This window comes from Callithrix jacchus, chromosome 10, assembly GCF_049354715.1.
Source record: "Callithrix jacchus isolate 240 chromosome 10, calJac240_pri, whole genome shotgun sequence".
NCBI classification, from domain to species: Eukaryota; Metazoa; Chordata; class Mammalia; order Primates; family Cebidae; genus Callithrix; species Callithrix jacchus.
In genome coordinates, this window is record NC_133511.1 from 72132162 (window position 1) to 72385028 (window position 252867).

Genomic DNA, 252867 nt, shown 5'->3' on the forward strand with positions numbered 1-252867 from the left:
GAGCCCAGGAGTTCTTCCCTGAAAGTGGCTCTCCATGGCCTCCGTCCCTCACTTCTCTCAGCCCTGGCTGTGCAGCCTTAGTGGCATACCCTCTTCTATGCTTCTTTCCGTTCCTCTGCAAAACTTGCTGCCCAGAGTGGATTTGGGGACCTCAATCTCTTATCTGGGAATTTGAGCTCAGAGAAATTCAACCATCTCTTTTCCTGTGTAGTCTTCTCAATCCTCCTAACCAGCCGCTTTTTGACTTCTCCCAGAAGGGATCTGAATATAAACCTGCAAATATCTTCATGGAAAGAGCTTCCTCCTGCATTGCCAGAAGCCATATTTAAGCCGAACACTGACCCACTGTCCCTTGGAATGGCTTTGTACACGTCCAGCCTGCTCTGCTGTACACCTGAGTTCTCTGACATTAGCCATTTCTTCCGGGGCCCACTGAGTGCTAGGTGTGCTGGGCCTGAAGCCTGTGGCTGTATACTCCAGGGAGCAGGAAATGAATGTCCCGTTTCCCCAGGGCTAGAAGGCTTAGGGATAAAGCTCCAGGCAGCCAAAGAGCTTGCTGATCCCAGCTGACCCCTCCCACATAAACATTTCCTCTTGCTCAGTCTATAATGGGCCTTCTGAATAGTCCATTCTTGCTTCTCTACCAATAAATAATAATTTGTTCATATCTATCAGATACATGTGTCTGGCACTTGATATGAATTATATAAGTCATGTCAGAGCAATCTATATATACAAACGTAGCACTTCTATAGCACTTGTTATGGTTTGAATGTTTTTGTCCCCTCCAAATTCATGTGTTGATAGCTGAATTCCCAAACTGGCAGTGTTTGGAGGAGGGGCCTCGTGAGAGGTGTTTCGCTCATGAGAGCTCTGCCCGATGAATGGATTAATGCTGCTATGAAAAGGGCTTTCAGAAGTGGATTCTCTCTCTTCTGCTTTTCTGCCACATGATGAACAGCATTTGTCTCCTCTAACGGGTGCAACATTCAAGGTACCAACATAGAAGCAGAAGAACCAGGCCCTCACCACACACCAAACCTGCTGGGCACTTTGATCTTAAACTTCCCAGCCTCTAGAACTGTGAAAAATACATTTTTGTTTATTATAAATCACCAGTAATGGGCATTTTGTTACAGCAGCACAGACAGACAAAGGCAGAACTAAGTCCCATTTTATGAACAAGGAAGCCAATATTAGGTATCCTGGACAAATCACATTGTTAGCAAGTGGCAGAGCTATGATTTAAACCCTGGGTGTTGACTCCCAAGGGTTCGTTCCTACAAAGATAGTGTATTCCTATCAAGAGGTATGCTGGTAAATTTTTAACAACTGCTCTCTAGAGGGGAAAAAGCACTGATTTGTAATATTTGCTGATTTTTGTGATATAAATACTCCTACCATGGCCACCTTTAAGCTACCAATATCACGAAATGTAGAGTTGGGAAGGGATGGGCAGTAACACACTACATACAATATTCCTACCATATAGATATGATATGAATAATGACAAGAGCACAGGGGATAGTAAAACGTAGTAAAATAATTAGGAAGTAATTAGTTTTGAGTACTGATTATCCCTGGTTTCAATAGAATGTATTTAAGTTTATATAGTTTGATTTTTAATAATAGCTGGGTTTTAACCACCACCTCTCAAAATTCCAAATTTGACAATCAGCTCTCATGAGCTCACTGCTCCAGCTCCACACCCCATGGTCCACCATGCTGCCTTTGTGTACAGGACAAGGGTCTTACCTGCCTTAGACACTGCTGCATCTTTAGCACTGAGAACAATGCCTGAAATACTGTAGGTATTTAATAAATATTGAATCTTGTTGTTCCTACTTCCTAATTATACGTAAAATCTGTCCATTTCTCTCTGCCTCTTCAGTAAGGCAAATACCATCTTTTCTTGTCTGACCATTGAAATAGCTCCTCTACAACACATTCTTTGTAATCACTACAGTGATCTTTAAAAATGTATATGAGATCGCCTTATGCTCCTGCTTAAAATTTTTTTTCTTGAAGGCAGTTGTAATTCTAATGTATACACAGTCTTCAAGGGGAACAGTTTAGAAATGCTGAATTGTTTTCTGATTTTCACTCTCAATTCTCTTTCTACCCCACAGAATCACCATCCAGTTTCCAGTTTGCTTCACAAGGCATCCCTTTCATCCCTATCACTTAAACTTTTCACTGGTTTACTGTTGTACTCCAAACCATACCCAAGCTCTTTACCTGAGTTAAATTATCCAAGTCAGGCCTAATTCTCCAAACTTGTTCTTTCCTCTCTCCCTCCACCCTCCTTCCTCTCCAGCCACCCTGTGGTCCTTTCAGATTCTCAAACACAGCAAGATCTCAACCCCTCAGGACCTTTGTACCTGCTTTTCCTTTGTCTGAAAATCTCTATCTCCTTTTTTTTTTTTTTTAACACAGCTAGTTCCCTATCCACCCTGCTCCAACCCTGCAGGTCACTGTTTAAGAGGCCTTCCTTGTCCACTCTACTTAACACTATATTCTCTATCAATCATTGTATTCTATTCATTTTATTCACAGCTTGAACTCAAATTATTATTACACATTTGGTTCCTTGTTGCTTGTCTCCCTTCTCCACTAGACTACAAGCTTAATAAGGGCAGGGACCATTTCTCTGTATTCCCAAGGCCCATTACTCTGACCAATAGTAAGTGTTCAACAAATACTTGTTCAATAAATAAATGAACCTGTGGCCACAGATGGCCATAGGGCTGTTCTGATCACCAGACAGTCCTGTATCAGCAAAGTGTGAACCCTTGCAGACCACAAAATAACATTCTGACCTGTTCCAGCAGAGGCTTTGCTGTGACTCCCAAATCTATGACAATCATTCAAGACATGGCCTCCACTGTCAGGCACTACATCCCTCTACTTGGGCCCAGTGCCTGAATTGGAAAGAAAATGCCCACCATGGCTGGATTTAGAAGGAACAGAATGACTCCACCTTGATGTGCCTTTTCCATCGCATAGGAAGAGTATCTAATCTGAATGTATGGAAATCAGCCCTAGCAGCCTGTTCTCCGGCTAGTAAAGGAACCATTTGCAGCGTCCCACCCAAGGCCACCCTTGCTGACTTTTTATTCCCCTGCTACCTTTAGATGTTCCCGATGTAAACATGTGAGAGGCTGAGGGCTGGAGCTTTGAGTTTCCATTCTGTATTACTGCTAGTGCTTTGCTCAAGATGGGTGAGGAAAAATAGACCATTACCTGATTGCTCTCAGGGAGGACTCCATTGGTGCTGCGTGACTGATAATTGAGCACACCATCTATGCTGGCCAGGGCATGGGCTTACACAATTCCACTCATACTCAGAGCCAGAGGGACAGGCTCCATAAGAGCACTTGCACTAGAATCTTCAGGGAGTCCATCCACCTGTCCGTCCACCTGTCTATTAGGTTTCTTTTCTTTTTTCAAGTGATTCTCCTGCCTTAGCCTCCCAAGTAGCTGGGATTACAGTTGCCTGGCACCATGCCTGGCTGATTCTTGTATTTTTAGTAGAGACTGGGTTTCATGTTGGCCAGGCTGACGTGAACTCCTGACCTCAGGTGATCCACTGCACCAGGCCTATCTAACAGGTTTCAGCCAGTGGGGCAGAGAGGATCAGGGAGGTAAGCATAACCAAGGCTTCCATATGGTCCAAGTGGAGCCCCCTTGATCTCTATAAAGCCTTCATGGACTTCCACAGGTCCATGGATAGTCCCTCTTATCCCAGTGCCAGGAATTGTGCTCTAGCAGATGGATGTCTTGATTGTTACCATAACCTCTCATGATCAACCTTCCCAGATCCAACATTCCCCAAATCTTGTTGGGTGCTTTCTCTTCCAGTCATCATGCCAGGTGCAAGGGGCACAAGGATGAACAGGATGCTATAACTTACCAGTTAGGAGTATGACAGCTACAGATTCAAGTCTGGGCTCTGCTCTTCATAAACAATCTGACACATTTCTGTAAGCTTCAGTCTTTTGTAGAGAGAGAGAAACCATGGTCCCTACTTCCCAAATCACTGACAGCTGCTTTCAATTGTCTCTGAAGATGGCAGCTAAACTCTGGCAGACTAGAACTCAGGAGACAATGTGAGGACCCTCATTCCACTGCAGGGAAGGGGCAACAATCTTAGAAAGGTGAGAAAGGGGATAGGTTAGGGCTCCAGGGATTCAGGAATGACTTTTAAAATTAGCCAGGGAGTCTGCCACATGCAGCTTTTACCTGGGCTAGCCTCAATTCCCTCGCCCAGGCTTGGACTTCAAAGATTGCTTTCAGACCCTGAAACTGTTCTCTCTGCACGTACTGGCCGTGTGCTAGGCAGGGGTCATTCCCTCACCACTCCCAACCACACAATCCTTCCCAGCCCCAGGGCAGATAGGCAAAGGACTTGCCTACCTCCGTAGGGCCTAGGGATGGGGATATGGCAGGTGGCTCAGGGTCCCATGGGTTGACCCTATTGCTCTTCTCTATGAAAGTTTCAAAACATCAGGATCTTCTTGGGAAGCTGGGTCCCTTGCCTGCTTGCTTGCCAACCAGAGCTAGTCCCACCATCCCATCTCCTCACTGCACACTGCAGCCCCACCCCACAAGAACCCAGCAAAAACATCTTGGTGAAGACATTTATTGAATATGGGGGATGGGGTATTGCTGTCTCTGTCAGTGTGTATAGGGTGGTAGGGAGACAACCAGAGGGACTTCTGTCCTGGAGTAAGAGGCTGTTCTGGCCCCAGGCTGGGGGATGGGGAGCAGACTGACGGGGGAGGAGAGGTGTGGAAGAAGGGTAGGGTAAAGCTCTGCACACATCCTTGGGACCACAGTCCAGGCTCACCCAGTCACCAAAGCAAGAACCGAATAAATAAAGTGCAACCGTGGGGGTGGGGGTAGGAGAGGGAGGGCACCGGGCACACCCATGCCCACAGCCCACATTCAGTGCTGCCAGGTCTGGCCCACCTCCCAGCCAGACCCTCTTGTCCAATCACCCCAATGTCTGTCCCTCCACAAGCCAGGCAGGGCCTCTTTGCAGCTACTGGAGGTAGCGATAGGCTTTAAAGCAGTGGTTGCCAGCATCAGCCACCACCACATGGCCATCCGAGGTCAGTGCCAGGCCCTGTGGACCATACAGTGGCTCTGCAGATGTGTTGATATAGGACAGGAAGGAGCCAGAGCTGTCGAATACCTGGGGAAGGAGTGGAGAATGGAGGGAAAGGCAAGATCAGGCTGAGGAGAGGCTGTTTTGGGGGAATAGGTATATGGGACACGGCAAGAAACCTCACCCTCATGTCAGCCCTGGGCCTTACTCACCTGGATGCGGCTGTTGCCCCAGTCAGCCACGATGATGTTTCCATTGGAGTCCACAGCTACTCCTGTGGGGGCGTTGAACTGCCCATTGCCCTCGCCATGTGAGCCAAACTTGAAGAGGAACTCTCCATCGGCACTGTACACCTGGTGGGGGAAGGGGCTAGGGACTGGGGACCTGGCCTCAGGCAGAGGGTAGGGCCTTGGGAGAGGACAGGGTGAAGCCCCAGGGCTGAGGATCCCCACCCAGATCAACAGCTACAGCCCAAATCTGTTTCATAGGCTTCACATCCATGTACCCTGCTGCCTACTGGACTTCTCTTGCTGATGTCCATTGGGAATATCAAATCTAGCAGCTTATTTTCTCTGGAAAATCAGTTTTCTGAGTTCTTTATCTCAATGACTGGTACCACCTAGCTGGCCATGAGTCACTCTTGACTCCAATTTCTTCTCTGCTTGATAAGCCAATGAATTAACACAACCCTTGATTCCATCTCAAATGTATACTCTATGCAAACACTGTCATATCTTTCTCATGGTCCAGGTTCACATCATTTATCATCTGGATCACTGTAAAAGACTGATCTTCCTGCCTCAGTCTTGCCTCAACCTGAGTGATCTAAGACACACAGGACTGCCTCACTCCCCTGCCTGCAATCCTATGACTCCCCATAGGTCTTGGGAGGAGGGCAAGCCCCTTGAGGGGGCACGAAAGCCTCACCCTCAGCTTTCATGGCCCCCTCCTCAAGCCGAGTCAGAACTACCTGTGATTTCTCAAATACACTATCAAGGTTCCCATCTCCCATTCTTGGCTCTTCCTGTGTCTTGTCTCAAACACTCTCATCCTCCTCTGCCTTCTAGTTAATTCTCATTTGTGCTTGAGGTCCTCCTCACCTAGTCTTCCCTGAATCATTACACTTCAGGGAAGTATGCATTCCCACAGTTCTCTATACCTTCCTATAACAGAATCAACTACATCATACTGTAATTTTTTTGGAGACAGAGTCTCTCTCTGTCACCAGGCTGGAGTGCAGTGGTACCATCTTGGCTCACTGCAAACTCTATCTCCTGGGTTCAAGTGATTCTCCTGCCTCGGCCTCCTGAGTAGCTGGGATTACAGGTGTCCACCACCACACCTGGCTAATTTTTATATTAGTAAAGACAGGGTTTCACAATATTGGCCAGGCTGGTCTTGAACTCCTGACCTTGTGATCCACCTGCCTCAGCCCCCCCAAAGTGCTGAGATTACAGGCATGAGCCACCATGCCCAGCCTTTGGTTACCTTTTTCTCTTCTCTACCAGACTATAATGAAAAAGACAAATAATACGTTTGCTTTGTGCATCACTGTATCTCCAGCTTCTAGCATACTGCCTGGGACAAAGCAGCCATGTGCAAATGTATATCGTTTGAATGAATGATCTCAAGGGGAAAGGAAGAAGTAAAATAAAGAGGAGTCTTGTAGAAGGGGAATGGATGTTGGAACACTGGTCATGGAGGGAGGACACTAACCTTCACTGAATGGTTATGGAAGTCCGTTACTACAATCTCATTCTTGTTGTTCACAGCCACAAAATGGGGGCCTGAAAATACAAAGTGGTCTTCAGGGCAGTAAGCTGGGATACTGAGTGGGATGGGGAAGAGTATCTAGGAAGACAAAGCTAGGGGTCTAGGAGAGGGGTGGGGTCTCTAGGACTGAGACAAATTATCTCTGAGATGACAGGGCTAATGTATAGGGAAGGGGGATCTCCAGAGCCAAGATATAAGAGAAGAGGGCCTTTAGAGCTGGGGTATCTAGGGGAGTTCTATGGAACAGGGGTATCAGCCCAGATCTTGGAGCTGTCCCCCTCATACCTGCAAAGTGGCGGTCAGTTGCCCCACGGCCCCCAAAACGGCCAACCAGTTTGCCATTGGGCTGGAAGGTAAAGACGCAGCAAGACTTGTTGTCGACCACAATGATATGTCCATTCCGGTCCACGGCCACTCCCTTGGGGCCCATGAGGCGGCCAGCTCCAATCTTGGTCTGGAGGAAGAGAATATCCAGAAGGGGCTTTATCCTGACTAGTGGGGAAAGTAGTCCTAATCCAGCAACAAAGCAGAACCTTGGGCTGGGGAAAGACCAGAGAGTAGGAGGAGGCAGGTCTGGATCAGTCCAGACCCTGACCACCAAGAGGCACTAGACTGGTTAACTCAGCTGGACGCTAGGGTAACTAACGTGACAGCAGACCTCTTACCTTGAACTTGCCCTCAGGGGAGAAGATGCTGACCCAACGGTTGTCGTAGTCTGCCACAATAATGTCTCCATTGGTGTCCACTGCCACACCTGTGGGGCGCTGCAGCTGTCCAGGTGAGCGTCCTCGGACCCCAAAACGGAACTTGAACTGGCCTTCATTGGAGAAAACCTGGAGCAAAGGAGCAAGGGGAGGGAGCAGGTAGGAGGCGAGACACTGTGGCCACAGACAGAAGGGAGTAGGATCCTGAGGGAGGAGACTCGCCCACCACGATTTATTCAGTCATTCAACAAGGACTTACGGACAAACTCAAACATGGCAGCAGATCTGGGGCCATGCAGCACAGATGTGACTGGGGTTGTGAGAACATGAAAGGGATGTAAGGGAACGGTGAGAAAAGGCTCCAAGAGAAGATGTCTGAACAAACAGCCTAATAAGGATGCCACATAAACCAAATTCAGCCAGCAAAGGAGGAGGAAGGGCATTCAAGCAGAGTGAACAGATTGTAAAAGGCACCAAGTCCCACATGGGTGCCACTTGAGGACCTGCCCAGTGTAGCTGGATGGCAGGGAGCACCCATGTGAACAAAAGAAGGAATCAGGAATTATGTTTTATCCTGGGTGTAATGAGGAGTTTCTAAATATTTCTGGGCATAGCAGTGACAAGATCAATTTCACTTTTAAGAAAGAACATTCCGGCTGTAGGGAGGAGTAAAGATTGGAAGCTAGCCACCCAGTCAGAGGCTGTTGCAGTATTCCGGTTGAGAAATGATGACGGCTTGGGCCAAGGAAATTGGCTGGAGGGAAGCAGATGGACTCAAGAGATATATAGGAGGTAGGCTCATGAGACTTAGTAGCAGACTGGAAAGGGGTAGGTGAGAGGAGAGAATGTATACAAGGGTTAGTCCATTCTGGCTATGGGGCTTATAAGGAAATCTTCCTCCTAGACAGAGTGAACCTTTCAACCTCTCCCTTCTCCAACCTCCTCCACTTGAGCTGCCCAATATGCTCAGGTCTCCCCATCCCAAAAGCACCTCCTTTAATCCTCCTTCCCACTTTAGCTAAGCTTTCTGGTTTTTCCTTCATAGTCAAAACATTACTCACTGCATAAGACTCATACACTCTGCTTTATAATAGGCTCTGGGGACACAAGATGAACAAGAGCCAGGAGTGGCCTTGGAAAACTCAAGTTCTGGGCATTGGCCTTGCTCTTGGATTCAAACCTGTGCCTTCCTTAGTGGACTGGTCTCCCCACCCCCACCCCACCCCAACCCCATCTCTTAGTCCTTCAGGGCCATTTAAACAGACATTACTTTCTTCTAATGTGGACCTTCTACTAAGCCCTTCTCTGGCTGGCCAGCTTAGCTCTTGGGTTCCGCAGTGGTCCCCTGTGGCAGGACAGCATTCATCAGTATGAGGAGGGTGGTACCACGAGCTCCACAAGCTAAACAGAAGTGAGGGGGACTAAAAGGTACAGTTCAGCAGTAAGGTGTTGCATCTGCCCCTCCAGTTTGAGCAGCTCAGGTTCTGGCTCGATACTGATGAGGCTTTGGGATGTCTTATTCTTCCAGTCCTATCCTATCCCACCCCTGACACCTGGCCAACTCTTATTTATCTTCCCATTCTTAGAATTTCCAGGTCACTTGTTCAGAGAAGACTTTAATGACCAAGCACCACCCTCTGCCCTATCGAATCAACATGCACACATAAAGTTAGGTCACCAGGATATATGCTTTATAGTGCTCTTCAGAACAATTATCACTTTGCGGCTAAATAACTATTAAATATGAGTGTCCCCTTCTAAAGACGTAAGCCTCACATGGCATGGAGACTGCATTTGTTTTGTTTGCTGCTGCATTTGCAGCACTGGTATGGCATTTGGCACATAGTAGACATTCAACAAATGAATGAACTCCCCAGCTCAATCTCAGACCTGAACTGGACATCTCCACTTGAATGCTGCATAGCTATCCCAAACATCTGCCAAAGTGAATTCATTAACTTAAACCTGGGCCTGCTCCTGAATGGCAACACCATCTACCCAGTCCACCAAGTCCTGCCATTCTTGATATTTGACGACTCAGCAAAATCTGCCATTCTTGCTTCCGTAGTATCTCTAGAATCTCCTGGTCCTAGTTTGGTCCTTAACATCTCTCTCCTATACCATGGTATCAAAAGTAGATCTCTGACTTTAGGGACCTCACAATCTAGTAGGGGAGAAAGACTAAACCAAACCAAACCAAACCAAACCAAAACCAAACCAGATAAAAACAAAAACCAGTGATTCCAGAAATATATGAAAAGTACTACAGCAAAAGGCTGAGGGAACTCAGAGTAGAATGTGATTTAACATCCTGCCTAAGGGAATGAGGGAGTTTTCACAGAAGAGTTGATAAAATTGGGAGCTTAGACAATTACACAAGGACATACTATATAGAAATCAAATTATTCATTCAGAATCACAAAATGTTTTTTGTCTTCTGTCAGCTGATGCTGGTTCTAGTCAATGAGGGAGTCTGCCTCATCCTCCACCATAGAAGGCCCCAAAAGAGAAAAAGGTCATGTTGTGAGGACAACAATCTCCATGTACCAAGAGAAGGAGGGGGGTCAGACCTCATCGGGGAGCCCAGACCATGCCAGCCCTAGGAACTCCAGAGAAAGAGAAGCAGAAACTCAGCTTAGGAATGTGAGCCAGGCTCCTAGCAGTGATGACATAGAGGTCAGGTGGAAGTAGAAGCAAGAGGAATATTGCTATAGAAGTAGCAGGTGTTTGGAAGGGAGTGGAGCTATAACAGGTATTCCCTCTTAATTCCCCACTCTGAAACAATGGGGAGGCCAGGTGTGGTGGCCAACACCTATAATCCCAGCACTTTGGAAGGCCAAGACAGGGGTATAGCTTGAGCCTGGGAGTTCCAGCCCAGCCCAGGCAATATAGTGAGACCCTGCCTCTACTAAAAATAAAAATAAAAAAAAACATTAGCCAGGTGTGGTGGCATGTACCTGCAGTCCCAGCTACTTGGGAGGCAGAGGTAGGATGACTGCTTGAGCACAGGAGGTCAAGGCTGCAGTGAGCTGTGATTGCACCACTGCACTCCAGCCTGGGCAAGAGAGTGAGACCCTGTCTCAAAAACAAACAATGGAGAAGCTCAGCCCCTCATTAGGGCAGACAAAGTGGTACTTGTTTTTCTGTGCATGTGAGCAGTGAGCACACCTGTGTGTGTGCACAACAGAGAAGGGGTCCTGAATCTCAACTTTTATGCCAGGAAGCATTCCCAGCCTAGGGAGATGGAAAGGAGCTGGAAGGTGAAACTGAGTAGGGCTCAACACCATCTCATTACTCCCCTGAAATCTCCTCCTCACTATCCAGGCTGGGCCAAAATACCTTTCTGTGCTGCACTGGGCTCTCCATTCCTCTGCTCTTAGAAATAGAGTAGGAGTAAAGGCAGACTGGACAGAGCTGGGAATATGATCACAGAGAGTCCCAGGCACTTTTAGACTGTTAGGTGGAAAGCAGGGTTCAGGGAGGAGCCGTCACCAAGGGAAAGGACCGTAGCAGAGCTGAATCGATGACATGAGTACTCAAGCAGGGTCAGAAAGTGTAAACGTAAAGGTGTTGAGAAGTAAGGATCTTTAGGGAAAAGTTTAGCTACCCAAGAAGTAAAGTGCATGGTGGTTAGAAATAATCCCGTATAGAATAAAATCAAAATTCTACAACACTCATCTCCAAAACCATTTACAATCTACCTCAGCTACCCCCACTTCTAATAGTAATCTACCTCTGGCCTGCTGGGCTCCAGTTCCCTGAACCACCTCCTTCAGCACCTTCCCACCTGCCTGCTTTTGTTTACAGCCTCTACCTGGACAATGATATGTTTAACAACAGCTAACATCAGAAATTTCACTAGATGTCAAGTACAGTACATTACCTAATTTAACACTCCCCAAAATCCTATCAGATATACTTTTCCTAATTTTACACGAGTTAACTTAAGCTCAAAGAAGTCATGTGACTTGTTAGTATGTGACAGAGCTAGGATTCAAGCTCAGGTGTCTGGATTCAGAGCCTGAGATTTTAACTGCTCTGCTGTGTCAACTACCCTGGTGCCCACTCTACTAGGCTCTGAGCTTTTACCAAAAGAAACAGAGAAAGAAAAAGGCACATTTCCTGGCTTTACCAAGTAGCTTACAGTGCAGAAGAAACCATATCCATTCAGTGCAGTGGATATTTTAATCAGGTGTACTAGGTTATGAAAGAGGCAGGACCACCTGTGAGGTGATGCTACAACTTCTAGCCACAGAAAGATACCCCCTTTGGCCAAGGTATCCACATGTGACTGTCTAGCCAACCTGATAACTGCAGAGACTCCAGACAAACTATATACGTTCGAGAGCCAGGCAGGCATGTTGGAAGACAGAGAGGGAGGGCCGCATTCTGGCCACCAGGAGCAAAAGGGAGAAAGTAAGAGGTGCAAGGAGAGGCAGAAGGGAAGGAGGAATGAGCCAGATCTTTGCAGTCCTGATCTGACCTGAGACATGGCCTACAAAGTAGAGGCTACAAGCATAGTCAACTCTGGTTTCTGACTGAAGGTGCTGGTTACAGGTGTGGCCTGTGGGAATGGGAGGTGCCTGTACATTCTACCTTTTCAGGAGGCTGTAGCTTGAAAACTCTTACTTTGGTGGTGGAGGAGAGCAGTAAATGTGCTTACCTGAATACACTGGTTGTTGCTGTCTGCTACCACTATGCGGCCGCTGCTGGCTGCGGACACACCTTGTAAATTGGTGAATTCGCCTTTCTCTCTTCCACGACTGCCTGTGGGGAAGGGATGGGAAGGAAAACAAAAGAATTCCCTCAGAGGTCATTTTGAACCTTCCGTCCCTCCCCATCCACTACCTGAGCCTGGCCCATCTGGCTCTGCCCTCGGCTGTCTGTACCAACACGGAAGACGAGCTCATCCTCAATTGGGTTGTCCTTTCGTTTGCCGCCTGTGCTGTACATGGAGCTGGGCCTACGCACCGCCTTCTGGCGCACATGGCTGCCGGGGCCACCAGGGGACTTGACGCGGCGCTTCACATCGTCGGGGGAAGGTGGCAGGTCCCCAGGACGCAGGGCACGCACGCGGAAGGGGCTGCCGCGCACTGGCTGTCCGTAGAGCAGCACCGAGAGGAGCAGCTCGCCTTCTGTGCGTGCTGTGTACACCAGCTCATATGTGCCATTCTTGTGGTCCACCACTGGCACCGGAAGGCGCGTGCCATCAGGGCCGGTGATCTCTGCACGCAGCTCGGCGCTGCCTGTGCGTACCAACCGCCCATCCTTGTCTTTGGTAGTGACAGTGAGCGAGGCAGGCTGGCCCACTAGCGCCTGGCGCAGCCCCTCCCCCGTGGCCACCGTCTCGTGTGCAGTGGCGCTTGTGGTGAGCAGTGCGCCCAGATTGAGCACTGACCGCCGCAGCCCGTCCACCTCAAGGACCAGTTCCAGCTGTGCATTCTCATGTGGCCGCTCCGGGAAGGCCTGTGCCGCCAACGCCGCCAGCCGCTCTCGCATGTGCTTGCGCACCAGCAACACCTCCGGGGCCGAGCCCAGGCGCAGTGCCTGCTCTGCGAAGCTGCAGCTACTGCCAATGTGTTCCTGACCCTGGCGCAGTGTGTCCAGCTGGGTCTGCAGCACCTGAGAGGGGGAGGGGAGGGGTGGGTGAGCAGACTGGCATGGGGGAGTCTCTGTGATTACTGAAGTTGTAGCACTGTGGCATAAAATACAAGAGGGTGCCTGTGGACAGAGGACACAGATGCCCACAGCACCTCCCAAGGGCATGTTAGGAGGCAGAAAGTCTAGGCTGGGGAGTGGGAAGCTGGTGTGGAAGATAGCAGAGCAGTGGAGGCAATAAAACCATCACAACGGATGGCGGTAGGGAAGGGTGAACACAAGACGCACCTTCTGTTTGGCCCCACAAATCGTCTCCAGGTCGCTGACCAGAGCCTGCTTGCGCTGCTGCAGCGCTTGCTCCAGGTCCTCGAAGGCTGCACTGATCTGGGCCAGGGCCTCTGCCTTGTGCTCCTGCAGCTGTTGGCTGATGCCCCCGACTAAGGCAATTGCTGCAGATAGCTGTGGCAATCTGGAGGGGTAACATCTCATGCCAGAGTTGCTGAGGGTGGCTTTGCCCAACGATCCCTTCTCCCTGGGGACCCTACCGTTGCCCTCGTGGAGATCTCCTTCCTGAGACCTCACTGAGACTTCTACCTCTGCCCTTCCCAGGCCCTTTATTCTCCTCCCCACCCCAGCTGAGACATCATCCCTGTGGCCCCACCACCCCAGGACCCTGCCCAGTGCCTACCGGCCACGCACAGCCTCAAGCTGGCGCTGCAGGGCTGCCTTGTGCTGCTCCACCACATCCCTCAGCAGCACTGTGCCATGCTCACGATGCTCTCCTGCACGACACTCGCCACACATGGCCGTCTCACAGGCCTCACAGTAAAAATCCATAGTCTGTGGTACAAGGACTCCAGTCGGATAATGGCTAAATATCACACTTCTTTGTCCACTCCCCTCCCCACCTGCCCTCCTTGCCCCTCACCTAAGTGTATCCCCTACCTGGACCACTCATCCAAAGCAGTACCCTTTCACCCAGCCACTCGGCACCCCACAATGCCTCTCCTCCTCCTCCCACCCCAAGTCCCGGCCTCACTGGGCCTCGCTTGGGCCCACCTTGCCTTCATGGTTGGGGCAGGAGAGAGGGCGGCCAGCCACTGCACTGAGGGGGTGGGGGTCCTCGGGGTCGTGGGCTCCATCAGGTGCCTGCTGCATTGCCTCCATGAGGCTGCTGATGAAGAAGTTGTTCTGCAGTGCTGAGACACCCTGCTCCGGAAGGATGGATGTCTGCCGGCATACTGGACAGGATAGCGTCAGGCTCTGGGCAGGAATATAGTTCTGGAGACATCTGTCCAGGAAGAAGGAGAGTCAAAGGATGGAGGGTGTTGGGTGACATAAGTGCATCCTTCCTTATACTTCCCATGGGTGCTGACCCCTTTCCTCACAAGTGTGCCATTACACTCCATTTTAAAACCTCTCTGGTCGACACATCTCATCTGCCAGCAGGTATAATGCCCTTGCCTCTTACAACTGAGTAGGAACACATCCCTGACTTCTCTCAGAAGAGCAGACTATCCACATTCCTCACAGTGTGCATACAGGGTTGCCTTTCACAGGTGTTTACAAATGCTTCTCATAGGAATGTACAACAGCACCCCCCGCCCCGCCCAACTTCGTTAACTCATTAAACATTTACTCACTGTCTACTCTTGAAAAATTTGTGCCAAGCTCTGGGGACAAAAAAATAAAGCACAGTGCCTACCCTTAAAATACTTCCCATCTACAGAGAAAAAAGTCGCAGAAATAGTACAGAAGTAAATAGCCTGATGATTAAGGGAATTGGTCCTTGAGCTAGGCTGCCCAGGCCCAATACCCAGTTGGTCACCTGTTATACTGTGTGACCCCTGACAAGTTACATAACTTTGACAAGCCAAGGACTCTTCCATTGTAAGATGGAGAAGTACAGACTTCACAGTGTTAGAGGATTACATGTAAAGTACTTACTTATATTTGAAGAGGATTAAATGTAAAATGCCTTACTCACAAAAGCACTATATATGGTAGGCTACTTGTATTACTTATTATTACTATAAGGAATGATAGATACAGTGATAAGGAAATGCATCTGGCTCAGGCAGGTGGAGAGGGTGGCCAAGAAAGTCTTCAGAGAAGTTGATGTAAATTAAATCTTCAAGGATGAATAATTGTTAGCCTGACCAAAGAATGGTACAGGGAGAGAAGGGTAGTCCAGGTACAGAAGGCAGCAAGAAGCAGCACAGCATGAAAAGGAAACTATATGCAGTTTGATGTGGCTGGCTAGAGACAAAGTCCAAGGCAAGGAATGGTGAGAGAAGTCAAGGAGCTTAGAAGTTATCCCACCAGCAACAGGAAGCTGCAAGAGAGCTCCTCTTCACCACCTCCCTGTGGGGAGTGAATTTAAAGGGAACGAGACAGTGAATTTAAAGAGGATGAGATGGTGGGGAAGGAAGGGCAGTGGCATCATCAGCTAGTTACCATTTATTAAGTGCACATGTGCCAGTGCCGTGCTTTCTGATTTATGTTTACATTAGCAGGAGAAAGGGCAAGTGGCCCAAGGTAACAACAGCAGTGAGTGCTGGAGCCTGTATTCAAATGCAAAGTATGTGTTTAACCAATATACTCTTACAGTAATCTAGGCAGGAAGTGAGGAAGACCTGGATTTAGGCAGTAATAAGGTAGACTATAACAAATTTGAGAAGTGTTTAAGAAGGAAGGAAGAAGGGAGGTGTTGTCTGATTAGATATGGGGAGCAAGAGAGATGATGAGTCTTCATTGACTTCCAGCTTCCTAGCTTAGGTAACTGAGTGGATAGTGGTGACATTCACTAAGATGAGAAATATAGAAAGAGGAGTAGCTATAGGAAAATTCAGCCTTGTCCTGGTTGAATTTACTGTAACAATAAACATCTAGGTAGAGGTCACCAGTAGACAGTTAGGAGAATGAAGGTTAGAGACAAGAGATGGGCATGCCATCAACGTTTAGATGGCTTCGGTAGCCCTGAGACAGGATGAGATCAGCCAAGAAAGCATAGACAGTGATAAGAAAGAGGGACAGAGCACTCAGAAAAAACTGAATGAGGACAACAAAGACCAGGCTGAGAGGCAGGAGGAGCAGCAGTGTTAGGGCAGAAAAGTGAGCAGTACATTTCCAGGAGGATGAGTAGTCATCAGTGTCAGAAGCAGCTGAGGAGTTGGATAAGGTAAGGACAGGAAAATGCTCACTGAATTTGGCAAATGTGAGGGTATTTTTGTCTGTAAGGAAAACAGGGAGGGAGTGACAGGAGAAGGAAAGCCTGACTGCTGGAAGTTGAAGCATGAAGGGGACCCTGAAAGTTTGAATGAGAAGGAGATTGAGGGGTTGGATGGTGCTAGGGAAAAAGTAACAGAGAGTTTTTATCTGTTCGGCATGGGAGTTTTGAGCATGTTTATAAATAGAGGAGTCAAGAGAGAAGGAGAGGTGGAAGAGACTAAAAAACCAAGAGGACAAACTCTTAAAGATGTGGGGGTGGCTCAAATTGGCCTGAAGAGGAGGAATGGACGTCAATCTCTGAATGGAGTGGAGGAGGAAAGGAGAGGAGGATGTAGAGGGGCACAGGGGACACAGGAGAGTGAAGGAGGCAGGATTCAGGGGCCTGATGATGGCTCGGATTAGTCACTGATGGGAGGGGCAGAGACACTTACTAGAAACAGACATCAGAACTGAAGACAGTTGTATTTGGGAACCTCAAATTTGTGGAGGGAAGATCTGCATTGTGCAAACTCCCATATCCTCAATTTAATCTCTTAATGTTTCCTATAACTTAGGATCTTAATTAATTAAAATCTGACAAACACTATGGGCCAGGCATGATTCTAAGTGCTTCATAAGTATTAACTTATTTAATTGTTTCCTTTTGTTCGTTCTTTTTTTTTTTTTCTGAGACAGAGACTTGCTCTATAGCCCAGGCTGGACTGCAGTAGCACAGTCTTGGCTCATTGCAACCTCCACCTCCTGGGTTTGAGCTATTCTCTTGCCTCAGCCTCCCAAGTAGCTGAGATTATAGGCACATTCTACCAAGCCTGGCTAATTTTTGTATTTTTAGTAGAGACAGGGTCTTGCCATGTCGGCCAGGCTGGTCTCAAACTACTGACCTCAGGTGATCTGCCTTTCTTGGCCTCCCAAAGTGCTGGGATTACAGGCATGAACCACCACTCCTGACCTAACTTATTTAATTGTGACCTACATTTCCCTGCAGTCCTCTCAAGTAGAGAGTGGTTTTTGTCTCATACTCCTTAGGGCCAGAAGGTGGGGTTGAACCCTTCCTCTTCCCAACTGGAAGACTTCTAAACTTTTCATCTCTAACTCCTTTGAAGCTCATGGCTTCTCTCTATACCACTCCTCCTTGTTATTGTCTCCACCAACCTAATGGTCGCCCCCCACTTCCATTTGTGGATGTCTTTCTCTTGGCTCATTCTCTTCTTCTATTACCCCCATCACCACTCTGCCATCATTCTCAGTGGCACTAACATCCATCCCCCATTGTGATTTCTTAATTCCTTGACATTCTCACCCCCAGTGATCTATTCCCCAACTTCCCATGCTCCCACTAACACCCATTTCTCATCAACTACCACTGCATTTCAACCATTCCACTCTAAAGCAGCTTTCTTCCCACCTCACTGAATCTGGTGCTTCCCCTGCAATACACCTTCTAATTCAGCAATATCTCCTTTCTATTTGTGAAGTGTGTATGGCTCACAATAGCTTCCTAACTGGTCTCCTTTTCTACTCTTGCTCCTTTATAATCCATTCTCTGCACAACAGCTAGGGTGAACTTTTTATATCACATTATTTCCCTGTATATATATATTAAAACAAACAAACTTCAGTGGTTTCCCACTGCACTTAAAACAAAATACAAACACTATCCTAAAACCTATAAGCTCCCCCATGAACTGCTCTTCTCTCTCCAATTTCACCTCACTTGGCCACACTGGTTTCTTGCCCTGTCTACTTCTTCCTCAAGGTCTTTGCACAGATTTTTCTATTGCCTGGAACAACTTGTCTCCTTCTTAGCCTCAGAACGTAGGTCTAATGTCACCTCCTCAGGGAAGCCTTCCTTGATGACTATGTAGAATAGTTCTTGTCCCAAACACTCCTACTTATTCTCTGTTTATATCCTGCAAAATATTAATACAAGCTTCAGCTCTCGTTTTCTTGATTGCTTACTGTCAGTCACTGCCCACTAGAACATACTCTGAAAGCAGGGACCAAGGGATAAATGAATGAATAATAGTTGAAAGTGAAGGCTCTGCAGTAAAAACTGGATTCAGATCTCAGCTATTTACTTGCTATGTAGCCTTGGAAATATTTAATTTTTAAAAAAAATTATTTATTTACTTAATTTGAGATAGAGTCTCTCTCTGTCACCCAATGCGGTGATGTGATCACAGCTCACTGCAGCCTCCATCTCCCAGGCTCAAGTGATCCTCCCACCTTAGCTTCCCGAGTACCTAGGACAACAGGTGCATGTCACTACACCCAGCTGATTTTTACATTATTTTGTAGAGACTGCATCTCACTATGTTGTTTCCCAGGCTACTCTGAAACTCCTGGACTCAAATGATCCTCTCACCTTGGCCTCCCAAAGTGCTGGGATTACAGGCATGAGCCACTGCACCTGGCCAGAGATATTTCTTAATTACTTACTGACTTTGAACCTTAGTTTCCTCCTCTCTAATACGGGATACCTGGACATGGTGGCATGCACCTGTAATCCCAGTTACACTGGAGGCTGAGGCAGGATGATCACTTGAGCCCAGGAGTTCAAGTCCAGCTTGGGCAATATAGCAAGACCCCCATCTCTAAAAAAATAAGATAAAATTTAAAAAATTAAAATTAAAAAAAAGTTAATAAAGTATCTGTTGCAGGGATTAAGGAAATCAGTATGTATAAATAACTTAGCCAGTCCCTGGCAAACAGTAAGCAATCAATACATGGTAGCTATTGTTATTACAATGTCTCAGCCACTGATTTTCTCCAGGAATGCTCAGCAATCTGGGCACAGGAGAAAGTGCAGAGACATCCAATTTCAACTCTGATCCAACATGGAGCTTCTATTGCATGGGTTTTACAAAGGATAAAGATGTGAGGGAACTGCAGGGAAGCCAGACAGTCAGCCATAGGGTCCAGGATGGGTAGGAAAAAAAGGGAGGCCAGGATGCAGTTGGCAACTGAAAAAAGAGAGAGCAGTCAAAGGGGCTAGACATCTATATTGTATCAAACATTACTCTGCAATGGGAGCAGAGTAATGGGAGCCAGGAGTGAACACTGGAGCTTATGACCACAGAAGTGGTATTATTCTGGGTGATAAAACTCAGCACATGGACAGGAGACTGTTACTGAGGTAGAATGGGGGACAACCCTGAAGAAACAGTCAAGAACCAACAGGCACAAGAGGGTGGTTGTCCCCAGGTTGACAGAACTTGAATGCGCAGGAAAACTGAGGCCATTTCCAGTTGATAAAGGACAGCGGGCAGTGGAGCTGGGATCTCAAAGAGCAGGGCTGGCAGGGAAGCAGTATCCCTGGTGCAGAGCCAGGCTTCAGTTGGGGCAGAAGAGAGAGGAAAAGTGTTGATAGAGGCAATGGTGAGAAGACCCAGGCACCAGGCCATCCAAGACAGAACAATGAGGGATGAGGGCCCGAGAGAATACTGTCAAAATACAGATGTGATCACATATAAAACCCTGCAAAGGCTTCATGTGGCTCTCCAGGTAGAGGCAAAATTCCCTAACAGGTTTACAAAGCCCAGGTGGTCTGGCCTCCACCTACCTCTCCAGCTTCATCCCATGCTACTCTCAGTCACACTCACTCTGCTCTAGCCCCACTAGGCTTCCTCCAGGCCTCTTACCTGACATATTTTCTCATGTCACATGGGCTTTTCCAATAGTCTTCCTTCTGCACAGAATGCTCTTCCAACTCTCTTTACCTACTTAACTCTTATTCATCCTCTGAATTGCACCTCAGGGAAACCTTCCCTGATTCTCCAAACTATAACAGATTCCATATGCCAATCTCTCGTAGCTCAGCACTTTATTTGCAGCACTTACTAAGGGTTATATTTATCTATAATCTGACTAGATGATTGTTTGATTACTGTCTTTCTCCTGCACTATACTGTTATCTCTTTAGGAGTAAGCATTATAAGTGATGGGTACCTCAAATACCGACTTGATTGTTACCCATTCTATGCATGTAACAATGTATCACACGTACCCCATAAATATGTAAACTATTGTGTATCAGTTTTTTAAAAGAGTAAGGATTATATGTGGTTTTGCTCATCACTGAATACCCAATGCCTAGGACAGGGTCTGGCACATAGTAGTTGCTCAACAAATGAATCTTTTTTAAACAAATAAATTATCAATAGAAGTCTAGAGGCTGGGAGGGGTTTGCCTTTCACTCAGTACCTGAGAACAACAATGAGGGCAAGCAGGAAAGGAGAGACCTAGCTTCAAATATCCTCCAACTAGTCATCAATTACTAGTGCCAGAGCTGGTTGAGTCTTGGCACTGTCTGATTTCTCATGTAGTGTCAAAAGCTGACTTGAGGTTTGGGAAAGGGCAGAGAAGGCCTTATTCTATGCAGGAACCATGGCCTAGTGTTACAAGTTTATGGTCCTCTCACAGGTTCTTGCCCCAAAACCTCATTTCCTGCAGGTTAGGGTTCACCTGTTCCCCTCCCAGGTATGCATGTTGCCCTCACCTACTACAGGTTTACACATGCTCCTTCAGGAGAGCCCATAGCGTCCTCATCCCTCCCCAGTACACACACCCCCTCACCTCTCACAGAAGGTGTGCAGGCAAGGAAGAACCTTGGGACACTGGTACCGATCCAGGCAGATGCTGCATACCAGGAACTGCTTGTCCATTGGCTGGACCTCTGGGCCAGGGCTGTCCTCCCTCTTTGCCATGGTGCCCACAGATGGCTCCTGCCACTCACACCAGCCTCTGTATGGAGAGATGGTCAGCACCAGGGGGTCCAGCACTTCCTCTCCCCACCCAATCCCCACCATTCAAATCCCCTGCAGAGAACTTGCCCCTACTTCTTTCCTGCCAGGGGCAAGACAGGACAGTGACTGGAAGGATCAAGGTGATGTGACCCGTGAGTCTGGTGTTCTGTTTAAGAGCACAGACATAGAAACAGACTGGATTTCAAACCTAGCTCAGTCTCTCACGAGCTATGTGAGCTTGGACAATTCATATAACTTTTCTGAGCCTCAGTCTCTTAATTGGTAATTATAGGAATAATTTGTTTTAAGAGTGTGAAATAGTGCATGTTGAATGCATGGTACAGAGACGTTCATTTTCACTGACACACCTACCATTCATCTCCTCTGCCTCCCCCAAACCCTCCTCCAAGAGACCTGAATGGAGTGGCTCTTCCATTTATGCCCTGATCCACCTCTTAGCACAACTGTCTGAAACTGCACTCTTTTTCACACCCAGTTAGTATCGAAGTCGGGATTGCTTCCTGAATATCTTAAACCCTCTCTCCAATACCACAGCTACTGCCTCCAATTCAGGAGACCATCAATTCTCTCCTGGAATACAGCAATAGCCCCTTAACTGGTGTTCTTGTCTCCTCACATATACCTTTCCATCTATCTTCCTTGCAGCCAGAATGAGGTTTCTAAAACACAGATTTGATCTTGTCGCTACTCTGTTTAAATTCCTTCAATGGTTCTCCATTGTCCAAAGCTCTTAAATTGGCCAATGAGGCTTAACTTTGGCCCATACTTTTTTACAACCTCATGCCTCATGAGTCTATGATCAATCATTCCTGCTGGTTTTCCTTTTTTTTTTTTTTTTCAGTTCCTGGAAAACTCCTTGTTCTCTTTTGCTTCTGAGAGATCACACATTCATTCTCTCTGTCCTGAGATCCTCTTCCTGGCCCCTTTGCCTGGCTGATGTGCTACCTACTCATCTTTCAGGTGATATAAATGTCACCACTTTTAGAAGACCTTCCATGACTACCTTGGTAGTCTGGCTTGGGTGCTCTACCTCTGTGTCCCTCAGCACCCTGTATTTACTCCATCCTAGGTCTTAGAAGCCATGCTATAATTTTCTTGTTACTTCTCTGCTGTCCCCACTCCATGCAGTGTTCTTGAGGGTAGGTATTTCACTTATTTATTCATTCATTCATTTATTTATATTTTATTTTTTCATTCATAGCATTTAGCACAGACTCTGACATAAAGATTGACCTATATTGCATTGATTCAGGAATTCAATAAATATTTACTAAGTGCCTACTTTGCACAGGTGTTCAGAATAGAATGATAAAACAGATACAGTCACTGTCCCTGTGGTGGAGAGGTGGTGGCAGATATTCTAAAAGTAAATAATGGTGGCAGGGAAGTGCTATAAAGAAAAAAAGATGCTGTGAGAAAGAACACTTTTGATTGAGTTATCAGGGAAGGCTCTCCAAGGAGGTAACTTTTAAGCAGAATTCTGGGTGGATGAGGGAAAAATGGTACAGGTGAGGGTGAGAAAGAACAGGGAGTCAGGAAGGGAAATCATTTTAGGCTGAAGGAACAGCATGATAAAGGTTCTTGGGCTGAAGGCTCATGGAGAACCTGAAAGAACTGTATGATTGGAGCCAAGTCAATAAAAGCAAGAGGTGAGTTTGGGAAGACAGGTAGAGATGAGATCATGAAGGACCTTATAACCCCTGTTAAGGAAGTGATTTTGGCCGGCTGCAGGGGCTCATGCCTGGTACTACTAGCACTTTGAAAGGCCAAGGTAGGAGGATCATTTGAGCCCAGGAATTGGAGCCCAGCCTCGGCAACATAGTGAGATTAGTCTGTACAAAAAATTTAAAAATTATCTAGGCATGGTGGCACACACCTGCAGTCCCAGCTACTTGGGAGGCTGAGGTGAGAGGATTGCTTGAGCCCAGGAGGTCAAGGCTGCAGTGAGCTATGATGATGCCACTGCATTCTAGCCCAACACGAGATAAAGTGAGAATCTGTCAAAAAAAAAAGTGATTTTATCCTAAGTTGGAGGGGAGGATGATATAGTTTGTAAATCAGTAAAAATAAATTAGAAAGCTACTGGGGCAGCTGTGAGAATTGAAGACAAAGATAAGCAAGGGTGGAATCAGAGAAACCAGTTAGGAAACCAAAGTTCTTTGGGTAAAATAATGTAGGATATAATCTGAGCTATAAGTAAAAAGCTGGACTGATTTGAGAAATATTCATTGGCCAGGCATGGTGGCTCACATCTGTAATCCCAGCAGTTTGAGAGGCTTAGGAAGGTGGCCACTCAAGCTCACAAGTTCAAGATTAGTCTGGGCAACATAATAAGACCCCATCTCTATAAAAATAAAATAAAGAGATATCAAAAGGATATAAAGATGGACTGGGTGTGAGAGGGAAAAGGAATGTCAATCATGACTCCCAGCTTTCTCATTTTAGCAAATGATGAGCCATGAATAGAGCCAGTGAGAGCTGAGGTGGAGCTGATGTGGGGCATTCTTTTCTATGTATGCTGAGTATGATGTGTCTCTGTGATGTCCAGGTAGAGCTGTCGAGTGAGAAACAGAATACAAGAACTCAAGAGAGATAATGTGAGGGAAGAAAATGGAAGCGGGAAGTATGAACTACTCTTGGGTCACGTTGTATAGGAAAAAAAATGGGGTGAGATTTTTTTTTTAAAGATGAGAAAAATAATAGTATATTTGTATGCTGAGGAGCAGAATCCAGTTGAGGGGTGAAACTGTAGCTTCAGAAGATGAAAGAGAAAAACTGCCTGAGCCACATCCTTCAGCAAGTGAGTGTCCAAGTAAAGGGTTTGTCTTTGCTGGGGGCCCGGGCCATTCATCCACAGTAAGAGGAGAGAAGGCAGGGCATGTTGGCTTGGTGGCAGAAAGCAGGAAGACGGTGGTGTGAGAACTTATGCAGACTTCTGATTGTTATTTTCTCTATGAAGTAAAATGGAAGGTCATTGGCTAAGAATGAAGATGGAAGAGCAGGAGTCATTGAAGAGAATAAGAATGAATGGACTAGAGAAAATACACAGCTATGATACATACCTGTACATGTAAATTACTTTCCTCTTCAAATTAGACCTCCTGGAAGGCAAACCTCTGTCATGTTAAGTTTTAGAAAAAGTCAAAATCCACTTGGAGCTAGGTATGAAGAATAAGGTATATGATTTAAACCAAACAATCCTATCTTTGCTTAAACCAGGAAAGCCCTTAAGATAACTTGGAGTGTATCCATTAAAAAGAGGTTTTTAATACTCATTTTTAGACTGCATTCTAGCCTGGGCAATAGAGCAAGATTCCTGTTATCTCTCCCTCTTTCTCTTGCTTTTTCTTTCTCTTTCATTCTTTTTTTCTTTCTCTCCCTCTTTCTTTGTTCCTTTCTTTTTCTTCCTTTCTTTCTTTTTTCGCTTAAAAAAAAAAGAATAGTAAAAAGTTTGAAGAAAAAAAAAGAACTCAAGAGAAAGGTCTGGGCTGGTTATTAATTTGGAATCACTGACATATAAATGGCACTTACAGCAATGAGAATACATAAGACCACCTAGGGACAGAGGGCAGATAGTGGTAAGAAAAGGGCCTGGCACAAGGAAGGGGGGCCAGCAAAAGTGACTGAGAAAGAGAACCCAGAGAAATGGGAGGTAAACCAACAGACTGTGAAACCAAAGAAATCAACAGAACAGTGAAAGAAAAAGGAGAGGTGAAGTAAGAAATGGACTGAAGAGTGTCCACTAGATTTGGCTATGGTGGGTGGCAGGGGCAGAAACCATGTCAGAGTGACTGAACAGTAAATGGGACACCAAGTTAACACAGCAATGTAGACAATGCATGGCAGGGATTTAATCATGAAGGGTGGCAGAACAATAGCTGAACTACTTCAAAATAGGGAGTGAATAGGACCAGGTCACCACTGTCTGTATTAGATACATTATGAACCTTTCTAAAGACTGTGAGTGAATGAATGAATGAATGAATGAATGCAGGGAGTCCAGGCTTGGGGAAGGATAGAAGGGCTGAGTTGCTGTGCCTAATGTTTGCATAAGAGTGGGCCGGGGTAGAGTGGGAAGGGCATGCCTGAAATCATCCTCTCCTGAGGTGGACACTGGTATCCTGATGTTCTCTCTACAGATGTAATAGGTTCTGGAGTCTGAAGACTTAATACCAGGAAAACATAGCAGGAGGGAGGACAGACTGAAGGCTGGCAGAAGGACCAGGGGGCGGGAGGCAAACTGAAGCTTCAGTCTGGTGAAGGAAAAGGCTGGGAGGAAGAGTGGGAGTGGTCTGCTGGGCCCCGCTGGGTTAGCTGGATGCCAGGCTCCACCTCTCTCCAAGCGTAGGGGCTCTCCCAGCCAGTTACACAGGGGCGGGGATTGGGCTACTTCCAAGGACCAATAGCTCCACCCCCACCCCTCCCCTTCCTGCTTTAGTTCTCCTCCCAGACTTACTGGGCAGGCAGCTGCTGAGGTCATACCCCTGCCTGAATCTGAGATTCTCTTCCTCCCGTGGGGTCCTAGCTCTTCCATCCCATTATGCTCTAGAGATCTGCCCCCAAGATCCTATAGTGGTGGTTCAAGTGGACTGTTTATCACAGCAGACACTTATGAGGTCTTGGTCTCAGAGCTGAACTTCGCCCTCCTTCCTCGGACTGCCTGCTGCTATTTCTGCATTGGTTATTCCCGCCATCCTTTATGGCTTAGTTCTCAAGGCGCCTCATTCCCTCATTCAGCATTCACTTGACATGCTGCTAGGCCTGGGGACACAAAGATAAATAGTCACAGCTCAGCCTTCATGGATTCCACAATCTAATAAGTAGATTACTGCAATGCAAAGTGGTGAAGACCATGATGAGGAAGTACCAATTGCTCCAGGAGTACAAAAGTTATCGAACTTAGCTCTGGAGCAGAGGTGGGTCCAGAAGTTGGCAGCCAAGGGAGTTCTCATAAAGGAAGTAATGTTCAAGCTGAGAACTACAGGATGACTAAGTTACAAAGAGTATGGTACCTTTTGCATCAGGAGGCTGAATCAGACACTGTGATGGGAGGGCTAAGACACGAGATGGAGAGGTAGGCAAGAGCTACATCATGCAATGCTTTGTTGGTCTTATTAAGGAGATTAGACTTTACCCTTACCTGCTAGAGGATGAAAGATTTATTCAAAAAGCAAAGGAAAACTTTGATGGTGATGAGGGGTATTAAGTATAGAGTGACAACAGTACATTTTTGGGTGCTGTGTGGAAAAAAAATAGTTTAAAGAGCAAGAATGGAAAGTTAAGAAACTGCCTTGATTAGAATAGTAAAGAGAGGCCAAGATGAATGAATTCTGTAGGGGTATATCAGCAGAACTTGATGGCTGGTTGTTTATATAGGAAGAGTTATGGGAGATGAAGGAATTAACAGACGATTCCTAGTTTTCTAGCTTGGAAATTCTCAAAGAAGAGGAGTTTGGATGAGAGGGTAATAAGTTTGGTGTTTAAGAGACAGGGTCTTACTCTTGTCCAGGCTGGAATGTGGTGGAATGATCACAGCTCAGTGCAGCCTGAAACTCTTGGGCTCAACTAATCCTCCTGCTTGGCCTACCAAAGTGTGGTGATTGCAGGTATGAGCCACAGCACCCAGCTAGAGTTCAGTGTTTAATATAATGAATGTGAGGTGCCTATGGGATGTAATTCAAGTGGAGAGGTCCAGTTGGCAGTTGGAAAAACATGCTGAAGTCTAAGAGAGAGGTCTGGCCTGGAGACATGAATTTGGATTTTGGTGCAGAGATGGTTCCTGAAGCCATGGAAGTGAATGACATTACCCAGAAAGGGTGAAGTGAGAAATGAGGGCCTATCACCAAGCCTCAAGGAAGCTTAATATTTAAAAGATAGGCCCAGGAAGCAAAGCCTGAAAAGAAGATTGAGAAGGCACAGCTAGAGAAGCAAGACAAATAGGAATCAAAGATGTCAAGAATGCCAAGGGAGAAGAGAACTTCATGAACAAGGGAGTGAAATGATGCAGCGGTCCCATTATTTAATCCCTGAAGAGGCTTTCATTAACCTCAGAGAGTATGGTTTTCAGGGACTGGAGGACAGGAAGCCAGATCCAGGGAGTCAAGCAAGAAGTTGATTGTGAACAAATGAAGACAGCCAGTGCTGACACCACTAGATCCTGGACATCTTGCAAAGGATATGTTTCAAGGCTTTTCAGTTTCTCCAAATTCTCAAACAGCATTAATTTCCCCCATGACTTTCTCCTATAATCTCACAAGATTCCCCGTACATGTGAATTACACAGCTGTGAATGGAGGTAACCAAGGCATTATTGAAAATGCATGCAAGAGGTCAGCTAGGCTCACTTGCATGCTAAAATGACTCATGTCTACTCACTAGCCTCCAGGTGTATTTGATCATTTGAGACCTCAAAAAAAAAAAATGACAAATAACTGTAGGTTACAGTCTTTTGGCTTTCTCTGAAACAAATGAAGCCTTGGATGAGGCAAAGTCCTTAAAGCCAATAAATCCTTTAAATAAGATTGGCAGGTAAGGAAAGCAATGAAATTCATGGCCATCTCACCCAACACTGCCAGACTGAATAAAGTGAACGAACCATTCAATCAAACTTCTCTGGGCACACTGTGGGCCAGGTCCTTAGCTGGGAACTGAAGACACAAAGCTGAATCAGATACAATCCCTGTCTTTCACAAGTCTTTAGACTAATGTGTAAAACAGAAATGAAAACATGTAACTACAGTGTGATAAGTACCATGATACCGGCATGTTCAAATTGCCACAGCAGCAAACTAGAGGAAGTATCTAACTCTGAGGATGGTGGAGAATAAAAAAGGCTTCCAGAGGAAGGGGTATTTGAGCTGGGTCTTGAGGGACAAATAGGACATTGATATGTACATTGGGGAAACTGTTTCAGTAAAGAAACAGAACCATGAGAAACTTAGAAATATAGACTGGATGGACAAGACTGCAAATCTCAAAAAGGCAGAGGTTATACATAATGTTTTTACATTCACTCCATGTGGGTTCTCCACTTGCATCTTTGGTTGCTCCTCCATTGCTCATTCCTTAAATGTTTAGTTCCACAAGGTTTTTTTTTAGAGCCTCTTCTCTTCTCATTTTTCATCCCTGCCTAGGCAAGCTTGTCATCTCCCATACTTTTAGTTAACATCCAATTGTTAATGACTCCCAAAGCTTTAGTTAACATCCTGTTGTTAATGACTCCTGTGTCCAAAGACTCCTGAACCCCAGACCTGTATATCCAACTGCATTTTGAGCATCTCTACCTAGATGGCACATAGTGATTAATCCAAAACTTAATTTATTTTCCCCAACCTACTCTTCCTGCTGTGTTTCTCTTCTCAATAAAAGGCACTACTGGCCGGGTGTGGTGGCTCATACCCGTAATCCCAGAACTTTGGAGGCCAAGGAAGGAGGGTCACTTGAGCCCAGGAGTACAAGACCAGCTTGGACAACATAGTGGGACCCTGCCTCTAAAAAGAAAAATATATAAATATAAATAAATAAATAAATAAATAAAAGGCACCACCACTCACCCAGTCACACAAGCCAGAACCCTGGTAGTCTTCTTAATTATGCCTTTTCTTTTACCTTTCAGATGTAAGCTATGACTATATCCTTGATTCTGCCTCTGAAATGTGGTAGGTTTAAAAAGTTAGGAGATCTAGGATCTAGTCCTGATTCTGTCACTAACTTCACTAACACAAGGTAAAACTCTAGGCAAGTTCTGACCCCATTCCCTTACTTGTAAATTGGGAGAAGAGGGGTCTTTTCTGACCCCATTCCCTTACTTGTTAATTGGGAAGAAGAGACTCCTAAGGTTCCCTCTCAAGCCAAGGGCCCCTACAGATTGTACTATGTGCCGATGATTAAATCCCATCTTGTACGACCTCAATGATTTGACTTCTAGTTTCCACTGTTAGGCTAAATGTGTTAGAGGGTGGTCTTAGTTACCTCCCCTCCATGCTTCCCCCAAGCCCCCACAAATAAATGTTTGCTGAGTTTTAAGTCATCTATGACACTCAATGACACTCTCTATTCTAATCACATGGTTTTCCAGCTTTTCTGAAACTGGGCTATACTATCCCAACTATGGACTCTGCTCAAGTTCTCTCAGCAAGAATGCCATTGTGCCCTAAGTGGCTGTGGCAGTATCTGGCACGCAGGAATTACTCAGTATATGTTGGTTACAGGAGAGCCCTGTTTAAATCTCTGCAATTCCCTTTCATGAGAGAGAGATGCAAAAGTAATGGCAGTAACAAGACAAGGGAATAAAGTCTCAAGAAGAGAGACCTCTGCTTAATATAAGGAAGCTTTTCCACAGCAGAAGGTAGCAAGTGCTCTGTCACTGGAGGCATACAAGCCCAAAGAGACAGGGCACCTGTCAGGCCTGCAGCTTTGATTTCCAATTCTGCAGTAAATCATCCCCTGCTTAGGGAATGAATGAGCACCGGTGAGCTAGATAGACTGACCAGGAGAGACCTGTGAAGATTTCTGTACCTGCTCTGACCTCCCAGATAGGATCTTCCTGCTAGGATCAGTACTGAGTTTCTGTTGTCCACATCAGAGAACCCCCACACCAAGAACAAACCCAGGGCTGCCCTCAGTCGAACTGCCCTCCCTGGGGTGCAGCCTGCCCCTCCAATCTGCAACCATCTGTCCCTGCAGGTTTGCAGCCCAGGATCTGAAGCCAATTCCAGAAGGGAGGAGGTCAGAACCAGGGAGGGGCCTGGGGTCCTCCAGGCAGGGTTCAGGCTACAGAACCAGAGGGGTCCTTTCCTTTAAAAAAAACAACCTCTACATGAGGCTTCCTGTCCATAGAGCAGTGGGGAGGAAAGGGTGTCCTCCATCCTGACTGGTGGGCCTGTGGGTGCCAGAGGATGGAAGGGGCGGGGCGGTGGGGTAGGGTGGGGGTGGGGGAGCAAGGGGTGGAGGTGTCTGCACCAGGAAGAAAAGAGCCCTTCAGACAACTGGGCCACAATATTCCAGAGTCCCACTCAGCACTCGCCACCATCAGCACCACCAACACCCTCGGCCGCAGCGTTCAGCACCCTCCGCCAACACACACAAGCTCCCAAACCCCGCGCTCCTCCAAGGAACCATCACCCATCCACCCGCGCCTCCCCGCCTCAAAACAAGGACCTCACGTGAACAGCCACAGCCCGAAGAATCCCCCTGCTGCTCTCACGGACATGGACACGCCTCACGTGGGCAGAGAGAGGCACAGCTTTTGAAAATCATCCGTGCCCCCACCCACAGACGCTCGGACCCAGACCCAGGCTGACAGGAATACAAACGCACCCTTGGGGCCCGCCCGTCGCACTCACCGCGTTGGAGCAGGATGCGAAGGCAAAGCCCGGACTGCGGCCACTCTGAGGGGCCCGCGGCGCTGCTGCTGCTTCCAGCGCCCGTCCGCCCGGCCCTGCTCGCGCCTCCGCCTGTCCCCGCGCCGGCGCCGCCGCCGGACCAGCCGCACAGGCCGGAGGGAGGGGCCGGGGCGGGGCTGCGGACCGGCCGGGGGAGGGGGCGACTCCAGCAGGGAAGACCCACCCACGCCCCGCCCGCCGCAGCGGAGGCCCCGCCCACCCCGCCTGCCCACCCCTACCGCACCCGCACGCCCCCACCCAACGCCCCCACCTCCTGCGGACGCTGCCTCCGCGGTGCTGCTGGGGAGCCGGCGAACCGGATCCCGGATCCCGGATCCCGGATCCCCGATCCCCGCCAGCTGCCTCCGGCTCCCGAGGACTCCGGGAATGGCGGTGTAGTCGGTCCCAGGAACTCAGATGAGACTCCGTCCAGAAAAGGCAGCTGGGGCAGCAGAGATTTCGGACTCTGGGAGCCCGTCTGGGCTGCCTGCCTCCTGGGGGCGCCCTTTCCGGCTTCCTTCGGGTGCTCCTGTGGAATATGCTAGTCTATCGGCTGACCAGGAAGACGTAGAAACCATCTGTATGTTAGCACGATCTCTGGGCGGCAGAAGGACAGTACTAAGAGCTCTGGGAGGAGTTAAGGGGTAAAAAGATGGGGGACTTGATTAGGCTGTGGGTGCCTCAGGAGCCCCCTCCTGAGGAAATTCTGGTTCAGACCATCCAGCGACTCCCTTCCTCACACCAAAGACACTAGGCAATTCTCATAATCATTGCCTTGTGCAAAAAGCAGCCCCATGTGGAAAATAATTATAACAGTTTACAGGGACTGTGTGGTTATGATGTGCGACACAGAACTAGCCACTTTACATATATTCTTTAATAGTCATAACTGTATTAGGTAATGTGTTTTATTAGCCGTTTTACAATGGAAGAAACAGGGATCTGGCTCCCCAGATGTCAGCCCTGATCACTCAGCTAGAAAGTGGCAGAACCTGGAGTTGAGCCCTGTTTTTAGGCCCTACCACCAGCATTTGGAGACTCAGTAACTTTCGTGTTGAAAAATCCCCAGTGGCCCATTAAGTGGCAGCTCATATGAGGACCACCTTCCTTGTCCCAAAAGTCAAGCTCTAGTCAGATGACTGCAGGCTGACCAAAGCCCAGAAAACTGCCTGGGAGCTGCAGTAACCATGACAAACGGCAAAGACAGGCCTGTGAGGTACCCAGTGCTATGGGAATCTGCTGAATGGGCTGTCCCCTTGCTCCAGCCTTCCAGAGGGGGAGAATCCTGAAAAATTCTGGAGTTTTCCTTGGCTAAAGGGCATACAGGTGATGACATCTGAGCCCTGACTAAACCAAAGTGCTGTTAGGAAGCTTTCTTGTGATCTCTCACACAAGGTTCAGATTTAGGCTCAACACCTGGGCGCAGCAGGAGCAGGAACTGCCTCAACCTCTTATCCACCTGAGTTCAGCACATAGCACAGGGTACTCCAGTGCTTGTGAAGGAACCCCAGATGGAGATGATGCTTGGAGTTTTGGGCTAGGGCTACTACCCAAGATGAGGGGACTGGAGTCGATAGGACACTATCTGACGCTTCAGAGGACTACTTTTCTCAACCCTATACTTCTCCCATGCAGTCAAATTTCTGCTTAAAACGTTTCACAGCTCCTCCAGAAGGCTAAAGTCCTTAACCACCTGCAGTCTTGATCTAGCCACTCCCTCTTCATTTTTCATTCCAAACAATTCCTCCTAGTTCCTACTCAGAGTTTTCATTATATGTTGGCCTCTCTGCTTGGGACGGGATGCTCTTCCCTTTACCCTGCCTGGTTGTCATCTACTCACCCTTCAGGTCTCAGCTTTCAAACTGACATCCCCATTTCCACCCCAGTCTATGCCAGATGCCTGCTTCCATTGCGCCCTGTACTTCTGTATCCTAGTACTTATCACTGTATTGTAGTTGCCTGGTTACTTTTTTTCCCCCACTAGGCCCTAAGCACTGTGCGCAGCGACTGTTTTATTCACTGATGTTTCCCCAGGGTCTAACGAAGTGCCTGGCAAATAAAAGCACTCAGTAAATATTTGCTGTATGAATGAATGCATGATGAAGGTCAGCAAATCCAACCCCCTCTGGAGTTGATGCTCTTAAGATCCATAGCTATCTTGGTGCCAGCTAAAGGACAAATAAAGCTTTGGTTCCAACTGGGGCTGGGAGAGAAGACTGCACCTTCAGACCATCTCTGAAATCTAGGACTTCAGCTACCTGGCCCCAGCTCTTTTAACTTGAGAGGGTTCTGGTGTATGATTAGACTGGGCATGTCTCCACCCAGGCCACCCTCCTAAAGCCCCCCCACAAATTGACCTCGCTGGGCCTGCTTTTATGAAAGGTTTATTCCTAGTGCTAGATCCCAATCTTCTTGGGCTCTAAGCACAATTAAACTGGGTGGGTGGGTGAGGGTAGGCCTATTCAGATGCAAGGCCAGCAATGGGGCTCCCCATTATCCCCACCCCTTTGGTCCCAGTCCCCTTCTCTGCAATGGGCATAGAGGAGAGACAAAGGGTATTGGATGCAACATCATTGGCCCAGGGGAGCCCAAGAAGAGCTGCCATTGGCTGACAGGGCATTTTGAGGCTCTGTCATTGGTCAGGAGGCACACCCCAGCCTGAGGAGTGATGCCATTGGCCAGGGAGTGGTTTTGTCATAGCCATTGGCTGTGGAGTGGAAGGAAGAGATCTGGGAATGAAGCCCTGTGGCCAGAAAGGGCAGCAGCTTCTGGGCCTGCAGGCCCTCTTCCCACCATAGCAATGTGGGCAAAACTGGTGTCAGGCCCCAGCCAGAAAAAGGAGCCCAAGCTAGAGGGCAAGTGACAAGGGAAGTCCCATGTCCAATCTCCCACACACCCTAGGGCTGCCCTTCCCAATGTCCTTCTTGATAGCCAAGTTGGGCTGGGAGCAGCTCACTGCTCCTCTAGCCAGGAGGGTTTCTCAGCTCCTGGAGGCCGCAGCTTGATGTTGAACTGCTGCAGGGTCTGCTCCAGCTGTTTCTGGTTCCCAGCAAAGTAGGCGGACACGGCATTGTGGAAGAGCAGCAGCTGCTTGTGCATCACCTTGATCTGGGGGTCCAGCAGGGTCAGCTAAGGCTGGACTCAGGCGCCCTTCTTGAGGGTCTATGAGCCTGAGCCCAGGCACAGACCAGGGGCACAAGGACTCTGCTCTGATGGTGCTTTTGGGGTAAGGGCTGAACTCTACCCCAGGGAGTCAAAGAAGAAGGGTCAGTCTGATGGAAGAAACCTCACTTGATCTGTTGGGCCTAGGGTTTTGGTACCCCAGCTAAGGGGGTGATTTTTCCCAGTAATGTTCCTGGGACCAGGAGCCAAATCCTCCAATAGGAAAGGGCCAGGAACTGGAGGGAGGGTGATGTGGAAAGGCCCAGGGGTTGAGAGGGAGCTGAGGGGGTAACATTCTACTCCCTAGCTAGGCTGCACTTCCCCATTCAATATGGGGAGGGTCTGAGGGGAAGGTTAGTGTCACAGATGGAAAGGTGGGCTAGGGTCAAGGAGGGTGGGGTTGGCACCTTGTTTTCTTCCAGGAACTTGAGCTTGATGGCCACATCTCCCCGCAGCTTCTCATACTTGTCCCGATGGGCCTGGAAAGTGGCCTGGGCACTCTCGAGTCGACCACGTGTCCCTGCATCCCGGGGGCCTAGGCTCAGCTCCTCTAAGTCTGTTCGGTAGGCATCATATTCCAGCCTGGGGAGGGGGTGATACAGGCTGGTCTCCACCCCTTTGTCTTCAACACATACTCTCCTTTCCTTCCTGAATTCTTATGCCCCTAATGCCCAAATTTCCTTCCATGCCAGCCAACTCCCCAAACCCCAAGCCCTGCCAGTGCCCACACCTGGCAGCCTCATACTGTTTCACAGTCATGAGCGTGTCTTCCATGGTCTTGGTGACCAATGTGTTGATGCTAGAGACAAAGAAGTTCACGGCTCCTAGCAGCGTTTCCCCATTCTTGCATAGCAGTTTCTGTGTCTCTGCATTGTAGCCAAATTCCTCCTGAGGAAAGGAACAGGCCTTGAATAACACTCTCTACTAGACTGGAGCTGTAGAGTCCTTCATTCCCCTCCTCCCCAGGGAGGAAATAGCCAGCAAAACTGGAACAACCAAGGACTGCCTCCAGCAAGGCTCTGTTAGCCAGAAAGTTAGTGGGGTCACCCTGGGGATACCTGGGGTAGGAATGTGGGTGGTGGGCATTCTTGGATAAGTTCACAAGACTGGAACAGTCTGAGAGCTAGTGTGCCAGGCAGGGGAGGGGCTCTGATTAGGTGAGCACTGAAGGCATTCTCCCCAATGCAGAGAGGGGTTATTTGTGAGGCACCTAGTGTGCCCCCTCCCCCACCCCCTCCAACTTCTGGATCTCTGTACAAACCCTTAGGCTGCCTCCACAGGTGAGTGCTGCTGGGGGTAGGGCTGGGCCCACCCTGAAGGGGTTCTCCCTGTGGGCTGCAGGAGGGAGGGAGGATGAGGAATGACTGCCTGAGAGGGCCCGTGCCCAGTTCCCCCACCCTCTTTGGTCTGGCTGAGGCACCTGAAGCTCTGGGGACTTCTGGCTGAGGTCAGCAAAGGCATCACCCAGTGCATGCTGGGTCTGCAGCAGGCTGTAGAGGTGGGCTGTTAGTGCCCGGCCCAGCTGCAGGACACTCTCATACTTGCGCTTCGTCTCACGCAGCAACTCAATCTGTAGCTCTAGCTCCAGGTCCACAGTCCGTGAGCCTCGACCAAATCGTTCTGATAATAGTTGCTTTGTGCACTGATTGGGAAATGGGGGAATAGGTCAGAGACCCTAATAGCCTCCCCACACAACAATATCTATCCCAGCACCCCCAGGCTCCTACTCTCAGCCACAGATGAGGTATTTATGATCATGAGAAAAAGGGAAAAAAGGTACCCATAAGGAGTTTTGGGGAAGGGAGAGGTGCTTAAATTCTACCTTATAGGTGTTGATGCCCCATTTCTTGACAATGTCAAACTTCTCTCCAGCGATGCCCCGAGCCACCTCATCTCCAGGGCCAGCAGGAGTGGTGCTGTGAGATGGATGGCGGCCAGACCCTAAAGGATCAAGTTCTCTGACACCAGCCTCTCTTAGACATATGACACCTCTGTGGCCCCACCCATACTTCTCTCCCAGCACATGAAATTGACTTCCCTGAAGGAAATGCTAAAGACAACTGGATTCTACTGCTTACTAGGAGGAACTCGAATCTTGCACGGTGAGAACCAAATCCTGGTATATATATGACTTCCTTAGGGGTTGGAGGAGGGGTTTGCAGGGAGTTGCTGGTGTACAGGGGCAGAGGAAACAGAAGAAAATACACCGACTTTGGGGGTAGCAGGAGTAAAGGATGGTGGATCATGCTAACAAGAAACCTGGTTGCATTCCCATGTGGAATCTTAGTGTGAGATTCAGGACTGTTTGTTCCTCTAAACTTTAGAATCTAAAATAAAATTCTGAGAAGCCTCACAAAGTTCCAACTCAGCCTCAAGCTGTAGAGTAGGGCATTCCTGTGAAGTAGGTCTTAACTTTGCTCAGGTGGTGGCAGAGAAAGGACAAATGAGCCATTTCAGGGGCCAAATAGCAAAAGGGAAGTGGATGGACAATGCTGGGAGTTGCTCTTGGGCTGAGGAGAGTCCATGGGGTTCATACAAGCAGAAGTTCCCAAGATATCTAGACATAATTTAAGCTTTCCTTGACATATCCTATGCTTCCCCAAACCATTCCTGTCCCCTCCTCCACCCAAGCTTCCTGTTTCTGAACATTCATACCTGTGGGGATGAGTCCATCACCAGAGCCCCCATAGCCACCAGACACAATGCTGGTTTCATTGAGGTTGGGTCCTGACACCATCACCTGCTGGAGGTCCTATAGGCCAGAGAAGAGGGATTGCTTCAGGAACATAGGTGGAGCAGAAGCATTTTGGAGGTGGGAACAAGTTTGGATTCAAGCATCATAAAGTCAGTATACAAGGGAACTCTGCACAGAATCAGAATGATATGTAAAAAGAATGGAGTCAGATAAGTCAGGGGAAGGCTACTGGAATCGGGGGTGAGAACCCAGGGCTTAGAAATTGGATTCCTAAATTGAAACAATTAGAAAAATCAAACAGAAGCACCTGCTCCAGCCCATCATCTTCAGGAAGCTGCCTGGCTTCGCCGTTCCCGTGGATAGGGATCTCCATTGTGGCTGCCTTCCCTAGGATCCCGTCCGTCATGGCTAGGGAAGGTATTGGAGTAAAACTCTCCACCCCAGCACCCTGCAAAGCCCAACACAGAAGTTCTGGACACCGGCCAGCACTCTAGAAGAAGGAGGCCCCCCCTGTCATTTCTGAGGTTTCAAAGGCTGTCGCAGGGTTTGAGTGTCCCAGCGTTTGGCCACCATTCCTTTCTTCAGGTGTATGTATTTCTCCCCTCCAAAATGCACATGTGTACATAGGCACACCAAAGCACTGTGTCTCCTCACAAGTCCCCAGTCTCACCAGGACTCTGGTGATTATTCATATACTCATTCAGTCATTCAGCAGACATTTAGTGGGTGCCTCCTATGTGTCAAGCACTATTTCTAACAATTAAAACACAACAGTGAAGAGGGAAAGCCCGCTCTCTTAGAACTTATCTCCATGCAGGCGTGCTTATGCTGAGCCTTTCCAGGGCTCCGGTCTTCACCCCCCCGCCCAATTCAGGTTTGTTCTCCATTGCTTGGCCTTTCACACTCCTTTAGTGTTTCTTCCCCCTTCCTTCAGGGGGTCTCCCCCTCCTCTGTCTCATGCACCTCCTCTTCCTCGGGCCCTCCCCACCAGGCCTTAGTTAGATCAGTTGATGTATGTTCCCAGTCTCTGGTAAAAGCCTCTCTCCCAGGATAGCGGTGATCCCTTCCACAGTCAGTTATGTCTCTCAGGTGTGTGAGTCCCCGCCCCCACCCCCATACACCTGGACATCAGGTGTGTCCTCATCCTTCCCCAGGGCTCGAGGCATCTTGCCCTCTGGACAGGTTTGTGCGTTCAACTTCCCGTCGCCCAAGCATGTCCCTCTCACCTCGGGCCGGGCCGCTCTTCCCCTCAGGGCGCCAGGCCCGGGCCGCGCGGGGACCTCGGGCTCCAGTTCCAGTCGCGATCCTAGCAGCAGGTCAGGGACTCGGCGGAAGTGACGTCCTCTCCGGGCAGAAGAAGCCGGCCACGTCGCAGATTATAAGGGCGGAGGTGACGTCGCAGCCGCGGGCAGGGCGATGCTCGAGCTAGTTCTCCAGAGCGGCGAGAGGTTCCTTCCGGGGCGGCACCGAGAAGCTGAAACGGAAGTGGCGTAGGGCATGCGCCGGTGGCGTGATGGAGCAGCAGCCTCAGCAACAACAGCAACTTAGAAACGTGAGTGAGAACTAAGTCGTTGCGGGGCCAGAAGTTCAGCTCGCATTCCTGCGCACATCGCGGGAACCCCATGGAGCCAGGGATTTGAGGGCTGGAAACATCGGGCTATGGTGCGCGGGCCTGGGAAACTATGGGCGGCGAGACCTTGAGTAGAAGTGTGGTCTCCCTTTTCTCCCAGCTGCGTGACTTCCTGTTGGTCTACAATCGGATGACAGAACTCTGCTTCCAGCGCTGTGTGCCCAGCTTGCACCACCGAGCTCTGGACGCTGAGGAGGTGGGGCACTGTGTAGGGAAGTTACGCTACAGATAGTTTAGCAGTAGACTGCTTCCCTCCTCTCCCCACTTCCCCTATCTCTGGCCCTGGCCTTTTCCACGGCCCTCACCCCTAGGCTGGGCATGGGGAAGGAAGGGGGCGGGCCTGACAGGAAAGACACCTTTACCCTCCTCTTAAACCCTGTCTTCCTTCTAGGAGGCCTGTCTGCACAGCTGTGCTGGGAAGCTGATCCATTCCAACCACCGCCTCATGGCCGCTTACGTGCAGCTCATGCCTGCCCTGGTACAGCGCCGCATCGCAGACTACGAGGCTGCCTCGGCTGTGCCAGGCGTTGCTGCTGAACAGCCTGGGGTCTCTCCATCAGGCAGCTAGCCATCCCCAACCCCACGAGGGAAGGCCCTGGACGGACTTCTCTGATTGAAGGACCCCAGTGGACCTTGGGGTTGGTGAATCCTATACAGAGAGAATTCGAGGTTGCCTGAAAGCTGGGTGTCCTTGCTCCTTTTCCTCGAGCCAATAAACCCGCTTTTTATTCTGTTTGATTTATATTCTGGGCAAGGAAGCTTTGCCGACTTAATTGGCACAATCCTTTGTTCTGTCATTTAGTGCATATCCGCTGGCTTCAGCCCTGGCAGCTGAGGAATTTTCTTCTATATGTAGAAGGAAAACCTGAGCATTTGTAGGCATCTGGTTAAAGCAGGCTCTATGTGTACAGTTTTAAGATGGGTACTATGTCATGCTATACCTTAGTTCATCTTTACAACAAAACTATGAGTAAGAGGTATTAGCCTTATTTAACAGATGAGGAAGTAAAAATCCAGAATGTACCAGAAGGCCAATTTATACAACAGGAAATTGGTTCCTGCCCAGATGACAGGAAATGGGAGCTCTGTCTAGTTGTCCTTAAGTCTGACTGACTTCAATGGCTCATAATCATGAGCCAAGTATTTGTTGGTTCATAACTGTTTTGTGAACTATGTCTTACATGTCTAGAATTCTGCTGGATCTAGGAAAGAAGAAGCTATCTAAGTACAACCTGTCAAAAAAAAAAAAAACCACAGGGCTCTTGGGTACTGCCTTCTGGAGAAGTTAGTGGCCACAGAAGAGAGATGAAACCTGTAAGAAGTCTGGGAACTTCAGCCATTTCCCCAGCTTGTTACTTCCTTAGTATTTACAGTATTCTCAAGATGAGCAGTAAAACCTTTGAACAAAGAAGTCTGTGCTTGTCTTCAGGGGCAATCAGGAAGGGAGAAAGTTGGCACATATTCTGCAATACAGCCAAATCCGAGGGAGAAACTGAAGGGCTAAAGGGACAAGTAGATAGCAGTCGTTGTGATAAAAAGGATAAAACTAAATATTTTTATTTAGTTTTATTTAGCATTATTCCTTCATGCTACCTTAATGTTTCACTGCTTGTCTAGAATTTCCTAATTCCAGCTTTCTATCATCTGCCCCATATTGGTCCCATGGTGTATGTTCTGTGATTTCTAATTCCAGCCTCTCCATTCTTTTCTCGTTATTGCCTCCCCCGCCTCCCACCTTTGTGTAATTTACTTCTGTATTCAGCAGCCTTAATAGCATACCATTCCATCACCCCATTTTCTTGCCATCATTGGCCATCTTTTTGTATCATTCTGCTTATTCTGTCTTTTCTGTTCCTCCAAACTACTAGAGTAAAACAGTTGTGTAATGAATGCCACTAAATATTCAAGGCCTCCACCCTCAGCCAAGTCCTCACATCTACACGCAGTCCTTTACCTTTATGGGTTTCTGGTCCATTTCCTTCTTTAATTACCATGGCAGTTATTTTATACCTTCACTGCTGTCCTTAATTGCATACCCCACCCTCATCAAGTGACCCTGTTTCTTTTTTTAAAAGAATGGAAGCTCTTAGACATTGGTTCCACAGTAATAAATTTTAAAATTTCTTACAACTACCCACAAAGCAGATGTTCTATCCTATCTACAGAGCAGAAAATTGAAATTCTCAAGTAGCAAGCCCATTATTAAAGTGCAGATCTGACTTTAAAGTCCATGTTCATTTTGCACACCAGGCTGCCTCTTAAGATAGTATTTATTGAACACCCACTTTGTATAGGTTCTGATTTTGGTAGATGTCATGCTTTATCTTAATCTTTATAACACAACTATAAGAGGTATTAGCCTCACTTAACAGATGAGCAAGCAACAATCCAGAATGTGCCAGAAGACCCTTTTATAGACAGTTCTTGTTTTTGTTTTTGATATGGAGTCTTGCTCTGTTGCCCAGGCTGGAGTACAGTGATGCTATCTTGGTTTACTGCAACCTCTGCCTCCCGGGTTCAAGCAGTTCTCCTGCCTCAGCCTTCCAAGTAGCCTGGGATTACAGGCATGTGCTACCATGCCTGGATAATTTTTTTGTATTTTTACTAGAGACGGGTTTCACCACATTGGCCGGGCTGCTCTGGATCTCCTGACCTTGTGATCTACCTACCTTGGCCTCCAAAGTCCTGGAATTATAGGCTTGAGCCACCATATCCAGTCTATATACAGTTTCTTATTGAGAAAAAATAGTTCGAATCATGTTTTTGCCCCCTTTAGCTGCCATCTCTTGAACAGAAAAGTTTGTTCTGAACTATTCCCTCTATACACAGTTTCTTATTGAGAAAAAATAGTTCCAATCATGTTTTTGCCCCCTTTAGCTGCCATCTCTTGAACAGAAAAGTTTGTTTGGATGGTAAAAGTTGCTGACCAGGACCTTACCCACGGAGTTGCTTTCTATTTAATGAAATTTCTGTCCTTGGGAAATATAAATGCAAGTAAAACAGGTTGTGAACTTCTTAACTTCCAGAAGACAGGAGGATGGAACCTGTGATACTGTGCTGCCAGTGGGAGGACTCTTCCACATCAACATTTTTGTGTATCCTTGCAATAAACTTCCATTGTGAATATTTGTGCTTCTCGTCTTTCCATGTCATATGATAGTAACTGCTTAAGAAGAGCTAGGAACATAGATCTGTTTGACTCTAAAGCCTTTGCTCTTTGGACTTTGAGAGCTTCTATCTGCGAGCTCATTTGTACTTAACCTGCCTCTAGGCATGAAAAAACAAATGTCCCTCAACCTTACCCATCAGTTAATCCCTTAAAATTTCAAAATCTTTTGTCCTGGTTCTTCCCTGTTTATAAATAAGTTCACGTGTAGGAGAAAAACCTTATTCCTACCATTCTGACTTGCGTATAATCTGGTATTCCTCAGGTCTTGCCATAAAGTGATAGCCATTGGCATAATGAGAGCAAGGTGATATTCCAAGCACAACATTAAAGAATAAATGTTGACAAAGCTTTATCATGTTATTTATCCCGTTATCACAAACATAAACATTGGAGATACTTTAGTGTTCCTGCCATTGTGGCTTGAGAACTTCTCAGTCTTTTGAGGCTAGTCATGCATACAACCCTCTCATTACTTATCTACCACTCTCATTTACTACAACTCTCCTGCTGCTTTACTATAAATAGCTAGCTCTTGGTCTTCCTGTCCACTCCTTGATATTTTAATATTTTCATAGACAATTTATTTGGTGTTTTGTCTCAGTTCTTTGGCCCAATCTCTGATAGTTTTCACTATGTCTTAGCCATTCACTCCCTTTGTCATATTTTGGCCATTTGTCATGACCTCAAACTGCTCGATCTTCAAAATACTTGCATCTTATTATTGACCATATTCCTTCCACTTGGTTTATTGAACTATTCCCTCTGCAGTCTCTGATTTCACTGCAGCCAATGCTTCTTTCCATTAGCTCCTTCCTTCTTTACATTCCTAGATAGCTTAAACTAGTGATTTGCATACAATGGGCTGAATTTCCTTGCCTTTCATCTCTTGTTTTGAACCCTTAAATAAAGTGAAACTTGTCTGTGCCTGCATTTGGACAGCTAAATGCCACCCAAGGAAACTACTGTGGAGCAAATTTACACCACTATAAATCCATGGTTATCAGCTTCAAATGTCTCAGCCCCATAGTCCTACTAGATTTTTCTAGTCATTTTTACTTATCCCAGCAATTACCATTTCAAACCATATTCTTAAATCTGTTATTACCCCCCACCCCACCACCATTATCTTTACTTTATGCAAGTAACTCTTTCTTCATAGACGAAAGTTGCAGCTATCGGTAATTCCCTCAACATCCCACAATTTATTTACCCACATATATGCATCATTCTCTTTCATCTAAACAAGGCAAGTATACCTCTTGTCTAAGGCCAGTGCCTATTCCTGTGCTCAGAATCCTAGTCCTTTTCTCTGAGGATCTTTGACTTACACTTTACTGAATTCTTATCAGTGTTTAAACATGCTAAAGACTCCCCTGTTAATAAACCATAAACCACTTTGTACCTCATTTCTTTTCCAGTTACCCTTCCATCTTTTCTGCTTTACAGTTAAACTTCTCAAAACAGTTGGATAGTTTGGGCCTCTTCATCCTACAGGTCATTTTCCATTTCCATTCTTCAAACCAGTTCATTTTGACTTCTGCAACCCTCATTCTATTGAAATGGTTCTAAGGTCACCTTGGTGATGACCTTCCTATCTTGAATCCAGTAGTTATTTCCCAGTCCTCACTACTCACTTCTCAGTAGCATTTGGTAAAATTTTCTAGCTTCTTATTGTTGATACTCTTCCATTGGTGCCTGGTTCTACTTTTACAGTTTTACTACTACCTCTTTGACCATAGCTTCTTAGCCTCCTTTGCAGGCTCATCCTCCTCCTAGCCTTTAAATCTAAGATTTTCTTTAGGTCCTGTTCTTCTCAGTCTAATTGTTCTAGGACAGTTTCATTCCCACTCTGAACTTATTTCCTGATGACTTCCAGATCTCCTCCAAGCTATTTGACGTCTCCACTTAGGTATCTCAAAAACATCCCAAACTCAATATGTTTCCTAATAAACTATCCTGTGCCTGGTACTCATCATCCAGTTGCAGAAGCTCGAAGGCATTTCCCTTTTTCTCCTGTCACTCAATTGCCAAATCTTATCAGTTTACATTTCTAAATATCTCTTGGTTCTCACTACCTTTCTCCACCTTTACCATGATCTCCCACCACGATTATTGCAGTTGCTGCTGCTTCCTATACCCACTTTTGTACCCCTTCAATCTATTCTTCACTCCTAAGCCATAAAATACAAACTAATGCTTAACCATTGCAATAGCTTCCTATTCTTACGATAAAAACAGATTCTAAATATGACCTGCAATGCCCTGCATGATCCAGCCTCTGCCTATTCCCAGCCTTATCAGTAACTATCAAACATTGGCCTGCCAGGACTGTTTGCTGAATCGATTCAAGTCATAATTCACTGTTTCCCTCTGTCTGTGCTCTAGCCACACTGGCCTTCTTTCACTTTCTCTAACTTGTCATGTACTAGTTCATCTCAAGGCCTTTGTATGTGCTGTTTCCTGGCTTACAATGCTTTCCCCCTTTATCTACCTTTCATGCTTGAGATCCTAGTTATTATTTCCTCAAAGAACTCTTCCCGAGACTCCAGCTCCCATAATCCCTTATGCTTTTGGTGTATCACACTCTTCAGTATGTTTTTCAAGTTTTACTTTGAATTATGTTAATTACAGCATTTGAAAGGGAGAATCTAATTTCACACAAAATAGAAGACTCTAAAATATACCCATTAAACTGCTAAAAAATAAATTCAGTGGTGAGAATACAGCAGAAGTCCAATTTAGATTCTGAGTATTGTCACCATGTGTTTCCTCCAAGCTTATATCTGGAGCTCCTGGAAGCCATTTCATACTCTGGTGGAGGGGCACAAAATCACAGCATGAGAAGGAATTAAATCCTGAATTACTGGCTTCATCACATCCACCCCCTCCACCCCAAAATGGCGCAAAAGAAACAGTCACCACACCCTGAAGACCTTTGGTTTAAAAGAGGTATTGATTAACTGGGTTGGAAACAGGTCATGAAGATCTGTCTAAAAGAGTCCCTTTCAAGTGAGTTTGCACACACATCAAGCAACAAGCCTCTCATTAATTAGGGCTAGGAAACCAAGGTTTGATTCTTAGGAAGTCACAATTTCATTCACTCAATATGATTTACAAAATGCCTACATATCAGCTTCCACTTGTAGTCATTTCTAGATAAAAAAGGAACCTGGCATCTCTAGAAGGGCCACCAAATTCCCCTTCCAAGTGTATAACTGAAAGGACCATTTTTGGAACTGGGTTTCTTTTATACCTCTGAAAGGGTAACACTTTAAAGCTGAATTATCTTTAGCCTGTAAATCTAACATCTTTAGCCTATAAATCTAACATTTAGCAATGCTTGCATCCCGGACATACAGTAAAAGAGACAAATTCGGAAGGTAGCTCTGCTGCAAAATAATGTAAAAGTATTGTACGGTATTTATGCTCAAAACTGCAGTTCCAAACCTAGCATGTGGCCACTGGCATTGTCATTCGTGCCATCCAGGACAGTTGACAGTGTCATTTTGATACCTGGCTTTAGGGTCTCAGTTTATTCTAAACCTATTGGGTTAGAGTTGTTCACTTAGCCAAGAAGCAGGTGTCCGGGTTGATCAGATATTTGAATATTCCAAAGTGAGTGTTTGTATTAGTCTGTTTTCACACTGCTGATAAAGATATATCTGAGACTAGGTCATTTATAAAGGAAAAGGTTTAATGGATTCACAGTTCCACATGGCTGGAGAGGCCTCATCATTATGGTGGAAGGCAAAAGGCACATCTTACATGGTGGCAGGCAAGAGAGAAAATGAGAGCCAAGTGAAAGGAGTTTTCCCTTATAAAACCATCAGATCTCATGAGACATTCACTACCACGAGAACAGTACAAGGGAAACTGCCTTTGTGATTCAATTATCTGCCACCAGGTCCCTCCCCAACACATGGGAATTATGGGAGCTATAATTCAAAATTAGATTTTGGTGGGGACACAGCCAAACCATATCAGTGTTACTGTTTCCTGCTGTCCAGGTGAAATTGACAGTGGTCTTCACCTTCTTATTCACCTTCTGTTAAATGGAGCCACCAAACTGTCCCATTGTTCACATTATTGTGAAACTGGAATTCATCAGACTTGTAGCCAATTGCAAAGTTGCTCTAGGTCATTCAGGATTTTGCAGTCTCAAAATTTACCTGGTAGCCAGCCAACCCTGTAACCCAGCACCTGGGTGCCCCAGATTGAAGGCCCAGCAATGTCAAAATCCAGGTACAGCCTAGGTTGATGTGCTCCTGCTTGTACCTGGACTTGATTTTAGCATTTTCCCCCCAGTATTAGGTGACAAGGATGAATGAAGGGTCAGCTTCAGACCACTTGCAAGCTAATCTTCCACAGTAATCTCAGTCCTAGTGTGTTGTATGTTTCACTTCATAAACATCAGGCCATACTGAGTTTATCTGTACTTGGTCTCCAGACTGCCTGTCACTTTGGTGGTTTCCATGTTGGCTGAGCCTAAGCTTACAAATGCATTCTCAGTTTGTTTTCAGATCAAGTTTTATTAAGCCATATGCATAGCCCTTGGTGAAGACATTCCTGGCAGGTTTGCCAAGATTGGCATACTTGGGTGGCACAGCCATCTTCTGCTCAGAGCCAGTGGTGGTAGGGTTGGCGGCAGCTGTGATGGGGGATTCATTGATGAGGCATGGAGCGGAGCAAGCAGCCGGTGTGTAGTGCTTTTATACACCTCATGAAGTCAGAGTCCAGGTCTGTATTGCTCACCATTGTATCCTTATCACAGTACTTGGCATATAATGTGTTCTCAACAAATACTTGTTGAATGAGCATCTTTGACTCTCCCAGCTCAATTTATTATTTACATAACTAAGAGAAAGGCCTATTATCAGAAGAGACAGAAGTGAACCTGCACATCTAAACTTTGACCTTTTGCCAATGATTTAAAGACGTTTTTCACTCACAATCTCACTAGGTGGTATCTTCTACCCTTAATAGTCACAGATCGGTCAACATCCGAAAGGCCCTATTGGAGCAAATCACTGCCATTCTAGTTTCCACCTAATTTCTAAGTCCTATAGTTCTGCTTAAATATCTCTTGAACCCTTTTCCTTCTCTCCATCTTTATTGTTACTACCTTAATCAAACTTTCATCAGCTATTTTATTTTTTTTGAGATGGAGTCTCACTCCGTTGCCCAGGCTGGAGTACAATGGCACTATTTCAGCTCACTGCAACCTTCACCTCCCAGGTTCAAGCAATTCTTCTGCCTCAGCCACCTGAGTAGCTGGCATTACAGGTGCCCACCACCATGCCTGGCTAATTTTTGTATTTTTCATAGAGATGGGGTTTCACCATGTTGGTCAGGCTGGTCTCAAACTCCTGACCTCTGGTTATCCACCTGCCTCAGCCTCCCAAAATGCTGAGATAACAGGCATGAGCCACAGAGCCTGGCCCTTTAAACTTTTATCAGCTCTTCTACAGATGGCAGCAGCAGTCTCCTATAACAGCTTTTGTTGTTGTTGTTACACTTAACCTTTTTTTTAATTTAATTTTTAAAAAAGGAATCCCTTCAGCTCCAGTGCAGGTGCAGAGGCTCAACAGAGTGCTTCCTAACAGCTTTTTGTCTTGAGTCTAGACTCCTTTTGAATAGTTACAAATTAGCTTAGTTACTTGTAATAAAGACTCTGCTTTTCCTTTTCTGGCTATGCCCCACATTCATCTATATATTCACATATTCCACAGATATTTTAGTGACTGCTTTTACCAATTTTTAGTGTAAGCCCTGCAGATACAGAGCTGAATGAGAACATTCCATCCATGTTCTCTTGGAACTTAATGTAGTTATGTGAAGGTTAATATAGGACAAGTAATCACAACTGTGATGAATGTTATAAAGAAGAAATGGATCTTGTAATGGAAACATACAGTAGTGAAAACTTTCCTTGTTTGAAGGATGAAGGAGAGCTTCACTGGAAGTGTTTTTGAAGGTGAGACCCAAAGGATGAATTAAAATTAACCAGACAGGCCTGGCATGGTTACTCACACCTATAACCCCAGCACTTTGAGAGGCCAAGGTAGGAGGATTGCCTGAGCCCAGGAGTTCAAGACCAGCCTGGGCAACATAGCGAGAACCCATATCTTAAAAAAAAAAAAAAAAAAGATACATGGAAAAACCAAAATATGCTGTATGTGGTGGCACATGCCTGTAGTCCCAGCTACTTGGGAGGCTGAGGTATGAAGATCGCTTGAGCTCAGAAGATTGAGGCTGCAGTGAGCCATGATCACATCACTGCCATCTAGCCTGGGTGACAGAGCAAGACCCTGTCTCAAAATAATAAATAAAATAAACCAGAGAAAAGACGGGGAAGGTCTGTCCTCCTTTCCTTCAAGTCCTTGCTCAGATGTCACCTTTTTATTAAGGCTTACTCTGATTATCCTATTTAAAATGGTAACCCATGCTCCCCTTAGACATTCCTTTGCTTTGTTTTTATCCGTAGCATGTATCACTTCTCACATGCTATGTAGTTTACTCATTTTATTCTTTATTATCTCTCTCCCCCACTTGAATGTAAGCTCCATAAATCAGGAATTTTTGTCATTGTTACTGTTTTGTACACTGATATAACCAAACACTAAAAATAGTGCCTGATACAGTTGATACTCAATAAATATTTGTTGAGTGAAAGGAAGCAAGAAGGAATAGCCCAAGAGCAAATGTATAGAACTTGGCTTTAGAGAGAGAAAGAGCATCTCTAATTGGTAACAGGAAGGAAGGAGGAGTGGATAAGAGCAGAGCTACGTGCTTTTAAAATTTGGCATTGGGAGATTGAGAGAGTTCCTTTTAAATAGCATGTGATGGTTAGTTTTGTGTATCAACTTGGCTAGACTATAGTACTCAGTTACGTAGTCAAACACTAATTTGGGTGTTACTGTGAAGGCATTTTATAGGTATGGCTAACGTCTATGCTTAGTTGACTTTAAATAAAGGAGATTACTCTTGATAATGTGGATCAGTTGAAAGCCTCAGAGTAAAACTGAGGTTTCTTAAAGAAGAAGAAATTCTGCCTCAAGACTGCAGCATCACGCTAGGTACAGGGGTTCACATCTGTAATCCAGTGCTTTGGGAGGCCAAGATGGAAGGATTGTTCGAGTTCAGGAGTTCAAGGTTGTAGTGAGCTATGATCTGCACTCCAGCCTGGGCAACAGAGTGAGGTTTTGTCTCTAAAAAAATAAAAATTTAAAATTTTTTATTGCATTTTAGGTAAAATTTTAAAAATTTGAGAAGAAAAACTAAGACTGCATCATTAACTTCTGCGTGAGTTTCCATCATGCCAGCTTTTCCTAAGTATTGTGGACTTACCAGCCCCCACTATTCCGTTAGCCAATTTCTTAAAATATATCTCTTTATGTAAATACCTTTATCTTATTAGTTCTGCTTCTCTGGAGAAGGCTGCTTGATAATACAGCATCTCCTTTTTTCAAATAGAAGGTAAAGTCATCATCTGAGAATAAAGCAGAAGGAAATGAAGATGAGAGAGTACAAGAGGTTTGAAATACTCATTAGCCAGAATGGAAGAGTAAACTGGCAAAAGAAACAAGAACTTTAGGCAGTGCTGAGGGCTCGGTGGAGCTTACTGAACAGAATTCCTTTCTGTCTTTGTCTGAAGAGATTTGATTGTGTTTTTTGTTGTTGGTGGTGGTTTTTGTTTTTTGAGACAAGGTCTTGCTCTGTCGCCCAGGCTGGAGTGTGGTGGCATGAACATGGCTCACTGCAGCCTTAACCTCCTGGGCTCAAGTGATCCTCCCACTTCAGTCTCCCAAAGTTTTTGGGATTACAGGAATGAGCCACCACACTTACCTTTTTCTTGTTTCAGGCCTTAAATTTTAAGGCCTAATGTGACTCAAGTACTCTTCCTTGCCCTTTCATGAAGAGCTGTCCATGCTCTTTATTCTTGCCCTCAATGAATCTTTTATCTTATTTACCATTATGTCAAAATGAATAACAACCAAACACTTCACAATTTTATCAAGTATCTACTACTTAGCAGGCTCTATTCTAAAGCATTTTGTGTACATTACATTGATTCACTTAATCCTCACAACAAGGTAGACACTCTCTATTATCTTCATTTTCTTTTCTTTTTTTTTTTTTGAGACAGAGTCTCGCCTTGTCGCCCAGGCTGGAGTGCAGTGGTGCGATCTTGGTTCACTGCAACTTCTGCCTTTTGGGTTCAGGCAATTCTCCTGCCTTAGCCTCCTGAGTAGCTGAGATTACAGGTGCATGCAATCATGCCTAGCTAATTTTTTTTTTTTTTGGTATCTTTAGTAGAGACAGGATTTCATTATGTTGGCCAGGCTGGTCTCGAACTCCTGATCTTGTGATTTGCCCCCCTCAGCCTCCCAAAGTGCTGGGATTACAGACGTGAGCCACTGCGCCTGGCCTATTATCTTCATTTTTCAAAACGTGAAACTGAGATAAAATATCCCATGACTAGTAAGTGGTGAAGTTAGGATTTCAGTCCAGGCAGTCTAACTCCAGAGCCTATCTTCTTACTCACAAATGAAGATTGTTATACATGTATTTTTTTCCAGTAATATTTTCTGATCACGTACTCATGGTACCTAGTATAGTAGCTGGGGATAGAACAGGCAGCCGTCAGAATCTCTGCTGTCATGGAGCTTATATTTCTAGTTAGGAGAAATAGTAAGGAAATAAATAATTATATGTAATGGCAATAAGTGCTATGGAAAGAAGTAATGCAGGTAAAGAGGATAAAGATGTTGGGGAGACAGTTTCTATTTTCTGTTGGGCAGTTAGGGAAGAACTCACTAATAAGGTGGCATTTGAGGAGAGAATTGAAATGAGAGAGTAAGCCTTGAGAGCATCAGAAGAAATGTTCACTCTTCTACTGTTCAGCTAGTTGTGTATGCCACTAGTTGTCCCCAGTATCCGTTGTCTCCTTCTTTGTGAAAAGAACCTCTAAATTTTATGTTGGCATATGACCACTGAAAACAAAGATTAGATTTTGTAGCTTTCCTTACAGCTAGGTGTGACCATGTGATTGATGTGTGCAGTTGCCAGGCTATGCCCTTAAAGGAAAGGGTATGCCTTCCCCTTTCCTTTTCCCTCCATCTCACTAGTTGGGATGGGACCTGGTACACATAGTAGTAAATTATTTTGGAGCTTAAAGACAAGGACTACTTCCTTAAAGAAGGCAGAACAACTAAAGTCTACCATGGTAGCCCCGGAGTACTTATATTTGCATGGTTATGTGAGAGAAAAAAATAAACTATCATGTTTAAGCCATGATATTTTGGGTCTTTTCATTATAGCATTTGTATGGGTAGGTAGAAGTTTTAGATCAGGGTCCCCAAAACCCAGGCTACACAGCAGGAGGTGAGTGGTGGGTGAGCAAGTGAAGCTTCATCTGTATTTACAGCCACTCTCCGTCACTCACATTACCATCTGAGCTCTGCCTCTGTTAGATCAGCAGTGGCATTAGATTCTCATAGGAGCACGAACCCTATTGTGAACAGCACATGCTAGGTGGCATGCTCCTTATGAAAATCTAATGTCTGATGATCTGTCACTGTCTTTCATTACCCCCCATGGGATTGTGTAGTTGGAGGAAAACAAGCTCAGGACTCCTACTGATTCTCCATTATGGTGAGTTGCATAATTATTACATATTACAATATTTTAATAAAAAACGAAGTTCACAATAAATATAATGCATCTGATTCATCCTGAAACCATTACCCCCGCCCATGGTCCATGGAAAAATTGTCTTCCACTGCACTGGTCCAGGTGCCAAAAAGATTGCACTCCAGTCTGGGGACCACTGTTTTAGATGGTCTTCCTAGACTAGAGATTTCCTGCTCCCTAGTATGTATCTTCCTAGTATACCCTACATATTCCCCACCCCCAACATTGACTATGAATATGACAAATTTTACTTATGTGACTAGATTATAATATATGGCATAGTTGACCATAAGAGAGATTGTCTGGGTGGGCCTGACCTAATCACATGAGCCACATGAGCCCTTCAAAAGTAGAATGTTTTCTTTATGGTTGCAGAAGGGGACATCAGAAAAGTTTGAAGCATGAGAAGCGTTTGAGGCACTGTTGTTGGCTTGAAAATGGAGGAACCACATGTCAAGAAAGACAGGTGGCCTCTAGGACCTGAGAGTGGCTCCTGGCTAATGGCCATGAAGGAAACAGGGACATCAGTCTTACAGTTGCAAGGAACTGAATCTTGCCAGCAACAATATAGCTTGGAAGTGGATCCCTCTGAGCCACCAGATTAGTAGCCCAGTCAACATCTTGACTTTAGGCTTATAATACCCTGAGCAGAGAGTCCAATCAAGTCATGCTGGACATCTGATCTACAGAACTGTGAGATACTACATAGGTCTTGTTTTTAAGCTGCTTAGTTTGTAATAACTTGTTATGCAGCTGCAGAAAATTTGTGTATTAGTGAGGGTTATCCAGAGAAACAGAACTGATAGGCTGAGAAGTCCCATAGTCTGCTGTCTACAAGCTACAGAACGAGGAAATATGGTGGTGTAATTCAATCCAAGTTTGAAGGCCCGAGAACCAGGGCACTGATGTCCAAAGATGGAAGACGAATGTCTCAGCTAAAACAGCAAATCCACCAGCTGCCTGTTTAAATTCTATTTAGGCAACAGATTGTACAATGACCATCCACATGAGGATGATCTTTACTTAGTCTACCTATTCAAATACTAATCTCTTCCAGGAATACTCTCAAAGACACACCCAGAAATAATGTTTTACCAGCTATCTGAGCATCTCTTAGCTCAGTCAAGTTGACAAAATTAACCATCACAGCCAGGTGTGATGACTCATGCCTGTAATCCCAGCACTTTAGGAGGCTGAGGTGGGATGATTGCTAGAGGCCAGGAGCTCGAGACCAGGCTGGGCAACATAGTGAGATCCTGTCTCTACAAAAAAAATAAAAATAAATAACAATCATAACTTGTGGATCTCCTAACTGATACACAAGCAGACAGCACAGCATGTATGTAGGCTGTGAGGTGGGAGTATGTTTGGTGTGATCCAGTCACAGCAGTAGTAGAGTGAATATGGAGAGAGGCTACTAAGGTAGCAGGTAGTTATCAGCAGTTTGTAGGCCATGATAGGACTTTGGCTTTCAGCTGAAGGAATTAGATGAGGGGGAATTAGTGAGCTTTGAGCAGAGGAGTGTTAGGATCTGTCCATATTTGAAAAACAGCCCTTGCTGCTCTAAAAAGAATAGATTGTACGGGCAACACTGAGAAGCATGAGAAGAGCTTGAGGCAAGTAGAACAGTTAGAAGGCTGTGGAAACCCAGGTGAGAAGTGATAGCAGCTTAGACCCAAGGTTGTAGTACTTAAAATGGTGGGAAATACTTGGATTCTGGATATATTCTGAAGGTATAACCAATAGAATTTCCTGAAGAATTACTTGTGGGGGCAGGGAGAGAGAGAGAGAAGAGAGAGAAAGGGGTAGAGAAAGAAGGTGTTAGGAAGAGGTCGCAAACCTAACTCCAAGGTTTTGACCTGAGAAACCAGAAAGAATGGATTTGCCATTGACTCAGATGGGAAAGACAGTGAAAGGAGCAGGGTTTCTTTTTTTTTTTTTCCTTTTAGTTGCATTTATTTTAATGCTGAATTTACTCCCGTGCCATAAGTTTTTGTTGCTTCAGTTTCATCTGGGCTATCTTCTTCTTCTGGGCAACCTCCTCTTCTGGTTTGGGAACAATCTGTTCCTTTTCAGTAAGGATCATCTCAATGTGGCAGGGAGAACTCACGTATGGGTTAATCTGACCATGAGCTCTGTAGGTCCGGCAGTGCATCTTGGGTGCTTTGCCCACTTGGATATGCTCAATGACCAGAGAATCTACATCTAAACCCTTAAGTTCAGCATTATTCTCTGCATTTTTAAGCATGTGCAGCAAAAATTCAGCACTCTTTTTGGGCCACCGACCTTGTGTCCAGCCCCACTGCTTGGCCTGGGCACACCTGCCAACTCCGCCATTGTAACATCAGAATGGTACACACTGTTTCTGTAAAGTGACATTTTTCAGATACTTCGTGGCTTTTCGTGTATGCATACCCTTGATGGCCTAGGCAGTTTCACGTGTGTTGGTAAAGGGAACACGAAGATTGGAACCTCTTGATTTGCATGCCTTTGTAGGGTTCTCTGGATCAAGTGAACAGCCAACCATTTTCACAGATCACCTCAGGCCGCTTAGGGAAAGAGCAGGAGCAGGGTTTCTTTGGTAGGGAAAGGGTGGTTAGGAATCTGCTTTTGAACATTTTGAGATACCTGTAAGCTCTCCAAGTGGAGACATTAAGTACGCAGTTGGATACACTAATCTGGATTTCAGAGGAGAGGTGGGGCTCAATTTCTTTATTTTTAAAATTTTAATCATTCAACTTGATTTTTAAAAATCAGCCCCCTCCATAAGCCCTTCCCCCCGAGACCCCCTCCCGCCCCCCCCATCAAGTATTTTGTTTTGTTTGGTCTTCTTTTGGGGAGGTAGGATTGGGTAGATAGATACGTCGGGGGTGGGGATGGGGGAGTACCAAAGACATACCAAAGGCCTAGCACTAGTTTAGATACTCAGTGAATGAAAGTAAACACCTGCTTACGACACCCTCTGGATTGCTAGTCTCCCGAGTCAACCGTGCTACTCGTTGAGACCCCGCCTGGCCCTCTGCAGGTCCCCGTCCCAGGCAAGCCTCAGCCAACAGGTTAGTCCCGCCCCTCCTGGCTCGGGCTCTGCCCTCTCGGCCCCGCCCACATCAGACCCTGGCCCCTCCTCTTTCTGGCTCCCCCGGATGCTCGCGGCAAAGACTCGGTCCTTCTGGGGTCTTGTAACGGTTCTAACAGCTGGGTGCTGGGTGCGGGTGGAGCTGCGGTGACTCCTCGGCTCGGGATCTGTTTCTGTTTGTTCCCCAGGACCCGCTGTCGCCCCTACGCTCAGGACCCTCTCCCACAGAGTCCTCCTCCTCTTCTCCTCTCTCCCAGCCCCCTGCTTTGCCCCTCCTTCACGTCTTCCCCTCCCCGCATCCTGACCGTCATTTGCTGTGTCTGCTCCTTGGCTTTCTGTCTTCACGACCTCCTTAGCCTGTGGGCGAAGACGTCATGGGACTGGGGCTTTGCTGCCTCTGAGTGATAACCTGTTTCCCCGCTTTTCAGGCGATCGCCAGCCCGAGTGTAGATTCCTTGCTGTGACCAAGGTTCAAAGTGGGCCCTGTCGGTTTGTCAGTTTGCCTAAGTGATTGCACGAGTGAATGCCAGTCTCTCTGTGTGTGGGTGGCTATGATTAGGGTAAGCCTTGGACTGGGACTCAAGTCTAAGTTTATTCACTGCTTCAGCAGGTACTCTTCAATGAAACCTCATCAGCAGATCGGGCTCTCTTCCCTTGCCTTGCCTCCTAAACCCCCTAGGTCAGGTGAGGGGGACAGGGTACTGGGAGGTAAGAAGGAACTCTTCTGCAGGGAGGGTTCTCACCTCTGTCTTAGGCCTGCTTCTTACCAGTCTTTGGGGAAGCAGTAGTGAGGGCCTGAGGGTCTCAGGAAAGGATCTCTGCTGTTTCCGTGTTCCGGGTCCTTTCTTCCTCCTAACCTCATTGACTCTGACCATCCCCTGCCCAGAGCCTGAAGTCCTTCTCTGGCCCCTCTCCTGGGCTGGCCCATGCAGGTGAGGCCAGGTATCTGGCATCCTGGAACTGGCAGTTGGAGCCTGAGCTGTGGGCAAGGTCACTTCGACAGCAGTTGAATGCCCTGCTCCTCATGGTCCCGGAGGAGAGGAGGGTAGGTTTGTCTTCTGATGAGACATCATCTGATCCCCTTAAGTCTTGGCACTACATATGTGTCTTGGACAGCAAAGAACAGCCCTTGGTCTCTCAGCAGAAACAGAGGCAGTTCCTGAAGCCAGCGACTGAGTCAGAGCAGCCCACAGTGCTGCAGCTCCTGCTAGCTGAGCTCCGAACTCTGTTCTCAGCTGTGTTGCAGGACAGTAGCCCTGCCGCTTGGTGCTATCTGCATGCAGTACTGGGTCTACTGCCTCCATATCGTGAGTTACTAGTTGGTCACCTTGATTTGCTGCCCTTCCTGGAGCAGCTGTACTGCTGGGCACCCTGGGTCCAAACCCACCTCCATCTAGACCTGCTAGGTGCCATTGTCCAGGCCTTTCCTCCAGACAACTCTTTGTTAGACAGTGCTTCCCATGCTGACTGCTATCCCCAGAAGCGGAGGCTCCATCACAGGCCCCCATGCCCAGCTTGTCCTTTTGTGCATGCCCAGTGGAGTGGGCAGCAAGTAAAAGAGGAGCTGGCCACCTGGCTGCAACCATTGACGTTGCCTGAGCTACAGTGCTGCCTGGGCATCATTGGTGCTGAGGTGGCCCTAGAAGAGACTGTGTGGCTGGATGGACTTAGTCTCCTTCCCTTGGCACTGGCAACGGACATCCCTGTACAGTATGAAAGCGGTGACATTGACAATGCAGAGGAGGAGCCTGTTGGAAGAAAAGAGACTAGGTAAGTGAGGGACTCAGTCCAGGACTTGAGCAGAAGAGAAAAAGAAGCTGCTTTATGGGTGCCTCTAGGGCCACTTGGATGTTTAGATCCAGCGCTCTGCTGATCATAGGGATTAGCCCAGCTCCATGCCAAACTAGTGTGAGGTTGCTTTCCTCTTCCTTTTTCTCTGCAAAATAAACCCAGTGGACTTAGTGTTAATCCCCATAGAGAAATACAGAAATTAATGACAATCAGAAGTCAGCTATGAGGCAGCCAAAGCTTTAGAATATTACAGCTTGACTTTTCAGTTTCCAGGCTTCTTTCCTGGATGATGCCAGAAGTCTCCCCAATTCGTTTTCTACAATTCATTCATAATCACTGAACATTGCCTGGGCCTACCGTGAGCTGGTTCCTGGATGCTGGGTCCTTCCCTCAGGGTACCCTAGGGATTTCGTGTCTGAGTGCCCTTCCCACATGTCTTTGTGAGTTAAACCAGCTTCCAGGGAGAGTGGAGTTGGCAGCACTACTGGATAGAATTGCATCTTGACTCTTCCAGAGTCTTCTTCTTGCCCTGCCAACCTTTAGTGGTAGCTTTTTCTTTTTTAAACTATCTGGCTATTAGAGCTCTGTACAGGAATGCCTTCTCAGAGTTCTTTAGTTTTTGATTTTTTTTTTTTTTTTTGAAACAGAAGTCTCACTCTGTCTCCCAAGCTAGAGTGTAGTGGCATGATCTTGGCTCACTGCAACCTCTGCCACCCAGGTTCAAGTGATTCCTTTGCCCCAGCCTCCTGGGTACCTGGGATTACAGGCTCATGCCACCATGCCTGGCTAGTTTTTGTATTTTTGGTAGAGTCAGCATTTTGCCATGTTGGCCAGGCTAGGTCTCTGATCCGCTTGCCTCGGCCTGCCAAAATGCGAGGATTACAGGCGTGAGCCACCATGACCAAGAGAGTTCTTTAATTTTAGTCTTGGAATTCTCCTTGTCCTCTGGCCTCATTTTCTAGACGGTGCTTTGTAGCTATCTGTGGCACATTCACTGTTCGGGAAGAAGGCTAGTTTCACTTTTAATTAAGCTTGACTTCCTCAGTTTTTGCTGTAATTTTATGGCTGGGTCAAGTCTTTCCATAAGAGTCCACTGTTAGATAGATAGGCAGGCTTCTGGGGCCCTAATGCAAAGTGGCCAGTGCCACAAATTTATGCTTTCAGTAGCCCCATCAGAATCTTTTCCTTTTTCAAAGAGCTGCACTGTGCCCTGAGTACAAGTTTCCTTTCCTGAGGGAACTTAACTGAATTGGCAATGGGCTGAGATGTTGGGAAGGGGTCAAGTTCTTTGCCTTCACTTTGAACCTGGCAATAAACCTCTGAGGTCTAGCTAATATGGCTTAGTTTGCATTAAGTTCTCGAGGAGTGGCTTCCCAGGCATTCATTCATTCAGTAAGTGTTGGATATCTAAACTTATTAGTAACTGCAAGATTCTAGACATACAGAAGTGAATGAGATAGACGCAATCCCTTCCCTTGAGGTATTACAGTTGTTAGGGAGATAGATATCATTAAGTTGATAACAAGTAAAATATAATTACAAATTGTAATAAGTGCTATAAAACAAAAGAATACTGTCTTTTGCCTGGTTGCTCCTCTGGAGGTGGTGGGGGAGAGAGAGAGGGAATATAGTTAGAGGAAAGCACGTGTTGGGAGTGTTCAGTTCTAGATTAGATTAACAAAAATATCTTTGCAGGTTAGGAGGTGAAATAGAGTTTTAAGGAGGAGGGAACAGTCAGTAGTGCATGTTAAATGAAACAAGTAAGAAGGATGAAAAATGTTCATTGGATATAGTAACAGGAAGAGGTTAAGTTCTGTGGGGAGAAAGCTAGATTGTGATGCATTGAGGAGTGAATGGGAGGTGAAGTGGAAATTGCATTTTAGCAGGGCAGCAGCTTGAAAGAATGTTGCTGTCTGAGTAGGGACTCTTATTTATTTATTTATTTATTTTGTATAGAGAGATGTTTATAGCCCCTAGCACAGTGCTTGAGAAGTAGGTGCTCAATAAATATTCATAGACTAAATGAATAAATAAATTAAGGTAAAAAGAAGAGTAGATTAAAAATATCTAGAGAGAATACAGGATCCAGAGCACTGATAGAAGAATCAGTCTTACAGAGAAGAAAGGATACAGATAAGTGTGTGGAAAGGCAACTGAAATCGAGGGATTTGACTAATGACTGAAAATGTCAGCTTTCTCCAGGCAGGGAAGGAGGCAGAGAATGGGATAGAGCTGGGAGCTCAGCAGGGCTGGCATGGGGTTAGGGATAGCAGTTTGAGAGGCCTGAAAGAAGTAGCTACCTGAGGGCTTGTATGAAGACATCAGAGCAGGATGAGTCCACAGCTGATTAGACACCAGGAACCTGTAGAGAAGCAAATGTCCTTGGTTTTATGATCTTCGGAATATTTTATATCATATAGGACTTTGCTGAGAAGATGACCCTATAATGGCAATATATCATTTAAGATGTCCTGATCCAACACAACATTTGTAAATGTGTGTAAATATTGTGTTGTAAATACAACACAATATTTATAAAGGTTATAAACCATATTGTTTTTTGTTTTTTATCTTAGTCTCTGATTCAGTCTTTCTGATATAAACCATATTGTTGATATGAACTCTAGAATAGGACTGCACTGTTATCCCTGGGCAAACTTGTGTTGCTCTAAGTTTGGGTCAATTAATGATACTGTTATATTCTGACGGGCTAAGTCAAAGTTAAATCATTTCACAGGTTGTTTGTTTTTTGTTTTATCCGCTCTCAGGTCACCCCAACCAAAAATTATTACTTATTGACTTTTGAGTTATTGATAACTAAGTTCTACACCAATTTTGTTGACAAATATATAGAAGAGTAAGAGGATGAGTGTACTGGTGCAGGTTTGAGGGGGCCACCAGTAGTTTGAGGGGATCTTGGCAGGAATGGAAAAAATGTGAAGCTAGAGATTGGGTGATGGTGGGGGAAGAGCAGAAAAAGTGAAAGGCATGGAGTTTGTTCAGGGTTGGAAAGCAGGTATAATAGAATCAAAGATAGAATATTAAATCTGGAAGGCTAAGAAGGTTGACCTGGAAGGGAAATCCAGTACTGTGGGCTTATGTAGCAATGAGTTGGGAAAATGAAGTCTTCCCATTGTTTGTACACAGTATCATGTATATCATGTAATACTGACTTCATGGTAATTACAATCAATCCAGATGATTATTTATCAGAAAGGGAGGGGTTGCTCACACAAGTTTGTGTGAATATTGTTGCCTAACTGTGTTGCATGATCTACTGTATTTGCCCAGTGTGTGGTATCTTTGAGTATAGATGGTAGGCAAGCTCTGGCAATGCTATGTCAGGTCTCCTCAGGCACCTGATCTAGCTCCTCCTTTCATGAGCCAACAGTGGAAAGACCTACCTCTAGGTACTTGACTTTTTTGCTCTGCCTTTTGTTTCCTGACTTTTTGTCATACAGGTCTCAGCTTGACTATGACGTTCACAGGGAAGAGGCCTTCCAAAAGAGAAGCACTGGCTTCTCACCTGAGACTTCCTTCCAGAACACCCAGGTAATGACTGTTGTGAACATGGAGAGATACCTGAAGAAGATCCACTTCCTCTATCTCAATGTGGCTCCCAGCCGGTACTTTAGGTGAGAGCTTAAGTCTAGACCCCTTCTTCTCCCCCTGCCTGGTTTCCTCCTATGCTATCTTCCCCCTCCTTTTTCTGCACATGTGCACACCTCTCTCTGTCCTTTCTCCACATACTCCTCCTCTGACTCCAGTGTCCCCACCTCTCTTCCCTTCTCCTCAGCCTCCTCCTCTCTACTCTATATCTCCACTTCACTTTCATAGGCTGTTGTCTTACACATCCTTTTCTCATGTTTTGCTCTTTCTTCTTTATCCCAGAATGAAGGAAACACTTGTTTGTAGTCTGAGAAGTAAATTTTATGGTGATCTCTTCCAACTGCAATGCAAGAATCATGTGTTTGTTTAAATCTTTGCAATGTCAGGGAAACTTTTTTCCAGACATCTTAATCTTTAGACTGAATCAAAATCTGCATTCTTTTAACTTCTACTCTTTTAATGTCTACCTCCTGGTCTTAGTTTATCTCTGAGGCTATAAAAAACAAGTCTCCTTCCCCATGACTCAAGAGGCATTTATTCACTTTCTCTCATTACATCCAAATCACACCCACTTTTAAAAATGTATTATTATTATTGTTATTATTATTATTATTATTATTATTATTTTGAGGCAAGATCTCTATCACCCAGGCTGGAGTGCAGTGGCACAATCATGGCTCATTGAACACTTCTCTGGCTCAAGTGATCCTCTCACTTCATTCTCCTGAGTAGCTGGGATTACAGGCATAAGTCACCACACTCTGCTCGTTTTCTAAAATTTATTTTTTGGAGAACGAGGTCTCACTATGTTGCCAGACTGGTCTTGAACTCCTGGGCTTAAGCCTTAGCTTCTCAAATTGCCAGGATTATAGGCATGAACCACCATGCTCGGTGGTTCATGCCTATAATCTCACCTATTTTTAAAAGCACTGTTCAAGTCCATCTCCTCCCAGAAATAATGGTAATAATTGCCTTTAATCAAACTCTTCAATATATTAGGCACTGTGCTAATCAACTCATGACATGTATTTCTTAATCCCCATCTACCAAGTAGGTTCTGTTGTTATTTCCATATATGAGATGAGTGGACTGATACATAAGAGAGGTTAAGTAATTTATCCAAAGTTACATAATAAGTGGTATAACCAGGATTTAACCCTAGGACTATCTTAATTCAAAAGTTCATGCTCTTAAGCAGTATCTACTATAGCCTCCCAAAGAACCTTATTTCCTGTGCACACTGATCTCTTTCCCTTGAACTTAGGTAGTACTAATGATCAATAGTATACATTCATTTACTGATCAATTCATTTAGTAAATGATCACTGACAGCATCTTGCTGGTTATTAATTGATTGTCTCCTGACTCTAATTCTCCTCCTCCCTTTCTGCTTTGTGATACTGGGGCTAGATTCTGCAAACATTTTCTCCTTTTTCAGTTGGCCTCCTATTAGGTTTGATTAATGGAGGGTGCTAGGAGACTGGACAGCAAGATAAGAGCAGAAGGGACTTGCTACTTCGTTTGCTTGCTCTTTCTGTCATCATTGCCTCAGCAACGGTCTTTCACCCTGGCAGCAGCTCTTTCTTTTTTCTTTTTTTGAGATGGAGTTTCACTCTTATTTCCTGAAGTGAAATGGTGCGTTCTCAACTCACTGCAACCTCCCTGGTTCAAGTGATTCTTCTGCCTCAACCTCTGAAGTAGCTGGGATGACAGGCATGCTCCACTATGCCCAGCTAATTTTGTATTTTCAGTAGAGATGAGCTTTCTCCATGTTGGTCAGGCTGATCTCAAACTCTTGACCTCAAATGATCCACCCACCTCAGCCTCCCAAAGTGCTGGGATTATAGGCATGAGCCACCACACTGGGCCCAGCAGCACTTTCTGAATCAGTCTCTTCATAACCCTGAGAGTTACCAACACCATCTGGTAGCCCCTTTCCTTCAGAGTTCTTTTTGTTGTTGTTTTCTTTTTTTAAACAGAGTCTTGCTCTGTCACCTAGGCTGTAGTACAGTGGCATGAACACAGCTTGCTGCACTCTCCACCTGCTGGGCTCAAGTGACCCTCCCACCTCTGTCTCCCATGTGACTGGCACCACAGGTGCCTACCACCATGCCTGGCTAATTTTTAAATTTTTTGTATATATGGCATCTCACTTTGTTGCTCAGGCTGGTCTCGAATTCCTGGACTCAAGCTATCCTCTTTTCTCAGCCTCCCAATGTGCTGGGATTACAGGCATGAGCCACTGCACCCGGCCCCATTAGAGTTTTAAGTCTCAACTCTGCAAGGGCCCTCCAGCCTCATAGCTTCTTATAACCCGAACCTCTTCCTTTTGTTCCTCTAGTTCTGGAGGTGGTTTTGTTTCATTTTGTTTTGTTTTGCCTATAGTTATCTCTGTGCTACCTTAGTGTTCCCCTTTTCTTTTTCTTTTCTTTTCTTTTCTTTTTTTTTGAGATGGAGTCTTGCTCTGTCACCTAGGCTGGAGTGCAGTAGTGTGATCTTGGCTCACTTCAATCTCTGCCTCCCAGGTTCAACTGATTCTTCTGCCTCAGCCTCCCAAGTAGCTAGGATTACAGGCACCTGCTAATATGCCTGGCTAATTTTTGCATTTTTAGTGGAGACAGGGTTTTACTATATTAGCCAGGCTGGTCTTCCTGGCTTCACATGATCCACCCACCTTGGCCTCCCAAAATGCTGGGATTAAAAATGTGAGTCATTGTTCCTAGCCCTCTGCCATCTTTTTAAAAAACACATTCTCTTTATTAAATTCACTTTGTTGAAATGCCTAGTACAGTTTCTGTTTTCCTGACTGGACCCTGACTAACACAGCACTTGGTATTATGAGTGGTCCCAGGAATCTATCCTCAAATATAGGATCTTCATTGGCTTGGTAATGTCCTTGGTCTAGACCAGTACTGAATTCCTTGCTAATGGGAAATAGGATACTAGCAATCCATGACACATAGTGGCATCACAATTAATTAAATTGTCACTTGTGGTTGATTGTGATACTGACAGCTAGTGGCTGCTACACTTGACTGTCATGGCTGTAATGATAGTCATGGTAACAATGTAGGATGCAATGCTTACAAACCATAGTGGAGAGCTTACAGAAATCAAATGAGAAGCTTAGGGCTTTAAACTATCATCATCTGTTATGATCAGAGAAGCATCACGATCAAAGATAATTAGGCATGTAAAGAGACAAGAAACTATTAACCAGAGAACTAAAAAGGCAATGAATGATTATGGGGCCAGGATCTGCCAAAGAAGGAAACCCAGTGCAGTGAGTTCAGCATTTGGTGATGCTTTTCCCCAAACAGAGGCACCTGTAAATTCCAGTAAAGGTAGTTATATGTCAATTTTACTACACATTCCTGAGATACTGAGAAGGGGAGCCAGGTTTTCAACAGACTCAGGGAATTAAATGAACAAAAGTTGCAGTTCAGGTTCCATACCAAGGAGGAGGTATATTTCTGGTTCCGCTTTACTACTGTGTTGTAACCATTTGGGGTCTGGAACCAAAGACTGGGGGATTACATTTTTGGGTTCTCTGATGTGCTTTACAGATGGTTTCTATATATTATCCAGATAGTTGGCCTAGTTTTTCTCAGCTGTTCTCAAGTGGGAATGTTGGTCCAAATTTCTAATGCACCATCAATAGAAGAACTGTTTCATTTCATTTATTTATTTATTTGCCATGTAACAGGTGTTTTTTTAAATGTGTTTGAATTTATCAAATTTTTAATTCATTTTGTCCAGTGTTTGATTCACACTTAGGAGAGAATTTATTTCTATACCTCCCTCATTCCTCGACTCTTTGCTCAGCTGTCACTTCCCCACCCTTACCACCCCATTTAAAATTGCCCTTCCTTCTCCCCTGGCACTGCCAATCTCCCTTTGCCTGCTCTTTTTTCCTCCTCCCTGTTGTTAATTATGTTTATCTTCTTTCTTCTCTAGTAGAATGAGAGCTCCATCAGGGGAGGGGTTTGGGTTTAGTATGTTTAATGATGTATCCTCAGGGCTTAGGACAGTCTGGTGTAGAGTAGATGTTCAGTAATATTTGTTGAATGAATGAGTAAACTAATTGTCCAGATTAGTGACATATTTGGTGGGGGTAGATATTGAGTTTAGTATAGAACATAACAAGTTTCAAGTGCATGCAAGACAGAGTTTGAGATATTTTCGAAACAGCTGAATGTTTGGGTCTGGGACTCAGGAAGATATTGATTTGCCCCATCTCCTCTCTAGTATCATGTCATACTCCAATTGATTCTGAGCCCTTTGAGAGCAAGGGCTACATAGAAGTCATCTTTATGTCCCCATCTCTGACTGCAATACTTAAACAGAGGGACAACTTGATAAATGGTTTAACTAAGTTCCATAAAGTCAGAGACTTGATTTTTCTTGCACACTGCTGTATCCTCAGTGGCTTACACACTGCTTGCCTTAATAAGCATTTGTCGCATGAGTGAATATTCTTCAAAGGAGTAGTGGCTGTTGGGAATGAGAAGAGTACTCCATAACTCCTGGCCCTACACAGAAAGAGCAGCTTCCATTAAGCAGGTCATAGGGAAAGGAGTGCCTCTTAAGAGGAGTCAGGGCTCAGTTAAGATAGGCAGCTACATTGTGGGAAGCTAAATGGCCCACTGATTAACGGAGGGGGCATGAGTCAAGTAACTGGTTTTAAATCCTGTATTCTTCCCTTAACCGTCTTGGACAAAGCTTTAACTTCTCTTTGTTTCAGTTTTCCCAACTGTAATTTGGGGATATTAGCACTATACTTGATTAATTTTAGTAACTTTGTCAGAAACGAAACAAGGTTTTTATATGAATTGACTTAGTGCATTCATTGCAGTATCTATCTAAATATTAAGTCACTTGCTTAACAATGTTTTCTAGAAAGCTGAGAGAGAAAAGAGATAGAGGAGGGTTATTTTATCTCTTAGGCATTATAGGACCTAGAATACAGCTTTTAAAGTGCTAAAAATATATATAATGCTTAAAACTACTGCTGGCTCTGAGTTATATAAAGAAAACTGAAAAATAAAAATTAATAAATGCTTTATTAAATGTACCTAAACATAGCATTATGCTAACTGGTCTACTGTAACTAGCTATATCTATTATATCACTACATATATATTGCATTCAATGTGGGATACAGGTGCATTTTGCTGAAGCAAGAGAACCCAAGACCAGCTACGATTTTAAGGTGGCTCTGAAGGTGCTTGTCTAGTTCATTAGGTTGCAGTTTTCCTCTTTATTTGCCTGTTTCTAGTTTTCTAGTTTCCTTCTGCTTTTCTTTAATCTCATACTCCACCAAGTAACATTCTCTGATTATCTCTGCATGTCTGTCAGTACCCAAGTATGTATGTATTTTATCATTTCTAGAATGAGCATTTTTCACATTTTATCATCTCTAAAATTGTGATACATCTTAAAATTGACAGAATATCTTATTAGAAGCATTTTTATCTTGGCATTTCATAAGATAATGCTGCAGCTTATGGTTGATAGTGTCTTAGATTTAATGGGATATAAGATATCTGGGCCTGAAAATATGAACTTGGAACTGGCTAGGTGCTTTTTTCTTTCTTCCCATTTGTCTTTGGCTTCAGTTTCTTCTTAATGATATTTGTTTCATCTTTCTAGTTTAAAAATCATTCTTCTCTCTTTCCCCCCTTTTCTCCTTTCTTCTGTCTGCCTTCCTGTTCCCCTTTTTTCATCTCTTCTATCCTTCTTTGGTCTCTTAAGGTCTGACCAAGTTCTCAGGGCCCTCACTGAACAGAGCTTTTTTTTTTTTTTTTAAAGGCCTTATAGCCTGATGGTGGTGCCACCCAACAAGGTGAATCCCGAGCACTACGTCTTCTCTCCATTTGGGATCTTGCACGTACATCCTGTGGAAGGCAGTGAAACGATGACACTGGGTACCTGGCACCATCAGTGTGTTCTCTGGCAGCAGCTCCAGTTAATCCCATTCTTTAAGTATTGCCTCTTACGCAAGTCCTTGACCTGGTAGGTGATGATGGATATGTGATCTGGGGGGAAATGGATGACAGTACAGCATATTATCACTGACCTCTAATATCTAGCTGGAAGAAGAATGTGAGATTGCAGGGGCTGCATCGACTCCGGAATTTTCTAGAGAATCATCTGCTCTTGGCTGTGCCCCACTTTGGAGCTGGGCTACTCCATATTAGCAGGTAAGGTATTAAAAACTCAACTGCATTGAGTTTTTCAAAATTAGTTTTACTAAAGGTAACAGATGTTTGTTGTAAAAAGCCTGAAAGATACAAAACAGCACAAAGAAAAAAACCCTTTGCTCCTAATAACCACCATGAACATTGTGTTGCATACCTTTCTAGTCTTTTTTCTATCACATATACATGTGATCATACCTTACATACTGTGAAATAACCAGCTTTTTTCTTTGAAGATATATTCTGAACTAGATTATATTCTAGTTCATGAATAGAATGTATTCTCCATGGAGAACATATGCTATCTTCTCCAGGTAATTATGCATCTTAAACCACTTGCACTCACACACTTATGTGTAATGTCCGATCTGGGGGTCTAACTCAGTTGTTTGAATCCAGACTCTCTGTTCTTTCCAAGATATTACTTGGATTTTTTTTTTGAAAAGGTTGGTTATTCCTATTTTCAGTACTTCCTTGCTTTCCCTACAGGACTCCTCAGCTACTCTAAGGTATATTCTGTGATAAGAGTTGCAAATTCAGATGCCTAAAGGGCCTAAGCAGCAAGTATCAAAGGAATGCAGTGGGTTAGGTGAAAGATTTTGGGGAGCCTGGGAACTGCAATCTGGAGACTGCATCTGAAGAGGACAGTCACTACTCAGTTCCAAGTAATTGTTGCCATTTGGGAATATAGGTCAAGTGTAATCAGCCACCTTACTTTTTTTTTTTTTTTTTTAGGGTGCTAATCTGCCAAGCCACCTTACTTTTTAGGATTTCCTAGAAGTCCACATTTTGTTGTGAAATGCCTCACTTTTAGCTTAAATTTCAACCAAATTTTAACTCAAATTTTTATTAAAACACTGTATGTTAGCTTAGTGATTCATTTTGAAAAACTTTTTCATCTGAATTTAACCCAGTTTGCAACTTCTGCTCTAGGGAGTTTCATTCTCCAGTCTAGCCTAATCATCACGGTGTAATTTAAGAGAATAAGGGCTTGGGAGGCTAGACAGATCTTATTTAGACCTTGAGTACTAGCAAAGTATTTGAGCCTCAGTTTCCTGATCTTCAAACTAGGATAAAGATTTCTAGGTTTAATTCTGTAATGAGAATTAAATGAGACTGTGAATACAAAGTGCCACTTTCAGTACTTCTCAGTAGGTGCTGAATAAATGATGCCCATCTTGTCTGATTACTAGAAGTCTTTTATCTTTTCAAGGATATTTACAAATGTGGAGTTCTCTGGGGCTTGGGAGATATGGATAACAGGATTGTGCCTCCTCAGGATGGTCAACCCATAGAGAAGTTCAAGTTTCATCACATTTGATCCTAAAACTTACCTGTCCACCTAGACTTTTAGAACCCTTAGCTTTCTCTATTCCAAGGAAGAAGCCTCTGTTGTCTCTCCTTCTAAGTCAGACCTTGGTACCTATTTGACCCTCTCTTCTAGCAGAGAGATCACTAGGTATAAACACTTATACACACCCCAAGCCTTTTCTCAGCTTGTACAGCTGAGAAAGCAGCTTTCTGGGCTTGTACTCTTTCACAAAACTCTTGAGAGGGTACTAAGACTATTGGTCACTGTTGGTAATATTACAATCTCTATAAATATTTGCTCACTCTGAGCTAAGCTAGGCTGAGAAGAGGTCAAAGGTATTCAAGGAATGATTGGGATGCCAGCTCTGATCAGCTTAGCCCTTGATTCTAGGCTTCTGCAGGAGCTACGCTCTGCGTCCTGGCTACCCCAGGAACTAGATCAGTGCTATGAGCTGCTGGACCTGCAGAAAGTTCTAGCCAAGGAGAAGCACAAGGCTGTACGGCTGCTCCATCGTTGCCTGAACCTCTGCACATCCATTCGTCGACAGGTAAGAGGCTCTACTTTACTGTGGACCTTTTCTCCAAGTGGAGCTCCCAGAGTTTCAGCCTCCTCTTAGTTAAGTTTCTCCTGGGATCCACTGTGTGACCTGGACCCTACAGTTGGATCAGAGCCATTTTTCTGCCCAGCAACAGCAGTTTCTACTCAAGGATGGATGAATCAATAACAGGTGTACAGAGGCTTGGACTTGACCTTTCCCTAAGGGTTGATCTTGACCTAGAAGCAGGGAGGAGAAGGAATACATAAATGTCTGTTTTATCTGTTGTTTGTGCTGACTTTTGGGAATTAGGGAATTTGAGAACAGGAATCCTGGTCTTTTATGCTGCTGAACTTATCTTTGAACCGATCTTGAACTTTTGGGAGGCCACTGTGGTTAGTAGAAGGATGCAATGATGTAGTCCTTCCTAATTATGCATACTTTGCATCTGTGATGCACACCCCCTGCCGAGGGTTCTCGGAGGCCTTCCTGTGTATTTGCCTTTTGCCCATGGCCTGTTATCATGGTTTGTTATCAGGTGGGGCTGGATATTCACACAGGACTATGGCTAATTACCATGTATCAATAGTCCAGTTCTGAGAGAGGAGACCCACTCAGAATTTGTGAAAATAACTAACGTGAGGGAGGCATACCTTGCCTGGCTTGAGTCCGGTTTTGGCTTCTACATGTTGCTCTGAACTTCATCAGAGGAGGTTAATCACAAAGGACAGAACTCTGAAGTCTCAAAAATGGCCTTGACTGCAAGGAATTTCTATTCGTAGGAAGAAGTAATAACTTCTGTTGATTGCTCTTGGTAGAGATCTTAAATATTTAAGAATGAGGCAGGAGATGGGGGGTGAGCTGCTCCACAGCCTTTCTCTACCTCTCAGCTGCTCAATCCCACCTTTGTTTCTAATGTTACAAAAATAGTTGTAACTTTCTGAAATTCAGTAGTTAATTTTTATACTAAGGTATAGTTCATATACAGGAGACAAATTTCAACCATACAGTTATTGAAGTTTTTGCATTTGTATTGGTATTGACATACATTTGTATACCCAGATTAAGATAGAGAACATTTCCAGCACCCCAGCAAGCTCCCTGTACCTCTTTCATTGATATCCCTGCAAAAGTAACCAGTACTCTGACCTGTGTCACCACAGGTTAATATTGTCTCATTTTGAATTTCATATAACTAGAATTGGACAGTATGTGCTCCTTTTTGCCTGCCTTTTTCACCAACATTGTTTGAGACTTATCCATAATGTTCCAGGTAGCAGTGGTTCACTCTTTTTTGTATAGCTTTGTAGTATTTCACTGTATGAATGACCACAATTTATATATTCATTCTCCTATTGTGCACATTTGGGTTGGTTCCAGTGTTTTACTGTTATAAATAATACTGTTATGAATATTCTTGAATATGTCTTTTGGTAGACATGAGCGCTTATTTTTTGGGGGTATATATTCCAGGAGTAGAATTGCTAGAATAGAGTATATGTATGTTTTGCACTGCCAAACAGTTTTCCAGAGTGGTTGTACCAGTTTACATTCCCATCAATGATGTCAATTTCTAGGTGCCTTTCCTTTCCCCCACCTTCCCCCCATGACTCTAGTCAAAGCTTTTTTTTTTTTTTTTTTTTGAGATATAGTCTGGCTCTGTCTCCTAGGCTGGGGTGCAATGGTACAATCTTGGCTCACTGAAACCTCCACCTCCTGGGTTCAAGTGATTCTCCTGCCTCAACCTCCCAAGCAGCTGGGATTACAGGTGTGTGCCACCATGCCCAGCTAATTTTTATATTTTTAGTGGAGACAGGGTTTCACCATCTTAGCCAGGCTGGCCTTGAACTCCTGACCTCAGGTGATCCACCTGCCTTGGCCTCCCAAAGTGCTAGGATTACAGGCATGAGCCACCGCACCTAGCCTCAGTTGTCTTTCATTCTTACCAATACTGATTTTTTTTCTTTTCCCTCCCTCCCTCTCTCATCTCCCTCTCTCATCTCCCTCCCTCCCTCTCTCCCTCCCTCCCTTCCTTCCTTTTTTCCTTCCTTCCTTCCATCCTTCCTTCCCTCCCTCCCTCTCTCCTTCCCCCCTTCTTTCCTTCTGTGATTTTATATTTTGACATAATTTCAAACTTATTAGAATTGTAAGGATAGTATATAAACTCTCACATACCCTTTATATAGATTGTTATTTTTCCCACTGCTTTATCATTTATGCTCTTTCTTTTTCTCTAAACCTGCACACATTATTTTCAAAATCATTTGAGAGTAAATTGCAGGTATCAGTCCCCTTACCCCTGTCTTAACTTTGTTTTCTGTTGCTGTAACAGAATACCAAAGACTGGGTAATTTATAAAGAATAAAAGTTTATTTGGTTCATGGTTCTGGAGGCTGGGAAGTTCAAGAGCATCTGGTGAGAGTCTTACCTATGGTGGAGGGTATCACATAGTGATGAGATATGAATATGAGGCAGAGAGGAGAGTGGAAATCAGGGCAAACTTATCCTCTTTATCAGGAAACCTCTCCCATGATAACTAACCCACTCCCATGATCAAAACATTGATCCCTTCACATGGGTGGAGCCCTCATGGCTAATTACTTCTTAAAGGCCCCACCTCTTAAAACTGTCACTATGACAATTAAGTTTCCAACACATGAATTTTGGGAGACACATTCAAATCATAGCAACCCCTATATATAACAGTATGTTTTTTCTGTAAATGAGGACATTTTCTTTTATGACTATAGTAAAATGATCAAAGATTAGGAAATGGGGGGAGGACTCAAGATGGCGCTGTGAGAACAACCCAGGATTGGAGTTCGCGTTAAGTCTGCAGAGAGGTGAGTCAGAGCTGCATTTCCAGACTCATCTTTGTTGCCCACGGAACGGGGAAATTCCCAAGTGAAGAGGAGACGCGGGACGCCAGGCAGAACCTCTGCCTGGCAAAGCCGGCAACCGGGGTGGCAGCGGCCGGCCCTGCCCAGCGCTCCCCACAAGGCGCGCTTGTCCGGGTGCCCTGTTGAACCGGCAACCGGAGACGTGAGAGGGCTGGACTTGAGACTGAGCTAGACTTGGACAGTGGGCCAGCCCAGGGGATTGCAGGGACAGAGCGTTAGGGGTGGCCTAGTGGGACGAACAAAACCACGATTTCAAACAAGCCCCGTGCAGACGGCCCGAGACGCTCTGTGGGGGAGGGGCGTCCACCATTACCGAGGCAACCCGCCCCAACTGAGATACACGCCCATTGCTGACGCAGCCAGCCATTGCCAAGGCAACCCGTCCCTACTGAGATACACGCCCACTGCTGACGCAGCCTGCCATTGCCGAGGCAACCCGCTACAACAGAGAGACTCCGCCACAGGGCGTGGTGGAGAACACAGCAGAACAGCAGAGCCAGGGCGAGCCTCACAACAGCAGGGCAGAGCTTCGGCAGGCAAACAGTGGCTAGTCTGCGTCCTAGCTGGGCAGGACCTCAACGGACATCCAAAAATAAAGCCCAAACCCCTCAACACAGAGCATCTGAGAAAAAAAAAGGGTTTTTTTATGAGCTCTGTTGCAGCAGAATCAAACATAGCAGCCTAACAGCCCTGAATGAACAACAGAGCTCACAGCTCAGCAATTGAACTCCTATAAAGTACAAACTGTCTCCTCAAGCAGCTCCCTGACCCCTCTATATCCCAAAGACTGACATTAGGCAGGCATCATCCTGGGACAAAGATAGCAGAAAAAGAAACTGGTAGCATCCCTCGCTGTGCCACAGCTGCTAGAGGTGCACCCCAGACAAGCAGGATCTGGAGCGGACCTCAGCAGTCATACAGCGAAGGGGCTAGACTGGTAGAAGGAAAACCAAGCAACAGAAATACTTCATCATCAACATTCTGGGTGTCCACTCAGAGACCCAATCGAAAAGTCAGCAACTACGCAGACGACCAGCGGACAAATCCACAAAGATGGGAAGAAACCAGCGCAAAAAGGAGGAAAACACCCGAAACCAGAACACCTCGCCTCCTAGAAAGGACCAAAACTCCTCACCAGCAAGGGAACAAAGCTGGACGGAGAATGACTGTGACGAAATGACGGAATTAGACTTCAGAAGATGGATAATGAGAAACTTTTGTGAGCTAAAAGATCATGTATTAAATCAATGCAAAGAAACTAAGGAACTTAGAAAAAGATATGAGGAAATGATAACAAGAATGGATACCTTAGAGAGGAATATGAATGAATTAAAGGAGCTGAAAAACACAATACGAGAACTTCGCGAAGCATGCACAAGTTTCAATAGCCAAATTGACCAAGCAGAAGAAAGAATATCTGAAGTCAAAGACCAACTCAATGAAATTAAACGAGAAACCAAGATTAGAGAAAAAAGCACAAAAAGGAATGAACAAAGTCTCCAAGAAATGTGGGACTATGTGAAAAGACCTAACCTACGTTTGATAGGTATACCAGAAGGGGACGAAGAGAATGAATCCAAGCTGGAAAATACTCTTCAGGACATCATCCAGGAAAATTTCCCCCACCTAGCAAGACAGGCCAACACTCAATTGCAGGAAATACAGAGAACACCACAAAGATATTCTGCAAGAAGAGCAACCCCAAGGCACATAATCGTCAGATTCAATAGGGTTGAAATAAAGGAGAGAATACTAAGGGCAGCCAGAGAGAAACGTCGGGTCACCCACAAAGGGAAGCCCATCAGACTCAGCAGATCTCTCGGCAGAAACACTACAAGCCAGAAGAGAGTGGGGGCCAAGCGAACAAGCAAGTGCTCAGAGATTTTGTCACCACCAGGCCTGCTTTACAAGAGCTCCTAAAAGAGGCACTACACATAGAAAGGATCAACCAGTACCAGCCATTCCAAAATCACACTGAATGCTAAAGAGCATCAACATAATGAAGAATCTACAACAACTAACAGGCAAAACAGCCACTTAGCATCAAAATGGCAGTATCAAATTCACACATAACAATATTAACCCTAATGTAAATGGACTAAATGCACCAATCAAAAGACACAGACTGGCAAATTGGATAAAAATCCAAAACCCATCAGTGTGCTGTATCCAGGAAACCCATCTCACATGCAAGGATACACAAAGGCTCAAAATGAAGGGATAGAGGAAGATTTACCAAGCAAATGGAGAGCAAAAAAAAGCAGGAGTTGCAATTCTCATCTCTGATAAAATAGACTTTAAAGCAACAAAGATAAAAAGAGACAAAGAAGGCCATTACATAATGGTAAAAGGATCGATACAACAAGAAGAGCTAACGATCCTAAACATATATGGACCCAATGCAGGAGCACCCAGATACATAAGGCAAGTTCTTAATGACTTACAAAAGGACTTAGACTCCCACAAAATAATAGTGGGAGACTTTAACACTCCACTGTCAATACTAGACAGATCAACCAGACAGAAAATCAACAAGGATATCCAGGGCTTGAACTCAGACCTGGAGCAAGCAAACCTGATAGACATTCACAGAACTCTCCACCCCAAATCCACAGAATACATATTCTTCTCAGCACCACATCACACCTACTCTAAAATTGACCACATAATTGGAAGTAAAGCACTGCTCAGCAAATGCAAAACAACTGAAATCATAACAAACAGCCTCTCAGACCATAGTGCAATCAAGTTAGAACTCAGAATACAGAAACCTACCCAGAACCGCACAGCTTCATGGAAACTGAACAACTGGCTCTTGAATGTTGACTGGGTAAACAATGAAATGAAGGCAGAAATAAAGAAGTTCTTCGAAACCAATGAGAATGAAGACACAACATGCCAGAACCTCTGGGACACATTTAAAGCAGTCTCTAGAGGAAAGTACATAGCAATAAGTGCCCATATGAGGAGAATGGAGAGATCCAAAATTGACACCCTATCATCAAAATTGAAAGAGCTAGAGGAGCAAGATCAAAAAAACTCAAAACCCAGCAGAAGACAAGAAATAACTAAGATCAGAGCTGAGCTGAAGGAGATTGAGACACGAAAAACCCTTCAAAAAATCAATAAATCCAAGAGCTGGTTTTTTGAAAAGATCAACAAAATAGACAGACTACTAGCCAGATTGATTAAAAATAAAAGAGAGAACAACCAAATAGATGCAATAAAAAATGATAAAGGGGAAATCACCACAGATTCCACAGAAATTCAAACCGTCATCAGAGAATATTACAAACAACTCTATGCACATAAACTAGTAAACCTGGAAGAAATGGATAAATTCCTGGACTCCTGTGTCCTCCCAAGCCTAAACCAGGAGGAAGCTGAAACTATGAATAGACCAATAACAAGGTCTGAAGTTGAGGCAGCAATTAAGAGCCTACCACACAAAAAAAGCCCAGGTCCAGACGGGTTCACAGCCGAATTCTACCAGACACACAAGGAGGAGCTGGTACCATTCCTTCTAAAACTATTTCAAACAATCCAAAAAGAGGGAATCCTTCCCAAATCATTTTATGAGACCAACATCATTCTGATACCAAAACCCGGCAGAGACCCAACGAGAAAACAAAACTTCAGGCCAATATCCATGATGAACATAGATGCAAAAATCTTCAATAAAATATTGGCAAGCCGACTGCAACAGCAAATCAAAAAACTTATTCACCATGATCAAGAAGGATTCATCCCGGGGATGCAAGGCTGGTTCAACATACGCAAGTCTATCAACGTAATTCACCACATAAACAGAACCAAAAACAAAAACCACATGATTATCTCAATTGATGCAGAGAAGGCATTTGACAAAATTCAACAGCCCTTTATGCTAAAAACCCTCAATAAACTCGGTATCAAGGGAACGTATCTCAAAGTACTAAAAGCTATTTATGACAAACCAACAGCCAATATCATATTGAATGGGCAAAAACTAGAAGCATTCCCTTTGAAATCTGGCACTAGACAAGGATGCCCTCTTTCACCACTCCTATTCAGTATAGTACTGGAAGTTCTAGCCAGAGCAATCAGGCAAGAAAAAGAAATAAAGGGTATTCAAATAGGAAAGGTGGAAGCCAAATTGTCTCTATTTGCAGACGACATGATAGTATACCTAGAAGACCCCATCGCCTCAGCCCAAAAACTCCTGAAACTGATTAGAAACTTCAGCAAAGTCTCAGGATATAAAATCAATGTGCAAAAATCACAAGCATTCATCTACACCAATAACAGACTTAAAGAAAGCCAAATCAAGAACGAACTGCCATTCACAATTGCTACAAAAAGAATAAAATACCTTGGAATACAACTCACAAGGAACGTAAGGGACCTCTTCAAGGAGAACTACAAACCACTGCTCAACGAAATCAGAGAGGACACAAACAGATGGAGAAACATTCCATGTTCATGGTTAGGAAGAATTAATATCGTGAAAATGGCTATACTGCCCAAAGTAATTTACAGAATCAACGCTATCCCCATCAAGCTAACATTGACTTTCTTCACAGAACTGGAAAAGACCACCATGACCTTCATATGGAACCAAAAGAGAGCCCGCATAGCCAAGTCAATTCTAAGCAAAAAGAACACAGCGGGGGGCATCACACTACCGGATTTTAAACTATACTACAAGGCTACAGTAATCAAAACAGCATGGTACTGGTACCAAAACAGAGATATAGACCAATGGAACAAAACAGAGGCACCGGAGGCAACACAACATACATACAACTATACAATCTTTGATAAACCTGACAAAAACAAGCAATGGGGAAAGGATTCCATGTTTAACAAATGGTGTTGGGAAAACTGGCTAGCCATGTGCAGAAAGCAGAAACTGGACCCCTTCCTGACACCTTACACTAAAATTAACTCCAGATGGATTAAAGACTTAAACATAAGACCTGGCACGATAAAAACCCTAGAAGGAAATCTAGGCAAAACTATCCAGGACATAGGAGTAGGCAAGGACTTCATGAACAAAACACCAAAAGCATTGGCAACAGAAGCCAAAATAGACAAATGGGACCTAATGAAACTCCACAGCTTCTGCACGGCAAAAGAAACAGTCACTAGAGTGGATCGGCAACCAACAGAATGGGAAAAAATTTTCGCAGTCTACCCATCTGACAAAGGGCTGATATCCAGAATTTACAAAGAACTCAATTGGATTTACAGGAAAAAAACAAGCCCATTCAAAAGTGGGCAAAGGATATGAACAGATACTTTACGAAAGAAGACATATATGAGGCCAACAATCATATGAAAAAATGCTCATCGTCACTGGTCATCAGAGAGATGCAAATCAAAACCACATTGAGATACCATCTCATGCCAGTTAGAATGGCAATCATTAAAAAATCTGGAGACAACAGATGCTGGAGAGGATGTGGAGAAAAAGGAACACTTTTACACTGTTGGTGGGAGTGTAAATTAGTTCAACCATTGTGGAAGACAGTGTGGTGATTCCTCAAGGCCTTAGAAATAGAAAATCCATTTGACCCAGCAATCCCATTACTGGGTATATATCCAAAAGACTATAAATCGTTCTACTATAAGGACACATGTACAGTAATGTTCGTTGCAGCACTGTTTACAATAGCAAAGACCTGGAATCAACCCAAATGCCCATTGATGATAGACTGGATTGGAAAAATGTGGCACATATACACCATGGAATATTATGCAGCAATCAGAAATGATGAGTTTGTGTCGTTTGTAGGGACATGGATGAATCTGGAGAACATCATCCTCAGCAAACTGACACAAGAACAGAAAATGAAACACCACATATTCTCACTCATAGGCGGGTGATGAAAAATGAGAACACATGGACACAGAAAGGGGAGTACTAAACAGTGGGGTCTATTGGGGGGAAAAGGGGAGGGCCAGTGGGAGGGGGAGGTGGGGAGGGATAGCCTGGGGAGAAATGCCAAATGTGGGTGAAGGGGAGAAGAAAAGCAAAGCACACTGCCATGTGTGTATCTACGCAACTGTCTTGCATGCTCTGCTCATGTACCCCAAAACCTAAAATACAATAAAAAATAAAAAATAAAAAAGATTAGGAAATTTCACTTTAATACTACTCCGTTATCTAATCTCCTATCTTATTCAAAATTTGGTCCTTTATTACTATATTTTTTCATTCTTCAGGCTCCAAACCAGAAATACGTATTGAATTTAGTGGTCACTTCTCTTTAGTCTCTCTCACAGGGAGCAGTTCCTCAGCCTGTTTTTCCCTTACTTGCTTCAAGGCATGACAACTCTACAATACTATTGGAACATTCCAAAGCCTCCTTCCCTACTCCAGATCAGACCAAAAATAGAATTTAGCCGAGATCTTGCTGGATACTTTACCGCCTCTCTGTTCTGCTTTCTTCACTCCCTTAGAGGCTCTTGTTTCCCTGAAGATCATTCCTACAGTAAATCACATTTCTCCAAATCCCTGTCTTGGGGTCTGCTTCTAGAGAACCCAATCTAAGAAAATATGTATTAGACCAAGCTCATTCACTGTTTTATTCAAATATTCTATAGACTATATATGTGTATATATGTGTGCATGTATATCTATCTATCTATCTATCTATCTATCTATCTATCTATCTATCTATCTATATCTATATCTATCTATATCTATATCTATATCTATCTATATCTATATATATATATATATATATATATATATATATATATATATATATATCAGCTAATACCACCTCACCTAGCTAATTTTTTGTAGAGATCAGGTTTCACCATGTTGCCCCGACTGGTCTCAAACTTCCGGACTTAAGGGATCCACCCTCTTTGACCTTTCAAAGTGCTGAGATTACAGGCATAAACCACTGTGCTCATCCTAAACATTTTTTTCTCATAATTTAGGCATTATCACCCCTAGTACTAGTGCTTTAAAAATGTCTACTGATTATGTTATGTGGTACTAGTAATTATTATTGTTGTTGTTTGTATGATTTTATCCTAATGGCACTCAGGCTCTTTCAATGTGAGATTATGCTTTCTTCTTACAAACATTTACTGTGGATCTATCGCATACCAGGCACTGTGTTAAGCAATAGAAAAATGAAATAAGGTATAACAGAGTTCCCCTCCTAAAAGAGCTTACAGTGTAGAGGATGAGTTATGTAAATAACAAAATGATGAGGCACTGGACTAAGGATTATGAAGTGGGAAGCACTGGGTACTGGGAGTATTGTCAGAACATGGAAGAGACCTCACTGAGTCTCAAATACAAAATTATCATATGCATAGGGCATGTTTGTGTATGATGTTCCATGCTTAGGACTTACCTGTCTTATGCTTGGGTCTGAGAAGATTGGGGCTTGAGCTCATGAATACCAGAAGTATAATTCACAGACACCAATCAGTTCTGATCACAGGCTCTAGGCAGCATCAAAAGGAACAGGAGAGCAGGGAAGACAACAAATCCATCTGGCCAAGCATAGCTTTCTGGTATCTCTTCTCTGTTCTTCAATAGTAAAAGCCCAGAGCATTGGCAACTGTCAGCAGACTTTATTTTTTATTTTTTATTTTTTTTCTTGTTGCATTTTAGGTTTTGGGGTACATGTGAAGAACATGCAAGATAGTTGCATAGGTACACACGTGGCAGTGTGATTTGCTGCCTTCCTCCCCTTCACCTATATCTGGCATTTCTCCCCATGCTATCTCTCCCCAACTCCTCACCCCCTGCTGTCCCTCCCCTATTCCCCCCAACAGACCCCAGTGTGTAGTGCTCCCCTCCCTGTGTCCATATGTTCTCATTGTTCAACACCCGCCTATGAGTGAGAACATGCAGTATTTCATTTTCTGTTCTTGTGTCAGTTTGCTGAGAATGGTGTTCTTCAGGTTCATCCATGTCCCTACAAAGGACACAAACTCATCGTTTTTTATTGCTGCATAATATTCCATGATAGACTGGACAGGGAAAATATGGCACATATACACCATGGACTATTATGCAGCAGCCTTTAAAAATGAGTGAGGAACTTCCTAGATCTGAAAAGAACCCACAAAAAGTCTCCCAGGCTTTTATTCCACATTCCCTCTCCCCTAATAGAAAGTCTATATCAGTACCCAGAAACAGCTTTTACGGTAACATAAAGCAATATCATGCTATTCAGCAGGCCATATCACCTGGCCTAATTATTATTCCGAGTCCATATCCTGAAACTGATGTTTAGCCTTTTTAATCCCATCTTTTTCTTTTCATCTCTTCTGTGCATTGCAAACCTCTATATTTACATATACACACATTTTCTGTTTGAGTTCCACCCTGGGGGTTTTCAGCAGACAGCCCTGGCCTCCCCCATTAGCATATTGTGACTTCTCAATATATGTTCTCTATTTCACATCTCCTCTGGTCACTTAAAAATTGAGGGGATAAGAGGCCCTCTTAGTGCAGTGGGCAGTGCATCAGTCTCATAATCTGAAAAATTGAGGGGATGCTGGGATGGGGGTAAACTCTACTAAAAAGGAACCCTCCATCTGTACATCTAGGTTCTAGGTCCCAGACTCCAAGACCCGAGAGTTTGCACAGACCGGTGGGTGGCTGGTTTGCTCTCCATCCCCCTATCTCTGGTGAGTTTACACTCTATGCTCACAGGTTCACGAGGACACATACCACATGCAACAGGGCCTACAGGAGCGAGTGCAAAACTGCAGCAGGATCAGGACAGGCCAAGGCTCCATATACCTTCAGAGGGTACAGCGCAAGCAACTGGAGCAGAAGCTGAAGCAAGCAGAGGCCTGGTGGCTGCAGCTGGGAAAATTTGCCCGCCTAGTCGACTACATGATTTGTCAGAGCCTCATTTCTATCTTGGAAGAGGAAATAACCTCTTTTGTGGCCAACATGCTTCAAGTGAGGTGGTGGGTGGCATGTGTGGAGGTGGCAGGCAGTCCAGGGCCAGATGGTGAGGAATGTATACTGACATCTAGCCCCTTGATTTTTCCTGACCCTTCTTTTACAGGCCCCAAGGCAGAAACCCTTTCTCTCATCACAGCTGGTCTTTGATGATCATGGCCAACTGTCTCATGTGCCCTGTGTTGAAAATATGATCCAGATTCTAACTGGAGGCCTACAGTCTGTCAAGGCCTCTGCCTTGCAGGTATTTTGGATTGAGCGGAGAGCTGGCTGTGGGAATTCCCAGTTCCTATACTCTGAGTAATCAGAAGCTTACAAGGGGATTTGAATCCCTCATTGTTTTCCCATTTCTGCCCCTTCTCCATATCCTGGCATGAAGGTAATACAGTCTGCAGACCTGAAGACCTCCTTGGATTCCCTGTATTCTGAAGGTATTTAGGGAGATGTAGGCAGGGGATAGGAAGGCTGAAGGTGGGGAAGGGCACAAGTGCGAACGGCATGGGAAGCAGGCAGGAGGTCCCGGGTATAGAGTCAGACATTGGGTGTGGATGGTGGAGCTCTAACCTGGGTACTGTACATGTGTGTTGTGGGTAGAAGGGTCAGGGAATGTTTTTGCTCACAAATCCACGTGCTTATGTGTGATGTATGAAAGAATGTGAGTACATTGTCCTTCCAAAACTGGTTCATTCAAAACTCTGTGAGGTTTTACTCCAGTGCTATAATTCATTTCATTTGCTACTGAATTTTATTTCTAAGTTAATTTGTACTTGTTTAAAGAGCTCTGCTTGCTCAACACTTGCTTTATGTCATATAGCTCTTTTTCATTTCATATGGATTAATTCATTGACATTATTGAAATATTTTATGGTTACCAAGCATTATTGGTTATCAATCTTCACACTTATTAACCATCAGAGTGGAAATACATCTTCACATTTCCCTTATTTAGGGTTCTGCTGTCACAAATAAAATCAATAAATGCAATCAGTCACATCTGACTCATCGATACTTTATTTAATTTCCCCATTTAACTTCTGTCTATTCATTAAGATGATTTAAAGACATAACATTAATTTTAGGGAATAGGTGACAAGGACAAAAAAGATTCATTTAAAGGAGCCTGTGTCTTTTACAAATTATACATCAGTTGGGGCACATTATTTTCCCCAAATAAATTTGGGTTAATTGATAGGAACTATTATTTGTTTTACATGGTGCAGTGGAAAGAAGAAAGGCTCTGGAGTCAGACTCATTAGTTTACTAGTCTGCAAAATGGAAATAATGAAAATACCTAACCTGTAGAATTTTTAAAGATTTAAAAGAGGTAATGTGTCTAGTATGGTGCTCAACATACAGAAATACATGCTACAGATAGTGCCTTCTTAGTATTAAAGAGGTAGATAAATCAGACATTGCACAGCATTTCTCATATGTGGTACTAATTCATGTTATAAATATGCTGTAGTATTTTTTTGAATAGTTAAATGGAGCAAAAGAACCCTTGAATTTGTATTCTAAATTCTAGCAAAGCTGAAAATATTTACCTGCCGTGTCTTAGGTTGTCCCTTCTACTTTTAAAAAAGCACATGGACTGATATGTTAAGGGGTGAAATGTCATGATGCTTGTATCTTACCTTCAGATTGTTTAGGACAGTGAAAAGATAGAAGGAAAAACAAATAATACAGTGTGGCAAAATGTTAATGGCTGTTGAATCTAAGTGGTTGGATAAGGGTGTTCATGGTACCATTCTTCAAACTTTTTTACAAAATTTGAAGAAAAAAGATATGAATGGAAAATCAGGTTAATATCATGGAGTAATCAAAACCAAAGTTCTTTTTATTGTTTGTTTTCGAGACAGGGTCTCACTCTCACCCAGGCTAGAGTGCAGAAGTACAGCCTCAACCTCCCGGGCTCAAGTGATCTTTTCCCCTCAGCCTCCCAAGTAGCCGGGACTACAGGCACATACTACCATGCCTGGCTAATTTTTAAAGTTTTTGTAGAGATGGGGGTCTTGCTGTGTTGCCCAGGCTGGTCTTGAACTCCTATCCTCAAGCAATCCTCCCATCTTGGCATTGCAAAGTGCTGGAATTACAAGCATGAGCCACCATGCCTAGCCAGACCAAAGTTCTATTGTCCTTAAATTCTTTAAAAAAAGTAAAAAGTTTTGATTTGTATTTCTTTAATGATCAATGATATTGAGCTTTTTGTTCATATGCTTGTTGGCTGCATGTATGTCTTTTAAAAAGTATCTGTTCACGTCCTTTTTTAATGATTTTTTTTTGTAAATTTGTTTAAGTTCCTTATAGATGCTAGATATCAGACCTTTGTCAGATGCATAGTTTGCAAATATTTTCTCCCCCTTATTGGTTGTCTGTTTACTCTGTTGATAGTTTCTTTTGCTGTGCAGAAGCTCTTAAGTTTAATTAGATCCCATTTGTCAATTTTTGCTTTTGTCGTGTTTGCTTTTGTCTCTTATAAGTGGGAGCTAAATGATGAGAACTCATGGACACAAAGAGGGGGACAACAGACACTGGAGCCTACTTGAGAGTGGAGGTGGGAGGAGGGAGAGGACCAGAAAAAACAACTATTGGATACTAAGATTAGGACCAGAAAAAACAACTATTGGATACTAAGATTAGTACCGTGATGAAATAATTGGTCCAATGAACTCTCGTGATAAGAGTTTACCTGTATAACAAACCTGCACATGTACACCTGAACCTAGAATAAAAGATTAAAAAATGGAGTAAATTTTGAATAAAGATAAATATGTAGCAGTTAAAACACTACTAGTAGTCTTCAAGAAACATACATCCAACTGAGAAAACTTATATTTAAATGAGGCAACATTTTTATGGCCCTTTAGCTAAATTGCAAAATGATTTCAATAGCTCCACTTACATACAAAAATATGAAAATTAACTCCTTTTCAATAGAAATGTATACATTGACTAGATTCTACTCAGTAAAATAATTGTCAATGTATTATTAATAGTTGCAACATATTCTCCAGTCTTAAACTGTGTTCTCCAACATTTTCCAGAGAACATCACAGCTAAAAAAGAGAGTATTAATATTACTATCTGATGTCCTTACAATCTTATGAGAAGTTTTCTGCAGTTCAAAACTCAGAAAACACAATCAGATAATCACTTTTCTCATTTGTCAGATGTCAAATTTTAAAACCCTAAAGTTCTTATATTAATTTGAATATGGCAATATCCTATTAAGATTGGAATATATTTTTGATATTTTTGGTAAGACAAATCTGTTACACTGAAAAGAGACAAAGCATTGACTAATTTTCATCATATGCTGTCTTGGTGTACATTTTGGTTGGGATGGCCGAAATTAGCTTAGAGATATAATGCAAAGAATGAAAACATGATTTTTTTTTTTGCCAGGGGACTGCATGGGGAAGGTCTCTATGAGCAGTAGGACCAGGAAGAGGAAATACAGAGGGAAGCAGTGTGACCATGAGTAGATTTATAGATGAGATGGAAGGAAAGATTTTTTTTTTTTTTTTGCTGCTCTGTGAGAAAGAAACCTTGGAGGCATGAGGAGTTGTATAAATAAGTTTAACAAGAAGCTTTGCTCTGTGTGGAATGTCTGAGTCACTCATTGAAGGAAGCCTATAGTAAAGATCTATGTCATTAAAGTCTTTCAATTTGGATTGATATTTGATTTAGTTGATTTCAGATTTCTTCTTAAGGCTAAGCACAGTGACTCATGCCTGTAATCCCAGCACTTAGGGAAGTCAAGGTGGGAGGACTGCTTGAGGTCAGGAGTTCAAGACCAGTGTGAGCAACATAGTGAGACCCTGTCTCTACAAAAAAATTATAACTAGCCAGGTGTGGTGGTGTGCACCTGTAGTTCCAGCTACTCAGGAGACTGAGGTGGAAGGATTGCTTGATCCCAGGAGTCTGGGGCTGCACTGAGGCATGATCACACCACTGCATTCCAGCCTGGGTGACAGAGATACCATATCTAAAATTTTTACAACACTTTATCATTATAAATAGTGTTTTTTTTTTTTTTTTTTTTTTTGAGACGGAGTTTCGCTCTTGTTCCCCAGGCTGGAGTGCAATGGCGCAATCTCGGCTCACTGCAATGGCGCAATCTCGGCTCACTGCAACCTCCGCCTCCTGGGTTCGGGCAATTCTCCTGCCTCAGCCTCCTGAGTAGCTGGGATTACAGGCACGTGCCACCATGCCCGGCTAATTTTTTGTGTTTTTAGTAGAGACAGGGTTTCACCATGTTGACCAGGATGGTCTCGATCTCTTGACCTCATGATCCACCCGCCTCGGCCTCCCAAAGTGCTGGGATTACAGGCGTGAGCCACCGCGCCCAGCCTATAAATAGTGTTTTATTTCATTCTTTCCTTGACTATGAAGTTAGTGATTTCTGTTTTGTTGGTATGTTCTTTTGCCAAATTCCATTGAAAATAGACTAGCTTTTCTTTCCATTGCTTGGAATCACAATTGACTGTATAGCACCATATTGCCTGAGCACTCTCATAGATCTTGGCGCCTTGAAACACTGCTCGTCAAGCTTTTCTTATATTTTGGAGCTCACAAAACAGACAATTACTGCATTCAAAGGTAGAGAAGAAGTAACAGCACCTATCTTCACAGAATTTGAGCCCCTGTCTCTCAAATTTCTGCTTATCCTTTTTTCATCTCTTCTCTCTGTGCATCTTTCCAGTTCCCCTGCCCTGATTCCTGAGACCGGTTATCTCTGCTTCCTTTGGGCTTTCTGCTCCCTTATTACTACTTCTTTCAAATAACTTAAACTTTTTATGACACCAACTCAATCCTTGACTTTATATGATCTTCTTTAAGTTTTCCTGTCCGTGAGACTGATTTAGTTCAACTTTTCAAGACAAGGAGTATAATTGATTCAGTCTCTCCCGTAGACTGCATGATTTATTTATAAGCTATGGCAAAGGAATGTGTCATGGTGCAAAATAACTGGATTTTAGCTATAGGTAAGGGCAGATCTTCTTAGAGGATTGTCTGTGGTGGGGCAGGTTACGGTCTTCAGCTATGCTTGTTTTTGGCTATAAATGTCTATTATATTGGCCCAAGTATGGGGGTTGATTTTGGATTAAATAATCTTAACTCAAAACTATGTATGTACTTATAACTAAGAAATTCATGAGGCAGCTAGAATCAGCCACAGAGGCCTAAACAATAAAAAAAGAAGTATTGAAGTAGGTACTTCCAAGGTTTGTTCAGTGGCTCAAAAGTGTCATCAAGTACCAGGTTCTTTGTATCCTTCCATCACTCCTTACTGCTTTTAGCTATAGGTAAGAGCAGGTTCTGTTAGAGAGGTGTGTGTGGTAGAGGAGGTCACAATAAAGTGGTTTTTGGTTTTTTTTGTTTGTTTCTTCATTCTCAGCCTTGTTGCCTCGTAGTTGCAAGACAAGCTGCAACATCAAGCATCTCATTCTTAAGCAAAATCAGGCAGAAAAGGATAGGCAAGGTTAACAAGAGCGCTCTGTTTCTGATTCTCACTTTTTGCCAGGAAAAGGAATCTTTTCTAGAAACTCCCTATCAGACTCACTTTTACATCTCACCATCAAAATCTGCAGCATGTGTCTAACTCTAGCTATAAGAAAGGCTGGGAAACCAAATGGCCGACATTCTCAGTGCCTTGTGGAAGATGGTTTCTACAACCATAGAGGAAGGGAGAAGGGAATAGCTATTGGGTAATCAAACAATGTGCCTTCAGAGTTCCATTCTTCAGGTAGGCTTTGTCCACCTGGCAAGCAAGAGAACCACCAGCATTCTCTACATCGTCATTTCATACTATACTCCTTCCTTATCCCTCACTTAGTCTTAGTTCTGTAAGTAACAATATATTTAAGCCTACCAGCAGTCCTTATGTTGATGTCTCTAGTGATTTTGTTTGAAGGTCACTTTTTACTAAATTCCTCAGGAAAGGCTTGTAGGAACAAAATTCTGAAGTTCTTCTATGTTGATAACAGTTTGTACCTTTTGAAAGTTAGTGTTGCTGGATATAAAATTGTGTTACACTGTTTTCCTTTGCATATCTTAAATATGTTATTCTGTTTTCTTAGGGCATTATGAGTTGCTATCAAAAAGCTTCTGATAATCTAATCTTATTTTCTTTACAAAATCACTTGTTTTTTTGCCTACATATTTTTCTTTTTTATTGAAATCTAGTTATTTTAGTTAGAATATATGTTGGTATGGAACATTCTGGGGAAGGATTTTCAGGTATGTTATTTCAAAATGTGACATTATATCTTTTTTTAAATTTCAGAACAATTTTCCATAATTAAGGTTTTGTTTTAATGAAAAGTATGACTTTATTGTATTTTTTTGTCAAACACCTTTACTTGAGGCAACAATTGAAGTGTAATTTAATTCAGCAGGAACTATCACTCTGAGGGAAAATATACACTCAAAAACACCCTTAAATTAAAGTCAAACTTTCTTTCCAAGGCACAGTACTAGCATTTTCAGATTGACAGCAGAACGAGTTTGTTTTCATGAAACAAAATCACGAGCCCAGAGTCTGTTTTTGAAACAGCTTTCCACTTAATCTCCATTTCTCGGGCTTAGGGAACGACACTAGTGGCTTTCCTCAGGTCCAGGTAGCTGGTGACAACGTCGGAGGGTAGCCTCCGAATGTGGGACAAGTCTTCCATGGTGCTGAACCGCGGTTTGCTCTGGGGGTCTGTGTAGTTGGGAAGAAGACCTGAAACATCGGAATACTTCTTAGCTGGCTTAAAGGATGGAGGTGCATCAATACTGAAGTAGTGAGGACTGTTCAGTTGCCCCACAACGCCCTTTCTGAAGCGAGGATTTGTTTCAGGTTCTTCCAGGTTCTGTTCTTCCTGCCAGCTACTGCGCCACCGTGGCCAGAGTGCACAAGTTGGGATCCTTAGATGGCAAAGGTTTGGCAGCTTTTTCCACAGGTCCTCTGCTAAACTCAGAGGGCACCATTTTATTCCGACTCGTGGCTTCTATGCTGATACCCTGCACAAAGCTGGAGGCGGACACTTTTTCCTCTTTACGGGCACCATAGTCCCCGCCGCTACTGTTGCTGCTGTGGGCAGGGCTGGCCGGTCTCTTCTTGCTGTTCCGGACTATTCGAGTAGCGGAAGCGGTGGCCACAATTGGAATTTGAGCCGCCGTCGCGCCCTGAGTCTTCCCCCCACCTCTTTCCCAGCACCGGCCCTGGATGAATTAAGGTTTTTAATATTTGTTCTCTTCCCTTTCTTTGTTTTTTCTTGAGGGAATCGTGTTACTGATACATTAGATAGATCCTTATCCCCTATCCCCAATATTTCTCCCTTTCTCTCAAAATATTTAAAAAATTTTTATTTCCTTTTTAGTTGTATAATTACCCTTATTTTTCCCTTCTGTTTTTCTTAAGAAATTATCTGTCGAGTTTGTTTGCTCTTATGTTCCATTTCAGTTAAATTTCCGTTATGAAATTTTTCTTTTATTTCTATTTCTTTCTGTAGTCTGTCACATAATTTCGGAGTTTTTCTAATTCTGATATGTGTCTTCTCATGAGTTCTATCATTTTTCCAGTGTCTTTTAACTTGTTTTGAAATAAGCTATAGTTTTGCTCTCGTTTTTGACATGCTTTCATTGCCTCTTTAGAGAATTTATTCTACACCTTGCTTTTTTTTTTTCTTATAAAAGCTTGATATGAGGTTTGATGTTGATACTTTTCTACTGCTTATAGAAGACTGGAAATTTTAGCTTTTCTTAACTTTCAAAAGAAGACTTGGCTCAAAATAGTTCTCTAATCTCTGTTTCACTTTCTATTGTTTTTCTGTATTAAAAAAAATGATGGGTTACCTTCTGAGATTTTCTGGTTTCCCTCCCCTTCCTTTTTCTAGACTTTTCCTTTTTCTCTACTGCTGCTCAATCCTTATTCTACTCCCAGCATTTTCTCCAGGTCAAGCTCTGTCCCAAAAGGGAGCCCTGACTGGTTTCAAGAGTACACAGCGCATAGATTACTTAAGCTTCTACAGACCTCACTCATTCTTGGAGGGGGTAAGACCGCCCTCCAGTTTTACCTGCTGTTCTCAAATGGGCCCTCTGCCTCCCAGTAAATGCTTGATGGCTATTTGGGGGTTTTCTTATTCTTAAGTCCATCTGTTGCTTCATTGTTTCCCTCTGCGTCATTCATCACAAATGGCGATGCCATGTGTGTTTTGAGGTTGCAGGTGGTTTGTCCCCACCTACTTGTATTTTAGGATTTGTGAGGATCCCCTGTGCTCATTTGTTAAAAATGTTATCCTTGGGCTTTTGGTTTTACTGTCTAATTGTTCTGTCATTTTTGTGTGGGCATTTGGGGGAGATCTCAAAATGATGTTGCCTTGGCCATCACCTCAGAATCCTTTCTGGCATTTTTTTTAAAAAGGATAATTCTTGTTCTTATATGGAGCAGAGACTATAAGGTGTAGGAGTCAAGGGCCAATGCAGGGAGAAAAGTTAGAAGGATGTTGCAATAATGCAGTGAGAGATGATGGTGAACTGGGCTGGGAGAGGAGGACAGATGGTGGTAAATGTGGTGAGAATTGGTTGGATTCTGGATATATTTCTAAAGTAGAGACAACAGGATTTTTAAATGGGGGGATGTGTTGTGTGTGAAAAAGAGTCAAAGGTGACTATAAAGATTTTGATTGGAGAACCTGGAAGAACAAATTTTCCATTTACTGAAATTGGAAGACTGTAGTTTTGTGGGGAGAATTAGAGTTCATTTTGGCCCTGTTAAATTTGAGGTGCATGTTGGACATCCAGGTAGAGAAGTAAAGTAGGCACTTATTTAAATGGGATTGGAGTTAAGTGAGGGAGCTGGGCTACAGGTAAATTTGGGTGCAAATATATAGTACCTAAAGCCATAAAGCTGGATGAGATTTCCTAGAGAGTGACTGCAGTTGGAGAAGAGAAGCGATCAGCTAAGAGTGCTACAGGCTTGGGTGTGGATAGTATCACTCTTATTTCTGAGCATTTTAATTCTTTGCTTTATTCTCTGTGAAGTTTTAACATAAATACTAGACTTGTCATTTAACCAGTTTCTAAAGAGTTAAGGAGTGGCCAGGTTCAAGAATATTCTTTAAGACCAATAACTGGGACATGTTCAACATTCCTTTTCACCAACTCCTCTGTTCTGCAGATGCTGGAGACTACAAACTACACTTCCCAGACCCCTCTTCAGCTAGGTGTCATATACAGTTTAGGACCTACCAGTTAGACCTACAAAAGACCTCGATTCAGAATTGAATTAAGTTGGGAAAAGAGGCAGGGCATATGCCATCCATTCTGTGGATCATAGCAGAGGCAGTGTGTTTTGTAGTTAATGGTGTGACAGTGACATCTCATTTTGCCAGGCAGCACATGGCCCTGAATGCTCAACCTAGAGTGGTTTTGTATTTTAGCTCTCCTAATTAGTCTGCAACCCATTTAATATTCTATAATAAGTCCCTTCCTGCTTAGACTGGCTAGAGTAATTTCTATTATTTGCACATGAACTCTAACTAATAAATCCCCTCCTTGGGTCTAGTATTTTATATTGGTGATATGGAAGTATGTGTTAACTTACTTATGGGCAGAGAATGTGTGTGTGTGTGTGTGTGTGTGTACACACTGAGGACAAAGAGAAAGGAAGGTTGTTTGTGGACTCTGGAGGGTACTCACTGACCATTACGGCATTTGCTCCACTAGAAGAAGATGAAGAGGAGAACTCAAAAACCGAATTTCTGATGCCCAAGTTTCATGGCCAGCCCAGCAATGCTGTGAGCATCTTCTGTGGCCCAAATGTAGGATTGGTATGGCCCTGGAAGTCTCACCCAATTGCTGGTATCTTGGAGGTCCGCGGGTATCGGCTGCGGGGCCAGTACTTGCCCCACAGTTATAAGCAGCTGGAAGAAGACTTGGACAACAACCCTCAGATCCAGCAGGCACTGAACATACAATGGGTGCTGCTGGAGGTAAGAACAGTGGTTTAAGGGGTAGGGTGCTGCCCACCAATTCCCATTATAGCCACCTGCTTCTGCCTTACACACTTTGTCTGCCCTTAGGGTATGCTGCGGGAGGTGCAGGAATTCTGCAGGGAACATCATTGGATAACAGGCATTTATGAATTCCTGCAATCCTGGGGGCCTCAGAAACTGGAAGACATGAGAGGCTGTCCCATCAAGAACTATGTGATGCTGGTGAGCCGCCTGAATGTTTGGCAGGCCCGTGTCTCCAACATGCCTGTAGAGTTGCTCACAAAAGGCAAGTTGCTGCTGCTTAGCTGCCATGATGTACAGGCAGAGATGGGTGAGTACTGCTTCTCCTCCCTCTCCTCCTTCCTCCTTCTGTATGTCTATTCACATGGCCTGTCTTGGTCCTGGAATGTCCTCCAGAGACCTTTGGTGCAGGCCTCTTATTGGACCTATGAAGCCTTCGAAAGCCCGAGGTTCCAGGCCTTTCCCTTTGCGGTGAAAGATATGCTCGCTGCAGAGGGCACCTCTCTGTTTTGGCTCTGCTCATTCCTTGTATTCCTTAGGCATTATGTTCCTGTGCTTGGGTTAGTAAGCTCAGTGTCTTTACAGAGATTCTTGGGAATCAATGATGCCTTCTCTTTGCATGTAGCAGAGTGAAATTTATACTACATTTTGCATATGTAAAAAGCTACTCTCTTTAACTAATCTTGTCTTACGGTGTAGTCCTAACTTCCACTGGTAGTGAGAATGTAACCTTTCCAATTAAAGAAAGCTCCTTTTATTTAAAGCAGTCACTTTTGGTCTGATTCATTCTATTTGGGGTATCTGGGCAATTGAAAGTTTATACTTTAGTTCTGGGTTGTTTTTACTCTCAAATGTCTTTTGCTCCCTTTTCCTTCCCAAGGTGTCACCTTTACTGGTGTAGGCCAGTGGGCTGGCTTCTGAGGTTTCATACATCCTTGCATGGTCTCTGCCCTCCTGACATTGCTGCTTCTGGTGCTGCTGTGTCCTGGGATTATAGAGCTGGGGTGTGTTTTCTTGGCCTAATAGGGGCCTGAAGTGCCTATCTTTGCTGACCCGTCCTTGCCTTTGTATTTGCTGGCATGGCTGATCCTTGGGGTTTTAGTGAATCCTTCATCCAGTCTGTGTCTTAGGCCGGTTACCCCCATGGCTTTTGCTTCAGCGTTCCTCAACACATGAACTTCATCCAGGCCCACTGGCTATCAACTCTCTGCTATCTTCTGTATCCCCTGCCATTTTGAAGCTGTGGGAAACTGATAAGCATTATATCTGCCCCTCTTTTTACTACAAAACATAACACTATGATTTCTGCTCTGCTGTGACTGTTTCATGTTACCAAGGGGCACCCTAAAAGGTGGTCTCTTCCCAAAGTTCTGTATGGAAATTGGGGCTCAAGAGCATTCTACTATTTTCTCCTCAACTTACCTCAGGTTCCCTCCCCATGCCACTTACTACACCTACTAAGCCGAGGCCCAATTGTTGGTATCCCTGGGTCTCTGAGAAATCTAGCTTATGACCTAGTCTTTTACCCTCTTTTCTCTTTCTCCCTTCCCATGGGAAGGCTATCTCATGCTATTGTGTACTAACTAAGTGCCTCAGCCTAGGAGCTCATGTTAGACAGGCTTACAGTGGGATAGATTGGGAAGCCAGTGATTTGTTCTTTTAAGAAATATGGAGGTTGTTCTCTTTCCTCAGCTAGCCTCAAGGATAGCAATAGCCAATAGTATCTACTTCCTGCAGAGACTAGATTCTATTGGACCCATGGCTTCCCAGGCCTACTTTCTTTATGAAGATTAGAAGCCTTGGAACTGTGGCCTGGAAAGAGTTTGCTTGAATGCCCTGCTTACTTAGCCTTCCCTGTCTTGGCTCTCAACAGATGAAAGCACATGTATCGTTAGGTATCCAATGGTTCACTAAAACTCCCTGCTCTTCTACAGAGGGTTCAGGCTGGCAAGGCAGGAACCAGGAAGACCTATGATTTTTTTTGCTTTCTTTCTGGCCCTGTTTTGATCAGGCTTTACTTCACTGCTGCTCCAGAAGCTCACTGTTGTCCCAGCTTGTTAACTTTTTGATCCTCAGTCCAGGACCATCTGGCCTCTTTAAGAGAAGCAGGTAGAGAGAAATAAGCACTGGATTTAGAACCCTGTCTCTGTTTTTCACTTGCTTTGTAACTTCAGATTACTGTGTTTTAGTTTCTTTATTTGTAAGCTGGGCATGATAACGCAATCACTCACAGGGTTATAGTAAGGAGGATTAAATGAGATATTATTTGCAATATTCTTAGCATTGAGTGTGGCGTTCAGTAGGTGCTTAATAATTTTTTCATTTCACCTTATCCCCTTCTGTCTACTCTCATCCTTCTTGCTGATCTGTTGTTTCTCTTCTTCCTGAGCTCCCTTGAACAACAAATGGTGTAATTAAACACTCCGATGAGTTAGCTTCACCAGAAACTTGGGGTCAACCTTTACTCCTCCCTCTCCTTGACCTTACTACATCCAACCTGTCACCAAATCCTTGTCATTCTTCTGCCTCCTAAGTATCTCTTAAATCTGTATTTTATCTATCTCCAGCTTCTAATCCCAAATTCTGGTATTTTATCAATCCATTGCTCCTTTATACCATACGGTGTCACTGTTGAGCTCCCATCTGCCTTCAGCCTGTCGCTACTGGTCCAAAAGCAGCACCATTGCAATGGCCTAGTTACTGTTATGTTCCAAAGGGAGGGTGTGAAAAAGGATGAGTTTACATGTTCATGTTCTGTTTAATATAGGTTGTCCCTCAATAGGCTTTCTCTCAGTAGGTTTTCTCAATCTCAGATCTAAGTACCCAGTTGTCTTGGTTACTTCCTCCAAATCTCTGAAAGTGATATTATGTCTCAATTATCTGTCCCCCAAACTCACTATTTTACTTTCTAGTTGCAGAGATGCTAATAGGGGATCGGCCAGCTTACTTTACACATAACATAAAATATATATTTATATATTTAAGTACTTTTTATAAACATATGTTTTATCTATGTTTACATTTATATTTATAACATAAACATATTTATATTTAAAATATAATGGAGTGGAGCCATACGGCCCGAGTTTGAATGCTTGTTCTGCCACTGTGTGATGTTGATCAAGTTACATAACCTCTTTGAGCTTCAGTTTGTCTATCTGTAAAATAATAGTATTTACTTCAAAGAGACTTGTGAGGATAAAATGGGTTAGTATAATTAAAGTACCTGAAATAGTGTCTGGTATGTAGAAACCACTCTGTACTCTGCTGGGTGTACCATATTTCTATATTGTATTTTCCTATTCTGTGCATATTTTAACATCTCTGAACTTTAAAGGTGTCTCATGATTAAAGACGTGTTAGAGTTTAGATGGCATCAGTTTTTTTTGTTGTTGTTGTTAGTGGTATATAAAATAATGGTGCTGGCTGGGCACGGTGGCTCACGCCCGTAATCCCAGCACTTTGGGAGGCCGAGGTGGGTGGATCATGAGGTCAAGAGATTGAGACCATCCTGGCCAACATGGTGAAACCCCGTCTCTACTAAAAAGTACAAAAATTAGCTGGGTGTGGTGGCGCATGCCTCTAGTCCCAGCTTCTCAGAAGGCTGAGGCAGGAGAATTTCTTGAACCTGAGAGGCAGAGGTTGCAGTGAGCCGAGATCGCACCACCGCACTCCAGCCTGGTGCCTGATGACAGAGTGAGACTGTGTCTCAAAAAAATTAAATTAAATTAAATTAAATTAAATTAAATAATGCTGCTTCTTACAATAAGATCTTAGATTTTATGAGGTATCATATGGGTGTTATCCATGCCCTCTGAGATAATAATTATACTACCAAGGGCAGCTTCCAGGATTATCTTCTAGCCCCCTATCCACCTGAGACCTTCTTTACTTTAATCCTTAAAAACAAAAGGCAGATCATACCACCTTCTTGGTCCCCCTTCTTCTAGAGAAAGGCAGTTAAGACTCCAAAAGCAGAATGCTTTTATCTCTGCTAGGGTATTCTGCTATTCACAAATATGTCATTTCCAAACCCTTACACACACTGTTTAATCTTTTTGGAGCATTAACTACACAACACATCCAACTCCAATGTTCCCTTCTCTGTGGAGATCTTGCCCAGCCATCTCAGAATACCCCCTGCACCCTCACCTCTGAGCTATGCTGGCTGAAGGCTCCCAGGCACTCACAATGGATTTATCACACTGATTTGTGATTGCTCATTTATATGTCTGACTCTGCCTCATATTATGAGATTTCAGGGTAGGGAAACTTTCTGTCTCATTCATTTGCTCTTGCCTACCAGTATAGGGCACAGTTTGCAGTGCATAGCAGCTGGCTGGACATTGAGCAGGTATCCAACAAGCATTTGATGAGATAATTCATGGTCTGGCCTGCCATTCAGCCTACTCCCACTCTGGAACCACAGCACTGTCCCAGCACCCCTTCTTTTTTATGCATCCCTTCACACCTTACTCTCCTGTCTACAGAATCCAAGCTGAACAGCATAAGGGAGGACATTCTTGCACAGGTGCAAAATGAATGCTGGAGCCGCAGTCAACAGCTCATGACAGAGCTCACAGATTTCATGCATGTCTTCCAAACCATCAACTCAGATATTCACGCCATTGCACAGTGCACCCAGAAGGTGGGCTTTCCCCATTCATCCTTCCCTGCTTAACCAGGGCGCATCCTGCTCAAAAGCTCAGCACACTCTCTTCAGGTCTCTGCTGGGCTTTCGGCAGGACTTGATGCTCTTAAACTGTGCTCACCTAAGTGATCTACCCTTGCCTATTCTTATCCTGTCCATGTGGCCCTCAGGTTCCTCATGTCACAGGGAGGCCCTGGTGTGATGAGAGAGTTCTGCTCTCTGTGACAGTCAGATAGAAAATTTTTGCCTTGTCATCAGGGTAATGGTGTGGTGGGTGAGAAGTGGACCCCTCACCAGAGAGATCTGGGTCAGAGAGGGATTTGATCCCAGATTGCCCCTGATTCCAGTTTGCTACAAGGCTGCAACTGGGTCTGACGACTTCACTCCAAAAGGTGGGAATTCCCCTTAGGGATGGGCCCAAAGTGGCATGTAGGGTTTTGGGGGTGCTGGTCTCATGCTGTAGTTCCTGCAGTTGAATGATGCCAATGAAAAGTACATCGAGCTGGAGGAGCGAATGGAATACATACGGGCACTTCATGAACTCATCCGCAACCACTTTAGCCTCTTCAGTGCTGAGAATGAAGCATTGGACATCTCGGTGAGAAGGCAATTCAGGGAGTCACCCATCCCCACCCCCACCCTTCTCCCCAACAACCACATCTGTTCCACTGCCCTCTGCTTGCCCCATAGCTTCTGGATATGTGGGATGCATTTCAGTTTGAGAAAAGCCAGGCTTCAGAGTTCCTGCTGAACAAGCGACATTCCATCATGCCCAAGCTGCAGCAGCTGATGGCAGCAGCGTTGGCAGAGCTGGAAGGCCTGCTTGGGAGGGCCCTCTCTGGTCCCTTTATGGACCCCACACAAGATCAGAGGAGTACTGAACACCAGCTCATCTCCCTAGAGCGTCAGTTCCAGAACACAGTCAGCGACCTCAGTGAAGTGCACCTCGCCTATGCCATCTTCACTGGTACTGAGGATCCCCACACCCTCCATTATCACTCTGTGATAGACCCTTCAACTGAAATTAAGAGTTGAGACTCAGCTTTCTGTTCCTGTATGACACCAAGCAAGCCTTGGGAATCACATACCTTCACTGGTATTTTTTATAAATGAAAATTGCAGGATGAAAACATCATATATTGACCATGTCAGGTGTTATGCTTAGGGTGAGGATATAGGGGCTCACAGTCTGATAGAGAAAGCAAACAAGTGAATGTTCCATCAGAATGTGATGGGGTCAGGGGCTAAAAGCATGTGCAGGAGAAATGTAAGGGTGCCCTCCTTATAGAACTTAGCCTTTGTATAGCCCTGTTCAACACAGTCCTGCCCCAGGCAACAGGCCCCAAATAAGAGTAGGCCTTCATGCTCCAGCAGATCACTGCCTCCAGCCAATGTGGTATAGGGAGGAGGCTACTGAGGGCCCCACTAGTACACTGGAGGCGACCAGATCAGAACTATTGGTCTCATTTCTTCCATACAGTAGTGAAGGTAAGCTGGTTCCCTTCTGTTCTTAAAGAACTTTGTGGGCTCTGAAAGGAGACCAGAGTCAATATCGGAGCCATTACCAAACAACTGAGACAGGATCTCAGGCTGGAGTGCAGTGTTGTGATCACAGCTCACTGCAGCCTCAGCCTCTCAGGCTCAGGGGATCCTCCCACCTCAGCCTCCTGAGTAGCTGGGACTACAGGTGTGTGCCACCGTGCATGGCTGATTTTTGTATTTTTCTGTAGAGATGAGGACTCGCTATGTTGCCCAGGCTGGTCTTGAACTCCTGAACTCAGGCAGTCCTTCTGTCACAGCCTCCCAAAGCACTGGGATTACAGGTGTAAGCCATAGTGCCTGGCCTTCCTTCCAGAACTCTTAGATGTATGTTGGATTTACTGGATCTCTCTTACTCATTTCTCTTATCTTCTTTATCAAATCATTCATTCCTTTACTCCTTTTATCTTGAGTTCTGAAAAAATGTTGCGAGCTTGTTTATAAGCTTCCATTTCCTATGGTATCATTTTATATTTCTATTGCGTTTTAAAACACATTTTGTATGTGTATGCATGCTTATGTACACATGTATATGCATGTGACTGTATGTTTATGTGTGTATACATATGTATACATTTGCTACCTCTGTCTGCTGAAGAGGACAAGAAGCAAAGAAACCCCAGTAGCAAGAAGCCGCAATGTGCTCAGATCTTCATTGCTAATACCGTTCCCCACTAAAGGGAAGCAGGGCTCCTTAAAGAAATGGATGATACCAGGGCTGTGGCAGGGTAGGTATAAGATGAACCTAAAGTGTCTTTTCATGCCAGAAAGTAAGAAAGTATTAAAGTGTTTAAAAAACTGATGAGAGCATGTCACAAGGATTCAGAAGGATATCAACTGGCTAAATCTGGAACAATTTGATCACTGAAGTAAGTACAGTAATAAATTCTAAGTTATTGAAGTAAAGGCATTTATTATCCATAATAATAATAAATTGGTATTAGCAATGAGAGAGAAATGAGGACTCATCGTTACAGTAAACTGCCAAGAACTGACTGGCAAATGTAGGAGGAAGGCTGGAGTAGGAAAATTATCATTTTGCAACCATCATGGTAATTACTATATCAGGTAAGGATCAACAGATGCCAAATCTGGGGCAAATTTGATGAGGAGCAGAATATTTACACTATCTTAGAGGGTTTCTCCCTGAGATCACTTATTAGTTGTAAAAAAAGAAAAAGAAACACTTAGTGGGGAGATCAGACAACAATTTGACCAGGTGATTAAAAATTAACATCACCAATGAAGGACATATGGATATCATATACCTTCAGATGTGATACTGGAGAAGGATACAATATCACCTATGCAGTAGTCCAGCTGAAAATGAGTATCATATTCAAAAATCATAAAAACACAATATGAGGCTTTTTATGAACAACAACAAAAAAATGGCAAAAAGGGACTGTATACTTCAAAGATGTCTGTTACAAAAGAAAGAAAGGCTATGGAAATGTTCCAGATTAAAAAAAGCTAACAGGGTTAGGATTTGGTGCTCTCAAGAAAAAAGAAAAAGAAAAAAAAAGCTAAGAGACATGACAAATGCAGTATTTGACCCTGGACCAGATGCTGTAATTGAGGCAAAAAAAAAAAAATGCTATCTATGATATTATTAGGTCAACTGATGAAACATGGACAGTAGATTAAAATATTATATCAATATAATATATGAAATTCTGAGTTGCACTGTGGTTATGTAAAAGAATATCCCTATTTTTTGGAAATGCATACTTTGAGGATTTATGTAACATGGCCTTAAATAGTTCAGAGAAAAATTGTGTCTGTGTGTGTCTGTGTGTACATACACATGGCCATGCACAGAGCATGTTAATGCAAATGATAAAGCAAATGGGTAAAATGTCAACAAAAGGCAAAGATAAACAGTATAGAGATATATCGATACCTGTGAAAGTTGAAAGACACACAACTGTTTTTTTACTATTTTTTTCCTACAACTTAAAAAATTGGAACTCATTTTCAGATAAAAAAGTTTTAAAACGCATAGAAATTATTAAGTGGATACCAAAAATTGTCCATCAAAGGACATTTGCTCTTAATCCCGTTTGCCTTTATCTTTTCCTGTGTTTGGAGATATCATGTCTGCCCTTTCTTACAGATAAAGTTGTTTATTTGTCCAATATTTGGTGTTGAAACAGCTGCTGTCAAAGATTTTTTTTAAGAGTGATGGATTTATTAAGATGGAATGAAAGCATTAATTATATCCCAAATGAATGTAAATAACACTGGAAAATATGAGGCCTAGAAAATAAAGATTATTAATAACACCATGGAAATAATATATAAAGATGTTAGCATGGAGTTTTGGGAGTTGGGCTGTTGAAATACTTTAAAAATGTATATATATATTTTATGGTACTTTAGGTTCTGGGGTACATGTGCAGATCATGCAGAATTGTTGCATAGGTACATACATAGCAATGTGGTTTGCTGACTCCATCCCCCCGTCACCTATATTTGGCATTTCTCCCCATGTTATCCCTCCCCAACCTCCCTGCCCCCTGCTGTCCCTCTCCTAGTCCCCCCACAACCAACCCCAGTGAGTGATGCTCCCCTCCCTGTGTCCAGGTGTTTTCATTGTTCGACACCCGCCTATGAGTGAGAACATGCGGTGTTTGGTTTTCTGTTCTTGTGTCAGTTTGCTGAGAATGATGGTTTCCAGGTTCATCCATGTCCCTACAAAGGATACAAACTTATCATTTTTTATGGCTGCATAGTATTCTATGGTATAGATGTGCAACATTTTCCTTGTCCAGTCTATCATCGATGGGCATTTGGGTTGGTTCCAGCTCTTTGCTATTGTAAACAGTGCCACAGTGAACATATGTATGCATGTGTTTTTATAATAGAATGATTTATAATCCTTTGGATATATAACGAGTAATGGGATTGCTAGGTCAAATGGAATTTCTATTTCTAGGTCCTTGAGGAATCACCACACTGTCTTCCACAATGGTTGAACTAATTTATATTTCCACCAACAGTGTAAAAGTGTTCCTATTTGTCCACATCCTCTCCAGCATCTGTTGTCCCCAGATTTTTTAATGATTGCCATTCTAACTGGCATGAGATGGTATCTCAATATGATTTTGATTTGCATTTAATGACCAGTGATGATGAGCATTTTTTTTCATATGTTTGTTGGCCTCATATATGTCTTCCTTTGAAAAGTGTCTGTTCATGTCCTTCACCCACTTTTGAATGGGTTTGTTTGTTTGTTTCTTGTAAATCTGTTTTAATTCTTTGTGGATTCTGGATATTAGCCTTTCGTCAGATGGGTAGATTGCAAAAATTTTTTCCCATTCTGTTGGTTGCTGGTTCACTCTAATAATTGTTGCTTTTGTTGTACAGAAGCTCTGGAGTTTCTTTGCATTGGGTTAGAACATGTTTTTTTTAGCTCAGAGAAGTTTGTTATTACCCACCTTCTGAAATCTGTTTCTATGAATTCATCAGACTCATTCTCCATCCAGCTTTGTTCCCTTCCTGGTATAGAGTTGTGATCCCTTGGAGGAGGAGAGGTGTTCTGGTTTTTGGTGTTTTCATCCTTTTTGCACTGGTTTCTTCCCATCTTTTTGAATTTATCTACCTGTGGTCTTTGTAGTTGGTGATTTTTGGATGGGGTCTCTGAGTGGACATCCTTTTTTGTTGATGTTGAAGTTATTTTTTTCTGTTTTTCAGTTTTCCTTATAACCGTCAGGCCCCTCTGCTGTAGCCTGCTAGAGGTTCACTTCAGACCCTGTTTGCCTGGGGATCACCTGCGGGGGCTACAGAACAGCAATGATGGTTGATAGTTTCTTATTCTGTTATCTTCGTCCCAGATGGATACCTGCCAGATGTCAGCCTGAGGTCTCCTTTACAAGGTGTTTTTTTGGATATACAGGGGTCAGGGAGCTGCTTGAGGAGACGGTCTGTTCCTTATAGGAGCTCAAGTGCTGAGCTGGGAGCTCCGTTGTTCTGTTCAGAGCTCCTGGCAGGTACTTTTAAGTCTGCTGCAGCAGAACTCATAAACACGTTTTTCCCCAGGTGCTCTGTCCTGGGAAGGTGGGGCTTTATTTTTATTTATAAGTTCCTGACATGGTGCTGCCTTTTTTCAGAGACGCCCTGCCGAGCAAGGTGGTAGTCTAGCCACAGTCTGCCAGCAGAGGCATTACTGAGTTGCTGTGGGTTCTGCCCAGCTGTTGTGTGAACTTCCTGTTAGAACTACCTCGGTAGTGGTGGTCTGCCTCAGTAATGGCGGACTGCCTCAGTAAAGGCAGATTGCCTCAGTAATGGTGGACTGCCTCGGTAATGGCTGATTGCCTGGGTAATGGCAATTGATTTGGTAGTGGCGGATTGCCTTGGTAATGGCGGATTGCCTTGGTGTAGTGGCAGATTGCCTTGGTAGTGGCCGAAGCCCTTCCTCCCACTGAGCTGGACTGTCGCAGGTCCAGCTGCACTTGCTACGAAACTCTCAACCCTGAGAGTTTCAGATTTCTGGTCATTTTGGGAGTGGGACCCGCTGAGCCAGATCACCTGGCTCCCTGTTTCAACCCCCTTTATTTCAGTTGAATGTTGAAATGGCCGCCCGGATTTGTATGAATTTTTATGCAGACACCTGCAGAGCCAGCTGAAATAGCCATGCTGGAAACTCATGGTGCTTTTTAGCCCCAGAATCTCCTGGTCTGTGGGCAGTAAAAACTCATTTGGAAATGCAGTGATCACTCACCCTCTGCATTCTTCTCCCTGGGAACTGCACTCCAGAGCTGTTCCTATTCAGCCATCTTGGATCTCTCCCTGCTGTCAAAGATTATATGAGACTCTAGCCATATCTTTTGTGTTTAGACAAAGAAAGACTGGAAGAGTTTAGATTTCCTGTCATTTTACTTTTTGTCAGATCAGAGCTTTGATAGCCTAGTGATTACAGCTTTTTAATATTCTGAGATCTCCACAATGGATGATATGCACACGTGTAAGATGCACGAGTCCATGCATTTACGTGTGGCTCTATCACTTTTTGTCCCACTCAAGAAAGTAAACTGGAGTTCAAGTTGAGATGTCTGTTGTCTTTTAAGCAAATTGCAAACCTTGGTATTATAATTATTAATTATAACTTACCTTTGAAACATATCTCACAACTGACTATAAGAAATTGATTAAGAACTAATGTAGTACCCTGTGAGATGAAGGGGTGGAAGATAATTGCCAGAGGCAAACACTACAGGTCCCCTATGTATGCCAGATATTTTTTCATATTCACTTTGCTGAAATTTCTCTTGAGCTGACGGTTCATTCATTCATTCATTCAACACATATTTGTTGAGAGCCCATGATGTATAGTATAGTAGGCTTGAGGTACACTAGTGAACAAATGACAAAATATTTCCTTAATGAACTCAAACTTCTAGTTGGGAGAGAAAGACAATAAACAATGATGCATAACCAAATTCTGTAGTGTATAGGAAAGTGATAAGTGATAGAGAAAAATAAATAGAACAGAGTAAGGGGGGTTGGGAATGCCAGGGAGGGTAGCTAGGAATTTTTAACTAGATAACCTGCATAGGCCTTATTGAGAAGGTGGTGTTTGAACAAGGACTTGAAGTTGTTGAGGGCATCAGCCATGTGATTCTCTGAAGGAAGAGTGTTCCGGAAAGAATAAACTGCCAGTCAAAGGCCCTTAGCAGGAGGAAGCATGCCTGGTGCATCTCAGCAATAGTAAAGAGTCCAATGTGACTAGAATAGAGGGAGTGAGATGGAAACTAATAAAAGAGGACCTCTTCCCTTTCACTGCCATCTCATTTTCCCAGATGGGTCTTTCTTTGGAGTAACTGTTCCTTGGATTAACCCCACCTCCATTGTTGAGCTGAACAATTTGGAACTCCACTTCTCCCACCCCAACCATCACTTTCTGGACAATACCTTCTGTCATTATGAGTTCATGACTGATCATTCTGCCACCCCCTCAATACACACATGCAATGCAAGTAGCCCAGGTCTCAATCAGCCCTCCCTCACAGGGGATGAGACTCCTGTGCCTTTGCCAATCTGTGGGACACGTCCTATTGTGCAGCAGCAGCGCATCTGGCACCTGTACCGAGTCATCTCTGAAAACATCAGCGAGTGGAAGTGCATGGCTTTTGGCAAGGTGCTGACACCATTCCTTGGAGCTCTTGCCTGGGAGTGGAGGACTACAGTGGTGGGGGTGGGGAAGAGTCTCGAGCTGACAGTGAGCCATTCTCCCTGTAGTTCAGCCTAGCTATGGCCCAGGAGAAGACAGAGGGCTGGCTGACAGAGGCAGCGCGCATGAGCTCAACCCTGGGGCTGCACAGCCCGGTGCTGCAGCACTGCATGCGCATGCTGGGGGAGTTTCGCAGCTGCCTGCCCCTGCTGGCCAAGCTGGGCAGCCTCCACCCACAGAGCCTCAACTGCCAAGGTCTCCTGCGAGGTATGTTTGATTAATGTCCGAGGAGGGGGAAAAGGAAATATATAGGGGTTAGAGCGATGCAACAACTCAGTTTCCTGCTGCTCCTGCTGGAAACACCTTTCTTCCCCACGTTTCTCCCTGCCTTTCCCGTATAGTTCAATCTCTTTTCCCCAATTGGGATAAAATTTTTTACCTGCCTCACTACATCCTCTCTGCTGATGGTGGCTGGGCTTGGGTTGGAGCCTTAGCTCTGGGCTCTGAGTTGTGCTCTAGATCTTGGGTTCTAAGCTGTTGGCTCTGTGTTGTGCTCTGAGATCTGCTATCTGGGGTGTGAGCTGAGCTGGGCTCTGGGATATGGGATATGGGCTGGACTCTGCCACATAGTGGGTGTTGCTCTGACTTGTTTTCTCTACCTCTAGCCCTCGGGCTGGGCAGTCACCAAACTATAGAACTCCTAACGCTGGGCAAGCTGCTTACTTATCCACTGCTGGAGTTTGCAGATCGAATCAACCAGGTGGGGCCCACAATTAGAAAGCGAGGGAGAGGGTCCAAACCCAGGACCTGTAATAAAGCCAGTCAAGGCCCAGCAGCCCCTTGAGACATGAGGATGGCAGGTGTTTGGCATGTGAATGGATGGGGGGTTGAAATTGCTAACCTGCCTGAAGGGCAGGAACAATTGATTTAAGTCTCCAGATGGGGATCTCATGGGTGGGTCCAGACTCCTTGTGACTGAGAGTATATCTCCGATGGGGGAAGGAAGTGGATGGCAGCCCCAAACTTGTGGGTACACAGAATGGCAGGTACCTCCCCCCAACACTTATCTTGTTCCCAGAGAGCACGAGCTGACTGAGGTATTTGCTCAGCTGGAGCCTTGCAAAAGCGGGTGGGGGTTCCAAAGCAGTGACCCTGTGGCAAGGTAGTTAGATGCTGCTGTTGGCCTATGTTTGAAGCCTGATGGTCCTCCTTCCCCTTCATTTCTGAGAGTTCCACTTTCCTGGGCCCTGGCCCTTGAGTTCTGCCTCAGAGCTAATCCCCAGGTCCCAGCTCCAAGCCTATCCCCTAAACAATTACCCACTCTTGGTTCCTGAGACCCAGCTCTTCCAGGTCTGGCAAGGTGAAAATGAACGAATTCATGCCCAAGAGACTATACGGCGGTTGCAGCAGTACTGGGAAGGACGCCAGCTGCGCCTGCTCAACTTCATCCTGCACGTACCCTACGAGCCCCCAGCCTCAGAGCACTCCAAGAGGCAGATGCTCCGCAGCTCCCAGTGGAAGGTAGTGAGCAAAGACAGTGGCACCTTCATCCTCGCAGGTGAGACACAGTCCTTGTGGCCCAGTGAAAGCCCGCTGCTGAGGGTCATTTTCATCCACCATATCCATCAAACCCTGCCAGATATGGTTCTCTAGCCAGGGCCCATCCTTACAAGGTAGCCTGAGACATTAGTCTGTTTTGAGACATTGTCTTCCATGTGGCCTCCTACTGTCTTAATCTCCTTGGGAGCCCCTTCCCCTCACCATCTCTACCCAATGCCTCAGTCCTTCAGCAAAGTCCTCCCCTTTCAGGGTACAGTCAGAAATTCCTCATGGTCAGTTATCTCCACCTTTCAATGCTCTGTCCTCTAGATTGCACCCTGCTGTCTGATTTTATGCTTCACTCATTCATTAATTCATTTCTTTATTATTTCCCTCGTCAAACCTGCATCCTTTGTGCTAAATACAGGAGACCATGAGATTTACAGACAGCATCCCTGTCCCTCAGAAACTCCTGAGGCCAGTGAGAGACAGACAGTAGTATAGGGATAAACAAGATGGAGTACTGTACTGAGGGCAGTAGAATCTGAGAGAGAGGACCATCTCAAAGAACCAGAGAGAGAATCAGAGAAGTCTTCTTTAGGCAGAGGCCTTGTGCTGACTTTTTGAAGGAGTAAGAGTTTGCCAAACTTGCCAGGTGAGAATAGCAGACCAGACAAAAGGGACAGCATATACACAAGCATCCAAGGTGATATAGCTGGGGTATTGCCAATAGAGGAGAAATTTTCTTATTCAACACAATTGAGACCCACCTGGTAAAATCCAAAATACTAATGATGCATACATAGTTTAAGACTTTTACTTTAGCTTAAACTATATACATGTACATTTGTTTACTAACCTTTTAACCTAATGACAAGAGCTTTTGTTTGATTTGAGAGTTCCTCACTGCCTTTCTTGCATTAGTGCATTGTCTACCATTTCTACTTTCACTTTCTGTAAAGTTGGGCAGCAACAGGAAGACACTTTTAAAGTCCCTGTGAAGGGAAGGGCCTTAGCTGCAGCACCCAGGCACTGTTTGGAGAGAGAAAGATGAGAAGAGGACTTCCAAGGAGATTAAGACAGTATGGGAGTTACATAGAAGACACTGTCTCAGAGTTCAGAATTTTTCTAGGTTTTTATTATAAGTCCCCAATTTATAAAAATTGACTTGCCTATACCTAATAGCATATTTTTAATCACTTTGCCTTTACTGAGGCTTTCTGTGGTTTCCATAGAAACAGCAACTTTTTTCCCACCAATATATCAGTGGTTGTTAGAATATTAGATTCAACTCTTTACTTAAAATTATAACATAACTCACACAAATAGATTTGCAAACACATTCTAACTCTTAGTGAGCACACAATTTACCTAGTAGAAGCAAAAATGTTTTGATGTTCTAAAGTATAGCTTGAAATCTGTGAGTTTCAGCTCAGTTAGGGCTTCAGTCAGTATATTTGATGGTAACAATGGGGAGCATGCACCAAAAGAGCTTCTATTTCTCTATGGCTGGATCCCAAAGAATAGTGGAGGAGGGGAGGGGGTAGGTGGAACTAGAGAGGGTCAGATCATGCAAAGTCTTGTGGGCCACATTAAGAATTTACTCAGGCTGGATGCAGTGGCTCACACCTATATCCCAGCACTTTGGGAAGCCAAGCCAGGTAGATCATGAGGTCAGGAGTTCACAACCAGCCTGACCAACATGGTGAAACTACATCTGTACTAAAAATACAAAAATTAGCTGGGTGTGGTGGCATGCATCTTTAATTCCAGCTACTCAGGAGGCTGAGGCAGAAGAATTGCTTGAACCTGGGAGGTGGAGGTTCTGGTGAGCCAAGATCATGCCACTGCAACTTGAGCCTGGGCAACAGAAGGAGACTCCATCTAAAAACAAACAAATGAAAAAGAGAATGTACTCAGTAACACGAAAACAATAGAGAATCACTGCATGTTTTTTGTGGGGTAATAACATAATCAGATTTTAGTTTAACATCATTCTAGTTTCAATGTGGAGAATGGATTGAAGAGAGGCAAAGGATGGCAATTGAAAGATTGGTTAAGGGACAACTGGCATAATCCAAGTGAAAAATAATAGTGGTCTAGACTAGAAAGTAGCAATAGGGAAAGAAAAGTGGATGGACTCAAGCTATGTAGGACTCAACTAGGCAAGATGTATAATTGGTTCAACTTCTGCAGAGAGGAGAATGTAGGTCCTTTCCATTCTAATATAGATGTTTCTTATTACCCAAATTCTTTATCCTTATCTCCTCTTTATGCCCAATATTTGCCTAGCGATGCCTTTTCCAGCCATTTGCAGCACATTGATAAATGGTACCCAGCCTTCTTTTTCACAGCTCCCTTACCAAGTACTCATAAGTTTTGGTGTTGACTGACACAAAGGCTGGATGTCTGCAGTTAACATCTGCACCAAGATTGAAAGGAGATTCTCTTCCCACTTTTGTCCTGAGCACATTTTATGCGAATCCATTTGCCCATTTCTGACCCTGGTTCCACACTTTGCCAATCTGTTCCTACTTGATCTCTGCCACTTTTCTTCCTCATCCTTAGATTTCTCTGCTACTAAAAGTAATAAATAAAAATTCATAGTACAGAGTAAAGGCTCTGGATAGTCTGGGCCTTGGGCTGTCTGTGAGCATACATTCAGATGCCAGCCTGGGTCCTGCGAGTCTTTACTTGAGCTCACAACCCCTCCTCCAGCTTTGCTCCTTTTCACTTCCCCCTTCTCTCTCTCAAGCTAGCATTTGCATCAAACATTTGTATGGTTGAGGTTTTCTCCTATGGGTTCTCTCCTTTCTCTGTACTAGGCTTTCTTCTCCTGTTAACTCAGGGCATAGTAACCAAGGACCACATCTTTGTAGTGGCCACACACCATGAAGCTGGTGACTTCATTCATCCAAAGAGTCACAAATGATGGACTTATTATGTATTTAATTCTTACCTCAGGAATATAGGTTGTTACAAGGTTGGGCACACCTACAAATCATTAATCTCCCTTTTAGATTCTTAACCAAATGAGAACAAGGATATATATGAAAATGAAAGTATAACATTGGAACCATCACCCCCAAGGAAGTTTGTGCTTTTTATATATCATGTTGGAAGAAACAGCTTGGATCTAGGTCAAGTGAGACTTCACACTACTTCATCAAAACCTTCCCCAAATTAGTTGAAAACTTGAGGTCTATGTAGATATGCAGAGGGAAGCTGAAGTACACTTACACAGGTAGCTGTGTGGAGGCCTGTGGCTGTCTCATATCCCATAGAACATGAAAGATGGGTGTCTTTGCCTCCTCACATGGGGAGGAGTAAGTAAAGGAGATATAGGGGCTAAAAGCATTAGTCCAGTGCTGTTTTCTCTAGAGAGTAGAGTAAAAGTTTTGTCACTCTGAGGAAAGGATAATGAATTTTCTTCATGCCAGCGGTGTTTGCAGAGTCCTACATCTGTCTGAATAAACCTTGCTTGATGCTCCTCTCATTTTTACCCGTTAGTGTTCCTACCTCATTTCTAGCCCTAGTCTCACCAAGCACTTGTGGCATGATGGGATGACTCTTTAAGCAGCACCAGGGAGCCAAGTGCTAATACTATGAGAGAAAGTTTGTTCTCAGCTTCTCTGCCAGGACCCCTTTTATGCCAGAATGGACATTCCTGCTATAGAAATATTATGTAGGGACTTGGAGCCATTGAGCCCTTTTGCTAGAGGCTCTAGTTCTTAGAAAGAACTTCAATGGAGTTAGGTGGATACTTATAACAGCTAACCAGGGAAATCAGCTGGCCTGGAGTCTGCCCACAGTGTCTTGGGAAAGGAGGAGTTTCTTCTCTTACTGTTTTGAGGCCCCAGCATTTTACTGGTTCTACATATTGACTGATGCAATCCTTAAAGACAGGGCAGTCGGGCACAGTGGCTCACACCTGTAATCCCAGCACATTGAGAGGCCGAGGTGGGTGGATCATTTGAGGTCGGGCATTTGAGGGCAGCCTGGCCAACATGGTGAAACGCCATCTCTACTAAACATACAAAAAATTAGCCAGGCGTGGTGGCACACACCTGTAATCTCAGCTACTCAGGAGGTTGAGACAGTTGAATTACATGAACCTGGGAAGCATAGTGCAGTGAGCCAAGATCGTGCCATTGCACTCCAGCCTGGGCCACAAAGCGACTTTGTCTCAAAGAAAAGAAAAGAAAGAAAGGGCATCAGGGTCTCTGTAACTCTCTCTCCTGGAAGGTCACCCTGGTCTGCTCTTCCCTGCCCCACCCCCTGCCCTTGCTCCATCTGACATCCAGCTCAAGCTTTTTCTGTCTTAGATTACAGCAACCTGAAGGATTCCATCCAAGAAAGTATTCAGGTGTTGGTCAAGATCCTGGCCATCCAAAAGTCAGGAGACTTAAACAAAATAGCTTTGGAGTGGGTGGCCATCATGCACGGTCTGGGTAAGTGCCGGCCTTTAGCTGGACTGATGGGTGAGACCTGAGGCAGGATGTCCCAGAGGGATGGGTGTGAGAGATGGAGGTTGGGTGGGAGAAGATATGAAGAACAGAGTAAGGACCTCCTTCAGGGCTGTTTCTTGGAATAAAGAGATCAGGTTTTTATTCACAGAGAAAGTTTTTTCTCCCTCAGGCAAGGTCCCTGAGTCCTGCAGGGCAGAGTATTTTGCTTGGGCTAGTTGGGTACCTGAGAGATCAGGAGTAGGGCGGACTCCCTTGCAGAAGGTAGAACACTAGTGTTTCCCATCAGCATTTCTCTGGCTGCTTACACAGGTGCCCTGCTGGAGGTGTGGGTGACTTTCCAGCAGAAGTGGATTTTTCTGAATAAAGTTCTGCATGAGATGAAGATTCAGTTTCCTAGTGCTGACCTGGTAGGGAAGGGGGTTGAGGCAGAGAGGGCAAGAAGGGTTCCTGAATAGCAGGGCTTGGGGTGGGAAAGGGGAGCTGCCACTTCATACTGGCCCTCACTTTTATCCTCTCCCTCACCACAGAGCTCTCGTTTCAAGGCCATGGATGATCAGTATCGAACCCTGATGCACATCTCTTTAGCTGACCCCATGGTTCTGTCACTTGTAGTACCCAATGCCAAGAGGAGCCCTTACTTCCAAGGCCAGCAGCTGCAACAACTGCTGCAAGCAGGATCGGTGGAGCTGGAGGACATCATCATGACTCTGGAGAGTGTGCTTTATGGAGTGTGTGCTCACTTCCCCCGCCTCTTCTTCCTTAGTGACAGTGAGCTGGTAGCCCTGCTGGCTGCCCGACTGGAATCCTGCGAAGCCCAGCGATGGGTACGACGCTGCTTTCCTCATGTGCGTGCTGTGAGCTTTAAGTCTCACCCAACTGGTGAGAAAAACAGGGATGACTGGGAGTCAAGCCCAAACACACAGACTCAGGTGGAGGCACTTGCAGTGCTAGGGGTGGGTGGGGAGGAGGTGAAGCTGCAGAGTCCCCTTCCTCTGCATCCAGACCTCCCTAAGTGGCTGGCCTCTCTGGAGAAGTGTCTGCGCTTGGCACTGGTGCACATGCTGCAGGGCTGTGTAGCTGCTCACCTCGCTCAAGGCCCATCTCTAGCTGAGGCCCTCAAGCAGCTGCCTAAGCAAAACCAGTTGTACCTTCAACCGTATGTCCAGCACTGGATCGATTTAGTACAGGCCTTCCCATGGCAGTGTGTGCTGGTGGCAGAGGAGGTGGTATGGCGGGCCGAGATGGAGGAAGCTCTGCTTGAGTGGGGTACCCTGGCCATGGTCTCCATGCATATGCGCAAGCTTGAGGTACTGGTGAATTTTTTGCGGGCTCAGAGGGCTTCCCAAGGTAAGCAGCCCCTGCCTTCTGTCCGCCAGACCAGCCTGCTCAGTGCCCTGCTGGTCATGGCAGTGACCCACCGGGATATAGCACAGCTGCTGGAAAAGCACAAGGTCAGTGACCTCACGGACTTCCACTGGGTCCGCCAACTCAAATATCACTTGGGTTCACCTCACATAATCCCTAAAAGCCCCCTACAGAGTCTTAAGACCACTGCATCTTCTGAACCCTCTCAGTCACCAGCAGCATGCTGGATAGACGTGCTAGGTAGATCCTTCCTGTACAATTATGAGTACCTGGGACCTAGACTAGGGCCTCTACCGAGCCTGCTGCCTGAACGGCCAGCCCTGGTACTACTATTGGCCTTAGAGGAGGTGGCCTGTGGGACCCTACTGGGTCCTAAAGGTGTGGGCAAGAGAGCTATAGTGAATAGCCTGGCACAGGCCCTGGGCCGTCAGCTGGTCATACTGCCCTGCTCACCTCAGATAGAGACCCAATGCCTGAGCAACTATCTGAATGGTGCCCTGCAGGGTGGTGCCTGGCTGCTGTTGGAGGCAGTTCATCAGCTGCCCCCTGGCTTGCTCTCTGCCCTGGGTCAGCGCCTGGCTGAACTGCACCACTTGTATGCCCCACTGTACCAGGAGGCTTCCCGAAACACAAGCACCATAGACCCCACCCAGCCCCAGCTCCTTGGCAGTGGCTTCTTTGAAAAACATCACGTGTCTATGCGCCTTGGCTATGGCTGTCTCCTGGAACTGCGTGCCCTGAGCTCTGCTGTGCCTGCCAACCTGCACCTGCTGCTGCGGCCTGTGGCACTGGCATTGCCTGATCTGCGGCAAGTGGCAGAGCTGACCCTGCTGGGTGCAGGGATGCGGGATGCTTTCCGGATGGCTACCCGCCTGTCCAAATTCTTCTCCCTAGAGCGTGAGCTGGTGTCTGGGCCCCTGCCCTGCCGCCTGCCACTGCTCAAGCAGATACTGAAAGACACAATACAGACACTAAATGTGACCAAGGAGGAACCAGAGTCCCAGCAGCCTCGCAGCCTAGCTGCCACTGAAGAGGCTGCCCTACTGCATGCCCTACTGCGCTCACCGCTGTTTAGCATTCTCAATGGGCCCTACCTGCACAACCTCCGAGAGCTGCTATGTGTGCTTTTCCCTAGCGCCAGCCAAGTGCAGGCAGAACCTATGACTCACAGGCTGATGAAGCCACTGGTGGTGGAGGAACTGCAGCAGGTAGGTCTGCATCCCAGCCCTGACGTTTTGGGGTCTCTGGAACAGTTGAGCCAGGCCCTGAGCCAGGCCTCAGGCATTCTGCTCCTGGGCCCTGCAGGCAGTGGCAAGACCACTTGTTGGCACAGCTTATTTAAGATCCAGAATCGGCTGGCAGCCATGGAGGACACCTCCACCCAAGGCTGCCAGCCTGTGGAAATTACTCACCTGTACCCCAGTGGCCTCAACCCCCAGGAGTTTCTGGGATGGCTAGAGGGCCCCTGCTGGCATCATGGCATCTTCCCCAAGGTACTTTGTGCAGCTAGTCAGTGTAAAAACATGGGCCAAAAGAGGCAGACAGAGAAATCAATGGCGATCCAGCACTGGATAATATGTGATGGGGCCTCCAGTGCTGCTTGGCTGGACTCCATCACTTGCCTCCTGAGTGAGCTTCCCCAGCTTAGTCTCCCCAATGGACAGCAGATAGAACGACCCCCAAGCACCTTTCTCTTGATGGAGGTGACAGATGCAACAGGCATGTCCCCCACAGTGGTAGGCTGTTGTGCCCTAGTCTGGTGTGGTGGAGAGCAGACTTGGCAGTGTATACTTAGTGCCCTGATGGCATCCCTTCCCTCTGAGTACCGCCTGCAGCACCAGACAGTCACCGAGCTCAACCACCTGGCTGAAGTTCTGGTGCCTGCAACATTCCGATTCCTCACCGGCCAAGGTGTCAGCTCTCTGCTGCAGGTACACGGGCAGCAGGCTGTTTGTCCTGGTGTGGCAGAAGTTACCAGCATGGCACGCATCTTGCATAGTCTGCTTGACCCCCACTTGCATCTAGAGGAGAAGGCCCCTGGCCCAGGTGGGAAGATGGAAGGGCTGGTTTGAGAGAGAAGGGGACTTAAGGGTAGCTGGGGTATATAGCTGGCGCCTGGGGCATGTGTTCTTTGATGGATCTGGGCCAGGAGTGAGAATTAATAGAGTCAACCTTTATTCTTTCTTTCTTTCTTCCACCTTCCACCTTTTTCTACTGGGGCTTCTATCATGGCCATGGCGAACTTTGCAGAGGACCTCAGCTGCAGTGATCCTGTGGCCCAAAGCTTCAGGTCTTCAAAAAGAATCTTTCTAAACCAGTCCCAAGTTGACAGTGATGATGTACCAAATAAGAGCAGGGAACACTTGCTGGCTGTCAGCAGTTTTCTTTTTGCCTTGATCTGGGGCTTTGGAGCCCACCTTCCCTCCAGGTACCTATAGGGATGGGGGATGGGAGATGCAGAGGGCTGAGATGGACTGGCTCACAGAAGTAAAAAAACCCACATGACATCACTGTTAGGGTATGGTGGAGCGTGTGAGTGTGTCATAAATGGAAGTATTGTACCTGTCCGACACTTTTGCCTGTGTGTCCATCTGAGCAGGTTCTGGCCTGTCTTTGATACCTTCATAAGGGATTCTATTAGTCGCCTCTCCAACTACCCTGAGCCACCACCCTCAGCCTTGGTGTTTGATCTACATGTAAGCCCTGAAGATGGAACACTGGTCCCCTTCACTGGCCAATACCTGAGCAGCCACATCAAAGGAACTCTGGGCACCTTTCACCCTTCTATCCAGGTGTGAGGACAGTAAGGCAGGGAACTAGGGTTAGAATATCAGGACTTATCTTAGGGGTAATCCATGTTTGAAGATCAGCTGAGACCCATCTGTTCCCTTTCTTTGATATAGTTTCACAATCACAGGAATACATGAAATGTTCTCCAAGCACAGCTCTAAGACAAGTCCCCTAGACCTTTACTTTCAGCTAGATTGCTGCCTTAGACTGGAGGTGCTCAGCAAGTCCCACTTCTGTCCTGCAGACTGAACGACTCTTGTATGTGGTGGACCTGCTTCTGTCAGCGGGACAGCCAGTGCTGCTGGCTGGAGAGGCAGCAACAGGGAAGTCAGCCTTTGTGGAAGTGCTAGTGGAGCCACATCACCCTTACATATACAGCCCCATCCACCCTGCCTTCAGTTCCACCCACCTCCGTCTCCTGCTGAGCAGAGGAATCCAGGGCCAAAACCAAGCCAGCCCACAGCCTGGGCAACACCGGGATTCTAAAGCCTCCCTTCTCTTCTTGCTGGAGGATCTGCATCTGGCCACTTCTGGTAAGGAGCTGGGAGGAGGGAAGGAGGGAGCTACTATCATCTCTTGAAACTATAAAATCCGTAGCAATATTCATTGACTCTCAAATATATGTCTGTAGATCAAACTTTAGTGTTCTGTTCTTAATATCGTCTCACTCTGCATATGCTCCCCGAATAATCCCATCCACCCTCATGGCCTCATCTCCGCTTTGACTGCTAAATCTCTGTCTCCAACCTTGCTTCTCTTCTAAGCACCAGATCTGTCTATCCAGCTGTCTACGTCTCCACCTTGTTGTCCTGTTGGTACCTCAGACCCAACCCTGGGCTCATCATCTCCCCCTGGCCAAAATCTGCTCCTGTGTGTCCTCTTAGTTTCACCATCCAACCAGTCATGTAAACCAGAAATCTTGTTGACATCTCTTTCTCCTTCACCAATATCCAGCCATTGTGTCTTTCAATCCTACTTCCTACATATTTCTTGAATATTTCCACTTACTTCCATGGTTCAGATGCACATCACTTGGAACCTGACAAATGCTCTTACAAAGCTTTCTGTGATGAGGCTTTCTTCTGTGATCTTTTACATTCTGTCTAATTGGACTCAACGAGTCAGGCTTCATCTAGACCCGGTGTTGCTGTCCTCTTCGCCCTCTCTATGTGGCTAAATCCTACTTATTCTTTCTAAATTACCTAAATCAGTAGCGTCTCCAGGAACCCTTAGCCCTAGGCTAGGTTAGATATCCATCCTGTGCTCTGTACATGACTTCTGATAACCATGATTTTATGATTGTGTGCTTGTCTGTCCCTTTTGCCACTTGGAGATTTATGAGAACAGAGAACAGAAATTTGTCTCATTCATTTTGATAGACCCAACAGGAAGTAAGTGCTCTCAATAAGTTTGTAGAAGACAGCCGGGCACGGAGGCTCACGCCTGTAATCCCAGTACTTTGGGAGGCTGAGGCACGTGGATCACCTGAGGTCAGGAGTTCAAGACCAGCCTGGCCAACATAGTGAAACCCCCCCTCTACTAAAAATACAAAAATTAGCTGGGCATGATGGTGCATGCCCCATCTATTATTCAGGAGGCTGAGGCAGCAGAATGGCTTGAACCTGGGATGTGGAGGTTGTAGTGAGTGAAGATCACACAACCTTACTCCAGCTTGAGCAACAGAGTGAGACTTCAAAAAAAAAAAAAAAAAAAGTTTGTAGAAGACCAGATAGAAAAAATTGTGATGCAAGTTTGGAGACTGAAGTGTAAAGTTTCTAAAGTGGTATGTCTTCCATATTTAGAAGATGGTAGCTTCTAAATATGGTCATGGGATTGGGTTGAAGTGAATTATACGTAGAGGTTGTTGGAAGTCAAGGAAGTCAATGCGCTAAAGCATTGGGTAGGTTATCCAGTTACACAGCAAAGTCCCTTATGAGATGTAGAAAACTCAAACCAGATGTATTAGTTCTTAGTAATAGCCAGAACAATTTATTGAATGTCTACTATGTGCTACATGCTTTATGTATGTCATCTTCAGTGCTCATAAAAGCCAAGTAAGATGAAGAATTTTTACAATTATTTTAAAGATGAAGAAACAGAGACAGAGATTTTATAACTTGCCCAAGATACAACCAAGATTAAAATTCAAGTCTATTTGCTCTAAAATCTGTAGTTCCTTCCAGCTATATTATTTGTCCTTTTCAGTCAATTTGCACAAAATTAGAGACAACAGAAAGAGTAAAGGGTGGTACAGTTCAATCTGTGAGGAGATTTCAGCTGAGAAGAGATTTCAGCAGGGAGACTGAGAACGTCGTAAGTGACATTGTAGAGTGAAGAATGTTACTGCTGGCAGAATGTAAAAGGTGTCCTTGAGTGACAACCACCAAAACATCCAGTTTAAAATAAAAAATGAATAGACATGCCACAAAATAAATCAGTAAATAATGCGCTGTTAAGAAGAAGCAAGCAATAGAATAGGAACTGATCCTGAGATGGTCTAAAGCAGCAGTCCCCAACCTTTTTGGCACCAGGGACTGGTTTTGTGGAAGGCAATTTTCACGGATGGGGGATGGTTTTGGAATGAAACTGTTCCAACTCAGATCATCAGGCATTAGACTCTCATAAGGAGCATGGAATGTAGATTCCTTCCATGCACAGTTCACAGTAGGGTTTGTGCTCCTGTAAGAATCTAATGCCACCACTAATCTGACAGGAGGCAGAGCTCAGGCAGTAATGCTAACTTGCCTGCCACTCACCTCTTGCTTTGTGGCCCAGTTCCTCACAGGCCACAGACTGATACTGGTCCATGGCCTGGGGGTTGGCAACCCCTGGTCTAGAGGTTTAGTTAATACTTTAGAGCAGCTCTTATAAAAGTATTCAATTGCTAAAGAAAAATATGATCTTAATGCATGAACAGATAGGGAATCTCAGCAGAGAAATGAAACCTACTGAAAGAACAAAATGGATATTTTAGAACTAGAATATGTAATAATCCGAAATGCAAAATTTCTTGGATGGGTGTCTTAGTTCATTTTCTGTTGCTTATAACAGAGTACTTGAAACCGGGTAATTTATTTTTTAAAAAATTTATTTTCTACAGTTGTGGAGACTGAGAAGTCCATGGTCAAGGGGCCACTACTAATGAGGGCCTTCTTGCTGGTGGCAAGTCTCTGCAGAATCCCAAGATGGTACAGGGCATCACATGGCAAGAGGGCTGACTATGCTAGCTTAGGTCTTCCTTTCTCTTCTTATAAGCCACCAGTCTTACTCTTATGACAACATATTAATCCATTAACTCATTAATCCATGAATAGATTAGTCTGTTTATCAGGGCAGAGTCCCCATGACCCAGTCACCTCTTTAAGGCTCCATCTTTCAATACTGCCACATGGGGGATTTAATTTCAACATGAGTTTTGGAAGGGGCACATACTCAAATCAAAGCAGTGGGTTTAACAGCTGATTGGAGATGATAAGACGAAAGCATCAGTGAACCCTGAAGAATATAACAATATTGAATAGAAATACAGCTTCAGTCTAACTCATGTAGAATTGGAGTTTCAGAAGAAAAGGAGAGTAAGAATAGGGTATAAAATTGTTACCAACAATTGTTACCAACATTTCCCCCAATTTCTTGAAAAATACTGACTTTCATATATAAAAAACTCAGTTATTCCAAAGTAGAATAATAAAAAGAAAGCTACTTCTAGGCCCATCATACTCAAACTGCTGAAAACCAAACAAAGAAAAACTATGAAAGTGGTCAGTGGGGAAAAAAAAAGACAGTATACACAGAAACAACATTAAGAATGATGATTAACTTCTCATTAGAAACAGTAGCATCCAGATAATGGTGGGGAAAAGCTTTAACCTACTAAAAGAAATAAAAGTCAACCTAGAATTCTCTATCTGGCAAAGATTCTCTTCATAAATGAAGGTGAAATTAAGGTATTTCAGACACATGAAAGCCGAGAAAGTTAATTGCTGGTAGAACAATACTGCAAGAAATGCTAAAAGATCTTCTTTGGGCAGAAGGGAAATAATGGCAGTTGGAAACTCAGATCTTTAAAAAGAATGAAGAGCATCAGAAATGGTAAATATGTGAATGCATATAAATGATTATCTTCCCTGATTTTCTTAAAAGCCATCTGATAGTTATAAAAATAACATTGTTAATGGGGTTGGTAATGAGTAGAAGTAAAGAGTCAATAGCTACAACAGTAAAAGGATGGGATGAAGAGAAGCAAGTAAATTGAATTATACTATTGCAAGGTTCTTACCTTTGTGAAATAGGAAGTATGAAATGTGAAGTAGGAAGGATGAAATAGGAAGTGGGGAAGGTGTCAGTATGAAGTGTACAGTGGTACAATATTACTTTTAATATTGGTTAAGGAGGCATATTATTAGCCCTATAAAAATCACTAAATAATAATAACAAAGAGCATAGCTGAAGGACACGTTGGCTTATGCCCATCATCCCAGCACTTTGGGAGTTCAAGGTAAGCTAATTTCTTCAACTCAGAAGTTCGAGTTCAGCCTGGGCAACATGGCAAAACCTCTTTTCTACAAAAAGTGCAAAAATTATAGCTGGGTGTGGTGGCATGCACCTGTAGTCCCAGCTACTTTGGGGGCTGAGGTGGGAGGATCACTTGAGCCTGTCAGGTAGAGGCTGCAGTGAACTGTGTTTGAACCACTGCACTTTAGACTGGGCTACAGAGTGAGATCCTGTCTCAAAGAAGAAAAAAATATATAGCTAAAGAGCAATAAATACAATGAAGTACTTAAAATATTTAAATTGTGCAAAAGGAAGCAAGAAAGGAGCGACACAGAAATAAAAAGAAGAGCCATAATGGATGAATGGATGCAGGAAAAAAAGAGCCAAATAGAAAACAAATAACAAAAAATAACCATATGATGGACTTTAAACCAACCATATCAATAATTACATTAAATGTAAATGGACTAAGCAGTCCAAATAAAAGGCCAATATTATCAGACTAGAGTAGATCTAGCTATATGCTGTCTGAAAGATGCACTTTAAATATAAAAACACAGATTAAAAGAAGTTTTTTAAGGCAAAATATTTGCTATAGAAATAGTTTGTATAAGGACGTTGGTGCGGCAATATTAATACCAAAGCACTTTAAGACAAAGGGTATTACTAGAGATAGAAAAATGACATCTCTTAATTAAAAGATTCAACTCATCAGAAAGACAAGTCTTAAATGGGTACACACCTAAAACAGACATTTAAGTATATGAAAAAAAAACCAATGGAAACAAAGGAGAAATAGTAAATCTGAAGTCATAGTAAGAAATTAATATGCTTCTCACAATAACTGGTAAGACAAGAAGCAAGAAAGTATGGACAATAAAGATCTGATAACACTAGCAGCATACTGACATTTACAGAACATCACACTGACCAACTGCAAAATGCACCTTTTCAAATGCACATGGGACATTCACCAAGATAGACTATATGCTGGGTTATAAAATAAGGCTCAATGAATTTCAAAGGATTAACATTTTAAAGAATATTTTATCTGACCATAACAATACAAATATTAATAAGATACCTAGAGAATTTCCAAATTCTTTAAAATTAAACAACACACTTTTAAATAAATTATGTACCAAAAAATAAATTATAAGATAAATTAGAAAATGTTTTGAACTAAATAATAGTGAAAACAAAACATATCAAAGTTTGTGAGATGCAGCTACAGGTTATAGCTTTAAATATCTATCTTAGAGGCCAGGCGCTGTGGCTCACATCTGTAATCCCAGCACTTTGAGAGGCTAAGGTGGGCGGATTACAAGGTCAGGAGTTTGAGACCAGCCTGGCAAACATAGTGAAACCCTGTCTCTACAAAAAATACAAAATTTAGCTGGACGTGGTGGCGAGTGCCTGTAGTCCCAGCTATTTGGAAGCCTGAGGCAAGAGAATTGCTTGAACCCAGGAGGCAGAATTACATTGATAGACTTGTGTATGTTGAACCAGCCTTGCATCCCTGGGATGAATCCTAGTTGATCATGATCAATGAGTTTTTTGATTTGCTGTTGCAATCGGCTTGCCAATATTTTATTGAAGATTTTTGCATCTATGTTCATCATGGATATTGGCCTGAAGTTTTCTTTTCTTGTTGGGTCTCTGCCAGGTTTTGGTATCAGGATGATATTGGTCTTATAAAATGATTTTGGAAGGATTCCCTCTTTTTGGATTATTTGGAATAGTTTCAGAAGGAATGGTACCAGCTCCTCTTTCTGTGTCTGGTAGAATTCGACTGTGAACCCGTCTGGACCTGGGCTTTTTTTTGTGTGGTAGGCTCTTAATTGCTGCCTCGACTTCTGACCTTGTTATTGGTCTATTCATAGTTTCAGCTTCCTCCTGGTTTAGGCTTGGGAGGACACAGGAGTCCAGGAATTTATCCATTTCTTCCAGGTTTACTAGTTTATGTGCATAGAGTTGTTTGTAATATTCTCTGATGATGGTTTGAATTTCTGTGGACTCTGTGGTGATTTCCCCTTTATCATTTTTTATTGCATCTATTTGGTTGTTCTCTCTTTTATTTTTAATCAATCTGGCTAGTGGTCTGTCTATTTTGTTGATCTTTTCAAAAAAACCAGCTCTTGGATTTATTGATTGTTTGAAGGGTTTTTTGTGTCTCAATCTCCTTCAGTTCAGCTCTGATCTTAGTTATTTCTTGTCTTCTGCTGGGTTTTGAGTTTTTTGATCTTGCTCCTCTAGCTCTTTCAATTTTGATGATAGGGTGTCAAATTTGGATCTCTCCATTCTCCTCATATGGGCACTTATTGCTATATACTTTCCTCTAGAGACTGCTTTGAATGTGTCCCAGAGATTCTGGCATGTTTTGTCTTCGTTCTCATTGGTTTCGAAGAACTTCTTTATTTCTGCCTTCATTTCGTTGTTTATCCAGTCAACATTCAAGAGCCAGTTGTTCAGTTTCCATGAAGCTGTGCGGTTCTGGGTTGGTTTCTGAATTCTGAGTTCTAACTTCATTGCACTATGGTTTGAGAGGCTGTTTGTTATGATTTCAGTTGTTTTGCATTTGCTGAGCAGTGCTTTACTTCCAATTATGTGGTCAATTTTAGAGTAGGTGTGATGTGGTGCTGAGAAGAATGTATATTCTGTGGATTTGGGGTGGAGAGTTCTGTAAATATCTATCAGGTTTGCTTGCTCCAGGTCTGAGTTCAAGCCCTGGATATCCTTGTTGATTTTCTGTCTGGTTGATCTGTCTAATATTGACAGTGGAGTGTTAAAGTCTCCCACTATTATTGTGTGCATGTCTAAGTCTTTTTGTAGGTCATTAAGAACTTGCCTTATATATCTGGGTGCTCCTGTTATGTTATGGGTGGTCCATATATGTTTAGGATCGTTAGCTCTTCTTGTGGTATCGATCTTTTTACCATTATGTAATGTCCTTCTTTGTCTCTTTTGATCTTTGTTGCTTTAAAGTCTATTTTATCAGAGATGAGAATTGCAACTCCTGCTTTTTTTTGCTCTCCATTTGCTTGGTAAATCTTCCTCTATCCCTTCATTTTGAGCCTTTGTGTATCCTTGCATGTGAGATGGGTTTCCTGGATACAGCACACTGATGGGTTTTGGATTTTTATCCAATTTGCCAGTCTGTGTCTTTTGATTGGTGCATTTAGTCCATTTACATTAGGGTTAATATTGTTATGTGTTAATTTGATACTGCCATTTTGATGCTAGCTGGATGTTTTGCCCATTAGTTGTTGTAGATTCTTCATTGTGTTGATGCTCTTTAGCATTCAGTGTGATTTTGGAATGGCTGGTACTGGTTGTTCCTTTCCATTTGTAGTGCCTCTTTCAGGAGCTCTTGTAAAGCAGGCCTGGTGGTGACAAAATCTCTGAGTACTTGCTTGTTCGCAAAGGATTTTATTCTTCCTTCACTTATGAAGCTCAGTTTGGCTGGATATGAAATTCTGGGTTGAAAGTTCTTTTCTTTAAGAATGTTGAATATTGGCCCCCACTCTCTTCTGGCTTGTAGTGTTTCTGCCGAGAGATCTGCTGAGTCTGATGGGCTTCCCTTTGTGGGTGACCCGACGTTTCTCTCTGGCTGCCCTTAGTATTTTCTCCTTTATTTCAACCTTGTTGAATCTGACGATTATGTGCCTTGGGGTTGCTCTTCTTGTGGAATATCTTTGTGGTGTTCTCTGTATTTCCTGCATTTGAGTGTTGGCCTGTCTTGCTAGGTGGGGGAAATTTTCCTGGATGATGTCCTGAAGAGTATTTTCCAGCTTGGATTCATTCTCTTCCTCACATTCTGGTACACCTATCAATCATAGGTTAGGTCTCTTCACATAGTCTCACATTTTTTGGAGGCTTTGTTCATTCCTTTTTGCTCTTTTTTCTCTGATCTTGGTTTCTCATTTTATTTCATTGAGTTGATCTTCGACTTCAGATATTCTTTCTTCTGCTTGGTCAATTCGGCTATTGAAACTTGTGCATGCTTCGTGAAGTTCTCGTATTGTGTTTTTCAGCTCCTTTAATTCATTCATATTTCTTTCTAAGTTATCCATTCTTCTTATCATTTTCTCGTATCTTTTTTTATATCTTTTTTTCAAGGTTCTTAGTTTCTTTGCATTGATTTAAAACATGTTCTTTTAGCTCACAAAAGTTTCTCATTATCCACCTTCTGAAGTCTAATTCCGTCATTTCATCACAGTCATTCTCCGTCCAGCTTTGTTCCCTTGCTGGTGAGGAGTTTTGGTCCTTTCTAGGAGGCGAGATGTTCTGGTTTCGGGTGTTTTCCTCCTATTTGCGCTGGTTTCTTCCCATCTTTGTGGATTTATCCGCCTGTCGTCTGTGTAGTTGCTGACTTTTCAATTGGGTCTCTTAATGGACACCCAGATTGTTGATGATAAAGTATTTCTGTTACTTGGTTTTCCTTCTACCAGTCTAGCCCCTTTGCTGTACGACTGCTGAGGTCCACTCCAGGCCCTGCTTGTCTGGGGTCCACCTATAGCAGCTGCGGAACAGTGAGGGATGCTACCAGTTTCTTTTTCTGCTCTCTTTGTCCCAGAATGATGCCTGCCAAATGTCAGTCTTTTGGATATAGAGGGGTCAGGGAGCTGTGGTCTCTGCCCTGCTGCCATGGGCTACTCCCTGCGGTGGAGTCTCTCTGTTGTAGCGGGTTGCCTCGGTAACAGCAGGCTGGGTCAGCAATGGGCGTTTACCTCAGTAGGGGTGTGTTGCCTTGGTAATGCCGGATGCCCCTCCCCCACGGAGCTGCGCTCTCAGGGAACCCCTCCACCGGGAGCATTTGGAATCGCCGTTTTGTTTGTCGCACTGTGCTACCCCAAACGCTGTGTCCCTGGAATCTCCTGGGCTGGCTCACTGTCCAAGTCCCGTTCAGTCTCAAGTTCAGCCCTCTCCAGTCTCAGGTTGCCGGTTCAACAGGGCACCTGGACCAGTGCGCTTTGTGCGGAGCTGCCGCACCGGCTGCCGGCTACACCGGCCAAAACCTCTGCCTGGCGTCCTGCGTCTCTTTTATACCTGGGAATTTCCCCATTCTGTGGGCAACAAAGATCCGTCTGGAAATGCGGCCCTGACTCACCCTCTCCATGCATGCACTGAGAGCTTCAATCCTGGGTTGTTCTCACAGCGCCATCTTGAGTTCTCCCTTTAAGAATAACATCTTATGACCAAATGGAGTCTATCATGGTAATGCAAAGCTGACTAAACATTCAAAAATCAATCAGTGTAGCTCACATTAACAGAATAAAGGAGAAAAGGAGTAATTTTGGTAGATAAAAATCACTTGATAAATTTCCAACACTATTCCATGATAGGAATAGAAGATAACTTTCTCAATTTGATCAGAGCATCTATTACACTTACAGCTAACTACATATTTATTGGTTAAATATTGAATGTTGTCCCCCTAAGATCAGTTAAAAGGCAAGAACACGCTCACTGATTTTATTAAATATTGTACTGGAGACCACATCTGTGCAATAAGAAAAATAAAAACTTTTAAAATTAAAAGACAAGTTAAAGCTATCTGTATTGACATATAATATGATTGTCTGCATAGAGACCCCAAAGGAATATTTTTTAAACCCTATAAAACTACTACAATAAATAAGTTAATGTATCAGGGTCACAGGATACAGAATCAATCCATTGAAATCATTTGTATTTCTATATCCTAGTAACAAACCATTGGAAATGGAAATTTTAAAGTATTACTTAAAAGTTATTTAAAAGCATAAAACACATGAATAAATTTAGTGAAAAACATTCAAGATCTGTACACTAAAAAAGACTAAGTATTGCTGAGACAGAGGTAATGTAAATAAATGGAGAAATATATGATGTTCATGGATCAGAAAAGTCAGTATCATTAAGGTCCTCATTCTCCTCCCCCAAGGGATTTATAGATTCAATGCAATGCCACACTAAATCTTCACAGATTTTTTTTTTTGGTAAGTTGACAGACTTATTCTGAAACTTATATGGTAATGCAGAAAAGCTAGAAGAGTCAAGCAACATTGAAAAAGAACAAAGTTGGGACACCTACACTAGTGATGTTAAGATTTACTATACAGCTGTTGTAATCAAGAGAGTGTGATATTGGCATAAGGATATACATATAAGACTAATAGAACAGAAAATCTGATATATAGTCATATATGGCAGGTCGATTTTTAGTAAAGGTGCCAAGATGAATGGGGGAAAGATTAGTCTTTTCAAGGAATGGTGCTGGAACATCTGGATATGTGCATGAAAAAAACAAACTCTGTATTCTAACCTCAAAATATAGATAAAAATATAAGTGGATCACAGAACTAAATGTAAAAGCTAAAACTATAAAATTTTCAGAAAAAAATTGGAGAAAAATCTGTGCGACCTTGGTTAGGCAATGATTTCTTAGGGCACAAAAACTAAATTTTATTAAAATTGAAAACCTATGCCTTTCAAAAGACACTGTTACAAAAATGAAAAAATCAGCCATAGACAGAGAAAACACGCATGATACATGCATCTGACTAAGGACTTGGACCCAAAATACATAAAAAGCTCTTACAACTCACTAAGAAAACAAACATCATCCCAATGTTTTAAATGGACAAAAACTTAAACAGACAACACTTCAGAAAAGATGTATGAGTGAGTGGGCAATAGTATACAAAAAGATGCTTGATATTACCAGGCATCAGTGAAGTGCAAATTTAAACCACCATATGATAATTAAGACTGACAGTAAAAAGTGTTTTCAAAGATGTAGAACAACTGAAACTCCTTCACTTTGATGGTGAGAATGTAAAATGGTTTATCCACTATAAAAAATATATGCCAGTTCCTTACTAAATTGAATATGACTTAACATATGAGCCAGCAATTCTAGTCTTAGGTATTCACGCAAGTAAAATGAGAACCACATATCCTCAAACTTACCATACATGAACGTTCACAGAAGCATTAGTCTGAGCAATGCTAAATCCACATCTACACCCAAATGGCTCCAGGTGGTGGCAAGAGGTAAGAATTTAGAGGCATCTCTCCCACCTGCTTTCCTTTAAAAACAGGCCATTCAGGCATTTGCCTGAAAACTTAAAATGACCCACACCTTATTCCCTTATATACACTGCCAGTCCCGCCCTCCATTCCTCCTTTCTTCCGTCATTCCCTCTCTTTCTGTTTCTTTCTCTTTCTCTCTCAGTCTGACTCTTCATTCTACCTCATGTGACATGAGGATGGAGGACTGACCTCCTGGCTCATTATGCCCTCCTTGCACGAGATTAAGTGAAAAATCTTTGAACTTGTTTCCTATTGTTGTGGTGTATTGAATTTGTCCTTCTATCTAAAGAACCAGGTCAAGTTTCCTGTGTGAGGGGCTCTCTGGTCATAGGTTAGACAACTAGGCATTAGGCTGTCCTCCAGATAAAAGAAGAATCCTGTGAAAGTCAAACTGTAAAGCCCCACACTCCGCTCCCCTTCATTTCCCTGATAGGGCAGGTTTGTTAGCTGCTCTGGCACTAGAATGCCAATTTAACTGGGGGCTCTCAGAAAAATACTACTCAGGAATAAAATGGAACAAACTATGGAAACATGCAAAAACATGGATGAATCTCAAAAACCTGCTGAGTAAAAAAAGATAGATATGATCCAGTACATACTGTATAATTATATTTAATGAGGTTTTAGAACAGGCAAAGCTAACCTATAGTGATAGAAATCAGATCAAATAACAATGCCTGTGGTGGTGGTGGCAGGGAGATTGATTGGCCTTACAGGAGCATGAGGGAACTTTCTAGGGTGATGAAAATGTTCTAAATATCATTGGGGTAGTGATGACACAGGTGTATACATTAGTCAAAACTCACTGAACTATACATTTAAAATGCATACATTTTGTTTTATGTAAATCATGTCTTAATAAAGTTTATTTTTTAATTTTATTTTAATTTATTATTTTTTTTAAGAGACAGGGTCTCACTCTGTCACTCAGGCTAGATGGTGGATCAGGGCTCACTCAAGCTGTTGTGCTCAAGTGATTCTCCAGGCTTAGCCTCCCAAATAGACAGGACTACAGCACACACCACCAGGCCCAGCTATTTTATTTTTCATTTTTTGTAGTGATAAGGTCTTGCCATGTTACCCAGGCTGGTCTTGAACTCCTGGCCTCAAGAAATCTTTCGACCTCAGCCTCCAAAAATGTTAAACTTACAGGGGGTAAGCGACCACACCCCGGCCTAAAGTTGATTTTTTTTTAAGTGTACAAGTGATTTAACTCTATATCTTCGACTGAAATTATTGTGCTTTCCCCTAATTGTGATCAGATCTGGTTTCTATCCTTCTCAGCTTCCAAATCTTGCTAGTCATTAATGACTAATAAGTCACAGAGGTAGGATCTAGGAAGAAGAGAGAAGAAATTCCTCAATTTTAGGGAGAATGTAGGGGAGGGAGAATAACTTACTCAAATGTGACCAAGTCCTAACATGTCAGATTCACAAAATTCCTTTAGAACTGTGTATGGCAGGAATAGAAGGAACACGTTGATACTCTCATGTGGACTTTTACATGTCCTCATTATTATTCATCATGTCCCATAGACCCAGAGAAGAGCTGCCAGCCTGTGTTGGAGACTCTGCGCCAGGCCATGGATGGCACTGTCTATGCCCACAGCACCTTGGAACTGCAAACGCTGCAGCCTACAATCAACTACCTTGCCACTGTCACAGTGCCAGGCTACTGTGAGCGCCCACTGTGTCCACGCCTCTTTAGACTCTTCACAGTCCTGGCCCTGGAGAGCATGACCCAGGCCACCCTGCTGAGCAGGCATGTTCCTATCATTCAGGCTTGGCTTGAGCGTTTCCCTTCTGTGGAGCGGGAGACTGCTCTGGCACAAGCCCTGGTTAGGGCCTCAGTAGAAGCCTGGGAGGCTGTGTGCAATTGCTTCATGCCATCGCCCCTCCACCCACACTACCACTTCTCCCTACACTCTGTGAGCCACCTACTGAGCAGCCTGCAGCTGCTGCCCAACAGAACAGGCTCCCGAGGCTTTGTGGACTATCCCAACCTCCAGGAGCACTTGCGCCGGGTGACAGGCCTACGTGGTACTCGTCTGACTGCTATGATGGCCACACGCAACATGGTACGTCTTTGGTTGCATGAGGCTCAGAGAACATTTTGTGACCGGCTGGACAGCCCTAGGGAACGCTCCTACTGTGCCCAGCTGCTTCTAGGAGTAGCTCAGAGTGTCTTCTGCTGCAGGCCAGGGCCCCAGAATCTGGGCAAGGGCCATGAGGAGGGTGAAGAGGATGAGGAGGAGAAGGAGAAAGTGCCTGAAGTGGAATCTGAAGGGGAGTTGGCTCAGTGGGAGGACTTCAGCAACAGCAACAGTGAAACAGAGGAGGAAGAGGACACTTATGGCCTTCAGGTCCCCAGAGGCTCAAACTTCAGTGATCCAAGTCTATCATCATCCACAGGGCCAGTAAGCAGGGGGATGATGGAAAGCATAAGTCACAAGATAAGGCAAGAGAAAGGCACAAGGGCATCCAACTATAAGGTCCAGGTAAAGAGATCATTCAAAACTTGGTGGCAGAAGGCACCCAAGATGGACCTGGTCTCACCCCTGTTGTTACCAGTGCTACTACTACATCCCCAGGAAAAACCCTCAGACCTGGTCTTCAGTCAGGAGCTGATACTTGGGTCTAACTCTGAGAACCCCAACTTGTACCTGGAACGACAGTGGGAGAAGCTAGAGGAGCAGCTGGCCACCTCAGCTGCTCAACTGAAGCTGAGCCCCCACCTTGCCCGGTGTCATTCCATGGCCCAGCATGTGGCCCGCCTTGTCCGAGTGCTGGCCAGGCCCCGGCAGCATGGCCTGATGCTCTCACGGGCTCTGGGTACTGGGTGCCATACTGCCATCACTCTGGCTTCTAGCATTTGTCAGGCCCATTTCTTCCATCTACCATCTGGGTCAGAGGAAGCCATTCTCCAATGTCTACGAGATGCCAGCTGGCATGCTGGCATGTTAAGCCAGACAGTGGCCCTGTTGGTACCCAGTGGTGTGGATCTCACTACACTTCATCGCCTCCTGGCCCTGGCAACCTCAGGCAGTTTCCCTGACCAGTACACAGAAGCAGATTTGGACCACATTGAAGACCACCTCCCCAGGGAGAACCTTGGTGTCAAACATAACATCGAGAAGGAAATGGTGTTGCAGAGGTGAGGCCCATAGCTGACTCTGCTCTGCTCCTCTTCTGTCTTGGCCAAAAGGCCAAAAGGAATTCTGTGGGCTGCCACAAGGGCTGAGAAGATTGGGGCTAAGTGGTCAGGTTGGGACTGGGGCCTGGAGGGGCAAGCAAAGGTAAAGGGGAGGACATTAACTGACCCCTGGCCCACAGGTTCTACCAGCAAGTGTGCAGCCACCTTCACCTCTTCTTCCTGATTGGCGATAAACAAGCCCACCAGCAGCTGCCCACCACCCTTTTCCTGAGGCTCCTTCAGCTGGCCACTGCCAGCATTGACCGCTATGAACCCTGGGACCAAGCCGCCCTGGTCCAGGTGGCCCAGCATCACCTGGAGGGTGCTCAGAGTCTACCCCTTGATGACGGTGAGCCCTTTTTACTTGTCCTTACCACACATCTCTACCAGGCTCTAATGAGGATTATTACCTAGGTCAGGCTCGCTCTCGCTCTCTCTCTCTCTCTCTCTCTCTCTCTCTCTCTCTCTCTCTCTCTCTCTCTCTTGCCTACAGAGCCCCCTTCACATTTTCTACCCTTCTTCCTGAGCTAGGAGAGGATCCATTTCCTTTCCCATTTTCCTACAAGCTCACAAAGTGAAGCTAAAGCCATGCCCATTGCAGGCTCCTGGAAGTACCCAGACCTCCAGCCCTCAATTCCCAGTGTGGCCAAAGCCATGGCTCTTATTCACCTTTCGGCCACCCTCTACCATGAGCACCTGTGCCCTGCATTGCCACTTGTCACCCCCAAGACCTTCTTAGACTTCCTGGACACTTTCCTGATGCTGCAGCAACAGATGATCCTGAAGATTAAGAACAAGGCCCAGCGGTGAGTGGCCCTGTACCCTGCAATGTACCGCCTGCTCCTTTGGGTTTCCTCACCAGCACATTTTGTCTCCAGGGTCCAGAATGCCCTGGGGAATCTGAGAATGCTGATTATGGAGCACAGTACCCATGCCGACCTGATCTTCGACTTGGAACAGCAGCTGAAAGCCTCCTTCAAGGTAAGGAGAAGATTTTAAGGCTTCTATGGTGGTGTCAAAGCAGGAGCCCAACAGGGGACTTGAAAGGAAGCAACCAGCATGAACCTTAGTGCTTGTCCCCCTAAGGTTCCCCTTTCCCTAGGAAATCTCTCTAATCTCTGCTGCCTCCTCCTTTACAGCTCAGGCTAGAAAGTTTCCCATGACACAGCTAAGACCAGATTGATTCTTCATAATATGTGAAACCCAAGCATCTGCTTCTGGTTGCCCCTAGTGCCTTGACCATGTGAAGTTCAGTATGCTACCAAGATCTCTGTAAATTCCCATGGGGGTTGGTGTAGGGATTACGTCTCAGTCACCACTCACTCACCTCTTATAGTTATCCTCTTTTTCCATAACACTTTGTCCCTGTACCTTTTCTTCCACAAAAGCACCAAACAAACAAAACCATTGTAGACAGTGAGGACATGTGGATGGGTGCTGGCAGCAAGGAGAAATTTATATTATAGCATAGAACCAGAAGTAGATTTATAATGGTATACTAGACAGAAGTGTCCTGAATTTTCTTAGTCACCCTCTTCTTCCAGGCATTTTCCAGTGGCGAAACTTTTCCTTTCCTCTCTCATCTCCCTACCACCTGCTCTGCAATGTTTTTGAGCCATCCCACTTTTCCTTTAGTGCTCCCTTCCAGTTGAAACATCAAAACCTTTTGCTGTCCTATACAGAACAATCTTATTCTTTGAATAAACAAACTTCTTATATGTGGCTAAAATTGGTGATGATAGGGCTTATCACACCTTCTAAACTTCTTAACTCCTAGTTAAGGGTGTTTTCCCAAATTAAAGAGCAGTTTTGTTTTTGATAAGAGGAATTCTGAAATAGCACCTTTATTTCTACTACACAAGATTTTGATAAATGTTCGGGTATAACTTCAGAGCAGTGAACTGGTGCTCACCTCCCACTAAGATCATCTTTCTACTAGGGTTTCAGGCCTTAATCTCCTTTCTCTAGAAAGTTTTCCTTGATATTTTGGAGTGCTCTGAACTTACTCTGTTATAACACAGTTTTGTCATTGCCTGGAAGAGTCTATATCTTCTGCTAAACTACAAGCACCATGAAGGCAAGGACAGTGCCCTATTTCCTCTTATTAGAAAGCAATAAGATGAATGCCTTTAGGACTATCACCCAGTGCTGCACAACTGCAGAGCCATGGCATATGTTGTGTCTACTACTGTGGTTTTCATTGTGTCCCATGTAAGTGGTGTCCCCTGGAGTTTTAAAGGTGCCAGTGCCCTCCTACTATTCACCACCTAGGATGAACAGCTTAAATCAGTCCTCAAGACTCAGTTAAGTTGCTCTTCTGATGAGTGCCTTTAGGACTATCACCCAGTGCCGCATAACTGCAGAGATATGGCAAATGTTGTGTCTACTACTGTGGTTTTCATTGTGTCCACGTAAGTGGTGTCCCCTGGAGTTTTAAAGGTGCCGGTGCCCTCCTACTATTCACCACCTAGGATGAACAGCTTAAATCAGTCCTCAAGACTCAGTTAAGTTGCAAAAGAAAGAAAAGAAAGTCAGAGGGCAACAGAAATCCCCTTTCCCAATTTTTTGCCCTACCTTTTCCCAAGATGATTAATACCAGGATTGTTGATCTGGTTTAGGGCTGCTAGTATTCCTTGATCTGTGAGTCAGTTATATCAGAGCAGAACACAGTAAGCCAAAGATCTGGATAAGAGATGTTCATTGTCTCAGGGTCATTCAGAGTCAGATCCCTTGGTCATTCATTCAATAGCCATAGTAGTGTGTACTTCTTCCAGTGTTTCCCACCCTAGGAAATGGCATTACCATCCACTGAGCCAAATCCTAGGACTCATTCTGGGCCCCTCCATCTCTTTTCTCTCTTATATTCAACAGGTTGATTTATTCATTATTGCACTCAACAAAAATTTATTTTTTGTTCAGGCATTTCTTAATATTTGTGTCTATGTCAGTATATGCCTACATTTACATCTAGATGGATGGATGGAGAGAGAGAGAGGAGAGAGAGAGAGAGAGAGAGAGAGAAAGAAATAATAGTATCCTTGCCACAACTTTCTGAGGTAGCTATTTTCTCATTTTACAGATGAGAAAATAAAGATCCAGAATGGTTGGGGTGACTTCCCTAACTTTATAAGGTTGTGATGAGGATTAAACAAGATCTTACATGTAAAGTATTTAAATGTGCTGGCACATAGTAAGAGCACAATAAATGTTAGTTACTATTAATATTAGGTTAGGTTAGGCACAGTGGCTCACACCTGTAATTTCAACACTTTGGGAGGCCAAGGTCAGTGGATCATTTGAGCCCAGGAGCTTAAGACCAGCCTGGGCAACATGGCAAAACCCCATATCTACAAAAAATATAAAAAATTATTCAGGCATGGTAGCACCTGTCTGTAGTTCCAGCTCCTCAGGAGTCTGAGGTGGGAGGGTTACCTGAGCCCAGGAGGTTGAAGCTGCAATGATTGCACCACTGCACTCCAGCTTGGGTGACATAGTGAGACCTTGCCTAAGAAAAAATATTAGATTGCTTTCTAATAAGAGGAAATAGGGCACGGTCCTTGCCTTCATGGTGCTTATAGTTTAGCAGAAGATATAGACTCATCCAGGCAATTACAAAACTGTGTTATAACAGAGTAAGTTCAGAGCACTCCAAAATATCAAGAAAAACTTTCTAGAGAAAGCAGAGTGCCCTGCTATGCAGCACAGAGCATGTATATAACATGGTAGGAGCTCAAAAACACTCCCTAACTATGTAAACACATGAATCAAGTACATGAAAGTTGTTGCCTGAAAGTTGGGTCAGATTTGATCAGTGTTTGAAACGGGCTGGGTGACAGAATGTCCCAGGTTGATGTAACAGCATGTGAAAGGCCTAGAGGCAAAAGAGTATGTGCCACATTGGAGGAACTGTAAGTCAATAATGGCTGGTAAGTAGCGTGCTGGGAGAGATAAAAGAGATGAGATTGGAATAATGAGTAGGGACCTGGGCATGGAGGTATTGTCAATCAAATGTAGAAATGACAAGTGTTATGACACAGTGATGAGATTCAGTTTTTAGCAAACCAGCCAGGCCACAGTGGGGGAATAAAAGGAGGGGAGTAAGAGTGTAAACTGAGAGACCAGTTAGGAGACCAGCGCAGAAGGTCAGAAGTGAGAGAGCCTGAGCATGAGTGATGGATGTTGGGAAGAGGAGTGGACACGAGAGGCATTTAGGAAGTAGATTTGAAAGGCCTCAAAGATGGGCTAGATTTGGGGGAGTGCAGGAGATGGAGCCAAGGGTAACAACTCAGTTTATTCCTTGGGAAACTTGAGTGTATTTTGCCACCATTTTCTGAGAAAAAGAATACGCAGGAGAGGAATCAGATTGCAGGAGAGCTGAGGAGGCATAATCAATACATTCATTTGGGGACACGTGGAGTCTGAGGGGCCTGTGAGACACTCAGGAGAAGATTTCCACTAAGCAGATGAATACACGGTATGGGGTTGGGAGGGAACCTAGCTACAGAGAGAGATTCGGCAGTTGGAACATAAACAGGAATCAAAGCCATGAGATTGGGGAGGGCATTTAGAAGTGTAGAATGAGAAGAGAAGGGAGGCCCTGAAAAAACTGATGAGAAATATTAAGGGCCAACAGAGGAAGAGAATGAGAAAGAGCAGCCAGAGAAGTTAGAGAAAGCCCAAGGAGAACACAGTATCATGAAAGCCAAGAGAGGAGGATGCCTCAAGAGGGAGGGAACTGTCTTCTGTGACAACTGCTGCTAATGGGTCAACTAAAATGTAGAGTAGTGGAATATAACTGTCACACACATTGGCTTCGGGTGAAGCAGCTACAGAAAAAGAGACTACACACTTGGGGCTGCATTACTAGATGTGTAACTCATGGACTAATAAGTGACAGACCCACAGCTCAGACTCTATCTGTGACCTACTTGGACATGGTCAGTCTTTCAAGTGAGGAGTATGCTGGAGTCTTAGGATCGTAGGGCCTTCCCCTGGGGTGTTCCTGCATGGCCCAGGATCTGGAGCTGCAGGGCCTGGATCTCTGTTCACAGAGCCTCAGCATGTTCCAGCAGCAGCTAGAGCAAAGCAAGCTCCTATACAAGCAGCAGCTGGAAGAGTGTCGGCATCAAGAGAAGCTCATTAAGAACCTGGCCAAGCAGCGGGATGCCCTGCAGGCTCAGCAAGTGGCTTTCCTGGAGCAGGTGGGCTCTTCCTGCCATCTGCCCTGCATTGCTTCTCTCCTGGAAGAGCCCATCTCCTCTAAGGATGCCAAGAGGAGAGGATGGGGTGACTCATCCTGGAGTCTCCTGTGGGGGGAGGAGGGTGCAAAGGTAATAGGATGGCTTGGGGAGTAGCCTCTCATGGGGACTTCAAGAGGAGATGATCCCTCCTAAAAACATCTTGAAGGAAGAACAGAACATCGCAAGAACTCACTTCAGAGGGCATCTCTCCTCATTTAGATGAGCAAGGCATTTCTGGAGCCTCTGAGCCAGCTGCAGGTGGCTGACTTTGAGGAGATACGGAGCTATCGAGCACCGCCAGAATCTGTGGTCCAGGTGACCAATGCACTGTGTGACTTGTTCCACCGTGAAACAGGCTGGGCCAGTGCCAAGCAGCTTTTATGCACTGAGGATTTTTATCAGGTAGAAAAGGTGGAACACAATGAAGGAGGGTAGGGGAGGGATAAAAGGACGACTTGGCAAGGCTAAAGTGTTGGGTGCAGAGCATCCACGTCTTCCCCATCCCCTTAACACACATCCTTCCAGGAGCTGGTGTTCTTCCCCAAGGAGAAGATGACAGACTCAGAGCTGATAAAGTTGCACCTAACTCTGAAGGCTCCAGGTATGAGCGATGCAGCCTTGCGGGCAGTGAGCCTACCTGCAGCCAGCCTGGCAGCCTGGCTCTGGGCTGTTCTGCACTATGGGCTGGCACGTTGCCGGGGACTTCCCACGGGCCTGCTGCTGCAGCAAGTGGAGGCAACACTCACTCGGGAGCAGGCCCGACTGGGCTACTACCAGTTTCAGGCCCAAGAGACCCTGGAGCATAATTTGACCCTGGCTAAGATGGTGGAGGATGCCCAAGATTCCCACAACTGTGTGGCAAAGACCCTCAGTCAAGCACAGTATGGCCAGCATCACAAATGGCCCATGAAGGCTGCGCTGCACACGCCCATACATACCTGGACTACACAGCTCCAGGTAACCTTCCCCCTCCCAGATGTCTCCCCCAAAGTTCTTTTTATGCCGCTCCCCTGCTCCTCCCTGTGGCTCACCGCCTCCCTCTCTCCCTCTCTGCACTCCTTGCCATGCTTTCCTCCACACCCCACCTTGCTCTCCCTCTGCCATACCTCCGCCTGCACCCTCCTCACTGGTCTACACAGTCTCTGGTCTTCCCTTCCACTTCAGAAGTTGAAGGGACACTGCATGACCGTGTTTGGAGATGCCCTCCTATGTTCAGCTGCCATCATCTACCTGGGTCCCTTCCCACCATTGCGGCGCCAGGAGCTACTGGATAAGTGGTTGGCTCTGTGTGGGGGCTTTCAGGAGCCCCTGGGCCCAGATGATGTGGCACAGGCACTAAAGCAGAAGCAAAAATCTGTCAGCATGCCACCAAAGAACCCCCTGCTGGCTACACGCTCTCCCTTCAGTATTCTGTCCTTGCTAAGCTCTGAATCTGAACAGCACCAGTGGGACCAAAACCTGAAGCCGGAGGCAAAGTCAGCCCGCCTGGCAGGCTTGCTTCTGCGAAGCCCTACCCACTACCGTTCTTGCCGTTGGCCTCTGCTGCTTGACCCCAGCAACCAGGCCCTCATGTGGTTGGACCCGCTGCCTGAGGAAGAGAATAGATGCTTTGCACCAGCCCCCGCTGAGGGTAGAGGTAAGCAGGCATAATATATGCAATGCTGCTGGAGTATCTGAACTGCCCAACACTCAGCCTCATGTGGTCTTTTCCTTCATAATGAAGACACTGAATTTTTGTGATTAGGATGTCCCAGATTTCACCAGACTATACTATATGATAAATTTGGTCACATTTATAATTTTTTCTCTTTATTACAGTGATTCTCAATCTACATGATTGATTGGTCCATGATCTTCCACTTCCCTGGTCTGCTCAGCACTACCCAAATTTATCCAATGTTCAGAAATCCTGGGGAATTTTTCTGTTGGCTCTGTTTGGATCAGGGACCCATCTGGGTGGAGTATTGGAAGGAACATTTTCTAGGAGAAGGAATAGAGTGTTTATCTCCCAGAAGAAGAGGTTGGGAATTGAGTTTGTGAGAAAAATGTGATCTTATTTGGAAAGGGGTCTTTTCAGATGTAATTAAGTTAAAGACTTTGAATGAGATCATCCTGATCCTCATCTGGGTGAAATCTAAATCCCACAAATGTCCTTATAAGAGTCAAAAGAAAAGGCATAGAAAATACAGAAGAGACAGCTATGTGAAGATGGAGGATGACCAGGATCCTTCCCTGGAATTTTAGAACAATAATTGTGATAACCAACATTTATTGAGTGCTTACTATGTGCACATCTAAGTGTTTTCTGTGTGCCATTTCATTTAATCTTCACAGTAACTCGATGAGGTCATCACTAATATCAACCCCATTTTGCAGATGAGAAAAGTGAGTCAGAGAGAGCTTAACACAACTTTCCTAAGATGTCTTCCTGTAGACCTTTCCTCATGAAATGGAGCCATTGAGTGAATTCCTCCCCTAAGGAGTCTGATTTCTCCCCTAAGAGCTCCTCTGAATCTTTCTGCCCCAGGGAAAGGACTCCTGAGAAATCAAAACAGAGAGAGTAAAACGGACATGAAAAAGAAAGCTGATGATAGTGAAGAGAGTAATGAGGCTAAGGACCAGACAAAAGAGCAGAAGGCAGAGGAAAGAAAAAATGAGCAGGAGAAAGAGCCAGAGGAAAAAGAAGAGAAAGAGGAGGAGAAGACAGAGAGCCAGGGGTCAAAGCCAGCCTCTGCGACTCAGCTTCCATCTCTTCCCTACCTTAGTGTCCTTTCAGGTGCCGACCCAGAGCTGGGTTCTCAGCTCCAGGAGGCAGCTGCTCATGGTGAGAACTGGCCCCCACCTGCCCTAGCCCCCTTTTGACTCCCCCCATTCTGTGACTCCACAAACCTCCCACACCTCAGTCTAACCTCAGTTCCCATCCTTCATCCCAGGCACTTGAAATATCTTGAGGGAACCCTATCAGCCACAGGGAAACTGGACAGAGCCAGACCTCATGTATGGGGAATGGGGATCGTGGGTGCTGGCATTGTGGGTAGGGTGCTTTTGCCTCCCTCTCACAGGCCTGCCTGTGCTACTGACCAATGTGGAGCTGGGTCTAGGGTGCCAAGAACTTCAATGGCTGCTGCAGCGGGAACAGCTGAGTCCACCCCAGGTGCAGCCTGGCTTCTGTCTGTATCTCAGTACCACCCTCTCCCTCTGTGCCTTGGAAAAAGGTGAGGCCCAGAGGGCAAATTGCCTGCACAGTTGTGTGGACACACTACGCCCTCAGCACCAGCCCTAAGAGGGCTTCACTTAACCTGGCCCAGAGCAGGCTCAGGTCTGTAACAGGGAGCCATACTCCCTGACTACTCTACCCCCTTTTTCTGCCAAGGGGAAGAGGTTAAGCATCTCCCATGTGATTCCAAGTGCTAGGTTGTGAACTGCTGAAGGGGCTGAATGTGCTGGATCTGGGCCTGAACATGGAAATACTGGAAGAACAGATGCTGCATGAAATTTTGTGCAGAGAGTGTCCTGAGCTTGAGACCCACTGGCAAGACCTAAAGATCAGAGCCCTAGATGCCTGCAAGGCTGTGGAGACTGCTGAGGTGCTTGGGGGCTCAGTCTGTGGGTTGAGATGAGCATTGGATGGGACTGGGTAAGGGGATGGAGATGAATGTAGATGTTTGGGGACTGGGAAAGGGCCAGATCCATCCAACAAATGAGTGTATGCAGGAGCAGCTGCTCCTGATGCTGCTGTTCCAGAATCCAAAGCTCCAGAAGCCAGCCAAGTTTCTGCGGAACATGGTGAGGGCCCAGGCAAAGCTATGCCAGCTGCGTGCCCATTATGAAGAGATAGAAGGGCAGAAACTACAGGAGATGGTACTGTGGGCACCCTATCGGCCTGTGGTTTGGCATGGAATGGCCATGGTAAAAGCCCTAAGCCAACTGCAGAACCTGCTGCCACTTTTCCGTATGAGCCTAGAGAACTGGCTGGCAGCCGCCAAACAGGCTCTGGACAGCATGAAGCCACGTGAGATTAATCATGGGGAGGACCTGGCCAGCCATCTGCTGCAACTGAGAGCACACCTGACCCGCCATCTCCTGGACAGCACCGTGACTGCACTGGGCTGTACCCAAGTACCCTTGGTGGGTGCATTGGGTGCTTTGGCTCTGCTGCAAGTGACAGGGAAAGCATCAGAGCTGGAAAGACTGGCACTCTGGCCTGGACTGGCAGCCTCTCCCAGCACAGTCCACAGCAAGCCAGTCCCAGGTGTGGCTCGACCAGCCTGGCTTGGGCCAAGAGCGTGGCGTGAATGTGAGATGTTAGAGCTGCTGCCCCCATTCTCTGGGCTGTGTGCATCCCTGGCGGGCCACTCCAATGCTTGGCAGTCATACCTATCACTGTCATCCACAGTGCTGGGTCCTGCACCTGGGCCTGGGCCTGAGCCACTCAGCCTCCTCCAGAAGCTGATCCTGTGGCGTGTTCTGCGACCTGAGTGCCTGGCAGATGCCCTGGCCGACTTCACCACCAGCCTCCTGGGTCAGCCCCTGAATGCAAACATGGGTGCTCCCACCATGCCCTTTAAACATAGTCAGGCTACTCAGCCCATCCTGATCTTGTTGCCACCGCCTGGCCACCCCACGGCCACTCTGCATCCCCTGACTGCCATCCAGAAACTGGCTGCCAAGCATCAGCAGGTTTGAACCTAGTCTCTTGGCCACAGAGGGACCAGGCTTCTATGGGCTGGGGCGTGGGGACCCCCTCCAAGCATTTTCATGGATCTTTCTGTACTACTCAGGGCTTTTTGGGATAATGGTAGCATTCATTTGGGTCCCTCAGGTCACCCTAGGGTCACTTTGAGTCACACTGCCCTCTCTTTTTTGGTCCCCAGGGGCAGAAGCATCTGCAGGTGATAGCCCTGGGCTCTGAAACCTGGGACCCGGTCTCGGTTGTGGTCAGCACTGTATACCAGGCTATGTGTGAGGGGAACTGGCTGGTGCTGGACAACTGTCATCTGATGCCCCATTGGCCAAAAGAGCTGCTTCAGCTCTTGCTGGAACTGTTAGGCAGAGCCAGGGGTGAGTGTATTGCCTAGATTGGCTTCCAGGATCCTATCCTACATTTAGGCCTTTGCTTGAAATCTCAGGCCTCTTGGCCAGTGACTTAGCACCAAACTTGCTCATTTGGTCTTGTATATGACTCCTGACACCCCTAGCCTCAACTCTGATCCCTAGATTTCTCTCTGACCCTTTACCCAAGGACTGATCTCAGCCCCTTGTCTGACTCTAGTGATCGCAGACCTGAAATCCGAACAGCTTTTAGGCCAACCTGAAAGCAGGAATGTAGCCACTGTTCACAGAGATTTTCGTCTTTGGCTTATTGTGCCTGCAGAGGCTAGTGCTTCTTTGCCAGGTGAGGAGCTTAACCCCCTACAGGCTCTCAAGTTGGAGGTAGGGGGGCAACTGTGCTGTGCTGACTGAGCACTCTCCTTCCTCTCCAGCTGTGCTGACTCAGCACTCCATGCCTGTTTTCTGGAACCAGTCCCTGGAGCTGGGCCATGTTTTGATTGACAGTGTGGAGCTAGCCCAGCAAGGACTCTACATGCAACCCCTGACACAGGCACTACCTCTGCTCCTCCTCCATGGCCTCCTGCTACACCGACAGCTCTATGGAGTGAGGCTGCAGGCACACAGGGGGCGCTGGTGAGGGACCCCACCGGTCCTGCTCAGTCAGTTACTCAGCAAACATTGAGTTTCTTCCATATGCTGGGATGAGTAAAACTAATTTATCTTTGGAAGCTCCAAAGAGTGAGGGCAAGGGGAAGTCAAGGAAGGCTTCTCCAAAGACTTTGAGAGTTCACTTTGAATTGAGTCTTAAAAGCAGAGGCAAATCAGGTAGAGATGGACTTTTCTGAGCAGAGGGACCTAAACTCAGCAGAAGGGAGGAAACTTGAGTGTGGCTGACATGGACATGCTGGGGGGTTGAGGAGGGAGAAGTAAGTCTCATCATAAAGGGACTTTAAGACTAGGGCAAGGTGCCTGATTTTATCCTGAACATAGTGGGAAGCCACTGAAGGGTTTTAAGTAGAAGGAGAAACAATATCCTTTTTGTGTGTTGGAAAGATCACGCTGGTTGCAATGTGGAGAATGGACCAGAGGAGGCAGGACTAGGGGCAAGTAGAGCAGCTTTAGGAGACTCTGCAAGTCTCCAGGGAAGAGACTATGGTATGGGTGGTAGGGTGGTAGCTATGGAAGGGATATAGCATAAATACGGGGTGAGGAGGAAGGAGGAGTCAAGGATGACTCCCAGATATCTTTTAGATAATTGGGTGGCTGGTGGTATCTCTCACTGAAATAGGAGGTGGAACAGGTTTTACAGGGGGAAATGGTGATTTCAGTTGAAAGCAAGTTGTATTTGAGGTGCCAAATGGCAATGCCCAGTGAACCTTCATGGGCCTGAAGCTTAGGAGAGAGGGTTGAACTGAAAAAAAGACTTGACAATCCTCAGCATATAGATGATAGTGAAACCTTGCTCTCTGCTCCCCTTCTCTAGGAGTCAAGTGACCCTAACCCGGGTTCTTCAGACCCAAGATCAGCTGTGGGCAAGTCTCAGCAATCCCAGTGCTGCCATGCAGGAGCTGACTGGTGAGGCCCTTCCTGTCTCCTTTACAATCATCAGTCCCCATGAGAGCCCGGAAAAGGGTGGGGATGGGATATAATTCACAGCTCTGGTTTTTGGAGTGGTGGAAACTAAATGTACTGGAACTGAGAAGCTCCAACCTCATCTTCAGCTTCAGTTTTCTACGGGGGTCCTCTGGGGGACACTGAGGACAGGGAGGCCCTGATTAGCCTCATACAAGCCTGCCTGAGCCCCAGTGACAGGAGCCGGGTCCAGCCACACACACCCCAGTCTTTGCTGGCCATGCTCATGCCCCTCCCAGGTAAGCCTCATTCAGGTACCTGTTTTGGGGTAGGGGATAGTGCAGTGCAATGCCACCCCCCACAGGAATGTGGGCAGCAGTCCCAGTAAAGGTATATAAAGGGGTAATATTCATACTGTTATGGGGGTGATGGCAGTAAAGGATCAGAGGAAGGCCTACTCTCTCTGGTCTAGGGTTGGGAGAGTCCATTTTGTCCCTCACCCCTCACCTCTACCCCAAGAGCTAAGGGAGCTGGATGCAATGGCAGAGTGCAAGGCCCAGATGCACCTACTGCGTTCACCACCTGAACCCCGGCTATGCGGACTGAATGAGGGCCCCCAGGCCTGGCTGTTGCGACGCCAGAGTCGTGCTCTCTTGAGCGCACTGCAGCAGAGTTCACCCATGTGGGTTCCTGCGACTCACGGAGGCGCCCAGCTCGCGGACAGGCGACTGCGGCAGCGCCTAGTGCAAGCCAGCCGGAGGCTGGAGTCACTGCAGGATCTGCTGATCCACCCGGTTCGCCAAAACGAGTCAGGTGCCCCGTGGTCAGTGCTGGGGCCGAATGCGCGGCGGCCTCTGGAGGGCGTCTTAGAGACCGAGGCTCTGGAACTGAGCCAGTTGGTGGGCACGCTTCAACGCGACCTTGACTGCCTGTTGCAACAGCTGAAGGGCGCACCCCCGTGCCCCTCCCGGCGCTGTGCCGCGGTGGCCCACGCTCTCAGGACTGGCCGCCTACCCTCGCCTTGGCGACCTCATGCGCCCGCCGGTTCGCAGCCACCCTGGCACTGGCTGCGACAGTTGTCGCGCCGTGGGCAGCTGTTGGTTCGCTATTTGGGCGTGGGCGCGGACGCGGGCAGTGATGTACCAGAGCACGTCTTCCACCTGTCAGCTTTTCGCCACCCCCGCCGCCTGCTGCTGGCTTTGCAGAGGGAAGCTGCCCTGGACCAGAATGTGCCCAGCTCGAATTTGGCTGGTAGCCGAGGCTCCTTCTCCAGTCAGCTCCCGTATAAACGTCTGGAGATGAACAGCAACCTTCTGCACCTCAGGGTATCTTCATGCCGCCCCTCGTTAGCGGTTCCAGTCCCCTCTAAGTCTCTAATTACACCTCGCAGTTCTTGGTGATCTTGCCCCGCCGCCGTAATCCTGCTTAGCTTCTCTGATCTCCACCCGCTACTCCCGACTCCCCCGACCTGCCACCTCCCAGCTTCCTAGCCTTGCCTGATCTGCTTCTGACGCCCCCAGGTGGAGAATGGTCCAAACCCCACGGTTCCAGAGAGAGGGCTGCTGCTGATCGGGTTACAGGTCCTACACGCAGAGTGGGACCCAACAACTGGAGCCTTGCAGGACAGTCCTTCCAGCCAGCCCAACCCTCTGCCTCCCGTCAGCATCAGCACGCAGGCCCCAGGCACCAGTGACCAGCCACCCCCAGAGGGCCTGACTGTGTACTCCTGTCCTGTGTACATGGCAGGGCCCCTTGGCACCACTAAGCTGCAGAGCAGGAACATTGTGATGCATCTGCCCCTGCCCACCAAGCTCAGCCCCAGCACCTGTGTCCAGCGGAGGGTCCACGTGTGCAGCCCACCCTTGCCTTGAGCCTGTCTACCAAATAAAGTAGTAGTGATTCCATGGAAGATTTCTGAGATATGGGGGTAGACTAGGGTGTGTGCACACCAAGAAGGCAGAATGTGACACGCTAAGGAAAAGGTACAGTGTGCATAACTGAGAAAAGGGGAGGTGTATTCTCGCTGAAGGTAAAAGAGGGCATGTGCCTGGCAACTGGGAAGGGGAAAGTGTGGGTACACTGCGGGGGGCGGGGCCTGGTCTTAATCATGTATCCAAGGAGCAAGGCAGACCCAGCAATGGCTGACACACAGAATCCCAAATCCTTGCCCCACTCTCTACTGTGGTCTCAGCACTTGTGCTAAATCCACAAGGGATGTGATTTGAAAGGAGAACATTAGACTTCAAAAGTCTTAAGGCATTTAGTGGTATTCTTGGCAATGCCTCAATCCTGCCCTACCACTTATTCCTCCCCTATGATGGATTCTCTCAGTCATGCATATGAAAAAAGCCATGTAAGATACAAGGTCCTATGTTTATTCAACAGTTATTCATTGAGCACTCCTTGGAACCAGATATTCTTCTGTGTGCTAATAAGGTTATTCTAATGTAGGGCAACAGGCAATAAAAGATCAACAGAAAAATAATTTTGATGATTTTTAAGTCCTGTAAAGAAAACAAAATAGATGGATGTGTCGAGAGGGTATGTGATGAGGGAAGAGCAGTTAGTATAGTTTAAGTGGCCAGGGAAGCTTTCTGCATATTTGAAAGTGAACTATTTAAAGATCTTCAGGTAGAGCCCTCAGTAGGTGCAAAAGTCTTCGAGGTGGGAACAACCTTGAACTGTTAAAGAAACAGAGTATGCAGTCAGAGCATGGTGAGCAAGGGGCAGAGTGACCCAAAACGATGGAAAGACATGGAAAGGGGTGGCTCACATGGTCATGGTAATGAGCTTGTATTTTTCAAAAGTATAATGTGAAAGTATTGCCAAATAGTAGGTGGGAGATGGTCTAATTTGTAGTTTTCAAAGGTCACTCTGTTCTATGGTAGATGGATGCTAAAAAAGCCAGGGTAACAAGGCAGAAGATCTATTTGAACCCAAATGAAGCAATTCAATTAAGGGATAACGGAGTTTGGGCAAGGGTCTTAACAGTAGAGATGAAGAATTGACAGATTTAAGAAATATTCTGGAGGCAAAGCCAGCAGGACTGATGGATGCATGTGGAGAATGAAGGAAGAGGAAGACTCTAGGATGACTTGGATTTTAAGCTTGAGAAACCAGGTGTATCATGTAGCATTAACTGAGATGGGAAATTTGAGGGAGCAAGCAGCTGGAGCTAAGGAATCAAGAGTTCTGCTGCTTTGATATTTTCTATTATTAGTTGCATAATTGCATGCTATGACAGGGCAAGTCTGTCTGACAAAAGTTGAGTTCGAGTATGGCAGAACTTAAGGCCTATATGAGCTTCACTCCTTGCTCCCAAGCACCAAAACTTATGAAGTATTAACGCAACTTAGCTCCCTTGCTGTATGGCTAGGTACCAGCTACATGGTGGGAGGAAGTACAAACAAAAGTATATACAGGCATGCATTAAAGCTATTACGGGTTTGGTTCCAGACCACCACAATAAAGTGAATATTGCAGTAAAGCAAGTCACATGAACTTTCTGGATTCCCACTGCATATGGGTTACATTTACACTGTATTGTAGTCTATTAGGCACGAAATAGCATTATATTAAGTTAAAAAAAAAACAAGGTATACCAGCCTGGCCAACATGGCGAAACACTGCCTCTATTAAAAATACAAAAATTAGCCAGGCATGGTGTGGGCACCTGTAATCCCAGCTACTCAGGAGACTGAGGCATCAGAAGAATCTCTTGAACCCGGTAGATGAAGGTTGCAGTGAGCTGAGATTGTGCCACTGTACTCCAGCTTGGGGGACAGAGCAAGACTCTGTCTCAAAAAAAAGTACATACCTTAGTTTAAAAATACTTAATTGCTAAAAATGCTAATAATCATCTGAGCCTTCAGTAAAGAGTAATCTTTTTGCTAGTAATCTTTTTTGCCTAATATTGATAGTTGCTGACCAGAGTCGTGACTGCTGAAGGTTGGGGTGGCAATTTCTTAAAATAAGACAACAGTAGAAGTTTGCCACATCAATGGACTTGTCCTTTCATGAACGATTTGTCTGTAGCATGTGATGGTGTTTTACAGAATTTTACCTACAGAACTTATTTCAAAATTGGAGTTAATCTTCTCAAACCCTGCTGTTCCTTTGCAACTAAGTTTATGTAATATTCTAAATCCTTTGTTGTCATTTCAACAATGTTTACAGCATCAGGAGTATAGATTCCATCTTAAGTAACCACTTCCTTTGCTCATCCATAAGAGCAACTGCTCTCCTATTAAAGTTTTATCATGAGATTACAGTACCTGAGTCCTATCTTCAGGCTCACTTCTTATTCTAGTTCTCTTGCTGTTTCCACCACATCTGCAGTTACTTCCTCCACTGAAGTCTTGAACTCCTCAAAATCATCCATGAACGTTGAATCAACTTCTTCCAAACACCTGTTATTGTTGATATTTTGACCTCATAAATCACAAATGTTCTTAATGGCATCTAGAATGATGAATCCTTTCCAGAAGATTTTCAATTTACTCAGCCCAGATCCATCAGGGGAATCATTATAGTGGTTCCTATAGCAACAACAATCTTGCAAAATGTATTTCTTTTTATTCATTCTTTTCAAAATGTATTTCTTCGTAAGACTATAAGACGATAACAGCAATAGTCTTACAAAACATATTTCTTAATAAGATCTGAGTCAAAATTACTCTTTGATAGACGTTGTGATAGCCGGCATGAAAACAACGTTAATCTCCTTGTACATGTCCATCAGAGCTCTTGGGTGTATTGCCAATGAGCAGCAAAATCTTGAAAAGAATGTTCTGTTATGAGCAGTAGGTCTCAATAATGGGCTTAAGATATTCAATAAACCATAGTGTAAACAGATGTGCCATCATACGGGCTTTATTGTTCATTAAGAGCACAAAGTAGATTTAGCATAATTCTTAATAGCTGTAGGATTTTCAGAATGTTAAATGAGCACTGGCTTCAATTTGAAGTCACATTAGCCCCTAATAGAAGGTCAGCCTGTCCTTTGAAGCTTTGATGCCAGGCATTGTCTTCTCTTCTCTAGCTACAAAAGTCCTAGATGCCATCTCCTTCTAACGGAAGGGTGTTTCATCTACATGGAAAATCTGTTGTTTAGGGTAGCCGCCTTCATCAACTTGCTGCAGCTTCCACATTAGCACTTGCTGTTTCAACCTGTAGTTTTATGCTATGGAAATGACTTTCTTTAAACTTCATTAACCAACCTCTGCAAACTTTAAACTTTTATTCTGCAGCTTCCTTGCATCTCTCGGTTTTCATACAATTGAGAATTAGGGCCTTGTCCTGGGTTAGGCTCTGGCTTAAGTGAATGTTGTGGCTGGTTTGATCTACTATCCAGATCACTGAAACTTTCTCCATATCAGCAATAAGACTGTGTTTTGCTTTATCAGTCACATGTTCACTGGAATAGCACTTTTAATTTCCTTCAAGAACTTTTTCCTTGCATTCACAACTTGGCTAACCAGCACAAGAAGCCTAGCTTGCAGCTTACCTTGGCTTCTGACATGTCTTCCTCTCCAAGCTTAGTCATTTTTAGCTTTTGATTTAAAGTGAGAGACATGTGACTCTTCATTTCACTTGAACACTTACAAACGATTGTTGGATTATTAACTGGGCTCATTTCTATATTGTTTGTCTCAGGGAGTAGGGAAGCCCAACAAGAGGGAGAGAGATGGGGGAACAGACAGTCAATGAAGTAGTCAAACACACAGAACATTTATTGATTAAGTTTGCCAACTCATGTGAGTGCAGTCTGTGGTGCCCCCAAATGGTTACAATAACAGTATCAAAGATCACTGATTGGCCAAGCACAGTGGCTCACGCTGGTAATCCCAGCAGTTTGGGAGACCAAGGGGGACGGATCATGAGGTCAGGAGTTCAAGACCAGCCTGGCCAACAGTGAAACCCTGTCTCTATTAAAAAAAAAAAAAATACAAAAATTAGCCAGGTGTGGTGGCAGGTGCTGGTAGTTACATCTACTCAGGAGGCTGAGGCAGGAGAATCGCTTGAACCTGGGAGGCGGAGGTTGCAGTGAACCGAGATTGCACCATTGCACTCCAGCCTGGGTAACAAGAACGAAACTCCTCCTCAAAATAAAAAAAAAGGAAAGAAAAGATCACTGATCACATTGATATAATAATAATGAAAAAGTTTGAAATAATGTAAGAATTATCAAAATGTGACACAGAGACAAAAAGTGAACACATGCTATTGGGAAAATGGTGCTGATAGACTTGTACACAGGGTTGCCACAGACTTTCGGTTTTTATAAAACACACTAGGACGTGCAATAAAGCACAGCACAATATCAAATGAGATATGCCTGTACTGAGGATCACTCTTCACATCCAAAATGGCAACTCACCAGTGAGTGTGGTGCAATTGATGTCCTTTAACAAAAGGCTGAACAGAGAGACAAAAACTCCCCCACTTTCCTCAGAACCCTTTTCTTTTCTGCAGTCAACCAGGATGCATGGCTGTGCCTTCAGGAAAGGAGATTTAGTAGAGTATTAAAAGAAATCCTTTTGGAAAAATGAACCGTCTGTCTATGTTTACTATTACCACTATTTGTCCTCCAGTGGGAGCAGGGAACAATAGTGAGATATCTGTAAAACTATCTGAAATTGGTTAGAATATTTTCTACAGATCCATGCCATTTTCTAGACTGAAGTTATTCTTGAATTATGCCCAGCCAAGTTGCTAAACTTTGTCAAGTAGAGATTATTAAATGAGTTCCATATGACAGCATAGCCTGAATACAATGACTGCTATGTAAAAATGTTCCAGATGTGATAATTGCACTATTAAATTCTACTAGAGCAATTAAAATCCCATTAGGAAGTTAAAATCCCACACAATGAAAGGAAGGAAGAAGTAAGAGTCTTGACAAAGGGGAGAAATATGAGAAATATGTCTCTTCCCATTCTGATGAACAGGGGTAAATAAAGGAATAGAGAACAGGAGAGGGAAGAAAATGATGTAATCAACCTGACCTGGGTTTGTGAGGCCTCAGAGAAGGAAGCAGCAGTACCAAGGGCAAAGATGAAAAGGCAAAAGGCTTTTCCCTACTGGGACTGTGGAAGGAAGCTGTTCTGCAGCATGGATGGACTAACTGTGGTCCCAGTAGCATTAAGAGAGCAGAGCCGCATGGTCAGGAAGAGGTGTTTTTGATCCCTATGTGGTGTAGATACTGACTAGAGAGCCTTTAGCCCCACAGGGGTATGAGGCAGAGAATCACTGAAGTCTCTAGCACCAAAGAGAGTTGTTGAGAGAGGGCCAAATTGGGGGAGCAGGGAGGGACAGGGGGCACAAGACCACAAATTCATCAGCTTTAGAGGCAAACGTTGGCAGAATGCCCGGGTATGAAACTGGGCCAACTACCCAGAGGATTCCAACTCATACAAACCAGTATTAGGCTTGAGGATCCCTTTAGTCTAATATCAAAATATAAGCCCTCCCCTCTATAACCAGATGCCACTTTAGGGAGGAGCAGAGATAGAATGGGAGGAATTTAAAATTATGAGCACTTATTTCAAAGAGAATAAATGAAACGTAATGAAATGAAACCAAATTTATTTCCAGCCTCTTCCACTATCTGGTGATGAGGAAGGAGTAAGATATGTGAGGAAAATCAGATCAGTAATTGAAGAAAAAAGCTAAATTTTATTTATGTATACAGATTTGTAAGAAAAATTGTGATCCTGCTCTGTATAATAATCTAAAGACCAAAAAATTCTGACTAGCGCTCTGCAGCTTACCTAAAAACTCATTTATTTTTGCAGCTTTACAATCTAATTTGAAAGCCATATTCAGAAACAGGATAAATGGGGGAAATATCTGCAATAGAAAAAGAAATGCCAGTTTCATCCACTAATGCTTATGAAGCCATAGTATCTGTAAAATAGGTACTGTTATTATTCCATTTTACCCATGAGGAAACTGAGACACATATTCAGTATTGTCCAAGGTCACATAGCCAGACAGTGGTAAAACCAGTTTTGGAACGAAGGCATTTGTCTACAGTATCCATTATCTCTACAGCATTTTGTTGCCTCTATTATATCAAGATTTAGTGAGACAGTGGAAAACAAAAATCCTCAAGCACTGTTGGTAGATGCGGAAGCTGGTGTAGTTACTCTGGGGAGCAATCTGACAGCATTTAGTAACATTAATTAAATATACTCTGTTCTAGCAATTCCACTCTGAGGTTTCTGTCTCAGATGGTTACATACAAAATGAGCTGAGATTTGAGAGGCTAAGGTGGGAGGATAGCTTGAGCCCAGGAGTTCAAGACCAGCCTGGACACCATAGAGAGAACCCATCTCTATAAAAAATACAAACAAAATTCGTTCAGTGTGGTGGTGTGCACTTGTGGTCCCAGCTACACAGGAGGCTGAGGTAGGATAATTACTTGAGCCCAGAAGGTGGAGTCTGCAGTAAGCTGTGATTGTACACAGCACCACTGCACTTCAACCTGGGTGACAAAGTAAGACTGTGTAGAAGAAAAAAAGAGAAAGAGAGAAAAGAAGAAAGAAAGAAAGAGAAAGACAGAAAGAAAGAGAAAAGAAAGAAGGAAAGAAGAGAAAGAAAAAAGAAAGAAAAAGAAGAAAGGAAAGAAAGAAAAAGAAAGAAAGAAAGAAGAAAGAAAGAAAGAAAGAAAGAAAGAAAGAAAGAAAGAAAGAAAGAAAGAGAAAGAAAGAAAGAAAGAGAAAGAGAGAGGCCGGGCGTGGTGGCTCAAGCCTGTAATCCCAGCACTTTGGGAGGCCGAGGTGGGTGGATCACGAGGTCAAGAGATCGAGACCATCCTGGTCGACATGGTGAAACCCCGTCTCTACTAAACATACAAAAAATTAGCTGGGCACGGTGGCGCGTGCCTGTAATCCCAGCTACTCAGGAGGCTGAGGCAGGAGAATTGCCTGAACCCAGGAGGCGGAGGTTGTGGTGAGCCGAGATTGCGCCATTGCACTCCAGCCTGGGTAATAAGAGCGAAACTCCATCTCAAAAAAAAAAAAAAAAAAGAAAAAGAAAAAAAAAAGAAAGAGAGAGAGAGGGAGGGAGGGAGAGAGGAAGGGGATTTGGGAATTGTTCTCTCCTCCACTTTCTAAAAGGGTTTATGTAGGAGTGATATTTCTTAAAAGGTTGATAGAATTTGCCAGTAAAGCCATCTAGGCCTGGAGTTTCTTTGTTTTGATTGTGTGTGTGTGTGTGTGTGTGTGTGTGTGTGTGTGTGTGTGTGTGAGAGAGAGGATTTTAATTACAAATTCTGTTTCTTTAGTAGATATAAGGCTGTCAAGGTTTTCACTTCTGAGTCCATTGTGGTATTTTCTTTCTTTCTTTTGAGACAGAGTCTTGCTCTGCTGCCCACGCTAGAGTGCAGTGCAGTGGCACAATCTCCACTCACTGCAACCTCACCTCCCAGGTTCAAGCGATTCTCCTGCCTCAGCTTCCTGAGGAGCTGGGATTACAGGCACATGCCACCACACCTGACTAATTAAAAAAAAATTTTTTAGTAGAGACAGGGTTTCACCATGTTGGTCAGGCTGGTCTTGAACTCCTGACTTTGTGATCCACCCACCTCAGTCTTCCAAAGTGCTGAGATTACATGTGTGAGCCACCACACTGGCCCATTGTGGTATTGTCAAAAATTTGATCTTAGATGGAACCTAAGTTTTTGAAGTTACTGGTGTAAGTTGTTCATAATAGTCCCTTATTATCCTTTTAATACCTGTAGGATCTATAGGGATATCTCTGCTTTCATTCATATTTCAGTCTTTATACTTTTGATCAGTCTAAATAGAAGATTTGTCAATTCTGTTGATCCTTTCAGGGAATTAATTTTGTGTGTCATTGATTTTTCTCTATTGGTTCTCCAGTTTCTATTTTATTGCTTTCAAATTTTATCTTTTTAAATTTCCTGTCTTTTACTTTTGTTTTAATTTTCTCTTTTTCTAGCTTCTTAATGTGGAAACTTAGATTATTTATTTAAGGTTTTGTTTGTTTGTTTTTTGAGACAGAGTCTTGCTCTGTCACCTAGGCTGGAGTGTAGTGGAATGCTATCTCGGCTCACTGCAACCTCCACCTCTTGGGTTCAAGTGATTCTCCTTCCTCAACCTACCGAGTAGCTGGGATTTCAGGCATGTCCCACCAAGCACAGCTAATTTTTGTGTTTTCAGTAGAGATTGGGTTTCACCATGTTGGGTAAGCTGGTCTCGAACTCCTGACCTCAGGTGATCCACCTACCTCGGCCTCCCAAAGTGCTGGGATTACAGACATGAGCCACTGCGCCTGGCCAATTTTAGGTGTTTCTTGTTTCCCATATAAGCATTTAAAGCTATACATTACTCTCTAACATTTCTTTAGCTGCATCTCACACCTTTTGCTTTGTTGTATTTTCATTATTTCTGTTTATTTTTCTGTGGCCAGGTGGCACAGAGAGATAATCTGTGCACTTGGGGGAAAAAGAGCAGAGTGACTGTGGGACTTTGACCTGGAACTCAGTGTTGTCTGTTGTGGAAAACAGCACAGACTAGAACCCAACCAGTAGTATTTAGACCAGCCCCAGCCAGAGGGGAATTGTCCATTTCAGTTCCTGTAACCTGAGTTCTGGCAAGCCCCATGACATTACACTAAAGTGACCTGGTGTCCAAAATAAACTTGCAAGGCAGTCTAGGCCACAGGGACTGCAATTTCTGGGCAAGTCCTGGTGCTGTGCTGGGCTTGGAGCCAGTGGACTTGGGGTATACATGACCTAGTGAGATACTAGTTGAGGCAATCAAAGGAGTGCTTGCATTACCTGTCCCCCAACCTCAGGCAGTGCAGTTTGCAGCTCTGGGAGAGACTCTTCCACTTAAGGAGAGGAGAGGGGAAAGTAAAGAGGACTCTGTCTTGCAACTTGGACACTAGCTCAGCCACAGCAGAATAGAGCATGAGGCAGAGTCTTGAAGCCCCCATTTCAGGCCCTATCTCCCAGACAACATTTCTAGACACACCCTGGGCCAGAAGGGAATCCACGTCCTTCAAGCAAAGGACCCAGTTCTAGAAGGATTCATTACCTGCTGACTAAAGAGCTCCTGGGCCTTGAATAAACCTCAATGGTCACCAGGCAGTACTTACTCAGGGACCTTCAGTGAGACCCAGAGCTGTGAGGGCTTTGGGTGTCACCCAACACATTCCTAGCTGTGGTGGCCATGAGGAGAGACTCCTGCTTGAAGAAAGGAAAGGGAAGAATAAAGGGGACTTTGTCTTGCAACTGGGGTACCAGCTTGGCTAGGGTGAGGTAGAGCACTAAGCAGGTTTCTGGGGTTCCCGATTCCAGACCTTAGTTCCTGGATGGCATTTCTTGACCTGCCCTGGACCAGAGGGGAGTCTATTGCTCTGCAGGGAGAGATCCAGGCTTAGCAGCATTCACCACAAGCTGACTGATAAGCTGTCGGATCTTAAGTGAACAATGGCATTAGCCCAGCAGTACTTGCCGCAGGCTTAGAGTGGTGGTGGCCACAGGAAGAGGCTCCTTCCGCTTCAGGAAAGAGTGGGAAGGACTTGTCTTGTGGCTTCTGTGCCAGCTTAGCCACAATAGAATAGGGCACCAAGTATACCACTAAGTTTCCTGATGTCAGGCCCTAGCTATTGGATGGTATTTCTGGGCTGAGGGGGAGCTTGCCACCCTGAAGGGAAGGCCACAAGCCTGGCTAGATGCATCACCTGCTGACTGTAGACACCTTGGGCCTTGAGGGAACATCAGCGATAACCAGGCAGTGGTCACTGCAGGCCTTGGACAAGACCTTGTGCTGTGCTGGCTTCAGGTGTGACCCAGCACAATCACAGTGATGGTGGCCACAGGGGTGCTTGTGTCACCTCTTCCCTAGCTTCAAGCAGCTAAGCACAGAGAGAGAGAGATTCTCTTGGTTTGGGGGAAATTAAGGGAAGAGAGCAAGAGTCTCTGCCTCCCAATCAAGGGATTGCTAGTGAATCTTACCCAAGATCACCAAAGTGGTACCTCTATGAAGCTACAAGATCCGCAACATTACTAGGCTGGGGGTTCTCACTAATGCAGATTGGCTACAGTGACGAAAGACTTATATCACAACACTAAATTCTCTTTGAATATTTGGATTGCATTCCCAAGTAGGATGAGTATAAATAAACCCAGACTGCAAAGACTACAATAAATATCTAACTCTTCATTGCCCAGACATTGAACGACATCCATAAGCATCAAGACCATCTAGGAGAACATGACCTCACCAAACAAACTAAATAAGGGACCAGTGACAAATTCTGGAGTAACAGAGATATGTGACCTCTTGGATAGAGAATTCAAAACAGTTGTTTTGAGAAAGCTCATAAAAATCCAAGATAACACAGAGAAGGAATTCATAATCCTATCAGATAAATTTTACAAAGAGAGTAAAATAATTTAAAGAATCAAACAGAAATCCTAGAGCTGAAAAATTCAATTGACATACTGAAGAATGCAATAGTCTTACAATAGCTGAATGGATCAAGAAGTAGAAAGAATCAATGAGCCTTAAGATAAGCTATTTGAAAATACACAGAGGAAACGAAAAGTAAAATTAAAAGCCAGGCGCGGTGGCTCATGCCTATAATCCCAGCACTTTGGGATGCTAAGGTGGGTGGATCACTTGAGATCAGGAGTTTGAGTCCAGCCTGGCCAATATTTTCACCCATCTCTACTAAAAATATAAAATTAGCTTGGCGTGGTGGTGTGCGCCTGTAATCTCAGCTACTTGGGAGGCTGAGGCAGGAGAATCACTTGAGCTTGGGAGGCAGAGGTTGCAATGAGCCAAGATCATGCCATTGCACTCCAGCCTGGGTAACAAAAGCAAAACCCTATCTCAAAAAGCAAACAAACAAACAAAACACATACCACCAGGGAAAATCACCTTCACAGAAAGGAAGATGGATAGACAGATGGAAGAAAGGATCACAAAATGACCAGAAAACAAATAACAAAATGGCAAGAGTAAGTCCTTACTTTTCAAAAATAACATTGAATGTAAATGCACTAAACTCTCCAATCAAAAGACATAGAATGGCTGAACAGATGAAAAAACAAGACCCAATAATCTTTTGCCTGCAAGAAACACAATTCACATATAAAGATGCACATAGATTAAAAATAAAAAAATAGAAAATGATATTCCATGAAAATTGAAACCAAAAAAAGAGCAAAAGTGGGTATATTTGTATCAGACAAATTTCAAGACAAAGATCATTACATAATTATAAAGGGGTAAATTCAGCAAGAAGATATAACAATTATAAATATATATGCACCCAACACTGGAGCACCTAGATATATAAAGCAATGATTATTAGAACTAAGGAGAGAGATAGACCCCAATACAATAACAGCTGAAGACTTAATCACCCTGCTTTCTGCGTTAGACAGGTCATCCAGACAGAAAATCAACAAAGAAATGTCAGATTTAATCTGCACTATAAAGTAAATGGATCTTATATATATATTTTATAGAACATTTTATCCAATGGCTGAAGAATACATATTATATTCTTCCCCTCAATACATGGATCATTTTCATTGATAAACCATATGTTAGGCCACAAAAACAAGCCTTAAAAATTTCAGAAAATATGTGAAATAATATCAAGTATCTTCTTTGATCAAATTGGAATAAAATCAATAATAGGAGGAACTTTGAAAACTATATGAACACATGGAAATTAAATAATATGCTTAATGGTCAGTGAATCAATGAATAAGAAGAAAATTTTAAAAATGTTTGAAACAAATGAAAATAGAAATACAATAGACAAAAATCTATGGGATACAACAAAAGCAGTATTAAAGAGGAAAGTTTATAGCAACAATCACCTAATCAAAAAAGTATTAAAACTTCAAATGAACAATCTAATGATGTATCTTTAAGAACTAGAAAAGCAAAAGCAAATCAAATCCAAAATTAAAAGAAGACATAATAAACATCAAGCAGAAATAAATGAGATTGATTTAAAAAATACAAAGGATCAATAAAATGTACAGGTCTTCTGAAAAGATAAACAAAATCAACAAACCTTTAGCCGGACCAAGAACAAAAGAGAGAAGACCTAAATAAAATGAGATGAAAAAGGGTCATTACAACTGATACTACAGAAATTCAAAGGATCATCAGAGACTGCTGTGAGCAACTATATGCTGATAAAGTGGAAAAGCTAGAAGACATCAATTCCTAGATGTATGCAACTCACCAAGACTAAACCATGAAGAAATCCAAAACCTAAATAGACCAATAACAAGTAATGAGATCAAAGCCATAATAAAAAATCTTCCAGCTAAGAAAACCCCAGGATGCAATAGATCCACTGATTAAATTTACCAACATTTAAAGAACTAATATGAATTCCACTCAAACTGTTAAAAAAAAAATAGAGGAGGGAGTACTTTGAAATTCATTCTATGAGGCCAGTATTACCCTCATACAAAAGACACATCAAAAAAAGGAAACTATATCACTGATCAACATTTATTCAAAGATCCTCAATAAAATACTAGGAAACGTAATTCAACAGCCCATTAAAAAGATCATTCATCATGGCCAAGTGGGATTTATCCCAGGGATGCAAGGATGGCTCAACATATGCAAATCAATCAGTGTGATATATCATATCAACAGAATGAAGAACAAAAACCGTATGATCATTTTAGCCAATGCTTTGAAAACATTTGATAACATTCAATATCCTTTTATGAGTTTAAAAAACCTCCAAAAACTGGGTATAGAAGGAACATACCTCAACACAATAAAAGCCGCATATTACAGGCCCACAGGTGGTATACTGAATGGGGGAAAACTGAAAGCTTTTCCTCTAAGATCTGGAACTAGACAGAGATGCTCATTTTCACCACCGTCATCCAACATAGTACTAGAAATCTTACCTAGAGCAATCAAATAGGAGAAAAAAATAAATGGCATCCAAGTTGGAAAGGAGGAAGTCAAATTATCATTATTTGCAGATGATATTATTCTATATTTGGAAAAACCTAAAGACTCCACCAAAAAGCTATTTGAACTGATAAACAAATTCAGTAAAATTGCAGGATGTAAAATCAACATACGAAAATCAGTAGCTTTTCTATATGCCAACAACAAACAATCTGAAAAAGAAATCAAGAAAGTGATCCCATTTACAATAGCTACAAATAAAATATCTAGGAATAAACTTAGCCCAACAAGTGAGAGATCTCTGCAATGAAAACTATAAAACACTGATGCAAGATACTGAAGAGGACACACACAAAAAGTGGAAGATAGATATTTCTTTTCTTCTTCTTTTTTTTTTTGAGACAGAGTTTCGCTCTTGTTACCCAGGCTGGAGTGCAATGGCATGATCTCAGCTCACTGCAACCTCCGCCTCCTGGGTTCAGGCAATTCTCCTGCCTCAGCCTCCTGAGTAGCTGGGATTACAGGTATGCGCCACCATGCCCAGCTGAGTTTTTGTATTTTTAGTAGAGACGGGGTTTCACCATGTTGACCAGGATGGTCTCAATCTCTTGACCTCGTGATCTACCTGCCTCGGCCTCCCAAAGTGCTGGGATTACAGGTGTGAGCCACCGCGCCCGGCTGGAAGATAGATATTTCATGTTCATAGATTGGAAGAACTGATATTGTTAAAATGTCCATACTATTCAAGGCAATCTACAGGTTTAATGCAATCCCTATCAAAATACCAGTGATCGCCGGGTGTGGTGGCTCACGCCTATAATCCAAGCACTTTGGAGGCCAAGGTGGGCAGATCACCTGAGGTCGGGAGTTCAAAACCAGCCTGACCAACATGGTGAAACCCCGTCTTAAAAAATAAATAAATAAGTAAATTAAAATACCAGTGACATTCTTCACAGAAATAGAAAAAAATAATCTTAAAATCCACATAGAAGCATAAAAGAGCCAGAATAGCTAAAGCCACCCTGAGCAAAAGAACAAAATTGAAGGAGTCATATTTCCTGCCTTCAAATTATACTACACAGCTATAGTAACCAAAACAGCATAAAAACAGGCACATAGACCACTGGAACAGAATACAGAAGCCAGAAATAAATCAATACATCTACAGTGAACTCACTTTTGACAAAAGTGCCAAAAACATACACTGGGGAAAGGACAGTCTCTTCAATAAATGGTGCTGGGAACATTGGATATACATATGCAAAAGAATCAAACTAGACTCCTCTCTCTTGCCGTATACAAAAACTCAGATCAAAATAGATTAAAGACTTAAATCTAAGGCCTCAAACTATGAAACTAATCAAAGAAAATCTGGGGGAAACTCTCCAGGACATTGGTTTGTGCAAAGATTTCTTAAGTAATATCCGAAAAGCACAAGCAATCAAGCAAAAATGGACAAATGGGATCACATAAAGTTAAAAAGCTTCTGCACAGTAAAAGGAACAATCAACAAAGTGAAAAGACAAACCACAGAATGGGAAAAAATATTTGCAAACTATCCATTTGACAAGGGTTTAAGAACCAGAATACACAAGGAGCTCAAAAAACTCTATAAGAAAAAAAAAATCTGGCTAGGTGAAGTGGCTCACACCTGTAATCTCAGCACTCTGGGAGGCCAAGGCAGGTGGATGGCTTGAGGTCAGGAGTTCAATAATAGCCTGGCTAACATCGTAAAACCCCATCTCAACTAAAAATACAAAAATTAGCCAGGCATGGTAGTAATCCCAGCTACTCGGGAGGCTGAGGTGGGAGAATTGTTTGAACCTGAGAGGCAGAGGTTGCAGTGAGCTGAGATCATGCCACTGCAATCTAGCCTGGATGACAAGAGCAAGACTCCATCAAAAAAAAAAAAAAAAAGAAGGAAGGAAAGGAAGGAAGGAAGGAAGGAAGGAAGGAAGGAAGAAGGAAGGAAGGAAGGAAGGAAGGAAGGAAGGAAGGAAGGAAGGAAGGAAGGAGAAATAAAGAAAGAAAAAGAAAGAAAGAAAGAAAGAAAGAAAGAAAGAAAGAAAGAAAGAAAGAAAGAAAGAAAAGAAAAGAAAAGAAAGGGAGGGAGGGAGGGAAGCGGGGGAGGGAAGGAAAAAAAAATCTAGGTTAGGCATGGTGGCTCACACCTGTAATCCCAGCAATTTGGGAAGCTGAGACAGGCAGATCAATTGAGGTCAGGAGTTTGAGACCTAGCCTGGCCAACATGGTGAAACCCCATCTTTACTGAAAAAAAAAAAATACAAAAATTAGCCAGGTATGGTGGCACACACCTGTAATTCTAGCTACTAGTGAGGCTGAGGCACAAGAATCGCTTGAACCTGAGAGGCAGAGGCTGCAGTGGGCTGTGATCGCACTACTGTACTCCAGCCCCGACAACAGAGTGAGACTCCATCTCAAAAAGAAAATTAAAAAAAAAAAAAGAAAAAGAAAAGATCAAATACTCCAATTTTAAAAACAGGCAAAGATCTTAATAGACATTTCTCAAAAGAAGATATACAAATGACAAACAGGTAAATGAAAAGGTGTTCAACATCATTAATCATCAGATAAATGCAAATCAAAACTACAATGAGATATCATCTCACCTCAGTTAAATGGCTTTTATCCAAAAGACAGGCAATAATGAATGCTGGCAATGATGGGGAGAAAATAAACTTTTGTACTGTGTTGGTGGGAATGTAAATTAATACAAGAATCGTGGATAACAGTGTGGAGGTTTCACAAAAAAACTGAATAAAGAACTACCATATGATCCAGAAATCTCACTACTAGGTATATACCCCTTCCCTGCCAAAAGAGAAATTAGTATATGGGAAAGGTATCTACACTCCCATGTTCATTGCAGCACTATTCACAATAGCCAAGATTTGGAAGCAACCTAAGTGTCCATCAACAGATGAATAGATAAAGAAAATGTGGTACATATACACAATGAAATACTATTCAGCTATAAGAAAGAATGAGATCTTGTCACTTGCAACAACATGGATTAAACTGGAGGACAGATATTAAGTGATATAAGCCAACTGGAGAGAGACAAACTTTGCATGTGATGGCAGCGGTAGGCCGTCTAGCACGGCTGCTGCTATCACTCTGGCTGCAGCAGGGAGGCACAGCCAGGGCTGCATGCTCCTCGGAGCCTGCGGGAGCTCCCCAGGTGCTGTTGCAGTCGCCCAAACCACAGCCGTGGACCCAAGCATCCCCGTGCTCTCGGGACCAGGAGCAGGCGGGAAACCCGCCCTCCCAGGCAAAGCTGCAGCCACTCAAACCAAGGTTGTAGATCCAGGCCTCCCATTCCATAGAGCAGGCGGGAGCCCTGATCCCGATGCGTGGTTTCTCCCTGCTGTGGCATTTCTCCAATCTCATAACAAAGTAGGGGCCAAACCAGTCATTGTTTCATCATTGCCCGGTCATTGTTACATCATTGTTACATCATTGCACATCATTGTGCATGTGCTCTGGGGCAGTGCTGCCATGCCAGATCCCTACTGCCTCTGCCCTCTCCAGGCTTTGGGAGCCAACGAGCATAGAAGGGAAGATGAGCGAGGGGCTGAGGGCAGCTTGGTGCTGGCCTACAGGCGCCCCTTGGCACCTATAGCCTGGGCGCTAGGAACGGTAGCAGGAGGCAGCCAGGTTCCTGGGCAGAAGGGGTGGGTCCCGGGTGAGGTCCCACCTTCAGGCTAGGGAGGGCAGGAAGGCTGGGGTCTGAGCTGCCAGTCCCACTAACAGGAGTGGGAACTTGTGGCACTTTTCCCTGCCGGCCCCTGCCTATGGACCAATTGGTGGGCACTTCTTCCCCTGAGTTAGATAAATGCCCCGGTTTCAGCCAGAACTGAGCAGACCTTGGGAAGACCAGCAGCAGAGAGGAGCTACCCTCTCTGCTGAGAACTGAACACTTGTCGGCATGACTTGCCTAGTGGAGAGGAGCTACCCTCTCTGCCAGGAGCTGAATACTCCTTGGGATGCCCTGGCTATGGAAAGGAGCTGCCCCTTACAGGGTTCCTCTGAGCTGTTCTATTGCTCAATAAAACTACTCTTTGTCTTGCTCACCCTCCACTTGTCTGCATACCTCATTCTTCCTGGTTGCAGGACAAAAACTCAGGATCCACCAAATGGTGAGGCCAAAGAGCTGTAACAAAAACAGGGCTGAAACATGTCCCTTGCTCACCATGCTGTAGGCAAAGAGAAGGAAAGGAGAGCTGCAGCCCTTTGGAGAGCCCAGATCTGGGAGCTCCCTGAGCCAGGGCTGTGACTCCCTGTTTGGGGCCCTGCAGTTCCTGGTGTCTCCAAGCTTCCAGGCACCAATGTGTTCCCGGGTGCTAGCCATGGAAGCTGCTTGCTGTGCACCTGGTCCAGCTGCAGACTCACAGAGAGCTGGCACCATGATGGCAACTAGACCTGTTTGCTTTGCTGCAGCAGCCAGCATGTCTGCCTGTGTGCAGTAGCCAGACCCCATGCTTGCTCACACTCCCCTTGCCATTCCATGCCTGACTTACCCTTGACAGGCATGGGACCCAGGCCAGTAGAGTGAGCCACACACAGCCTGCCAGGCTGAGTGGGTGAAACGAGCCCAGTGGGTTCCAGCAAAACTTGGGCAAAGGCACTCCCGGCCACAAGAGTTTCTGGACAGAAAAACAACAGCCCAAAGATCCCGTAACATATGTTCGCACTCATTTGCAGAAGCTAAACATTAAAACAATTGGACTCATGGAGATAAAGAGTAGAAAGATGGGAAAGAAAATGGTGGTTAGTGTAGGGGGTGGGCAGATAAGTGAGGATAGTTAATGGGTACCAAAATATATTCATAGTTAGACAGAATGATAAGATCTAGTATTTGATAGCACAACAGGGTGATTAAAGTCAACAAAAATTTATTGTACATTTTTCAATAACTAAGGAGTATTATTGGAATGTTTGTAACACAAAGAAAGGATAAATTCTTGGTGTGATGGATACCCCATTTACCCTGATGTGATTGTTATGCATTGTATGTGTATTAAAATATTTTGTGTACCCCATATATATATTCATGTACTACACACTCATAAAAATTAAAAATTAAAGTAGACATTGGAAGAAAGTAAGAAATAATATAAGGAATAGGAAATGGGTGTGTCTGGGTTATGAAGCACTCCATTGGGAAATACTTTGTTTCATTTGTTCTTTTGCTTTTATTAGACATTCTCAGCAATCAAAAGTGCTATAGATCAATTGCTTCATTGAAAAGTTTTCCCATGACAATCTCAAACACTGCTGATGAGAATTTAGATCTGTTCAATTAGTCTGGAAGGCAATTTAGCAACATATACACAAAAACTTTTAAATTGTACGTAGCCTTTGACCCAGTAAATCCACCTATAAGATTTTTTCCCTAAAGTATTGATTTTAAAAAAACGTCATTAAACATGTATGTATAAAAGATGTTGATTGCAGAGAACATGAACATTTACAAACATCAGAGAAAACTATCCAATAACACAATACTAGATTATAATATATCCAAATAAAGGAATATGGAGTAGCCATTCTAAAAACAACATTCTTATTTGTAGATAATGATATGATTATTGTGCTAGTCTTTTAAAATGCTTTAAATAAATGTGTACCCATTGAGTTCAGTTGATTTAATTAAAAGTTATAGAATTGGCCGGGCTAGGTGGCTCATGCCTATAATCCCAGCACTTTGGGAGGCCCAGGTCAGGAGTTCAAGATCAGCCTGACCAACATGGAGAAATCCTGTTTCTACTAAAAACACAAAATTTAGACGGGTGTGATGGGATGCGCCTGTAATCCCAGCTACTTGGGAGGCTGAGGTACGAGAATTGCTTGAATCTGGGAGGCAGAGGTTGCAGTGAGCTGAGATCACACCATTGCACTCAAGCCTGGGACACAAGAGTGAAACTTTGTCTCAAAAAAAAAAATCTCCTGTGTCAAAAAAAAAAAAATCAGTTGGACATATTTGTGTGGGATTATTTCTGAGTTCTCTATTCTGTTCTATTGATTATCATATCTATCTCTCCTTCCACCAATACTCTGCAATCTTGATTACTGTAGCTACAGTAAGTCCCACAACTGGGTAAACTCATTCCTCCCTTTATTCTTACTTTTCAAAATCTTAGCTATCTTGATTCCCTTACCTTTTCAGATAAATTTTAGAATAATCTTGTTTATGTCTACAAAAAATCTTGGCTGGGATGATGATAGGAATTGTGTAAGACTTCTTTATCTATGTGAGGATAATTGCCGTCTCTACTATGTTGAGTTTTACAATCCATACACATGATATGTCTATTTAGATCTTTGTTTTTTTCATCAGGTTGTATTGTGTTCAGCATATAAGTTCTATACATGTTTTGTTAGATTTACAGCAAGTATTTTTTTGAGTAAGTATAAATGTAATTTTATTTTTAATTTTATGTGTGCAGTTCTAGTATATAGTTTGTGTTTATTTTGTATTTTGTTTCTATGTTTATTTTGTATTTTGCAACCTTGCTGAACTCACTTATTAATTGTGGGTAACCCCCCATATAGGCACCAAGGAATGAGAGCTAAGCAGAACCCTGGCACAGTTAGGGCTTGAGGAATATCTCACTTTATAGTGTTACCACTCAGCTATTTCCTTTTATATAATCCTTATATAATCATATATTAGTTTATAGAATTAGGGCTTAAAGAATCCCTTTATGTAATCCTCTATATATAATCATATAATAGTTAATAGTATGAGTGCCTAAAGAATATTTTCCTACATATATACCTATAATTATATCTTAGTTCATTCGGAGGAATGCCTAGAGTGGACACAGTACAGAGCATGAATTAAGGAATAAGCACCTTATAATCAGAGGAATGCCTAGAGCAGACATAGTGCAGAGCATGACTTAAGGGAAAAACTGTTATGTCAGGACAAGAATCCATGGCCCAGGCGGCAGCATTCAGTATCGTAAAGATACCCTCTGTATGGCAGGCTTGGGGCGAGAGCCACACCTCCTGATAAAGGAATTGTAGGACCTTGCTCCAGTTCTTTTGGAAGGCTGCCCTCAGAACAGCAATCCACCTTGGTGACTGAACTTTATCAGCTCTTGCTACTGTGCTGCTTGAAAAGCATCTTCCCATAGAACCCATTGGAAGCTGCCAGAAGGCAGCAGTAACCCTGACAGCTCTGTCACTGCTATGTGACTTAAAGCATCCTCCTATAAATCTTCTTAGAAGTAGTTCGCCCATAGATAGAAGTATTGCACGCTGCGCACGGCCCACCTTCAAACCTCTGTGACCTAATGGGGGTGGACCCCTTACTGCGCACGGCCCTTGCCTTCGTGGGAACAGGCCCCTTGCTGTGCACTGTCCACCTCCTGGCCTAAGTGACCTAATGGGGGTGGACCCCATGTTTTATTGCTCACGACCCTATCACTATCCTTAAAGATGATTTCACTCACTGCCCTGCCCACCAACCTACACACAATAAATACTCATGCTTCTTGACATTTGGGGCCTCGCCTGACTCTGCTTATAGGTGGCATGGCCCCCTGAGCCCAGCTGCGTTTTAATTGTACTTCTGTGTCCTGTCTCTTTATTTCTCGGATCCTGAGCCTCAGCACAGCATAAGGCTCACCCCACGACCCTGTGGGGCCATCAGCCCTACATCTGGCTCCCAACGTGCCCTACAATTAATTCTAGAAATTTTCTGTAGATTCCTTGGGATTTTCCATGTAGACAAACATGTCATCTGCAAATAGGGACAGCTTAGTTCTTTTTTAATTTATGTTTTTTATTTCTTTCTTGCCTTATTGCACTGGCTAGAACTTCTAGTACTATATTAAACTCAATAAGAGTGATGAGTGTGAAAATCCTTGCCTCCTTTTTAACCTTAATGGAGGCATCTGGTTTTTTGCCATTAAGTATAATAATAGCTGCATGGTTTTTTTTTATAGACGGTCTTTATAAAGTTAAAGTTTTCCTCTATTCCTAGTTTTCTGAGATTTTTTATCATAAATGGGTATTATATTTTGTTAAGTGCTTTTTCCTTCATCTGTTGATATAATCCTGTAATTTTTTCTTCTTTAGCCTTAAAATATGATGGATTACACTGATTTATTTTCTATTATTGAACTATCCCTAGAATAAACACCACTTGGTTATGGTGTGTAATTCTTTTTTTTATATTGCTGTATACTATTTTGTTAAGAACTTTGTGTCTGTATTCACGAAAGATATTGGTCTGTAGTTTTCTTTGTTTACACCATTTCTTTCTGGTTTTGTTATCAGAGTAATAGCTTCATAAAATGAATTGGTAGGTGTTCTCTTCTATTTTCTGAAAGAGTGTATAGAATTAGTGTTATTTCTTCTTTAAACATTTGATAGAATTCCCCAGTGAAACAATCAGGCCCTGGAGTTTTTTTCTTGGGAATTTTTAAATTATATATTTAATTTCCTTAATAGTTACAGGGCAACTTATTTACTTCATATTGCATGAGTTGTGGTATTCTGTTTTGAGTTCTTTTCATCTAAACTGCCCAAAATATGTACCTAGATGTTCTGCAGTATTCCCTTACTGTTTTATGTCTACATCGTCTTTAGTGGTATTTGCTGTTTAATTTCTGTTATTGATCATTTGTGTCTTTTCTCTTTTTTTCTTTTCAGTCTTGCTAGAGGTTTGTAATTTTATTGATCTTTTCAAAGAACCTGCCCTTTGTTTCACTGGCTTGTTCTATTTTTTTGTTTGTTTGTTTCTAATTTTATGAATTTCTGCTTTTATCTTTATTATTTCCTTCCTTCTGCTTGCTTTGAATTTATTTTGTTCTTTTTTTCTAGGTTGTTGAGGTGAGAGCTTTGATTATGAGACAGGTTCTCACTATATTGCCTAGGCAATATAGTGAGCCTAGGCTGGTTTCAAACTCCTGGCCTCAGGCAATCCTCCCACATTATATTTTAGTGGGATTACACTATAAATCTTTAACTCATTACAGTCCACTTAGGCTTAATAATATGAGTTGTTTCAGTTAAAATATGGTAATATTCAGCAATATAACTCCAATAAATTCCCCCACCCCACCTTCTGAGTTATTGCGATATATATATATAATCAATATATATTATGCATCCAGTACATAGTGTTATATGTTTTTTAATTTAAATAGTCCTGTGTATTTTAAAGAAATAAGAAAAAATCGATTTTATATTTGTCCACATATTTGCCATTTCTGGTGCTTTTTATTTTTTTCTGTGGATCTGAGTTACTATCTGGTACCATCTTTCCTTTGCCCAAAGAACATAATTTTTTGTAATGCAGGTCTGTTACTAATAAACTCCTTGTTTTTGTTCTTTTCCCCACATTCAAACTGTCTTTACCTTGTTTTCACTTTGAGTCCAGGCAATGAAACTGCTTAATACAGAATCTTGTTTGACATATTATTTTCCTTTTTAAGCACTTTGAATATGTCATTCTAATATTATCTGTCCTCCATTGTTTTTGATAAGACATTGGCTTTTAAGTCATATCCTTGTTCTTGGTACTTGTGTCTTTCTATTATTTTCAAAGTTTTATGTTTGGCTCTCAGGATTTAATTATGATATAAAGGATTATGCATAAGAAAATGTAAGGACCCGGGTCTGGCAATAACATACATTAGTTTCACTGCCATCCAACTGGTTAGACTCAATCACATGGCCGCTCTTGACTATAAGGGAAGCTGGGAAATATAGTCCAGCTGATTTCCTAGGATGAAGGAAATGGGTGTGAGAAACAGCTGGCAAGTCTCTGCCACAACAAACATACACCAAAACCACCATATATTTTGCTAAAGACACATATATGTCTAGGGACATATAACAAATGCACTGTGGGGGAACATAAGAGGAACTGAAGTGCAAATCAGGAATGAAGGGAACAAATTAAAGGACAGGAGAGGGGCCTTTCATGGACTGATCCTGAAGTAGTGTCATGAACGTAGGAGGGGGATTAACTCAGTTCTCATTAATTGAGAATTCTAATTAATCTGTGTACCAAGAGCAACAGAAAAGTCCATTAGCAGTGGTGCCAGCAGTGCCATCCTTATCAGACTGATTCTAACATGTGACATTAGTTTTTGCAGTTGTTCATCCTCTGTTGATTCCCGTTTCACGCCTCACTTCCAGACTTCACAGTTCTGTGAATTACTTATTGCTATCCTTCCAATAATTATTTTTGTTTTTGTTTTTTGAGACTGAGTCTTGCTCTGTCACCCATGCTGGAGTCCAGTAGTGCAATCTCAACTCATTGCAATCTCTGCCTCCTGGGCTCAAGCATTCTTTTGCCTCAGCCTCCTGATTACAGGTGTGTGCCATCACGACCAGCTAATTTTTGTATTTTTAGTAGAGATGGGTTTTCACTGTGTTGGCCAGCTGGTCTCAAACTCCTGACCTCGTGATCCACCCACCTAGGCCTCCCAAAGTGCTGGGATTACAGGCATGAGCCAACACGCCTGGCCAGTTTTTCTTCTTAACCACAATTTATCATAGTCAAACTTATACTTTTACAAAGTAGATTTATTTTACTTGTTGAATGTCCAGGCCTAGGTTGAACTTTAGCCATTACAGTAGACATCGTTGTTCTGTTCTTGGCTTCAGTGGGAAAGCTGCAGGTTTTCAGAGCTAGAAAGCTGTTGCAGAAGGCTCAAAATCTACGTAAACTTGCTTACCAGCAGCAACAGTCAAAACAGCAGAAAGAGCCCAAATATCAAATGAGTAAGTCTAATTGGTGGAACTTACCTTGTACTCAAAATCCTAGCTTCAAGGGTTCTAATGTTTCCAGGTAAGCAAAGAATTTGAGACAACCAGGTGAATGGATAAATTTACTATGGTGGATGCATACTATGGAATACTCCTGCAGCTAATGGAAGCAACAAACCAGATGAGCAGCTTGGATTACACTGGTTATTTACCTATTTTCTTTCAGCTGCTAGCCTCTCCATATCTCCCCCTGCAACTCCCCCATTTCCTCCCCTGTCCACCCCCTCCCCCACATTCTGGTGGTGTTGCTGCAGCTGGGATTCTACAAACTACACTTCCCAGAATCCACTGCTAGCTGATTTCCAGTTAGGGTCTGCCAATGGGAAGTCCTAAAGGAAAACTGAAAGCTAGGAAGAGAGACTTCATTCCTGTTTTCCAGTTGTCACATGATCTCAGTTGCAGCCATTTGGCTTCTACTAGCTAGTTCTGCACTCAGCATCAGCTTTGCCACACTTCTCAGAGATATTAGCAGCAGTCTGACTACCCACTTGGCAGTCTGAGTCATCCCTTGCTTTCTAACCCTCAGCCATGCCTTTCCTCAGAGGTACAGTTACCAAGATACCAGGAGGGAGCTTCTCCCATAAAAGTCTGAGTATCAGTCAAAGAAGTCCCTTCTCTGAGCTTCTAGTTTCTGGTAATCACATCACCTCTTCTCTTGTGTTTTCCCAGGCCTTGGAATATTCTGATTTCTAAAGTTACTAATTTTTTTTTTTTTTTTTTTTTTTTTTTTGAGATGGAGTTTCGCTCTTGTTACCCATGCTGGAGTGCAATGGCGTGATCTCGGCTCACCACAACCTCCGCCTCCTGGGTTCAGGCAATTCTCCTGCCTCAGCCTCCTGAGTAGCTGGGATTACAGGCACGCACCACCGTGCCCAGCTAATTTTTTGTATTTTTAGTAGAGACGGGGTTTCACCATGTTGACCAGGATGGTCTCGATCTCTTGACCTTGTGATCCACCTGCCTCGGCCTCCCAAAGTGCTGGGATTACAGGCGTGAGCCACCCTTTCTTTCTTTTTAAAAAAAATTAGTGGGGCCGGGTGCGGTGGCTCACACCTGTAATACCAGTACTTTGAGAGGCTGAGGCAGGTGGATCACGAGGTCAAGAGATCGAGACCATCCTGGTCAACATGGTGAAACCCCATCTCTACTAAAAATACAAAAAAAATTAGCTGGGTATGGTGGTGTGTGTCTGTAATCCCAGCTACTCAGGAGGCTGAGGCAGGAGAATTGCCTGAACCCAGGAGGCAGAGGTTGCGGTGAGCCGAGATCGGGCCATTGCACTCCAGCCTGGGTAACAAGAGCGAAACTCCATCTCAAAAAAAAAAAGAAAGGAAGAAAAAGAAAGAAAAGAGAAAGAATAAAAGAGAGAAAGAAAGAGGAAGAGAAAGAAGGAGAGAGAACAGGAATCTTGCTCTATTCACAGGCTAGAATGCAGTCTAAAAATGGGTATTAAAAACCTCTTTTATGCCAATAAATGTGCTTAACAATGGAGACAGGAAGGAATAATGGAGGAAAATAACAAACATGCAACCAACCAATGTTTCATTTAAACCTGTGAAATGCTGTGCAATTGCTGAGGAGTGATTTACTTCCAATTTTGTGGTCACTTTTAGAATAGGTGTGATGTGATACTGAGAAAAATGTATGTTTTGTGGATTTGGGGTGGAGAATTCTGTAAATGTTTATTAAGTTTACTTATTTCAGGTCTGAGGTTCAAGTCCTGGATATCCTTGTTAATTTTCTGTCTCATTGATCTATCTTATATCGACAATGTAGTGTTAAAGTGTCCCACTATTATTATGTGAGAGTCTAAGTCTCTTTGAAAGTCATTAAGAACTTGCCTTATGTATCTGGGTGCTCTTGTATTGGGTATGTATATATTTAGAATCGTTAGCTTTTCTTGTTGCATTGATCCTTTTACCATTATGTAATGTCCTTCTTTGTCTCTTTTGGTCTTTGTTGCTTTAAAGTCTATTTTATCAGAGACAAGAATTGCAACTCCTGCTTTTTTTTTTTTGTGCTCTCCATTTGGTTGGTAAATCTTCCTCCATCCCTTTGTTTTGAGTCTTTGTGTATCCCTGCATTTGAGATGGGTCTGGATGCAGCATACTGATGGGTTTTGGCTTTTTATCCAATTTGCCTGTCTATATCTTTTGATTGGGTCATTTAGTCCATTTAAATTTGGGATTGATATTGATATATATGAGTTTAATACTGCCATTTGATGCTGGATGGCTGTTTTGCCCACTAGTTGATGTAAATTCTTCATTATGGTGATGCTCTTTACCTTTTGGAATGTTTTTGGAATGGCTGATACTAGTTGTTCCTTTCTATATGTAATGCTTCTTTCAAAAGCTCTTGTAAAGCAGGCCTGGTGGTGATGAAATCTCTGAGTACTTGCTTGTTTGCAAAAAAAATTATTTTTCCTTCACTTATGAAGCTTAGTTTGGCTGGATATGAAATTCTGGGTTGAAAGTTCTTTTCTTTAAGGATGTTGAATACTGGCCCCCACTCTCTTCTGGCTTGTAGGATTTCTGCTGAGAGATCTGCTGTGAGTCTGATAGGCTTCCCTTTGTGGTGACCTTTTTCTCTGGCTGCCCTTAGTATCTTCTCCTTCATTTCAACCCTGGTGAATCTAATGATTATGTGCCTTGGGGTTGCTCTTCTTAAGAAATATCTTTGTGGTGTTCTCTGTATTACATGGAATTGAGTATTGTCCTGCCTTGCTAGGTTGGGAAAGTTTTCCTGGATAATATCCTGAAGAATATTTTCCAGCTTGGATTCATTCTCTTCATCACATTCAGGTACACCTATCAAACATAGATTAGGTCTTTTCACATAGTCCCATATTTCTTGGAGACTTTGCTCATTCCTTTTTAGCCTTTTTTCTCTAACCTTGTCTTCTCATTTTATTTCATTAAGTTGGTCTTCGACCACTGATATCCTTTCTTCTGCTTGATCAATTCGACTGTTAAAACTTGTGCATACTTCACGAAGTTCTCGTATTGTGTTTTTCAGTTCTATTAATTCACTTATATTCCTCTCTAAATTGTCTATTATCATTAGCATTTCGTCAAACCTTTTTTCAAGGTTCTTAGTTTCTTTGCATTGGGTTAGAACATGTTCTTTTAGCTCACAGAAGTTTCTTATTATCCACCTTCTGAAGCCTGATTCTGTCAATTAATCACACTCATTCTCCATCAGGCCTTGTTCCGTTGCTGATGAGGAGCTGAGATCCCCTGTAGAAGGAGAGACATTCTGATTTCGGGTATTTTCAGCCTTTTTGTGCTGGTTTCTTTCCATCTTTGTGGATTTACCCACCTGTCATCTTTGTAATTGTTGCCTTTAGATTGGGTCTCTGAGTGAACGTCCAGCTTGTTGGTGATAAAGTTTTTTCTGTTTCTTAGTTTTCCTTCAGCGGATGCCTCTCACCCACAGAGCTGGACCTTCCCAGGTTCAGCTGTGCTTGCTGTGAAACTCTCAATCTTCAGCACTTCCAACTGCTGTTTTGCACGGGCTGAAACAGTGGCACTGAAATTCGTGGTGCTCTTCTGCCTGGGAATCTCCCAGTCTGGCTCCCTGCTTCAGTCCCCCTTCAATCAGCCATATGGGTAACTCTGCCTTCCTGGAGCTCCAAACACCAACTAAAAGGGCACCCAGTCCCGTATATTCCGTACTGAGAACCGACACACCAGGGCTCCAGCAAAACAGCCGCACCGGCCAAAAGAGTCACACTGGCGACCTGTGGGGCTCCTCTGCTGGGAACTTCTTGGTTCATGGGCAACAAAAATTTGTCTGGAAGTGTGGCATCCACTCACTCTCAGCACTTTCACTGCGAGCTACAATCCTGAGCTGCTGCTAATTGGCCATCTTGGATCCCTCTCCTAAAGTTACTAATTTTTGAATAACAATAGCAACTTGTTTCTACTCTTTCAGTCCTCTAATACTTGTACTTAAGTCTCTGTATTAAAAGTCCTCTTCTTGAAATACTTAGTGTGGTTTCTGTTTTTCTAACTGGGTCCTGACTGATACATGAATGAATATTAAAAACTCAGTTAAGTGATTTTAAAAAGAAGTAAGACAAGATTTGTAGACAATACTCCATAAAGCACACACACACAAAGGAAACTTCATATTTTATAAGAATATTTGCATAAAAGAGGAAGTTAAATTAGAGTTTTTCAGTTGTCTAAGATCTTTGGATGACATACCAAAACTGAGGACAAGAGGTGACAGGAACCACCACTTTCCAAATAAGGGTACTAGATATATCCACATGAAGTTTATTCTAAGATAGTAAAGCTGACCCAGAGACCACTACACTTTCTATTATATATGAGATTAGAAATAAAAGGTTCATTGATGGGAATCTTTACGAATAGGGATAACTTCTCCCTGCAAGACAAAGGAATAGTGCTGGTCCCTTCATTCTAAACTGAGCGAGGAGGAGAGGCATTACATTCATTCAGCATTACATTCTCTAGATAGAGACTTGCTAAGCTCAGAAATGTACAGACTCATCTCCATCTGGCTGCCAGGGTGGAAGGTGGCATGGAAGATTCTTGGGAGAACATAATCTGAACCTCTTATGAGGATTTGGACCCATAGGAATTATAGAGACGGGCACTTCTCAGATGGAGAAGTAACGGTCAGGCTGGCTGGGACAGGGTAGGGTGAGAAAAGCAAGCTGCTGTCTGGGGCTGCACTTCCAGTTTGGTAGGACAAATGTTCATGAGTTTCCTGTGGGTTCCTTGAAAGCTAACTAGTCTTGAGGGTTTGTTGGGACCTTTCCCAGGGGGTCTGCGTATGAGGGTGAGGAACTTTAGCACCAGGAGGCTGTGGATACATTGACAGGGTCAGAAGCTGAAGAGCCAAAGGGTGGTGTGGGCTGGGAATCACAAGAGGCATTCAAAGTCAGTTAGTGCTCCAGTCCTCATGGAGAGCTCCAGAGAACCGCAATACCTCACACAGGAGTCAGCATTTAAACACTGTCTTTATAGAACACACCAATGGTACATTAATCACATAAGTTTAGACTTTCTTCCTCTAATATGCCCTCCCCATTCCAATATAGAAGAGACAGAGGAGGTAAAGAATGAGTGAAATAAAGACCATGTTCTCCCAAACCACTGATGTAGAGGAACAGCAGCTTTAAACTGGATGAGTTGCCGACAGGTTCCCGAGATGTGGGAAAGGGTGGGGAGGAAAAACATGTAAAATATATAATATTATATATACAAGTATTTATTTACTTATTTATTGAGACAGGATATCAGTTACCCAGGCTGGAGTACAGTGGCACAATCATGGCTCACTACAGCCTGAAACTCCTGGGCGCAAGCAATCCACCCACCTCAGGCTCCCTAGTAGCTGGGATCACAGGTATAAGCATTGCACCTGACCCAAAAACATATTTAAAATGTTAATGCTTTAGATTGGTTTCAGTTATGTTATAGGGAATAATGGAACACATTTATACCAGAGTATTAACAATGTAGAAGGACCACTGAGATGAAGCCAAAAAGATAGGGGCTGTGGCCATTAGGGAGACTTCCAAGAAGTCTGATACTAAGTAGGGTCTTCCTGCTTAATCAAGAACACATCATTTCGTGACCATGTGACAAGAGAACTACAGAGAATGCACTCCTAACATCTTTCAACTCCTGAACCAATGCCAGGTCACCTAACTCCAGGTTATATGACCAAAAAATAATCTGTTTAGGACATTCTTTAGTGGGATTTGTTTTTCTGGTCACAGTGACAGTGACTGATTAAAAAAAAGAAAAGTATCTTACAGGGCACAGTGGCTCACACATGTAATCCCAGCACTTTGGGAGGCAGAAGCTGGAAGATCATGAGATCAGGAGATTGAGACCATCTTAGCTAACACAGTGAAACCCCATCTCTACTAAAAATACAAAAAACTTAGCCAGGTGTGATAGATCACACCACTGCACTCCAACCTGGGCAAGAGAGCAAAACTTTGTCTCAAAAAAAAAAAAAAAATAATAATAATAATATCTCAACTTCCTGTTGTAAGTATATGTTTTCTTCTCAACTTCCTGTTGTAAGTATATGTTTTCTTCTAATTTTAAATTCATGGGACAAATACAAAGTGTTGACTGGCATCTGGCAAGATAATTGGAGCACCCTGAAAAAAACAGAGGGTATTGTGGTCAAGAGTAAGGTGAACAGGATATTCATAGAAGATATATCCAGTATATAATGATACCTGCTGAAACACCCTTAAAACTCACTAGCAGAACATAATCAAGGTTTATTTTCTTGTTCAAAATCCAATATGGATGTTCTTGGTCAAGTAGCTATTATACTCTAAATAGTAACTCAGGTATTAAGACTTCTATGCTATGACTCCATCACCTTCAAAACACATGCTTAAAGTCACCTTGAAAAGGGAGGAGGAAGAGAACAATAAAATGGCTCAGCCACCCTTTAACTGCCTTGGTCTAGTATTGAAATATCACTTCCTCTCATTTTCCATTGGTGAGAACTACTCACACATGCCTAGATGCATGGAGCTGGGAAATGCTGTTTACTTGTGTTCACAGAGGACATTTTGGTGAGCATCTGGCTAGTTTCTTCCACAGAAGCAAAGGTGAGAGTGCTATGAAGTCAGGAAGATGAAAATAAGCTCACTGGGGAAAGAGTATTCAAGGAAGGCGGAGCATGTGCAAAGACTCACAAACAGTTTGGAATGCTTGATGAATAAAAGCAAGACTGTGTGGCTAGAGTTTCGTGAAAGGGGAGGAGTGGGTTAAGATGTGATGGTAATGGAGGCCTGGGCAAGATCACACAGGTCCTGGAAAGTTTGTCTTTTGCTCTCAAGGCAGTGAAAATCCATTGAAGGGTTTTAGGCAGAGAAGTGACATAAGCTGATTTACATTTTAAAAAGATCACTTGGCTGTGTGGAAAATTAATTATTTTGGGGACAGGAGCAGAAGCAATTAGACCAGTAAGGCAGTTACTGCAGGAGTTGGGTATCCTAAAACCACATGGCTGGTCAGAGGATTCACCTGGGAAGGAGGATGACCCGGGGATGAAAGGCTCTAATTACTGGTCTCTGTGAAAAGTTGTAGAGTTTTGTGGGCAATTACATAAATGGTTGAGTTTGGAGCTGAGCAGTGTCTCTGCCAAGATCATGTTGTTTCTTTTAGAACTGTGCTCCCTTAGGACTATATTATGGGAACAGAAGCTGGAGCACACAAATAACTGCAGAAGCAGTAACTATTTACTTGGAGAACTCTAAAAGGGATGCTGAACAAGCATGAGGCATGGATGGCCAAACTCAATTTTATTCTTGTCTCTTACCACCCCTCCAAATTTTATTCATTGGGGGGTACTCTCCCTGCTGTGGAGCAAAGCTGCAGCAAGGTTGTGATGTTCTTGATAGTCCTGTGATCAATTCAGGGAACAAACACAATCTCAATTAATTAATTAGAATGTTTAATCCTGTGTAACAATCTGTACCTGTTGTTAATTTAAAATTTATTCCCCTCCCAGCTCTGCCTCAGCTAAGTCTAGGAGCCTGCACTGAGAAGGGGAGGAGTGATGTGTATGCTCTTTGTTCTCCTCAGCTCCTCTCCACCTAATCATTGCTGACTGCTCAGACCCAAGTGATAGGAGAGGTAAGGGGATAAATCAGTCTGGCTTGACTGGGTAGTTCTGTGCCCTGTGGGCCTGGAATATATTTCCTCTCCCCCATTCCCACTCTCAAATGATAAACTGGCTTCCTGCTTCACTGAAAAATATCAAAGAAACCAGAAATGAACTTCTGGGGCCCTATCAGGAACTCTGGGAGAGGGCTTGGACATCTGCATTATAATGAGGCTTCTGGATGCTTTTAATACACTCTGAAGTTTGAGAACCACTGTCTTTCACAATGGAGCAACCCTTCCCATTCCCATTTACCTCCTACTACTCGTCCCTCCTTCAATCTGTTCTAGCACTGTTCCTTAAACAGAGGATATGCTGTCATTGCTTAAGGAAATATACCGTGTTCTCTCTTCAGTCTAGCCTCTCAGCACTAGATGCTGATGCCCAAGTGCAGAATTCAACAGTGCTTGTTCTGAAGCTGATAATGAAGCAGGGAGGACCCAGATAAGACTCAGAAGAGTTCTGCCTTCATAATCAGGGTGACTGATGGGGGTCACTAGTAGGGCCTGGGTTGAGGGAGAGCTCCGGGCCTGCATCAGATCTAGACAGATGTTTACTCAGGTGCCCTGAGCCAGAGTAGACAAAGAGAGAATCCAAATTATAAGTAAAGAGGGAAGGCGGACCCTGGCTGTCCTGTTGAGCATAACAAAACAGAAAAATTAATCAAGATCTAGGAATATATCACATTTGGCAAAGAACACAAATATGGAGCTATCAACGGTGATGTGTATCCTCCTGTGAGATACACATTCCTTCCTGGGACTTTGCGGCTTGCCTTCCCCTGGGTTAGCCCAGGAAGCTCCTGCCTTCTGGAGCTGCCCCAATAGTCAGGTCTTCCCAGTAAGCCCCAGTGAATCGTGACAGGCTAGACTGGCTGTTGGGGCATTTTACACAGGCTGCCTGGCAGCCAGCTCCACTCACCAGCCTCACATCACCCCTAACATAGAAGTTTCTCTAGTAGGCTGTGTAAACCCTCTGCTCTTTTGAAATTTATGCCATCCTGTCCTTCCCTCCCTTTATATGCAGATCTTCTTTCTGGATCCTCTCTCCCTCCTCTCAAGAGGTTAGCGCCTGTTCTATTGCCAACTTCCTGGAGAACTTAACGTCCATGTAGACAACCCCTTCCCACAATACTTTCATTAACCAATCTCCAGGCAACTGCTCTTACCTGCCTCTCAGGCACTCACCTCACTCAGGGACCCTAGACTTTGCCATCACCCAGGGCTGCTCTGCTTCCAAAGTTAATAATTCAAGCAACTGAAAAATTCCAGTTTCTGACCACTGCCTCCCATCCTCCTGGGTCACTTGTTAAAGTATGCACAGGACAAGAACCTACTTCTATCTTTATTCTTCTACATGTTCTACAAAGTTCATGGTAGTTAAGCATTGCCATCACTTAATTTGCTAATGGACTAAAACTCCTTTGCTCACTGTGCTTTCATTTCAATTGCCTGAAATGAAGTCTGGATGATCCCTCAGTACTCACCTCTTCCACAGCTATATCTAGATTCCTGAGTAGGGAGAGATACCCATACCAGCTGGATGATTGCTGTTAACTACAAATTTATGAATAATAGTACTACAAATTCAAACAGGCCCTCAACATTACTCAGCAATCCTTACTCCACTGCATTCTGACTTCTCTCATCTCAACAGCACTCAACAGCTAACAACCTGCCCATCCTCCCATATTTAATTAAAAAAAAAATTGGCTGGGTATGGTGGCTCATGCCTATAATCTCTGCACTTTGGGAGGTCAGGACAGGCAGATCACTTGAGGTCAGAAGTTTGAGACCAGCCTGGCCAACGTGGTGAAACTCCAACTCTACTACAAATACAAAAATTAGCTGGCATGGTGGCATGCGTGTGTATTGCCAGCTACTTGGAAGGCTGAGGCAGAACTGCTTGAACCAGGAGGCAGAGGTTGCAGTGACCTGAGAGCACACCATTGTACTCCAGCCTGGGCCATAGAGTAAGACTCTGTCTCAAAAAAAAAAAAATTAAATCTCCTGGTTTTACTCCTACATCTCCTATTCCATCACTTTTACTGGTTCATTTTCCTTTACCCATCCATGAAATGCTCCTCATTATCTTACCCTGAATATCTCATCTATTATGACTTTACCCTCTAGGATGCTGATTCCCAGACCCCTAGCATAGATCTCATCCATGTCCCACTTCCTAAAATCCAACACTTCGAATGGCATCACCAGCTTACCCACAGTTGCTCAAGCCAGAAACCTGGGAATTACTTCAGATTCCTCTCTTACCCGCCCTCAGCATCACACAAGTTCTACCTAATTAAGTTCTCCTGTCTCCCTACTTCTTCCATCATGACTAGTCAACAGTGCCTTCATCTTATGCCCTAGAACCTGGGTTTCTTTAACACTGCTGTTCTCATCTATCCCACTCAACTGTACCCTGTCATTCCTTATCTCTCCCTAGGTGAATAGTACACTGGCTATATCTCAAATGACAAGCTCTTGGAATACAAAGATGAATATGGCTTCAGAAAACTGCAGCCAAATGCACAAAGCAATCACAATGCAATATTTAGAAGCTGACGTAGCATATTTCACATAGTACTTTGAGACTACAGACAAATAATTACTTTTGCTTTGGGAGTAGAATAGGAAACAACTAGGCTGTTTGGAAAGATGAGCAAACTTCCAGTCAGATGAGTATTCAGCAGAAAGAACAGTACATGTAGTGGCACTGTGTAGTGTCTGCCTAATGGTTCAAAGCCCAACCTCCAAACATGCCCTCTGGCCTAGAGCCTGCTTGAAAACCTCCATCCCCTTACTAGAGGCATCCAACTGGCTCAGGGCTATACAGCCTATGATCTCCCGATAGGTACTGTCAGGTATTCCTGGAAACAAGCACAAGAAGTTGTATCTTTACACCTGGGCATATGGCAGAAACCTTCTGGGGGAGGCCCAGAATCTATCATTCAAGCTCACCTTCCCTCAGCACCTTGTGTATAGCTTTCCCAGGACATGCTGATCTGAGTCCGCTGCAAGAAACAACAGACAGACTCTTCTGCTAATGAACAGCCCAATCCTGCCAAGCCCACATGGCATCAACAAGTTGTTTATGTATAAAGACCCAGCTCCCTCACTACCCCTCCAAGGACAGACAGCTCAGAATCTATTAAGAGTCATTAGCCTATGAAGTAAGCCTGCTCAAAGGCCTATCCTGAGCTCTCCCACAGGCTTCCTCAGTCAACAAATCCTTTCTTTACCTCTCAGCCTCCAACCAGCCTAGGGAAGATCTTCAAAAAACAAGAAGGCTTATAACAGGTAATAGTCATAGCTAGTTTATTGAACACCTCCTATGTTCCCAGTCCTGGCTATAGAGTTCCCCAGTTAACCCACACAACCACCTTGCAAGACAGAAATTCTACTATTTTCCAAATGAGGAACATGATATTCAGAGATTAAATGACTTTAAGTGGCTAGGTAGCAGGCCAGGAATTAAATCCAGGTCTACCTGATTCCAAAATCTGTGCTCTCAGCCATAAACATACCAAAGTCCCATTGGATAACAGGTGTTGGGATTGGCTTGATGCATATGCTTCCAGAGATGGAGATTAGGGGAGAGGGGAAAGATAAACCACTAGAAATGCTCAGTATAGGGACATCCAAACAGTCTCAACCTGGTGGCTCAGACTGATGTGTTGAGCCAGGATGTTGGTGGACTACCAGTTGCCTCAGAGTCAAGCAGCAACAGCTGCCTGTCTGCAACCTTGAAGGCCTAGGCAAACCAAAGCTGCAGGAACAGAAGCTATGGTTGAGAAGAGGAAGCTGATTTGTAAACAGATCAGACAAGAGCAGAGTGGAGATGGGCAGGACAAAAAAGCCATGTCGCTTCTCAGTTGGAAAGAGGAGCCAAACCTAAAGATGTCTTGAATTCCAAATCATCCAGTTTTCATGACTTCTAAAGTGGTCTGTGATGCCCAGATATTCCCATGTTCTCACAATAAACTCTTCATTGTTTAGCTAGCCCCAGTGACTTTTGCACCTTATAACCAAGAAACCTCTAGCACAGCAAGTCTGAGCCAGAGGTTTTATCACACTTCGTCCTTGGGGTTCCACCAGGAACCAAGTCTTGGCTCGGCTCACAGCCAGGCTGGATATAGTCTTCACAGTTCTGAACCTGAAGTTTGAGCTCTGCCTCCCCTTTCAAGGAAGATCCAGAGGTCACCTGCGCTTGTAGAGACATGGCTGAAGCTTCAGGCCTGAAAGTTGAGCCTTGGGCCCTACCTGAGGTGGCCCAGTCTTTTGGAAATCAAATAAGAAGAAATGGCTGTTGGTCAGGTCCTAGGGACAAAAAAAAAAACCCAGTAAGAACCAAATCCTCACCCCAACTCCTTAAAACACCTCCCTCTATGCACTTACTGCCTCTGCTCAGAAAGCTTCGTAGGGCTCCCCTTTCTATTGGGGAGCAAAATGTCTGTTCCTGTGCCTAAAGCCTCCTTCCCAAACACCAGTACCCTGAAAAGGCCACATGAGACAAAAACAGGTACAGACTTCTTGGGGCCCTCACCTTGGAGACAACCTTGAAGCCTAGCTTGGTCACAGCCCGCAGAAAGGTCCAAACATCCTCAAAGCGGCTGCTGACCTCAGCCACTTTCAGGAGACCCCTGAGAAGGACAGAAAGTTCTATGTAAATGCACAGACCCATGCAGGCATACATATATATACACATCTGTGTCCTAAGGAGCAGCTCTTACCCGGGCTTCAGTACTCGATTTGCCTCCTCTAGGAAGTCCCTGATGTTGGTTCCCATCAGTGAAAGGCAAAACACAGCCACATCCACAGACTCATCCTCCAGAGGCACCTGTGGAAAGAGAGTGTTGTGTAAAGCACACACAGTGCAGAAGGAGAAAGCCAACCCTGAAACACCAGGATGGAAAAGGGGAAGGAAAGGTTAGAGATTAGCATATGGAGGTTGGGCCTGAAGCACAAGCCGGATAACATAGGGGTTTACCTGGGCCATGTCACACACAGTGACCCTAGGGTCCAGAGAGGCCAAGTCAAAGCAATGCACAGGGTTCCGGATACTTGAAGCCAGGCGGCAATCCCCACAACCGAAGTCAGCCACCACTAGGGACGCAGGCCTGAGAGTGGAAGAGAAGGGTCACATATTGGTCTGATCTGAGCCTATGACTGACCCACCACATGGCTTCTCACAGTGCCTGACCCCAATTCACCGCTGGCGAAGATCCTTGGCGATGCGGTCCACTGGTTGCAGTGGCCACTTCTTCACTTGGCTCTGGAAGCCGCGGTGGTAGAGAATAAAGGCCTCAGGGTCTTCCTGGAAGAGACGCTGTGCAGCACTGCTGGGCCTGGAGTATAGTTGTTCATTGAGGTAGCGAAATCGGGCCCCATCCAGCCGCTGTGCCATGCGGGCTCGCAAAGCTCCTGCCCGAGCCTCATGGTTCTCTGTCCTGGGCACAGGAGGCACCTCTGTCTTCTCTGTGGGGGCCTCGGCTAGAGCCTGGTCTGGCACCTCAGGTGACCGAAACTTGTTCTTGTGTCTTCTCTTGTTCTTTTGCCGGTTCCGCCACTGCTTGCGACTCAATGTATGAGGGGGTTTAGGGGAAGTGGACTCAGGGCTTGGCTTTGGCAGGTCATTTGTAGCACTATTCTTCCAAGCTTTGGGACCTACAGGGAGGGAGATGGGACGGTGCACATGAGGCAAGATCTCTTAAATTCAGAGGCATGGCTAGTCATCCCAGTCATACCTCCATCTTTGAGACAGTGACTGTGGTCTGAATAAAAGTACTTCTTATTGCCTGAGTATACCACTGGCCCTAACCCTAATGGTAGTGGATAACCTCTGTTGTATGTAGAATTAGCTGATCCCCCCTCTCCACACACACACACAAATATACATCCAATGGTACCTGTTTGGTCAGCATCATCCAGGTGCTGGGCTGGATTTAAAGGGGCATGTTTCTGGCATTTCCTCTTTCTTTTCTCTTCTTCAGCAGAGTTACTGCCAAGAAGAGCCTGTTTGCGGCATGTCTTCTTCCTTTCCACTTCTTCCTCAGAGTCACTGCAAGGTGGGCCCTGTTTTTGACATTTCTTCTTCCTTTTCTTCCCTACTTCAGCAGAGGCACTGGCAAACGATGCCTTTTTGGGGCATTTCTTCTTCCTTTTCACCTCCTCCTCCTCAGAGTCACTGCTAGGTAGGCTGGGGGGATTCTGGGAAAGAGATGCTGCCTCTAGGGTCCGTAATGTGGCCAAGAGCTGGTGGCACTTCGAGCCCTGGAGGAAAACAAGGGATCACAGCGGGGCTGGAAAGAATGGATGAGGGCTGGAGAATAAGAAGGGAGAGATGTGGACCTGATTCAGACTAGCAGAAGCATCTGAATTCTTCCCAGTCAAGCCTGCCAGAACCCAGAGGAACTTTCACATCACTACCCCAACCTCTGGGAAGCTGGAAGGCAGAGAAACCACCTATCCCTCTTTCTTCAATGTGTAAATGAGCTAATGGAGGTTTTCCCAAAGGAACGCAGTAAGGCCACAAGCAACAAGACCAAGGCCAGAGACCAGGAGTTTCAACCCCTCACCTCAAGCTTTTGCCTCTAGCTGATACATTTCCACAAGAGGTAAGGAGGTTTCTGAACACAACAGCGATGTGATCACACATGTATATTAAATATTTAACATGTCTCTACCTGCAGTGTAGAGAAAAAACTGAAGGGGAGAAATGAAGACAGAGATACCACCGGCCTGCATTACGGTAATGGGGCTAGGGGATGAAAAAGGAGGAAACAAAGCAGGCTGATTCCATGATGGAAGCGGACTGAAGGGTAAGAAAAGCCTGAGGAAGCACAGCCCTTACATCTGCAGAGGCTCAAAGGAGAAGGTATGTGGTCGAGAAGGCTGATTCTGGGTTGCAGTCCTACTGGATAATCCTAGGCCAGGAACTTAGATTCTAAGTTTCCCACACCCTCCTTCGAACAATGATACTAACAACTCTTACTTTCTCTATTCCATTCTCCACACTGTAACCAATGACCCTTTCAAAATACAAATCTAAAAAAAAATCATTCCATTGCTTAAAACCTTTCATTGGCTTCTCTCTATTCTCAGTATATGCAAAACTTCTAATCTCCTGTCATTTACTCTGTATTCCATCCACAAGGATCACTTTTTTGTGTGTGACTCTAACAGAACATGCTCTCTTGTCCCAGGGCCCTTGTACGTACTTTTTCCTGTCTGCAGAACCCTCTTCACTTCACCAACTTCTATTCACCAGCTTTCTCTTTGACCCAACATCAGTTTCTTTTGGAAGTTCTTGGATGTTCCAAGCAGGGCTCGCCCCCAACGGTGCCACAGGTAACCCTCCCCGCAATACACACAATACCGGGATCCACCAGTGTCCGCTTCACGGCCTGAAACAGGTACCACTGCCCCTGAGGGTCACTCACCTTGTTTTGCGAGGCAGCCGCAGGCAGAGGCCGTGAGGTTACAGGCCCAAGGCCCGCGGCTACAGGGGCCGCCTCGGCCCACTCAGGCTCTTCGAACATCAGGGTCGGGAGAGCAGGGTCGCGGAGTCCCCGCTCTTCTCCACGTGCAGAGCGCCTCCCTAGGAATCCGAGGGCTCAGACTAGCCAGAACGGAGCCGGAAACCAAAGCATGACAGCCGAGGGCGGCTAGAGCTGCAGGCGCGGCGCAGCGAACCATCGAGTTTAGCCATTCGCGGCTAGAAGGGCAGGGAGGCGGCGGGAGGGGAGGGACGGAGGCCCTTGCAGCTCAAGAGCGCCAGGGGCTGGGCGGGGCTGGCTGCTGGCGGCGGGCGCGGCCGGACGGGAGTTCCCCGGAGAAGGAGCCTGCTGCCCGAGTCCCGGTAAGTGCGAGAAAGACCCGCGCCCCCTGCCTACGACTGGGGGCCCTGCCAACCTGTCACCCCTCACTTCGCCTGAGTTCCGATTAAGGAACCGAGCCAACCCTGGGGAGGACCCCCGGCCTCCTCCCCCAAAGTATACGGAGCCTGAACTTCCCCACTTCCCCCAACTCTGTTCGCGAGTAGGGTCTAGTTGCCTGCTCTCGACTTCCGTTCAGGAAACACTACTTCTTCATCACCCCCTGCCCCGCCCTTACCTCGCGCCTAGAGGACACAGTCAGGGATCATCCCGCAGACCCGAACTCCTTCACAGACCACCAGTAGCCGGGAACGCAGCTGAGGCTCCCAACCCCCAATACAAACACTTCTCTCCTGTAAAGGACAAAGCTTGGGGTTCATCCTCCTTCCCTGGATCACCCCAGAGTCCCCAGGCTTCCCCAATCCAGGGGACTTGGCGCCGGGACGCTGCTATGGACGACATTTTCACTCAGTGCCGGGAGGGCAACGCAGTCGCCGTTCGCCTGTGGCTGGACAACACGGAGAACGACCTCAACCAGGGGTGAGCTGAAGCGGTTGGTGGATGAGAGACCTCCTCTTGGCTGTGTGGAGTGGAGTGCTCCTGTCTGGTGGGGGCGGCTGACTTTGCCATTCGTGTTAATGAGTGCTAAGCACAGCCTGTAGGGCACAGAGGATCTTCACAGAGGACGCAGTGTTTGAGCTGAATCTTGACTGCTGAATAAGAGTTTCACAGGCAGAGGCTGCAGAGAGCTTTCCAGACTCAGTAAACTGCATGGGCAAAGGCTAGGAGGCAACGCACAGAGCAAACAGGAAATTGGAGTTCCATATGGCTGGAAGGTAGATGATCTCTGTGGGTTTGAGCATTGGGCACAAGAGAAGAACAGGGCATAAGGCTGTAGAGGACTGCAAGGATCAGGCAGATCATGCAAGCATATTTAGGCTCTAAGAAGGTCTTTGCTTTAAAAGCAAGTTTTCAAAGCTGTATAGTGACATAATGAGATTGTCTATTTTTCAGTATCATCTTGGATGCTTTGTGAAGAGCAGGTGGAAAGGAGGCACTTGCCTAGTTCATCGTAGAAGTAATGCTATCTTCGACTAGAATTAGGGTGAGTGAAAAAGAGAGGTTATCACATTCCAGAAGTCTTTAGGATGAAGAATTGTGGAACTTGGTGTGGGGAGTGAGGAAGGGTAAAGATGAGGACCAGGGTTCTGGCTTGGGCACTTGGATAAGATGGTGGTTGTTTTTACTGAGATGGAGAAAACTGGAGGATGAGGCGTTCTATTTTGGACATGTTAAAGTTAAGGTGACAAGGCAACAAGGTGGAAATGTTGAGTGTGTTGTTGGTTATGCAGATTTGTAATTCAGGAGAGGAATCTGACTTGGAGACAGAGAATCAGCATATAGATGATACTTGAAGACATGGGTGTGAGGGAGAATGTCTCAGGAGAGTGGAAGGCAAGAGGTCAGGGGACAAGAAACCTACAAGACTGAAAAAGAGCAACTGGAAGTTGAAAAAGAAGTAGGAAAATGTGTGAGTAAAGCTTAGAGAAGAGAATGTTTTAATGAAGGGGGAGATGGTCAACAGCAGTACAGGCTACTGAGAGATCAAAGAACATTAATACTTCAAAGTAGCTATTGAATTTACAATTGGGATTTTTTTTAATTCCAGGGGTACATGTGCAGGTTTGATATAGATGTAAACTTGTGTCATGGAGGATTGTTGTACAGATCATTTCATCACCTAGGTATTAAGCCTCGTACCCATTTATTTTTCCTGATCCTCTCCCTCTTCCTATCTTCTCCGCTCTGGTAGGCCCCAGTGTCTGTTGTCCCCTTCAGTGTGCGGTTAGGATATATTTGATGATTTATGAGTATTGTTTCAGAATAATGGGTGAAGAAATCACAGTACATTGGGTTCCTTCATTTAAGGGACTATGATGAACACCTTCTGTGCTGGGTGCTAGAGTCCCAGAATCACATTATCCCTGCCCTCCAGACAGCAGATTTGTGGCAGGTTGAAAAGTAGGCTGGGCACAGTGGCTCACGCCTGTAATCCCAGCACTTTGAGAGGCTGAGGTGGGTGGATCATGAGGTCAGGAGTTTGAGACCAGCCTGAGCAACATGGTGAAACCCGTCTCTACTCAAAATACAAAAATTAGTTGGGCATGGTGGTGCACACCTGTAATCCCAGCTACTCGGAGGCTGAGGCCAGGAGAATCGCTTGAACCTGGGAGGTGGAGGTTACAGTGAGTCAAGATTGAGCCACTGCACTCCAGCCTGGGCCACAGAGTGAGACTCCGTCTCAAAAAAAAAAAAAAAGGGGGGGGGAGAAAAAGAAAAGTGAATGGGAGGTGAGCAAATAGAGAAAGTGAATGTAGACTAGTTCTGTAAGGTTGGCTGAGATAGGAATGCAAGAAGAGTAATGTTGTGATGGTGACTCAAAGTGGCAGATTCTAATTATTTTTTAAGATTGGTAGACTTTAGTTTTTAGGTTTGACGGGTCAGGATGACCTGTCCTCTGAGTCTAGACTTCACTGGTTCCCATTATGTTCTACATTATTTCTCTTTAATACTTCGCAAAGTCATTTGTTACATTTTTCATATAGTTCTCAAAGGGTACTCATAAAGACAATTAAGCACTGTTACGATTTTGTTGGTGAGGAAATATAGGCTTAGGCAGTTGCCCAGTGGGCCTAGCATCTAGGAAGACTCTAAGAAGATGCTAACAAAAGGAAAAAGGGTGACATTCATGAAACTGGAAGGTTTTGGTGCTGGTTTGAGAGGATAAGGTATGGGGGCCTAAGCTGGCTATATGCTAGATATGAAGAGGGGGTTAATTTCCTGCAGATCTCCTTGAGATAAAAGTCTAGGCCCTGGGGTGACAGGCAGCCGCAGCCTGAGAGTGAACAGAACCCTTGTGCCCATACTTTTGCCCCCAGAGTTTGGCCTGCCCTAGGGCCACAGGCAGTACTGGAGGCTGATAAGTTAGGGCACAAATTAAAAGTCTAGGAGGCAAGACTGACTGATAAACGGGGGTGTCATTGCTTCCTGGGGATATCCCCATCCAGGAAAAGCTTTTGGCTATTTCTGTGTTAGCAGATGCGAGCAAGTTTTGGAGGGAAATGATTAAGTTAAAGGCCACAACCCCAATCTCTTCAGCTGTAGGGGCATCTGGATGGCCAGACCCCTGATCAGCTCCAGGCCTTGCCTACAGTCCCAACACAGGAAGTGACCACAGCACTAAGGCATCTGGAGGCTGCTGGCCCAGACCAGGGACCGCCCCCTGTTCCGCCCCTTGAATCTGCAGCCCCGAACTAGAGGAAATTTCCTTTTATGGCCCCATGCTGTCAGGCAGGCACAGCTCCAAACCAATTGTTTTGTTTTCTTTGTATACGTATTTTACTTTATAAAATACATATCTCTGAGAAGAGAAAAAAAATCGGATATAGTTTTCCTTCCAAAACAGCCGTTCTCATTTTCTTGTTTTCTGTGCATAGGATTGCTAAGTAGGGGAATCCTGCTTTGCATGGTGGTTTGTTGTCTGCCTCATCAGTAGTCAAAAGCATTTCTCCTTTTCAATATAAACCCTTCCAAAACATCATTTAAATTCCATCCCATTTTTAGATGTTAGTTTCAGTACCAGAGCCAAATAGTAGCTTGTTTTCTCTCCTGTAAGTTGTGGCCTGCCTTCTCCCCAACTAATGTGCACTGAACAGCTGCTGTCAATCCATCCCCTCAAGAAACTTAAAGTCTAACAGACAAGACAGTATATTAACAGATTTTTACAATCCAGTGTGACAAGTGCTGAAGTAGGAGGATATATAAGACGCAGTAGAAAACAGAAAGGACCAACAGATGTTGTGGAAAGGGTGCAGGAGAAACAAGGGGAAGAGTGCTACCACTTCATGAAATGAGATGTGGGATATAGTGAAGATAACAAAATTTTTTATAGAGGTTGTTGAGGTATCTAGCTAGTTGGTTTGGTTTGAAGCTCAGGGGAAGGTCTGAAATGGACAGCTTTGGGAGTTGCTGGCATGAATGAGAATCAAAGTCCTAGAAAGGTAAGCCTTCCCAGAGAGTATGTAATTATCAGTTTTTCAGGAATCAAAACCTTTGCCCCATCCCACCTCCAGCTCAATGACCATTGCCCCTTCCTCAAAGGGACGATCATGGCTTCTCCCCCTTGCACTGGGCCTGCCGAGAGGGCCGCTCTGCTGTGGTTGAGATGCTGATCATGCGGGGGGCACGGATCAATGTAATGAACCGTGGGGATGACACCCCCCTGCATCTGGCAGCCAGTCATGGACACCGTGATATTGTACAGAAGGTATGTACAAACCCCTTCGTTACCCACATCACATACATGCCATGAGGGTTAGTCACAGGCACTGTTAATACAGTAGAAAGTACGTGTACTCTTCCCCTTTTTCCTATGCCCTGACCCAGTATCTCATTTGGGACTGACTGCACCTTCTGCCTCTTTTTGTCTGGCCATGGGGTTCAGCTATTGCAGTACAAGGCAGACATCAATGCAGTGAACGAACATGGGAACGTGCCCCTGCACTATGCCTGTTTTTGGGGCCAAGACCAAGTGGCAGAGGTGAGTACTCAGGCCTGAAGTCCTGAGATGGGTTGGAAGTAAAATCTGGGCCTGGATGGGAGATTTTGGAACCCTCAACCCTTTCTGTCAGTACTACTGTGTGACACCCACAGGATTAAGTACTACATGTGTGTGTGTGTTCATGGTTGGTTCAGTGACTGCCAGAGAGGTAGCAATGGCCCTCATTATAATGGCTTTTTCATTCCAGGACCTGGTGGCAAATGGGGCCCTTGTCAGCATCTGTAATAAGTATGGAGAAATGCCTGTGGACAAAGCCAAGGCACCCCTGAGAGAGCTTCTCCGAGGTCCATCTCCCCACCCGCTAGCTTGTGTCCTCTTGTCCCTTCCCACCTGTCTTCTTCCTCTGTACCACAGCTCAGGTTGTTTTTCTTCCCTAGAGCGGGCAGAGAAGATGGGCCAGAATCTCAACCGTATTCCATACAAGGATACATTCTGGAAGGGGACCACCCGCACTCGGCCCCGTGAGTCATCACTGTCGGAAGAAGGGTTGTACAAGTAAATAATACTGGGTTAGGGTGAAGCTGGGAACCTGACCTGCCCACTCTCTTAGGAAATGGAACCCTGAACAAACACTCTGGCATTGACTTCAAACAGCTGAACTTCCTGACGAAGCTCAATGAGAATCACTCTGGAGAGGTGACCCCTGCCCTTCTTGTCCTTCCCTCACTAAACCCCCATAAATTACCTGCTTCGTACCTGTTTTAAGTTTTTCCTCCAGTTAGTGGGCAAGGAAGTGGTAGCCACGGTTCAAGCCTCCTAACCTCTACCTGTTCTTCAGCTATGGAAGGGCCGCTGGCAGGGCAATGACATTGTCGTGAAGGTGCTGAAGGTTCGAGACTGGAGTACAAGGAAGAGCAGGGACTTCAATGAAGAGTGTCCCAGGCTCAGGTAGTACAAGGCATAACCTAGAAGCTGCTAGTTCCAAGGAACCCTGAATAGCACTGAGAGATCTTTTATACTGGGTCTCAACCACTCCCCCCAATTCCAGGATTTTCTCGCATCCAAATGTGCTCCCAGTGCTAGGTGCCTGCCAGTCTCCACCTGCTCCTCATCCTACCCTCATCACACACTGGATGCCATATGGATCCCTCTACAATGTACTACATGAAGGCACCAGTGAGTAGGGATGCTGAATCTCCTTGGGGAGGAAATGGGAGAGGGTGAGTGAGCCTCTTGAACTGACTCTTGCCTCCTCTCAGATTTTGTTGTGGACCAGAGCCAGGCTGTGAAGTTTGCTTTGGACATGGCAAGGGGCATGGCCTTCCTACACACACTAGAACCCCTCATCCCACGACATGCACTGAATAGCCGTAGTGTAATGGTGAGGCCATAAGCTCAGTCCTGCCCCAGGCCCCAAAGCCCTTTACCCTGTATAGGACTTACCTCCTTCTACATTATCCATTTTCTCTTCCTCAGATTGATGAGGACATGACTGCCCGAATTAGTATGGCTGATGTCAAGTTCTCTTTCCAATGTCCTGGGCGCATGTATGCACCTGCCTGGGTAGCCCCTGAAGGTGGGTGAGGGTATCACGTTGGGAGATAAAAAAAGGACCACCTCAGCAGTAGTGGAAGGGGACAGAGACAGGACAGGCCAGGGGGCTGGAACAGACAAGCTCTATCCTTCCAGCTCTGCAGAAGAAGCCTGAAGACACAAACAGACGCTCAGCAGACATGTGGAGTTTTGCAGTGCTTCTGTGGGAACTGGTGACACGGGAGGTACCCTTTGCTGATCTCTCCAATATGGAGATTGGAATGAAGGTGAGCAGAATAGCATACATTTGTGTTGGGGGAGTGATTGGTGATGGTGGAAATAACTGTAGTGGGCCTGGGCTCCTTCTGTATTTGTTCGGATATACAGTAATCCTGTCCCAAGAGCCAGTTGCTTCTTTCTACATGATAGACTCAAATTCTAAGGCTCAGTTTTTTCTTGTATTCACAGGTGGCATTGGAAGGCCTTCGGCCTACCATCCCACCAGGTATTTCCCCTCATGTGTGTAAGCTCATGAAGATCTGCATGAATGAAGACCCTGCAAAGCGACCCAAATTTGATATGATTGTGCCTATCCTGGAGAAGATGCAGGACAAGTAGGACTGGAAAGTCCTTGCCTAAACTCCAAAGGTGTCAGGACATGGTTGGGGGAGTGCACCACCCCAAAGCAGCAGGCCTCTGGTTGCCTCCCCTGCCTCTAGTCATGGTACTACCCCAGCCATGGGGTCCATCCCCTTCCCGAATCCCTACCACTGTGGCCCCAAAAGGGGTGGGCTCAGAGCTTTGTCACTTGCCACATGGTGTCTCCCAACATGGGAGGGATCAGCCCTGCCTGTCACAATAAAGTTTATTATGAAAACAGGCTGGTGTGGGGACATGGGGACAGACAAGCACATTTAGGTTGGGTGGCTCAGGTGAAGTAGTGCGGCTTCTTCACATTGATGCCATACTCGCTGAGGGCAGGGGTCAAGTCCTCCATGGTTAGAGTGTACTTGCGGTCCTGAGGAAAGAGTGAAGAGTACCAACTGAACACAGGACTCCTAGACTTCAATCCCAGATAGGTGACCCTGAGTAAGTCATATACCTCCCCTAGGATTCAGTTTCCCCAAGGGGGTGGCAGGATAAGCCTCCACTGTTGTGGAAGGTAATTACTGATTCATTGAGCCTCCCCTCACACCTTGCTTTTGCTCCGGGAGCTGCCGGAGGCTGTGCCCTTCATTTTGCAGTGCTGTAGGGCATCATTGGCAATATCTGAGATGAATTTCTGGGCAGCTAGGGAGATGAGCCGAATTCTAGAGAGAAAAAACTGAGATGAGAAGGAGATGAAAAACAAACTGCACAAGTACCCAAAACTAACCTGCCCTGGGTTTACTCACATGCGTGGGTCTGAAGCCTCAAAACCGGCACGGTTCAGGTAGTAACCAGTCACTGCATCTGGGATCTGAGAAATCAATTAAGAGAACTGTCAGCAGAGCGGGAGGAGGATGAGGGAAATGGATAGGCCTGGTAATCAGGAAGCTCAGTTTGTGGGGCAGAGGGCAAAAAAATCAGAAGAGCGACTAGGGAAGCAAACAGAAGACGCTGGAAAGCACGGAGATGTAGCTGAAAGTTGTGACGGCAGGCTAGTTAGCCTTGTTCGGGCGGGAAGCCCACCGTAGGCGTGTAATCCTCCAGCTGCATCAGGAAGTCCACCAGAGGCGTGCTGGATACCACGGGCTTCACGTCTCCGTTGGCCGCGCTGGGCAGTACGTAAACCCCGTTAGACATGGCCCCCTCCGGGGGCGCCGCGCCACCCGCCGACACCGGAGCTGGAGGAGAACCAGCAAAATGAGACACAGAGGTGGGAGGCGCAGGGCCCCAGCGAGGTCTGCCTATACCTTCTGCCCCCAACCGCCGCTGGGCCCAGTCCAAAGCGCTGCCCTCGCCCTCACCCGTCCTGGTCCTCACCTGCCCCGCGCCGCTCAGCTGGTTCCCCGGCCCGCGCCAAGGGTCCCGTGCTCCCAGCAGCTGCTCCAGCCCCAGGCCCCCCTGCTGTCCCCGCGGGGCTGGCCTTGTTCTCCGCGGCGGTGCTAGCTGGCAGCGCGGCGGGAGCCGACACCGGGGGCGCCGGGCCCGGGGCCGAGGCGGCAGAGGGTGGCGCCGCCTCGGGGTCCGCGCCAGAGCCGCTGCAGCTCATCGGGCCGGTGGGAGAGGCGGCGAACAGAGCCGCTTCCGCTTCCGCTCGCGCTGCGCACACCCTGGGGTGACGTCACGCGCCCACGACTCGCCCCGCCTGTCACTGTTAGCACTCTCCGGCCCGCTCCCCGCCTCCTCCGGTAGCGGGTCTGCGGGTTAGAGAAAATAGGCTGAAGGGAGGAGACCAAGCCTTGGCCAACTGCGCTTGCCGTCGCCATTCCGCCCTAGCCTGTGCCGTGCTCCGCGGCGATTCAGTCGAGACCGGAACCAGCGTTCATCTGGGACTCCTCTGACTCCTCTTTCAGCTCGTTCTGCCTGACGTTCAAGACCTTGCTTCGAGGTTTATGGCCCTACATCCCTCGACTACGGATTGCCTGCCTGTCTGCATCCTTTCAAGTTCCCTTATTCAGCCTTTTAAGGGTTCGTAGTGGATTTGGAAAGCCCCCTTCTCCACCAACTGCCCCGAGAGGTGGGGGCAGCAGTGGGCCGGCACACAGTGCTGCTGTAGGAGGAGGAGGGGTTTCAGCCTGAGTCAACAGCATACGCAAAAATCACAGCGAGTGAAAGACGTGGGGTTTTCAATGTAGCAGACATTTAATTCTTATTTGCCAACTCCTGAGCTAGGGTCTGGGGATTACAGTTAAATAGGACGTGATTCTAGTCCTCTAGGCACCAGCGGTCTTGGAAAGGAAGCCAAACAAGTAAACTGGCCATTTCAATACTATGTGGATGTTACAATGCTAGAGGTAGGCACAGGGGGTGCAGTGCAAGGGAGGAAGGGCGTTAACATCTGCTACCTACTCCCAGGTCCCAAGCATTCGTATCAACGTTATTTCACTTTATTTCCTCGTTATTATGAAAGGCAGGTATTGATATTCCCACTTAACAGACGAGGAAACAGCTTCAGGGTGTTAAACTTACTTGACCCAGTCGGTCTCCTAGTCCATTTCAGAACCAAGATTCAAAGAGGTTTTGTTTAGAAAATCTAGGGGTTTTTTTACGCATACCAAAATAAAGTAGCCTCAGGGAATCAAAGCATTCATGACAGAAGGTGACTTCTGAGCTGAGTCTTGCAAGAATTCTGGAAATTAACGAGGCAATTTTATCAAGGGTGGTGGTGTTAAGGGGACGGAGCAGCTTGAGCAAGAGTGAGAGTTCTAGGAGTTTGGGGAGGGAGGAGGAAAAATGATTTGTTACTTAGGAACAAATAGCAAGGAAGGTTTGTGAACTATGATTGGAAAAATAAAAAAGCCTGAACTCTATCCAGTAATCCTTGAAGGGTTTTCATCAAGTGGCCTGATGGGATTTGCATTTTACTCTGGAAGATGGTTTGGGGTTGGCAGGAAGAACACTTTTTTGTTGTTGTTTTTTGTTTGTTTGTTTTTCCAGGAGAACATGGCCCTAAAAAATGTAGTAGTAGTGGGGATAGAAGTGGATAAGTTCTAGATATATTTGGGAAATATAATTGGAAGGACTTGTGGACTGATGAAGATATATTTAAGAGGTACAGTCAGTAGGACTTGTTGATTGAAGGTGGAGTAGAAAGATGACATGGGTTTCTGGCTTGGTTGGAAAAAGCATAGCATCATTTGCCAAGAAGAAACAAGAGATGGAATTGTTTGGGGTTGGGAAGGTGGAAGATGAAATGTTGAGTATCACACGTCTTAAATTTGGGGTGTCAATCACTTTTGGATAGAAAGTCTTATTTAGTGAGATGATAGTGGTTGTAGATGTCAGTGATTTGTTCCAGGGGACAATGAGTAAACTGAGAAAAGCAAAACCCTACGAATGGAGCAATGCAGATCAGCATTCCATGAAGAAGCAGAAGCTGATGAAGGAGAAAGATAACAGTGGTCAGAGAAGTTAAGCCCTGAAAGCTAAGTAAGGAGAGGGAGTGGGCAACTATGATGGAAAGGCCATAAAGCAAAGATTGAGAAGTATGCACTGCAGGCCATTGTTTCTGGATGTCAGGATAGGAAAGAGTAAAAGGTGAGAGTAGAGCTCTCCTTGCAATGAATTGAGGAGTGATTATGAAGTGAACTAGTGCACAGAGTCTGTATACAACTCTTTGGAAAAGCCTGATTGAAAGAGGAAGATGAGCTGTGGGGGAAGAGGCATTCAAAAAATGGTAGTTATAGTATCTTATTGAGGATTCTAAGGCAGGAGTAGGGAGACCTGAGTATGATGGAGCATGGTAGGGTTGAGAGTCAAGTCAAGCACACAGCATTTCAGGGTTAGGGAGATAAGTTGTCTGCATCAGTGTGCAGCTGAGGGTTCAGCAGGGCTTCCAACAGGGCAAAATACGGTACTGAACTGCCAGCTTCAGGGCAGGGGACAAGTCACCTCTCCTGATAGGAAAGGGTCAGGGGTTGAGTAGAGACTTCAGCAAAGCTGGGAAGTTGGGTGTTCCCCAGCCTGTCACAGGATCCCAGCCAGGGCCAGAGCAGAAACCCTGGCCCTCCACCTCTTCATTCAGACAGGACTCATGGCAGCCATGGGTTACCTAGGGAGGAGGGTGGCATCAGATCTGGGCCTGCTCGTACCAGTACTTAAAGAGTATACCTCCCTACCCTATATTCACATTTCAGAGGCCAATCAACAGCATCCCAACTGCCCCCCAAGTACCCCTTATCACTCCCCATAGTTGCATGAAAATGTTCACACCCTTCCCTTCCATACTCACATCGAAGAGTCCTGCCCCATGCTGCTGGTAGAGCCTTGGATTGAGAAAGCCAAGAGGGGGGCGGCCACTGAGGATTCTGTGCTCATTGATCAAGGATAGGAGCCCCCCAAACACTGGAGTAGAGGCCTGCAAGAGTGAAGGTGCAAGTAGAAGTCAGGGGTTCTGAGTGACTGGACTTTTTTGGAGTAAAGCTTTAGAGTATGAGACATCTCTAAGTAGTTGGGTTCTGGATACAAGGTGCTCAAGGTGTTAGTGGGTAAGAGTAATTCCTGAGTGAGAGTTTGGAGATGGGTTGATTCTCACCGAGGTTCCAGACACCCATGGTATGGGCACACTGTTGCTGACCACCCAGTAGCCATCGGAAAGTGCAGCCACATCTGGGTAGGCACGGCCACTGGCATTGAAGTAACTGGATGGTGGCAGGTGGGGGCTAGAGTTCAGGAACTTGGCTACAGCTTCCTCCTGAAAGGCATTTTTGAATGAGAAATTGGCCTGTGGCCTGCCCAGCAGTCAGCTGAACTGAGGATCCCCCATCCCCACTCTCACCCTGCATCCATCCACATAAACACATGTACCTGGTATGAAGGTCGTGGGAACACATTGCTGAAGCCACCACCACTGATATAGTCAACAATCTCATTTGTGATGCGGAAAGGATTCTGGAAGCTTGTGCCTCCCACTGTGGTGACATAGGGGCTGAGGGCAGAAGACAGCATTCAGATAGTAGGGGATGCAAGCAGACCTCCAAGATGTGTGGGGAGGGGTGAGTATGGCCCAGGTCTTGCTGGAGAAATTAGACTTTGTGGGGAAGCATGTATATGGGATTGACTAAGACTTTTGAGCCTTCAAGGCATGGCCTGAGGTGACTGTGCACACTTTTCTCTGTAGAACATCCACCAAATCTTCCACTAAAATGCCTGGGGACTGAGGAAAAGAAACAGTGGGAGCTGTATCCCACATAAGAGATTTGGGGACTGGGACCTACAGGAAGAAGAGACAGGAGTGCAGCAGCCAGGACAGGCAAAGCTTAAAGCTGAACCACAGGAGCACATGGTGGAGTCAAGACAAAGGTTCTACATCATGAGTTCACAAGTGAAAGGTGGTGGTTATACCTGAGTGGTAGGCTAGAGTTCTTACCTGGAGGCAGGGAAGGAAGGACGGAACTGGTGTCTTCCAGAGACAGACCAACACCCAGCCCCACTGTCACCTGAGAGAGACCAAATGTAGCACTCATTAATTTGTTAGGGCTTAGTATGTGGGTTCAGATGTCAGAGAGGAAATTTAGGTGTCAGCTATTACTGCAGGAGGTCAGAGTTTAGAGGTCAGGTCAGTGGTCCCAGTTGGAAGGTCTCAGTTTAGATTGTGAGTTAGAGACCAGGCTCAGGGGTCACTGTGGGGCCAAAGTTTCCAGGTTGCAAGGGTGGAGGGGGTGTCTAAGTTTAGGGCAGGAGGTCACCTGAGGCGAAGAGCAGGGTGAGACCCCGAGTGGCGGCCTTCATGAGCTCAGTGTTGACCCGCTGGATGTAGGCGCTACTGAGGGAGTCCTCATCATCTCCATAACTCACAGTATGCACATGTGGCAGGGTTGACTCATTACTGAGCAGCATGAGCCACTGCAGGAAGGGTTCCTGTCCCTCATGCCGGCCTGGATTTTTTTTTTTTGAGGGGTGGGCACAAGGATAGTCATTGGGAATTGTCAGGATCTCTCTCCAGTTTATAGCATTCCCTTGAGGTAGCAGGGACCAACACCCACCTCCCACCCCCTTCCCCACTGTCCAGTCCTCTTGGCAGTACCAGGGCTACTGTAGACCCAGGTGGAGATGTTGGCACCGGCACTCATCAGGTACTGCACATCTAGACTGGCCTCAATCCCAGCCCGGCCCCGGCCCTGTTGTCCAACCACGCGGGCTACTGATGCCTGATGAGCAAAGTTGCCACCGAAGAGGCGCATGAACTCAGCCAGGTCTGAGTCACGGAAATACTGCTCCAGGAACTATGGAGGGAGTCAGAACAGGGATCATGGGTCTGAGGGTGAGTCCCAGGGTGGTAAGGCACCGAGGACACTGAGCAGAGGCTATGAGGACCCTGGGGCTCTTTGCTTGGCTCACCTGGGCACAGGCTTGGCTGTTATTGCTGGTGCCAGAGCCCACGTCTTGTGCGGTCAAGTTATATCGCTTACGGATCACATTTGGGGTCACCCCCAGATGTATACCTATAGTCCCTGCCACTTGTGGCTCAGGACGTTGCCTCAGGGATGATGTCGGGGGGAAACGGTGCAGTCCCCCCACTGTAGGGAGAAGTCAGGTTTGAGGAGATCTTACAGACTGTAATGCCCACTCTACTATACCCCATCCCCAGTCCCCAATGGCATCTAAACTTCCCCAGCCCCTGGGTCTGTCTGCCTCAACCCCCATTCACCCCACTGGGTATTACCAAAGTCCACATGGGGGGCCAAGGCCTGTGGAAGCTGATAGGGATGTGGGGACCTTACAACATGGGTCTCTGCAGGTCCTCCCATATAGTGATGAAACTCAGCCCCAGGGAGCAGCAGCTCTGCTTGTCTGGAGGTCAGAGAACAGAGGTCAGAAAGCTCAAAACAGAACAGAAGCTGCCTCTGAGCATCCCTGGGCAGTCAGTCACTGTCTCCCCATGCATTAGCTCCCACCCACAAGCCCCAGCAAGGCCTCAGCTCCCTCCCGTCCATCTCACTGATGGGATGACTGGTTCCCTCCATGGAGCAATCATTCTCTCTCACCGGATGCTCAGCCAACAAGTCAGAAAGTCCTGTGTGATCACAGAACGGCAGTTCCGGACTCCAGCTGCCAAGAGCCATTTTTGCACTGTGTGGAGGGTCAGTGGGGATGGCCTCACCAGATCAGCCACATGGTCTAGAGTCAGGTATTTTCCTGCAGGGATTCAGAATAGGCACTCGCCCTCATTCACTTCCCAAAGTCCTCTCTTTGGACCTCAACTATGAGGAATCAGGACTTCCCAAAGCCTGGAACAGGGTAAAGGAGGGCTGTGCAGGTGTAGGGTGTATTTAGGGAGCAGAGGAAGAAAAGGCTGGAGAGACTTGAAATGCCATGGCCAAGAATATATATTTACCCTAAAGGCTAGTAAGTTGCAAATCCCATACCACAGCATATATTGCCATGATCATGAAAAATGATTGAGGTTAATACATAATAAATTTTCCATTTTAAGCTTATCTCCAGTAAATGTTTTCAAAACTTTTGGCACCAGTTATCCAGTTTAGCTCAGATTTACATACTTACTGATTTTAAACTTAACACGATGGTGAGTCACTGTTTCCCGCCATGCACACTAGTGCTCACCTTGGGTGAATCACACTGCCCCCTCCCCAGCCTCTGCTGTCACATGTGCACACTCTCCCCTGCTGTGAAGAGCTTTAACTAGGAGAAGGATCCAATCCATTTTGACTGTTGGAGAGACTTTTGAAGCAAAGTAGGGGAGTACAGTGAGGAGGGGTGTGGAAGGAGAAGACTGCAGATTGGTAGGGGAGCTGGGCAGTAGTCCAGGAGAGGGAATAAACAACTGAGTTGGTGGTAACAAAGGACAGCAAGAAGTAGACTAATACAAAGGCTCTCTGGGAGTTAGAACTGGCAGCCTTAGTATATGAATAGAAGAGGAAATTAGAATGGATTCGAGAGTAGGGGGAGGAACTTAAGCTGTACCAGATGCTATTTCCCCATTTGCCTGGTAGCTAGTAAGTAGCAGAGTCAGAATTTGAGTCCATATTTGACCATAAAGCCTGCATGCTGAACCATATCCCCTTCTAGATTTCTAGCATGAGGAATACAAGTGTCTTGGCAGGCCCTGACATCATCACTATTCCATGCCCAACCTAGCCCTATGTCCCTCCACTGCATCCCACATCCTGTCCCCAGTCCCAACAGGCACCGTATTGAGGAGAGCTGGGATCCGACACAACCTGCACCAGCTCCGAGAGTCTTTCCAGGTTCTGCTGTCTCAGGGCAAAGGTGAGACTCAGCTCTTCCTCAGGGTCCGCACGGCCCAGGGACACCCAGCCTGAGGGCAGCCTGTAAGGTTAGGGGTCAGGGACATGGCTTTGGTTGGGGAGGAGATGGAAAATATTGGTTATGGAAGGTTCCACATTAGGAGCTGAGACCTTGGGTAGGATCCCTAGGAGCAGATACAGATCTCATGAGGTAAATGATAGGGGACTGAGCCTGGGAACCTGGAGATGAAGCTATGGAGTGTGTACTACGAGCTGGCACAGGGGTGAGGGAAGCTAGGACCAGGACAGTGGGAGACAGAACAGGGCATGGGGAAGGGGGCGGTCTTTGCTAAGTCAACTCACGTCCTTTGCTGGTCAGGCTCCGGGCTGTAACTGCATTTGCCAGAGAGGATGAGGGCAAAGAGCCCTAGGAGGCTGTAGGAGCAGCAGGTGGTTTTCAGTGGGAGCTAGATTGTCTTTGTATTCCCACCTTCCCAACATGTACTCCCTCCAACGTTATCCCTTTCTCCCAAGCCCTCTCAGTTTCTCACCAGGCTTGGAGTCCCATTCTGCCCTTCCGCAGGTCTACTGTCATGTGACAGATCACATGAGCCTTATATTCCACCACCGCCACCACTTTCCGCCTAGCAACTAGTGACGGTGCTGGCTCCTCCCTTGCATGGGTGGTCCTGAATGCTAGGCAAGGGTAGGGCTGCCACTCGGATTCTCCCCTCTGGCCAGCCAAGCACTAAGCCCAGGGCTCCCCACCTGCGTCCTGAGCCTGGTCCCCTGGGAATCACTATAAGTGAGTAGGCTCTGGAGACCCACAGACTGGGGTTCTTCCTAGGTGTGTATCAGCAAAATAACCTCTCAGAGCCTGGTTTCTGCATTTACAATATGGAGACTTATATAAGTGATCTGCCTTGAAAGATTGCAGTGAAAAAAATTTTTTTCCTCCCTTACCCTCTATGTCCCCGTGTTATCAATTTTGTGTTCATTCTAGGACTACATTTATGAACAGAGTAGAGCTTTTGAAAGATCAGGATCCTTTTATTCAAATCAGTTTCCAGTTTTAAGTAGCTTCCCGGGAGATCTACAATCAGCTGGGTTCCTGTTTGTTATGGGTTCCTAAAGTTTTCAAGGAAATCAGCTTTGTTCCAAGAGCCATGGAGGAATCTTGCATCTTGTTTAGTGGGCTCAGGTGGATAAGATGGAAATAGATCTTTGCTTCTTCCTAATGGTAACTCAAAGCCTACAAGGAGGTCTGAGTTGACTACTTCTAATTGGGGTCATTACAAGAGAATTTTCATTGACAGTACCCTGAGGATTCAATTCCCTTGCAGTCTTCTATTTTTTTTTTCCAAATCCATATGGAAGTTGATGTCAGCAGTGTCATTTTAACTTCCAAAACCGTTAATCCAATACTCATGTGAAATCCCTTGTTCTGACCTCAATACTCTTTTCTTTTGTCCTACAGGCCACTGATATCCATAGACCTACAGATTATATCCCCACACTAAAGATTATGGCACTTCACCTTTCTGTCCACCCCAACTCCTGTGATCATTTGATCTAGATGATCAAAATATCTAGATAAAAGATAATTCAACACCCTAACCTTCCATTTCTTTCATCTCATTAAACCCATTCACTTCACTTGAGCAGACCAGTCCCATGACTACACTTGGACTTGCTGTTTCTCAAAACTGCTCTACCTTTGAAATTCTAATTATAGAATCCTCTCATAGACTATAACCTTCTGGTTTTTCAAGCTATTGTTTTTCCTCACTATTAATCTGACTTCTTCCTGTCCATTGATCTCTCTACTTTTTCACTGAGCTTGGATCCTAGAGCTGTATTTACTAGCACCATGCTCAGAAACATTTATCTTTGACCACAACCTTTTTTTTTTTTTTTTTTTTGAGACAGAGTTTCACTCTTGTTGCCCAGGCTGCAGTGTAATGGCACGATCTCGGCTCACTGCAAGCTCTGCCTCCCATGTTCAAGTGATTCTCCTGCCTCAGCTTCCCGAATAGCTTGGATTAGAGGCATGCACCACAATGCCTGGCTGATTTTGTATTTTTAGTAAAGATGGGGTTTCTCCATGTTGGTCAGGCTGGTCTCAAACTCCCCCGACTGCAGGTGGTCTGCCTGCCTCAGCTTCCTAAGTGCTGGGATTACAGGCGTGAGCCACCATGCACAGCCTTTTTTTTTTTTTTTTTCAATTTCCTCAATCCTATGAACTTCTCAAACATTGGCCAGTTGCTTTTTTCTCACAGTCTGGCTCTCCCACAGAACAGTCTACACCAGTGGTTCTCAAATCCCTTTGTACGACTGAAAATTTACACTGAGTTGCAGCAAGACAGCCTGCTGCAGAGAGCCTGACATGACAAAGTTTCAACAGATTGACCTATTATTACAATATGGATTTTTAGTGGCCCCAACAAAAACAAACCACTTGACTGCTCTTGTATCCACCTGAATCTATTTTAAGAACCTCAGGCCCAGAGCTGGTCATCCCCCAATCCCCTCTCCCACCGAACCGATCCCTCTCAAGGCCCTGCTGGCCTCTTGCTCATAGTAGAAGGAAAACATTAGCTGCAGAGAGATGTGATCATCAGCCTCAGGCTAGGCTCCTGAGCTCCCAGTGCCATCCCTACCCCACCACCGCTCTGTGCCTCCCAAGGTGTCCACAGTACTCTGCCAGGTGTCTTCCAGTCATCCCTATCTGACAAAGCCGGAGACCGGATACAAATTGCAGTTTATTAAGGCTCCAGAGTGAGAATTGGCACTTGGTTCTGGGCAGGGGCAGGGGGGTCAGTGGAACCCAAAGGAGCTGGGTCCAAATATGTTGGAGGGACCTCCTCCATCCCCCTACCCCCTAATAAATAAAGTCTCAGCTCCATCTCAGGGTGCTGGTGCAGAGCAGGGAGCCCTCACTGAGGAGAACCCAGGGCTGCTACCTCCTTCATATTTCTCCCCACATTGGACCTGGCCACAGGTCAGTGACCAACAGGGCTTCTGTGGTCCTAGTGCTCTGAGGGGGCTGGGGAGTTGACGGTGGAGAGCTGGGGCCTGGTAGTGGCCTCCCCGTAGCCAGTCATGGTCTGAGGCTGCCCAGGGCAGGCTCAGAGTAGGACCTGCATTGGGGACACTGTACGCATCCCAGGTCGGGGCCCAGCCTGGGCCACAGCTAGATGTGCAGCTCCGTGTCATCAGGTGGCTCCAGGCCAGACTCTGCGCTGAGTGCCGAGGCTGAGGGACCCTGGGCCACCCCAAATGGTGAGACAACAGGTGAGCGAGCAGCCAAAGGAGACAGAGAGGGTGAGAAGCTGGGGGACATGGCAGCTGAGGACAGGGAGCCTTCATGGCTGATGGGGGAGCGGTGAGAAGCTGGTGGGAAGATGGCCCGGGCTACAGCTGTGTTTGCTGGCTTGGGGGGCACAGACTTGGCTCCTGGGTGAGCCACAGCAGTGATGAGGGGTGGTGGGTCGATACGGGGAGCTGGGGGACATGGCCGAGCTTCATCCTTGAGCCGAGCAATCTCTGTGAAGACACTGGCCAGTGGTTGGAACTGAGGGCACCAACTCAGCAGGTAGTCCCAGTTATAGCTGCCACGGAGCTCCTCCTCGCCGGCCACAATGGCTGTCAGTGCACCTGCTACACATGGCTTGCCATCTGCTGGGAAGCCATAGTCCCCAGTGGGTGCCGGGCTCAGGCCACAGCCCCCCAGGAAGGCTGTGGCAGTGGCCGGGGGCCCCTCCTCTCGGTAGAGAGTGGTTCCTGCACCTGGAAGCAGTAGCCCTGCCTTTCGGCCCTTATACCAGGTTTCAGGGGCAGGTGGCTCACAGGATGTGTCACTCAGTCCATCTGCGTCTTGCTGGATGCCTGAGTCAGGGCCACGGGCAGCCAGAGAGGAGGCCACACTGGCCACACGGGGGAACTCATTGATCATGCGTATCTCATCATCCTCTGCAGCTTCTGCTGAGCCTCGGCCACTTGAATGTGAAGGATCCAAGGAGCCACCACGGGGGTAGGGTCCTCCAGCTCCTGGCCCACCATAGCTTGGAAGAGTCTGGTGATAGAGGTGCTCAGAGGGTGGTGGACTGGGTGGCTTCCGGCCCAGCTTCTGCAGTGAGCCACTGGCTAAGGGTGCTGCTTGTGACATTGGGCCAGGGGCTGCCTCAGCCTTGCGGCTACGGGCCCGAACAAGTCCTAGGACCAGGGCTGCCAGTGCAAGCACCACCACAACTCCCAAGGAGGCTGCCACGGCCCCTACTAATAGCAGGTTAAGGTCAGGTGCCAGGCCCAGTGCAGTGTGGGTGATATCCACGGTCACAGGCACTGTGGCACTCCGGGAACCAGGCAGAGGCCCTCGTGCTACCACCTCCAGCCTCAGCTCCCGCGGTGCTTCCCGCCGGGTCCGGCCTCCACCCTCAGAAGTGGCTGTTCCACTGCCTGGTGCCCGACTGTCCACCCGCAGGTACAGGGCACCTGTAGTCTGGTTAATACCAAAATAGGGGGAAGAGGTGGCAAGGGAATAGAGAACCAGGCCATCAGCACCCCCATCCTCATCTGTGGCCTGCACATGACCCAAGCTATGGCCACGCCGGGCACCTTCTGGCACCTGGAAGTGGAAAGCTGGTGCCAGAAATACGGGGTCATATTCATCCTCTCCAGTCACCAGCACTGATACAGTGACAGAGGCTGAGAGATTCCCAGCATCAGCAGCACCCACCAGCAGCCGGAAGCTTTCTGTGTGCTCATAGTCAAAGGGCATTCGTGCACGCAATTCCCCTGTTGAGCTGTTCAGTGCAAATGCCTCACGGCCCTCAGGCCCCGGCCCAGCCTCCAACAGGCTATAGCGGAGTCTCCCAAAAGCCCCAGCATCCCCATCGATTGCATGCAGAGTGGTCACGAGAGTGCCTGGAGGCTGATTCTCGGCCAGGCTGGTGCTGAGTAAGTTCAGTGGGAAGGCTGGGCCGTGATCATTCACATCCTGGACCTCAATTGTCACCGGTGCCAAAGCAAAGTGTGCACCAGCAGGGTCAGCAGCCTGCACTACAAGCTGATGTCGAGCCTGGGTCTCACAGTCCAGGGCATGGGCCAGTCGCAAGGTGCCCGAACTCTCATCCAGCTCAAAGAGCCCTGATGGGTCCCCCGAGCTAACAGTGAAATGCAAGAGGCCATGAGGGCCAGGGTCAGCGTCAGAGGCCTCTACATGTAGCAGCTCAGCTCCAACAGGTGTGTCCTCAGGTACAGCCACACGGTAGGATGCTCGGGTAAAGACAGGTGGGTTGTCATTGACATCTAGTACAGTGACAGTGACTGGCACAACTGAGCTTCGGGGTGGCTGCCCACGGTCAGCTGCAGCCACCGTTAGATTGTACTGTGTCAGGCTTTCAAAGTCTAGAGATTCAAGCAACACCAGGCAGCCCAGTGCCCGGGGGCCTGGTCCAGCACCCTCACCAGCCTCAGCCAGCCTGGGTTCTAGCTGGAAGACTTGGCCCCGGTTGCCACTGATGATGCTGTAGTCCACAGCGGCATGGGTACGGCTTCCATCAGCATCGGTAGCTTCCAGGGTGAGCAGAGTGGAGCCAGGGGGCAGGTCCTCAGTCACAGCTACACGGTAGTGTGGCAATGTGAAGCTCGGGGCGTGGTCATTCTGGTCCTGAAGCTGCACATGCACTGTGGCTCGTGCTGCCCGGCCTGGAGCCCCGTGGTCTCGTGCTTCCAGAACCACATCCACTGCTCCTGACCCCTCATGGCCCAAGGCCACTGTTTCCACTATTGTGAACAAGGTCCCTGAGAAGAGAAAGGAAGGGAAAGAAATATAGTCAGCAAAGGCTGTGAGTGAGCAGAAGAGTGACCCTTCAGAATCTAGGAAATTGTTTTAGAAGTCAAGACTCAGGGAATGGCCTATGTGCTGGGAGACAATGGGATAACCTCAAGGATTCACAACTTAGGGAACAGCTTCTAGACATGCAGTCAACAAGGGGCTCATAGTGAAGACAGTGGGGAGGAAATGTCCTGCCTGGGCCAGAGATCCAGGAGTTAAAGAGTTTGAGTAACAAATTCTAGGAATGAGGTCAGATTATAGCCTAACAGTCAAAAACAAGGGGCAGATCCTGGGAAAGACGCACCATTGTTGGGGTCAACACTGAAGCCATCAGCAGGGGAAGCCAGGTGGTAGGAGATGTGACCATTGGCACCTGAGTCTCGATCAGTGGCAGAGACAGAGAGAATGGCACTGCCTGGGGGGGTGTTTTCAAGCAGCATTACCTGAAGTGTGAGGAGAAATGCTTATGGCCAGGCTTCCCTGTTGTCCATGCTGCCTGTTCTGGAGCTTGGTTCCTTGAGCCCTGCTTGGCATCCATTCCAACTTGGCCCCTACTCCTAAGTATTCGAATGGGAAATGCCCACCGTCTCCCCTTTCTGGGTACAGGATGCAAAACAGGATGTAGTTCACAGGACTTGGGACCTTCCCATTCCCAGATCAGCTCCAACATCTAGCCCACCTCTGCAGCTACCAGCTCTGACACTTCCCTCCAACAGGAACAACCCAGGCCCAGGTGTACAAGAATCCAGGGGTGTCAATACCTGGTAGAGGCTCTGTGAGAAGGCAGGTGCATTGTCATTGACATCCTCCACAAGCACTGTGAGGTTGGCATAGCCCTCATGAGGCCCATCATGCGCCAGCAGCTGCAGCTGGTAGCGGTCACACTGCTCAAAGTCCAGAGGCCCCGTGAGGGAGACACGGCCTCCATAGCGCCCAACACTAAAGGGATCCTGGGGCCCAGATGGGCTCAGCGCATACCACAGCACTGGTCCTGAGTCCACATCATTTCCTGTTACCTGTGCAATCTCTGAGCCCAATAATGCATCTGAAATACACGAGACAAGTATGTTTGGCATGGACCCAGCCCCACCTTGAGCCGTTGGGTGGAGACAAATGTCTCTCTGTCACCCTTTATACCACCCACTTTACCCAGCCTCACCTTCTGACACTCGGAGCTCCCAGGGCTGGGGGATGGTGGGGCGATTGTCATTGGTGTCAATGACCATCACTGTCAAGGTAGCTGAGCCCACCAAGGCTGGGCTCCCTCTGTCTGTGGCTATCAGTACCAACCTGGACACAAAGCACAATCATCAGGTGGGGCATGGCAATAAGGGGGAACCCTGGGCAGGGCTAGGACTCAGGACAGAGCTTAGGACTAGGGAATTCAGGATGTGGTCAAGGGACCAAGGTGGGTTCAAGGCAGGACTTCAAACTGTACAGGCCCAAGATGGGGTCTTGGGTCCACAGGGCCAGGCCTCACCGTGTTTCAGCCCAGATCTCGCGGTCCAGGATGGCTATGGTAGTGATAATGCCTGTGGCTGGATCTACGTGGAACAATCCATGTGCCGGCTGGGATGCAGCCAGACTGTAGGAAATCTGTCCTCCAGAGCCTTGATCCAGGTCATCTGCTTCCACCTGGTGAGGGTAGAAGGCTGTTGGCACTGGTCTAGTCACAGAAAAGTCTGACTAGCCCTGCCCCCCATCTTTCCGTCACACCCCACACCTGCAGCAGGGGCCCCTCAAAGGGCCGGGACTCAGGTAGGAAGGCCACATAATGGGGCCGCAGGAAACGGGGAGCATTGTCGTTGGCATCTTGCAAAGTCAGGGTCAGCACCGAGAAGGCAAAGGCTCCTCCACTCTCTGCCTGCAGCACCAGTCGCAGCCGTGGACTCACCTCAAAGTCCAGCCCCTCTGCTGAGCGAACTGTGATGGCTCCTGGAGGAGGCAGAATGCATCAGTGACAGCCTCCTTTGCTTGCCCTGGAGCCTCCTTCTCTGAGACCCCTTACTCACGGAGAGCCCTCATCAAAGGCTCCTCTGACACAAACAACCTACTTCCCCAGTAGCCTGTCCTGTCCTGCACTGAACTCTTGCTCCTCTTCCTTACCTGTACTAGGCTGGATGGAGAATGTCCCTTTCTCATTCCCACTGAGAATGCTGTAGGTGATGGGTCCATTTGAGCCTCCTGCATGGACAGCTCTGGGAGAGACAATAAGAGTCCCTGCAGAAAGAATGGTATTATTGGACTGTAAGCACTAGACTGGGAGAGTTTGGGGTACATTTTCAATGAGCAATTCCAGCCCATTTTGGAGTTCGAATTGGAGAGACATGGCTGGGGACCCACCTGGGGGCGCATTCTCACGAATCATAGCCTCACTGCTAGCCCGGGGAAAGCGGGGTCCACGCTCAGCTTCCCCCTGCAGTCCAACAATGATCACACCAGTGGCAGAGCGAGCTGGACGGCCAAGGTCAGTGGCCACAACGAAGAGGACACGATCCCGGGGGCCTAGAGCTACAGGAGAGCGGGCCACACGGATTTCACCAGTGTAAGAGTCCACAGTAGTGCCAGGAGGTGGTGTGCCTGCCAGCCGGTACAGAATGGAAGCATTGGCACCAGCATCACGATCTTCAGCTCTCAGTGTGGCCAGAGGCAGGGTTGGGGTACTGAAGCTGGGGCCTGGGCGGGGCAGGCGCAGGCGCAGAGGACTGGTGGGGAAGGTGGGTGCATGGTCATTGACATCACGCACCATGATGGTCACAGACACTGTGGTGCTTAGGGGCCCAGCAGCTGCACCATCCACTGCACTCACAGAAAAGGTGTAGCTGGAACACTGTTCTCTGTCCAAGGCTGCAGCTGTGCGTAGCTCTCCAGAGCTGGGCTCCAGCAGGAAGGCTCCTGCTGTACCAGCACCCAGGTAGTAGGTCACACGGCCATTGGCTCCAGCATCAGGGTCATGAGCTTGTAGCTGCAGCAGCAGGGTCCCCGCAGGCACATCCTCCGGCACCTCCACAGAGTAGGCAGGCACAGAAAAGGCTGGAGCATGGTCATTGGCATCCAGCACTGTCACTGTCAGAAGCAGAGTGGCACTGAGAGCTGGCTGGCCTCCATCCCGGGCCTCTATCTTCAGCTGGAATGCTGGCTCCACCTCTCGGTCTAGTGGCCTCATGGTGCCAAACTCTCCAGAAGTAAGGTCTAGGACAAAGGCTCCTGATGGGTCCCCATCTGCAGAGAAGGGCATGCACATATAAATACACATGTGTCATGGGGATGGGGGTGATTTATAGGCTACAGCAGAGAGAGAGAGAGAGAGAGAGAGAGAGAGAGAGCGAGAGAGAGAGCGAGCATACGCATGTGCACAAAAGCAAGTGAACACGAGAGAAAGGGAGAGAAACAGAGAAAAACAGAAATGGAAAGTAACAGAAGATACTATAAAGCAGCTTGTATCATCTGTGTGTGGTCTGGGAACCCCTGGAGTTCCTAAGTCCTTTTCATATGTCTAAGATAAAATTATTTCATAGCACTACTAAGCCATTATATGCCCTTTTTATTCTCATTATCTCACAGATGTACAGTAGAATTTGCAGATGCTCTGTGACATGTGATGATGTCTTGGTTAATACATATGTTCTTATGTATTCCTGTGTTTTCTAAAATATTCTAGATAGAAAGATTAAAGCATGAATGTGTGTGTCTTCAGAGATTGTTTGTTCTAGCTATCTTCAGTTATACCTGCTGTAATCTCTGAAATTCATTACTGTCCAACAAATTGTTACTTGAAATCTTAGCATTTCCTTGTGCTTACACAGAAATACCACTATGCTGTATACTTCATTGGCTTGTTTCACAATCATATTTTAACATCATCTCAGTTTTAATATCTAATACAGTAAATACTGATGGAATCCACATAAAAACTCTTTAGGATTCTCAAAAATTAGTGTTAAGGGTTTCTGAGATCAAAAAAGTTTGAGAACGTCTGCTCTACAGGGATAGACAAATGAGAAATAAAAGAAATAGGAAGATAGAAATGGAGACACAGAGGGAGATAAAGAGCATGGAAAGAGATACCGAGATACACTGATATAAGCATGAAAGAAAAGGTGGATAACATCAAGAGGGAAAAGGAGACCCAGATACACTCACTGATTGGCAGCAGTCAAGAAGGTGCAAGAACCAGGCAAGTGGGTGCTGAGTTGGTGGGAGTGGGAAAGTTCTCACCTAGAATGCGGTACTGCAGCTGCCCATTGGCTCCTACATCTGGATCAGAGGCCCGAAGCATGGTAAGGGTCTGGGGGTCCTGGCCCTCAGGCACCTCCAGAGAGAGATGGGCACTTCCAAAGGTTGGTGTGTGGTCATTCTCATCCTCCACAGCCACGCGAATGGTGACATGAGTTAACTGGGGAGGTGAGCCCCTATCCTGGGCATACACTGTGGGGAAGCAAAATCAATGAGGTCTAGCCTGCTCTCATCATATGGAGAAATCCACACCACACAGTGTTCATACATGTTCATCAGGTGCACACAAACCAGAAAATGTCCATCTCTGCACACTTCCCAGGCACAAGTGTCATGCATACATAAACATACATGTGTCCTACCTCCCATGCTTGGTGTGTGCAAAATATATCTTGGACTAGTGGTGGTGTAACAGGAAAGGCACTAAATGAGGTATGAAAAGATCTGAGTTCAAGTCCCAGCCCTGCCACTTCCAAGCTGCATGAGCTTGGGCAAGTCATTTCACCCCTCCAATATTCAGTATCAATATGCTCCTCTGTTAAATGGCTGCAGTATCTAAGGGAGGCCTGAGGGCACAGCTGTGACATTATGCATTTTAGAATTGTATGGTCACAGTCTTGACAGTCTACAAGTCAGTTCATTTTGCACCCTGCCAAATTCTCGACTCCCCAAAAGGGTCTAAAAACGTAACAGGAGCTTTGTGGTAATAAGCAAAAACTTCTAGAAGGTAGTACTTTGGGGGGTTCTGTCCATGTAACACTGGTGTTTACAACACCCCACTCAGGTTCTTGGGGTCCTGTCAACATGTACCTGTCAGGTTGATCTCCTCCTGCTCCTCTCGATCCAGGGCTCGAAGAGTCTTGAGAACACCAGTGTCAGGATCCAGAGAAAAGCTTTCGCTAGAGACGCCTCCATAAGTCACTTGCCCGTTGGCTCCTGAGGAGGGGCAACATGGAGGGCGATCAGAGGGTAAAAATGCTTTTCTTGCCCCAGTTCATCCCACTCACAATTCATCCTCCCAGGTCTTACCCAGGTCTGGGTCGGTTGCTCGCAGTGTGAGGAGAGATGTGCCAGGCGGGCTGTTCTCACGCAAGAGGACGCTGTACTCCTGCTGCTGGAAAGTAGGCGCCTCGTCATTGACGTCAGCGACACTGACGGTCAGGACCTGTGTGGCCGAGCGCGGCGGAGAGCCGTGGTCTGAGGCCACCACCGTCAGTACGTGCTCAGCTCGTTGTTCGCGGTCCAAGGGCCGCACCACGGACAGCGCTCCTAGGTGAGCGGTAAGGCAGGTTGGTGACCTCAACACTTCACATCAGCACCTTCCGCGCCCTCACCCCGGGACCCAACTCTCACCAGTGCTTGAGTGCAGCCGGAAGTGGCCGTCCCCGCCAGATGCCAGGCGATAGGACACGCGTGCGGCCTCGCCCAGGTCCGGGTCCCTGGCTACCACGTGCAGCGCCGCGGGCCCAGGCGGCTGATCCTCTGGGAGGCGCACGCGTGAAGGCGAGGCGAAGACGGGCGCGTTGTCGTTTTCATCCGTGACAAAGACGCGCGCAGAAACGCGTGCTGCACGACGGCGACTGGCGTTGGCGGGCCGGTCGGTGGCTTCCACCAGTAGCAGCAGCGCGGGTGTGGTCTCTCGGTCCAGGCCGCGCGGAGCGCTGAGCGCCCCAGTGCGCGCGTCCAGGCGAAGCGCGGGCACGGGCGGCTCCTGGCGCAGCAGGCGGTAGCGCACGTCGCTATTGGGGCCGGGGCCGTCGGCGTCCGTCGCGCGAAAAGTGTACAGCGCTGCGCCGGGTTCCGGGTTCTCAGGCAACGCGAGAGCCAGCGGGTCGCGCGCGAAGGTGGGCGCATGCTCATTCTCGTCCTGCACGCGCACCTGCACTCTCAGCAGCCGCGCGCCCGCGCCTCCGGGCCCCTCGGCGCGTACCGTGAGTGCGCGCCATGGCGGGCCTGCTTCAAAGTCCAGGGGCCGCGCCAGGTACAAGCGCCCTGAGGCCGCATCCAGGGCGAAGGTGCCCTCGGGGTCGGCACCCCCTACCAATGTGTAGGTGAGTGCCCCCACACCCGCGGGCTCTGGCGGTGCCACCGAGCCCAACAGAGAGCCGGGCTGCAGCCCCTCAGCTGCTGTCACCGTCAGCACGACCGGCAAAGGTGCCGCTGGGTCCCTCTCTGCGATATCTGGGGGCGGCTCGGCCAAGCGAGCTGAGGGAAGCACCTGTTGTGGATCCGGGAGGGAGAACAGAATAGTGAGGGCCGGTGTAAAAGGAGATCTGGGCTAGCTTCCCAGGTGGTAGGGAAGAGTGGTTAAAGTAGCCTGACTACTAGTGGGGCCCAAGGACTAGTATAGGCGCCCCCGGTAGCTCTAGCTTCTTGGGGTAGAGCTACTGGGGCAGGGGGGCTACAACGGTAGCCAAGGGGAGGTGAGCAGACTGTGGGAAGGGCAGCCATACCTGCACTAGCAGCTGGAGGCTGGCACTTCGAGGAGGGCTGCCTTGGTCGTGAGCACTCAGTGTCAGCACATAGTGAGGCCGCTCTGCCCGGATCAGGGGAGCTGCAGTCAGCAGCTCCCCTGAGTGAGGGTGCAGAGAGAAAAGCTCTGAGCCAGGACCTGGGGACAGGCAAAGGAAGATGAGGGCTTGGGGCCCAGAGCTGGGCAGGCCATGAGGACACGTCATCATCCACCAATTCCTTTCTCTCCACTCCCATACCAGTTAGCGTGTACAGGATGGTCCCATTCTCCCCCTCATCTGGATCCTTCGCCTGCAGAGTCGTCACCAGTGTTCCTGGAGGCACGCGGTCTGGTACCTGTAGGAACATAACTCACCTAGTTGTCTCCTGTTCTTTAGACAACTCAGGATAAAGCTTCTCTCACCTGTGGGCAAGCAGAACCTCTTTTCTGCTCTCACACCCAGTCCAGGAGGCAGTTTCTTACCTACACCTACAGCTCTATGGGGAGATCCCCACTGCCTCTGACACTTCTACAGGACAAAGTCCTGCTACTTCACATACCTGTATAGGGAGGCCGCCACCGGCAGCTCCTGAAGCCTGCAGGAAGGTGGGGCTGTTGTCGTTGAGGTCAAGCACTGCAACATGCACAGTGCCTGTGGTGCTGCGGGATGGGCTCCCTCCATCCTGCACCTGCACCAGGAGCTGATAGCTGCTCTGCTGCTCACGGTCCAGGGTTTGGAGTGTGGTCAGTTCTCCTGGGAGTGCAAGAAGATCATGTACAAGATGTTTAGGGATGCAAAGCCTGAGACCTGGACCTAAGAAGCTGGGATGTGGGGGGTGGGGGAGGGAATGCCAAGGCTAAGTGCTTGTTCTTAGAGGCGAGATGGGAGCTGGGATTTGGGGATCTTGTCTGGATGTTCATCAGGCTGGGGATAAGGCTATGGGGTCTTGGGATTTGGGTCTCTGTGCTCACCAGTCTGGGGGTGGATGCGGAAGGCCTTGCTATCTTCAGACAGCTGTTGCAGGCTGTAGGTCAGACGTCCATTGGGTCCCGAGTCTCGGTCAGTAGCAAAGACTCGGCCCACGCTGGTTCCTGGGGGCTGGTTCTCAGCCACAGCCAGAAAGGTGGGATCCTCAGACAAGCGGGGACTGTGTTCATTCTGGTTGAGGATGCTGACCCTCACGGTGGCTGTGCCTGTCTGCTGCCCCAACTCAGCTTTGGACCCAGACACTGCCATTACCTTCAGTGTGTACAACTCCTGGGCCTCACGGTCCAGTGCTGCCCGTACCCATAGCCACCCACTCTGTGGCTCCAGGCCAAAGGGGCTACTTGCTCCCTCTGCTGCAAGGTGATAGGTGATAGGGCCCCCATCTGGTGCTTGGGCCTGTACTTGCAGGACCTGAGTTCCAGGGATGGTGCCTGAGGGCAGGTCCACACGGTAGGTAGGGCTGTCGAATCGGGGAGCCAGCCCACGGGTTCCCACATCCTGTACCACCACCCGTAGTCGAAAGTGGCTGATACGTGGTGGGGAGCCTCCATCCCGGGCCTCTAGCTCCAACTCATGGGCTGGCCCTCCTGAGGGCCCCAGAGGCCTCATAAGCCGTACATGGCCTGTGGTGGGGTCCACGGTGAAGGCTCCACCACCCCCAGCAAGCAGGGTAAATGTGACTCGACTGTTAACACCTGAGTCGGGGTCAAGAGCCCGCAGGGTATAGATGGGAGTCCCTGGGGCAGTGTTTGGTGGTAGCAATACCGTGTCTTCAGGTGCAGGAAAGGCAGGGGAGTTGTCATTCACATCATCCAGCAGTACACGCACCCGAGCTACAGCAAAAGCTGGGGGCACTCCACTGCCTGCTCGCACCTCCAGCTCCAGCACTGGTCCCAGTAGCTCCCGGTCCAGGGGACAAAGTGTTTGCAACAACCCTGAAACCGCATCTAGGGAGAAGAGTCCTCGGGGGTCCCCACCTGATAGGGCAAGGGTCACAGGTGCCAAACGACCTAGGGAGGAGGAAAAAGGGGGTCAAAAAAGAGAGGGGGGCAATTACTGAGTCAGGACCCAGACTCTGATCTCAAGAAGGACTAGGCAGTGCCCACACCCATGGCTTTCAAAATGTTAGGAGGAGGGGAAGGGGTCGGGAAAGAAGTTGGTTGGCACTGAGGTGACATTCATGTGCTTCATGAAGCAGTGTGCCTGCACCATGCCTAAGGAGGTGTTGGGCATTGGTACCAGAGTGTTTTTTACTGAGGCTATCTGCACTGTGATACTCTAAGGTACCTTCAGATGGTGCCTAGAGGGTTATACTGGGGTATTTGGGTCTGGCACCAAGTGGGTATAAAGCTAAATAATACCTGGTGGGTTGTGTGCCTGGACTATGCCCACACTGGTGCCTGGTGCCACATCCTCTGGCACAGAAAAAACATACTGTAGTTGCTCAAATATGGGTGGTGTGGGGGTTCCAGGCACAATGCTGATGTTCACTTGGGCACTGGGTTCTGCCTGCAGGCCACCTCCATCCTGAGCCCCGATCTCCAGCTGCACCACAGAGTTGGCCCGTCTGGCCAAGGGCCAGGCTACTGTCAACAGCCCTGGAAGGAAGGATAGAAGCAGAGATATATAAGGAAACATAATAGGGCTGGAAAGGTTAGGAAGGAAGTGGGTAGGACATCATTGAGGCAGGTGGGGAGGAGGGCCTGGGGAAGGCTCCAGGAATGGGAGGATCCTCACCCGATTGCTCATCCAAGGCAAAAAGTGCAGGGCTATTCCCAGCCAGGATATGGTAGGAGAGTCGCCCATGGGACCCCTGGTCAGGGTCATGGGCACGCACCCTCAGCACAGCTGTGCCTGGTGGACTCTGGGCACTTAGACTCGTAGCATACTCCCGTGGATAAAACTGAGGAGGGTTGTCATTCTCGTCTGACAGAAACACCTTCACATATACCATGGACTTGAGGCCTCCCTGGTGGGACATGCAGCCATAGGTCAGGTGGGCCTTGTCTGGCCCTGGTGAGTGCCCTAACCCAACATCCCAACCTGCCCATGGTCTGCCGACTCACCCCATCCACAGCTGTCACTGTGAAGTCAAAGCTCGAGGGCCCTTGGTCGCGGTCCAGGGTCCGGGTTGTGCACACATCACCGCTGTGGGCATCAATGCGGAATGGGGGAGATCCAGAGGCCCCAAGGCCAGCACCCAAGGAATAGGAGAGGAGGCCAAATGGGCCACTATCTGCGTCTGTGGCTGTCACCTAGGGAGAGGCTGGGGTGAGTGGTGTTCCCTCTTCTTTGCCAGAAAAGCCAGAGGTAGGTGGCGATTAGAATGAGCAGCTGGTGCTTAGAGTCTCTGGATGGCAGACACACAGAAAGGACAAGTATGACATAGGCCCAAACCTGATCCCAGCCCAGACCTCACCACTTAGGTTTCTGAGAGCCTCTAGCCATAACATTTTTTTCAACTGGTCAATACATAACCTTGTTTGATGTGTGTTTCTCTTTAAAGACATCTTATATTTAATATACATTGTTGATTCATTAACATTGAACCCACAGCCAACAGCACTGTATCTCATGCCTGAATAAAGCTTATCTAACATGTATTTTCTCCGTAAGACACATCACAGCCTTCTTGTACTTAGGAACATTAGACAGCACTTCAGCACCATACTTGGGGACCATATAAACAGTGAAATCACCAGCAAAAAAGCATTTAAAAAAATACAATAAATAAGTAAATAAAGGGGACACTTGTTTACAAGCATGAGAGCCAAAACAAGAAGGCAGAACATTGTCTTGTTCAGCGTCTGTGGGGAATGTGAACATTAGGTGACTCAAATTTTTCATCTCTCTGCCCATGTTCAGGAATACTAGCACTGATTTTGGAGTTACAAATAAATTTTAGAGAGTAAGATAATTCACAAATAATGAGGACCAACTACACAAAAAGACAAAAGGGCTGTGACCTCAAATTCCAGGTGGGTCCAGGAAGTTCATACCCTCACCAAGTCTCATAATCACCCAAGCCAAGAACTCACTGACAATGGAATTGTTGAGACTGTTGTTACAGGTTTGATCTTTATGGATTTTGATCATCACAGAGTGGGATCTGATTAATAATGGGTTCTGATCACTATAGGATCTGTTCTATGGATTTATGGGTGTGTGGCTCATGTATCTTTAGCCTAGTATAGTGCAAGGTACATAGGTGCTCTACGTGTGTTTTTTCACTGGTTAAATCATCCTATCTTGTCATAAAACCTTCTTTTGCACTAAGTTTTATACAATGGGTATACATTAGACCCTCAATAGTAGGTTAGTTGGTGCTGACAACTGTAACCTGTGACAATACTCTTTGTGTACATGAGAACCTCAGGGTCATGATATGCTGCAAGAGGAAGCTGGAGAGCTCCCCTTTCTCAGCCAGAAAATGTGCTCAGAGAGAAAGCTGGCCAAGGAGTTCTGATTGTTGCCCAGACCCTTGACAGAAATGATCTGTGCCATCGTTTACTCTCCGGAGAGACACCAAGACCCTGCCATGGCTGAACCCTGGAAACAGCTCCTGCTCCAACTCTCTACTGTGGCTGTGCACCCGGATATCCCAGGAGACGGACTTCCCCTGCATCAATCATGGCAGGCAGCAGCACAGCTGCTGGCACCATCTCCAGAAGCTGTTAAAGACCTTTGCCCTCTGACTTGCTGCAGGAAGAAAGCAATAAACAGTGGTCGGGGGAAGTTGTCAGGAAGTGACCCCAAAAGGCACAGGGGCCACTGACTGGAAATGGGCAAGGCAGAAGTGAATTTCCTGGCCTGTACAACCCCTGCTCAGAGGTTTCACTGCAAATATAGTCTCCATTTTTAGCAGATTCTCAGCTTAATGTCTTAGTCCAACCTTGGTCAGCTCCCTCTCCCATTCTGTCCCAAAGCCATAAGAAACTTTACCCCTCTCCTCTTGCCCCCATCCCAATCCTTGCTCTCAGATGCACTATTTCAAGGAGGAAAGAAAAACGCTTATCTGTGAACTCTCTAAACTTCCTACCAGCCTCCAAGCTGACTCCATATGCCCATCCCAATCCCCTTCCCAGGTGTACCTCCTGCTTTGATTTTTTAAAACACAATTTATTTATTTAATTTTATTTTTCAGACAGGCTCTCTGTTGCCCCATCTTGAGTGCAGTGGTGTGATTCTAGCTCATTGCAACTTCGAATTCCTGGGCTCAGGCAATCCTCCTGCCTCAGCCTTCTGAGTAGCTTGGATGACAGGGATGCACCACCATGCCCATTTCTCCTGCTAAGACTTCTCAATGCTATTTTTCCTGCTTCTCCACCCACTGCTTCTCCCACCACCCACTACCAGTCTTCCTCCATCTCCCCTTACCTGCCTGTTCTTACACACTGTTCCCTGGAATCTCTCCTTGGCTTCTTCTCACTCTACATACTCTCTCAGGGCCTTGTCTTTCGCTTTAGCCACTGTCTATACTTTACTTTAGACTAATCCTCTGAGCTTTCCAAACATGTACATCCAGATGGCTGCTCAACACCTCCACTTGGATGTCCCACAGACACCCAAAATCCAACCTGCCCCAAAATAAACTCATGATCATTCCAAGCCTGCCCTAATGACTTTTTCATCCACACAGTTGCTCAAGCCAGAAATCAGTTCTTCCCTTTTTTTCACCGGTATATCAATCAGCCACGGATTAAGTAAGTCCTCATTAACTCTATTTTTCTGTTTCTCTCCATCACCATTATCACCGTTTTGACTTAGGCTTGAGTTATCCTGAGTTATTGCTCCCCTGCATTATTTTAATTACCTTCTTATAGAAGTTTGACCCTCTGATCTGTACTCTACATGAGGGTTTCTCAACACTGGCACTACTGACATTTTGGACCAGATAATGCTTTATTGTGGGGGCTGTCAAGTGCATTACAGAATGGTTAGTAGCATTCTCAGCCTTTACCCACTAGATGCCAGTAGTATTCCACCAGTTGTAACAATCGGAGATTTCTCTAGATATTGCTAAATATTCCCTTCTGGAGGGCAAAGTCACCTCTGGTTATGAACCACTGCTCTACACTATCATTTGCATAAACAAATCTGAGAATGTTGCTCCTCTACTCAAAAATCTTCAATATTCCCTATAGAAAAAAGCTCAATCCCTCTGACTTGGCTGAGCCTCCCTGCAGTCTCATCCCCCACCTCCCATCTCCAGTCTTAACTCCAGAGATTCTGAGCCCCTGGTAGGCCCTTGAACAAGCTGGGCCCTCCCACACCTCTGTGCCCCTAACCTCTGCTTGAAAGTCTTTTCCCTTCTGATACTCTCATAAACCGCTCGTTCTTTAAGTCTCAACTCATGGGTCCCTTCCTTCAGGAAAGCATTCATACTGCCTATCTGTACCTCATATATATCCCCAAATGGAAATGTTCTTATTGGAATGAAACTATTTCTTTGTACATGAATCTCCCCTCTAAATCCTTCAGATGACAGAGGTGACTCATTCCTGACCTTATGCTATGTCTCTAATACAGTGGCTGGCACATGGTAGGCATTCAATACATTTATACTGAATAGATCAAACATTAAGTCTTCTTGTAACAGTTATAAACTCCAAATGGTCATTTTTACCCCTGATTCCCTATGGTTACTAATAGTAAAAACTCCAGGAAACCACCTGGAGAGTTGCCCTCTTGCTTCAGGCACTAGCGAGGAGAGAAGTCTGGAAGCCATCGCCCATTGGTCCTGGCCAAGAAGGAGAGTAAACACATGGAAGAGTGGGTGGTGGGAGCTGCAGAGCAGCAGGCGAGCAAACATGCAGAGTCTGGCCAGAGGACAAGAGGTCAGCCAGGCCCAGAACTAGCCTGGAAGTCTATGCCGACAGGCAGCCCCTGAGGAGATGCTCAGGAGTCTGGTGGCATTTGGAGACATAAGGACGCCAAGCATCGGCCTCCTAAGAGGACTCCCTGCCTCCTGTCCTCTCTCCTGTTGCCATACTCCACAGTGCAAGCAAAGCAATCTTTCCAAAAGATGTATCAGATTTGCTTAGAGTCCTTCACTTGTTCCCTATGATTTTTAAGATAAAGCTGAACCTGTGACCTGGCCCCTGTCTACTGTCTTGTCTCATCACCCCCGACTCTTTCTCATCAGTGCAGCTGATGCCAGCCTGAACAATAGTCTCCTGAACACGTTCTGGTGTTTGTTCAGCAGCCTTTTCCATAGGCCTGGAGTCTCTGCACACCTCATATTATCCATTTGGCAAAGTTTCATTAGTTCTTCAAGGCCTCGCCTCTGGGCTTCCATAGCACTTTGTATGTCACCTGCTGCAGCACTAGTTACTGGTATGTCTCCCTATCTACTAGACTGGGACCTCCCTGGGAATAGGACTGTCTCCTTTTTTTGTTCTCTGGGCCTAGCACAGTGCCAGGCTTAGAGTAGGTAAATAAAATCTTCAACATGTGAATGAACAAATTATCTATCACGCACCTGCTGATCCAATCACCCTTAAAGCCAGTTAGCTAACTTAAAAAAACCCAACCTGATCATTTCCTTCCCAGCTCAAAGAAGTTCAGTGACCTCTTTTGCTTTCCAAGTAGTCCTAACCCCTCACTGCCTGGTGTTCAAGGACTTCTGCGATGTGGTCTCAAGACTGCCTTTCCAGTTTCATGTTCCCTCCATCTCTCCAGGCCTGATTTGCAGCCACTCTGTGTCTCCTTCAGCCTGTCCAGGGTTCCTGCCTCTTCCCCTGAGAGGCCTTTCTACTCTGGATATCAAGATGATTCTTGCTATCTCTCATCCTCATGTCCGAGCCCAAGTGGCCAATTAAGTCTCAGCTCTGAGGGCAGGGATGAGGATTTCTTCCAGTACAACCCAGCACTGGACTAGGAATGGAGGGCTCCATAAATTCTGGTGTCTTCTTTAGGGAACAGAAGCCACACAGCTATGTAGCATCTCCATCTCTGCCCGGCAGAACAGCTTTGAGATTTTCACTTCCTGACACCACAAATCATTTCTCCTCTAGATCCAATCTTCATTTCCTCACCTGCCAAGACCATCTGCCTCAGCTATTGCACCCTGCTTTCCCATCCTCTCATTAACCCTTACCATCTGCACAGATTTTGGAGCTCACAAGATAGAACAGAACCATCTAGCATAAATAAGCATCAACATATGGCTTCGTAAGGCTTGGTTCCTGCTCTCAGGTCCCCTGTGGCCCTCAGATGCCCCCAGTCCTATCCTGCTATGTGCCAGGCCTACCCACCTGCAGGAAGCAAGTTCCAGGCTGGGTGCCCTCAGGCAGCGAGGCATTGTAGAAAGTCCTCTGGAACTGGGGCTCATTATCATTCACATCTTGCAGGGCCACGCTAACTGTGGCGGAGGAGGCTAGAGGGGGCAGGCCACCATCTGTGGCCACCACAGTCAGCTGTGGCTGAGGTTCCAACTCATAGTCCAGTGAGATAGCCGTAGTGATAATGCCTGAGGTGGGGTCAATGGAGAACCAGTGGGTGTGGGCACCAGGAGCTAGGCTATAGGTGACCTGACCATTGGTGCCTTGGTCAGGATCCCGAGCAGTCACCCGCACCACAAAGCTGCCAGGCAGGGCAACCTCAGGCAGGGGCTCAGGTCGGTAGAGCTGGCGGTCAAAGGCAGGTGCATTATCATTGACATCAGTGACGTGCAGCACAAAGGCAGCCTCGGCCCGCAGTGGAGGTGAGCCTGAGTCTGTGGCTGTAACCCTCAAGTTATAGGCATCCCTCTCCTCCCGATCCAGCCGCCGAGCCACACACACCAGATAGATGACACTGTCTTGGGTGCTTAAGGCAAAGTGGCCCTCTCCACCTTCCAGAGACACATTGACGTGGGCAAAGTCACCATCATCTGGGTCTGACACAGAGATCCGAGCAACAAGCTGTCCAGGTGGAGCAGCCTCAGACACTTGGGGGGAGCCATCTGCACTGAGGAAGATGACAGTCATGGAGGGCTGATTGTCATTGGCATCTCGCACATGCACAGTCACGAAGGCCGAGCCCAGCTCAGGGTGAGCCCCGCCATCTCGTGCTTGCACTACCAGTTCATGGACCCGCCGTTGCTCAAAGTCCAGCGGTCGCTCTAGCCGCAGCAGCCCCGTGTGTGCATCGATGGAGAAGGGTCCATCACCCTCGCTCTGCCTCCGGTTGATCTCATAAGTCACAGCCCCATTGGCACCAGCATCGGCATCAGATGCAAACACCTGCAAGACAGGACTGCCGGGGGCCAGGCTCTCAGACACCACAGCGTGGTAGCGGCTCTGATTGAAAGCTGGGGCATGGTCATTGATGTCCAGCAGTGTCACGTCCAGCAGGGCCTGGGCTCTCCGGGGGGGTGAACCACCATCATAGGCCTCCAGCTGTAGCATATAGTGTGAGCGGTTTTCTCGGTCCAGCTCCCCAGTAACTACCAGCTCAGGCACTGGAGCCCCATCTGGACCCGGGCGTGTCTCCAGCCGGAAGGTCTCTCCAGCCCCATCACCAGATAGCGCATAGCCCTGGGTTCCCAGATGCCCAGCATCTGCATCATGAGCAGGCTCCAGTGGGTAGCGGGTACCAAAAACTGTATGCTCAGGTACCTGCAGGGCAGCTCGAGCCTGTGGGAAGGCTGGAGCGTGGTCGTTGATGTCAGCCACTCGCACTGTAACTTCTACAGTGGCACCATCAGGAGTGACTGCAGTGAAGCGGTAGCGGTCCCGCCGCTCACGGTCCAAGACTCGGGCTGTGCGGACGACCCCACTGTGTTCGTCAATGGCCAGGTCTGTGCCCACGCCGCTGCCCTCCTGGGCGGAGATGAAGTACATGGGAGGAGCTGCCGTGCCTGCCGGAAGCCCCGCACTGATGTCCCCAATCAGTGTACCCGCTGGCTGCTCCTCATCAATCTGCAAATCCAAGCTCCCAGCCTGACCCCAGGCACCTGGCACCCCAGCCCCCAGCAGCAGCAGCAGCAGCAGCAACGGTAGCAGGAGGCGGGGCCTGGGGCTCTTCATGCCAGGGCAGGAAGGCACAATGCCCGGCTCCTTCTGCATGACAAGGATAGTCCAGCTGTGCCTTGGGTTCCAGCTCCAGGCCAGGCTCTGGGCCCAGCTTGACCTCAGACTTTGGGTCAGGTCTCACTGGGGCCCTGGTTCCAGCTCAGCCTCCTTGACCTGGGAGAAAACAGAAGGAAACAGGTCACAACAGAGCAGTCCAGAGAACCTGGACTAGGCCACATCAACATTCAGACATGCTCATCCCCAGCAGGCCCATGAGCTGTCTCACACTCATCTCGGGCCACACGGATCTCTGCCTCAGGACTCTTTGGGGCCACTCCAGTCTTCCCCTTGGCAGATCCCATCCTATCCCACCCTCAGCAAATTTTTCTGCTTCCTACTTTTCAGGTCTGAATGCCCACAAACTCCCTTCCTCCTATTTCTAGGCTTAAAAGTATGGACATTCTTTTCTCATTTTCTTCGCATCCAGGACTAATACTCACTTTTAGCCTCCATAACCATGTATTGGGTAACCTTTCCTGAACTGCCAACTCTCCTCTTCTCTGGAGCTTTCCATCAGTACTGCATATGCTCAAGTCTCTCTCTGCTCCCACCCCCCACCCTGCTGGAAGGGAATGATATTCCCTTAACCCTACTTCCCTATTCCCCTTTCCATTCAACAAGAGATTGAACACCTACAATGTGGAGGTACTGGGAATACCACAGTGAATAAAGGAAACAGTCTCTGGCTTCATAGAGCTTATAGTCCAGGAGTTGAACAAGTAATTACAAGTATGACGAGAAAAGTACCGAGAGCAAGGAGGATTATAAGAGAGGCAACCTAGGCAGGGAGTCAGGGAGTCCATGCTTTGCCTAGGAAGTGACATTCAAGTCGAGATCTAAATGACTAGTGCTAGCTAGGCAATGGTGACCAGAAAAGGCGGATATAGAAAGGAGAGAAAGACATTCTGGAAGAGTGAACAGAATATGGAAATGGTTAAAGCCCACCGTCGAGGAGGGGTTCAGAGTGTCTGAGGGTGGGGTGATGGGCATGTGTGTGAGGCATAGTGCTAGAGGCAGAGGGTAGGAAATGAGACAGGGACTTGCAAGCTATGTTGAAGATTCTGACCTTATCCTAAAGGCAAATGGAAGCCACTAAAGCACTTCAAGGAAGAGTGCCAGAATATGACCTACATTTTGTGAAGATGGCTAGTGCAGTCCTTTGGAAAGCAAAGATCACGTATATGGGACAGTGAGGAGGCACTTGTGGGCATCCAGGAGATGACACTGCTTTGATGGTAACTTTGGTGAGTGTAAGGAATAAACATGGCAAGAAGTGGCTAGGTCTGTAGGGGGTTCAGGAGGTAGAGAGGCAGGGCTTGCTGACTGCTTGAAGGCAGAGGATGAAGGATTGGATGGGCAAAATCAAGGATGATGGGCAAATTTCTGACCTGAACTACCAGCTAGATAAAGGTCCTTAACTGCTCAGAAAGAAAAAGAGAGGGGGTGAGGGACCAGAGAGGCATGGTGCCTCTGAGTCTAAGGGGAGCCAGGGTTTCAAATGATGCTTAAGATCAGGAAGAAAGAAGCCCAGAGCCCCTTAGTCTAGTGATTAAGTGAGAGAAGAATCTGTGAATAAATGAGAGCGTGGACTGAAGATGGGATGTAGTCACCAGACGGAAGAGGGACATTTGGAAGCTACCGCCTGAGAGATTGTTTCATTTCCCCATTTTCTCACTTCTCACACTCTCTTCCCTCTATGCAGTGAGGCTTGCTCTCTTGTCACATTGCTCTCACTAAGCTTCCAAACATCTCTACGTTCTACACTGGCAGCCACCATTTTATCTTCCTTTTATTGGATCATTCTGGAACACTGAAACACTGATCACTGGCTCCTTGAAATCTCTTCCGCTCGGTTTCACACTGTGACTCCTACCTCTTATTTCCATCATGCTTCCCTGCGCACTCCTCCATCTCCTTTGCAAGTTCTTCTTCTTCTGCCCACTCCTTCATGATTGGTGCTTTTCAGGGTTCAGCATCTTTTCCCACTCTCCAAACTTCCTGGGTGATCTTATCTAGTCCCATGCCTTTAGTTCACATCTATCAATCATTTTTTAATGTGCCATCTATTGATGATGACTTTCCAATCTCCAGCTCCAGCTCTGGAGAGCTCTGGAGACACGTGTCCAGCCATATACTGGACTTCACAATGTATCCCCAACTGCCACCTCAAACTGCTTTTCCTCCTTCATTCCTATTCCTGTGAACAGGACCACCATCCATCCAGGTCTCCAACTAGCAATCCAGAAGCTCTCCTTGTATCCTTGCTTATCCTCAGTCCTGGTCCCAATTAGTCATGTAAACCCCACCACTTCAACTAGACATGTCTCAGGTCTTTCCTCTTTCTCCACACTGCTGCCATCCCAGTCCAGGCATCTCTCTTTGTGATTCTTGCAACAGCTCCTCACTGGTCTCCTGCTTCCTGGCTTGGACCTTCTGATCCATCTCCACCTGACTGGAGATAACCACACAACTCTCACGAAGACACTCCTGATGAAAGGCTTCCACTGATTCCCATAATTGACAGCAGAAAGCAAATGCCTCTCTGCAGAAAGAAATGCAACCACACAAACTGTTTCTACAGTGTCAAGAGGTTCATGGACACTAACTAGGTATAGAACTTCTGATCCACAAGACAAAGTACAACCTCCTTAACATGTCTTCAAGATCTGAGCCCTGTCAACTTCTCCATGGCCCCTCACCTTTACTTCCCCCACCACTCCAACATGAAATCTATTACCATGCTCCTTCCCAACTCCTCGCCCTGTCTTTGCTACTGTTTTGTCATGAGATATCCTCTAAAAATCCTCTCCATATAATCACTCCCTCCTGCCCATGCAGAGTCTATTATACACACTACTGGGCTCCCATTGCTTTTGGTAAACACAGTAAATTGCACAGCAGCCTCGATTTGTTCATGTGTCTGCCCTCTGCACTGGATTGGAGACTCCTTGAGGGCAGTGACAGGTCTTGGTTAGTCTCCTGATTCTCCAGCATTTAGTAGAGTTATAGAAAGAAAAGGCAGCCCATGCTGAATGAATGGTCAGAGTCTCATGCTTCCACACCACCATACTCACATAACACACTCAGAGAGACACATCCATGGTCATGCCAACCGAGACGACACACACAAACACATGTGAGCTCAGTACCCTGAGGCACCTCAGTCAGTCCTGTGACTTCACAAATGTGTCCTCAGGTCTTTACAGATTTGCTGTGCTGTAGGACTTCCCTCCCACAAAGACAGGTGGGTTTCCGACTCCCCCACTTACTCTTCCCACCTGCCCCCTCTCTCCCATCTATGTGAAGCAATAAAAAGAGCAGGGGCTTTGGAGCTTAGACTGGGTTTGAGCCCCAGGCTGGGCATTATGTCTGTAATCTGTAAAATGGCTACGGTAACACCTATCCTGTGGGGTTTTGTGAAAATTAGAAATAATGTAAGAAAGGAACACAGAGCTGGGTATCTGGTAGATTCTCCATTCATTAATTCCCAGTTCATCCCTTTACAGGGCCCCTCTCTGCCTTCATCCCAGCTTCAGAATGCTGGAGTTGTATATGTGCCACATGGAATAACAGGTCAGAGAGATTCAGAACAAGGAGGTCAGGCTAAACCCAGGCCTGATTTGAAGAGGGGAGAGGATGAGAGTACAAGGATGGTTCCAGGGCCCAGATCAGGGATCTAGGCCCAAAGGCTGAGTTAGGGGTCAAGGGTTAAGAATTGGCCCTACTGATTTAATCAGTGGAGAGAAAACAGTTATGGTTTGGAGAGAAGGAAAATAACAGTGAGGCCAATGTGCTTATCATACTCTGTATTATAGTTACCTGTCTTCCTACCCAGACAAGTAGATATTTCTGAGCCCAGACTATATTTTATTCACTTTTGTATGTAGCATGGAGCACAGCACATAGTACATAATAAACAAGTTTTCTGAATGAGAAATCTATGAATGGTTGAGATAAATCTCAGGTGAATGATCAGGCTTGAAGAGAAGAGACTCAGGCTCAGGCAGATGCCCTGTGTGAAAACAATTCCTCCCAACTTGTGTTTTTTCCACTGCCAACTCCTACAGAACACTTCCACAGTGGACACTCAAAGGCTCACACTCAGAAAGTCACAGCCCCATGCACTGCCTGGCATTCTCTCTCATGCTGTTAGGCTTACCCAGATGCATTCTCATGTAGGCAGATTCACATACACACAGGCACATTCAACACATGCTCATACACACATGCAGAGAGGCTTGCTTTAACGTATACACAGCCAGCACACACACACAGAGACCCCTTCCCACATACACACAGAAGCACATTTTCACACACAAAGGGGCCTATTCCTTCACGTGGAACCCACCCCTACACATATGCAAGTATACACACACACACAGAGAGATGCACAAACAGAAAGACACTTTCTCCTGACTCTCACACCAAGAGACATGTTCACACCCTCAGATACGCCCCCACATACACACACACACGCACACACCTGCCCTCCACACACACAGGCCCACTGTCCCGTATGCACAGACTGACAAGGCGAGCATACGCTCACACTCGAAGACCCACCCACACACAGGCATGCTCTCACACATGCTGCTGGGGCACTCGTGGTCAGCTCTGCGGCTGCAGCTGTGACCTCCAGGTCCCTGGGGCCTCTGTCTGGACTGTGCCTCATCACTTCCTGCTGCAAGGCTTCCAGTTCCAAACTCGAACTCCAGACTCTCTCCCGAGACTGTCTCATGCTCTCTCCAGCTCTCCTCTGCCCCATCTCCCCCAACCCATCCAGTGTTTCTCACTCCTCTTCCCTAAGACTGGCTCCTCCTCCCTGCTCTGGTCTCTTTCCCTACCCAGGTCTGTCCCATCCCTTCCCCCAGATCTGGCCTGCTCCTCCATCTTGTCTTTTTCCCCAGTATGTTCTGCTTCCTGCCCAGATCTGTCTTTTTTCCCCTATATCTGTCACAGCTCTTCTCCCACCTGATTCTGCCTTGCTACATGTCCCCACTCTGTCCCCGGTCCTGCTACTTGGTCCTCTGACTCCATTCTGCTCTCCTCCATCCCCACATCTGGGCCTCTGGAACCACAGCTGGTTCTCATTAGGAGGGGGAGGGGCAAGACTGTTCATTGGGGCCTGAAATGTGATGTCAATTCCCCCTCCCTAACTAAGAGCCCCCCCTTCCACCCCCAGCCTGTGTGTCTGTAGGACCTGGAAGCAGGGGGAACATGGGAGAAGAAAGAGAGGTGGGCTAGTGGGGAGGAGCAGGGGGACTACAAGGGAAGGGGGTGCTCCAGGAGGAAGCAGAGGAGTGGCTCGAGGCCCTGAAGGGGAAGCAGGCTGGGGGAGCTGGCACCACCCAGGCCTCCTCCCTCAACTTCCTGTCCCAGGGCCAGCGAGGGGCAGGGAACAGAAAGACAACAGGGTTGAGGAGGGGCAACACGAAAGGCAGATAGGCTAGAAGTAGAGGAAGAAGAGGGTAGCTTCAGTGACCAAAGAGATGAGGGTACAGGGCCAGGTATAAAGGAAAGAGGAAGTGAGAAGAGGTTCTGGTAGGGGGATGACGGGGAGAAAGACTCAGGGAGAGTGACTGTGTATGGCAGAGGAAAGAGGGAGCAGAGCTAATGAAAGGGGAGGTGAGTTGAGACAGGAACAGCCACAGCACACCAGTGTGGTACGGTGTGTGCTGGGCCAGAGCTGGAGGAAGGAGGAGGGGGCTTAGGAGGGAGGAGGAGACAGCTGACAAGTTAACTTCCCTGGATATCTCTGGGACAACCTCATAGGACAGTGGCCAGGGCAGTGCCTGGGGCCTGGCTGTATCCCACCTGAGGACTGGTTCCCAGGAGGCACTCTAGGGAGAGGCTGAGGACAGATGTGAGCAGAAGAGGCAGAGGAAAAATCTATTTTCTGAGCTTTTATGGTGTGCTGGGCTCTGTGCCAAGCAATTCACAGACAGTATCTCATTTAATCACCATAACAACCCTGTGAGGAAGGAATCCTGGCTTCCATTTTCAAACAAGGAAATTGAGACTCAGAGTGAAACAATCTTCCTGTGTTAACACAGCCTTAATTTGGTCCCAGGACTATATAGTCTATGTTGCCTGAGATTCAGGGAGGAGAGAAAGATGGAGAGAAAAAGAAATTAAAGGGAAGTTGAGTGGACAGAGACCTGGCAGGACAATGGAGGCCTGAAGAAGGAAGATAATCTGGAGGAGGGAGATGAAGTATGAGGCCTCTGGCAGAGTCCTGGTTAGCAGCAGTGAGGCTGAGGATACACATATGAAAGATGTGAGGAGGTGAAGGTGAGAAGACTTGGCCACTGACTCTCCAGGAAGATGAGGGAGTGGAGGACTGTAGACTCCAGCCTGCCTACCAGGGTTCCAGCCTGGTTACTAAAGTGGTTCCCCTGGTACACCGCAGAGGAAAAGCCATTTTAGGGGGTGGCTGTTGGAATCCTCATGTGGAGATATGCAGATACAGCTGGGTTTGCAAGCTTAGCATAGAGACCACAGGGTTGGAGATATGGATTTGGACAAATCATGGGGTAACTAAAATCTGTGGGCTTAGAGACCCCCATCAGGTAGAAGGTGCAGAGTGAGAAGAGAGTCTCAGACAGACCCCTGATAACGACTCACATTAAGTGACAGTTGAAGAGAACTTTGTTCTTCCTAGGGGCAGTATCACAGAAGGTAAGAGGAAACATTTCAAAAAAAGAAAGGGATCGATAATGTCCAATGCTGCTGAGAATTCAAGTAACATAAGGGCTGAGAAGTAGACACCGAATTTAGCAGTGAGGAGGTCATAGGGATAATGAGACCCTTCTCTTCTAAGGGAGAGAATTGTATCAGAAGAGCTTTAAGGGTGCAAGCCTCTTGCAGTGGGAAATGAGAGAGAATGGATAGACTAACAGCTAGCCATAGACCAGACATCAGCACGGATTCATTCACCAAAACATGCTTACTGCACCCCTAGAATAGGGAGACACTATATCATAGTAAGCAGGACAGGATAGTAGTTCAGATGCAGACTCCAGGGCCAAGCCAGCTGGTTTTGGTTCCCAGTTTCACTTACTGGCTGTGTGACATTGGGCAAGCCACTTAGTTTCTCAGTGCTTCCATTTCCTAATTTATAAATAGGGACAATAATAATACCTACCACATCGTATCTGGCTGTTAGAGCAGTGTCTGGCACATAGTAAGCTTTGTAAGTATGTGAGCATGAGACATTGTTATAGTAGTTAAGAAGGCAGGCTCGACTCTCAGGCTGGAGTTCAAATCCTGACTCAACCACTCTGGGCAAGTTACTAAACATTCTAAGTGTTAGTTTCCTCTTAAACCTCTGGGGCTTAAAGTGCTTACCTGAAATGGTTGATATGAGAGTTAATGAAATAACGCTAACAATAAACGGCACAATGTCCAGCACACAGTGAAAGCTCATTAAATGTTAGCTGCTGCTGTTATGTGCCACACACACACGATAACTCTGCAATAAGTGTTATTTCACAGATGAGGAAACTGAGGGCTCAAAGAAGGTAGCCGACAACATTTAGAATGATCTAGAATGCAGTTCTGACAGACTTTAAAGCTAGTGCTTTCTGTTAGACCACATTGCTTCTCTGCTGGAGGGCTTGGGATACCCAGATAAAAGGTCATATAACTGGTCAGGCAGCAAAACTGGGAAGGAGAATGATCAAAGTTCTGTTTTAGGAGAATACATCTGGCAGTGTGTGCAGGGTGGGTTAGAGGAGGAGGAGCTCAATGCTGAGACAACTGTCAGTCCAGGCAGAGGGTCAGGTGAGCATGGGGGCAGGTGGTAAGAGAGGGGAAGGAACATGGAGGATGATTGGAGGCCTCCAGAAGACAAAGAGAAAACTGGAGAGGGGAGAGGAGGTAAGTCCTAGGGTGTGCATGTGAAGTGATTCATTGATAGATTTGTTAGTCAACAAATACCTGCTGAAGACTTACCATGTGCCAAATGCCATACTAAGCACTAAAGATAGACGTGACATGGACAGATCAAATCCCTTTCCTTTATGTTCACAGGTAGGGAGACTTGGCAGGGACAGGCCTGGCAGGTTGAGGGAGCTGGGGCACGGGGTAGTGGCGGGCAGCAAGGCTTGCCACAAATTCTGACTCTGACAATCAGGGTTCAAGCCCATGAGGCCAGAGCTAGCAGAAAAGTTGGAGACATAGCAATCAGAGATGTTGAAATAGAAGAACAAATTTGGAAATATGGGGAGCTGAGGGTAGGACAGCACAGTAGAGGGGCTGAGAGGTTAGAAGTAAAGTTGACTAGGTTAATAATTGAACACTTAATAATTTTCCTTCTGAATCCCCAAAACAACTCTCTTATGGAGATACTGCTACCTCCATTTTCACCTAATGAAAGGGGAGCTCAAATAAGCTAAGTCATCCAGGCCATAAATAGTGTGGCTGGAAAGTCTCATGTGTGGCTCCCTCTCCCCTCTTTCTTCTCTTTCCTCCTTTTCTTCTTTCTTTCTCACCATCCATATAATAGGTGTGTTCTAGGTTCTGAGAGATAATAAGCTTCTTCCAGTAGCTTAGAGAGAGAAAAAAAATAATAAGGACAGTGAAATGTACTAAGTAAGCAGAGAAAGGCTTGGAAGTTCCAGGTGAACCACCTGGAGGAAGTGCCCTCTCACCGGGGGACATGGGGAACTGGAAGCTCCTTCCCAGTGGCAGTGGTTGAAAGTGCCCTAGTGTCAGAAGGTTACCTAGGGAACATGGACGTGGGAGCAGAAGGAAGGGTGGTCAGCAGGAAGCTGGGAAGAAGCTAGGAGACAACAGTATGAATCCCTGGGAGGGCTTTTTGCCAGCAGTTATCAGGGCATCTGAGAAGACAGAGTACAATCTTGCCTCTGCCACCACTAACAGGCAGGAGAGAGAAGAGGAAAAGGGTACAAGAATCAAGGAACCTAATATGGGGAGGATTGGGGCCAGGATGCCAGGAGTTGGAGAGCTCAGGGTGGGTGAGTCAGAGGGCATTAAAGGAAGGACCAGCCTAGGACACCTCTGGGGAAAGAATCTGGTGAGGCACTGTAATGCCTTGTAGCCTGGCACAGCTTCTGTGACAGGTCACAGCTTCTGCTTCTTTCATCCCTTCCAAGAGTCCCAGTAGACACCTGGCTCAATGGATTTGGGTCTGCAAACTTCCGGTAGTTCTTAAATATTTGCTAGCTGAATGAGAGATAAAGTACAGAGAAGGGTGAGGAAGAGGATCGAGGGAAAGAGATGAAGGAAGCATAAGTTGTAGGGGAGGGGAATGGAAGTATCTCCAGCAGAGTAAGTGGGTGGTGTGAAAATTTCTTAATTATGTGGGCCGCTGAGACTATGTGTTAGTCTTCTAAAGAGTGAATGAGGGTGAGGGATGCTGTGAGGTACCCATGTATTCATTCATTTTGTTCACAGCCAAGCACTGTGTGGGACCCTGAGTCACAAAGATGAGTAATATGCACTCTTGCCATAAAGGAGGTCCCAGCATGGTTGGTGTAGATAGGAGAGGAAAGAGGCAATGAAACAGAGTTCAAGCCTGCCTGGTAGGGTCATTAAAGGCAGGGTTTGAGACTAGATATGAAGAAGGGAAGGGATGAACCAGGAGAAGAAGGGAGTGAAGGGCCTTTTGGGCAGGCAGAGCAGTATGTGCAAAGGGCCAGAAGCATGGAAAGATGTAGTGTCTTTGGTGAACTACAGCAAATTCAATATGGCTGAAACTCAAAATGTGGGGTCGGGGGGGCTAGGGAAACGGGACAGGTGATGAAGCTAGTCTGACTTCCCCACAGTTTGGGGAAGTCAGACTATGATCTCATAAGTCTCATTAAAAAGAAAATATTTTGTTCAAGGAATTTTGAATAATGCTGAGCAGGGAGTAACATGGTTGAATTTGTACTTTAGGAAGGTTTCTATTACTTCAATGAAAAGAATGGATTGGAAGAGGGAAGAGAAGTGTAGAAAGAAAAGCTAGGAGGGTCTTGGCAAAAATTCATGTGAAAAGATGGTAGATGAGGGCAACAGCAGAGGTGATGAAGAAAAGGGGATGAGATATCAGAGATTGCTGGAGAGGAAATAAAACCAACAAATTCCAAGGGATTTCTGGATTATGGGATATGTGGAGAAGGGAGTGGTTGCAGTTAATCTCTGAGATTCCAGCTTGCAACCTGAGTGGAGATGGTCATTTCGGGGAGAGAGGAATGAGGAGATCAGGTTTGCACATGATAAGGGGTCTGTGAGCTATACAGTAAAGAGCAGGCATGCAGCATGTATGCAGGACTGGATCCTAGACAAGAGATGTTTGTGAGTCATCAACCTATAGATGTTAATTAAAGCCTTGAAAATCAATGAAACAGATTACCCAGAAGTATGTATATAGTGAGACAATAAGAAGGTTCAAGCTAGAACTTTAAGGAACAGTGACATTTAGGGGGCATACAAAGGATCCCTCAAAGCAGACTGACACAGAACAGCTAGGAGGAGCTCCCGGAGAGACATGTACCATACTGTAACTTTCTGCTTATTTGCCTGTTAAATGTTGATACAATAAAATCATGGCTCAAAAGCCAAATGACAAGAACAACTCACAGAAAAAAGAATGGTCAATAATGTCAGCTCCTCCCAAGAGGTCAGGCAGTTAAGGACTTTTGAAAAGATCCTCCAGACTGAGCAGAAGAGGTTACTTCTTTCTCCTAGGGAAAGCAGTTACATTTGAGGGGCAGGCACAAATGGGAAGTGAGGAAGTAGGAACAGCTATATGCAGAAGACTCTTTCACAAAATGTGACACTGAAGAAAAGTGAGGAAGCCTCTTAGCTAATGGGGTATTACAGGGTTAAAGAAAGATAGGAGAGGCTGGATGATCTTTATGTCCTCCCAGGAGGATGGGAGAAAGGACAGAACTGGAGACATGGGAAAGACAGGAAATAATCAGTTGAGTGAGGTCCCTGTGGAAGAGGAAGGGGATGGGATCCATAACATAGGTAGGGGATTGGCTTTAACTAGAAGAGACACTACTTCATTCTTCTAGGAAGGAAGGAGAAAAGATTGAAGAGGATGCAGATAAAATTTGAGGGAGGAGGCAGAAATCTGAGGGAATTCAAACCAGATGGCCTCAGTTTCATCGGTGAGCCAGAAGACCAGGTTGTCCACTCTTAATTCCCCCCTTTCCTTTACCCCTCATGTCTGCTTTGTCACTGAGTCCTGCCTAAAGAGCTCTTGAAACCATTCACCTTCTCTTTCTCTCCTGCCGCTACTCCAGTTCAGGCCAGTATTATACCCTCCTGAGTTTCTACAACAGCCAACTGTCCTCCTTCTCAGGCTCCTTCTGCAGTTGATACAATAATTCTAAAAATGAATCTGATCATATTGCTCCACGGCTTCAAATGATTTGGTAACTCTCCATTATTGGGTTAAAGGAATTTCTTTACGTGGCCTCCTAGACCGTGCATGGTCTAAGCCTCCATTTACCTTTCCCACAGACTCTCTCCCTCATGCTGTAAGTGTCAGGCTCACTAAACTGCTTTATCCCTCACACATACACTATTTTCTTTCGCGTGGGCTTTTACCTGCTACTCCCTTGGCTTGTCATATTATCCACCCACTCCATCAAGTTTAAATGTCACTTCCTCCAAAAAGCCTCTTCTGACCTCCCTACACTGGCCTAGGTTTCTCTGCTGTGTGCTGCAATGTTATAACACTCACTCCCCAGCCTATAAGCTCCAGAGGATAGGACCATGTCCATTTTGTTCCCCTTTGTATTGCCAACTCCTGTCACAATGCCTAGCAGAGTAGGTGCCTACTATGTGTTTGTTAAATGAATGAATTAGTGTATTGATTAATAAATCTACTGAAAACAATGGTGTGAGGGATGTGGGGTAATGAGTGTGCAGAAAATAGAAAAAATTCATCCATTTATTTATGAAGGGCCCAGTTAAGGGTGGAGTTTTTAGAAGCATGAATTTATGGAAGCATCCCCTGGTGTGGTTGAGAAGTCATTCAGTTAGGGGCAATAATTTGAGGGATGAGCATAGAAGATAAGCAAATACAGTGGCCAAGGAATGGTTAAAAGGATGATCCTTAGCATAGGAGCTGGAAAGAAAGCACAAAGTCAGAAAGGAACAGAGTAGGAGGAAACAAAGAGGTCAAGGGTAAGAGGTTGTTATGAGGTTAAAGAGTATAATGGGAGCAAGAGCATCTGAAAGCTGGAAGGATATAGGAGGTTGTGGGCAGAACGAGGCATGCAAGAGTTTCGAATTTTAAAAGTGGAACAGTTATGCAGAATGGTCCTGGGAGGGAAGAAGAAGGTAACAGGAGCTAAGGACATCAAGAATCTGTGAGGCTGTGGTGCTGAGGGACACTGAGAAACCATGGCAGGATACACTATCCAGATCTTGAAGTTTTCAGGGAACAAGAGGATGAGCCTGGGAGGTCTGTGGATGAGAAGGGGTGACGGTCTGATCATAAGTTAAGTGGAGTTTATTCAGCAGTTAGGAGAGTTCTTCCTGTGGTGTCATGTCATCCATGACTATCTCCTGGGGGTTGTATAAGTGGCTGTGTGATAAGGGCAACTGTGCACAGCCTTCTGTTAGTGACAGACCTCTGGGACACCCACTATGTATAGGCAGCTCCATGAAGTAAACCTAGTAAGATGTGCTGACCGTGACAGTGCTTCTGATGGATGTGGATTGCAGTGACAGTGTCTCCTGAGAGGTGTGGGTGTATGTGTTTGTTGCTGGTGACAGTGTCTCTGGAGAAGTGTTGGCAGTAACAGTGTCTTCCATGGTATGTGTTGGCCTTGACAATGAGCCTGTGGGAGTATGTTGTTGCAACATTTCTGCTGTGGGTGTGTGTTGTATGCATGAGAGCATTTTCCGTAGGTGTGTGTTGGCTTGATAGAGTCAGCTGTGGGTGTGTGTTGGTTTTGACTGGGGGTGCTTCCTGGGGGTGGGTTTCCTGAAAGTGTACGATGGCTGAGGGTGTCTCTTGAGGATGTGTGTTGCCTGGGACTGTGTCCATTTCTGGGTTGAGTAGGGCTATGACTGTGTCCCTTATGGGTATTTGAGAAGTTGACATAAGTGACAATATTTTTCTGGCCTATGACCTTGTGGCTGTGGGCCCAGCCAACTACACTGAGTTCATTGTGCTTCTAGACCTCCCTCTCCCCACCCCCTCCACGTGGGACCCACGCCTGCGGTGACCTTGCTCCGTCCCCTGCACGGGATTCTGACCCGGGTATCCCTGACACAAACTCCCAGTTGCTCGAACCTCCCACTCAGAACACGTCTGGGTGACCCCCCTCCATCCACTTCAGGCTGTGCCTGCCTCTCCCCTGCTTCTGGGTACATCTCCCCCCTCAGTTTCTTTGTCTCTGTCTCAGTTGGTCTCTGTCACACACCCATCCTCCACATTCTGACACATGGGCTCCCACAGAGCGGGCAACACACCCTCACAGGGACTCGCTCCCCATGACACACGCTCATTCTGACCCTCACACCCTCAGAGTGACACGCACATGCACACACAGCCAGAGAGACACCCGGGGACACACAACCTCCCAGTGACACGCACTGACACACTCCTACGATGCACTGCACACAACCCTGTCGCACCCCACACCCCGGCGCAGGCTCGCGCCGCCACCCTCCCCGACTCGATGACACACGCACACAAAGACCCCCAGGCCCTGCCCCCACGCTCACGTTCACGCTCGCCCGGGTCCCGCAGGCCCAGGCCCCCCCTCCCCCATTGTCTCCTGCTCAGAACAAAGCCCCCGGCTCCGCCGCCGCCGCAGCAGCCCAGGGGAGGCCGGCGGGCAGGGCGGGCACTGCCGGACAGGCCGGGCTGGCGCGGGCACTGACCTCCGCGCGACGCGGGCTCGCTCGCCCCGCGCTGGGGCGCCGTCCGGCAGCGGTCAGCCCCCCGGGCAGCGCCCGCCCGCGCAGGGCCTGGGGCCGCGCATCGTCCTCCGTAGCTGTCTCCGAGGCTCGCGATCCCCTCCGGGCTGCCGCCGTCGGTCCGCGCGCCCTTGGCCGTCGATCGGTCGGTCCGTGGACGCCCGGGCGCCGCCTCCTGCACAGCCGCCCCGCGGAGGATGCGAGCTTCGCCGCTGCGGCCCCGCGCCCCCTCCCCTCCCCTCCCCCGCCCTCCGCGCGGTAACCCGAGCCCCCGCCCCTCCGCCCGCGGAGCCCCCGCCCCCGCCCCCACCCGCCCTCCGCGCCGCCGTCCCCCTCCCCCCGGCGCCCGCCTGGCCTCCCTCCGCCCCTCCACTTCCCGGCCCCAGGCCCCGGCTCCGGATCCAGCTCCGGCGCCGCGCCCCCGTCCCGGTTCCCTTCTCTTCTCCCCGTCACTTCTCCCGTCCTCTCCTCCCATTCGGTTCTCTACGCCCTCCGGTCTCCTCCCCGTCGCTCCGCTCCCTGCTGCTCACCTCCTCCTCTTCCATCTTCTTTCCGTCTCCTATTCCCCTCTTCTCCCTCACTGCCCTGGTCTCCCTCTCGCCCCTTCTTTCTCCCTACCGTCATCTCCATTCCCCTCGCCCTTTCTCCCATTCCCTTCTTCTCCCCTTCTCTATCCTTTTCTCCCCACCTCTTCTCCCCTTTCTTTTCTCTTCATCCCTTCTGCTCGATCTCTCTCCAGCCTCTTCACATCAGATTCTCTCCATCTCCGTCCCCACCTCTTCTCTGATCCTCTTCTTCCTAACCCTTTCTCCCTGTCTCTTCTCCGCACCTTTCTTCCCATCCCCTTTTGCCTCACTTCACCATCCCCTTTTCTGCCCGCCTTATCCTTTCGCTTTTCTCACCCCGCTTTTCCCTACCCCCTATCGCTTCCCCTTCTTCCTTGGTAACCTCGGCCTTCTCCCGTTAGTCACTTTTCCTTCGTTATCCCATGATTTCTATGTCTTTCTTCTCCTTCACCCCCAGGTTCTCTTTCCCCCACTTTCTCTGTATCCCACATTTGAGGGTAAAGATCAGGAGATATCGACCCACCATCTAGGGATGGTGGTCCCACTCACAGTATAATCCCCAGAAAAATAAAGTGAGGAGGAAACTGGGCAGGGAGGTGGGAAGGGACTCGAGAAACCAACTTGGGAGAGAATATGGGGAGAGGGGAAATCAGACAAAGATGGAGAGCAAGCAATCTTAAAGGAACTGGGAGAGTTCCGATTCCTGTCCTTCTTCCTTAGGACTGAGTAGGCTGTGAGAAAAACAGGTTTTCTCCACTTGAGATGTGTACAAATGGCATAAAGAAATCAGGAACTTCTGGGGAGAAAGAGCAAAGTTTCAGTTGAAGAAGAAGGAAGTGTGATTTTGGAAGAGGAGTGAGGGAGGGACTGAGGTCCTTGGTCGTATCCACAGCTCTGGCTTGGGCAGTGGGGTGGACGGTGGTGAGGCTGGCTGTTCTCCACAAAAGAAGCAGAAGGAGGCTGCAGGGGGTTGGTGTGGGAAGATGATGATGTGACTTGGGGCTGCTGACTTTGAAGTGCCTTTGGGGAAGGTAGGTCTGCAACTTAGAGGAGCGGTCTGAGACGGACATAAATATTTGGGAGTCATCTGCAAATACCGTATAAGCTTGAATATAGGGTGAGTTTTTTGCTTTTTTGTTTTTCCAAAATCATCCCTCAGGAAAGAGGGAGTAACCTTATATTTGAGTCCTTACAAAGTCTCTCATATTACAGGGTTTGCTCTCATTTACTTTATTTTGAACAACAAACCACTGGATAGGGCAGTATGGTATGGTGACTAAGCTTGTGGACTCTGGAGCCAGACTCCCTGGCTTGGGGTCCAGACCCTCCCATTTACAAGCTGTGTGGCATTGGGGAAGCTACTTAACTTGTCTCTGCCTTAGTTTTCTCATCTATAAAGTGGGCCTAAGGATTAAATTATGTAATATATGTAAAGCACTATATACCTGGCACTCTATAGTAAGTGCCCAATAAATGCTAACTATTTTTACTGTGTGGGTAAGACCCATTAACCTGACATGTCCTCAACAATGCTATTTTGGATGTATTGTAGTCAAGGAAATTTAACACAGCTTTGGTAACTATTCCTGGTAGTATGACCTCATAACTGCATGTGTTGGATGTCTCAAAATATGCTTTTCAAAGATTGCTTTAAAAAGCAATACAGTAGTACTTGGAAGAGGTTTTTGGGATGCCAAAAATGTTCTATTTCTTGACCTGAGTGGTTATATGGATGTGTCGCTTTGACAGTTCATTGAGCTGAACACTTATGATGACTTGTGCCCTTTTCTGTGTAGATGTTATATTTCAGTAAGAAAGTTAACAGAAATATAATTTTTAAAAAGCAATACATTGAGTGATGTTTAGAAGTCATGAATATACACAGGCAGGATGCATGCCAAAAACCAACTGCCCTAGTGTGATGCAAATGAAACTTGTGACTTAGGATGAAGTTTCCAAGGACTCTATTATCTGTGAATTCAAACTGTGCTGTGTCCTCTCCCAAGCACTTCGCTTAGGCTGAAGAGAAAGACTTCTGTTCTGGGGAAACATGTAAGATGGCTGAAAAAGTGATCCTAATGATGAGAAAGACACTGCTTTTGAGGATGCCTGTTAAGATTATGCATAAAATTGTTTAATAATGTTTATAAATCATACATTTTATGTGACATATGAATTTAAATATATGTACAATGAAGTCCATTAACTCATTGAAGTCCACTTTTGATTGTGTCATCCTCATCCTTTATTTTTTATTTTTATTTTTCATTCTCCTTAAAGGTTTACATTTCTAGCTTGGTTGAAAAGCTTTTTGGATCTTCTCACTGGGAAAAATGAAAAATTACGGTCTGGGCAAGACCCATTAACCTGAAATGTCCTCAACAACCCAATTTGGGTTGCTTTGTATAGTAAGTGTGACAGATGGTAAGTGAAGCTAAGGGAGGGAAGGAGGTTGCTGAGGGAGAGCACATCCATTAGGAAAAAGAGAAGGTCTAGGACAGATACTGAGAAGCTCCAACACGTAAAGGCTGAGCAGAGGAGGAGCCCCCAAAGGAAGGTGAGAAGGCATGGCCAGACAGGGAGGAGAAAGAAAGGGAGATGAGTGTGCCATCAAAGCCCAGGGAATGATCAAGGAAGAAGCCATGAAGTGAGGAGTGGTCATCAGGGTTGAATGATGCAGAAGAGACCAGTGAGGTAAGGACTGAAAAGGATCAGTTGGATTTGGCTGGTGACCTTGGGGACAATGTGGTAGGTGGAGTGGTTAGAATGAAAGCTAGTCAGCACTCACTAGTTAAGGAGTGAGTGTCACCCAGGCTAGAGTGCAGTGGTGTCATCATGGCTTGCTACAGCCTCAACCTCCTGGGCTCAAGTGATTTCTCCCACTTTAACTTCTGCGCCCCCTACTCCCTCTACCCCCACCCCACCCCACTGATTAAAGAGACTATGGACACATGCCACCACCTGGCTAATTTTTTGTACTTTTTGTGGAGACAGAGTTTTGCCATGTTGGCCAGGCTGGTCTGAAACTCCTGAGCTCAAGCAGTCTGCCCACCTCGACCTCCCCAAATGCTAGCATTACGGGTGTGAGCCACTGTGCCCAGCTTTGTTTTTTTAAAAAATTTTTTTTTTAATTTTCCGTAGAGTGTAGGGGGTCTCACTATGTTGCCAGGGCTGATCTTGAACTCCTGGCTTCAAGGGATCTTTCCACCTTGGCCTTCCACAATACTGGGATTACAGGCATGAGCCACTGCACTAAGCCAGTACATCATTATTAACTAAATTCCAGACTTTGTTCTGATTTCACCAGCTTTCCCACTAATGTCCTTTTACTGTCCCAGGATTCAATCCAGGATACCTTGCATTTAGTCATCGTGTTTAGTTTCCTCTGGTCTGTGACAGTTCCTCCATCTTTCCTTTTTTTTTTTTTTTTTTTTTTTTTTGTTAATGACCTTGACAGTTTTGAAGAGTACTGGCCAGGCAATTTGTAGAGTATCCCTCAATTTGGATTTCTCTGCTGTTTTCCATGTGATTAAACTGGGGTGAGAGACTACTACAGAGCTGAAGTGCCTTCTCTCTATATTATATCAGGGAGTGCATGATATAAATGCAGATTTTCATGGGTAATGTTAACCTTAGTCACTGCATTAAGATCTCTTCACTGTAAGGCTACTTCCTCTCTTACCGTGTATCTGTTCTTTAGAAGTGAGTCACTAAGTCCCATACTCAGGGAGGAGAGTAAGCTCCATCTCCTAGAAGGGGTACGTATGATATGTATTATTACATAATGTACGTTATTTGGAATTCTTCTATATGTAGATTTGGCTCTTCTCCTCTTTCCTACTTTTATTTTTAAAATTAGTTTTCAAATCAGTATTATGTGTGCACTTAGTTTAAAAGGCCTCATAACAACAAGCATAAATTCAGAAATCCTGGGGAAAGAGTTGGGATGTCCTGGGCTGACTTAATGTGCCCATCCAGATCAATCTCAAGAGCAGGTGCCAGGTCACTTAAAAGATGGCATCTCCCATTCAGACTGATTATTAAAAATGTTTTGGCATACACACACCCTTTTGTTTAGGGGATACGTTGGTCCCTTCCTCTGTTAATTGACCTTTCATTTACCCTTCAGCTCCCAGCTGAAGCACTACTTCATCACAGACATCTTCCCTGACCTCTTTAACTAAGTCAAATCCCCATATTATGGGTTGTCATAGTGCCTGGTACTTCTCTGTGGCAGTTATCACTGTGGCAAGTTTATATTCTTTCTAGTGTGTGAATATTTGATTAAGTGTCTATATACTCCACTAAGCTGTAAAGCTGGTTTGTTTACCACTGTAGCACGTACATGCTGTGCCTGTACTGACCGAACACACAGGTGCTGTTCGGTCAGTATTTGTTAAGGTAATGGCTGGTGTGAAGGAAGTGGTTGTTCCAGAATAAAGAAAGGATGTTAGTGGGAGAACAGAATCAAGGACCACTACTCAGTGAATGCAGGAGAAAAAGGAGAGAGGATAGTAACCTAGGTGGGAGGGTGGGGTGGGTTGGGGTATTGGCAGGAGGAGTGGGGAGTGGAAAGGGTTGACAGAGAGCTGTTTGGACGAAGGCAACAAAAGCATGTTTAACATTGCAGGTAAGGAGCTCATGGAGAGAATGGAGAAAGGTCCTGGAGGAGAAAGGAGGAACTGAAGAATTAACCATCACAACAAGGAGGGATTGGTCTTTGCCAGGAAGAGAAGTACCTCCTCCTTCAAGACTGAAAAGGAAGATGAGTGGGGTGCAGATAAGTGCATGGGTGTAAGTATGTGGTAGTGAGGCAGGAAGGTGGACAGGGCAGGAATTTGAGGTCATCATACCTGATGATCTCATTCTCTCTAGAGAGGAGTTGGGATTTTGTGAAAAATGGGCACGAGGTAGCCAATAAAGTTAGAAATCTTGAGGGAAGTTTTAAAGGAGTGGAGACGCTGTTAAGGGGAGTGATAGCTGGTGGCCTTATAGGCCTAAAGGATCAAGGAGTTGAGGATACTGGCAAGAGAACAAAGGATATAGACACACCTCCACCTAAGTCCTTGATGAAAAAGAGGAAAAGTCATTTCATGACAACACTGAGGAGGATAGAGGCTTGTGTAAGACAGCATAATCTAAAAGGCTGAGAGGGAGGTTGGAAAAGTAGTTATCTCTATTTAGGCCTTGGGAAGCCTGGAGAATTGAGACTTCTTCCCTCTTCCTTCCAAGATATGTGGAAGTATGTACAGAAGGGGAGTACTTAAGCAAAGCCAGGTCTCTTGCACAGGAAGTGGAGGCTCAGAGGTATAGGAAGGGGCTGAGATTTCAGGAGTTTGTCACCATGAAATGAAGGTTTCAGAACAGGCAAGATTGAGGTGTGGGTCCATGATGGGAAGGGCTAAAAGGCAGGGAAGCAGTGGGAGGGGGCCAGTCAACTAGGGGCAGGGAGGGGCACATCAGTGTGGTGATGAACAAATGAGAAGGGAGAGATGACCCAAAAGGCCTACCTTGTGAATAACGATCTGAGTGACAGGATGGGAGACAGCTTTTAGTGGTTCTGTTAGTCCTCTGTTCTTTCCTAGTGAGCTGGAGGAACTGGGTAGCATTAGTAATTGCTTTCAGACTGCTGCAAGCCTTAGTTCAAAATACTTGTAAGTCACAAGTCATTAGCACTCCTTGGTACAACCCAGCCCTGGAAGAAGTGAGCAGGAGTATTAAAAAAAAAAAAAAATGGCCAGAGTCCAGCACTGTTTGAATTGGGATCTTTCAAGAGTGAGGATGTTTTCCAGGCTCTGAAGGACTTCAACTCCCTGTAGAGACTCTAGGAAAGAAAAGGGAAACTCCCCATGCTCTCCCACAGAACAAGAGCCAGAGAAAGTAGAAGGAAATGGAATCTAGAACACAGGTGGTGGGATTAAATATGGAGAAGAGAAAGGCCTCCTATCCACTGGGATGGAAAGTCAGGAAAGCCAGTCCTGTGGATTTCAATTTACAGAGTGATCAATTTGTTGGAACTTACCAGTTTTGCCTGTTTACCAAAATTTTGTTTCTTTTAATTATGTGTAAAGTTTACAACAATTTTCATGGTTGGACTGATTTTAACTACTTTTAATGATTTCTGTGAAGTATCAGTTGACAATTTTTTGAGTTTAGTTTAGCTTAGTTGTACTTCTAATTTATTTGCAGCTGTTTCACTGAAATCATTTTGCCATGGCTGGCCAAAGTTCAGTGTATTCTAAGTTTTTCCTTATTTTGGAGCTGTGACTTTGGGGAATGGGAATTTCTTGTGCATTTTACTCTGCAAGAGTTGTACAATGGCTCAAATGTAAAAAAAATCATATACAATCCGGGAGGGGGTAATTATCCCTTCCAAATATTTTTAATCCAATAGTTTTTGTTTTTCTTTAATATTTTTTGTATATTTATAGTTTTAATAGATATGTAGATGTATGAAATATAGCCATACTGTATTTCCATACTTATTGGTTGGTGAATAGTATAATAGTGACTACATTAAGTGATAAAATTATATTATATTATAAACTAGTTAGTCTAAGACAGTTTTTGTAAGATATGATGGCTATTGATAAATGGATCTCCTGCTATAGTGACATCTGAGCAACATTTGGACAATTTCTGCCAGTTCCATTCATATCACAATAGGAATACTGTTTGAATTGGAATGGTACATTAGGAGCAGCCCTGCTTCTCCTTGTTGTTGATTATGTAGTTGTTACTACTTCTAAGTAGTCAGGTTTTTCCCTTTGGCTTTATTATTTTTTAAAGTAATAGCTTTATTGAGATATACTATATATACTATAAAGTGTATCCTTTTAAAGTGTACAATTCACAGTAATTTTTAGTATATTCATGGAGTTGTGCATTATCACCACTATCACATTTCAGAATATTTTCATCACCCAAAAAGAAACCCACACCCATTAGCAGTTACTCCATATCCTCTACCCCTCAGCTCCTGGCAACCAATAATCTATTTTCTGACTCTATGAATTTGCCCATTCTGAACATTTTACATAAATTGAATCATACAACATGTGGCCTTTTGCATCTGGCTTCTTTCACTCGGCATGTTTTCCGTATTCATCCATGTTGTTGCATGTATCAGTACTTCATTTCTTGGCTGAAGATATTCCCTTGTATGCATATATCACATTTTGTTTTTCTTTTCATCAGTTGATAGACATTTATGTTGTTTCCACTTTGGGGCTATTATAAGTAATGCTGCTATGAACACTTGTATATACATTTTTGTGTGGGCACATCTTTTCTCTTCTTGGGTAAATACCTAGGAGTGGAATTGTTGGTATGGTATATATTACAGTTCTATGTTTAACATTTTAAGGAAATATTTGAGAAAATTTGCCAAACTATTGCTAAAGCAGCTGCACTATTTTACACTTCCACTGCCAGTAAATGAAGGTTCATTTACTGGTCAAACAACAAGTGTCAAACACTTGTTGACAAGGATATGGAGAAACTGGAACCCTCATTTACTGTTCATCATTCTGCTGTTATCCAGCTGGATATAAAGTGATATATTGTTATGGTTTTGATTCCCATTTCTCTAATAACTAATGATGTCGAGCATCTTTTTTTGTTGTTGTTGAAATAGAATCTCACTCTGTCACTCAGGCTGGAGTACAGTGGTGCAATCTCGGCTCACTGCAACCTCTGCCTCTCAGGTTCAAGCAGCCCTCCCACCTCAGCCTCCTGAGTAGCTTGGATTACAAGCATGCATCACTATGCCCAGCCAAATTTTTTTGTGTTTAGAGACAGGGTTACACTATGTTGGCCAGGCTGGTCTCAAATTCCTGACCTCAAGTTATCCACCCAGCTTGGGCTCCCAACGTGCTGGGATTACAGATGTGAGCCACCATGCCCAGCGGAGCATATTTTTACATGCTTATTGATCATATATATATCTTCTTCTGTGGTTTCTTTCAAGATTTTCTCTGTCTTTGTAGTTTCAATATTATATGCCCGGGCATAGAATTTTGTTTTCAGTGTTTATCATGCTTGGTGTTCTCTGGGCTTCCTGGATCTTTGGCTTGCTGTCTGTCATTAATTTTAGAAAACTCTCAACCACTATTACCTCAAATATTTATTTTCTTGCTTGCTTGCTTTCTCTTTTTTCTTTTCTCCTTCCTTCCTTCCCTTCCCTTCTTCCTCTCCTACCCTCTCCTGTCCTCTCCTCTCCTCTCCTCTCCTCTCCTCTCCTCTCCTCTTTTCTCCCCTCCCCTCCCCTCCTCTCTCTCTTCTTTCTTTCTCTCTCTCTTTTTCTCTTTTTTCTCTTTCTTTCTTCTCTGGTATTCCCATTACATGTATGTTATGCCTTTTGTTATTGTCCCACAGTTCTTAGATATTCGGATTCACTTTTTTTCATTCGTTTTTTTCTCTTTGCTTTTCAGTTTGGAAAGTTTCTATTGATATATCTTTGAGCTCACTGATTTTTCCCTAAGCCATGTCCAGACTAGTGATGAGTCCATCAAAGACATTACTTATTTCTATTATACAGTTTTAAATTTCTAACATTTCCTTTTGATCGTCTCTTAGAGTTTTCTTTGCTCTGCTTACATTATCCATCTTGTATGTTGTTCAGTTTTCCCATTAGAGGCCTTAACATATAATCATATTTATTTTACATTTCCAGTCTGATAATTCCAAAATCTATGCCATATGAGTCTGGTTCTGATGCTTGCTTTGTATTTTCAGATTGTTTTTTGTTTGTTTGTTTGTTTGCCTTTTAGCCTGTCTTGTAATTTTTTTGTTATTGTTGAAACTGGGTATGATGTATCAGGTAAAAAGAACTGAGGCAGATAGGCCTTTAATGTGAGGTTTTATGTTTATCTGGCTAGGAGCCAGGCTGTGTTTACCACTTGCTGTAGCCATGGTGTCAGAAGCTAAACCCTAGTGTCCTTATTTTTGTCTTTCCTTTTTCCTTTGGGTTTTCCTAGAGACTCCTTCTTAAATAGGGTCTGAGACTTGCAGTTCCTTTAGCTGTAACCCTTGTTATTATTCAGGAGTCTACTGATGCCATGAGAAGCTTGGGGTTGAGAAGGGAAGCATTATACAGTCTTATAACTACGTCTCAGTCTTTTAATGAGCCAATGTCCTTGGGCTATGACCTTGACAAGTGCTTCTCAGCTTTCTCACTCCACTGTAGAGAGACAGGAAGGCTGGAGGGCACTTAGGTTGAGTATTTCCCTTCCTCCATGTTGGTTAGGCTTTGGTAAAACTTAAATTGGTTAGGCTGTGGTAAAATAGTTTTCTTTGAGGGTAGTCCTAGTTAAGGAGAACAGAGAGCTCTGGGTATATTTCAGATTTGTTACTTTTTCTGTCCCCCTGCTGGACGCATGAGGAAATATTCTCCAGTCTCCAGTGAGAAACTCATGGGATTTCGAGTTCTTGTTAAACCAAAACTGTCTGTATATCTTCTTTGGAAAAAAAAAAAAATCTCTATTTAAATCCTTTGCCCATTAATTTTTTTTCTTGTTGAGTTGTTATAAGGATTTTTTTTTTAATGAGATGGAGTCTCACTCTGTTGCCAAGGTTGGAGTGCAGTGGTGCAATTTTAGCTCACTGCAACCTCCACCTTCTGGGTTCAAGGGATTCTCTTGCCTCAGACTCCCAAGTAGCTGGGATTACAGGCACTTACCACCATGCCCGCCTAATTTTTTTGTATTTTTAGTAGAGACAGGGTTTCACTATGTTGGTCAGAATGGTTTTGAACTCCTGATCTCAAGGGATCCACCTGTCTCAGTCTCCAAAAGTGCTAGGATTACAGGTGTGAGCCAGTGCACCCAGATGTAAGGATTCTTTAGATACAAGAATTCTATACCTAGATACAAGTTCCTTATCAGATATGTGATTTGCATATATTTTCTCCCATTTTGTGACTTTTCATTTCCTTGATAGTGTGCTTTGAAGCATAAACATTTTTAATTTTAATGAAGTTAAATTTATCTGATTTTTCTTTTGTTGCTTGTGATTTGGGTGTCATATCTAAGAAACTGTTGTCGAAGGTCAAGAAGATTTACTGCTGTGTTTTCTTCTAAGAGTTTTAATAGCTTCAATTCCTACATTTAGGTCAATGATCCATTTTAGTTAGTTTTTGTATATGTTGTAAGGTAGCAGTCCAATTTTTATTCTTTTGCATGTGGATATCTAGTTGTCCCAGCAGCATTTGTTGAAAAGACTTCTCTTTTATTTAATTTTCTTATTTTTGTCAGAAATGAATTGAACATAAATGTAATGATTTACTTCTGGACTCTCAATTCTATTCCACTGATCTATATGTCTATAGATGCCAATACCACAGAGTCTTGATTATTATGTTGTAGTAAGTTTTAAAATCTGGAAGTGTGAATCCTCCAACTTTGTTCTTTTTCAAGATTATTTTGGCTTTTCTGAGTCTCTTGAATTTCCATATGAATTTAAGGATTGGTTTAGCAATTTCTACAAAAAGATAGCTGTGATTTTGATAGGCATTTTGTTGGATGTATAGATTAGTTAGACATCATAATAATGTGATATTTTCTAATTCCTGAACATGTAATGTCTATTTATTTAGTATTTAAACATTTCTCTCAACAATGTTTTGTACTTTTCACTGTATAAGACTTGTCCTTCTTTTGTTGAGTTTATTCCTAAGCATTTAATTCTATTTGATGCTATTGTAAATAGAATTAATTTCCTTTTTGAGTTGTTTTTTGTTACAATGCAGAAATATAATTGATTTGTGCATACAATTGATTTTTGCATTCCCATATTATATCCTATAGCTTTGCTGAACATATTTATTAGTTTTTATAGGGTTCTTTTGTGTGTGTGTGTGTGTGTGTGTGTGTGTGTGAATTCCTTGGGATTTTGTTATATATAAGACCTTGTCACCTACCAGTAGATAGTTTTACTTCTTCCTTTACAATATGAAAATATTTTATTTATTTTTTCTTGTCCAGTTGCTCTTGTGGAACCTTTAGTACAATGTTGAAGCCAGAATGGACCTCCTTGTGTTGTTCTTGATTTTAGAGGGAAATAATCCAATCTTTTAATATTAAGTCTAATGTTAGGTACAGGTTTTCATACATGCCTTTTATCAGGTTGAGAAAATTCTTTTTTCCCGAGTTTACTGAGTGTTTTATGATGAAAAGGTGTCCAAGATTGTCAAATGTTTTTTCTGTGTATGCTGAGATGATTATGTGTTTTCATTTCTTATTCTCTTTATATGCTATGATGTATTACATTAATTGATTTTAGGATGGAAAACCAATTTTTGGGATAACCTCCACTTGACATGATGGTAACTCTTTTTATATGATGTTAGATTCAGTTGACTGGTATTTTGTTGAGGAATTTTTCATATTCACATGAGATATTGATCTGTATTTTTGTTTTCTTGTTACATCTTTGTCTGGTTTTAGTATGAGGGTAATTAACTTGCCCATAGAGTGAGTTGAAAAGTGCTCATTTTAATGTTTTAAATTCAGAGACTTCTATCATCTTGATCAAATGAGCATTATCTATTTGTTTTAGGCATTTGAATCCTAAGTGTCTGAAATGAGTATCACACAGAAAAACCATAGACATTCAGTGGAGTTTGACTGAAATCCACTGTGCAATGAGTCTATTGAAGAGACTAGGAAAACTGAAACTAAGTCAAATTGAAATCAATTGCAAACCTTAAAGAACAGAATCCATAATACTATTAAATTTTTCCATGCAACACAGTTGTCATAAACTTCATAAATTGCTGATGTAAACAAATTTTTGAATTGATAATTTCACCAAATTAGATTTTGGTGTCCAAAAGCAAATTTTTCTAAGTTGATAAATTTGGAAAATTTGGTCAGTTGGACTCTGGGTAGCTTGGTCATTGGGTGAATTGTCTTTCAAATAAGTGCCTAGTTTGTGGGTACAGATAAAGATCACAGAAGACAGGGAATTGAGAGAACTTTGCCTACAGACTCCTTTCCCCCCCCCCCCAAAATAGACAATGAAGTTAAGTGCTGAGAGAGGTGAAAGTGAAGTAGAGGGTTTAAGGAAAATGGAGAAAGGCCGGGCGGGGTGCTCACACCTGTAATCCCAGCACTTTGGGAGGTCGAGGCAGGGGGATCATCTGAGGCCAGAAGTTCGAGACCAGCTTGGCCAACATGGCAAAACCCTGTCAATACAAAAAAAAGGAAAAATTAGCCAGGTGTGCTGGTGGACACCTGTAAATCCCAGCTACTCAGGAGGCTGAGGTAGGAGAATTGCTTGAATCTGGGAGGTGGAGATTGCAGTGAGCTGAGATTGTGCCACTGCACTCCAGCCTGGGCGACAGAGTGAGATTTTGTCTCGAAAAAAAAAAAAGTAGAGAAAGTTTGCAGGAGTCAATGAGGTGATGGAATTGGGCAACCCAAGCTTGCTGAGTTGTGTTCAGGACCCAGCTCTGTTGGTGCCAATTCCATTGGTTGTTGATGCTTCTTGTTCCTAGGAGCGCTCAGTGATGAGGGCACAGGAGTAGAGAAATCTGGTGATTAGTAGGTAGGTGGGAGAAAAAGACAAGGGGTTCAACAGGGGATGGCATGAGAATGGTGGTGTTGGCTCATGACATCCAGGCTGGGATGAGAAAGAAGAAAGGCTTGGTACACAAAAAGATAAAAGAAAGAGTCCAAAGGACTGGAGTTTCAAGAGGCATGAGGTTTAATGTCTGTGGGTAAGGGGATGAGGGAGCCAGAAACAAGAAGGGTTTACAGAGTGAGATTCTGGAGGATAAAATTTCAGGGGTAAAGCAGATCTTGTCATGAAAGGGCGGCCTGGTAAACAGAGTGGGCTGGTTGGATGGGTTATTGGAGGTGAAGACAATGTACAACAGTGGGGCCAGAGACTTGGTTGGAGCAATTAGTGGGGCAAGCACATGGATGGAATGATAGCAGGTCTTAGGATGGTGAGCAAGACTCTGGGACTAAGACTTCACTGAATCTGTAATTAGGAGCTGTCTTCTCCCAACCCCAAACTCCATTAGCCCAGCATTAATGAACCATCCTGTCATGAAAAAGGTGAGACGGGGAAGGGAATCTTGTTCTCGAGTGTTTGAAAAACTTCTCTGGAGAGGTCTTTACCTTCCTATATTTGCTTCTATCTCTGCCAGCTCTGTATTGACTGCTCAGTCAGATTTTGAATTCCTGATATTCTCTCAATCTGCTCCAGCCCATCCTGTTAGGTCTCTGATTGATTTTAATGATTTTTTTGACTAGCTGTGGCATGCTTTCTTCTGAAAGGTAGACATGCTTAAACTGCAAGCTTGCCAACTGACTTCCTGCCAACTGGGCTAACAGATGCCCTAGAATCCTTATCCCTTAGCAGCTAAGACCAAGACCATTAAGAGGAAGTAGTATAATCAATGTCCTGAGTCCCAAAAGGTAAGGGGCTTTGCACAAAAATGGAGGAGCTATGGAAGCCAACAATAAGGAATGAGAAGAAAGCTCTTTTTCTTCTTGCTCTCAACCGGAGATTTTGAATTTTTCCCTCCATTTACAAATACCCTTTAAGTGTCTATCTGTACAACTAAATGATCTTGCAAAAGAAAATCCCCAAAATTGACCTTTTAAATGTGCCTCCCTTTCAAGTTGCTGATGTATCTCTGCCTCGTCTTCCCTTTTCATGGTCACCAAACTTCTTGAGCTGTCTTTATGGTTTCTGCTTTTGTCCCTCTCAAGAGACAACTCTATCAGAGGTCAACAGTAAATGTTCTAATTTTGAAGTCCAATGGCCAAAGATATTCATAAAACCACTACTCTGGAGCCTGGCCAACGTTAGGTTCTGAGAATACAAAATTAGCTATTGTCTGCCTCCCAAGAACTCACAATCTGCTGAGGGAGATAGACTCAAATTGATATTTTCAACACTCTTCTCCTGGATTTTGAGACACTAGTGTTGTAGTTGTAGTCTCCTTTTCGGCCTCCTAAGAGGGCTCCTCTCTTTCTCTTTCTGTATCTCTCTCTCTCCCTCTGGCCTTTGTATATTGGCTCTATGCTAGGACTCTTTTTTCTCTTATACCATATTTCCTGTCTGAGAAATCTCATCTAAACCAATTGCCTCATTTCCCATGTATGTGTGTATGACTCTCGAGTTTAAATTGCTAGCTTACGTCTATCCTCTCAGCTCCAGAACAACTGTTAACAAGACAGTTTCTTAACATAAGTATATTTACAACCAGGTTCATCACTGTAATCTCTGATCCACTTCCCCTCTTACTTATCCTCATTCTCTGTGAATATGTGAATAGAATTTCTCTACCCAACTACCCAGACAGAAACCTGGTGTTATCCTCAACTCTTAATTTCTCCTCCACCTCATGTAATCACATACAATGTGTCTAGTCTGTACTACATTTTCTATAGCTGTTTGGTCTGTTAGCTTCTCTAGGTCTTCCCTGCTTTTTCCTTAGAAAAAGGTTTCCAATCTTCCTTAGCTTCCTTAACTAGCTTCCTATTTGGTTTATGAGCTTCTAGTCTTGTCTCTCTGACCCATCTTACAGTCTGATGCAAGAATGATCTTTCTGAAATGTAAATCATATCCTTCTTTTTTCAATTTAAAAATACTAATGGCATCCCTTAGTTTTCAGGATAAAATCCAAACACTTTATCAAGGGTAAATCAGGTTACAGGGCCCTTTGTAACCTGGTCTTGCCTGGCTTTCCTTCTTCACCTCCTTCACTTTTTCCTCAAATCCTAAATCCCTGCTATACCAAATTACTTGGAATTTTTCAACCACTTTATACCATTTCATAATTTAAAGCATTAATACCTGCAGATCTTGCTGCATGGAATGCCCTCCAAACTGGCTTCTTTCCCTGAAGCTTGATGAATTCCTAGTCATTCTTCAAGATTCAGCCCTAGCATTGTTTCTTCTGAGAAGTTCTGCATGGACCACCTCCTTTCTTGGTACTCCAGTAGGCCTCAGTTGCAACCATGCTCATAGTACCTGTTTTACTATGCTGTACTTACTTTTGATCTGTCTCTCTAACAAATCTTTTGGGCCTTTGAGGGGACATCCCTATATTTCAAACAGTGCTTTGGAGGGAGAAAAAATATGCTTGCTAAGTTAACTGATTAATTATTGAATGCCTCCTATGACAAAGAAGACACTGTGCTAGGCACTGTGATGCATTTTTGTAGGTTTCCTTTCCTCTCTTAAAAACTTCTCAATCTCCTTCAAAAGTTCTCTATCCTGTCTGTTCCCTAATGTCTGACCTCAGCCTTCTCTTGCTCTACATATATACTCTGACTCACTCTATCCATTTATTTAGCTTTAATTGCTGACAACTCCCAAATCTGTTCTTCCAGCAAAAACTTTTTTTTCAAGCTTCAGATGCTCCCGGGCATCTCAAATGCAGTGCATATGAAACTGAACTATTTTCTTTCTTTTTTTTTTATTCCTTCTGAGATAAAAGGAGAAGATAATTGTAGGAAAGGTTCTGAAATCATTTTAAGGAAAAGTAGTTAGAAATTAAGCCAGGACAATGTCATAAAGTCTTTGGTGACATCCCTAGGTACAGCTATTGTGTTTTCATCTCCTTTTGTGTTTTCAAGTGAATAGCAGTAAAATTCCTTTAATGCTGTGCTTCCCATACTGGACTATACAGTAGTGTACCAAGGTATATATGAAGCCACAGTGTAAACAAGGCTTGTCTTCCCAATACATCTGATAGAAAACTGTGGGTGGGTGTGTGTTTGTGTAATGTACAAGATTTAACTTGTGAGAATTAAAAACATTATTTTTCTATTAAACAGACATGTTGTGGAACAGAATGCAAAATGTCAGAAAAGTTAAAGTTCCTTTCCTGAAAATATAAGCATATAAACCATTTCTATTATTAAGATATCTCAGATTTAACTACCAAATTTAAGGCTGGGCTTGGTGGCTCATGCCTATAATCCCAGCACTTGGAGAGGCCAAGGCAGGTGGATCACCTGAGATCAGGAGTTCGAGACCAGCCTGGCCAACATGGTGAAACCCCATCTCTACTAAAAAATACAAAAATTAGCCAGGCCTCATGGCAGGTACCTGTAACTCCAGCTACACGGGAGGCTGAGGCAGGAGAATCGCTTGAACCTGGGAAGCAGTGGTTGCAGTGAGCTGTGCCATTGCACTCCAACCTGGGCAACAAGAGTGAAACTCCATCTCAAACAAACAAACAAACAAAAACTGAAACATCAGTAACTACCAAATTTATATCCCAGAACTAGAGGAGAGCTACACTATGCCCATGTATTTAAGAGCACAGAGAGGAAAGCCTTAAGGGTACAAACCTTACCTAGGCATGAACCACAGGGAATCAGCTTTGCAGGAAGTTCTTTTTTAGATGAAGAAGGAGGAAACAGGAGAAGGGAGGAATCAACGAGTCCAAAAGACAGAGCTAAGCAGAAGAACTCAGTACAACCCATTGATTCATTCAACAGACATTTATAGATGCCTATTTTGTCTCATGTTCTTTACAAAGTCGTAGGAAAAGGGAATTAGATGTGTTTGTGCCCTTAAGTAGTTCACTATTTAGTAATGAATGCTGAACAATATAATTATACTGTTGTTGTAATAAAGAATATATAATGTGAAACTGGCCACTGGAAAGGGAAATAAAGAAAACACCCTGTTTATAATGGCATCAAAAAGAATAAAAATTTGAGAATAAATTAAACCAAGGAGGTAAAATATCTATACACACACACAAAAGATCTATATACTGAAAACTATGAGATGCCAATGAAAGAAGTTGAAAAAGAGCAAATAACTGGAAATACATCCCATGTTTACATATCGGAAGAATTAATAATATTAAAATGTCCATGTTACTCAACGTGATCTACACATTCAATGTATTTCCCTATGAAAATTCCAATGGCATTTTTCACGGAAGTAGAAAAAATACTAAAATTAGTATAGAACTGCAAAAGACCCCAAATAGACTAAATAATGTTGATAAAAAACAAAGCTGGCAGAAAAATGAAACACCGCATATTCTCACTCATAGGTGGGTGATGAAAAATGAGAACACATGGACACAGAAAGGGGAGTACTAAACACTGGGGTCTATTGGGGGGAAAAGGGGAGGGCCAGTGGGAGGGGGAGGTGGGGAGGGATAGCCTGGGGAGAAATGCCAAATGTGGGTGAAGGGGAGAAGAAAAGCAAAGCACACTGCCATGTGTGTACCTACGCAACTGTCTTGCATGCTCTGCTCATGTACCCCAAAACCTATAATCCAATAAAAAATTAAAAAAAAAAAAAAAACAAAGCTGGAGGCATCTTTGCTGATTTCAAACTACATCACAAAGGTACAGTAATCAAAACATTATGTATCATACTGTTTTGCATGTATAGCCTAAAAAGAGACACACAGTCCAATGAAACAGGATAGAGAACTCAGAAATAAACTCACGCATATATGGTCATATGGTCAAATGAATTTTTTTTTAATAGGGTTTCACCGTGTTGCCCATATTGGAGTGCAGAGGTGCAGTCTTGGCTCATTGCAGCCCTGACTTCTTGGGCTCAAGTGATCTTCCCATCTCAGCCTCCTGAGTGAGGAGCTGGGACTACAGGCACACTCCACCTCATCCAGCTAAATTAAAAAAAAATTTATAGACATGAAGTCTCCAGATGTTGCGCAGGTTGGTTTCAAACTCTTGAGCTCAAGTGATCCTCCTGCTCCTGCTTCTCGAAGTGCTGGGATTACAGGTGTGAGCCACCATGCTCAGCTGGTCAACTAATCTTTGATGAGGCACCAAGAATACACAATGGGGAACAAAAATCCCTTCAATAAATAGTGTTGGGAAAACTGGATAGACATATGCAAAATAACAAAATTGGACCCCTGTCTTATGTAAAAATGAATTTGGAGTGGGTTCAAGACTTAAATCTAAGATGTGAAACTGCAAAACTCTTAGGAGAAAACATAGGCGGAAAAGCTCCCTGACATTGGCCTTAGCAATGATTTTTCAGATATGACACAAAAAGCATAGGCAAACAAAATAAAAATAAACAAGCTGGATCACATCAAACTAACAGGCTCTGTACATCAAAGGAAACAATAAACAAAATGAAAAGGCAACCTACAGAATGGGAGAAAATATTTGCAAACCATATCTGATAAGGGGTTATATATATATCCAAAAAATATAAGGAACTCACACAACTCAATAGCAAGAAAACACAAAAAATCTGATTTGAAAATGGGCAAAGGATCTGAACAGACATTTTTCTAAAGAAGCAGTACATGAAAAAGTGTTCAACACCACTAATCATCAGAGAAATGTAAATCAAAACCACAATGAGATATCCCACACTTGTTAACATGACTGTTATAAAAAAGACAGGAGGTGGCACGTGTTGGCGAGGATGTGGAGAAAGGGGAACACTTGTATACTCTTGGTGGGAATGTAAATTGGTACAGCTACTATGGGAAACAGTATGAAGATTCTTCAAAAAATTAAAAATCAAACTACCCTATGATTCAGCAATCCCACTTCTGGGTATATACCCAAAAGAAATGAAATCAGGATCCTGAAGAGAGATTTCTGCATTCCCATGTTCACTGCAGCCTTATTCACAATAGTCAAGATATAGAAACAATCTAAGTGTCTGTCGACACATACATAAATAGAATGTGGTATATTTATACACAATGGAATTTTATTCAGCCATAAAAAGGAAGTCCTGCCATTTATGACAACATGGGTGACTTACTCACTTAGACATTATGCTAAGTGAATAAGTTAGACACAGAAAGAGAAATACTGTATGATCTCATTTATATTTGAAATTTAAAAGAATTGAACTCATAGAAACAGAGTAGAACAGTTATTGCCAGGGGCTGAGGTATGAGGGAAATAGAGATGTTGATCAAAAGGTCCATGCTTTCAGTTATAAGATGAACAAGTTCTGGGGATCAAATGTTCAGCGCAGGTGGTGAGGGATGTGTTAATTAAAAAAAGAAAAGAAATTGGATCATTGGAATAGTGCTGAGCTTTGCTGCAGGGAATTCTGTCAACACTTTACAAAAAAGGCAACCTTTCAGCGTTTGGCTAGTCTTGTAAGATGTATAGGTGTTTTCTGCCTGTAGTTTGGTTAGAAATATTCCAGAAAGTTGGAATATAAAATGTGTGGGAAATGAATTAGAAATATGCTCACATTCTTGACAATCATTATTAGCATTTAAGTCCTGGAAGAGGAAGGAGACCATTTCTTTTGCTTAGCATACTCGGTAGCGTAGCTTAACCCTGTCTCTGCATATGGTACCATGTTTATTGTTTTGTAAAGCTCAGCCAGAGAGTTTAATATGGTGTGGATTTAGCTTACTCCTCCTTATTTAATGAACATAAATTGAGCATCTATTTTGTATCAGGCCTTATGGTAGAGTTATCAAGAATGAGTCCCACTTTCTGGATTCAGCAGTTTGGCTGAATGAAGGGATCAGTTAGGTAGACAGGCAACAGTAGTATATAGGATTGGCAGGTACATGCCCACAGGATTATAAATAACAGTACACAGGAGAGGCCTGAGCCCATTTCGAGGGTGATGCAGAGTTTGGGGCCACTGAAGTGACTTCTGAGCAAATATCTGAATGACAAGTAGGAGTGGACTTGAAAGAGGGCAAGCATTATAGAGGGAACATCATACACCAAGTAGTGATATAGTCAGAGAATAACAAGCAGTTTCTCATGAAGGGTGGCTGCAAATAATGGTAGGAGAGGAGGCTGAGAAGTAGCTGGGACCAGGTCATAGGTGACCTTTGTGTCATTAAATGTCTGGATTTTATCCAGTGAAGGCAATGGTTAGTCATTGGAATACTGACTATGAAAGGTATTTTTCAAAGAGTAGATTGTTAGTGGGTTGTAAAATCAATTTAGTGAATTGGGGCCAGCATATAAAAGGTGAACAAGTAGAAAATACGAGTGTAGATCATATTTGTAAAAGCAAATAACATATATTTTTTTTGAGACAGAGTCTCACTCCGTCACCAGGCGCCAGGCTGGAGTGCAGTGGTGCGACCTCAGCTCACTGCAACCTCCACCTCCTGGGTTCAAGCAATTCTCCTGCCTCAGCCTCCTGAGTAGCTGGGACTATGGGTGCGCACCACCACGGCCAGCTAATTTTTTTGTATTTTTAGTAGAGATGGGATTTCACCATGCTGGCCAGGATGGTTTTGATCTCTTGACCTCGTGATCCGCCCGCCTCGGCCTCCCAAAGTGCTGGGATTACAGGTGTGAGCCACGGTGCCCAACCAGCAAATAATATTTTATGAAGATTTTATTTCAATCATTTATGTTTATGAATAATCTGATGTAAAATGCTTTTTGGTCTGTGGGTCACAGTCACAATTTATGAGAAGCACTAGCATAAAGGTTCAATGGTACACAAATTATCAGATTACTTTTAGTAGCTATTAACAGAGAATTCACACCCAAATGGAAATAATCACTAGAAAAGATTATTATCCAACATAACTAGGATTCCAGTTTGGAAGCTCTTGGTTTTGTACTTTTGGTTGTTCTAATCTGCCACTCTCAGTGTTATCTTCTGCCTAAAGCCAGTTCCCCAGTGACACTTAGAATAACATGCCAATTTATTCATCTAGGTGGAATAGAGCCTAGATTCTCACTGCTTCAACCTAGTTTAGGCCTGTCTACCAGAACCCCTTCAGGAACTAATCCACTATAAGGAACTGAAATGCAATGTGGCAAACTCAGTGTATTATGGAAACACAGAGCACCTTGGTTGACAGTCATGAATTTAGGTGTGGGGATGGTCAGGGGAGCCACCTAGGTGATGACAAAGGTTTATGTGTAAGTTAAGTAAGTTTTAAAAGGGAGAAGGCTCTCTGTGTGGTAGGGACTGCTTGAACAAAAGGTTGTGGACAGGGGAGCTGTACACAAGGAAACATCCAAAATAGGAACTTTTATGCTTCTGAGCCATAGCATTTAGAGGCAAAGGAAGTAGCTGGAGTGATCAGTAGATGTCTGAACAAGGAGGGTAGTCATGATAAGGAATCTGGACTCTTTCCGATAGGAAATGAACAACTGAAGATCATCGCCAGGGAATTAAGATGATCAGATTCCCATCACTACAGCCAAAGTGTAGAGGAAGGAGGTTAGGAGGTTGTTGCAG

At 45.4% G+C, this 252867-nt stretch overlaps 9 protein-coding genes and 2 pseudogenes across 51 annotated transcripts; 3 read left to right on the forward strand and 8 right to left on the reverse strand.

Annotated features, from left to right (window-relative positions):
* Positions 1 to 4626: 4626 nt before the first annotated feature.
* Positions 4627 to 31179, reverse strand: TRIM3 (tripartite motif containing 3). Of its 8 annotated transcripts, none has more exons than XM_078340387.1 (12): positions 30837 to 31179; positions 20992 to 21159; positions 14250 to 14476; positions 13874 to 14025; positions 13474 to 13654; positions 12477 to 13209; positions 12251 to 12354; positions 7549 to 7716; positions 7169 to 7337; positions 6827 to 6897; positions 5323 to 5463; positions 4627 to 5197 (listed from the first exon to the last, which is right to left on the reverse strand). In XM_078340387.1, the coding sequence occupies exons 3-12, from the start codon at positions 14325 to 14327 to the stop codon at positions 5045 to 5047; spliced, it is 1950 nt and encodes a 649-aa protein (XP_078196513.1). In that variant the 5' UTR covers positions 14328 to 14476; positions 20992 to 21159; positions 30837 to 31179; the 3' UTR covers positions 4627 to 5044. The 8 variants fall into 8 exon arrangements, with proteins under 8 accessions (XP_078196513.1, XP_002754990.1, XP_078196512.1 ...); XM_002754944.6 differs by having other exon boundaries at positions 14245 to 14476; XM_078340386.1 differs by lacking the exon at positions 30837 to 31179 and adding an exon at positions 30527 to 30639.
* A 1754-nt stretch (positions 31180 to 32933) lies between these two features.
* ARFIP2 (ARF interacting protein 2) lies at positions 32934 to 37749 on the reverse strand. 3 transcript variants are annotated; one of them, XM_002754947.5, is made up of 8 exons: positions 37649 to 37749; positions 36730 to 36830; positions 36383 to 36479; positions 35550 to 35668; positions 35148 to 35369; positions 34458 to 34615; positions 34135 to 34309; positions 32934 to 33673 (listed from the first exon to the last, which is right to left on the reverse strand). In XM_002754947.5, the coding sequence occupies exons 2-8, from the start codon at positions 36826 to 36828 to the stop codon at positions 33518 to 33520; spliced, it is 1026 nt and encodes a 341-aa protein (XP_002754993.1). In that variant the 5' UTR covers positions 36829 to 36830; positions 37649 to 37749; the 3' UTR covers positions 32934 to 33517. The 3 variants fall into 3 exon arrangements, with proteins under 3 accessions (XP_002754993.1, XP_002754994.3, XP_078196523.1); XM_002754948.6 differs by having other exon boundaries at positions 36730 to 36870; XM_078340397.1 differs by having other exon boundaries at positions 34989 to 35369; positions 36730 to 36870.
* Positions 37750 to 37898: 149 nt separating this feature from the next.
* On the forward strand, positions 37899 to 41176 carry TIMM10B (translocase of inner mitochondrial membrane 10B). Of its 2 annotated transcripts, XM_002754951.7 has the most exons (3): positions 37899 to 37974; positions 38153 to 38248; positions 38444 to 41176. In XM_002754951.7, exons 1-3 carry the CDS (start codon positions 37936 to 37938, stop codon positions 38618 to 38620), a joined length of 312 nt encoding a protein of 103 aa, XP_002754997.1. In that variant the 5' UTR covers positions 37899 to 37935; the 3' UTR covers positions 38621 to 41176. The 2 variants fall into 2 exon arrangements, with proteins under 2 accessions (XP_002754997.1, XP_035121524.1); XM_035265633.3 differs by having other exon boundaries at positions 37899 to 38248.
* A 3472-nt stretch (positions 41177 to 44648) lies between these two features.
* Positions 44649 to 45831, reverse strand: LOC118145801 (non-selective voltage-gated ion channel VDAC1-like; annotated as a pseudogene).
* Positions 45832 to 54038: 8207 nt separating this feature from the next.
* Positions 54039 to 140325, forward strand: DNHD1 (dynein heavy chain domain 1). 25 transcript variants are annotated; one of them, XM_078340376.1, is made up of 44 exons: positions 54039 to 54674; positions 54923 to 55760; positions 59243 to 59416; positions 65202 to 65405; positions 65483 to 65593; positions 67293 to 67449; positions 79009 to 79263; positions 79373 to 79510; positions 79646 to 79697; positions 88981 to 89246; positions 89337 to 89580; positions 93761 to 93918; positions 94385 to 94519; positions 94612 to 94888; positions 101472 to 101599; positions 101701 to 101899; positions 102298 to 102392; positions 102974 to 103190; positions 107497 to 107622; positions 107950 to 108047; positions 108168 to 110213; positions 110841 to 111051; positions 111256 to 111433; positions 111605 to 111797; positions 112040 to 112328; positions 124902 to 126519; positions 126699 to 126907; positions 127160 to 127364; positions 127437 to 127539; positions 131610 to 131759; positions 132018 to 132200; positions 132324 to 132755; positions 132963 to 133434; positions 134326 to 134622; positions 134837 to 135013; positions 135207 to 135385; positions 135513 to 136478; positions 136673 to 136859; positions 137071 to 137193; positions 137282 to 137483; positions 138334 to 138425; positions 138572 to 138721; positions 138942 to 139747; positions 139943 to 140325. In XM_078340376.1, the coding sequence occupies exons 1-44, from the start codon at positions 54542 to 54544 to the stop codon at positions 140291 to 140293; spliced, it is 13824 nt and encodes a 4607-aa protein (XP_078196502.1). In that variant the 5' UTR covers positions 54039 to 54541; the 3' UTR covers positions 140294 to 140325. The 25 variants fall into 25 exon arrangements, 21 of the variants coding, with proteins under 21 accessions (XP_078196502.1, XP_078196501.1, XP_078196496.1 ...); XM_078340375.1 differs by having other exon boundaries at positions 108168 to 109091; positions 109620 to 111051; XM_078340370.1 differs by having other exon boundaries at positions 54923 to 55035; positions 55132 to 55760; positions 108168 to 111051.
* LOC103796203 (INO80 complex subunit C pseudogene) lies at positions 85810 to 88968 on the reverse strand (annotated as a pseudogene).
* Positions 140326 to 175147: 34822 nt separating the features above from the next.
* On the reverse strand, positions 175148 to 179542 carry RRP8 (ribosomal RNA processing 8). Its single transcript, XM_054242003.2, has 7 exons — positions 179289 to 179542; positions 177756 to 178119; positions 177060 to 177513; positions 176837 to 176966; positions 176580 to 176686; positions 176393 to 176489; positions 175148 to 176166 (listed from the first exon to the last, which is right to left on the reverse strand). Exons 1-7 carry the CDS (start codon positions 179385 to 179387, stop codon positions 176047 to 176049), a joined length of 1371 nt encoding a protein of 456 aa, XP_054097978.1. The 5' UTR covers positions 179388 to 179542; the 3' UTR covers positions 175148 to 176046.
* Positions 179543 to 179635: 93 nt separating this feature from the next.
* On the forward strand, positions 179636 to 186694 carry ILK (integrin linked kinase). Of its 8 annotated transcripts, XM_078340401.1 has the most exons (14): positions 179636 to 179707; positions 180085 to 180263; positions 180738 to 180828; positions 183885 to 184050; positions 184228 to 184323; positions 184532 to 184628; positions 184722 to 184805; positions 184895 to 184980; positions 185123 to 185232; positions 185333 to 185460; positions 185544 to 185665; positions 185761 to 185860; positions 185974 to 186104; positions 186286 to 186694. In XM_078340401.1, exons 4-14 carry the CDS (start codon positions 183949 to 183951, stop codon positions 186433 to 186435), a joined length of 1206 nt encoding a protein of 401 aa, XP_078196527.1. In that variant the 5' UTR covers positions 179636 to 179707; positions 180085 to 180263; positions 180738 to 180828; positions 183885 to 183948; the 3' UTR covers positions 186436 to 186694. The 8 variants fall into 8 exon arrangements, with proteins under 8 accessions (XP_078196527.1, XP_078196526.1, XP_078196525.1 ...); XM_078340400.1 differs by lacking the exon at positions 180738 to 180828 and having other exon boundaries at positions 179923 to 180263; XM_078340399.1 differs by lacking the exon at positions 180738 to 180828.
* TAF10 (TATA-box binding protein associated factor 10) lies at positions 186665 to 188036 on the reverse strand. The gene is made up of 5 exons (XM_002754957.7): positions 187783 to 188036; positions 187489 to 187643; positions 187212 to 187276; positions 187013 to 187127; positions 186665 to 186835 (listed from the first exon to the last, which is right to left on the reverse strand). The coding sequence occupies exons 1-5, from the start codon at positions 188009 to 188011 to the stop codon at positions 186746 to 186748; spliced, it is 654 nt and encodes a 217-aa protein (XP_002755003.1). The 5' UTR covers positions 188012 to 188036; the 3' UTR covers positions 186665 to 186745.
* A 549-nt stretch (positions 188037 to 188585) lies between these two features.
* On the reverse strand, positions 188586 to 195262 carry TPP1 (tripeptidyl peptidase 1). 2 transcript variants are annotated; one of them, XM_078340398.1, is made up of 13 exons: positions 195224 to 195262; positions 195036 to 195107; positions 194615 to 194754; positions 193449 to 193599; positions 193127 to 193254; positions 192802 to 192980; positions 192488 to 192686; positions 192150 to 192338; positions 191831 to 191900; positions 191269 to 191389; positions 190997 to 191155; positions 190694 to 190819; positions 188586 to 190513 (listed from the first exon to the last, which is right to left on the reverse strand). In XM_078340398.1, exons 1-13 carry the CDS (start codon positions 195238 to 195240, stop codon positions 190373 to 190375), a joined length of 1692 nt encoding a protein of 563 aa, XP_078196524.1. In that variant the 5' UTR covers positions 195241 to 195262; the 3' UTR covers positions 188586 to 190372. The 2 variants fall into 2 exon arrangements, with proteins under 2 accessions (XP_078196524.1, XP_054097977.2); XM_054242002.2 differs by having other exon boundaries at positions 191831 to 191895; positions 192145 to 192338.
* A 2159-nt stretch (positions 195263 to 197421) lies between these two features.
* DCHS1 (dachsous cadherin-related 1) lies at positions 197422 to 231366 on the reverse strand. Its single transcript, XM_035265669.3, has 21 exons — positions 231098 to 231366; positions 215444 to 217357; positions 210254 to 210442; positions 209925 to 210156; positions 209549 to 209785; positions 208172 to 209197; positions 207760 to 207953; positions 207459 to 207555; positions 207201 to 207358; positions 206101 to 206965; positions 205777 to 206016; positions 205558 to 205683; positions 204730 to 204939; positions 202855 to 203733; positions 202618 to 202731; positions 202235 to 202446; positions 201992 to 202146; positions 201671 to 201801; positions 201273 to 201556; positions 200816 to 200954; positions 197422 to 200477 (listed from the first exon to the last, which is right to left on the reverse strand). The coding sequence occupies exons 2-21, from the start codon at positions 217235 to 217237 to the stop codon at positions 197866 to 197868; spliced, it is 9894 nt and encodes a 3297-aa protein (XP_035121560.2). The 5' UTR covers positions 217238 to 217357; positions 231098 to 231366; the 3' UTR covers positions 197422 to 197865.
* Between the last annotated feature and the right edge of the window lie 21501 nt (positions 231367 to 252867).

What these genes read in the sequence shown, in the direction of transcription:
- TRIM3 (XM_002754944.6), bottom strand. Translation starts at nt 21,122, where the DNA reads ATGGCAAAGAGGGAGGACAGCCCTGGCCCAGAGGTCCAGCCAATGGAC. An exon ending in CCCCTGAGGGCAAGTTCAAG is followed by an intron (nt 7,338 to 7,548) that starts GTAAGAGGTCTG and finishes CTCTTCCTCCAG; the next exon opens with ACCAAGATTGGAGCTGGCCG. An exon ending in TCCATAACCATTCAGTGAAG is followed by an intron (nt 5,464 to 6,826) that starts GTTAGTGTCCTC and finishes TTCCCCCACCAG; the next exon opens with GTGTACAGTGCCGATGGAGA.
- ARFIP2 (XM_078340397.1), bottom strand. Translation starts at nt 36,828, where the DNA reads ATGACGGACGGGATCCTAGGGAAGGCAGCCACAATGGAGATCCCTATC. An exon ending in CCTGTGGAGGCAGCCTAAGG is followed by an intron (nt 34,616 to 34,988) that starts GTTTGTACAGAG and finishes TCCTTTCCTCAG; the next exon opens with GAGGAATTTGGCTACAATGC. An exon ending in AAACAGTATGAGGCTGCCAG is followed by an intron (nt 34,310 to 34,457) that starts GTGTGGGCACTG and finishes CCCCCTCCCCAG; the next exon opens with GCTGGAATATGATGCCTACC.
- TIMM10B (XM_035265633.3), top strand. Translation starts at nt 38,105, where the DNA reads ATGGGCGGCGAGACCTTGAGTAGAAGTGTGGTCTCCCTTTTCTCCCAG. An exon ending in GAGCTCTGGACGCTGAGGAG is followed by an intron (nt 38,249 to 38,443) that starts GTGGGGCACTGT and finishes TCTTCCTTCTAG; the next exon opens with GAGGCCTGTCTGCACAGCTG.
- DNHD1 (XM_078340365.1), top strand. Translation starts at nt 54,542, where the DNA reads ATGATTAGGGTAAGCCTTGGACTGGGACTCAAGTCTAAGTTTATTCAC. An exon ending in TGGCACCTTCATCCTCGCAG is followed by an intron (nt 103,191 to 107,496) that starts GTGAGACACAGT and finishes TTTCTGTCTTAG; the next exon opens with ATTACAGCAACCTGAAGGAT. An exon ending in TGCCATGCAGGAGCTGACTG is followed by an intron (nt 138,426 to 138,571) that starts GTGAGGCCCTTC and finishes CCTCATCTTCAG; the next exon opens with CTTCAGTTTTCTACGGGGGT.
- RRP8 (XM_054242003.2), bottom strand. Translation starts at nt 179,387, where the DNA reads ATGTTCGAAGAGCCTGAGTGGGCCGAGGCGGCCCCTGTAGCCGCGGGC. An exon ending in GCCAAGGATCTTCGCCAGCG is followed by an intron (nt 176,967 to 177,059) that starts GTGAATTGGGGT and finishes TTCCACTCTCAG; the next exon opens with GCCTGCGTCCCTAGTGGTGG. An exon ending in AATCGAGTACTGAAGCCCGG is followed by an intron (nt 176,490 to 176,579) that starts GTAAGAGCTGCT and finishes TGTCCTTCTCAG; the next exon opens with GGGTCTCCTGAAAGTGGCTG.
- ILK (XM_078340400.1), top strand. Translation starts at nt 180,175, where the DNA reads ATGGACGACATTTTCACTCAGTGCCGGGAGGGCAACGCAGTCGCCGTT. An exon ending in GAGAACGACCTCAACCAGGG is followed by an intron (nt 180,264 to 183,884) that starts GTGAGCTGAAGC and finishes CCTTCCTCAAAG; the next exon opens with GGACGATCATGGCTTCTCCC. An exon ending in GACCACCCGCACTCGGCCCC is followed by an intron (nt 184,806 to 184,894) that starts GTGAGTCATCAC and finishes CCACTCTCTTAG; the next exon opens with GAAATGGAACCCTGAACAAA.
- TAF10 (XM_002754957.7), bottom strand. Translation starts at nt 188,011, where the DNA reads ATGAGCTGCAGCGGCTCTGGCGCGGACCCCGAGGCGGCGCCACCCTCT. An exon ending in GAGGCTTCAGACCCACGCAT is followed by an intron (nt 187,128 to 187,211) that starts GTGAGTAAACCC and finishes TTTTCTCTCTAG; the next exon opens with AATTCGGCTCATCTCCCTAG. An exon ending in GCTCCCGGAGCAAAAGCAAG is followed by an intron (nt 186,836 to 187,012) that starts GTGTGAGGGGAG and finishes CTCTTTCCTCAG; the next exon opens with GACCGCAAGTACACTCTAAC.
- TPP1 (XM_078340398.1), bottom strand. An exon ending in GAGCCTGACCAGCAAAGGAC is followed by an intron (nt 194,755 to 195,035) that starts GTGAGTTGACTT and finishes CTAACCTTACAG; the next exon opens with GCTGCCCTCAGGCTGGGTGT. An exon ending in CTGGGTCTACAGTAGCCCTG is followed by an intron (nt 192,339 to 192,487) that starts GTACTGCCAAGA and finishes AAAAAAATCCAG; the next exon opens with GCCGGCATGAGGGACAGGAA.
- DCHS1 (XM_035265669.3), bottom strand. Translation starts at nt 217,237, where the DNA reads ATGCAGAAGGAGCCGGGCATTGTGCCTTCCTGCCCTGGCATGAAGAGC. An exon ending in CCAGGCACACAACCCACCAG is followed by an intron (nt 209,198 to 209,548) that starts GTATTATTTAGC and finishes CCTCCTCCCTAG; the next exon opens with GTCGTTTGGCACCTGTGACC. An exon ending in GAGATCTGGGCTGAAACACG is followed by an intron (nt 201,802 to 201,991) that starts GTGAGGCCTGGC and finishes CTTTGTGTCCAG; the next exon opens with GTTGGTACTGATAGCCACAG.